This window comes from Cyprinodon tularosa, unplaced genomic scaffold, assembly GCF_016077235.1.
Source record: "Cyprinodon tularosa strain WSP-4 unplaced genomic scaffold, ASM1607723v1 ctg98, whole genome shotgun sequence".
Lineage (NCBI taxonomy): Eukaryota > Metazoa > Chordata > Actinopteri > Cyprinodontiformes > Cyprinodontidae > Cyprinodon > Cyprinodon tularosa.
In genome coordinates this window covers 3,674,722-3,963,079 of record NW_024039762.1, presented here as the reverse complement: position 1 = coordinate 3,963,079, position 288,358 = coordinate 3,674,722, and the positions used below count along the sequence as shown (strand labels likewise).

The following is a 288,358-nucleotide window of genomic DNA, read 5'->3' as shown; positions in this document are numbered from 1 at the left end:
TGTAAGAGAGCTGTGCTTTTTGTTCTTCCTGGGTACATATTATTTATAGAATATTGATTCAAAAACTTGTTGTTGCATTTATTATCTCTAATGTCCACCTGCTCAAATTCAATCTTATGGAGACAAACAATTGCAATTGCAAACAATTTATAGGTGCATTACCGCCACCTTCCAGAATGGAGCGACGCGAGCTCTTCTCGCGAGTCCTTCCGTATAACAATGACGTCGTATGTGATTGGAGGAGCCTGATGAGCCTTCGGCCCCATCGTCCAATCACGTGTGAGCTTTTGTGCACTACGACTTCTCGCGAGACCAGCATATTAGCAGACATGTTTGTGTTACTATACTCAGAAGAGCTTCATCTCCAGTTACCGTGTTTGTATTTTGTTGTTACGTGAACAATGGCTGCACGACGTCTCGAGTTCAACTCGCCTCCAACTGCTCTTAGTCCACAACTTTCGGCCAGCCCGCAGACTGACGAGAAGAAACTGCTGATTGCTATCAGCGGACTGTCTCGTCAGCTTGCCCAACATACTGCCGACATGAATGAGCGCCTCACTCAGCTGGAGAATTCGATGCACTCCAGGTTGTAGTCCATAGAGGACAAGATGGCGGCTCTGCAGTTAGGGTGGCCATTTCTATAGCACCAAAAAGGAGGACATTGTGCGGCATATCAATAAATTACTAAGGTGTACATAAGAATCGGGTAAAGTCACATTTATAGCACAATTCTTAGTAGTTTAAAGAGGATGCTTGTGTAGCTGAATAGAACAAAATATGAAAGAAATGTAAAAAAGAATTGGTTCCCAGCATTTGTATTTATTTAATACATTGTGGTGTTTAAAAAGTGACCATTTTTTTAACACAATTAATTTGCGCAGAACTGCTGCAATTGATCATAAAGCAGTTGTTTGGAAAAGAAGCTCGAGAAAGAGCTAGAGAATAGGACGATGCAAACTGCAAAAAGTGGCTGGAAAAGAGGAATTCATGACATGGCTGCAGCCTGTCGAGAGTAAAGATGATTTCACCATGTTCTCTATCTATCCATATCTATCTATATATCTATCTATCCATATCTATCTATATATCTATCTATATATCTATCTATCTATCTATCTATATATATATATATATATATATATATATATATATATAAACTTGAGTCATGGAACTGTGCTTACAGCTCCTTATTTCATGTAAACTAATAACTTGTGTACATGATACTTGTTGATGGCATTAAAATTATTTCTAATAGCATTAAAAGAGCATTAAATTAGAGCTCCTCATTCCTGTATAAAACCTGTGAACGCTTAATTGAATCTGACATATTAAAAAAATCCCCATCATCATCCAGCAGATGTTCAGTTTCTGCCCAAATATTTTCTTTCTGTTGCCGATTTTTGTAACAGGGATAACTAGGATCATACATAGTTTGTATGAACTCTGTTTATTCTCTGCTTCCAAACTCATCATCTCTTCATCCATTCCTGCAATAAGAATTTTCTTTTAAAGTTGTGAGATTCACTCTAGAATCTCACAACTTCTTCCTGGTCTGTTGAAGCACCAATAGTCTGCATCCAATTATTTAATTAATTGCTCTTAGTTTTTGGGAATATATACAAACTATGCTCTAATTTCTAGATACCGATCTGTTTTTACTATAATTTAATTTGACAAACCGGGTCTTCTCTACATTCTTTTTTCTGTTTGGTGCGATTGCAATAGCGGGTCTTGATCTGGACGGACCGGAGGGGAGCAAAAAATAGCTCAGCTCCATATTTTGACGGTGAAGGACGGAGAAGACGTACGTGGGCGGTGACGAGCGGAGGATGTGGAACAGCTCTCATTGATTTACATGACAGACAAGTACTCCGTACGTGAGCGGGGCGGAGCGCTGACGGAGTATGTGGAATCTGGGGGTAAAGGAGGACAAATACACGTCCGGCTGGGTGCAGCGCCGGACGCCGGACAGTGCAATGAAAATCCGGACTGTCCGCCCTAAAGCCGGACATCTGGCCACCCTATCTGCAGTCGAGCAACTTTGCGGGATATACGAACTCGAGGAAGAGAAGACGGGTGCACAACGCCACGCTAGCGGTAAATATATGTTCGATTACTGGTAGCTATGCTAAAAGCAGCCTAGCTTAGCTAGGCAAGTTAAAGACAACCTAGCCTAGCTAGGTAAGCTAAAAGCAGCCTAGCCTAAAGCTTTATTAAAGTGTATTTTTTGTGATTCACAGGAAGCATTATGCCGTCTTAACAACTCGGAGACTAATTGCAGGCGCTATGAACCGGGGCAGGGGTAAGGTTTAAAGAATATGCTTTCATTCAGCGGTAAAAGGACATGGATACGGATGGATACCGACCATAGCTGTACTTTTTTTTTTTTTTTCACAGACTACAGTCGCCTCACAATGAGGCGGTGACCTCCTATTTGCTCGGATTTGCACGATGTTGATAAAGACGACATTGTGTGTAAGTGACTTGTTTTAATGTTTTCTCCTTCCTTGTTACTGTGACTTGCGTTTGATTTTTTTTTTTTTATTCATACCACTCTCATTTAATTGTTTTCCAGCTGCCTGTAAGACGTATTATGAGACGGTATGCAGGAGCTTCAGATACACGCTGCTAGCCAGCACGCTGCGTGCTGAGGCTATCTGCTCGGAGTCGGGCCAGAAGAAAGAGGGTAAGACTTTATTTGGTGACTATTTTTCAGGTGCATTGATAGATGTGTTGTGTCCATATGCAGTGCGCTGATTCATTGTTTTTTTTTTCAGCTGCTGAAGGCGAGGCAGAGTGTGCTAGCAGATGAGGAAGTGGAACTCTGTAAGTCCGCCACCGTCGACCTCATGTCCGACGAAGAAGATGGCGTCGTCGGCGGTGTCTCTGGATGGATTGTACGGTCGCCGCCATTTCGTAGGCCGGATCTCACTGAACTCTGTGTTAAGCTGCAGTCCCGGTTAGAAGCGATGCCGAAGTACAGGGCCACGCACAGTATGCGTCTGCACATCGGACCTGCCTCGGAGGGAATGCTGCCTGTTACCTCCAACCCCGAGGAAGCAAACGGACCGTTCACGGAGTTGTAATTTTTAGATACGCATGTGTTTGGATATGCGTTGTATATAGTTGTGTGTGTGTTTTAATAAAGCTCTTTCTTTGCATAAACAGCTTCCTGGCAAATCTTCATTTCCTGTATAAATTAATTCATGTCCTTGATGGTAACATAATAATTGTGTAGTAGTGTAGGATAACATAAATACACAGCATATGAATGAATAAATATATGAATGAATAAATATATGAATATATATATATGAATATATATATATATGAATGAATAAATATATATATATATATATGAATAAATATATATATGTAAATATATATATGCCAACCAATCACGAGCGACTTTACTTGTTTAAAAAGAAGTGGTTCCGTCCAATACTCAGTAAGAAAATTAAAGCCTGGCGTGGCCACGTGTGGTTTTGCTGCCAATCACGAGCGATTTCATTTGTTTGAGAATAGTGGTTTCAGCCAATACTGAGTAGGTTATTCAAGCCAGACCTGGCCAGCCGCGCGGGTTTGCTGCATTCATATGCTAATTAGGGCCATTAGAACAGCTGATCGCTCTCCACATACGTCAGAGTCCGTTTCTGACAATTTGTGGCACGACAAACGCGGACAAGCACGGGTTGCAAATTGTCGGAAACTGACGAAAATCAGGCAGATCTGCGGGAGTTTACGGGGGTTTACGGGGACGAGAATCTCACTTTTCATGCAGTGTGTCTTTTTGAGCATAAATTGTTTTCATCACAAGTAGGAAGTCTAGCTGTCAACGTAGTTATTTGGCTGATAACAGCTGAAATGTGGTGTGCTTGATTAGAAAGGTCAATTTTTATTGGAAACTTTTAGAAATTTTTTTCCTGTACTTGGTTTTTCTTGTGTGCCTAGTAACTGAAATCAGATTAATTTAAAAATGAATTAATTTCTGCCTGCTTAAAATACTTAGAATTAACCCTAAAGGAGAGAAATTGGTAATAAATGTATGAGCCACTGATCCTGTTAAATTATGAGTAGGAAAAACATCCAGAGGGCTAAACAAGATTTTCATGGTTTCAACAAAGAAGGAGACAGGTGGCTGAACCTGGACAAGAGGATTGCATGTTAATGTATGAGTCAAAAGGGGGGGCTGATAAAGTGGATAAAGGGCAAGCTAGTCTGATTCTTGGCAGAATCAGACTAGCTTGAAGGCAGTTTTCCATGGAGGCACTGAGATGGCATATGAACTGCAGAATATTAACTGGAAGAGCAGAGTTGGCATATTTATTACACATAGTTAATTTTTAACAACTCTGATTTTTCATTTTTTTTTTCTATCAATGTTTTTAATATATCGAAAGAGGTTTACTTACACCTGAACAGTTGACCAAGTTGAATAGTTTCACCTTATGGATCAAGTAGTTTTGTCACCAGTTTGCACACTCAGAGCAAAGTGAACTAAAATATATTTTCTGCACAGGACTCCATGCCACATGTTGTTTGCCAGGGTCTTTAATACACCACACACACAGAGTTACTGACAAAGCATTAGATTTACAGGAAAAGTGAGCATGAATGATGTGCATGTTGTTCAGGGATGTTATTTAGAACATGAAAGGTGAAATCTCCACCCCTTCGATGCCACTAATAATGTGACCACTGTCGTGCTTTTATGATAATAGAAAAACAGCACTGCACTGCTCCACTCTAACATCTCCCTGGTTAGATATGAACAAATGTGAGCAAGAGAGTGGGCATTATTAAAAACGATCAGTCAGTCAGATAGCAACTCGCACTCTCATCGCACTACCGCCAGCCCAAAGCTGTATATGTCTCCATGGACCCCCTGATATTGAAGAAAGACATGCCATACTCTCAGAAAATAGCTTGCCTTTAATATTCAGCAGAAGTAGAAACAATTTGTCTCCATGGAGCTATTAGATTTGAGCTTCCCATCTTCTAAACTCCGATGGTCGGGTCTAGTTGGTGGCAGAGTGGAAAAGAATTGTGAATACCTTTTCACTGGATTCCTATGTAGGGTGAAGGAAGGTATTCTTCAGTTCTACTTTTGAGTCTTATGTCCATGTTATGTCAATGTTTGTGGTTATTGTGTTTATTTAGTCGTTTTTGAACCTGAAAAGAAATTTTGCACCAGAGGTGATTAACAGACATTAACCTCGTTTCCATTCAACTGAAATTCAGTTTTTAAATTAACGTTTACAAGTTTGAAAACAAAATAAAGATGTATTTGCAGTGTTTCCTTTTGGTTTGAAGCAAATTAACCAAGCCCCACATAGGCTTCCTATGTCTTCGCCCACACTAAGTCGTCTCACATGGCTGTAGTAAACATGTTTCCAGTCATGTGTATGTGTAGCAGAAACATCAGGGAAGACTGACATCAGAAACAGTTAATCAGTCATGTGTGTGAAAGTTTGCTACATCAAAGCTAATTCGAAAAAAGGATCTCCTGTCCATCTACACTTTTTCTCAAAAACCACCTCAAGAGAGCATAAACACTTTTTTTGCAAGTTTCAGGGAGTTTAGAGTTAGATGCTGGTATAAAAATTCAGTAAATCTGGGACTTTGAGTCTTTAAGCACTTAATTTCTTAACATGCTAAAGTTTACAATTAAATAATATATTCCAATGTGTAGAAAAAAATCTGCAGATTTTCTCAAAATGCAAGATTAAATTTAATCTATTACTATGATATCCAAACTTTTTCTTTATGTCTCCAACAGTAAATTGCTACAGTGATGACTCCTCTTTTTCTTTAATGTCTGGGCCAAATGAATCTTAGCCTTTAACTGAAGCAGGTGATTTTATATTAAAGCATTTTGGCTTCATTCACAATAACTACAAATAAAACATTATTTCTGCTACAGAAGCAAAGAATATATGTTGCCTCCGCTGGTGGTGCAATGCACTGCAGCTGTTCAGAAACCCAACCAGAAAGCACTAGGTCTCCCCGGGCTTACCAGTACTAAGCCCTGGGAGAGTAAAGCCCCGGGAAAGTGAAATTACCCATGTAAATGTGTATGGAAACTGTGCAGAGGCTTGCAGAAAAATTATGCTTTTAATCAGGTAGTTTGTAGAGGTAGAATTAGTAGAGGTATTAGTAGAGGTCAGTTAAATGTGCTCTATAAACACAGCTCCCATTCGGTTGGCACTGGTGTGTGTATTACTATGTTAGTGGATGAAATAGTAGACCTAACCTTTTTTTTATCAAGTTCAGTTCTTTTTTATCGAAAAGCTAAAAAAACGATGTAACTTATTAGATCATTAATCTTCTTCACTCAATAAAATAGCATCGCAGAGACTCCGTGGAACATGGATTACAATTTTATTCTCGTTAGTCCACAAATAAAGGAATACACGGGCACAACATTTAAAGTACTTTCTTCCAATCTTGTGAATTGTCATCACCTAAGATCCCAGCTATATAATCTTTCTTAGTTCTAAAACAAAAACACAGGCACTGATTTCCACATTCACATACTCCCCCTCAGAGCATCATTCCTCTCTTGTCTCAACCTGGATTCCAAAGATCAGTTGTCCAGGCAACTGCAGCAGCTACTACGGCGCCACACAGCGCTGTGTGCAGCCAGGTTTAGATGAAAGCATCTGAAAGGGGGTAATCCAAATAATATCTTTGCACTGCCACGGTAATTCCCAGGGGAATTTCAGGCACAAGCCTCCCTCCAGCTAAGGTTCACAACCTCTATGGGTTTTTACAAAGGCAGTGTGAAAGGTCTCTGTCACTCAGATAAATATTTCATAGTTAACAGTATATAATAATAATCTGATATAATAATAATAATATGATCCTGTAAAATATATGCTGATGTATTTCTTTTTTTTTTTTTTCAGATTTTTTTTCCACTTTTGCCTCATTTCCAAAAACAAAACTGTTTAATTTTTGGGCTAATGGCCACATTCCTGGCCTAAACTTGCAAGTCAAACATTTAGTCAATATTATCAGCTTTTTCCACATTTCCACCTTGAATACCTATCAAGAGCTAATAAAATGAACAGAGGTTTATATTGCCACATATTTAGAATTCTGAAAGTGGCAATTTCTTTAAATCAAAGTAGTTAGAGAAATGTAATCCATGTGTGTGCATGTAAATACAGTTCACTTTGCTATGAAAATAGCACTTGAAGATATGGCTTAAACCTATGTCATAATATATATCTGTATTTACTATGACTTCGATATTGACATAAACAAAATAAAAGCCTCAGAAGGACTGCAAACAATGCCCTCAAAAGATGGATGTACAGAAGTAGTTGCTTTAACAAACAAAACACATTAAAATCACATAAAACCTGGAATTTCAGTCAATGACAAATGCTGTAATCATAGGCTGTAATGTATATTGAAATAATAGAAAGATCAAACCCTTTTTTATAAATAAAATGATACAATAATATATAGTGATTCTGAATTACTGGCCAACTCTCTTTCAAAAAACAGTCCTTCGTTTCAGAGTTGCATATGAACACTATCACAGTGTTTATTTCAAAACTTTCACAACACTGGTGTGACTGTTGTTAAAGCATTAGCTCCTAATACTGCACATAGCTCCCCTTAACCACTTTCTTAATATTCTCTTAGGAAAAACTTTGGGTGAACTTGGGTGTACATAATATTTTCATTCAGGAAGACAAAAAATAGGGTCAAAGTAGGGTTCAATTCCAGAGGCAAAACCGAGAAATAAAGGCAATGATGGAATAATCTTTTTATAGGCTGTGGTATCGCCCTGAGGTACAGAACAGTACCTTGTGTAAGCATTCACATCCCTTGAATTATTTCCCCCCCCCCTTTGTCACATCCCAACCACAGATTTAATGTTAGATTGGTTTAATGTGATGGATCTACACAGTAGAGTGCATATTTGGAAGGTTTTCTAGAATATAAACAATAAGATTAATTAAGAATACGCCATTTATTCTTGTTTTCCTCCTGCGTGTCAAAAGTTTGTCCATCTGCCCTTTGCTACAATCACCCTTTTAGCTTTGCACATTTAGAGACAGGGATATCTGTCCATTCCTCTTTTCAACTTCAGCTATTTTACCACAGATTCATACCAGTAATTTCTAATAAGACATTTTTTTCTTTAGGCCCTTTTGTCTTGGGATATTTGTGTCTTAGCAACAAGTTGATTAATGTTTGACATTAAATAGAGAGTCGTGAAAAAAGCATATCTACCAGATCCACATTGGTTTAAAACAAATTGTTTGTGTTGTGGTTATTACTAAACCTGGAGAGCATTAAGGCAACTAGGAGGCAGAATTAGTCTTAACCATACAAAGGGAGAACTGAGCCACAGTTGCTATTATACCACAGTTTTGGAAGATTAATCCGTATGTTTGAGGCAATTTTTCCACATTAAACGTAAAAAGACTGAAGAGCGGTTAATTTTTTTTTTTTTGCCACAAGACTCCCTTGTTGCATCTAAATCTCCTAAGTCCATCTTCTGTTCCCTAATATTGAGCCACAAGTAGCTTTAGCAGTGCATCATGGATTATGTTGCAATATAGGTTTGATAACTATACAACCTACTGGTAAGCCATTAACTTATTAAATCACAGGTCAAATACAATGGGAAAGTCAAGTTGGGTAAAAAAGGTAACTGAACTTGACTTACTTGTTCTAAAACGCCCACTGTAGATTTTGCTAAATAGAAACGCTAATTGGTTCGTATGTAGGAGAACCTCCAATTCGGTCTCAAGAATTTTGCCGGTTTTTGTTTAGGTTTTCCCTCTTTTAATAATTTCCCCATAAAGTCTAAACATCATTTCTATCTGTGAGGAAAACATCACCACAGCATGTTGCTGCCACAATGACATTATGCCACCAGGATGGTGAGTCAGAGGGCAGTGCTGTGTTAGATTCTAGCCATATAAAGCATATAAAGCATTCTTTCAAATATTTGTTGCATCCATTACAATCTAAAAGTATGGGGCCAATTTATACTCCAGCAAGATTGGTTGAAGTGTTGTTGTATTTTTTCTTTTTAGTTATTTCTTTATTTAGATTACACACTATATACCATAAACCTTATGACATAAGGTTAACATGAAAGGAAAGAATAAAACTAAAATAAATTAGGTTCATGTTTAAATCCAAAGTGGAAAAAGTTAGCTACCAGCAGTAGCGTAGGATCCCATTTCTGGCACAGACAACTGATAAAACACAAAGGATTTTAATGCATTTATTTATTAACCTTTAAAACATTATAGTTTAGTAAGTTTAGTATTTTTAAGGAAGGAAAACATTATTTATTTAGGTCTTTTTTGCTCATTAAAATTGAGGGTGACTCAGATGTAAATCTGGGTGCACATGCACAAATGTCCAAAGCTTCGAAGATTTCTAAACCTCTCTGCTTTAGACTTTTTCATACGTTTTCCAGACTGCTGCATGTTGCTGTGCTTATTTGAAGCACAACAACATGCTGACAGATTCTGTGATTGAACTAGATCATCTTAGAGAGTGCGTTATTAAACATCGGCCAACATACAGATTCCTCTTAAATGGACACGCTGGCCCCTTTTATATCTTGATTCATGTATCAGAATAAAATGGCAGCATCATCAGACATCCACTGCAAAAAAAGCTTCAGTTGGAAATGGAATTGAAACTGTTTCCACTTTCCCTGCATCTATTTCCCTCGCTGTCATTTTGTCTCGCTCTCTTTGCGTCGGCCTCTCCGCTTCCACTGTCTGGCTGTTGGAAGTGCTCACTTTTCACTACTTCAATTCTCTGTGGCTGCGATGGTACCAGGTTCCTCTGTCATACTCAAACAGATGCATGATGCCTTGGAGAAATTAAAGGAACTCATCAGCAAACACTGCCCTGTTTTTCCATTCATGGGGTGGATTCCATATTCTCCTGTTCAGTAAGGGGAGAAGAAAACAATAAAAACACTGATCACAGCAACTGCTGGAATTGCACCCTGCATAATTTGGTGATGTCCTCTTTTATTATGCTGTATTAAGAGATGAAAAGCTGAACTGGTTCAATTTCTTTTTTTTTATTTACATGCTAGAATAAGCTATGAGGAGGAGAGAAAGTGAGCACAGCAGTTTAATTGTCAATACAGTTTACCAAACAATTAAATAAATAAAAAAGCTTCTTAAGTTGCTTCTTAGCAGAGGCATTATCACTTATAGCATAGCTGGAAAAGTGTTTGGAGTCACTTTGACCTCGATGACTTCATCTCTCTCTGTGTCGCTCTGTCCTCCCAGAAGAGTGTGATCTATTGCTCCTCACAAACTTCCCTGAAACAAATTAATTTTTCTATAACTTTTTTCCTTTTTCGGTTCTGTAACCGTGCGTAGGATTTGTGAATATTTATCCTGACCTTGAATAAACCAACAGCCTTTGGAGATAATCCTGAGGGCTCACAGAGGAGCAGAGAAAATCCTCAGGGAGTGAGTGACTGTTGGAAAATTATCATTGACTTCTTCCTTTTATTTCTCTGTGTGACACTTGGTCCAGAAGAGGGGACAGCAGCGAGAGGAGCTGCATGGCGCTCCTGGCCCCTGCACATCACTGAGAGGCTGTGATTATGACTGGCAGTACAGAGGCTACAGTGAATGGAGAGGAAGTCAGGCCAAGACACAAGAGCAGCAATAGCAACGCATGTCACATCGATAAGGACACGGCGAAAGAAGTTGAGAATGAGGTCATCTCCTTGCGCTGTCTCCCAGTGTCTTAGCCCAAAGCGTCAACTCCAATTCGCTGCTATCGTTTGTTTGGTCTCTCTCTCCTCATCTCATTCCTCGTCTTTTCATTCTGTCGGCCTCTGTTTCACTCTGACTTCTCAAATTGAATGTACTCAAATCATCTTTCCAAACTTCAAAAACTCCTGCAGAGTTCACACTTTTTATTAGATGAGTAAAGTTAGGAATAAAAGACTTTCCTACAAACCATCTTTTGTGTATGAGCTGCTATATACAGGGTGCCGGCACTACGAATTTATCTGGAACAAGTTATTATTTTTTACAGAAATATTCACTACAGCCCTCTTGGCATCCATTTGTTCCAAACAACCTGTGTGTTCAGGTATACAACACACATTATGTGTTGTAAGAAAACATAGCATAAACAACAAAAGCATATTGGAGAGTTTAAATGTAAATATAAATTAACAGCGATTATATCATTTCAAAGGAAAAAAGCTGTCAACAGACTGCAACCAGTTTCCAGGGAGGCAGGAGGCCCTGACCGAGTGCAACGCTTCTGAAGTACCTACAGTATGTGTGACCTTAGTTACCATGGTGATAATGGCCAGACACACCTGGATTAATTAGTTTGTCCAGTAATGAAAGAGAGGAAAGAAAGGAGGTGGGTAAAATCCAGGGAGTACTTGAGTTGGGCATATAGACCATTTGGGCCTGCTTCCAACAAATCCGTTCAAGAAAAGGAGAGACGCCCAGCAAAACTTTCCAAGCAGTGGATGAAGCGACACCTGGTGCCCGCCTACCAGTTTGGTTTTAGCTTTTAAGGACGTAAAAAAGGCACAGATATCGCCAAAAACAGCAGAAAGACATTTTTCCAGTTCTTCCTTTAAAGATGAAGTTGTGAATCCTGACAAAACAGATGTGATATATCAATGTCCTCCTTCAAAGCCATGTTCTTATGTTTATCTTTTTTTTTTCTTGCGGACTGTGGGCTCTGCAGCTTTTATTTTCTTCAGTTATATATCTAACCTTAAACTGTAATATTTAAATTCAGTTCAGCTTATTTATATTAGCACCAATTCACAGCACACATCACCCCAAGGCACTTTACAGAGTCAACTGAATGAGGTCAGACTGGTTAAAAGTTCTAAACAAGGCAACCAGCTGCATGCATAGAGTCATTGACTGTGCAGGAATCCGTCATCCTGGATGAGAATGTAACCACAGTAGATATTTACTCGCATTGCGTTGTTGACTCTGCAGCAATCCTTCACAACCAGCATGCATGTAGTGACAGTGGAAAGGAAAAACTCCCTTGTTTCAGGTAGAAACCTCCACCAGAACTAGGCTCGTGTGAGCAGGCTTCTGTTAACACTAACTGGGGGTTTAGGGAAACAGAAGTAAACATACAAAAGGAACACAGAAGCACTGATTCATAAACACTTTATATATAAGAAAATGTAAACGTAAACTTACTACATGGGTGGTTCTATATCTGAAATAAACAGTTAATCAGATGATCTCTAAGATATGCTATCTTTAAAAAGGGTTAAAAATAGCATATAGATTTAGTCACAGTGAAAGTTAAGCTAATAGCTGTGTCTAAAAGAGAGGCAGGACTAAACACTGAAAATGTATAATGAAAGACATTTATGGCAGCAGATCAACTGACTGCTCGCTCCAGGATGGTATCAAAGCTAAAGGCCAGGCAAATGATGCTATGATATGAAAAAGCAGAGTTAATGTAAAATAATAAGTTGAACTAATAAACAATAAAAAATTGAAGAACAGAAATTGAATGAGGCAGAATAATAATAAATAAAAAAAAGAAACTGCAAAGTTCATGCCGAGTTGTTTCGTAAACAGTTGAGGAGGGAGCAGAACAAGGCTGACTCGTGTGTGTAAATGCACAAATAGGGTAAGAATGCAGATTGCAGGCCAGGTTAGTATACAGTCAATATATAAAATAGAAACGGCAAAGCGTAAATATGCTGCAAATACATAAATGATGCTAACTACAAAACATTGCAAAAATGCTGCAAGCAGCAAAAACAAGTGTAAGTTCAAAGAAGCTGCAAACTAGCACCACATAGTGAAAGTGCTTCAGACCACCAGGGGGAGACGGTCATCACCTCATATCGGATCAGACCTTAAGTTAAAACTTAAACTGTTAGGAGAGATTTATTGTATAATAAAGATTAAAGTAAAACAAACTTTTTCTGTCTCCTACCAAATGTCCTCTGGATGGCATCCTATTTATGTTTTTTCTAAGGGTCTGGTCTATATAAATACATTCGTACTTATGTCTATATTCTGGTCCCATATGAGTGATGACTTCTCGTAGGCTCTTCCATTGTGTGGCACTAGTTTGCAGATTTTCATAACATGTACCTGTTTTCTGCAGCATTTATCTTTTGCATGTGTTTTATGTGTTCGTCTTAGTTTTATGTTTGCTGGTCTAACTTTTGAGTTTGACGGGCCTTTTGAATTTGCCATGAAAGCATAGGTTCACATGATGTTTCAATTGTAAAAACATAAGATGATAATATGAAAAAAAAAACGCAAGTGAGATTATAAGAAAATGAAACCAGGATTACAGTAGAAATACGAAGAGAAGTTGATAAATTGGCGCATCACTGATTGGCGTATCTATCCTCAGATATTTTAACAAAAATCCGTGTTGCATGGTCTAAATACCCACTTTGGATCTATTCATGTTGGCTGTTAGCTAGAACGTCGGTAACCCCTAAACCTCATCTAGATGGAATGCAGCCTTTTTAGCACACTTTTGTTCTCACTGTGCATCAGAGTCACCATTAAACAGACTAAAAGGGGGAAACTTTGGTGAAACACAGCAAAGAATGTATTAAAAAAGTACTACGGATAAAAGGGAAACATTAGCAACACAAGGAACCATCTAAGTAAACATTTAATATGTAAATAAGTAGCTGAAGAACCACCTTTATCAGTTGATTAGCCTCCAAACTAAGAAAAAAAAAACAATAAAGTTTGTTTTTGGTAAAATAACTCAAACTAAAGGGTAAATACTGCTCTGTTATTACCAAAGGCACTTATAGTTATCAAAGTACCCTTAGTCAGGTATATTACAGAGAACCAGAGCAAAAAAGTAATCAGGGCTCTGGCAGCATCTTCAGTCACTGACAGCTCCTCCGGTAAGCCTCTGACTAAATGCCTGTTTGTGGCACTTTCTACTGTTATTAGAGCAAGGCAGACTGTTATCGTGTGACACCATCAGTGCTGCACGCTTGTTAGCAATGTAATAACCTTGAGGAAACAGTGAAGTGACACCTGATTGAATCCAATATCTTATTATTTCCACCAACAGCAAATGTCAACTGCGGCATATCTGTAGCTTGGTGGTAAAAGTTCACCAATCCTGCAACGACGGAACACTATTTTTTTCAACTTCCTCAAACAGCTTAAATATCTTGGTAAAATAAGTAATTTTTTATGTCATGAGCACAAACTTATTGGCCAATGCCGAAAGGTTGCCTAGTTGAGTGAAAAGGATACATGGTTTACCCATTTTCCTAAAAATAAAACTTTAAGCAGCAAACTGGCCTAAGTTAACTCTGGAGGAGCTGCAGGTCAGGAGGGAGAATCTGATGACAGGAAAACTATCATTTTCAAACACTGAACATCTTGCGCTTTGTAAGAGTGCTACTTCATTGCTTGTGTTTCTACAAGCTATATGACCCAACAAACACAAGGAAGAAGGCATTCTACTCAATGGAACATTTCGCTTGTTACAGGGCTATAGTGGCTCGGGAGGTAGGAGGAATTCCTTTAACTGATGAGCTGCTGCTTTGAGCTCACACTCTAATAATTTTTTGGGCAAAACGCTTCATCCCCCTTAGCTGCTCTTTTGGTCAGAGGGCACAGTGGCACTAAACATAGGCATATGTAGACGGAATACATGTATCATGCTCCACCATTGCCCATTTGCTACTGTGGGGCCGCCATCTTGGGAGGGTTTTTTGCACAGGCTCAATAAAGTATAGAAACAGATTTTGATACAGTTTGTGTGTCTATTTGGCTTTTTTTTAGTCAGGCGCAAACTCACATGCAAAAACGTCCGATGTAATAAGAAAGAGAAGTATAACTGCAGTGACAGAAAATGGAAATAAAGTCTGTGCTCATATGAACATATTTAGACTGTCAATAACAGCAATAGTAGAATGATATTAGTGAAAAAGGCAGCAGAAAGGAGAAATCTGTATGCAGTTAAACAAGAACAAATATTATACCATAATGCATCATGTTTATGAATAAAGAAAGTAAAATTCAAGAGAAAACAGTGAACAAGAAATCATCCTTTAGTTGTTATTGTTTTCATTAATGTGTTTTACTGTTGTTTTTTGTTTAAGTTCACTGAGATACATGCTTGTGAAGTTCGCTATAAGAAATATCCATTATTTTCATTAGTGTTTGTTTTTTTACTACAAATATTACCACCAACTTCATGGCTTTCCAATTCATCTTTGTCCTACTGCTAACCTGCTCCTCAAAACTGCTATTTTCCTAATTAACAGGGCAGTCCTAACCATTTTTGCCCCTGTTACCTACTGCACACAATCATTGTAGATCACTCGTAACACACCCGTGAATTGCTAGTGTAATTCCTTATTTTTGCACAAACAGTTTGGAGCTCCTGATTTGGAATCTATGAGTATTAGGGCTTATGTGTGGAGGGAATCTGAAGCTGCACAAAACCATCTACCCTAAATGATTTTCTCAGTGAAACACAGCTGCTGCTCCAAACTATGGAGGACCTAGAGAGAGACTGAAAAAGAAAAACAGTCATTTCAAATGTAACATATTAATCGTACAATTTGAAAGGATATAACCAGCTGTCTCAGATGTAACCAGCTCTCGTAATTGGTTATTTTGTTAACCAGGTGTGGCAGTCTGACCAATTAGAGCTGGTTACATCCGAGGAGCAACTGTGATTGATTTAACTGGTTTCCAGTGTGCTCAGGGACCAGAAGGGTCACGGAAAAGGTCGATTGAGTAGGTAAAGCAAAAGGAAAATGCAATTTCAAAGAAATATTTGAAAATGTATGTTGAAAAAGAAATTGGAATAAGGAATTATCTTGTAAATGTGTGATAAGGAAAGATATTTATAATCAGATTTATGAATTGTGTTTTTTAAATCTTCATTTGGAAATAGAATTGAAAAATACATTTATAAATTGGATTTATGGATTAAAAAATATAATTTACTATTCCTCTTTAATAATTAAATTTAAAACGTGTATTTACTCAATCCTTTTCAAATCGGATTTCAAATTCCATGATTTAAATGATACATTTGAAATGGCTGTTTTTCTTTCTCACTATCTGGTCCTCCTTACCATGCTGTGTGTAGCTGTTCCTTAACTGGAGCAGAGAATATGTTATGAATTGATGGGAAGATTAAAGAAAAAAAAGTGTTAAGGACAAAATACTTGATACCATAAGATAGAGCTTTTATTCTCAGCATAAATCCAGGCTACAATAGTTTCAAAAGAATGCTCATGTGTTAGTAAAGGCCAGCACTAAATTCAACAGACAGTCTGTGACACTCCGTCTGATTAAGCTTCATATTCTGAAGTGAAGGGATCCCACTTCAAAACCAAGCACTACATTGTGGTGGTCGGTCATATAAAATACCAATAAAGCTTTTTTTTTTTTGAAGCTTGTGGGAAAATAAGACGAGGTTTTAGGGAAATGAGTATCTTTGAAAGGAGTACTGTAGGCTGAAGCATCTTTAGGTATGTTTTTTATTTACACGTCAACTAGTTGGTAATAAATGGTTCTCTGATATTTCAAGAACACCCATACAGCCCAAAACCTTTGCACTGCAGATCCCACTTTTTCCAAAGTGTTTCCATCATGATTTTCACCTGTGCAGATTTCTCTTCTTCAATCCTCCTTGGTGAGGAGGTGACTGATCAGGTCATACCAAGGTGTTTCAAGTCTCCCTGCAGCCCATTTCAAAGAGCAAACAGTGTTAATCAAACACCAACCCCTCACCCATCCACCCCCACAAACCCCACCATCAGCCGCTACACTTCCTTTCCGTTCCTTCCTGTCTCCCTCCTCTCATTAAAAGAAGTCAGAGAAAGCTTTGCCCTGCATTCTGTTGCATTTTTAAAAACCTCCTAATTGATCTTGAGGGTTTTTAATTCGCCATTTTTCAAATGCTCAGTCTGTGTGCTCTCAGCTGTTCAGTCCAAATTGCTCTTTGTGAAACACTTATCTCCTCCTCCTCTGCACTAGTTTTGGTGAAGATGAGGACGAGCCCTCCGACAGGTTTGTAATGTGTGGCCGTTAAGGAAAAGGGATACCAACTCTAAATACAGCAAGAGAAAAAACAAAATCCCTTCAGTTGGTGTCAGCTGGAAGTTTCATCATCAGCCTGGAGGCAGAGCAGGACTTGGCAAAGTGAGAAACCAAGAGACAAAAGGAGAGATGTAAGAAAGAAAGCGAGAATTTAAAAAAAAATAGAAGAAAAAAAAGTTACTGGACTGGATGGTGCCGGGTGACATCAATAGCATCCCAAGCAGGGCCACAAATTAGCAGGGCAAGAAGCATTGCAGCATGGGTTACGACAGCTGGGGCCTCATGTGTGCTGCCACCAGGGGATTAACAAGGTTTCAGGATCTGACACGGAGGGGATGAGCGTCATGGGCAGAATAAAGAGCAACACAGGGATTAGAGAGCTTCCAGACACTCTACCAACACTCATGAAGGGCTTATAGGGCTATAGATATTATTAATGAAAGAACAGAGAGGCCAAGAAGAAAAAGCCGAGAAAAGCCTCAGGGGTGGGGGTCATCTTTTGATTATATTCAAACTGACCCCCTTCCATTGCTGCTCATCTTTTTAATGATCACACCTTCCACATACATATACATTAAAAATCAATGAGAGGCGGGTTGAAGCAACAAACCATACATGGGGTGATCATTGGAAACACAATGAAGCAGACAGAGATGGCAAGCATCTGAGTGATGTGCTCTATGTTCAGTTCATGCCACCCTCTGAAGATTAGGCCTAAATTATTCATCTGACAGCTAGCGTGTTGGAAATGCCAAATGCACATCTGAATATTTGTAATCTTCCATACAGCTACATCGGAGAAAACATGATAGGATTCATAGCGGGGCGAATGTGTATCTGCTACCTGGTTATGTGTTTGGGTTGGTATTCTGCATTCAGATTTTGAATATATAGGTGGTTATCTGTGTGTTCTGAAATAAATAACGCAGATAAAAATAACGCAGATAAAAATAAAATAAAGCAGATTTCTAATTTATTCTTTTTCAGTTCGATCAGGTTCTACCATTACAAAAAACATGTGGTTTTTTTATCCACCCATCCATCCATCCATCCATCCATCCATCCATTAAATCATGCATCCATCCATTAAATCATTCATCCATCCATCCATTAAATCATTCATCCATCCATTAAATCATGCATCCATTCATCCATCCATCCATTAAATCATTCATCCATTAAATCATGCATCCATCCATTAAATCATTCATCCATCCATCCATTAAATCATGCATCCATCCATTAAATCATGCATCCATCCATCCATCCATTAAATCATGCATCCATCCATCCATCCATCCATCCATTAAATCATGCATCCATCCATTAAACCATGCATCCATCCATCCTTTAAATCATGTATCCATCCATCCATCCATCCATCCATCCATCCCTTAAACCATGCATCCATCCATCCATCCATCCATCCCTTAAACCATGCATCCATCCATCCATCCATCCATCCATTAAACCATGCATCCATCCTTCCATCCATCCATCCATCCATCCATTAAACCATCCATCCATCCATCCATCCATTAAACCATCCATTAAACCATCCATCCATCCATCCATCCATCCCTTAAACCATGCATCCATCCATCCATCCATCCATCCATCCATTAAACCATGCATCCATCCTTCCATCCATCCATCCATCCATCCATCCATCCATTAAACCATCCATCCATCCATCCATTAAACCATCCATTAAACCATCCATCCATCCATCCATCCATTAAATCATGCATCCATCCATCCATCCATCCATCCATCCATCCATCCATCCATCCATCCATTAAATCATGCATCCATCCATCCATCCATCCATCCATCCATCCATCCATCCATCCATTAAATCATGCATCCATCCATCCTGGTATATAATACATGAGAAATGTTTGGAAAACCTCCTTGTGCATAGTTTGGATGTATTGAATTGAGGTTTTGTGAATGTAGTGACAGACTATGTCAGATCATGATGGAAATCTTGAAGCTTGAAGTTTTAAAGCTGTTTAACGGTCCTTCCGTTTCCATTTCACAACATGCCATTAAGGTCCACCTTGCTATTTTAGCCTAACAACATGTTTTAGAATTAGCCTTTGCTAGTTATACTGATCTGCTGCCTTCAATTCCTTCAATTGTCTGAGTATAGGCATTTGCTATTTTCAATGTTGCTGCACAGCTGAGTCAGAGAAATAAAATCAGAAAAAAATTATTCTTGGCATAATAAAACAGACTTAGAGGTTGCCACTGATCTAGTATATTCGTTAAACCAGTAGGCTCAAACGTTAACTCCACATTAAAAAATCAATGTTGTTTATTTAAAAGAAACAGACCTAAATGTAACAAGGGTCTTTTTCGAAATTGTAGATTGTTTAACTTTCTTAACACAAAGCTGTTAGTATTTTTCACAGACCCTCATTTTAGAAATCCAAATAAAAATGTAAATGAGACCTATTATGCATCCTTTTTATGCATAAAATCCCCATCTGATACAGTTTTACTTTCTCAGTTCCACCTATTTTAACTTCCTGTGAGACATTATAGGGCTCTGTCACTCTGATGCAAATAAGCTGAAACTGGCCCTACCCCCACACTCATTGTTTACACTCACACTCTATGCACATACAAATTGCTGGAAACAGATGCGTAATAGTAGAAGGGAACAAAAGCAGAGGAAGTTTGGGCCTCCTGCACAACCAGCAAGGATGCAGCAGGTGGTTTGTGAATGTTAAGTCACAGGGTTATCAGTCGCCTGTTGTTGACTTAAGCTTGTGCTGAACGACAAATCGAGTTCTTGGTGAAAAGCAACCCTAAACACTCAAGACACATTATGAAGTATGTCATGTATGTCCACTGTTTTGAGTGCTGTTAGTAGTATTTTTCAAAAGAGTTACTTAATGAAGAGGTTTGACTTGGAGGATATTCATGGAAACATGAAAAAAATTATAAAAAAAAAATTTTTTAGTTTCTAGAAGCATTTGAAACTCAAATAAAAGTATATGAAAAAAGTTTTATATCCTAGATTTCTATAAATTATGTTGGAGGGTCTGTGATGCAATAGGCCCGTTTGTCTTCCAAAGTCCAATAGAGGGTGGTTATATCAGGTGGTCTCCTCAAAAAAAACTGAAAATAGCTTATTACTGTGTCTTTAAGTAGGATATTGATTCGTCACATGTGGAAAAATGTTACAAGAAAAGCTTCAGCAGTGACAAAAACAACTTTCCACTGTCATTATCAGTCTGAAGGCTGAAATCCTTTATTAAAGCTGAAGGATGAGCAGAGGAGAAGATAGTGTCGAGGATGGAAAGAGATTCTGTTGTAAAACAGAATCTATTCCTAGGCTGGTTAAACATCGTCATCTGGGTGCGAATACATGTGGTCGAGGTAACGTCAGCCCTACAGGTGTGTCTGATAGACCAATTTATCTCAGAACTTTTCTGTAAACTTCCAGGTAAAACCTAATATTTAAGGAATGTTTTCATAAACATCCAAAGAGCAGCTTTCGCTTGATAACGATGCCGCCTCCGAGTCAAATGGGACATCCTGTACGGGAAGGCAGTGGGAGATAAGTTAGGCTGTTGTTTGGGAACATGGAGTTATCATCTCCCCTCTCCTCATCCTCCTCCACGTCCTCTGAGCTCCCAGCGCGACACTAAGGGAGTCTTTATCAAGTGAGAGTTTACGACTTATCAGTGCATGGCTCCCATAGATCAAGGGCATAAATGGATTTGCCGCCTGGGGAAAAGAAATGCTCTTTGATAAACTTCAGTTTAATTGGAGCATATTTATTTCTATGTATTGGTCTTTGTTATCTCCTTTGGTCTGTATCCTCAGTGCTGGGCAAAGGATGGCTCTACTTAAAGTATGCAGAAACTTAACAATCCAGAAAATATCTCCTGTTTTGTTTTTTGCAGTGTTTATGTTCAAATAGACAGGCTGCAAAACAAACAACATGGGCAAGAATCAATAACAGTTCAAAGTCCAGAGCTCCCTGAGAATTGGGGCAGCACAGTTAGGGATATGTTTTTCTAAAATAATCCAAACATGTAGAACTAATGCTAGCCCACATGGTCAAAATATCCATGAAAATAAAGCTGAATTCAGCAAACCGATCCCATTGATTCATGACATTTTAAATACAAAGCAGTTCTGGGCTTTTATACCCAAATATGTGAAAACTGACAGCTCAATATATCAAACAACATTTGTTAAAAGATTGAAGAATTTTTATGTTTATTTTAGCATTCCAGGGAGATTCAATTTGTGAAGATAAGAATCACTTGTTTCCTTCCTCACAGCGAGGACATCCCCTCAGTGTGCTCCATATGTCTTCAGAACTTCTATTCAAGCTGCTCTGGAGATGAATCATTTGGTGCACACACATCCTTCCCCTCACTGTTTGCAAACACAGAACCGAGTCAGATCCGGTTGAGTCTGAGATGCCAAACAAATTCCATCACAGTCCCTCCTTAAAGAAATCCAGGAGTTTTTCTGGTAAAGTTGTACAGCTATTTTTGTTTGTTTTCCCCAAATTACAAAGCATTGAAGCCACTTCCATCATCATGCTTTACTGTCAGTATGATGATCTCTTTTTACACTGATGTGTTACTTAGTTAGTTGTGTTAATGCAGTGTTTGCTGATGGATTATGAGAAAGTTAATTAGTTTCTTTCAAATTGGGGATTCTGAGTCTTAACTTTGCCTAACAGTCATAAAGCCAGAGAAATGTCAACCCTTTCCAGATGGAATAATGTCACTGACTCTGTTTCTCTTCTAATCTTCAGATCAGGGCTTGATGCATAGGTTTTGAAACTTTTCATTCTACTTCATATAATTTGGACCATTTCCATTTAGAAGATATTGTTATTTTTATAGGCATTTTCTAATTAAACACAGACTTTTAAAAATATGGATAATCTGAATTTAACAAGCGGGGAACCCTTTTTGCTAGGGTCTGCTTGGTTTAAAGGTTTTTTTTATTTCTTAATGAATAAATTTAATTATAATCTAATTTAAAAATTGTTGCAAAATGACAAAAAAAATCTGTAAGAGGAAAATAAATATTTTTCAGGAAGTTAGCAAAGGTTTAAATATTCAGTTTCCATTGGTTTTGTGACGCAGGCACATTTAAAGTTTAAAATATCTATAAAATAATTATTTTCCCAACTTCTATGCAAGAGAAATCTCTCAAAGTTATAAGAATATAACCCTTAAAAAAGTGAAGAACTTGGAATCTCTGAATGTGCAAAGATATACTGTAAAAATATATTTTTTCTTTAAACTGAAAACCATTTCAGCTGTGTAAACTTGAAACACTGTCAAGTATAGGGTCAATAACTCCAGTCGGTTCAGAAAACCAAGGTAGCTGTAGTTTTCAACCTGATACAGTTGGTTGCCTGTATTTATATTAGGACATTCTTGGTTATTTGAAGAGGTTAAAGTTCAGCTAATTTCTGTGTTTGTGTTGTGAAAAATCAACTTTTGGAGTTGCCTTTTGAGTTGAGGTTTAAAGTTCTTTAAATGTTCAATTTAAGTGATACATATTAGTGCTAAAGAGATACCGCAAATCACAGTAAGATATTATAATGAAAATAAGGCCTTTATCTAATTCTTCTCTAAGTTTAAAGTTGACCTACAGTTGTTTTACTGTCACTTTTTTCACCTTCGATACGTACCGATATTTGAAGTTTAATGTCGGCTGATACCGATACCAGAAACAGCAACGAATTATTACCTAAAAAATGGTTTTATTGTGTGAAAAAAAAAATGGGATGATTCTTCTGTGCATATGATTTGACTTCCCTTTTCTTAAAAAAAAAAAAAAAGGAAACAACCCAAATATAAATGTTATGACTCATTTATTTAACAACTGTGCACATAATCTTAGACTAAAAGTTCTCTGACTTGGTCAACATGTAAAAAAAGTGTCATTATCAAGTATCATCTCTGTAATTTTTTTGGCCTGTATACTGTTACATGGAAAAATTTCACTTCTTTCCTTTGTTTCCAAAGAAGTTAGCTGCTTCCTGCTGCTTCCTTTGTTTGCCGAGTCCGATAATCTCAGCATGTTCCTTGTTATGAAACTTATGAAAGTGTTTCATTAAGTTAAATCATTAAATATTGCACGTAGCCATTGGGCAAGTAGTCTGTGAGAGCGTGAAAAACCTCCACATCGCAGATCCTTTGGCTCGCTCCATCATTAACAATATGGCCGTGTGGTGTTGTTGCGCTGCCACATGACGGCAAAGAAGCATAGAGTTAGAATGAATAGATCGGGCCCTATATCGAGTCAATTGTGACCGATACCGATCTACTTTTTTTTCCCTTATATCTGGACCGATACCAATAAAAATATTGGATCGGTGCATCCCTAGTTAATGAACAGTGCATTTCCTTCTTGGATCAACTGAAATGATTGTAAATTTTCGATTCAGACTGTTACTATCCCTGATACGGAAAAGCGTTGGGTTAAAAATGTAGAATGCAAATTCTGCCAGTAGGAGAGAATAAGCTCTTAATAAAAATTAAGATTCATTAGTGAGAAATTTAAGATTTATATTTTATTCCTTATTTGTTCTAAGTCACTTTCAAAGAAGTTCGAAAACAAAACAAAAAAGTTAAAGTTACAAAGACATAAAATTCAAAGTTTAGTTAACTTAGAAGCAAAACTTAAATGACTCCTAAACATAAAAATGTACCTGTTCATTTCTAGTACTGCTAACTTTTCTTTCTTTTACAGTTTATGAGAGATACACCTTAAAAGACACTAGTATTATACCAAGATACTCTTTTTATGTCTTTACATGTTAAAAAGGTGAATCATTAATAGTATTTCATTACATTTATTGTTTCAAATCAAATAGATAAATAAAAATGTATTGCTGTAAACCGATGGTGAAAAGACTGAGGGGTTTAAATAGTTTATTTGAATTACTGTCTAGCAGCTGTTGTAACATACATGAAGAACAAAGACTGTAAAACTCAAAGTGTGGAGCTGGATGGGTTTACTGGACCTCTGATTGATGCTACAAAAAAAGAAGCTTGTTACAATTACTGGGCTTCTGTTCTCTCGTCCAAGCTGCTGACAGATGCATGGGAGAATTTAATTTGCAAGAACAAACCCTCATAGATGAAACACTGCGAATCAAATGAAAAACTTCTATGTAATTGCAACTGTGATAAAGCAAGCATTTATTTATTTATTTTTTATCCGTTAAAGGTAAAGTCATAAAACCATACGGTAAATATTCAGATATGTCTTAATTGCTTATTTTGTGTCAGAATGGAAAAAGGAGCTTTGTTGACAATAAATCTAAAAGTCTGACCTTGAAGTCGAGGCATTAGCCACGTTAGGAGCAAACGTTGAACGCTCTGAAGGTAGCCCAGCAGCCATTACTGCCTCCCATTTTCATATTGAGATTTTAATCATTAGCTACAGTATTTCTGATTGATGTGTGCGGAGGGGAATTATGTGTACAAACATAAATACTTGCACATGGGGAGGGTGGTTGTAGTGCATCTTTGTAATTAGTCTCATAATTATAAGGCAATAAACTGCAGCACACATGGGAATCTGATCCATCTCTGGGATTCTGCAATTATCCCGCTAAAATATGTTGCTGTGACAAATCTCCAAGTAAGCAAGGCGCAGCTCTGCAACCTGCAGAGCGCTGAGCTTATCTTGGTTTGAGGTTCCGATGAATGTGTTTGGGGTGCAGGGTTCTTGCAACATGTTTACACGGTTTTATCCAGGCTGCCTCCCGGAGTGGACGAGGGGTTAGTTAGTTTAGATTTAACCTGATTTAAACAGCCGCCCTGCTGGTTTTCTTTTCCCTTTCTACAGTCAATCTCTCCAGCAACTCTTTCCTATTGGAAATGCGCCAGTGGCTTGTCTTCAAGTTCTCATCCATCTGGTAGATGTGGTAATATCAGACAGCCACTGAGTGAGTCTAAATTGGCTTTGCCTCTATTAGCTCCAACAGTGTCTCATTATCAGCAGCCAAGATCTCGCCTACAGGCCCAGACCTCTGCTACCCTGTCACCAGCTTAGCGTGCTCGCACACGCCCGTGCATTGGCCTCACAGGTACACACGTGCGTAGAGTGCCGTCCTCGCAGTCTCAGGCACACCGTTGCTCTATTATCATGCCTTTGATTAAACCGGCAGGTTGTTCAGGTTTCAGCTGAGAACATCTGCTTTTATAGCAAACAGCCACAAATGTTGATGGGATGCTTATCGGCTGGAGAAGGAGCAGGAAATTAGGAGTTATTTTCACTGGAGGGTAGCTTGCATTGAGGATGTGGGGAGGTTCATTCATTACAGCGTGAGAGTGTGATTGCCAAATTGGTCCTGTGGTGTAAATAGCCAGGATTTAATAGATTTGTTATGTCTGAGTGTGTCACATACACAATTATTCATCAGAGTGGCAGTAGAACATCAAAAATTGAGTTAAGGCACACGTCCCTGCGTGGAAAGTAAAGGTTATTTTTGCTTACATGTAGACACACATGCTCAGTTGCATATACAGCAAAACGTCTTTTGTTTTTTTTCTGATCTTTTTCTCACAACACCTAGACCTGTTATTTATATTCTGTAAATTTAAATGTGAAGTGGACTCAAGAGAGATGGAAAAATAAAGTTCTCCACCAGCGTCCTCTCAGCTTTCTACAGGTGGAGGAGAAAGAATTAGAGTCGTGAAGGGGTGAATTTATTTCAGTAACTTAAGAAGTGAAAATCAAATATTAGGGGATTTATTACAAACAGAGGGATCTATTTCAAGCTTTTCTTACGGTTAATTTTGATTATTATTTTTCACAGGCTATTAGAAAGTCCAAATTCCATTTTCCAGCAAATCAGAAGACTAAAAGATGAAAAAAATACTTTAAATCTGTCCTTTTTTGTTGTAACCTAAACCACATATGCCAAACTAAAAGCCCGCAGGTCAAATCCGGTCTGTCACAGTAATTTATCTCCACCTCAGGAGCCAAAATAATGCATACCATATCATCAACTAGAGGCATATTTTCTTTTAAAGAGCACAAAGTAACTAAAACTGAAAAATAAATGGGATCAAATCTATAATAGCAAAGCAGTGGGCTCTTTGCAAATGAAATGACAAAATCAAAACTTTAATTTATACAGCTGCAACCAGCCTTTTAAAAGCCTCCACGATACTGAAGCGGCTTGGTATGAAAATGAGTTTAACACCCCCGGCCTACACAATCACTGCTGTAGGAGCACACACACAAACACACACATGTCTGGTTCTCTATGCTTGTGGGGACTTTCAATTGACTTCCATTCATTTCTAACCCATTTCTACAGCCTAACTGTGACCCTTACGGCTAGTTTATATTCAGAAACCAGGTTCTTTGCATGTGTGTCGCAGTAAACCAAATATACCCCTGCCCCTTCCGCAGACACTCTGGTGCACCTCTCTAAAATTGTAGGTGAACGCAGACAGGGGGCCTCTGATTGGTCAAATCTACATCTGCTCTACATTATGCGTATATGGACCAGCTAGAAGAGCGAGGTTCTCAGGAGCGAGGTCCACGAGAACGCTGGGACCCTTTTTCCACCTGGATTCCCGTTCTTTTTCGCCCTCATGTCCCTCCGTTGTCGCACAACCTTGCCCCGTTCGTTTTTCCACTTCCTCACTGCCTCGGCCATATCTAAAACCACTGCTAGTTCGTGGTTGTCCCTCTTGCGTTGGTGGAATAACATGGTGCAGACCACGCTTCAATATTGGGCATTAATCAAAAATATCTGCGACAAGCTCACTGCGACACACTGCTGCCGTTATGGGTTCATACCTAACAATAATCCTAACCTAAACTCAATTTACACCTTAGTCCTAAACCTAACACCTATGCCTATGCCAAACAGCATTTGTACCCATGGGGACCAGACATTGGTCCCCATGGGTACAGAGCACTTAGTTCAGACGATGAGCTAAGATTTATAGAAAATGGTCACCACCATGTAATAAATACACGCCCACAAACACACTCACACAACTTGTGTCTCTATCTTTGCGAGGCCGTTACATTGATTTCCATTTATTTCTACAGCCTAACCGTGACCTTTACCCTTAACCTAATCATTCCAGGTTCATACCTAACGCTAACCCCATCCTAAACTCAATTCACACCTTAGTCCTAAACATGACTTCTGACTCAAAAACACAAATTCCCCTTATGGGGTCGGGGCATCGGGCCCCACAAGGACCAGTCGGTCCCCACAATGTGCTACTTTTCCAGAAAATTAGCTCCACAATGTAATAAAAACAAGAACACACACAGACAAACCTGTGAAAATCTGCCAGTGAACATCTAAAGAATTACAAACTGATATGTTTGCTATTGACCCTGAGCTAAACCCAAAGAATTTTAATGGTGGAGCACAGAGGTGGAAGTACAATGCTTTGGGTTGTTTTAAACCTGAGGGGATAGAATGACCTCACAAGACAGACGGCCGACAGAGATTAGGTCTCATAAAATCTTACTCAGTCAGGTTCTAACTAATGCTTTTCCTGCTGATTAATAACCAAACAAACATCACCTTCAGTTTACCATTAAACCTTTCTGTGTAAGTAGACAAAAATAATCTGTGATCATGATTTTCTCCACTTCCCATCGGATCCATGAAGCTTGCTGAGTCCTTTAGCCAACCACAGATCTTACCTTATAACATTTACCACATACTTCACTCTTTCTCCCATGTGTCAAGCTTCATTGCAAACCTCTTTCATGACACACATCTGTCTAATTATAGTCTGCTTTTTGACCCTGCTGAAACTTACAGATGTAAACATGTTATGTGGTCTAGAAATAGCGTATGACACAAGCCTCCACCAAAACCAAAAAATGTCATGTTGACAAAAGCGAAACATGTTGATGCATTCAGACAAAAGAGGCAACAGTGGGCTGGGTGAGAACAAGTTTAAATACCTGAGTGACAGAAAATATTTAAATTAAAACACACACCAGAACAAGTGGGAGTATGTTCAGGGGTGAAGAATAAGCAATGAAGAAGAAACAGAGGTCGATTTCCTGTTTTGCAGCATTGTAAAACAAAGAGCTGTGCCCTGATATTCAGAGAGGAAGAACACATGAGCAGGAACATGAAATTAAAATTACAGCACAGCAGAAGGCTGATATGTGCTAATTACATTCCCTGGGATCTTGTAGGAAAGTCTCCCTTGGTATTATAGCCCAATTTGTCAAGCCAAGCACCTAACATAATGAATTTGCACATTTAGTTCCTCTATTATGAGCCTTATCTGTTTTGTATCCCACAGTCTACATACAGCACTTTGCAAAAGTGTTTTTTTTTGCAATGTTCTTTCACATCCTGTCATGTCATGACTGCAAACTTTATTGCAATTTGTTAGGACTCTAGAGGAGAGAGAAACACATAGGAGCACATACAAGTTTAAAGAAGAAGGAAAATGATATAAACATTTTTTTTATCTTACAGCATTTCTACTCAAACCTTAAACTCTCACTTCAACATAATTTTTTTTTTTTGCTAACACTTACTTTGTTACATAGTTACTAGTAAATCGAATCTTCTTGTGTATCTTTGAATATCAATGTGTTTTCCAAGCTGTTCTGTGGAGGCCTCAGAGGTTAGTTAGAGAGAATGAGTGAACAAACAGAATCATGAAGAGCAATAACCACTACGGATAGTTACGATTTTGGGAAAAATTAAAGGAAAAATTTAATGGATTGAGAAAAAAAAAGTGTATAGCACAGCAGCAAGCCCACCAAAACATGTCTGCTCAGTTAAACTGAGATATTAGATTATATGAATAAGAAACAATGATGAGTGGACTTTGAGGGAGCTTCAGATATTCACTGCTTCATGAATTCAGCTCATTTTAAAGTTTAGCCCAAAGAGCGCTATTGTTGAAATTAAAGCCATAAGAAGTCAGGTTTAAGGTTTGCTGTAAGCCACTGATCAGACTACCGGGTACGTAGTCCTTTTTACCTCAATACACAAAGATAGAAACACGGTGGGGGCAGCATCATGCAGCGGGAATGCTTTTCTTCAAATAGGACAGTGTCCCTTGTATCAATGGAAGCTAGAAACTTCAGATTTTAGCTTCACTGGAATGATTTTTGCATATTTATGTTTTAGAATGACCCAGTCTAAATCTACTGAGAACCAAGCTGAGAATCTTCTTCAGAAGCATGATGTTCATGGTCCTCTCCATCCAACATTTGGTATGTAGTTGTGACAGTGTAATGACAATTAAGTAGATTTCTATTCTATTCTATATAAAAAGAATCAACATTTATACATGTAAGTTGGCAGAAGAACGAAAGGTTTAGCTGAAGTGAAATGTGGTTTTACAAAATAGGGACTCAGAAGAGCTGAATCTCTCTTCTCTGGTTTTAATTTTTAAAGCAATATAAGAAAAGATACAAAAATATTTTTTCTTCTCACTTAAAAAAAGTTCTCTGCAATGTGGTTTTTTTTCTGTACGATCTTAATAATATGCAATAAAGTTTATGGCTGCCTGCTGTCAGCATCAGTATGAGTGCTTTTACAAAGCATTAAATATAGATATACAGTATCTGTGAGGCAAAACAAGAGCTGGCTTCAGCCAATAAGAAATCACCTCTCTGTAAAGAAACCAAGTTCCAAGAGGCGTTTTTGAAATGAGGAACATCAATGAGAGAGGAGAAAGAAAAAATAATGAGCAATTTATTCACTTACGTAACATCATCCGTAAAAAGGGGCCTACTACTGTGTAATTATCTAAATTTGACTTGCTACTAAATTGAAATGGTATAGCTCTGAACGTCATTTCTCGCACAGTGCAGAGTCTGTAACAGAGAGGGATAAAAGGCAGGAAATCCTGTGATGACTCAGAATAAGATGAACGTTGATTGCTACTGAATCAGGCTGCTGTGAATAATTGAAGACACAAACAGGTCAGAGAGCCTGAAGGCAACAGTTCTCAGTCACATCTCAGCTCCAGTATAAGTCTTTATAAGCCTCTGTTGATCCCTTCTAGGTCATAACTTACACTTTCTTTCTCTTCTACATCCTGATTTTTTCCCTCCTGGCCTTTCCTGTCGCCCATGCGTGTTTATGTAAACCAAACAACCTCAGCTGACCTGACCTAATAACTCAAACTAGAAAAGACCTGATTACATTTCATCTTCTCATTTGGTCCAAGAACTTACATCATCAGATACTCTCTATTAATGCTTTCCCATGCATGTTTGTTGGTTACCTTGTTGGTTACTTCTTCTACCTTTGAACCACCATGATTTCTTGGAAATGGTCCACTGTGTTTCTGAAAGAAAGAGAAGGAAACCACAGGGGAAGGAAGTGCACAGCTTTTAGTATCCCGTTACATTTTATTGCTGTGGAGCAGGCATAGCTGAGAAAAAAGAATCTGTTTCACAGTCATCTGTGGGAATGTTGCCTTCATGAAACCGGTTTTTGGGACACTAGGAGGAGCAAGGCTTGGCCGCTGTGAGACCGAAAAAACAAACGATCTGCCAGCATCCGGAGCAGAAAGAATCACAGCACAGTGCCAGACTAAACAAAACCCGGAGAATGTCGCTGCCATGGTGGGAGCCCAGCATTAATTATTAACTCAGTGCGAAGGATTCTGCGTTGGAAGGATATGAAGCAGGGAAAAGAGCGAAAGTTAAAGAAAGATGCTGCTGCACCATGGGTTGAAACTCGTAATGTGGTGTTGATGTGGTGTTCTGTCATTCTCTCGATTGACAGGAAACCAAAATGTCACGTATAAAACTCAGAGGAGTGGGCTGTTGCAATGCACTGAAAAACACTGAACCATGTCTTCAAAATAGAACAATGTTTGAGAAACAAAGAGTTTCTTACTAAGGTATATATATTCAGCTGCTCTATGAAGTACTCAGAGGTTTGCTAGAGAACAATAGGGGGAAAAAAACATTGTGAAGACCAGGGGACACAGGAGACAGGTCAGGGAGAAAGTTGTGAGGGAATTTATGGCAGGATCCGGATCATAAAACAATTTCACAAGCTTTAACACATCAGAGCACTGGTCAAAACACCATCTAAAATGCGTTTGTGGAACTAAATGTCCAGACAGGGCCAGAGAGGCCTTGATCAGGGAAGCTTTGAGATACATGTAACATGTGGAGGAGCATCATGTGATCATCTGAGACGTATTTTCTTTCAATAGGATGTTCTTTAGAAACAGACTCTGTGAGGATGGTAAACAAACCTTTTTTTACTGTAGAAGCATGGTGACGGCAGCATCATGCTGTGGGGGAGAGCTGTACTGATCAGTCCTGACGGAAAACCTGTCACATGTTCATGTTTTAGCAGGACGTTGACCCTAAACATCCAGTCAGACCTGCAGTGGGACGATCCGGGATGATCCAATCAAAGGGGAGATCTCCATCCAGTCAAGACATGAAAAATGTAAACAAACATTTTAAACCAATCTAAACCAACTTGATCAGTTTTTAAAAATGGGCAGTATGTTGTATTTAGATGTTACCAGCAGATATGTAAAAACCCCTGCAGATGTGACTGAGACAAAAGGAGGACAACAGAACAGAGACCCATGGGCTGAATAGAAACATAAAGCAGGCTTTTACGACTGTTATTTATAAAAAGCTTTTAAATTCACAATTATTGACATTTTTTAAGGGTGCAATGGGTTTGGACCTTTTTTCGTCAGGCTACATTACAGTTGAACTTTTGGTCATGCAGATAGGATCAGTCCATAAGCAAGCTCTTCAAAAGTTAAGATCCACTTCTCCCTCATGCAGGAAGTGTGTTCTGATAACAGCATCTTGTAAACAAGGGTTGAACTCGATTTGAGGTCTGGCTTTTCCACAACTTCTCTAACGTTGCCAGTTTCCCTTGAAGGGTGTGGGCTTTCCTCCAGCACTCCACAGGGAGCAAGAGAGCTTCACTGGCCAAAAGACTGGCTTCACTGAGCCAAGAGCTCAGACTAACTGCCTACCAAGGTTTTACACGGTTTTAAATCACCCTAGGAGAAGCTTCTGAAATAGATCATCATTCAGCTTTACACAGAGAGCAGGTGGCCGTTAGCAGTCTGAGCTCAGTCATTAAGGGTAGAGGAGGTCTCTGCTACTTTTTGGTTGTTTTAACCACCAACCCTTGTTTTATTGAGGGGGTCTTGGCTGTGCTACGAAGATTAGTTTACATGAAAAAAATCCTATTGTTAAACTCATTGAGACATGAAAAACCTAATTTGTATGCCATGCTTTCTAACAAAGTTATTTAAGGGAGAGAGACAGGACCACAGCATCACAGAGCCCTACCATATATATAAAGAGATGGTTCTTTTCTATACACTTTCATTTCCTATTTCTTATTTTTTAAGTCCTTAGAAATTACAAAAATAAATAAATACTTTAAAGGGACTTGCAGTGATAATTGTCGTAAACCTATAACAATAATAAAGTATAATTTTTAGTTACTGGATATTTTTCCCCAGATTGTCATTTTAAACCGTTGATTACTTTCATTTTAAAGCTTTTCCAATCTTTCCTATTCATGCAGATAAATGCAACTAGCAATTTAGTATGCAACATTTTTCAGTTTTGAGAAACTAGAGAAAAAGAGGCAGACAGTATTTGGTCTGTAATCATTTTGAATGGGTGGACATTACTTTTCAGCTTTATAAATATTATTTAAGGTAAAAAAAAAAAAAAGGAAAACAAAAATGTGTAAAAGCACATTTTAAACTGATCTATCAGCATCTGACTTATTAACTGATTGGTTTTATGTAAACTTTTCAAACTTGAAAAATGACAAACAAGGAATTCTTTCATGGTGCACATGTATAGAAAGAAAGGTTCCTTAATGCATACACGAGCAAAAGATCCCTTAAAAGTAGTGGGTCAGAATGTAAGACTCCTTTAATGATTCTGGAGACCAGTTTAATTGCACGTCTCCTGTGGAGTTTTAAATCATTAGGAATGCCATGAGGCAACCGGCTCCCTGCTTGGTCTGCACCATGTGAGGCCGCTTTCACGTGAATTTACTTTCCAACTCTTTTTATGGCTACCAATTTGTCATAGAGCCTATGAAGGCTGTGAGACAGCAATTAGTCATTGTAAAACTGATAAAGGGCTGAAATCTGTTTATTATGAGGAGAAACCAAAACTTACTATGCAAATGACCTTTGAATTTTCTCTTACACAGAAATGTCAGGAGAAAACGGCACAAAAATGTTTGCCAAAGCTGCTCACAGCTTGCAATTTTCCACAGGAATTCAACAGTACGCCACTCACTTCATGTTTAGCACATAAACAGAACAGAAAATGTTCAAATTTATGCAGCGAAAATCTAATTAATGTATGTGTAATCCCATTTCAGTTTCTGACACATGATGAAAAAACCGAGTTATTATTCACAGTTACAAAATTGCACTGGAAGCTGCTTAATACTCTTCTTCACCCAGTGGGTGAAACACCAATCCTGCATGGTGTTATGCGGGGGGGGGGGCATGGTTATCATATATATGCATCGCACACAATTCAGGTTTCATCAGTGCAGCAGACCACAGAGATTTGAGGGGACGCTAATGTGTCCGGCAGCGTTCCTGTTTGGAAGCAGTCCTGATTATATTCCAGCTCTCGCTCCAGCGGGACTCTACCTGCCACAAAATGACTACAGCATTATTTCCATATATTACCCGAGGAAAGAGCACAAGCAGAAGTTACTGACTGCCTGCGAGAGCCGTGATCATCAGCTTCCTTTGGAAGGAGCTAATGATGTGTAGCTCTTCAAAACAACCTCTGAACCGTTTTTAATTTTGTGCTACTTATTCATTGGAAAAATGCTGCAAAGCGTTTCATAGGTGCTCGCTGCTGATATCTTCCTATACTGTACTGTGAAAGAGTATTCTTACTCCTAAAGGGTTTTCTAAGCTGCATTACAATCACAAATTTCAAGTTTTTTTAAGGGGGAATCTGTGCGACAGATCAACACCAAGAAGCACATACAGGATTAGGCAGCTGAGGGAATATTATACATGTTTCTTTGTTTTGGTTTTATTACATTTGTATAAACAAATCTAAAAAGTGTTGCATACAATTGTATTCATGCCCTATGAATACTTGGTGAAGAAAGTTTTATGGCAACCATGTATGCAACTGTCAGCTTTCCACATCTTGAAACTGATATTCTATAGTTCAGCCTTCTTTGCAAAAAAAGATGTAAGAGCTGTGAGGTTCCATGGAATGAATCTGTGACCATTTTCAGATCTTTCAGATGCCTCCTAGAGGCCTGCAGAGTTTCTCCCACTTTAGTTGGGGATATTCGCAGCTCCCCAAGAGTTACAATGGCTAATTTCATGGCTGCTTCTCTGTTTAATGCACACCCTGCTGTCTAATCACCACAGTTCTATTTGCTGTGAATTAGCAGCCTAGGATTTTTTTTAGGGGTACCAGGAAAAAGGGGGCTAACTACAAATGTATGACACCATTTTTAGATTTGTGTTTGTAAAAATCCAGGAGTCATTAATGTTTCACTTAGCAGTGCAGCATTACTATGTGTTGATGTGGAAATGAAAATAAAATACTATCATCTGTAGTTGTGACGTCGCAGATGTGTTCTTACCATCAGATGGCATTTTGCGTTTCAGTCTTTTGTCATTTTTTTTATCAGAAAAAGACACAATAATTAACCTCAGTGGTATATCTTATAAGATAGAGAAACTATTTGTGTGTAGAGAAAAAAAGGTAGAATTTTACTTAATACACTCAGAGTAATGGTTTGAATGACAAATGATGGCGGAGATTACATTTCAGCCTGTGGGCATATTTTTAAATAAGGACATATCTTTGAACAGAGGTGTAAACAAAGCAAAATGCCATCATATGGCTGGAATACAAAAAAGGCTGATGTCTGCCTTTGGAAGGCAAACATTTAAATCAAAACTGCCAAATATTGGAGCTTACTAAATCTACGTGTCGTACTACATCAATTTCCGCAGAAATCTAAAGCCGGGCCGAGGCTCCTCAGTTGAAAACACTAGTTAGTTTAAAATGTAGTAAAACATTTGTTTGGTTTTATTTTTGTTGTGATTGGTTTTTTCTTTTGGGGATTTGAATATTGAATTAAATCTATATCAGCACATCTGTGATATGTGAAAGAATTGAATGGCTTTAAGGGACCAGATTTCAAAATCTATTGCCTTTATATCATTTTACAAATGCTAACCTTTATGCCTAATGCAGCTAATATTATTATGACACTATCTAGATGATATTATTCTCATGTAGATAGTGCCATAGAAAATTATTCTCATTAAAATTAGAACACCCCCTTTTTCCCCCCCATCTTGTCATGCTCTGACCCACAATAACAATATATTACTATGGATTGATGGGACAGACTGAGAAACACAGTTGTGTGAAATGGTGAAGCAGAATATTTACAGTTTAACATAAAAAGAGGAAAATTCTGAAGTTTTGGATGCATTTGCATCCAATCCCTCCCCTTGCACCATGCCTCTACCACCGTGTCTCTGAGTAGGCATGGTGTGCTCAGAATAATGTTTTAAAGATTACATGTCATTTAATAGCTAAAATGTTCATGTTTTCTGAACCCCTCTCATAACTTATGACAAACATAACTTCTGATATTCCTTCAATAATGGTATTATTCTCACTATGTGAATGCACATCACTCTTTTTAGATATGTATTAGTTAAAAAGCTTTTTAACCTTAAAAGCTTTTAATAAGGCACTTGCTCAGCCCAAATTAAAAAATGTGCACTTAAACTACAATAAGTTTGAATAAGATATATGCTGAGGTTTTAGATCTCAGAATTAGAGCAGAGGTCTAACTTCCACAATGGGGTGAAAACTCTAGTACTTTTGGAGGCTGTTTGGTTTGCTTGTATCTGAGGCCAAATCTGCTTTCAAAAAAAAAAAAAAAAAAAAAAAAAAAAAAAAACAGAAAACATGGACCTCAAAAAAATAAATTAAAAAAACATCACTCTTCAAATATAAATTTATTCCATAAGCCTTCATACAAACATTGTTTGTTTTTGTTTTTTTTAAGAAAAATAAACTGTTAAAAGTAATGAATCATTAAAGGTGCACAGTTATGGCTATGAACAGGAGAGTCCACAGGTAAAGCTGTGAGATGATTGGCTTTAAGCAACAGATGGGAATCCTCAACACTGAGGAGACAGTGATAGAAGCTACAGGTTGTCTCTCACTCTGCATCAGTTTCCAGCACCTGAGTTTTCACTGGGGTCCAAACACTTCCAGGACTCGGTCGGATCACTTAAGGGTTCCTCACAAGCGTGAAAGGATTCACTTCAATAAATAATCAATGATCATTTAATTCTTATTTTTTTCTCCCTAGACTGCAAGTAGATCTCCTGCAAAGTCATTAGATGAAGTTAATCTTGGGATTCAAGAGGAAAGAATTTAAGGTTATTTTTTTCACTTGCCAGTGACATTAGGGTATTGAATAATTTTCTCATGCCTTGGGAGCTTCCTTTCTAAAGCAAATAGAGCAAGTGCTTCTCCAGATTTCAGAGATGTTTCACTTGTGAAGACAAACTCCCATCTGCACATCGGCTGGCAGTGACACCACCTTTCTACTGCCTTATTAAGAGCATAGCTGCTCTATTAATTAACACCATGCCAAAACATCTCCTTCACCCTTCAGATGAAGATCATCCCCCACAACTTCCATCAGTTCACAAAGCGCTCCTCTTTGAGGTCATTGGTGGTATTCAAATGGTTGGCCAGCTCTTGCATCACAGCATCTTTCCCGATCTGGTCGTTCCTCCTCTTCTCCATGATCACGTCCTCCAGGCACTGAAACTCCAACATGTGGCTCTTCTTCTCGGAGAAGAGCAGTTTTAACTTGTACGGCTGCTTCCCGATCCTTATCTCCCCTCCGATTTTAAACTCCCTTCTGCCAAAGCGGCACCAGGCAGCAAAACACTCCGAGTTCCTCCAGCACAGGTCTCTGTCTCTGGTGCCGACGTGATCCATGGCGTTGCGCACGATCACCTCCGGCGGGAGCGCACGGTGCCTGTACATGCCGTTCACTATCCGCCCCTTCCTGCCCTGACTCACGTCGGTTAGAAAGTTGTTGTGGATCTCGGCTCGGTGCAAATGAACCACCTGGAAGTCTCCGACGTAAACGGCCCAGTGAGGGTACTGGCCGGTGGCCACGAACTCCAGCAGGTCCCCCGGTCGGCACTTGGCCAGGAGACTCTCCGGGGACAGAGACGCGCCTCCGGAGCTCCTCCCGTAGACGCACTCGTCTCGGTAGTAGATGGCGCACTCCAGCTCGTCCTCTGGATCGAAGGGTTTCTCTTCGTGGTTCACCGGCCGGCTGTCCGGAGGAAAGTGATCCAAACTCTCGTCCTGATCCTGATCGTCGTCGTCGTTGGAGAAAATGTAGGAGACGCCGATCCGCGTTCCGTCGCCATCCGGGTCGAATCCGTTCGGGTCCGACGTTGGCACCTCCGCGTAATTGATATGCGTTAGTTTCTCCACCTGGTTCCCCATAAAGACAGCGGCAGCAGGGAATAAACTGCAGACAGACACGCAGACAGGATCCACCTGTTCTCTGCGCTCTCACCTCAGGAGGAGGAGCAGGAGGAGGAAGGGGGCGCAGAGCCTGAATTTAAATCCAAAACGGTGAGGAGGAGCACCAGTGGTCCATGTCCAGCTGCCAGCTCCTGAAGCCTGTGAGGAAACCAAAAAAAGTTGGCAGTTTTTAAGGAGATTGAAGGCCCAGTTTTACTCCAGCTTAGCGCTCATTCCCAACAGGTGTGACCTGAATCACCTGTTGGCTCACATTTCCTGTTGAACTCTGCGGCAGGTGGAGACTACAGGGTGTTTGGATGCATTTGAGCTAAATGGACGCTGCATTGCTGAAATACCAATCAGCTTCATTCAAAGCTTACATCTGTGGGGAACTCACCTATAGTCCTTCCTCTTCCTGTGCTGTGGCTTGTTGCGCCTCTGCTGCACAGACAGGCTGCCTGTTGTATGAAGCTCAGTGTTTGTTGCAACATTCTTGTTCAGGATCTACTGACTGCTGGGAGGAGGTGTCATTTAAAGGGACAGTAAACCTTGACCAGAAAACATTTGAATTAAAACAATAATAATAATAATAATACATTTTATTTGTATTGCACTTTACATTTAAAAAAAATCTCAAAGTGCTACAAAATTCATAGTTAAAACAAAACCGTATAATAAAAACGGTATACATAGTTAAAATGAGACATTACAGTAAAATAACATACGTAGTAAAAACAAAACAGTAAAATAACCATAAAACCACACAGATAAAATACTAACTAATGTTCATAGGCTTTTTTAAATAAAAATGTCTTGAGGCCTTTCTTGAAGGCCTCCACACTCTGTGGGACCCTAAGGGACTCTGGGAGGCCATTCCAGAGTTGTGGGGCAACTGCCTGGAAGGCCCTATCTCCCATTGTGCAGAGCTTGACTCTTGGCTGGTGCAGTCGGTGGGTGGAGGTGGTGGAGCGGAGGGTTCTGGAGGCGGTGTGAGGTGTGAGGAGTTCCTTGAGGTAAGCCGGGGCAGTTCCATGTATGCACTGGTGAGTGAGGAGGCAAAGTTTGTAATCTATTCTGTGTTGGATGGGCAGCCAATGAAGGGACCTGAGGACTGGAGTGATGTGTTCGTGTTTGCGCCTCCTCGTCAGGACCCGGGCAGCACAGTTCTGGATGTGCTGCAGCTTTTGTAGACTTTTGCCAGGGACCCCGACGAGGAGGGCATTACAGTAGTCCAATCTGGAGGAGACAAAGGCATGGATTAGCTTTTCTGCGTCGGGTTGGGAAAGGGAGGGGCGGAGTTTGGCGATGTTTCTGAGGTGGAGGAAAGAGACCTTGCAGAGGTGACGTATGTGGGAGTCAAACGTGAGATGTGGATCCAATTTGACACCAAGGTTTGTGACAGATGAGGACAGAGGGATGTTTTGACCGAAGATAGGGATACTGTTTAGGGAGAAGGACTTGGTTTGGTGTGGGGTGCCAATGAGAATGGCTTCTGTTTTGCTGCTGACAAACAAACAGTCATCCTTTTAGGAAGGTTTAGATTTCACTTCCATTTTTACTGCCTTTTTGTTTCATTTTTCCCTACATTGTGTGTATCTTGATCATTCTGGTATCACTTTAGCTTTTATTTTTGGTTAATTATTTGAGCACTTATTCAATAGAGGAAAATGCCTGCTAAACAGGTAAATTCATTGTAATTACATTTTTCTATTTATAAACAGAAAACCATTATAAAAGCATTCATGTCAATAAAAATAATAGGAGTTCAGGTTCATATATTGTGGGTATAAAGTAGTAAAAGACAAAACTGCTAATTATTTTATTACTTATGTACCATATAGGTCTAACTAAACCAGAATATTACCTTAAAGATTGACTGCTTTCATTGGGAAGTTTAAATATGAATTCTTAAATATTTTTGCCAATATATTAGTTCTTAAAGCACTAACTCCTGCTGGAGACTGCTCCTTTTTAAATCATCCCGAAACTCCTGAAGAAATCAGAGGGGAATGGGGGGGCAAAAGAAGAAGAAAAGATATGTCCCAATAGACATTTAAGATACTAAGTTTTTAATCCACCAGTTTATGCAATTTCAAGTTAATGTATATCTAACTTTTTCTTGTTCTGATCATTTTCCTTTGTAGAAATTTTACAATAAAAATTACATTGAATATGTAAATGATACTCTTCAGTGCATCTTGATAGCAGTTTTAAAGCTTGCATACATTTTATTTTATGGGGGGTGGGGGCGATAATGTCTTTCATGGAGCCCCAAATTCCTGGCAGCTCCCCTGCTTACAATCCTCCAGGATCCCTGTTACTTGTGTACTTTTCTCCCACACTTTTTCCTTCCACTCAACTTTCCATTGACTTGTTTAGACTGTGGTCTCACAGAAAACTCTGTTATCCCCCTAACTGCATAAACAACATGGTCATGACAATTTTTTATCTTTGTATTCTGGTTTTTAATTAGCTGTTACTCAGATCGACAACATATTCATCAATTGAAATGTATTAGTGTGTATTTTTCTATAAGTAATAACTTTTCTATGGTTTTCCATTTTATTGACATGTACCTCTAAGAGTACGGCCTATTTAAAGCTTATTTCAGAAAACACAGCCTTGGCTTCTTCTGCCTTAAACTTTTTTCTCGTCTTATTAACAGCCTATCAGTGCAGACCAGATTTCCATCCATACCCACTTATCCTTGTAGAGATGGAGTCCATCCCCAGCGATCAATGAGTGAAAGAATAGAAAAGACTCTGCATAGGTTGAAAGTTATCAGAGGGCAAAGCAGAAACACAAATAAACGTGTGCTACCTCATACCTGAGGGGGATTTCAGGTAAACGATTAACCTTCCTAGAAAGTTGTTGGAGTGTGGAAGGAGATCAGAGTACCCAGAATGAAGCTATGTATGCAAACGGAGACAACAGATCAGCTCCATGGAGATTTGTTTTTCACATTTTTATAATCCTGAAACAAAATGGATGTTGATGGTCGTTTGCTTTCCTGTTAATAATCATAGCAACAGGATGAATCATTAGATTTCTGGAAACAGGTTTTCAGCACTCTCAGTCAAGTCCATGTAGCCCTGCAAGCAAGAGCAGTTCTATCCACTTTAGAAGGGAAACCTAAGATTACTCATTAGCAGCAACTGTTGTTGTTACACGGCATAAATTCACCTTTTATTTGATGTAGTCAACTGTGCTTCAGGGCGGTTAGTGTCTATCTTCTGCATTGTGAAAGAGGTGAAGGTGAACCCTGACAGATCACCAGTCCAGACTTAGACAAACACCCTGCAAGCATGATGTCACTTAAGGCTAATTTGAATAAACGACTGTGGGGGAAATCCTGAGAACCCAAAAGGAAACTAGCTCCTTGCAGAAGGACCACAGGCCTACAATTAAATTCAAAAGCCCCTTGCTGGACACCACTGTACTTCATACTATCTTACTGTATTAGCTTAAGCTCACAGTGCAAAACTATGCACATTTATATCAGTGAAGGATGAACTTTTTTCCCTCTGTTTTTTTCCTACAACCAGCTGCTGTTTGGACAGCATCCGATGAATGTTGAACGTTTTTCTCCTTCAATATGAAAATTCAGTAAATTCTACTCCCCACATCTTTACCAGTGATGCCATTAAATGCTGCTGTTCTTTATCAAGTCACCATGTGGAAACATCCACATCACGTTTTTGATGTTGGGGTCAAACTCTTAGGACCTGGCCAAGAATGGCCCCTGGATCCAATCAGAACTTTGCTCTAGCATCAGTTCTATCCCTGCCTCAGTGTCCTCCCTCTCCACCCGACTCAATCCTCACTGCTGTGGATGCTCTTGTGTGAAGCCTAGGTCAACACATGCTCACTTCCAGGCAGTCAAAGGTAAAACCCTTCATGGTTGAGCCAAATATCCAGGCTTATAGCTACCATTTTCAGCCCTTAGAGAAGTGTGTAAAAAAAACATCCAGTTTTAAACTTTAAACTATATTTTTTTTCATTTCTTTTGAGATATTTCTGAAATATTATCCTTTCAAAACAGCTTAGAAAAGCCCTGCTGTTGAATGAAACACTGATTTGGGTTTGCATTTTTCACAGTGAATGATTTCCAAATTACCTCTAGATGAAAATAAAGAGTCAACATCAGTCAGAGCTTTCAGAGCTGGTTAATTTCTCCACTTGCAAAATGCTTTGACTGCAGTGTAACACATGCCTCGTATGGACGGAGCTATTAGTTTTCCAAGAATGGTGATGCAAGCATATTAAGAAGATTAGCTTCACCTAGTTCCATCTCAACGCAGCCTTTGTTTGTTTCTATGTGGAACAATAGTCTTTCACAGCATTTATGGAGAAATGTAATCACCTAAGAGCATTTCCTACTGAGGTTACAGAACACTGTTTATAGCTTGTTCACATTCCTGCTCCAGGAAATCCTTTTATGTCAGGGGGCTTTTCCTCCTGAGAATAATGGACCGTCATTTAAATAAAGCAAGATTTTTATGGTTTACTTGTGATGAAGCGTCATGTGCAAGTGAAGCATAGAGAGTTCACCAAGAGGAGAGGCAGAAGAGCTGCGGTCATCACTGCTAATAATAACATCTAAATCTGAGGATAAAGGTTTAAAATCCATGATTTAAGTTGGTTTCCATGAGGTTAGGGAAACAGCGCCCTCTGATGGTTTATCTAATGCACTGCATCAAAACACTTAAAGCAATTAATTATTTTATTAACCTTTATTTAGAAAGATTTACCCCTCCAGATAGAAATAAAGTGACCACTCAACATGTTTAACAGAAATTAAACTGGTTAAAAAATTAACCAATGACTGCTCTTAGAGCAAATATTACAGATATACAAATCTAATTCACAGAGTTGCAAAACTTGTCTTGTTGACTTGTCCTTTTTGGCGCTGGATCCTCCTCCTCAGTATCTGGTCGGGGATAAGGTCGGACTCTTTTACGTCTGAGTTTCCACAGCCCACGACGGGACAGCTGGAAGACAGACAGCAGATGTTAACATGTTCCAAAGGGAGCCAACCTTAAACGCAGAGGTAGCTCTGTGTGCAAGCAGGAGCCTCTCTACTCAGAATAGAACTGAAACATTTCTATTCATCTGTTATGTGATTTAGAAATAAAACATCACTTTTATAGATTAACTTCACAAGAGACATTTTAGCTAATTTATACCATCTGCTGATATTAATTCTAAAATAAGTTCAGCCACAAATTAGGAAGTTTTAGAGCATCATTAGGATGCTTTCATTTTCAAGAGAAACAATCCCTTTGTGTTTAATGAACATCTATAATAGATGCACTTCCCTTTTCTGAACAGAGTGACTGAGATATTTCACCTTTTCGGTGATATCTGTATTTATTGAGAGGAGTCTGCAGCATGTAGATCTGCAGTCGCCAACTACAGATAGAACAGTATTTATTCAGAATTGCATTAAAGACTTGAGCAAAACTATAAGGATGAAAGAACCAGCTTTGAGATTTCATCAGAGCTCCTGGAGGACCAGCAACATTTAGCAGAACTCCAACATCAAAACGCTACAACAAAGAATCCGCTTTTTAAAGCAAGTAAGGCAAACTGCTGCTGGTCCCATAGCGACCCGACGCTAAACCTGACTCCACTTTCTAGGTGTCCTTGCAGGGAGAGGGTCTTACCGACACTTCTTCTTTTGTTTACGTTTATTTCTGATCAGATTCAAGATAGCTTCTTCATCATAGTGGTGATTGCACTTCTTATTCTTCATAGGGTTCACCATTTCCACCTTAAATAAACACAACAGATACTTTAATAGACAAAACTTGACTAACTGCTGCTAAAAATGCTTACGAAATGATAAAGCACGTGTTTTTTTCTAATGGAGGACAAAAGAAGCAAGAAGAGATCTACCTGTGTGAGGGGGCAGGTGAAATTTTCTTGGGTCTGGGAGACAGCTATGTCCTCGTCAAGCACCTCCAAGTTCTCTGCTGACTCTTGGTTGGCTGCAGAAAACACAACATACATGCAGCTTGATAACAAAGGCACAAACTGTGCTAATAGGTGGGCTATTTATGCTTCTATACCACAACGTTCAAAGATACTAGGGCTGAAACTTACAATCATTTTGCCATCGGTTCATCTGTCAATTCTTTTTTTACATTAATTGGTTAGAAATTAGATAGCAAAAGATTCCTTAAAGGAATAGTACACCCAAAACATGATTAGCCTTCATTTTCTACTCACCCCCATGCTGAACAACACTCTGGAGTACTTTTTTGATATCTCAAATGCATCTGGAGATCTGGGAGGCTTCTTGCTGTCTGCTGACATTCAAATAATGGAGGTCTATGGCGCCCGAGGCAGAAAGGTCCATAAAAGTCCACAAAAAACGTGTCAATATTCCTCCATACTGCTCGTTCAATGTATTCCAAGTGTCCTGAGTGGGTAGCGTCCAGAATTTACTCGAAACGAAGTCATTTAGAATGTTTTTAGAGCATAAACAGTAGTGTATAGGATCTCCTGAAAGCGCGTTCACGAGTCTACGGAAAACGCGGCAGACCAAACCGGATGAAAGTGCGCATTCAGCTCGGCAAAGAACTCATGCTCTTCCTCAACACTGAAGTCCTCAGACATTTTTCTTTCGTTGTTTCTTTCTTTGCACAGGTAAACAGCACATTTCTTCTTCTACGCTTGCATTATCGGCAGAGCAGACGCTGAATGCGCACTTTCATCTGGTTTGGTCTGCCGCGGTTTCCGTAGCTTCGTGAACGCGCATGGGGGCGCTATTAGGAAATCCTATACACTACTGTTTATGCTCTAAAAACATTCTAAATGACTTCGTTTCGAGTAAATTCTGGATGCTACCCACTCAGGACACTTGGAATACATTGGACGAGCAGTATGGAGGAATATTGAAACGTTTTTGTGGACTTTTATGGACCTTTCTGTCTCGGGCGCTGGGCACCTCCATTATTTGAATGTCAGCAGACAGCAAGAAGCCTCCCAGATCTCCAGATGCATTTGAGATATCAAAAAAGTTCAGCATGGGGGTGAGTAGAAAATGAAGGCTAATCATGTTTTGGGTGTACTATTCCTTTAAAGAAGATCTTTTACAGAATGAAACTAAAACTTATCCATTCAAGGAGTTCTGGATAGAGCATATCAACAGATTATTATTTTTTTTTTTATGTTTAATTCTAAAATAAGATGTTACACTAAAGCTGAAAATTCAACCCCATTTTTCTATTTCAGTCCCTCCCTTACAGTGCCACCAAAAGCCTGACCTTGATGCAAAGAGTTCTCTATGCTCTCCTTAAAGGCGGCCACTTTCTGGTGGTTGTGCAGATCGGCGTCTGCGAGCCGAGCAATCGTCTCTTTAAACTGCTCCTCCACTTTGGCAGACAGGTTGAAGATGGCCTCTGGGTTCTGTGCAGTGACCTACAGAAAGGCACACCGGACAGATTCATTTCAAGATAAGACATGCTCTGCGGTTTCTCTCACGTTTCAAAATCATTTATCCGACATGAAAAATGGAAAGTAAACTAAATGCAAAACCAAAGCTCAAAGGATCCGCTCAGATATCGCCCATTTACATGGTACTTTTCATTAATTAAAGTCTCTTCCTTCTTTAGTTTTTATCTCAATGAATAAAAGCAGATCTGAAGGGTGTTTTCCACTTAGAAGAGTCTGACTGCGAGTCATTATGTTTCACCTCAGCTGTGGCTTGCTGAACAACATCAATAAAGACGTCTATCTCCCTGTCCAGCTTTGCACACTCCAGAATCATGGCCTCCATCTCTTTGATGGAAGAATTCATCCCTTCATCTAGAAGAAAAAAAAATACAGAAACACAAAGATAAAGAATTATTAAGCTGCTTATGTGATCGAGTTTTATAAACATTTGATAAGAGGCTGATGTATTAGTAGCTTATTTTGAATTAACCTTTTTGAAAACCGGTTTAGCAGAAGCTTATCTGTAAGCATTTTATCTTTGTTTATCTAAAATGCTAAAGGGGATTAGAAGGTACTAAACAGAGGGGGACAGCTTTTATTTCAAAGATCCAGATTTTTCCCGTCTTACTTTTTATGCATCATGAATTTTCAGACCATTTCCGATATCCATACGGGAATGTTTATGGCGTTAAAAACTCCAAAGCTATGCACAAAACTAATTTTATTACTCGTTTCTCTCTCAGCCATGATAGAAATAAAATCTTTGCTCGTGCACATGGTGATGATTTACCAAGCTGCCTTAAAACTCCAATGATATTCGGATAGTTTAGCTGTATTATCCATTAATGTGTCAAATTTAGTTTGGATATATTGTCTTTACATAAGATCTTAAATCTGGGCTACATGCAGATTCAAATAAACATGTTTCATACTCCAAAGTTTTGTATTTATTGTGTTTTTTTAACATGACAGACTTCTAATCAATACTATTTTTAAATATCAGTTTTTGATTTTGGATTATTTTGAAACAATTTTTAGAAAGTTTTGCTGGAGTAACAGACTAAAAAAAAAGATATTATACCCATGTTGATTACATTAAAATGAGCTGTTTTATTATCCCACTACCTTAAGTAATTTGATTTTTAAGTGCAAGATCCACCACTAAAGGATAAAAGCTGCAGATTATTCATTTGTATTATGACAGGGAAACTTTCAAAAAAACATATTTCAGAAATATAAAGATATGCATATACTTCTTGAAAGAAAATGAGTCAGAGCAGGAGCAATTGATGCCCATTTATCCCTACTAACCCCTTGCTTATGCTGCTGAAGATTCTCAGTCATTCAGGTCATTGTCATTCTAAAAAAGTTTTTAAAAAAAAATAAACCACTTTGTTTTCCAAGTTTGAAGACCTTTAGCTTCCCCTCCAGGACGCTTTTTCAATTCAAAATGTCTGTATTAGCGTTGAGTTCCAGGCTTTATAGAGTAGCCCAACAAAAGCTTTGTTTTGGCTTCAAATGTCTCCAAACGTGGAAAACAAGGTCCATTGTATTTTCTTTTTTTACTTTTTTGGATCCCCTTGCTTATTTATTTATTATTATTATTATTATTTTATTTTTTATTTTTTTTAAACTCCGCTCTCAAAAACACATAGAAGATGGATTAAATGTCCTTTTTTAATAGATGCGGAAAATGTAGTTTTACATCCAAAGGTGGATATCATCCAGATGTTTATTTGAGGAAATGTGTGGATCTGTTTAACTGACAGGTCTATATTACTGCTCATATGGTTTTACAGAAATTATTCAAACAATTAAAAACACGTTTTAAACGTTCATTTCTTTTCAGAAACAGTAACACTAAATTCTGTGCTCTTCAAGACTGTGTTTAACTTATTCAGAAAACTACAGAATTTTTATTACATGCATCCTGTTGGTGTTTAAAAGTTGGAAGCAGAAAGGATTTGGATAGGAGTTTTATTTTAGTGGAATTAGTGTCATATGGTGATATAAAGCTTTACCCCTTACAACTAATTCAATTAGTGATAATAAAGACGCTACATAAAACGACTACAGAAAGAAACAAAGAACTGAAAATTATCATTAAATTAACAGGATGGCTCCAATGATCCCATTTGTTGTCATATTTACCCTGAGCTTCAGCAAGGTCTATAGCAACATCCGTCACGATGTCCATTCCTGTTCCGATTTCTGTCTGGCATGACTTTAGGCTGGACAGAATCCCATCCACAGCCTTCAGAGACATCTTTGTCTTTGGTCTTAGCAGCGGCGATTTTAGCTTAGCTTAACGGCTACCTGTGGTTCCTCCTGCTATGGCTAACTTGGCCGGCAAACCGCCAAGTTCTTCCATTAACGTTAGAAACAGGGTTTTATAGGGGCTAGTTTTGGAGATTATATTATAAAGATAAAACACAAACGTAAACGAAATAAAATAAACTTATTAAGTTTAGCGGAAGGGGGAAAATAACTTCAAACGCGGTAAACTGTTACACTTCCGGGTAGATTATTTTCAAAATAAGAGCATAGAACAAAAAGAGCAGTGATGTATGAATCTTTTTATTGGCACATTTCAATATTCAATGGCACAAATTTTAATTACATAAAAGTAAATGTATTGTACAAATCAAAATTAGTGCACACGATACAAGTTTACCACATAAAATGTAAGTAAGTAACTAAATGAGGCTGACATTCATAAACTATCATTATAACACTTTTGATCCTCCTGATTTAACATATAAAATATATTTTTTTAAAAGGTCTGCACTTCAGATATGGAAAGTTACAGAAGCTTACTAAAAGACCTGAATGAGCTGTTGTTCTTATTAGTAAAACTAATTTTTCCACTGCTAAAACAAAATATCTGGAATGGAGAAAAGCTCTCAGGCAACAAGTGGGGTACAATAGGATGAAATGTCATATGCAGAATGGTCACAGATTTGTTCTGAACTCATCGAAAATAAAACTGGGCACGTGAGCTTCCACCACCTTCAGAATACAGAGAAAAGAGGAGACAGATATTACCATCACAAAAATAAACAATACATGTTTTGGTCTTGACTGTTTAACACTAAATTACCTCCAAACATTGCAAAGCATTTGGATAAATATATATATAATTATGCTTTCTTAATTACCCTTTCCCACCTTTTCACCACATTTTATGATATGTGATTAAAAATAATTGTTACTCTACCTTGCGTGAGAGTTTTGTGTACTTCACATAGTCTTCCAGGAACATCAGTGCTCCCACTACATCTGAAGGCATGTCTGGGATTTTCTGACTGTAATGGGATAAAATGGAAACTCAAGATTATTTATGAGGTATTAAGAAATAATTAGAAACTATATTAAAAAATGTTTTGTTACCTTGTGCACTGCTCCATGATAGATCGGATGTACTGACCAATGAGAGCTAGGAACTGATGTGTGTATCTAGAGTGGAACTGCTTGAGTAGTGTGAGCATGCCCAGCACTAGTGGTGGCCAGTCTACTGGGTCTGTAGCTTTCCTGCAGCTCATTCCTTTGAGAAGAAAAAAAGTCAGAAGTCAGACAAAAGGAAATCTTAATGCACACTGATCTGAAATCTTTAAGCCTACTTCATGTTGTGAGACTGGTTTTTATAAATTATATCTTTATTCTACAGTTCTGATGATAATCAGAGCTGGGTTTAGCCAATAAACTGTAACAACTTTCTAAAAAGAAAAGAAATGTTGTGTTTTATGTGAATGTGATTTAATATAAACAGAAATGACCTTCCAAAAAGGGCCATGTTGGTGTGGAAAGCTTTTACTTTGTCAAACAGTTAAAATTGTTATTAAGTTTGTCAGAAAAGCAAAGACAGTGATCCCTTGGAGGGTAGAGAAGGGTAGATTTTTTTTTTCTAAAAAAAAATAAATAAATAAAAAATATCTAAGAAGAAAAGTTGAATCATGGGTGGAGGTAAAACAAAAGAAATAAAAAGTTTCAAGCAATTTCCTGACATTTAAATATGATCAGTTGATAGGAGAAAATCAATAATGTTGTAGCACTGTACTAAAGTAAGCAAACATCTTCCAATTACTGACACTATTATCATGTTTCAACTACAAACTTTAATATTCTTTATGTAATGAACCAACGAAAAATAGGTGACCAACAGGATGTGGAAGAAAAAATATCATTCCAGGTCAATTGTTTGACCTTTTTAAATTCAAAACTTGAATCAATGCTGCACACATTTGTTTAACTGACAGATTTTAGAGAATGAATGATCTGAATAAAGCTGAACTTTTCATCTTTGCACAAGATCTTAAGAACAGTATGACTGGATCATAATGGATCGATATCGTTTACATCATCATATGCAAGGAAACCCTCCATACAGGTCAGGGATAAACATGTGGAGCATTCTAAAGCAGCATTAGATTATAAAATAAGGCCCCAAGCTTTAAGTCTCTGATGGAACATTGTTCAGTCCATCAGTAGCCTAGAGAACTCATCAGAGTATTAGAGAAAAAGGCCAGTTAATGCTGGAGGACAAAAGGAAACCCACTGCTCACGTAGGAAAAAAATAAAAAATATATAAACTTTGAGTCTTGCAGCTAATATATATATATATATATATATATATATATATATATATATATATATATATATATATATATATATATATATATATATATATATTTGAAAAGAAGAGACAAGAAATCCATGTAAATGTTACAAGCAGTGTAGAGAACCAAGCAAAATTTAACTTCTACATGTATACATTATGATCCTCAGCCATAGTGAAACATGGTGGCAACAACATCATGCTATGGTGACACTCCTCTCCAGCACAGATAGGAAAGCTATATTGAAAAGATGGAGCTAAATACAGTGGGAAGACACATAATAGGTTGCGGATATTCACCTTCAGTGTGTGAAGATGCTCTCTATCCATCTGACTGCAACTATTTGCATAAAACTTCAGGTCTAAATTTCCGTTTGTAGATTTCCAAAGCTTATAGCATCTTACTTCTGAAGACACAGCTTTAACTGGAACTCCAGTTGTTTTACAAACTAAGACTAAAGAGAGGATTATGCTTAGATTGTTTATTCCCTTCCAATACAAAAGAATGCACTGATTTTCTCCGGATATTAACCACTTAACCTTGTACTTCACTGTTAAAACAGCCACATGTGGGTAAATGCTATGAACACTTCTGCACCAAATGCTGAGGGAGACAAACAGCAAAACACTGTACCCTGGTTTTTGTTGTACTGAACTTTAGGCAGCTGAGCAACGACAAACAGGAAGTTGATGATGGGGAAGTACGGGAGACGCTTTGTAGTGATGTATATCTGTAAAATGCATAAACACAGGAGATATGAGATGTTTGATATGCTTAAAAAATAGTAAAATCGTTACACTGCAAGTGAAAGCCTTTTTTTTGCAAACCTTATTAAGCGGGTTATGAATACCAGCAGCCTCTAGGTAGGCAGCGATCTCATAAAGAAGAGTGTTGTCTTCTTTAGGATAGGGCAGGCTAGGATCTTGGTAGTGGGCTTCAATGTCTGCTAGCAGAGACCTGCAAGGATAAAAACATATTTATACTGAAAGAAATTCTCCTTAGCTGCATTTATATCAGTAAAATAAAGTATTTCTGTGGCAGCTCCTCAGAGATGTGATTAAAATATTCTCTGCTTGGTGGTGAGAGCAGACATACTTGTTGAGGTTTTCCAGAGCGGCTGCCAGGTGTTTGGAGTCAAACTTGCAGGAGTAGTTTAGCTCATTTGCAATCTGCTGCCGGAGAATCTGCATCTGGCCGACCTACAACGGCACAGGCGATTAAAGTTTCACAACAATGTGATTCAGATGGAGAGTTGACTGCGATATTGCTTCAAATTCTCTGGGAACGAAATTAATTCCAACCTTCATGATGGATTCCAGGTATGCTCCCCAGATCTTTTGCGTCTTTGCAACGGCACTTGCATAGACTTTACTGGCATTAGCTAATGAAACAAAAAACAATAATAATTTATATAAAAAAAAAATCTTACAGATTGCATTATTTTTAGAATACTTACCCACAATGCCTTGCACTGGGTTGACTGCAGCAAGCACGGTTTTAAAAACATCCAGCACAGCTTTGTCCTTAAGGATACATTTCTGCAGAATTGTCAGGAAGTTCTGACGACACAATCACAATGAAGATTAGAGTTTAGTAAGCCTATGAGAGCTGAAGATTTGAACAACCTGTAACCTGTAACAAAAAAATTGGGGATATTAATTTAATTTGATTACCTGAAGCTCCCTGACTATCATGAAGCAGAGCAGTCGGTCCAGTCCGTTGAGGCCAAACGTACCCAGGGTGCTCTGGATCTCAGAAAACAGCCTATTGTTGGTCACTTCCTGATGGCTCTTCATGTCGTACCAGGTGTTCAGCTGATCAATGTAACAGGTCAACCTGTTGAGAAGACAATGCTTAAAATGGCACAAACTGAAGAGAATATTCTAAGAACCCAGCGCTGTGAACAGAAGCTAGTTTCTTGGTATCTCTCTCATCCAACACGGGTCTAACAGCCAAGGTAAAGAATATTATAACTGCCATCTGTGATTTTAGTACAATTCCTGTTTAACATGAATTTTCGTCCATTTTCAGTATGAAGACTGGATTCCCAGAGTGATATTATTCATGGTGAGTTTATTCTGTCTGGTGGCACAAATGTACAGCAGCGATCTACGTACCAGTATGTCTATCCTCAGACTCAGTTGTATTTTGTTTTTAATCAGTTTGCCATGGACTACCTCAATGCAAAAACAGTTGAAAATTATATTATATATATTATAATATTTTCCTTATTTTGAATGTAAATTGTCTTATTCCAGGGGTAAGGTGTCTCATCTACTCAATTCAAGAAAAACGCACTTATTTTTAGGACAAAAAATAATTGTTTATACCCCTTTCCCACTGGCTGAAAAAAAAAAACAGTTTAAACCCGGGAACAATCAGCTTTTAGTGGCAGTTGGAACAGCTCACGGACGTGTCTCTACCCGGGTCAAATGACTTGGCATGTGACCCACTTTAAAATCGCCTCAGGTCTGGTCGGCATTCTGTGGGAACACCAGAGCCGGGTCGACCGGCTTGATTTAGGTGATACCATTGAGGGCAACGCTCTGATCTAAAAAGCTTAAACAACTTGTTTACATTTGTTAAAAAATGGAGCAGCGCTGGACATTCATTTAACACGGCACAGTGCTGGTGGGAAAGATTCGGACAGATAAAAGAGCGAAAGAATAAAGCACACTGACTTCACCCTGGCATCCTTACATGTTGCTCTTCATTGTTTACTTTCCTGATTTCTGTCACACTGGTGACATCATTGACCATAACCCAGTGGGATGGTGTCATCAGACATGCCGCTTGCTAGCTAGAGGTTAGACCCAGCTTTTTTGCCAATGGGAAGGGCGCCAAATGCTGATTGTTAGCGGGTCAACCCATGTTGGAAAACCTCGCTTTAACATGCTATTTTCAGTGGGAAAAGGGATAGATTTATTTATTTTTTGCATTGCTATTGTGACCTACTTTGGATCAGTGATTCTTAAGATCTCTCTACAGAGACGACCGATGAAGGTGACAGACTCGTCCACAGAGGGATACTTTGGGATGGGTATGTGTGTGGACTGATGGACGCTCTGCCAGTCCTGGATCTGAAAGGCCCCATTCAAAACAAAACAAAAAAAAAACAAATCAGATGAATGTTCTGTTTGGATTTTCTCAGATATTCCAAAAAATGAGTGTTAAGACTGACCTTGGTCCTGAGGAAACTATTGCATTCCTGCTCCACGTTGTAGTTGATGATTCGAGACACTTCCTCCTGCCAGATTTTAAGGCCATATATGCTGACATAGTCCTGGATGTACTCAAATGACCTGTAGAAGCCATCCATGGTTGCTGCCATGTCCTTCAACTTCGGCATCAGTTCACTGGGCTGAGAAAGTAGTCTTATTTGGTCTCATTATGTAATATCTGCCCCCCTTCCCCTTATTTTCAAATGGAAAAATAACTGCATCATATCATCATCATGATTCAGCCTGGGGTAAGAATAAGATGTTATACTTTGCATGCAATCTTTTTTTGGCTGAGATCCCAGAGAAAGATCTTCACTTCTGACAATTGCTCTGAACTCATCTGAAAAGGCTCTGAGTGAAGCAGCTATCAGTGGAAAACAGATCTGATGTCTTACCTTAGCCTTGGGGCTGAAGATTAAGCCTTTGTGCAAAGCATAAGCTACCCTCTTCACCAACTCCTTCCTGATACCATCTTCCAAAAGCTGTTTAGGATCCACCTAAAATAACACCACATATTAATGAAGCCGAGCTAACAAGCTAAGCTTATTTATTACTAGGTTGGCAAATATTTACCTTAATAATTCCAACTAAGGTGGTCTTCATCATCAAGATGCCTTCGGTGAAAATAGAGATGTCATGGGTGAGTTTAGCCACCTGGAATGAGATTAAGAAGAGAAACCCTCCCAGATCAGACCAGAGAGAGAGATAAGGAGAGTCCTTCTAAAGAGAAGCGTCACTGAGAGATGACAGACAGTAGAAATCCTGTCCAAACCCCGTCAACCATTTCTATCTTCCTTTATTTACAAGGACACATTTTTTAAATCGTCCACAGCAATCATATTTTATTTCAAGTCATCTCAGAGCGTGCTTCTTAAATAAATAAAAGCCGTGACCTCAGCAGTTTGCATTCTAATTAAAGCAATTCAAGTTGGTCTCCCCGCCACAATCTGTTTCCATACAAAGCTTCCCTTTTTAATTTGTACTTCAGATTTAATACTGAGGAGGGAGACTGAAAAAAGGTTCCCAAACACTGGAGATCACGTCTGGCCCTGACTCCCATCCAGCTGATGAGTCAACATCCAAACAGAGCATCATAAGGACCTCTTATCTATCATCTTAATTCAATGTGAGATCAAAAGACTTTTTTTCTTCCACTTCATTGGCATGCTGTGAGCAGCAACAGGATGGCTGATTTACTTCATAACGGGCTCCTAGCTGGGAGTAGTCCTTCAGCTTGTCTTTATCCAGACGCGTTGGCACCTCCATGATATCATGAATCTGAAGTTTGATGATTTTGGCCAAAGAGGTGAACATGCTCTCAGGGATAATCTGCAGCACCTATGGCAAGAAAAGTACAATTCATGAACATTAATGATAAATGTGAAACCTTCCGCTGCAGGCAAATATTGTGCACACTTTATGTTGTTTTTTTTTTGTCAACAATACAACATCATAGGTGTCAAAAAATATTTATGTTTATTACTCAAGTAAAAGTATAAATCCTACTGTTTAAAAATACTTCTGGAGACGGAGTATCAACGTAGGCATTTTACTCAACTAAAAGTGTAAAAGTATAATTTTAAAAACTACTAAAGTATAAAAGTAATGCAGAAAGAAATTTTAGGACAGAAGCCCTAAACCTTATATTGCACTACCCCATTAAAGGAAAATTTTTCTACAATTCTGAATAATATCTTCCTTATACATTATGTTCTTAGATTTATAACTAAAAGTAACAATGTCAAATTTAACTTTGTATCATCTATCTACTATCTACCAACATACTGTCATATGGCGAATAGCTAGTTGCTGTCATAAAGTCGTCACAAATTCACAAAGAAATTCATTGTCTGGATGCAACAAATTATTTTTATGGTTTTTATTGTTTTTAAATACCAAAAGGCCATAACGATAATTAGCTTAAATGAAACAGAAATTACAAGTCTATTTTTAAAATGGAAGTAGAAGTAGAGATAACTGCAAATTAATGTAAGAAGTAGAAGTAAAAAGTTGTCTAAAAAATAATTACTCCAGCAAAGTATAGACAGCCAAAAGGCCTCAGTAAAGTAACAAAGTATTTGTACTTTGTTAGTTGACATAACTGAAAACATATTCTTAAAGCTAACATGTTTTCCAGATTTTGTCCTTAAACTCTAAATCTGTGCATATTTTATTCAGCTTTTATGTAAAAGAAATAAAAAAAAAACATTGTAAAGTGCTGGTTTGCAATGTTCTTTTACTCTAGATAAACCTAATATAATCCACTGGCCCCCACTGATCATCAAATTAGTTTTCGATGCCGGTAATAAACACAGCTGTCTTGCGAAGGCCCCAGAGGATTGTTCATGAAAACTAGCTAACAGACAGCATCATGAAGAGAAAAGAACAGAGCAAATGGTTTAATATAGATCAGCTTAAACCAAGGTCTGCTTATAAAATAGTAGGCTGCCTTTGAACATATCAAAACATTCTAACTAATTTGATCCGTTATTCAAAAATGATGGATGACAAAGCAAAAAAAAAATCCATCTACACAAACATGCAGGACCAACATTAATCCGGAAGCAACCATGAGCCTAAAGGTAACCCTGGTAATAGGATAAAGGAGGCAAAAAGAAGATTTTTTTTATGAAGGAGAGCTAGAATAAGCTCCATTTAAATTCAGGTCAGCCCTTTAGAGGGTTCAGGAAAACATGTGGAAGAAGGTAATCTGCTACCAAAAATGAATGAACGTACTCTGCATGGAGGAAAAACCTACACTGCACATCATCCCAAACACGCCATCACTGCTACCGTATTATATACAGTAGTAACAACATCAGTCAGTGGGAGGGCTGAGTTCAGAGGCTGCCAGGGCTGAGATGAGAGCGGGGGTGGAGCCTACAGCTGAATAATCCAGCAGCTGAGGCTATGTGAAGAAGAATGGCTATACATTTCTCTATAGGAAAAAGCTTGTAGACATATACTTAAAATTATAATGGAGGATTCTCGTACATTTTTGAAAAGCCCCGTCCTCTCCACATTAAAAAAAATAAATAAATACACATTCATAACCCTGTACCCGCTCCCGAGAGGGACCGCCTTTTATACGCATGTAAGAGCATGCACAAGTCCATTCCTCCTCGTGCATGCTCTGTTTAAAAGTTGCTGTATGCATCCCTCATACAAGCTTATTTTGCAAAAGAAGATTAGCAATTTTTCCCCTATGTTAGACTCACCACCGGTAAGGGAAAGTGGCGACGAGCATGTAGGACGGCCTTACGTAAACATATCACCAGAATGATTGACTATTAGGACAACTTATTTAGACGATCCACCCGGAAAAAGAACATTCTCCACTATACCTTTAATTGTAATCACATCATAAAGGTTTCTATAGAGTATTTAATTCGGGGGATAAATAAAAAGGCAGACCCCTCTTTTCAGATTTTCTTTTGTTAAAAAACCCGCCTCTTTGAAATAATTTTCTTCTTTGTGATAGTTTAATGCAGAAAAACACTGAAATCTAAGGTTCCAAATGAAAAAAAGTGACATTTTAAAAAGTCCAAATGTCCCCTGATTTTGTTCATGTGTATATTGCATGTTTGAGTACCTTTCTAACATAAGCCACCAACTCTCCAGAGTAGAACTGGGAGACACTCAGCAGGTCCGCACTGTTAGCCTGGTTGATCCGCAGCAACGGGAGATCCAACGCAGAAGCCAGCTGCTCACAAACAGGATGATCATTTTGCATCGAGCACACATCAGGACAGTTGCGTTAATAATTTACCGGTGCTCATTATCCCATATTTGAGTTCCTGCATATGACTGACACAGCCGTCCTCACCTTCAGAAATGTAGCCCTTAGCTTTGTGACCATGGATGGGTTGACTCTGATGCTCTCCTGCATAATAGATGTAAAGCTGCAAAAAAACAATTCAAAAGTGAGGAGGAGTAGGATGTTATCAGCCACATACGGACAAAAGGAGGAGCACAGATAAGTCCAAAAGAAGGGGAATTCTTTTAGGATGGTTTATAAAAACAGTAAGAATTACTGCTTCCTTTAACAATCTAGAAATGCATAAGAAGAAACCAGTGAAAATCAGTTTTCCTTTCTGTATTTCAACCTTACTCAGTACATTCTTTAATTTGTGATGCTCTGTTACTCAGCTGAAACATGCACTCCAGGAATGTATGATAATGAACACTTTTCCAACAGATACCTGTCGATTATCTGCCAAGCATAGGAAAGATCTCCGACTATCTGCATGGTGATCAGCACCTCTTCCTTGATGTTGATGGTGCGGATCATTTGGTGCATGAACTTCCTGGTGTCGGCCAAAAACTGACACACCTGCAGGTTGGACTCCAGCTGATGAAACTCCTGGACCTGGAAATAGGAAAGCAAATTGTTTTACAGACTGAGAGATGAAGAACCAAAAGCTCATTCTACACATACAACTGCTCCCATTAAATAGGGGGGAATATTAATCTATTTCTAAGACATTTACAGTTCCTAAACATCTGATTCAGTTTAACATTATAGAGTCATCAAATCAATAATTGGTTTAGCTTTAGCAATTTTTGCATGTTCTATATCTCTGAAGAAGCTTTGGTTATTAAATACAGGTGCTGGTCATAAAATTAGAATATCATGAAAAAGTAGATTGATTTCAGTAATTCCATTTAAAAAGTGAAACTTGTATATTATATTCATACATTACATACAAACTCATATATTTCAGATGTTTATTTTGTTTAATTTTGATGATTACAAATGACAACAAATGAAAATCTCAAATTCATCATATCAGAAAATTAGAATATTGTGAAAAGGTTCAAAATTGATGGCCCCTGGTGCCACACTCTAATCAGCTAATTAACTCAAACCACCTGCAAAAGCCTTTAAATGGTCTTTCAGTCTAGTTCTATAGGCTACACAATCATGGGGAAGACTGCTGACTTCACAGTTGTCCAAAAGACGACCATCGACACCTTGCACAAGGAGGGCAAGACACAAAAGGTCATCGCTAAAGAGGCTGGCTGTTCACAGAGCTCAGTGTCCAAGCACATTAATAGAGAGGCGAAGGGAAGGAAAAGATGTGGTCGAAAAAAGTGTACAAGCAAGAGAGATAACCGCACCCTGGAGAGGATTGTGAAACAAAACCCATTCAAAAATGTGGGGGAGATTCACAAAGAGTGGACTGCAGCTGGAGTGAGTGCTTCAAGAACCACCACACACAGACGTATGAAAGACATGGGTTTCTGCTGTCGCATTCCTTGTGTCAAGCCACTCTTGAACCACAGACAGCGTCAGAAGCGTCTTGCCTGGGCTAAAGAGAAACAGGACTGGACTGCTGGTGAGTGGTCCAAAGTCATGTTCTCTGATGAAAGTAAATTTTGCATTTCCTTTGGAAATCAAGGTCCCAGAGTCTGGAGGAAAAGAAGAGAGGCACTTCATCCACGTTGCTTGAAGTCCAGTGTAAAGTTTCCACAGTCAGTGATGGTTTGGGGTGCCATGTCATCTGCTGGTGTTGGTCCATTGTGTTTTCTGAGGTCCAGGGTCAACGCAGCCACATACCAGGAAGTTTTAGAGCACTTCATGCTTCCTGCAGCTGACCAACTTTTTGGAGATGCAGATTTCATTTTCCAACAGGACTTGGCACCTGCACACAGTGCCAAAGCTACCAGTACCTGGTTGAAGGACCATGGTATCCCTGTTCTTAATTGGCCAGCAAACTCTCCTGACCTTAACCCCATAGAAAATCTATGGGGTATTGTGAAGAAGAAGATGCAATACACCAGACCCAACAATTCAGAAGAGCTAAAAGCCACTATTAGAGCAACCTGGGCTATCATAACACCTGAGCAGTGCCACAGACTGATCGACTCCATGCCACGCCACATTGCTGCAGTAATACAGGCCTGTACATGCTCATACTTTTCATGTTCATACTTTTCAGTTGGCCAACATTTCTATAAATCCTTTGTTTTTATTGGTCTTCAGTAATATTCTAATTTTCTGATATGATGAATTTGAGATTTTCATTTGTTGTCATTTGTAATCATCAAAATTAAACAAAATAAACATCTGAAATATATGAGTTTGTATGTAATGTATGAATATAATATACAAGTTTCACTTTTTAAATGGAATTACTGAAATCAATCTACTTTTTCATGATATTCTAATTTTATGACCAGCACCTGTAAAGCTTTTGAATGATGGTATCATTATTTGAATTCGGATCCAATGTGAAGATGTAACGTCTTGGTGAAAATAATCTTCCTCCTCACCTCAACCAGAGCCTGGATCAGCTGCACCGTCTTCCTCCCAGCAGCTGTAGAGTCCTCATAGTTCAAAGACTCAATCTGCTTAGAGATTTCCCTGAACCACGCTTGTAAATTCTCTGTGAACGGTAGCAGAGGTTTGAGGCAAACGCAGACTAAATCATTAGCTTCCATTTAAACAGATCATTTCAGGTCTTCTTTGAAAAAAAAAAAAAAAAAAAAAAAAATTACCGGCAGCCTTTCCTATTGAAAGCTGCTCTGTTCACTTGTAGTTAAAAGTAAAGTTACTCACCGTTCTTCTCAACCCTGGTGAGAGGTTTGACCCCAGAGAAGACTTCCGCCAACTCGGTCATTCTCTCAGATCCCTCTTTCTTGTAGCTCTCCCATTTGATCTGCTTCTCTGACAGCATCTGCTTGAACATCTGGACGAGGAAAAGCACAGACGCTCAGAGGAATTAGTCAGACCTTATGTGTAATTAGAACATTAGATTTGTGTCATCTTGTGATAAACTTGCTGAAAGGTAACGGGAACAGACACGTCTAACAGAAGCTACCATCTCATTAATCGCCTTGAAATTCAGTTCCCATTTTTTTTTTTTTTTTTGATATACTATAATAATCCCAGAGGGAAATTACTTATCTACATTTAACCCATCCCCTTGGGGAGCAGTGAGCTGCCATTGTGAGGCGCCCGGGGAGCAGTGTGAGGTTAAGGGTCTTGCTCAGGGACCCAGAGTGGCAGTCTGTGGGAGTGGGGGATCGAACTCACAATCTCAGGATTGAAAGCCCTATGCCCTAACCACTAGGCTGCCACTTTATTTTATGCATTAAATAAAAGAGGTTTTATAGCAGCGTGCTAACAGGGAAAAAGTAATCTCTCACTTTGCTAAGTTTCTGCTCACCTCTTTGAGTGTGAACTCGAACTGAGCCGTGTCCAGCAGCAGCTGAAACAGGATCCTGGGGTTGTACTTGGAGTCGTTGAGCACTTGGTCTTTGATCTGTCGCAGCCGCTTGTTGTTGGAGTCGTAGGCTGACAGACAAAGTGCACCTTAGTATGAGGTTTTATTTTAATCACATAAACTTCACAGTTTATTACAAAAGCAGGTAATGTAAACAGAACATGGTGTTTCTACTTTCAGAAACTGAAATGTGTAAAATACTGCAAGCTTTTTCATTCCCCTGAATAACCACTTTCTAGATTCATATTTAGTACAGAAGTAGCTTCAAATCACCTGACTGATGTTTTTACTGATCGAAATGTGCTATATAAATTCAGCTAAGTAAGACTAGATGGACTTTTCATTATCAAATTTCAAGTCTTGCCACAGATTTTTAGTTTGATTTATGTTTATAATTTTGTCTGGGCTATAATAACACAATAATAAGCTTTGATCTAATAGATTCTGGCTAAATGTGGAGGTTTGGTTTACTCCTGGGAGCTAAACCTCTGACCCATTGATGTATTTACCCTATTTACAACAAGTCCAGCCAGCTTCCCTGTCCCTGGTTTCCATATCATGATGCTGCCATCACTGTTTTTTAGTACAGAGTCTCCTCAGAGAGGAGGAGCAGTTACTCCAGAAAGCATATCTGCGTTAACTGCGACAAACGCAGACGACTTGGTTTCTGAGCATAAGCCAGGCTTTACTCTGTGTATTACGTGATTATTAAACCTACGAGATGTTCAAAACTTGAAAATACTGAGCTTTAAATCTCTTCTAAGATTGTTCAGTGTTGTCCCTTTTTCTTCATGATGGTGTTTGTTCATTACTGTTCTCTAATACAGTAAACCTCTGAGGCTTTCTGGAAAAGCTGGATTAATACCGAGATTAAATTACACACAGCACGACCCGATTTACTACACAAGTGGAGCCTAAATGCAACTGATTGTACAGGATTAAATGTATTCTTATAACAGAAGGAGCTGAAAACAAATACATGGCGCACGTATCAAAATTTTTTTTTTTAAATGGCTATATTAATGATGCTTTTCCTCCTGTTTATTATTACACAACATTTGGAAAATTCCAGCAGAACACAAAAAGTGAGAAAGTTCAAGGGATATAAAGACTCTCAAACCTTAAATAATTCCCAGCTAAATGTGAGGAAGCCACAGGAAAGCAGAGACGGACACGTCTGTCAAACGTTCTCACCTGACTCTGCAGAGTGCAGCATCAGCCAGCGGATTGCCACGTTGCAGTCCCTCAGACAGTTCAGCAGCTTGGGGATGTTGTCCAGGATGAGCTCCTCTCTGAGGAAACCTTCCTTTAAGAGCTTCTGCACCTGCGGCCTCAGGCTCTCCACACTGGCTGCATATCGGCTGGCCTGCATGCAGTCATGGAGGGAAAACTTGTTTATCTATTCAATTATTCACTCCAAGGAGAGGCCATTTGGATCCATGGCAATGTTTTTAGGTGAAAAAAGAAAGATGATTAATCTGTTGTTGTTGTTTTTTTTTTTTTTTTTATTGTCATCACTTTTAAGGTATTTAAACCTGTTCAATAGGTTTAGTATTCTACACATTGTCTTTTACCTAAAACCTAAAACTAACAGTTTGAGTGGTCAAACACTTGTCTGGGCAAATTTAGCTGTTTCCCTGACATCAGCTTTAACCAACAGAAGGCTGAGAGGCTGAGAAATCTTTCATACCTGCTCCTTGATGTTAGCGGAGTCCAGGGTGTAGTTCAGAGCCGTCTTGGCAGCTTTGTACGGCTCCCAGGCCTCCACCAGGTTTACAGTGATCCCCATGTAGATACTAATGACCTACACCCAGAAACCGTTGTGATATTGACAACAATAATCTGACTTATGATGTCAGCTTTAAGAAAACTGCTTGTTTTAAGCTGAGAAAATGAGATCCTACCCAGTTATCAGGGAAGTACTTGTCTACGATCTCCCTCATCTTGGCCTGCTGGGTGTGGAGTATGGAAGGGCTGAAGAACAGGCAGACGTAAAGCATGGCAGCCTGGTTGGCCAGCGCCGTGCTCCGATGCTCAGGCAGAGGGTAGGCCGACACCTGAGGAACAGGGGAGCAAACACATTTAGGGTTCAGATCAGAGAGGCTTTAATCAGTAACTTCCTCTGATCTTGACGTCTTACTAACTTGGTTGTAGATGTCATCTGAACGTAGCCTCCCAATAACCATGCTAATGAAAGTGCCACTGATGGGAACCCTCTGGAAGTAGCTCTCTGGGTAGTTGGCTGGTCGCTTGGCTCCAGGCTGGGTGGAGTAGCCAGTGCTGCGCAGGAGCTTGCAGATGTCATCCAGGTTGGAGTCGGAGGAGGAACGGGCGGCACTGAAACAACAACACATGAGGTCTCAGTCAAAGAAGACGGTTTATTGGGGGGGTCCAGACCTAGATCCCTACCTGTATCTGTAGTAAGAGACAAGCATCCTCTCCCGGACCTCTCCTTCAATTTTCTGGTCGATAACCAACAACATGACTCCATACAGGTAGAGAGCCTCGCACTGTTGGAGGTGAAAACACGCTGTTAAAAAGATGAAAGAAACTGCAGCACTTGACTTTGATCTGTGATCCTAACAGAAAACCAATCAGATACAGATATTAGCTGACATCTAACAGTAAAGAAGCATGAAGGTTATTCACCAGGAGCTGCTTCCCATCCTCATTTAGAAGCACCGTTTCCAAGGTCTGCTGAATATAAACACCCTCATGGAGGTCATCCAAGTATCTGTGGAGATATGTTTTAAGAATATGTCTGTTCGCAGAGCTTTGTAACAACACTCACACAAACCTCAGAGTGTTTTATGAGGAGTTTATGTAGAAGACCAGAACAAAGTAAAGCCTGATTGTGAAGTGGGGGGGAAGCATACGATGCATTCAAAGCCATAGGTTTGCAGGATATTTGGACTCCACCCCCTATTTGCTGCAACTACAGTTGTAAGCAGTGCAGGGAAGGACTCTACCAGCTTTTCTTATCCAGGGAGAGAAATGTTCACCCTTACTTCCTGGTAAAGATGCTAAAGAATGGTCAGACGAGAAGCAGAGGGTCCATAAGGAGTTATTTTCAGAGACCTTTAATTCAGCTTTGAGCGTTACGTTTAAAGTTGATGATCTGTTGGTTGAGATACAATCATTCAAGTCTAAGGCTAAGTTCACACTGCAGGCCTTGATGCTCAAGTCCAATTTTTTTGTGAAATTCGATTTTTTTGCATTGTAGTTCACATTTCCAAATATATGCAACTTGTATGTGATCTCCTGTGTGAACTGCATTCATACAACCTAAGTGTCCCGCATGCGCAGTAGAGGACGCAATGACGTCACAAGCAGGCATGCTCTGTGTTTACAGAAGTAAACATGGACAGTAGTGCTGGAGAACATCTAGCGATCTTTCCCAACCTTAAAAACTCAATCTTTCCAAGATGGTTAAACATAAATATTACTCTCTGCATTATCGTCCAGCATTGTTGGTTTTCTTGCCAATTCTGCGTAGCAAGATGCAGAATAGTGATCACTGTCAGTATTAATGACATTCAGGTCAGATAAACGCGACCTGTGTCTGAACAGCCAGGTCGCATTTGAAAAGATCAGATTCGTATCGGATTCAGGACCACATAGCCAAGTGGCCTGGGTCGCATTGGAAAAAATTGGATCTGTGTTGTTCAGACTGCCATGAAAAGATCAGATCCAGGTCGCATATGGGCAAAAAAAAAATCGGCTTTGGGTCACTTCAGGCTGCAGTGTGAACGTAGCCTAAGAGGCTTTCTTCTGTTATTTCTTAGTAATTAGCTTCATCAACTCTGTGCGGCTCCTCAGTCCCTGCCTCTCCACAGCATGATGCTGCCATCATGTTCCAATATGGGGATGCTGAGGTGAAGGGGATGTGCAGAGCTGGATTTCAAACGCACACTTATTGCGCATTGGCCAAAAAGTTCAATTCAATTTTGGCTTCTCCCGTCCGAAGCACTTTTCCAGCATCTCCTACAAACATTGTGTCAAACAGCCACAGCGACCCTGTGTGACTTTCTTTCAACAATTTCAAATGACAATAATAAAACTTATCCTCAGTTTAATTGAATTGTAATAAGGGGTATCAGACAGAACATTGAATAAGTCACAGTTTTCAGATTACTTTCTCAAACGTAATCTGAAAAACAAATTATTTCTGATAATTTTCCCTCCTTTTCTGCACAATACTTTGCGTTAGCCTGACACATAAATCCCAAACAAATACAAGGAAATGTGTGGTTGCAACACCGGAGAATATGGAACTGTTCAAGCTGTATACTATTTGCCAGCCTAGGAATTTTGTATTTGTTGCCGCAACACAGCAAAAAAAAAAAGTGTGTGTATATCCGTAACTTTCATATAGTAATATTTGATAGACTAGATAGGAATATAGGTTCATATGAGGCTTGATTAGATTAAAAGATCAAATTAACCATCCCTTTTGAAAGAACAACCTTTAAGTAGGTATTAAACATACCTTTTATTTGCTATAACATTTTTTTATTATATAATGTCAAGAAAAAGTTTTAAGAGCTTTAGGCAGAAAATCAGTATATAGTCACAGCTAGTTGTGACCATATGCTGCATGTTTTGAGCTTTCTGAGTGAAAATTAGAAACAGAGTCATCAATGCGTTACCTGTTGAGATCCACTATGTATTTATGGACGCTTTCAAAGGCCAGATAGAACCTCGATAGAATCTCAATGTTATTCTCTCTGAATTCTTCGTCTAGGTCCTGAAGCTCTGGTTTGGCCTCCAACTTCCCCTCATAATACTCAGGACCCTGAAGAAACGCAAACATTAATCACACTCAGTCATTCTCTCCCAGTAACAATTTGAAACAGCAGCTAAACAGAGTGTCGTTTTACAAGCCCCTCCTACAGTTAAACATATTATGTTTTCTTCTATCAGTTAACATTTTAACCTTAACTTAAAAACTCTTTCAAATTCTAAACAGACAATGTAGAAAGGTTTTATTATGCTGAGAACACGGCTACATGATTTATGGGGTTTGTTTCATACCTTGAAGTAGCTGAAATCACAGATAATGTCTCCATATTTCTGCTGGTCGCTTTTTTCTTTCATCCTAAAGACTGCTGGGATGAAGTCAGAGAGACGCAGCAGTTCTGCAATAATAGCATTTCCTCTGGAAACTATCCGAAGGATTGCCTGGCCACACAGGTTATTCTCCGCCAGGAAGTCCACCATGGTGGCTGGAGATGACGGGTACGTTCTGGTTTTATAGCAAACAATCCAACTATTCCTGTTAGGAAAACAAGATTTTAACTTATTTTTTATGAATTGCACAGATTACAATATACTTACTGAATAACCGAAAAGGATATGGAAAGCCACAAAGAAGGAAAGCATTTAAATAAACTGTGTTTTGTAGTTCTTTGATGCAGGTAGAAAAACATGAAACATTAAATGTTCAACAAAGAAAAAAATGTTTTTTACTTGTCTAACACAAAAATACTAGCAAGACTAGCAAATCAGCACTTTTACAATCCCTGAAGTAAATATTTAAACACTAACTGAAACGTCTCTTACTTATAGAACATAATGCAATTGATCCAATGTAAATGCTGCTTTTTTAAATATTTTTTCACTTCTAAATAACATTTTCTCATAAATAAATAGGTTTATCCTTATTCATCCTATGCTTCACACATTTAAAACATTTGTTTATTGGTTATACATTTATTTTAATTTATTTACTTTTCACAAATCAAAATAGAAACTCAGAATACATCAATAAAATAAGAAATGTGATGGAGTGTGACAGAAACCCCATAGGGCTTATAGGCCTTTTCATTTTAACTTTTTTTGAATAACAGTATTTTTTTCAAAGTATTTCTACCACTTATCTCTGAAGATTTAAAATATTTTCTATATTCATTCCATAGTTTTGCACTTAATACTTAATGGTAAATGAAAAGACTTGGCAGTTCTTGACAAAATATTTCTTAAAACTGACCTTGACTGACCTTGCTTTATCACAAAGGTAAATGTTTGATAAATATTAATTTCATAAATAATTAACAGCTATTATTTGGAGAAAAGGGGAGCACTAGCTGCATTAACTTTAGAAAATGTAGCTAAGCAAACAAAAGCTTTTTGTAGGATAAGATAACTAGGAAATATACTTGCCCAAACAATATTACAGTATACAATATTACAGTATTACAGGTATGGATAGATTAATAATGAATAATTCATCTAAATGTAATATTCTCACATTGTTTAGATCTGTGTTTAGATCCTGCCTTTTTAATTATTTTTTTCTGCTGTTTAACAGTTTGAATAAAATGTATTATTTTCGTCGTACTTATCTCACTTTTTCTTTTGTTTCAACGTCTGCGAAAACCTTTAAGGAATTTATTCTAAAACAAGAACCAGGAATATAACTGTAATCTCTTAAAACGACGTTAATGCAGAGGAAGAGAAGCTGTTTTCAGCATTAACACGCTTGCAACAAACCAAAAACAGGCACACAAATGTTTTCTTCTATAACATAAATGTTGTTACATTAAAAATATATATCTATAAAAAGTAAGATCTTAGGAAGCTTGTTCTCTTCATGCTCTTCCATCATCTGTTTGAGTTAGCTCTATGCTAACATTAGTGCTTGTTAGTGATGAAGCTACAGCAAAAACACAAAAGTGCATCAATGTGTGGTTTTATTTGATGTCTAACTAATCTTTTAAATATTTTAAGTAAAACTGTGGCATAAAAAGAATATAAACCTTAAGAATCTTTGTTAAAATGACTTACTTGTCTGTTGCAGCTGCCCTGTTTACTTCCTCATGACCAGTCACATGACTGAGTTACTGAGTGCGTTGAATTCGTCTCACGAAGCTCGCCGGGGATGGGCGGGAACATTTGTCACACTCCCACATGTGTTCTTATGTTTAAAATGTTTGTATTTACTAGTTTCTTTCTGTGCTGGGAGAATTAGAATCTTAAGTAATCTTTCCTAAACAAATCTAAATAATAAATGGTTGAATCTCTTTTCCTCTTGTACACTGTTTTAAACCAAATAAAAACTAAGCTATTTACCTTTTAGTTTAAAATTACATGAATAAAAACATGGATATAGATTAAACTACATATTATAATGACTTTTTGCAGGAACTTTTAAAAGAAAAGGTAAAAATGTACTTTAACCTTTTAGGTTGATTTTAAATAATCTAATGTGATTTATTGGAAATGCTAAAAACATCCATATTAATTTGACATTTAAGAACTATATATAGTGCATAATTTGTGTATAATTTCTTTTTCTTTTTTTTTTTTCTTCTTCTGCCTATAAGGAGCAAAAACACTATTAGACCTCATGCAGCCAGTGGATAAAATCATACATTTCTTAATATTCCTTTTTGCTGTGAGACACCTTGATTATAAATATATCATGTTTAAATAAATTATTCTATGTTCCTTTTTTTGTACATGATTAAGCATGAAGAGCAAAGTCAGAAATCAGCTTCTAACCAGGGTTAGTGACTGTACCCTGATTCTCCTCTAGGTGGAGACAGAGATCCACTGCAATGTCTGCTTGGTTCACTGCCTCTTCCATCCATCAGTCAAGGGGTGTGTTTGAATTTAGATCTGTTGCTCTATGGGTATGCAATGATTTACAGGGATCAGGCCTGAAGTGAAATTAAACTAACCTTGTGTCTGAGAGATAAAACCACAGGGAAGAGGGTGTGAGATCACCTGTCTTTCAACTGACATATAATCTCTACACTAAAATGGTTGACTTTTCCATTCAGAAGAAAAAAGATTATTCAGTCTGCAAAAAAATAAAAAATAAAAAACAGCAAGGGCATGAGTAATAATTAACTTTTTGGCATAATTCACTCTCCCTCGCTCTGCATCCAGCATAGCTGCATTAACATCATGCAGTCAGAAAGGATGAGCAAACGCAGCCTATCATGTTTCATTCAACTTCAGATTGAACTATTTTTTTATTGCCAATCAGTCCAGCACAGAAGCAGACACTTCCTTTTAACAGCGTGTACCCAAGGTTAATGACATTCATATGGTCAGAGCTGCTGGTTTGACCCGTTAACTGTCAGTGAAGCAGTAAGCTTTCATCTAGTTTATTCTGAATAGTTTAATTCCTCCTAATTCACCTCTTCATTGAAAAAACTCTGTTTTGAAAAATGGTTACTTTTTTATATACAGCTGATTCTTCAGCTCAGGGTTTTTGATTGTTTGTTTTAGTTTTTGCCAACAATCTTTAGGGCTTTGGCTCTCTTTGCAAAATGTTGATAGATGTGAAAAATTGACACTTTGTCAATTTTGGCAAGGTGAGCTGCACCTGAAATCCTAAATTAGGTGCTTCTTATCCTAGGGAGCTCCTGGGGCACAATTATTCCAATGCTCTGAATATTAAGAGGCTCCAGAGAAACATTCAAAGACTCAGATGTACATTTAGATTCAGCGCTTGGCTTCTTATTGACCTGCCTGTCGACATACTACACACTGTGTCCCTGCAGCAGCTGGATTTATTACCTGTTTACCATCCCACCAAGGTCAATCTCTCAGCAGCACCTGGGTCAGATTTATGAGATTCCTGGAAGCATCATGAAAGGTTTTACACTAATGAGGTCTTATAATACACACCTTGTTTATTTCCTCTCTATCCTTTGTGATAATTTGGAAGGTTTTTTCCCTCTCAGTCTATTAGTTGGCCTTGTGTTGAGTAGTTAAAAGTTAAAAAAACTGAATCTAAATTTGATGAATCAAACACACATGAAGTTAACTACTACTGGTATACATTTTTAAGGTGATATCTTTGCCAAAACATCAAACCATATTACAACCCGAGCATTGGTGGGCTTTATTGGGTTTCAATATGATAGGACTGACAGAAAGCTCTGTAAAATTATAAGTCAAAAGGATGTGATTTACTTTCTTTAAAAAAAAAAAAAATACTCTTAAAAGTTTTGTTTGTTTGGTGTTTTGGGGTGTCCCTGTGAGCTTTGTCCTCTTTGAAACCTAAGTTTTGGCCCATTAATCTTTGTAAAATAGCTTAAATTGTCATGATCTTAGCGCTGATGACTGGCCTAATTGCTCATTTCATTCACCTGTCTAACTCTGCCCAGTTTCTCATTACTGTTCATCTGATCCACCTGCTCCTGCCTCTATTTAAGCTGCTTGCTCTCAGTTGTCAGCACCAGATTATTCTTGAACGTTTGGTTTGAGAGTTTTCTAGCTTTACTGATAGTGTTCTGATTGCCTGATCCTGACCTGTTTCTGCCTTCGGACCTTTGAGCCTGCCTGCCCCTGTTCTGATCTGTTTGCCTGACCTGTCTTCGGATTCTGTTGGATTCTGCTGTGGGCTGAATCTGCTGCTTGACTTCCCCCTCTGGATTTTCCTGCCTTCCTCCATCATCTGCTTGGATCTGATCTTCTGTCAGTTTTGTTTACTTCAAGGCTTCGGCATCTGGAACTCTATGTGCGACAAGCACTGCGTCTTGTCAGCTGACGACCTGGCAGTGGCGGCTGGCCCATAGGGGGCTCTGGGGCACCGCCCTCCCTGATAAGAAGAGAGAAACGTAAAATATATTTTTAGAAATTAACTCATAAATGTCAGTTTTACTCTCTAGAGTGTGTACCTATAAGCAAAACAAATTATATAAACTACATTTCCATACCTACTGTCATTCATTTGTGGATTTCCACAGACAGACTCCTACCGTCTCTGTCTTGGGGCTGTGATCAGACAGACCCACATTTGCAGAGAATCTGCCAATCATGTACTATTGCTAGGTGAATTTAATAATTTAATGGCCAATCAGCGTCTCAAAAATGTATGGTCTTGGGGCTCTGAAAATACTGCACTTTAACAGGCTTCTGCACCCAATGCGCAGGTGCAGACAATTAGAAGGACAATGGCGATTGTAATGAACGAGATGCAGCTTCCACCAAATTCGGTGAGATCCTTATTTATCTACCCGTTTGCCAGAAGAACATCCCTGTTGTAGGATATGAAAATGTCCTGTCATGGTTATTCTGACTGTGACGAATCCACCTCATAACTTAAAGGAATAGTACACCCAAAACATGATTAGCCTTCATTTTCTACTCACCCCCATGCTGAACAACACTCTGGAGTACTTTTTTGATATCTCAAATGCATCTGGAGATCTGGGAGGCTTCTTGCTGTCTGCTGACATTCAAATAATGGAGGTCTATGGTGCCCGAGGCAGAAAGGTCCATAAAAGTCCACAAAAAACGTGTCAATATTCCTCCGTACTGCTCGTCCAATAGGATTTCCTAAAAGCACGTTCACGAATCTACGGAAACCGCGGCAGACCAAACCAGATGAAAGTGCGCATTCCACTGCCGCTGCCACCTGGTATCACCTCGTTCTCTTGGCACGGTCTGAAATCTACACTAGGTTAGTGACTCATGTGCTCCGATCATCCTCCATCAGGTTTTTGTGGTCACTAATCTGTGTTACCTCCCGCCAGAGTTATCTGCCTTGGACGCCCTCGCTGCTGCTGCATATCCGCAACCTGTTCATTGTCGCTTTAATATACACTATAAGTTTTCCCACTGTCTGTCTTGCCCGAATTTCTGTAGCATTTGTTACGTTACATTAGAAGCTGCTGCCAGCTTTTGATTATCACTGGGCCATTTGGACGTGTTTTAATCATTAACATTCCCATTCTGAAGGCATATTTTAGGATTGCTACTTAATGGAAATCTTCTGGTTTTTGATTCGCAACCTCTAACAAGTTTTCTGCAAGTATTGAGCTGCGTTCACCTCCCTCCATCTTATCAACCCCACCAGAGACCTCATCTGTAATAAAGAAATGTATCCCCTCAAGATGATGCTGCCACCACCATGTTTCAGAGTGGAGATGTGGTGTTCAGGGTGAAGAGCAGACATGGTGTGCTACACATTGGCTAAAGTTTTAAATTTTCCACAAGTGCGATCAGAGCATCTTTCTGAACATATTTTCTGCATTGCAAAATATATCTTATGGGAATTATGTTTTTTTGTATGCTCCCACAAGCTTTCTTTTATTCTATTTTTCTCTCCCCATTGACTCTCTTCTTGTTTCTCCACTTTAAAGGACACAGCTATTAGACGGCCTGTTAGACCTTTTAACATGAGCTACGAATCTATGCATCTCCAGAGTTACCAGGAGCATCTTGGCTGATTTTGGGCTCAGACTTTAGGTCAGAATCCATGTCTTGGATGTTTTGTAGCTGCACTGCCTCCATTCTTTGGAGATGGATATGAGCAGCATAGGAAAAGCACCATGCTGCCACCACCATGTTTTACAGATGGGATGCCTAATGTACTTGTTTCACAACAAGTAAAGATGTTCACAGTTTGGGATATTTTTTTATATTCTAACCTTGGATTTAGCTCTAACTCTTTTCTTTTTTTTATCTCTAGCATTTGACACTAAAATAATCCACAGCTTTATTTCTGTTTTTTCTATCCCTTCAAATCCCTATGAAATACAATGAAGTTCATAATTACATAACAAACTGGGCAGCCTTTTAAGGAGCATGAATATGTTTGCAAGAGACGGTACTCTTTTGTATTGCAGTCTTTTTCTCGCAAACATATTCCAAACTCCTAATGAGAATTAATTTAGTCATCAGCTGGAAGCAGGCCTAATGCCCCTGGTGTTTGTGACCACTGACAGATCTCATTCTCTTCACTAAGTGGCCTGGTTGACAGTTGTGTCATCTAGCAGCGGTTCCCCTTAGTGTGAATTATAATTATAACTGCCTCAGTGACTCATAAACTCATAAAATCTGTGTCATTAACTGTGTTCAGCAGCCGTTGGTCCTATTATAAACATATTTTTGTATGAACACAGAAAATGGTTTGGTTGCATTAATGCAAGGACATAATCAAAGGTGCGTGTGTGAGTAAGATGGATGTGCAGACATTTTAAACGATATACCTGCGTCTGTCCCCGGAGGCGCTGTGTGCCGTTTATTCACAACAAGTTGACTCTATTTAGCTTGACTTGTAATTAAACCTTTACACGGATAGAAGTTTCACACCACTGTGAACTGAGTCAGGTGATTAAAGGCTCTTTAATTTGTAGTCCGGTCCCACTGCTATTCTAACTCATTGATCTGTTTCAGGAGAGCGGAAGCTGCACACAGGGAAGCCCCTCATGCAAAACAGCAGGATGCAGGCCCCGTTCCTCCCTGTCAGCAGGTGTGGGATATAATCATCTCCTGTCAATGTTTGTAAGTTCATGATACTTAAGTGATTAACTGTCTTTTTCTCTTTTGCTTAATTTTTATGGAAGCAAACATCCTCATACATACCTAAGTATCCTCCAGCTTTTGAAGAGAAAATATTTAACCAGATCATCTCCATCAACTACTAAAATGTTTGACTGGTAGTTTGTCTGGAAACATATTGCATCCACCTGGAAAATAAAGAAATTGGTATTTATTTTTTGAATTATCAAGATAATACTGCTATGATTTAAAAGTGGATGTTCTGTGACTGTCGGCATTGCAGATTTCTAAGAGACGCCTTTCCCTCAGAGAAGCTTGAACTTCCTATAAGTTGATTTTAATTAATTTTTAACTTTCTTTTGGGATTGAGACACAATGAAAGTCTCTTGTCTTAGTTATGTAGATGAGATCACTGTTAATTTGTTGACTTAGCGAAGACACCTGCGCCCCTGATGCTACTCAGGGCCAGGCTGTTTAACCCCCTTACCCTTACAGTTTATCTTTTAAATTCAGAAAAACAAACTGTTTTTTTTGTAATTTTTTTAAATAAAACATTATCTCGTTAAGTTTTGTTAATTTTTTGTAAATAATATCTCGTTTATTAAATAATGAGAAACATCCTAAAATTTTATCTTTATTTCAGCAAATTACAAATTCTTTTCAAAAATGTTTCTAGGATTTTTATAAAGAGATTTAATTGCAAATTTAAGTTGCATGTTTGTGCACTTTCTGGGCTTGAAAATGCCCTCTGGATGTTGAATAATGAGCAGTTACCTGATCTGAGGACAGTGAGTTCTGCAGTGCTTCAGATGTTGTTTGGTTCTCCCATGACTTCATAAACTAACTGCTCCTCCTAAAATTCACCCATTTCATGTTTGCTTCTTCTGCGGATGATTGTGCTTACTGTGGTTCACAGCTGTCCCAATGCCTTGGAATGGGCTTTGTACACCAATATGTGCAAATTACAATGTTTCACATGTTCTCCTGAATTTCCCATGCATCAAAACATTTGAGGTTGTTTTCTACTGTACCTACTTCATGTTTTCGATTGCTTCTACTGTCCATGCAGTATTAGAGTCCAGATGTGGGTTCTGAAATCAAATAAAAAAATCATGACAATAAATGGGATTATATTTTCATATATATATATATATATATTTTTTTTTTCTCTTCATAAATGAAAGCATCTGTGTATTTACCTCAGCTCATCTTTGTCTCTTTAAAAGTGGTTTGATGATGTGAAACCTTCAGGAGTTATATTTAAAAAAATAAAATCTCCAACAGTGCAAATTTTTTCCTCTCTGCATTAGTCTGAGCCATTTTTCATCTACAGTGAACCTACAGTGAACATTTCTGTCAGTATACTTTACAATATCACAGCTTTTTTTTATTTATTTTTATTTTTTTTACATCTGTACAGGTGCTGGTCATAAAATTAGAATATCATGAAAAAGTAGATTGATTTCAGTAATTCCATTTAAAAAGTGAAACTTGTATATTATATTCATACATTACATACAAACTCATATATTTCAGATGTTTATTTTGTTTAATTTTGATGATTACAAATGACAACAAATGAAAATCTCAAATTCATCATATCAGAAAATTAGAATATTGTGAAAAGGTTCAAAATTGATGGCCCCTGGTGCCACACTCTAATCAGCTAATTAACTCAAACCACCTGCAAAAGCCTTTAAATGGTCTTTCAGTCTAGTTCTATAGGCTACACAATCATGGGGAAGACTGCTGACTTGACAGTTGTCCAAAAGACGACCATCGACACCTTGCACAAGGAGGGCAAGACACAAAAGGTCATCGCTAAAGAGGCTGGCTGTTCACAGAGCTCAGTGTCCAAGCACATTAATAGAGAGGCGAAGGGAAGGAAAAGATGTGGTCGAAAAAAGTGTACAAGCAAGAGAGATAACCACACCCTGGAGAGGATTGTGAAACAAAACCCATTCAAAAATGTGGGGGAGATTCACAAAGAGTGGACTGCAGCTGGAGTGAGTGCTTCAAGAACCACCACACACAGACGTATGAAAGACATGGGTTTCTGCTGTCGCATTCCTTGTGTCAAGCCACTCTTGAACCACAGACAGCGTCAGAAGCGTCTTGCCTGGGCTAAAGAGAAACAGGACTGGACTGCTGGTGAGTGGTCCAAAGTCATGTTCTCTGATGAAAGTAAATTTTGCATTTCCTTTGGAAATCAAGGTCCCAGAGTCTGGAGGAAAAGAAGAGAGGCACTTCATCCACGTTGCTTGAAGTCCAGTGTAAAGTTTCCACAGTCAGTGATGGTTTGGGGTGCCATGTCATCTGCTGGTGTTGGTCCATTGTGTTTTCTGAGGTCCAGGGTCAACGCAGCCACATACCAGGAAGTTTTAGAGCACTTCATGCTTCCTGCAGCTGACCAACTTTTTGGAGATGCAGATTTCATTTTCCAACAGGACTTGGCACCTGCACACAGTGCCAAAGCTACCAGTACCTGGTTGAAGGACCATGGTATCCCTGTTCTTAATTGGCCAGCAAACTCTCCTGACCTTAACCCCATAGAAAATCTATGGGGTATTGTGAAGAAGAAGATGCAATACACCAGACCCAACAATTCAGAAGAGCTAAAAGCCACTATTAGAGCAACCTGGGCTATCATAACACCTGAGCAGTGCCACAGACTGATCGACTCCATGCCACGCTGCATTGCTGCAGTAATACAGGCCAAAGGAGGCCCAACTAAATACTGAGTGCTGTACATGCTCATACTTTTCATGTTCATACTTTTCAGTTGGCCAACATTTCTATAAATCCTTTGTTTTTATTGGTCTTCAGTAATATTCTAATTTTCGGATATGATGAATTTGAGATTTTCATTTGTTGTCATTAGTAATCATCAAAATTAAACAAAATAAACATCTGAAATATATGAGTTTGTATGTAATGTATGAATATAATATACAAGTTTCACTTTTTAAATGGAATTACTGAAATCAATCTACTTTTTCATGATATTCTAATTTTATGACCAGCACCTGTATAAATGAAATACCTACAGCCCGCTATAAAATGAAACGTGCCTACAGTATGTTTAGTGTCTCGTCAGGCAATTGAAACATAAATCCAACCCTGACGCAGACTGTAAGGAGAAGAGGAAAGACCAGGAGATGAGTTTTTATACCACCTCTTATAGATGTCAAAACACTTCCCACACAGAGTTACAGAGCTAACAAGTGATTTCAAGACAAATAGCAAAGGCTGATTGTGGTAATGCTCTAATATCGGATTCGATCAAGCAGCAGATGTCTTTTTATTGCAAGTCATTACTGCTGTCACACTTATTAGCATATAAATGGTTTCTGGGCCTACGGAGACCTAAAAGTTGTTGCACATGTAATTGAACCTGATCTCTGCTCTGTGATTGAGATGTTCCAACACACTCATGCATATATTACAGTGCACACTAAGTTGTGAATGTTTTACCTGAACACTCACCCACACAGAGTAAAGAAAGCATTTCTCTTTCACTGACATTGTGGAGACTCTGACACACTTCTGCATCTGCACCTGACCCAAACTTTAGCATGAGAAAATTTGTTTGTGGCCTTTTATTACAGATATTTATAAGAGTTTGGGTTTTTGTTTGAACTTATTCAGTGAGATTTTGAGGTTATTTTGTTCTGTTCTAATGTCCTGGTTCCCATCTCATTGATTTTTATTTCTACATTTCATCACCTGTTTTATCTCATATGTTTCAGAGGCTTAAATGAGGTGTTCTTAAAGTTTTGTTCAGATGATCCATTAAAAACAGATATAAATGTGCAGAACCAGTTAATCATTAAAGGTAAACTTCCTCTTTGTACCAGGTCGTTTGGAGTCTGACAGGAATAATATTATCAATATATATAACAATATTTGCTGGAGTTGCTTCAAAGTTTCTTGCAGATGCCAATTTATCATTTGATTTAGATATTAAACAAAGAGCAAATAAAGATTTGTATTCATTCATAAGAGAATAGTCGACCAACTGCTGTATATGGATTGAAAAACCCATGTCCCCTTGGAGAATATGTATGCTGCGCTGACCAGATTAGATTAACATGAAGCCTTGGTTGGTTTTGGAGAGTATAACTCCCATGTATTAGAAGCAGCTTATGGGTGAAGAGATCTGCTGATGAAAATGAAAGGCAACCAGCATGGGCTAAAGTCCACTGGCAAAACAAATAAACAGATAAATAAACAAATCAGCCAGAGAGTTCTTACCATTAAACCTTTCCAAAGGTGATCATCCATGATCAAAGTTTTTTTGTATGTTTTACAAAATCACATCTAAATGGTGTGTTGTGTATTTGCATTCAGTCCCATTTGGTTTATTACCCTAATGTTAAATCCATTACAACTCATTTCCCTCAGATTTGATCTAATCAGTAAATTGAGTCTGCTTGGGATGACAGTGGTTCAGTGGTTAAAATCATCAGCTAGAAATTAGAAGGTTGTGTGTATGATTTCAGATTCCCCTTACCCTATGTCCAGGGCCCAGTGACCCCTTGTCAAGTACTGTTGTTCATTGTCCACTGATCTACTTGCTGGTGTTTAAATGTGTGCAGGTTATTCAGTGAGATTGGGAGAAGTTGCTAAAGTGTAAAGTGCTTTCGGAAGTTTAAATCAATATTAATTTAATATGTTTAAAATTAATTGTTTGCTAATTAATCTCAATATAAATACAACAAATACCTCACTGGGTCTTTGTGAGACGTTATGAAACATAGTAGATAGAGGAACTGAGAGGCCACTTAAGACAATAAACTGATGAGAAATGTTGTTTATCATACAAATTTAAAGCTTTAAATGTCATGAACATTTTTAAATCCATCATCCAAAAAAACTGAGAACTGAGACATGGCTGTCCTCCTATGACAGGCTGAGAACACTAAACATACTACCAGGTTTAAGATGGAATAATGGGGAGTGGCATGTGGTGTGGTAAAAAAAAACTGGGAAAAGGCAGTATCTATCCAATTTTCCAGATTTTAAACAAGTACTTTTTACCGGCAGAAATGATGAATGACCACCACACCCTGAGAAATGAGGTTGTCATGGAAAAATGAGGAGAATTAAACTCGCATTGCAGGTTTTTTTGACAGCTATGCAGCCATAAAATCAAAAACATACAAGGCAACACCTTTAAAATTGTGCTCCTAAAACCATCATGATGTTCAAAATAGCACTGGGTACAAAAAGTCAGTATTAGCATTTGTAGAAATCATGACATACCTAACAAGACTTGCAGGACTGTAATTGCAAACATACAGTGTGTCTACCAAATCAGGAGAACTGAATAAATCCAAACCGCACTTTTCCGGTTTGCTGAGGGAAAAGGTCGAAATCATGTATTAATTTTCTTCTACTGCAAAGACAAGCAATGCTAAGGAAATACATTGTCTGTGGCTCAGAATGCAAGGGATTTGGAAAAATATGCCTGCATTAATTCCTCAAGCTCATTGATTTTAAAACATATTGATCTACGCAGACAATAGAGGTTTAAACACTGATTTATGAAACTGTATGTGTTTCCTGGAACACATAAATTAGTCAATTAAAAAAAAAGCTTTGTTATAAGATAAAACCCTAATAGACATGTTTTTATCTAATAAAAATTAGATGAATGTACAGAATATTTGGTTATCTTTTTTATGGCTAGTCGTACTGCTTTACAACACAGATATTTGTCACATGAAGCCTTCATTTCACTTTTCATCTTGACGTGCTCAGATGTGATTTATGCATTTTGGTGTCAACACAGATGGATGGGGCTCCTCTTCAAGGCTTCCTCTGCGAGTCAAGAGGGAACCTTAAATTATCGCATCCAAGGCTGTGCTAGAGATGAAAGAGAAGAACACATACAAACTGCTTCTTACACAGCAACACATGTGAATATCTGTGCCGGCTCACATGGGGATGGAATCTTAATAACCAGTCTGAAATATCTCAGCGTTTATTGAAAAGAAGTGAAGAGATTTTGGAGGGAAGAAATAAATCTCCATTTGGCTGTTTAGTTGCTTGGTATGTCAGCTTTGTGCCGCTGCTAAAAACTACACTGACCTGGGTCCCTCCAAATTAGATATTGGCATTGTGGCAAGTGTTACACAGTGGGAGAGCTGCTCTGGCTCAGTCGTCCTGCTGCTCTAAATCTGGCCAGAACTCATCAATGCAAAAACAAAGCAACAGCAGGGGGACAGCATCTCCACAGTCTCATTAGGCAGCAGATGATGGTTGGACAAAAACAAATCTCCATGGTTTTTACCATTGTTATTTTTCTGGTATCCAGCTGTCTTTGTTTAGTTCCTGTACTAAAAAATATTCTTATTCTACCATTATGCATCCATCAACTCTCAAGGAACACTTCTCTACAAAAGAGCCCCTGATGAACATTCATTTATTCAAATAGGAGTCACAGAGAAGACTTAGACAATGTTTATTGTCATTTTGTATAGACAGAGTGTATACATAACGAAAATTTCGTTTTGTACAGCTTTCAAACAGTGAATGAGCAGCAGCTTATCAGTGAAATTACGATTTGTATTCCATAAAATGCAGCAGTGATCAAATGCAGTGTGGGAGAAAAAAACATGGTGCAAAAACGCAGCGATATGGAAGTTCAAAGCATTTCAAGACAAATATATATGGCGCAAATATGGAGTATTTTGTTTGGTATTATCAGTATAATTCAGAATCTGTGAATTGATTTAGAGTTTTTTTCCCAACAGTTCAGCAATCTGGTGGCGGAAGGGGAGAAAACTGTTGTAGAATCTGTTGAAACTGCAGCGGATGCTGCAAAGCCTCTATCCAGAGGGCAGCAGGGAGAACAGTCCATAGTGGGGGTTTGAGGGGTCACTAATGATGTTACAGGCTAAGAGTGAATGGATATCATAACAAAGAACAGAAGAAGGGGTAACAGGGAAACTCAGATGGAGAGGCTTACATGGACTGTAGAAAAAATAATGAAGAAGGCAGAAGGTGGGCATCATTCGCCTCACAGACTTTCATCGGTGGTCCATGGCTCATGAAAGCAGTCCAGAAGGCTAACTTACAGCTTTTGAAGAGTGCAGCGATACATTAATTTAGTATTTCATTCTGCAACAGCTGAGAAACAACATCAAGGTGTGATACATGCCAGAAAGGACCAGACTTAAGTGCCTCAGGATAGCTGGGCAACATTTATAGATTTCTTTTGATATTTAACACATCAAAGCAAATGTAGACATAAGATCTGTAGTTGTTTTAGTACTCAGAGTATTTGTTTAAGGGTGCTAGGAGGAATGCAGACTAAATGAGAATCTTTGCTGAACGCTCAGGTACTAAAACACATAAGAATTCAAGGGAGTGAGTGTGAGTTTCAGAAATAATTCATATACCTGAACCAACCTTGCAGACTGAGAGGTGATCCACCTGGTAAATGTCTGATGTTTAACTGTGAAACATAAATTAGGTGTTTCTTCATGCACTGTTGTGATTTATTCTGTCTGTCAAGTTTGTAAGCAAAAAATAATAGAAACTACAATTTTCACAGCCATGTAATATTCTGTCCCCAATCAAAAGAAGAGTAGTACTCAGAATAAAAGACTCCATTACTGTAGTGAATGTAACCATTAGGAAGAAACACCATTAGTAACCATAGAGATTAACATATTGATTCTAGCTAAAGCTTTTTATAGCCTTTAAACTGTTTCAGATATTGTCGACTTACAACAAAAAGCTTTTGTTTATTTAATTGGGATTTTGTGATGGACAAACAAAAAAGATTTGCAAAACTGTGAAGTAGAATAAAAGGGGTCATTTCACCTGCCCAAGCATCCATGTCCCATTTATCCTTACAGGTCGGCTTGTCCCCAGTCAATGGGAGACAGCAGGGATGGATCCTGGACAGGTTCCCAGTCCGTCGCTTTGATAAACAATGCCTTTAAGAACTTCTACATGTCTCTTTATTCATCCAATCAGAGTGCCTCCCCTGACTTTGACACTTTTTTGCCAACCTGGAGATCCCCTTGGTTGATGAGATTTCTGCAGAATCTTAAAAAAAAAAAAAAACAATCTTGCTAAACTTAATGTAGCTACACTATATCTGCAAAATGGTAAATGCCCAGGACAAGATGGCTATCCCATTGGATTTAAAAAAAAAGTTTTGGATTAAACTGGCCCTGTTGCTACTGGACATATTCAATGAATGATTTAAGTCTTGTGATCTCCACAAACACTGAAGCATTCATCAATCTTATTTTTAAAAATGGCAAAGATCCTTTACATTGTTCCTCCTTCTTGCCCAATTTGTCTATTGAATAATGACTTAAAACAGCTTTCCAATCTACTTGCACTATGTTTAGAATCTATTCTGCCTTCTATCATCTCTTCAGACCAAACTGGGTTTATGGAAAACGAGGACTCATTTTCTAACCTCCAGCGTCTTTTTAACACCCTCTACAGGTGCTGGTCATAAAATTAGAATATCATGAAAAAGTAGATTGATTTCAGTAATTCCATTTAAAAAGTGAAACTTGTATATTATATTCATACATTACATACAAACTCATATATTTCAGATGTTTATTTTGTTTAATTTTGATGATTACAAATGACAACAAATGAAAATCTCAAATTCATCATATCAGAAAATTAGAATATTGTGAAAAGGTTCAAAATTGATGGCCCCTGGTGCCACACTCTAATCAGCTAATTAACTCAAACCACCTGCAAAAGCCTTTAAATGGTCTTTCAGTCTAGTTCTATAGGCTACACAATCATGGGGAAGACTGCTGACTTGACAGTTGTCCAAAAGACGACCATCGGCACCTTGCACAAGGAGGGCAAGACACAAAAGGTCATCGCTAAAGAGGCTGGCTGTTCACAGAGCTCAGTGTCCAAGCACATTAATAGAGAGGCGAAGGGAAGGAAAAGATGTGGTCGAAAAAAGTGTACAAGCAAGAGAGATAACCACACCCTGGAGAGGATTGTGAAACAAAACCCATTCAAAAATGTGGGGGAGATTCACAAAGAGTGGACTGCAGCTGGAGTGAGTGCTTCAAGAACCACCACACACAGACGTATGAAAGACATGGGTTTCTGCTGTCGCATTCCTTGTGTCAAGCCACTCTTGAACCACAGACAGCGTCAGAAGCGTCTTGCCTGGGCTAAAGAGAAACAGGACTGGACTGCTGGTGAGTGGTCCAAAGTCATGTTCTCTGATGAAAGTAAATTTTGCATTTCCTTTGGAAATCAAGGTCCCAGAGTCTGGAGGAAAAGAAGAGAGGCACTTCATCCACGTTGCTTGAAGTCCAGTGTAAAGTTTCCACAGTCAGTGATGGTTTGGGGTGCCATGTCATCTGCTGGTGTTGGTCCATTGTGTTTTCTGAGGTCCAGGGTCAACGCAGCCACATACCAGGAAGTTTTAGAGCACTTCATGCTTCCTGCAGCTGACCAACTTTTTGGAGATGCAGATTTCATTTTCCAACAGGACTTGGCACCTGCACACAGTGCCAAAGCTACCAGTACCTGGTTGAAGGACCATGGTATCCCTGTTCTTAATTGGCCAGCAAACTCTCCTGACCTTAACCCCATAGAAAATCTATGGGGTATTGTGAAGAAGAAGATGCAATACACCAGACCCAACAATTCAGAAGAGCTAAAAGCCACTATTAGAGCAACCTGGGCTATCATAACACCTGAGCAGTGCCACAGACTGATCGACTCCATGCCACGCTGCATTGCTGCAGTAATACAGGCCAAAGGAGGCCCAACTAAATACTGAGTGCTGTACATGCTCATACTTTTCATGTTCATACTTTTCAGTTGGCCAACATTTCTATAAATCCTTTGTTTTTATTGGTCTTCAGTAATATTCTAATTTTCGGATATGATGAATTTGAGATTTTCATTTGTTGTCATTAGTAATCATCAAAATTAAACAAAATAAACATCTGAAATATATGAGTTTGTATGTAATGTATGAATATAATATACAAGTTTCACTTTTTAAATGGAATTACTGAAATCAATCTACTTTTTCATGATATTCTAATTTTATGACCAGCACCTGTACAATGCACCTTCATTTCCTTGGATGCTTGAGAGGCGATTGACGTGGTACCATGGGGCTATCTTTTTTTAAGCATTAAAGGGATATGGTTTTAGGATTAGCTTTATTTAATGAAATAGGCTGTTGTATTAGTCTCCTTAAGGACAAATATTCAGTCTGAGTATTTTCACCTCTATCGCTCTACCGGACAAGGCTGTCCCTTAAACCCATTGTTATTTGCAGTAGCCATTGAACCTCTCTCAATAGCTTCGGGTCTAACTCCCTTAATATTTGAATATTAAGAAATTGTGTTCAGGTCAATGTCTCTTTATATGCTGATAATATTTTCTTATGTGTCTCTGATATCCCAGTGTCTGTCCCTGCTGCTCTTTTTAATCTTTGGACTGATATCTGGATACACATGGAACCTAGATCAGAATTAGATATTTCCCATAAATATGGCTGCCAAAACTTATCCTTTACACAGTTTGCCCTTCAAAGTTTAAAATAATGTTTTCTCATACCTTGATGTATCTGTATAAGGCTAACTTTGTCCTTTTATTGACTCCTATACAGCAAGATTATGAGCGCTGGTCACTACCTAATCTATCTGTAACGGGCCCTGTCAATTGATGAATGCATATACTCCCAAGATTTGTTTACCTCTTACCTTTTTTTCTTCCAGTCTTTTTTTCTAAAACTAGATAGCTTGATTTTAGAATTTGTTTCAAATAAAAACACAAATAGGATGAGTAAACAATATTTACAAAGACCTAACCCTCTTGGGAGATAGAATTACCAAACCTTAGATTCTACTACTGGGCTTCGAATATTAGGATTCTTAAACATTGGCTTCAACCATAGCAAACCACTGCCCACAGTGATTGGCTATGCAAGCGAACTCTAATCATCCAGCGTCTCTTGGTGCTCTGGTATACTCTCCCATTCAGCCCTGTACATCTCCCTACACTAAAAATGTTATTGTGAGAACCTCACTGAGAATTTAGATTCAGTTAAAACTGTATTTTGGCCTATAAACCTTATCTACTCATGCACCACTTGTAGCCAACCATGCTTTTCCTCCATCCCCTTTGGACAGACCATTTGCAAATTGGGCAAGTCTTGGTGTTAACAATTTTAGATAATTGTACATTGATGCTGTGTTTGCTTCCTTTCAGGAACAATTTCACCTCCTCAGCGGCACTGTGTTTCACAACATATTTGGACAGAGACATTGCAGCAAACACATAAATCCTCTAGCTGTAATAATAGACACGCTCCCATTCAATGGGATCATGTCTATTATACTAAAGCTAGATTAGCCAAATGTATGATGGAACAACTGCAACTTGTGATAGATGTCAACGGTCTATTGGGAACATTATACATATCCTTTGGAACTGCCCATCATTATATAGTTATTGGACAGAGATTTTTACCATTTTTACCAGAAATAGGTGAAAGAGCTGAACCCAATGCACTTACAGCACACACAGCTTGATTTAATAGCATAAGGGGACATTTCATTGACTTGCATTCATTTTATATGGCCTAACCCAGACCCTTACCCTTACCCTAACCCTAACTATTACCAAGATGTACCTAATCCTAACCTAAACTGAATTCACACCTTAGCCCTAAACCTAACCCCAACTCAAAGAACAGAACTTTACCATATAGAGACCAGTTGAATGTCCCCATATGTACCTGTAAGTCCTCGCATGTAGGATATTTTTCAAAATACTTCCCTCACATTGTAGGTAAAACAAGGCCACACACGCACACACACATTATTTGACTTTTGATAATTCTAACAAAGACGTTCTTGCCTTTGCCACCCTTTTGGCGAGATGATTGATCGTTTCGACCTGAAAATTATCTTTACCACCTTGACAGACATGTTGGATTAGAGACATCCTCTATTTTCTCAACCTAGAAAAAAATTAGACTTCCAATGACTAGTAGATGTGGGATGTTGAAGAATCTATGGGGACCATTCCTTGAGTTTGTTAATAAGCCTGATATCTCACTTATGCAAGACCCCAATATTTAAAATGGACATACTGCCACATATAAAACTGTTAATTTGCCAAATAGGTGGTTCTCCCTCTCTCTGGAGTTAAGAAGCAGGTAAATCAGCAAATCATCACCTCCTCCGGCAGCTGATGAGAAAGCTGTCGACTCTAACCAATGAAAGAGCTGAGTGGAAAGAGGGAGGTAGAAGGGAGAGGCAACTGAAAAAGATATGATGAGCATGGTGAGGAAAAAAGGATTGACATTGTCTAAATATGATCAGGAAAGATATTTATAAATTAAAGTTTTTAAATCAAAATTTAGAAATAGGATTTGAAACATATTTTGAAATTTTAGCATTTAAGAATTGATTGATAAATATAGTTTACAATTCCTCTTAAAATGTCTCTTTTTAAAAAAGTTTTTTTTAACTGATTCCTAACTGTGCTATCTAAATGTTAAAATACAAAACAAAAACAAAACTGACTCGTATCCAGCAACCTTTATCCTGATACAACTTGTCCTCATGGATCACCCAATTTGCAAATTAAGTGCAAATATAAATAATTTTAGAACAGCGTTACTATACAGCTTTACTATAAAAAGCGTTATATCTGGGGGAAAACATACACACTGACACATATTAATGATTGTGAAGCATCGTGGTGGCAGCATTATACTGTGGGAATACTTCAGGGCGACAGGTAAGCTGGCATGTAGAGGGTAGATGGATGGCACCTATACAAGGCAGTCTGTGGTAGTTTCTGCACGAATGAGATGAGCCCATCCTACCTCATGCAGAATGTATTGGGAACACAGAGCTTTAATCTGCTTTTGAGAAAACAAGGTGTTCTATTTTATCTTGTTTTCCCAAATAAGCTTCACAAATGACCTAGCTGATCATTTTACTTTAGCTTATTTTCTCATGTCAAACTGTGTGTTTGAATAAGTGCTGTTCAGTGAATTAATTCAGTGAATTAATTCAGTTCAATGTTTAATGATTTGTTATATTATTCCAAGATTAAATACAGATTAATTAAAAAAGGATTAATAAAATAACCCTTAAATTTTGTAAATTAATACCAACATCATTCACAAACAGCTCATTTTTCCTTAATATTCCCAGTTCCTACTTACAAGGCGTCACAGAAAGGGAAAGAAGTTTTCTTAGTGCTTGCGTCGTCCCCTGGGCAGATTTACATCCTGGGTGGTTTGCCATATTGATCATAATAAGAGAATTCTGATAAAAGTGATTTGACAACAATGGGCTACATTTCAAACAGCAACTGCCACCACTGATGGTGGTCAGAGGAAAGTTACAGCCGCTGGCGCTAGCATTGCCATTGACATTGTGAATCTTCAAAGTAGGACTCAACTCAAACGTTTTTACTGCATTTTGCCTAAAATCTATTTATTTATGTTGCACTGCTCTGAACCTTATATATCAATACTTTTTTGCACCATGTCTCTCCCACACTGTTTACATTTTGATCACTGCGGCACATTATTATTCTTTTTCACTGCTAAGCTGCTTCTGATAAAAAAAAAGGGTTGTATAAACTGTATAGCTGTATAAACAAAATATTGTTTTGTGTACACTCTGTGAATACAAAATAACAATTAAGTTTGTCTAAGTTGAAGTTTACATTAGCAGAGCGTGAATACATCTATAGTATACTAGTCTTGGATCATGTAGCCATATTCTAACCATCTGTCAACGTTACACATAAGTCAACTGAATATGATTGAAACAGGCTCTACATTCATAAAACAAAGAAACTCGCATTTCGATTTACGCAATGATAATATGGAGTACAACCTCTCAGTCAGTAAACTTTTTTCCATAATGGTTGTGTATTTTGTGAAATTTTGTTATATTTTGTGAGATCTCATAGATCTGCTGGTATTTTCAATGTGCCACCAAGCACTTCCGTGTAACTGCTGGACTCCCTGGAAACTTGATTTCTTGGTCGTGGCAAAACTCTCCTTCTCAAAAGCTCTAATCATACCATAGACTGGCACAGCTAAATGTATTTAGAATAAAATGACAGAATCTGCAGACTTGATGTTTCTCACGACCTTTAAGGTTGAATCCCCATCTTCTCAATCTCTAACAGGAAAACCATCTGAGGTTACTGTAGATTCTGACTTGTGGAGTCAGAGGTCACAGAGATGCCCCACTGCAAAAACAATCCAGAAATAAGTAAAAAATTGCTTAAATTAAGTATATTTAGCCTTAATTTGAGCAGGTAAATAAGATGATTTGCCAATGGAATGAGTATTTTCACTCTTAAAATAAGATAGTTAGATAATATTTACTTGAAATAAGAAGATAAAATTGTTTTTTCTTATTTTAAAAGGAAATTGTCTTGTTCCATTGGCAAAGTGTCTTACTTACCTCCTCAAATCAAGGAAAAACACACTTATTTTAAGAAAAAATAACTTATTGAGATTTCTATTTTTTGCAGTGCAGATTTCAGCATCCCATGTATATTCACATTTCTACTGGGTTCTGACACCAAACCAAAGGCACTAATTACTATACCACTTCTATAAGCAAGCATGTTAATTTAGTGCTTGAATCCTTAAAACTATGAGAAAAAAAATCTTGTTGGTGTGAATTACTAATAAAAGATGGTAGCAGTACATTTCGCAACAAAACAACAATATTTAGGAAAAAAAAAAAAAAAGTCTTTCCAACCTGCTTTTAGAAACACCCAGCTCCAAAGTGACATAGTTCAATTGTCAGGGTCTTGACTCCTCAGGCATTTTATTCCTACTACAGAGCCCCTTTGTTCAGTCCTAGTGGCAGGGGATTGCGTCCTTTTTTCTGTATTTCCAAATTAGCCTCATCTAGTGCAAACAAGAAGAGATGACAGTTGTTATGCTCATATTACTCTTAGGGAGAATTTAATTTAATTATGTAAATTTAGATAATTTAGATTTTGATTTAGATTTCCATGATTATCATTTTAAAGAGACGAGCTCGGCCCTGCTGGAAAATTGGAATATTACATAGAAACAATAAAGAATGGGTCAGTTTATCGATATGTGTGTTCATGTGTGTAAGTATACCCATTAATTGGTCCGGGAACCTTGTACATAAATGATGACATCAGATAAGCAGGGATCAGCTTGTGGCAATGCTAAAGTGTTAATTGTCTGGCAATAACTGCCTTAATTCAACCTTCATTGCTGGATGTGGTTTCTCTCATCTTTCTCTTCGTAGCATGCAGTAATATTTTTCTCTACTTTACAGTCCATGTCCTGGATACATCTGTGTATGGTAATTCTTTAATCAGAAATGACTTGAATATCCATGCTGATCATATTTAAACATTTACAAAGAGTTTGTCCTTAAGGCTACTGTGATTTATGTCATTTGTACACTTTTTTCTTTCTCCGATTTTCAATCCAATCAATTTTCCTTTATTATGCTTTAATAAAGCCTTCTGTGAACTGGCAGCTTCAATTACAACGAGATTTTCTTTGTTTTCTTTTCTTAGCATAAAATGTCTTAATCAAGAAATTGTTAATTGTAGTTAATTGATCTAATTGAACACATCATCCACACCCCCCTTGTGATACTACAACTGTTATTATATCAATTAACGCTTTTTCATATTTTGGGGGAATTTGTATTGGGGGATATATTCAGTAACTCGTCAATTATGAACTGTAGTGCCACCAAAATCACTGTGCACATCACCCACACCCTCCTTGTGATACTAAAACTGTCATTATATCTATTAAACGCTTTTTCATATTTTTGGGGCCAGCTGAACTCTTCAAACCTCATGTAGAAAGGCTGGTCCTATCACAGGTTATTTACATTACAAGACGGACAGTGGCAAGGTAGAGTGAATACACAAACATGAAGAGGGGAGGGGGGACTTGCAGGAAAACTGAAATTCTCTGGGACTTCTAGTGTTAACCTATATCCTTTTTAGCTAAGATCTAAGTCAATAAACAAATGAATCTTCTGATGATATTCCAATTTTCTGAGCCGTACCTGTACGTGTTTGGAATAGCAGGAGTGTGGAGGAAGCCCTGCCCACCTCGGATGTGATGGCAGCCAATGAGAAGGCACCCTGGAGCGACGTCACCAGCTCATTGTGGTCACAGTAGTGGGACGGCCCAGCCGTGCTGAGCTGCTCGGCTTGTCTTCTCCACCGCTCTCCCACTAGTGAGTCTATGAGCTCCACTTCAGCACTTTACATGACTGGAAAAAATAAGGTAGACACGAATTTAGCCGCTTTTGACGTAGTAGACAGATTTGTGCTGACGGTTTGACGTAGTTTTTTTTTTTCGAGGAAGGAGACGGAACTGATATGCTGCATTTTTCTCTAGGAAACGTTAGAAATATTTGATGTGAGCGCTTAGCTAACAAGCTAACTGGAACTGTTTTCAGAAACAAGCTAGTTAGTTAGCTTGCTAACAAGCTAGCGAACCTTTTTTTTTGTGGTGATGTAACTGGCTATAGAGGCAGTAAAGGACCAAACCGGACCAGAATCTCATGTGGGACATGAATGGTTCAGAGCTCCGCCAAGAGCTTGGATTGCAGCCTTAGCGGAGCCTTTAGACTGGATTTGAGAGACAATAGTCAGCTGGCTAGGCAACAAGTCTAGCTCACTCTGCTCCTCCAACTCAAGTATGTACTCTTATGGCTTGTTGTTTGTTGATATCCGGATTTGGTAGGAACAATTGAGGCAAAAACTACCCCTCTGGATCTAAAAAGGTGGTGTTACGCCAAGAAAGTGTAGTGCGACTTGTGATGCCGAGATCTGAGTCCGCCCGGTAGTTTGGGAAAGCTGTTGTTAGTTTCTCAGCATCATTTCAACTGACGAGGAGGCGAGGTGGATGGACATTAAAAATCGCCCACATGCGTTGGATCAGCTCCCGGACTTGTGAAAGGCATCTGAAGCAGAAGGAGGGAGACTTGCAGCCCGGGGGAAGATGGCGGAGCGCTCCCACAGGAGGTGGTGAGACCCAAACTTCACAACTTGTCGGATTCATAGACGCGCACCTTACTTCTGACCGCTGGACACATGCAGGCCAAAAAACGATACTTAATTCTGTTCTCCACCGGCGCCTGTCTCGTTCTGCTGTTTTGTTTCGGGGGGATCCAGGTCCCGCTGTCCAGACGGGGTCCCAGCCGGCGCGATGACCGCAGCCTGGCCGGCTTTCACCCCGGGGCGCGGTGGCGTCGCTTTCAGGGATACTTGCAATCTTTCAGCACCTTGGAAAAGGATCGGAACGAGGATCCCAATGAACATATGTCTCCTAGACAAAAGAGGGACGCCAACTCATTCCTGTACACTGGAAAACGATGCAGAATGGAGTCCTGTTTTGACTTCTCTCTGTGTGAGAGGAATGGCTTCAAGGTTTATGTTTATCCGCAGCAGAAAGGAGAAAAGATCTCTCAGAGCTATCAGAACATTTTGACCTCCATAGAGGGCTCCAGGTTTTACACACCAGACCCAGGACAGGCCTGTCTCTTTGTCCTGAGTTTGGACACACTTGATCGGGACCAGCTTTCACCTCAATATGTGCACAACCTAAAGGCTAAAATCCAAAGCCTTCCTCTGTGGAATGAAGGCAGAAACCACATTATCTTCAATTTATATTCCGGGACATGGCCAGATTACACAGAAGATCTCGGCTTTGACATCGGCTTTGCCATGTTGGCCAAGGCCAGCATAAGTACAGAAAACTTTAGGCCTAAATTTGATGTTTCTATCCCTCTATTTTCAAAAGACCATCCCAGGACAGGGGGAGAAAGGGGCTATTTGAGACATAATACAATCCCACCTTATAGGAAGTATGTGCTTGTTTTTAAGGGGAAGAGATACCTGACTGGAATAGGGTCAGACACAAGAAATGCTTTATACCATGTACATAACTCACAGGATGTGGTCCTCCTCACCACCTGTAAGCATGGCAAGGACTGGCAGAGGCACAAGGATGCCCGCTGTGATAAGGACAATGCTGAGTATGACAAGTAAGTACTTCCCTTCTTTCCTCTTATAATTTTCAGCTTATTTTGCAACATAAACAAACCACTGACTGCAGCGATGTTCTTTAAAATAGCGAATATCCTCAGTACATTCAATATAAATAATATTGATCATCTAAAACATTTGGTGTTTGTTTATTATGGTCATAATCTTTATTTTTGAGGGACTTAATATAATTTTTGTAAGATTTAGTTATTAAGGAAAATATACTCTGATCTTGAATGTTATGAAGATAGGGCCGTCATATCACAGGGTTGTGTTGTTATTCAATCCCCAGTGTTTGCTCTGCTGCTTTGCTCACTTATAGACCTTTTAATGAAAGCTTGTGAGGCACAGATGAGAAAATAACTTAAATGTCAAGCCTCAAGAACCACACTGTTAAAGTGAGCTGGCCATGGGTAAGTCTGCGGCAGAATTTTTGTTTTTTTTACCCAACATCCTTATTCTAAATAAAATATACTGGACAAATATTTTAGCATAGTTTTTCCAGATTTAACCTGTTACCTGGTTCCCAAGTATTGAATACCGGTAGTCTCCCTACAAATACAATGCTATGTTTTGTTATCAGTCTCCCACTAACACAATACTCCATACTTTCAAGTGCTGAAAATCCTGCTCTGACACCATTCTCCAGACTGGGCCATGGTGTTTTCTCTGCTCAAATCTGATGAACAAACTGGCCTCAGTGATCCAGCTTTGGACGGTGGGATTCATTTTGTTTTCCCCAGGACTTTTCCATGTTTTCACTAGTGGCTCTGTGGTGCTGGTTGTTTGATTGGGAATCTTTGGACCGGATTAGTTAGTGACAAAGCACTGGTGCCAGTAAGGGGAAGCCATTCTGGCTTCTGTTTGCTCAATAATTTCCCAGACAAACCCAATTGCATTAGCAAGGAATGCATTGGCCCTGAATAGTGTCCTGTGTGACCCCAACATGTCAGGGAAAACTGGGGGCAAAAATAGAGTGACTTATCAGTTGTTTAGTCTTTAGGCGGGTTCTAATATTGTTCCATTTCATTGTCATATTTTTACATTTTAATTTCGCCCTGCTCGAACACCTGACATGCTATATTAATCTTTGTTATGTAAATTGGTTGCATGGTGATACAGTTCCCATCACTACAAAAATCTTGGATTTTGTTTTATGATTTTCCAAATCTGGAGAAGTGTAAGGAAATGGAAATGGAGCAAAGGAAAAAGCAGGAATCATCTGATATTGTTTAAAAAATAAAAACAAATTATTTTGAATATTTAGTTCCAGTTACTACAAAACAAATAGATTTTTTGATCTCTTTTTTTTTTATCTCTTCATCTTAGTTATTATAGATTTTGAGATGCATTTTTATTTATATTTGGCTTTTAAATCATTACGTTTCTGTGTTCAAAATCAGATACAATAGATTTATACATGATTTAGAACCTAAACTGCATTTTTTTATTTATTTCTGATCACACATCAAAATATCAGAGATCTGAATTCAGTCCTGGGCTATTTATTTAAATTACGTTTTGTTCCTGTGAATAAAAGAAAATATCCTTAACCATCCCGTTGAGTTGGAAGCCAGAAAAAGATGTTTAGTTTGGACTCTCATGTCCATGATTTCAGAATTCAAATATTGGAAAATCTGTGCTGTGACATCCAGTCCAAATACTGCTTTCATTACAGTTTATTTTTTATTGACAGAAGAAATGGAAATATGAAGGTTTTTACTTGCTTGCTTGGCAAAAAAGCATTCTCCATATCACAATTACAAAATGAAATATTTATCCTGTCTACCACCGTTTGATGACTAACAGCTGGCTGCCAAGTCTGACAAGATAGGGATTTTATATAGACAGCTCGATATCTCTAGCTCAAATGACAAACAATCTCTCATTTCATTAAATGCCAGCTATACTTTATTTATCACTTTTTTGACAGACAAGCTGATTTACATGGTTTAACCAGCGTGAGAGCTTTTCCAACTGGCAGTCTTGCTAAATATTGTCAGACATCATGTTTTACTTTGAGGCCCTGTTGGATGTTCCTTTTTAAAATCATTTAGGTATGTTTGTGACGTACCTTTTTCTTCCAGAGCCACAACATAATAAACAGACAACCGTTTCTGATAGCATCAGGGAATCACTTGGAAATCTTGTGTCCAAGCTCTATATCTGGGATCTTACGTGTTCTGAATGGCTGCACTTTGCAAATATGACTATTGGACATGGCCAGGCTTTGTGTTTCTGTTTGCTTTTATTTTCTATGGAAAGTTGATCCTAATGTGGAAATGAATTGTCCTGTTCTAGGGGAACGCCTGCCTCAGACTGTCCACAGCATATCTCCTTTCGTATCATTAGTTATTTAATGACAACAAATGACCCTTTTTCCCATTAGGTTATATCAAATTTGTAATCAGTCACAATAATGATCTTTCACTTTTGTTACAGTGTCTTTCCACAAAGTCAGATCAGTGTTTATCTTGGCAAGAGGCTCATTCTAAACAGACCACTGGGACCTCGCTGCCATGGATTAGATTTTGAATTCTTCTGTATACTGAACTACTGTAGTAGAAAGAAACAAAGAAACGATAGCATTTGGATTTCACCAAATTTATGTAGGTTTGGATTTCTTATCTGGAGACATCAATTATTTGAACCAGTTTCTATAAAGAAAAAAAAATCTGGCTATGACTACAGCAACATGTTTTCTGTGATGCCTTTTGGTTGTAATAGAGTTGCAGAAGCCTGTTAGAAAGCCCTTTGGGCCCGACAGTGCAGTCTGGTATCTAACTGGGTGGAAGTAATTGTTCTGTGCCTAGCTGTGGTCTTTTGTGTTACAAATCCCTCTTATCCGTTCACACTGAAAACAAGGAAGTTGTTACAGAGTCAGTGTAACCCCTTCTAATGAATACAATGCTGAGTTCATGTCACGTCTGATGGGGACATGGTGCTCCATTGATTGACTGTTAGCTGTATGCTTTTCTTTTACCTCATATAATCACATAAACTCCACACTGATCTCAACTATTATTTATTACATGGGAGTTCAAAGCAGTTAAAATAAATGGTTATATCTCCTCAATGTGATTTATGTAAACTTGGTCAGACCCTGGTTAGCCTGTTTATGTCTACCTGCATTGCTCGCTTTCAGCCAAAGGCTTAGCCAACAGGTTCCTTTGTTCATCATCTGTAGATATTTGTACTTAGCCTCTTTCTTTCTACAGTGCTATAAAGCTGCTGAAGGTTAGAAGGAGACATACAACAAGGAAATCCAGCAGGAGGCAAATCGGATGGAATGAAAGCCCTCTCACAGCTTGTTTCCAATTAGGGCGAACTACCAAGTACAAAAGTATGAATTGAGTATATTGGGGGGTCTTAATGGTTAAGTCTTAGTAGACTGGGGAAACAAACTTAAATGGAAATTAAGGGAAAATAGAAACACAAGTAGAGAAAAAAATATTATAGAAGTGATAAGATAGACAAGATGAAAATGAAAGGCAGAGAAGAGAAAAACACATGCTATCAATCCAGCCGTAAGAGGTGAGTGCAATAGCTGGCTGGCTGCTGACGTTAGTCTGCTAGGTGTATTTATAGCCTTGGAGGATTTTAATCCGCAGTATTGGCCAAAGCCCCTGGCAGAGGGCTTCGAGCCAACCTGATGTGGGCTTTACAGGCTTGGGGAAAATGATAATCCTTGGGGGAGGATAGTTGATCTAAGTTCCTGCACTAGAACTATGTATCCCCATTCCCCTTAATCTGATCCATACTTCCAACACATTAGATCAGCCTTTTTTAGATCTTGGTGTACAACAAGTTATTTTGTTAGGTGTCCTACCGAAAACGCTGATCTCTATGAAAATCAGAAAGTATAGATTCTTCAAATAAATGTGTGTGGCCAATTCAATTATTTGGTCCTGAGTGTCTTCAGCCAGTCAAATCATTTTCTAAATGTCTGTTTTGCTAGTGTTTCCCCTGCAGCCTTTTGTCTGTTTTTGCTGTTTCCCCCTGGGATCATTAAAGTATTTCAGATTCTGATTAGTGGTTAAGCTACTTACTGATTTAATAGTAAAGGTCCCTTAAAATGGTGACTTGTGTAACATTTGTTGTCATTGTCATTCTTACAAAGTAGATGGAGGAAATAACATCCAAGAATGGTCCCAGAATAATCTGCAGCTTATAACAGAGACCAGTAGGACAGATGTCAATATAATAATACTTGTCTTTACAATAAGAAACAATATATGTCGTTCTCTTCCAACTAACAAGCACAAATAGGCTCTACTTCTTACCTGGATATTTTACATTGAATGGCTCTCCTGTTAAAATCTTGTCATTTGTTTTTTACATCAACAAAACTTTACAAATCTAGTTATTACTAAGCGCAGCGTTAGCCAAGGGTATTTATTCATTTAATATACAACCGGTTTTAGACTTATCATATCTTCTGTGTGCATCACTGTGTTGTGGTACTGGATCTATTTCTCTGGAAATGTTTCCAAAGATTCTCTATCGAGAAGATGAGCTGTTTAATAAAAAAAATATATATATATTTATACAGTTCACTTTATGTGACATTTAATATCAGATGAAGTAAATCTATGCAAAACAGTCATGTAATAAACTCACACATCATCAAAAAAAGTTAATGTGACTTCAAATAGAACATTATTTAGTACTACCATGCTAACAGCTCCACTGCAAGAACTACAGCTTAAAGTTAAGCTCTTTGTATATTTTTCACACACTATTCACAAAACAGACAATATTAACAACCTTGATGATTGTCTATGCAATCCTAGACAGATATTGTTAGAGGGAATTTTCATCTTCAGTCATCAATGGTGCACAGATTGCTGCTGTAGTTGCTTAGAAATGATTACTCTTATGCATCGTTATGCTATGCTAATTAGCCATGTGCAACATTAAGCGCAGCAGGCTGAAGGGATTTAAAGCACCATTATGTGAATTAAAGTGTCTTAATTTTCCCCAGTTTTGTGTGCTTTAAATTACATTTTGGTGTTACTTGCTGAAAGAAATATTTAAAATGTAATGTAAATCCCTTTATTGTCCCACAGTGGGGAAATTCACTCTCTGCATTTAACCCATCCCCTTGGGGAGCAGTGGGCTGCCATTGTGGGGCGCCCGGTGAGCAGTGTGGAGTTAAGGGCTTTGCTCAGGGACCCAGAGTGCAGGCTGTGGGGGTTGAACCGGGTTCTTGCAAACCGGTTCAACCCGGGCTATGTACCACTAGGGCGGGGGTCGGCAATCTGCATGTGGCTCTTTAGCGCCCCCCTTGCATCTCCCTTGGGCTTTTTCAAAAATTTGTGAAAATCGATTTTTTCTTTTGTTTTAATATGGTGTGCAGGAGGTAAAAGAAAAATGTATGTTTTCCAATGCTGTAAACATTTGTATAATAAATAAATGTAAACAATAATTTGCGTCATAGCAATGGAGATCAGTGGTCATAACTTGCAACCAGCGCGGCGCCAGGCAAACAAAGTTGCAGGTGTGTCTCGGACCATATATCCCAAAGGGGAAAAAAAATAATGATGGCTGATGAGAAAAAAGGATTCAAAGAATGGACCGAGCATTTGCTTTCATTATCAGTGCAGAAGGATTGCCTGCATGTTTGCTTTGTAATAAGAGGTTGTTAAAAAATAAAAATTTGGGAAGGCATTTCCAGGGAAGGCATGCTAAATATGCAGCCCACCACCAAGGTGGGAGTGAGAGAAAAAGTGGGATTACAGAACTTCTGGATAAATTAGATGAGCGCAAAGATAGATTTAAGAAATGGGTTGCATCTCCAAACTCCACTACTGCTGCTAGTTTTTCATGGAAGCATGAAAAACAATCCACAGATCAAACAGGTAGCCTCTGATGCAGGTATGTGAACTTCCTTTTTTTTTTTTTTTCCCAAATCCTAAAAATATAAATGACACCAAGTAACACTGGTGACGGAGGATGTGGGATTTCAGAGTTAGAGAGCAGTGCTCTGATGGATGTCAGTTCCTGCTTGGTTCCTCATGACTCAATCAATGCCTCCCAACAGAAATACGTCCACCATAGAAAGATTCCTTTATCGTGTTTCTATAATTTCATCAATGTAACAAAACCTAAACCATGCGGTGAAGGGCGGTAAAGCAGCACGCTGTGTGAGCTTTCACTGCGCCTCCCTCACCTCATGCTGCTATGTGACATTTGCTCCAGGATAAACATTTAATCATGAATGCTTATTATAAATTTAAGCCCACATAGTCCTTTTCTATAGTAGGATAACAAACTTGGAGCTGGTGTTGCCATAGAAGGCTAATAGAAGGCTTTTACATATTTGCGGCTCCAGACAGATTTAATTTTATTTTTTTGGTCCAATATGGCTCTTTGCGCAGTTTGGGTTGCTGATCCCTGGTCTAGGGCAAGACTCACAATAAAAGCAAACAGTGTTAGTAATTTTGGAACTCCAAGAGTCCTATACACCCATTTTCCTGAAAAGTATAGCAAAGTTAGCAGATATATGAAGTGGAAAAAAAGGTTTTATTATAGGCTTTGTCACATAAACTGATATTTAGGGGTTTAACATTTAAAAAGTTCATAAATATTAAAATCCGATTCTGTGGCAATCTTTAAGAGCGTCCAAAGTTGATAGGTGTTGTACAAATGAAAGCTACGTTTATGGGTTAAAATCAAAAGATTTTGCTGAATTAATGGAAATCATGTTTTTTAGTTCAATTTCACATTTTCTAATTCTATTTTAACTGTGGTAAGCTTTTAAAATGTTACATTCCATGAAAAGAAGATATGAGATTGGGTCCTGGAAGCCATGTGCAGGTGCTGCATTTTTCCTGAAATCCTGAGAGTGGAGGAAAATAACGATGCAATGTACATACCTGATACGGAGAGTGATATGCTGTGCCAAATGCAAACAGTCAGAAGAGAATGAGCAGGTTTAAGGGATCTTAGGTCATTTAGTAAAAACTGCTTTTCTTAAACTGCTTCTTACATGATGGTGCAAAGTGTACTGGATTCTCTCTCATTCAGCTTTGTGATGATGTGAATGATGGAATTGGCTGATGTGTCTGGGAAAAAACTTGGACAACATCCAAAGAAAGGTCTTTATTGGAGCTGAGTAAGAGCTCAATATGATGGTAGATTTATTGATATTTTATAGCTTTCTGCACCTTCATCATCCAAAGTGCTGCCTGTGGAGCCTTTAAGGTCAGAGATGTAGTTTACTGGTTCTGAGCCGTCAGCAGAACTTAGAAGTTGGGCTTAGCAGGCCATGTAGAATGAGCTGTGTTTGAGGGCTACATGAAGTTTCAGAGACGGCTCTTAACGCCAATGCCCGTCAAAGCTTGATGGATGATAGTCATTCACTTCTCATGGAGAGGGGGAGGGTGCACAGATATATCTTTAGGTCTGAATAGTGATAGTTTTTTTTGTTGTTGTTGCTACAGAACTTTAAAGGGAAATCTGTCTTCCTAATGTGACCTATTTCCAAGGGAGCAGGGAGCTTGCATTGTGGGGTTTTGCTCAGAGATTCATAAAGATTTGAGATTTCAATCGCAGATCTTGTAGCTTATCTAGAACACATTTAATAATCTGCTTTTACAGATGATGTTTTAATAGCTTTTTATTTACTTTCATTGCTGATTCCTTTTAAACTAGGCCAGGCAGGTAAGCAGTCTCTATGCTAGTGGACCTAGGCTTAGGTGCTTTAAATGGTTGCCTAAAATAAGGACATAAACCTATTCATACAGAGATTCTTTATCTTTTACTGTCAGCTAAAGACAGATGACGATTGACAGATGAAGGCTTTAGCCAGCACTGTGAGGAAGTTTGTCCCTAGCAAATAGGATATAGGCTTTTTCTCATGGTAGCTTTGCCTCGTCTGTTCCTGTTTGGCTGTGACACCATCCTGGAGTAAAATATCAGCTGTGCTGCTGCCAGCAACACCTTTGTTTATAGATGTTGGAGATTGGCCTGTTTTTCCAGTGTAGTCCTGTTTCTATGACTGTGACTGGCTGCATGTGCTCTCTTCATCCTCTGACATGGGATCTGGCTTGGTGCTCGTCTGCCTGGCTGTGTGTTTCCTGGATGGGGCCGCCTTTTACAGCTGCTTTTTATATCTCTGCTTCTGTCTCCTTGAACCCCAGTCGGCCTCAGCAGATGGCTGCTCACACTGAGCCTGGTTCTGCTGGAGGTTTCTTCCTGTTAAAAGGGAGTTTTTCCTCTCCACTCTCGCTACAAGCATGCTTAGTGTGAGGGATTGCCGATCGGACAATGCAATCAACTGGTTTTCCTTAGACAGAAAACTTAGAATCAATTTGGCTGTGTGATCTGGTGAACTGTAAAGTGCCTTGAGATGACATGTGTTGTGAATTGGCGCTATATAAATAAACTGAATTGAAACTGAATTGAAATATCATCGTTGGATGGGTTTTTGGGTTTTGTCCAAAAAAAACATTTAATAAAAAAAAAAAAAAAAAACTCATCCTGAGTGCTCGCAAGTTAAGTTAGCTGTTATACTTCAAATATCCAAACTAAAATTGGTTGTGATACCAACCCTCCTTACTAAAGGCTGCTGGACCAGTATGGAGTAGTAGCTATTGCATTCATTAACAATTGATCAAATCTGCTTCCAGTTCACCGATCTGAGAGAATATAAAGGTATTCAGCTACCCTAGGGAGCACTGCAACGCTTTGTACTATTTTCAGTCCTCAAGCTTGTCTGTTGTACTGAGAGTTTATGGAGGATTTTCCAAGGATATGTTGAGCTGCCCACTTAGTAAGTGGACAGCTCAAAAGTGGCACTTACTAGACTTTGCATGGTGCATGGTGCATCAACTAATTTAGTAATCGATTAATCGTTAACTTGAGTATAGAGACTCTAAAACATGCCTTTAGCTGACAGAGCGACCCACCTTGAGCAGCAATGATACAAAAATTTTAAAAAGAAAATGTATCAAAATTTTACATTTAGATAAACATTTCTTTCGTCTATCAATATGCTGTATCCATAACTCGAGGGGAAAAATTTTAGTGTCACCTGTTTATGTTCATAAATTATCTTTTTTTAGGAACCTTTTGATATCTGGTTAGTTATCGAAAAGATAATCGACAGATTCATCGATTTGCAAAAGTTTTGCAAAGTTAATATTGAATCGGATATTTAATAAGCTCAACAATGATTGAAGTAATTGGAAAAATGAATTTCTCTAGGCTAAAACATGGACCTTTAGCAGCAGTGCAGGAAGAATCCGCTCCATGTGGCAGCAGAAAACTCAAGTCCCCCTGTTGTCTTTACTAGGATTTCTTTTTTAGGGTCATGGGAATGTGATGGAAGATAAAAAGCAGATCCTGTACATCTTGTTCTATGATGTTATTGTGAAGTCTCACTAATGTATCAGTGTTTTGGTAATTAGGGTTGAGATACTCTCTCTGACTTTGTTGTACTTGAAGTCTTTGCCTGTATACTGTTATTTCCTCAGTCTTTTAATAGATAAAGAAGTTTCCGAAGTTGCTCAGTTTCACCTAAAAAAAAAAAGTTGAATGGTGCCAAGTATTGTTGATAATTTTTTAGAGATTTTAAAACTTGGCAGAACACACCCAGCAAATATCCTCCCTTCCCTTTTTATCTTCTATTTTGAAAAGGGTTGCCAAATAATTATCAACGGGCCACAGATTTCTGCTAGTTCCTGCAGTTCATGTACTTTGTATGGGAAAACCGCAATGTTTTTCACTTTATCCATCATCATCTGCGCAGCCACCACCCTGTAATCTCTCTTTCTACCAATAAAGCAGTTGGGTTTCCCTCTCCTCTGTAGACTCCTAATTGCGCAGCAATAATCTTTTCCCTCTAGAGGTTTAAAAGACTGTGTTTACACTTCATTTTTGGCAGACAGACTTGGCAAAATACTAATTTACACTTTCTGTAGCAAAATGAAACTCTCTTCTGATTACTTTTGCTGGCTCACCAGAGCATTTGAAGCCTCAGTCATCTACGAGTATGAAGGGCTTCTCAGGGTAATAGTTTGTATCTGTAATTAAATAGAATTCATTATATTATCCAAGCTAAACTGTAACTAAGGTGTTTAAATGAAAGAAATAACAGTTACTGACTGTAAGTAACTTTTCTAATAAAACATTCCTGTTGAATTCCATTTTTCTTCCAGTAGCCATATCCCTAACCATGTTTCCAATGTTGTTTATAAATTACCACACTTTCTGGGTCTTTTAGTGTTTTTGTAAACAGGTTTTGGCAAAATACTAAAAGTTGAAAGGGCAGCAACTCCCTCTTTTTTAATTGCTTTAAATAAACCATGTCTTCATTATGTAACCTCCTATTTTCGAAATAAATACATTTTAAATTCCAGTATTTCTATAATATTGATATATATTGTATTCCTATGCCCAATTTGTAAATGTTGAGGGATGTAGAAATAAATTCAGGTTCCTGTTTCCGATTCCACCTTTCTACCCAAATCATTGGCTCTGCTCTATGAGGTTTGGTTCACTTTCCATTACAATTGAGTACCATCTGTTGCACACAGTATATTACTGCTTCTGGTTGACTTTTCTGTTACTGAATCCTGTTTGTTTATAATCTGCAGCTATATCCCATTATCTCTTTATCCAGCCATCTATTCTCCAAGATCCAAACAAAAGAAATGCTTTGCTACCTGGACATATCTGTCTTTAAGCCTGATTTCTGCATTCAGAAACTTCTTAGATGTTATTATGCATTCAAAGTTTTTTCCAATTCTTCAGTTATTTACTCTGCATTTAACTCTCTTAAGTCAATAAAATTTAAACAAGGTAAGAAGCTTTCTTAACCATAAGCTAGATTCTAAATACAGTCTAAGTAAGAACAGTGGATTTGTGTTTGCAAACTCACATTAGTGAGTAGAGAATAGTACGAAATAGCTGAATAAATTGAATCAGCAGGTATTCTTACATTTTACTGATTAAAAGATTACAGACTATTCAGAGTCTAGGCTGCAGACATTTCTATTTGTGCACGTTAGTCACCCAGGAACATTGATAGTTTTATATTTGAAATGCATCTGACAAATTACTGATTGTTTGAGAGTATTCATTAAAGTTTTTACACTGCTGTTTTAGCGTCTTCCTAAATAAAGATGCTGATCAGTTACAGATTGATTTGATTAACTGTTGACTGATTTTTAAATAATCAACGTCTTTTATGTTGCTTGTTAGTCCAAGCTTCCAAGTAATGTTTTCCTACTTTAACTTTAGCATAAATCTGAGTGATTAGTTGAACAATAACCTTGCATCTTGTTTGACTCATTTTAAGGCCTTATACAGGTCAAAGATTTCTCTTTCTTTTTATAGAGGAGCTTAAAATGGATGAAGATTTAAAAGCAGAGAATAAAGAAAAGAGATAAAAGGCTCAAAGAATGATGTTGCAGTGAATTAACCCGAGGTCGTGTAATCTGGTTCTGATGTATACCCCTGTCTGTGTGTTGATAAATGTTTCATGAAGCTCTCTTTGAACTCATTAACCACAGGGAGATGAGTAAGTCCAAGGTACCTTGAGGAAATAAGTAAGGTTTTTTTTTTTTTTTTTTTTAACAAAGCTATTTTGGTGCTAACCTCCCCTTTCAGAATGACTCGGGGTAAAAAAATCTGCAACATGGTGCTTTTTAATCATAACCCAAACATTAGAAGCTGGTTGCAACATTCTGAGATTTGTTCGAAACTTCAGATTTAGTTCTAACTTCCAGCAGCTTCAGCTGAAAATTTGCTGCCGCAACGTCTAGAAGGTTTTAAAAGATATATATTGAGATATGGTGATTTTAATAGAAAAATAAATAGGAGCCTTTTGTGGGATCATTCTGATTTTTTATTTTATTTTATAAGTTTTTTTATAGAAAAAAATATAGCTGTGCTGGTATACGGTAGGAATAATAATTAAACAATTTTAGAAAATACTAAAGGGCAGGAATAAAAGGATCCAATAGCTCCAGGTGAAACAGCCATGATTAACTACACCATTAAGACAAAATAGTAGAGAGAACCTCATTATGGTGGTCTTATTCATTAATCTGTAATATTCTAGCTTCAGGCTACTGACTATTTTCAGCACCCTGGCAGCCTCAGTCATTCTTACTGTTAAATGGTCTATGCTCCTATATCTACAGCACTAAGCTTTTGGCTGGATTGTGTTGCTAGAACCAGTGTAATTTGAATCCTGACAACATATAAGCCTCCTATGGGTGGAATCCAGTCCCCTGCAAGGTCTGTAAAACCATGGCTCATGTATCATGTTTCCACATTTTTCTTTCTGATTGACCAAACCAGATAGTAAACCCTTCTACTTGCCTGAACTACTTTAAACATGAGCATGTTTGATTGGTGAATTGAAACGATGTTTGAGTTCACTTGGAAAGAATGTGAAATGCACTCAACTATTACCTCACTTATAATGTCATGATTTGTTGGATATTGTTTCTGGCCCAAACGGCTACAGCCTTTGGATTCTTGAATAATTTAAGTAACTCTACTAATGCAACTAGGGCCAGAAAAATGGCTTTATCTGTGTGCTTAGGTTGTGGCATTCTTTCCAGATATGCTTCCAGCTTTTCTTAACTAGAATCCAGTGTTCCTCTCTCAGCTGCTGTTTTCCTTTCTAATCTAATGATGCTCATTTTCACTTGGTGGCTTTTCGCCTGAAATTCCTCCGGCTTAAGCTGGTGTTCCTGGCAACAGCCTGTCAATGTGGTGTAACTGTGACTGTAAAGAGGGAGCATAAAATTAAGTATGAAGTCACTCTGAAATAATAGGGGAAAGGAAAGAGAGAAAGCAGTTCCAAAACTGTAATTTTCCTGCTGGAACTGAGTTCACTTTGGGAAGTTATCCTTTGTGTAGGATTTACTGGACTAATCATTTAAAATAAAGGGACCAGACTTCATGCATACATTTGGGGCTATACCATACGGTTGGGATGTTGAATTGACACCCCGTATAACATACAAAATGACTAGCATCCTGTAGCTAAAATACAACACTTCAAAGGTAAATGTCGCTAGAATATTGTAGGTTTTGTTGGATCAGAGGATGATTTGTAAAAAAGCTCTTTTGTTCATGATTACTTTACTGACTAGAGTAGATTGGGGGATTATTAGGTGGATTAAAATTACATCCACAAATAGATCTGAGGTGCATATCCAGACCTGAGGCTTTAGCGAAGGTTAATAGCATCTTTGAACTTGTATTTAATTGTTTTAGTCTTGTCTTTATAATGGGTCTGATGGCTCTAAACCTTTTATCATTTTGGCCTCCTCGCCAAATTTTTTTCCTTGGCGAACATGACATTATAGTTAGATGACGATGATTTATGCTGGATCTGCATATTTAAGTGGGAGACTGATTTCCTCTTTAAAGGCCAAAATATGGGAACCTATAAGAACAGCATTGAAAATATTTATGGTCTTCCTGCTGAGAGTGGTCATTAAATATTTATAACGGAGACAGAAACATCATACTGCCATGTGAGAAAGCTGGGGCTATGAAGAAAGTTTTTACTTTTGTTGTAGAATAATGACTCTGTCCAGTCTGTTTTACATGTCAGTTTTAGCTTTTTAAAGCATAAGCAGAGCTAGCATTAGAGAAATGGCAGTCTCTGTTGATTCTCTAATAATAGAAAATTTAAGATTTGTAAAAATGCTCCCATCATTTACAAATCATGCCTACTCCATGCCAAAGTTTGAAAGCTCATATGGATAAGCTAGTTTGGCTGTATTCTGTTCAGGCTTCATGCCATCGAGTCTTTTGAATAAATTGTAGATTTCAATATGGAGTATAAAATGCTTTACTTTTAATCAGATTCTTACATCCCACTTCTTTGCTTGATTCCTTGATTTCCATTTTTCTTCCATCAGTAGTGGCCTCCCCACCGAAGAGTGTTGTTTTGAAAGTTTCATTACAGTAAGAACTAATAATAATTGAACTTTATTGATCTTACACTCGAGAAATGTATCTCTTCATTTATCCCATCCCATTGTGTGGCGCCCAGGACGATGTGTGGGGTTAAGGGTCTTGCTTAGGGACCCAGAGAGCAGGCTGTGGGGATCGAACCGGGTACTTGCAGCCAGTAGTAACAAAAATATCCAGCTTCTAACTAACTTCCCTGCGTCAATTCATGACAGATTTCTGAAGAAGGCTTAGAGTTCTTGAATTATTTTTCCCTAGACATAATATACAAATATAAAACATCATTAAGGGCAGTCAAAATTTAGTAAATAATGTATGTCTATTCTAATAAAATTTCTGTATCTCTGTAATGTTTCTGTATTATGAGTTGTCTTCTCAATTCAGAGGGCCCCATGCCTGTCTTTGCCTAGGGCCCCAAATTTCCTAAATCCGCCCATGCTTCGATTCTCTCCTCCGATTTTCATCTATTTGGCCGACAATTACGTCCCCTGTCGCAGGAGAGCGCATTGCCCTAAACTCATGCCCATTGAATTATGAACGAAAAGGGACATTTTAAACGTATTCTTAAGGTTATTTCTTATACATGGATGCCTTAAAATAGATAGTTTTGGTGTACAGACAAATTTAAATTAATAAGACAGGCTACAGTCAGTGTGCGATGAATAAATTCTCTGCTCAGTGGGTGCCAATTTTCGATTTTGCTATCAACAACATTTTGGATCATTTCTGACACTTTATTTGTTAAACTTAGAACCTGGAACCTGTGGAAGATTCCCTCACCTCATTATTTTCACATTCCCTCAAATCACGTGTCTTTGCCACATGGCTATGATTCCTTCCAGAACCCCGTCAGCTGCTCCACTGGTTGCACCACTGAGGTTGAAAATGAAATCGCGTGTGCCCTCTGGGCCACCGTAAGTCAGGCTAGTTGTATGCGCACAGCCTGCTAAAAGTTGAAAGGGCAATATTAATGCCATTACAGTTGATATATAGTAGACATTTACACATTCAGTGATCAAATGTCACGGAGTGGTATGGGGGATGGTCATTTATGAAGGGGGGGTGATTTTTTAGATTTTTTTAAAGGAGGGGAATGTCATCCGCCTTCATCCCCCCTCAACTCAACTACTGCTTCCAACCTTCTTAGAGCACAAGCGCACTGCTCTAACCAGTAGGCCAACACTCACTCCAATGATGAACAGTTTTAACATTCCTCTTTCGTGGCTATATTAAAAACTAAATTTTAAAACCTACAAGTACAAATAAAAGTCTCTCTTACTTAATCCTATCTCAGCATTATTTTTTCTATCTTTCACTAGAGACATCATTAGAGGTTTCTTTTTCACATTGCTTTGCGTCACATTGCTCCTCTTGCTCTCCTGCACATCGGGATAACATGAAAATCGTCCTATCAAAATGTGAATGTGATGAGCTAGAAAGGCAGAAAGTTCTGTTTACATCCACAGTGTATCTAAGTTTGTTTTTGAACAGTAGAGAGTATAGAAATAAAAAGTAGAAAGATCTATGATAACCTGGTTACTTGATTTTTTAAAAACATTTTGAACTCAAAATATATTAGAATGAGTGTTGTCTATTTTGATGTTTTATGTCCATGCTAATTTGAACAAAATGTCTGTGGTACAATAACAAAGGCATATTCGTGGGGTTGTTGTCCTTTAAATTCAATGATGTACAGAACTCCTACACAGCCTTTAAGTAATTTGGCCTAAACTTTAATTAATTTCAATAATTTTGGGTCACTTCCTCATTTTTGTTAAAGGTTGTTATGGTACTTTGGTGGTAATGTAACATTTATTGAAAGATCCATGTAATACATCTCTTCTCCAAAGTTGATCAGAAGCAGCAGCGCCTCTTTGTTTAATGCCTTCCCTCTGTCAGCTGTCTGGTTATAGGTGTCTGTGGTCCTTAGCAGAGATAATAGGAGACAAACTGTCCTTTTGAGTCTCTTCCTTTGGACAGTGAGCCACGCATTTTCTTCCTCACAGCATCAATTCTTGTTGCTAGGAGACTGCTTGGTGGGTTTTTTTTCTCTTGACCCAGCTCGGTTTGTTTTGTTTTTTTGTCTCTTTTTGAAATCTTGGAGCACCCCCCCCTTCTCTCATATTGAAAGCATTGCCATTTCCTTCAGTTCAATGATGAGGCTTCAATATACGTTTCTCAATGCATTTCAAGTGAGGATTTTCTCATTTTCAGCCAATAGTGTTTCCTTTTTTTCATTTTATCTCATGCAGGAAAAACTCCAAAATTGAAACCTGCATCAGGATTGGGTTGTTGAATTATTAACCCAACCCTCATTGTTGTAATTAAAATACAGCCTTCACTGAATATGAACAACTTTTTTTTATTTTTTTTTTGTTTGTAGAAAATTGACTTAATTGTTCACAATTAGATTGCTGCTTGATTTTTATTTAACTAGAGATTATGTTACCAGTGTAAAAGTAATTTTAATACTGTTGCTGAATATTGAGAGAATCGTATATCATTTACAATCAGCTCACATATTTCATCAATTTTTTTAACTTTTCCTTCGTCATAATGTCCCCTCGAAACTTTGTACATTTGAGCGCCTTACATATAAAACATATGCAGGAAGTATTGTAATTTACAGCAAATAAACTAAACAGTATGCCATATATACAATGATATGGGCTTGCAAAGCCTGCTTACATAGCAATTAAAATGATCAGAACATCCTATGAAATTCTGTGATTGCTGTACAGTACATATTGATAGTGAGATGATATGTATTAGAAAGTTCATATAGAGGGCGATCCCCTCTCTGTTATTTATTAGAAGCATTCTCACTGGTTTCTTGCTTCACTCCACTGACTCAAGATTGATATTCAGTGCTTGGATTTCTCTGCAAGCCGCTCAGCAGCGGAAACAGTTTTTACAAAATACTAAAAAACAGACCATCTTTGCTTCAATTTCATTTAGCGCCCAGATCACTTCAATTTGTTTTGTATTTTTATTTTTTCTTATTGCATGTCCTCTGGCTGTACAAAGCAAGCAATGTTATAGGCTTGACTCAGTTTCCCAGCTAGTAGCTGCTGGATGGTCAAGCTAAGTCAACACTGTGGTCACTTTGATTGGACAGTCGGTCAGGGTTTAAACCTCAGTGGGTTTGTGAGGTCACCACATGCAGTCTGTATGACTGAAGCAGTGCAAACTGACCAGCAGCAGATCTGGTATTTTACAGATTGAGTTTATTCCCAGGTTTAGGCCTCTCAACACCTGAATTAATCAAGAATAATCCATATTTTACAAATTATTATGATTGGTCCAGAACAAATGCACAGGTCTGACAGTTGTAAATTGGAAAACATAAGCTTATTATACTCAGTCTGTGATTACTGTCTGATTAGCAGGGTACAGTAAACCTGCTGTGCTCACTTGCGACCATCTGGATGCTGCCGTGCTGAAAATATGGGACAAGCCAGGATTTGCCTTGTATGATGCAGTGTTAATTGCTGACATCTGACATGACTGTGATGCATAGTGAATCAAATCATCCTTTTCATCTTTTTTATTTCTTTTTTAACTGTAACCAATCTACTTAAGAACAGAAAATAATTTAGTTAAAAGTAAGAGCAGAGGAAATTGGATCAAAAAGTAACTCTTTGTTTTAGGACATACATCCTCCATATCTCCACCGACATTCAGTAGTTCAGAGTGAGAGATCGTCCCCAGAGGCTGCCCATCTGGAAGAGGCGAAGACCGAAGGGATACAGCAGGAATAACATCTGGATCTATCCAAGCTGAACTGACATGAAATATGATTTATTTCAGTTTGAACACCAGTCTTCCCCTAGACATGGATCTAAAATTGTTTTTGGGAGTTCTCTACATGTATATTAGTTAGTTCTTAGCCAGTTATTGCCTTCCAGTGGCCTTTTCATTTATTTATTTTTATTTTTTATTCCTAATGAAGTGGAAATTATGCTTTCAAAGTAAATTAACAGATCAGGGAGCCCTTTATTGAACTTGGTACATGATTTATGAGTGCATTAAAATGTCAATTTCCACAAGCATAAACGTATAATCTAAACAACTGGATGGATGGTTCAGGCCCAAACAGCTTTAAATGAAAACTTTATGTTCCACCCTATTTTGTGTGTTTGGTTGTTTTTTTTTTTTAGACCTATTTCCAAGAAGAATATCTACTTTAGAAAATGGGTTTTCCTTCTGTAAATTTGAAAAAAAGGGAAAAGTGAAAAGTATTGGATAAAATGCTTCATAGTTTTGTAGTATTATTTGATTGATTCTGTTTACATGAAAACATTGTAACGAAGTAAAATGATGTGGGATGGCATGAAATACGGTGTTACCATGTTATTATAACCTATCAACTATGGACAGATCTGTCTACCAAACACTGGACAAAATCAACATTTTGAAAAAAATGTACTTTTAGCATGATCTAAAGTAAAGATCTGCAACAAGAATGGATTAGATGTGGTCCACACTGGCCAATAACACCTTTATATTCCGTTGAGGCCTAAAAATCATTTGTTTTGTTGTGAATGATAATGGGAAGGAAAGTTAACCGTTTCCAGAAAAATGTTCACACTGCAAAAGTAAAATATGTATTAAGCTCACTGCAGGAAACAGAGGAGATAAACCTTGTTGTCACTCAGTACCAAAAACAGATTGGGAAATTCCTTTCTTTTGGCTTGTTCTCTGTTCCAGTGAGTTGTGCTCATTTTCTAAACGTTAGCTCTGTCAAAGTATTGAGGTTTTATCTCTTATAGTTTCTCTCATGTTTGTTGTTATATTTGTGCCTTTGAAATCCTGGAGGCAGCAGTGAAGCGGTTGTATCCACCTGTTCCATTTCTGCTTCATGCTGTTTCTGGGGTTTGCAGCCCATGTCGTCCACACCGAGATCAGTAAACACAGGGTTTGCCTTTCACTCTATCATCTTTACTACAAAAGAAATAACAAACTAAAAAATTAACTATACCAGATCATTTTCAACCTTTTCTTCGATGTTTTGTTGTTGCTGCTTATAAAGCTAAAATACCTTAAAAACAGTTTTACTATTTGTTGAAATCAGTATCAGGAACAAATGGTGTTTTTTATGGCTTACAGCCTGGTATTAGTCATGAGTATGTATAAACCATCATTTAATATTGACTAGAGAAGGAGCCTGCAGTGCTTTCATAGCTCTTTGTTCTTTACTCTTACATAGTAATATTGTGACTATGTGTAATGTTCACTTGTTTGCACTGATCTTTATGTGCCGTTGCCGAAAATAACAGCTTCAAAATTTTAAAGCCAGGCAAGGCAGAGTGGGGAAAACACCTTTTTTCTCCTCTGCATACATATATTATCACTGAAGGAATTCAGAGCAACTCTTTTAATCAAAGCTGCTGTTAACTGAGGGTTGAATTAGGGTAGGTAAAGCCTGGAGGTGTTAGATGTGGGTTGAGAGGGCAAACCTACTTAAAGGAGATAACAATCAACATCTAATATTAAAGTATTTACTAAAAGAACGGATGTTTTCAATGAATTTCTTGGCTAATTAAGGTTTGTTTGTGGCATCCAGCTCTCTGTTATTTATTTTTTTCATTCTTTGTATGTTTCAATATGTTGTTTTTGCGTTTTATTCTCTTTTAGGTATGACTACAGAGAGATGCTGTACAATTCCACCTTCTGTCTGGTTCCTCGGGGTCGAAGGCTGGGCTCCTTTCGTTTCTTAGAGGCTTTGCAGGTCAGTGACTCATCCACATCCTGCTGTTCACTATGAGGCAGAGTTTTTCTTTTGCAGAGTAAGCATCTGAAGGTTATTTTCCTTTGTTTCCTTTCCTGAAAATATTGCAGCTTCAAGAAAGGAAAATGTTTCAGAAACATGCATAGGCCATCATTAATTACCAGTATTTGCATGTTTGTAAAATGGAATAAAAAGAAAAAAACAGATAAGCAATAGCTAGTTTTCATGCTACTTTTTATTGGCTATTTAAATGGTGTACAGTTTTAATACAAAGCTAGGAAATAAATCTAAATTAATATTTGCACAGTCTAATATTAAGACTTTTACATTTTTTACAGATTTACCACTTATGAATCAGCACAAACATGTAATGCAAATATTGGTTTAACTAGCCATTCAATGACACACAGCTGTTGGCGTTACACACTATCACTTGAAAAACATTAATGTTTGCAGCTCACCATTGTATTTGTAGTTTTTTTGTGGCCAGAACTATTTTTCAATATTTCTGAATTTGACTGACTATGCTGTAAGCAAATCTTTTTTTTTCGGGCGTTACCAACAGGATGCAGCTACTAGTGGGGGAGGGGCAGCACTACTTTGTAGCAGTAACCTACCTATACCCTCTAACGTCAATAAGTGGTCAGTGTGATTATAATAATGACCCAAATCAAAACACCCAAATCAAATAAAAGCTAAATTTTTTTGGTGTTTGATTAGGAAAAATTGACGGAGAATATAAATGTTTCAGTGGTTAAACAAAAAAAAAGCAGTTTGTCTAGAGATAAAGCCATGAACCAGTCTGGTTAGTCTGAATAAAATAAGCACTGATTAAAGCTTGGGTTATGCATTTTGGGTTTTCTATGATATGGACCTAGGAGCATTCTTAACTACGTGGACGAATCTGCGCAGAAAATATGGTAAGCAGGCAGCAGCTCCTGTTATATAAACATCTGGAGACATCCTGTGATTTAACCTATAAATATAACCACTATTAACACATTCCTGGAAGGAAATTACTTTCTGAGGCTTTTATAAAGTTGTGAATGGCTTTTTTTACCACTTCCTCGTGTCGTGTTCCCGGCTTGCTCTTTGTGCTGATCTCAGCTCCCCTCCAGCTGAGACTCCGCTCTGTCGCTGACCACTTCACAGCATTGGTGCTTTCTTTGTGGGTAGAACCAAAGTAAGCTGCTGTTTTCAAAAATCGATGGTCTCTAGAAGCTGATTCGAAAGTTTGGCATAGAGAATAATCCAGCAGAAGTCTTGTGATCGCCTGTGCTTTTGTCGTGAAATGCCGACAGTGAGACCTTGACAGGAAATGCTTTGGGTCTGACGAGGGGTCAGGGAAGCTGATGAAGTACTAAATACTGTTAAACAGTCATTCCAGTACTAATATCTGTTGGGATGGTGACATCATCAGTGGAAAGTAAGAAGTTATTTTATCTTAAAAACCAAATCGGCACAAACAACAGTTTACCTGCACCAATCAGGTAACTCTGAAAAGGTAGATAACTTCGGAGCCTAATGGAGGTTTCGGTTGACCTCTGCAAAAAAAAAAAAAAAGTAGATTTATTTTTGGTTTGATTGTTTTTTTTACAAATGATTCTTTTTAACTACTCAAACCTGCACTAATCAGTCTATTTGCTGAGTTTTTCCACGTTGGTCGGGTGTGAGCTTCACACAGCTGAAGCTCCTGTTATTTGATGACGCGGTCTGGGATGTGAGCACTCTATCTCAGATCCAGAGCGGTCAACTCCCCACAGCGCTCACGGAAATCCCCACAGACATCATGCTTGGTCTGAACTCATCCTAACACTGTTATTTTTATTATTATGCCTCCAGTATTGCTTCCTTCTCTGCTTATCACTCTGTGTCCTCGATGCTCACCCTGTAATCAAGTCTCTCTTCCTGGTTCTTCACCACCTACTAAGATCTTCTTTCTCCCTCCTTTTATTCATGTGTCTTAAACTTGTGGGAAGTGCAATATGCCCCGGTAAATATAACGATAAGAAATATATAATGAAAATGGGAGCTCTGCTGATGTTTTTATGCCTCTTTTATAAGGACAGCATTCCCAGACCATCAATATCGCATCGCTCTCCACCACAGCAGTGTTTGCATTCCTCCAAATATTAAAGCATCCCGGTAAACCTCCAAAGAATTGAACAATATTACATGGTTTTCTCCAATGACCGTGAAAGGCTTCTCCTGCAGCTCTACGCTTCTACTCCTGTTCTGGCTAGTATAACTGATGTTTTCATTTTTTATTTCTATTCTATAAAATTTACTAAACTGTAAAACATGCAGGTGTTTTCTGGATAAAAAGCTCCATGAAACAATGGATGGTCGGTTTAAATTCAATGTGGAATTAAAATGTAAAAAATGATGTTAAATAATTTTGGTGTCCCTATACAGCTTCTTTATTTCAGATATAATAGCAGCACGGATCATTACCTGAGGAAGGAGACTTAACATGATTTTGACCTTTCACAATTAAATCTCCCTCTAAATCATGATTATTTTTTCACTTAAATATCTATCAGCCCTGAGAAAAATGTTCTTCTCCTTTCAGCTTTTCCATCATGACCCAAGTGAAACTCCTGTTAATCATTGTTCTTAGAGATTGGAAGGCTCTCTTTATTTCACACCATGAGCGCAGTGAGAGCTAATGTAGAAATCCACATAATAAGCAGTTTCACTTGAGTGAGTTTTATATTATTTGCCATTCTCTGCACTTTCACAGTGAGAGAAGATCAGGGTTTCTCTGTTATCAACTAGAAATGAAAAGCAAGCAATCAAAGTACTTCTTAGCTAAATTTAGCTTCAGTTGACGCCTGATTCCTCTCAAACTATATTCAGATTTCTCTATCAAATGTAAACTATGGCTTTAAAAGAAAATCACTGACTGGTTTAGGATGTTTCCAGTCATCAAAATTAGTGATTATTTTTATGCTGCAATAAGCAAACCTTCCAAGTAATAAATTATATATGGATGGATGGATGCTGTTTATTTAATTTAATGCTAGCCAATTAAACATTTAAGGAAGCTCAGCTGGTTGCATTAATTCAGACTTGAAGCAATCCATCCTCCGTGCTAAGATGTGGGATAAGTGCAGAGGAACCGATCCAGATCTACTGTACCGCAACAAGCTGGGTTATGAGAGGACAGGAAGGAGGCACAGAAGCATTAGATGATGAGTAGACAGAATGAATGGCTGCAGTAACTCTGCTAGTGGCTTCATCTTGGAGAGAAACTGTAAATAAGGATGAACCAATGGGTCAGATCACAGAAAATCTGATTAGAAACATGCAAATGAAGGCGATCTACACTGCTTTAACTTTTCAGTGCATTTGTCTGAAGCCTAAGCTGTGGTCTGCCTTTTGTCCCTTCAGGTGACTGTTCTGTTCCCCGAAGAAATCTGACCAGTGAGTCTGATAGCTATGTCCAGGAAAAAAACAATAACAAAAAACATGGTCAAAATACGAACTCACTTTAATTAATGATGGAATAAAAAAGATGGGAAATGGCTATCATCACAATGTTTTTCTGGGCATAACTGCTACAACCACATTATAAATGTAATTGATTATTATTAGAAACAACGGTTTATCTAACAGTGTGACAAAAAAATAAAGATTATATATTAGAAATAATTTAGTCAGTTTTAGACAAACTTGACTTATAATGTTTCATCCAGATTGTTCTTAACTATGAATCTAGCTCAAATCTGATGTGAAATAGTTATTTTCTTGGTAAATATATGTCTGAAAAGATATTTATCTAATCTAATTCATATATACATACAATTAAAATGTCAAGGTTTATGTCAAAGAAGCAGGACACTGAAAATCATGTAATATTTCCATAAAATAACTAAGTTGGTGATCTTCAGATAACCCTGACCTTTGACCTCAGAGGAAAGCAGACAGCTGAATGGAACAGAATAATTAGTTTCTCAGGGAGTAAGAAAGGAGACAAGTTGAGATGCTGGACTGGATTAAGCAGTAAAAGAGAAATGGAGGATATCCTCTGTGTTGTATAACACACCTACAGACTATGGACCACAGGTACATGTGTTTCTATGGATTGGTTCTGTTGTAGTTAAGCCCTGCAGACATTAATACAGTTAAAAAATGTATTCCTATAGTGGATATAATGATGTTTTCAACTGGTTAGACAGGAGAGGGGAGAATATGTGCAGAGATGATTTGCAACATGCGGTAGATCAGCTGCCTTTAATCTGTGTTCTCTTGTATGTGCATACATCTAAAAGGGTCCCAAACTCAGATATCTGAATGGCTGCTCTGTGTATGAAATATTTTGATGAAGGATGGGATTGGACAACAGGATTTTGCAGCGCATTGCTCTATGAGAGCAGATAAGCAGGTAAAGCTTGGCTGCCTTTGAGCAGATTGCTACCTTTTACTAATGATACTATGCAGATTAGAGAAACGGAGGCAATCCAATGCAGGGAGGTTTGTGCCGCGACGGATGTTTGTACGTTCAATGACCAAAGCAGATTATAGAGCTCGTCACTGCTGGCAAGAAGCTGCCTTAACTGTCCCATCCACACCCACACACACACACAGCTGAATGAATCAGTTGTTAGAAACAAGGATGCAAACAGAGACACAGGCTGCAATATTATGAAACGACTTTTTTTTAGCTCAGATCTTCTACTGAACAAGTTCTCAAAATCAGTGTTCAGTTGTTGCAAATGTATGATTGAAGCTGGATGCACGGTAAAATGCTGCTGAGAAATTTCCTGTTGAAAATGAGACATTCTGTCTATGATAGATGCTGAAGCTGTGTTTGCTCTACTACATGCATCCTTTATGATGGATCTTATTAATGGTTAATACTGTTGTTGCAGGCAGCCTGTGTGCCAGTGATGCTCAGCAACGGCTGGGAGCTTCCCTTCTCCGAAATCATCGACTGGAACACAGCAGCTGTCATTGGGGATGAGAGGCTGCTGTTACAGGTAGAAACATGGGGAAATACTGAAGTTTAAAAATTTTCTTAGGTTTGGTTGCTTTGTCTCAGTTCTTTTAGGATCTTTAGAAATACTCTGCTTTAATTAGTTATCTTATTGCACTATAATTATCTAGTTTGAATGCTTCTTTCTAATGCTTCTGTGATGAGATGTCATTACTTGTATAAGGAAGAGAGAAAAGAATCACTCTTAAACACGACTTCCTTCGTTGACTTTGACTCAGATGCTAAGATCCGATGATCAAAGCTCTAACTTTTCAGTTGGGCACAAATGGCATAAACTGTTCCTAATTGGTGTCCTTCATTACACTCATTTCAGCAGCCTAAACAAACAATGAATGGAAACCTTATTGGATAAAATAGTGCCCATGTCTAGTAATAATTGGGCCTTCCTTTTATCTGTTTAAGTCCAGCCTTACTTCTTTTTTTTTTGTTAAGGTAGCTTCTTGAACAAAGTACAGACATTTTTCTTAGAGATTTCATTTTCGCAGCAGGCCGGTAAAATGACTACTATTTTTACATCCTGGTTTTTAAATGTAAACTGCATTTTTTTCAATGTTACTTTTTAATTAATTAATTGTTTTACACATTGTAAAGCTTTCCTTTGTTGTTATTTTTTTAATGCCATCAGCAGGCTTGTTGATTTGGCTAATTGTTTAATCGTTTTCTGCGTTGTTCTGTTCTGATCCAGATCCCTTCAACAGTTCGGTCCATCCACCAGGATAAAATTCTGTCTTTGAGGCAGCAGACGCAGCTGCTGTGGGAGGCTTACTTCAACTCTGTAGAGAAGATAGTACTGACCACGCTGGAGGTACATGCATACAACACCATGTCATCTGTTTGTTTCTCTGAAAAGGAGTACATTTGCATTATGCGCAAAATTTAACATTTTTATTAGAATTTAATAATTGGGGAAAATACTTTTTTGTTATTGAGGGAAAATGAAGTAAAAAGCTTTTATTCTTTGTTTCTACACCACACTGACACCTATGCCTACATCCCAACCTTTCTTTACTGACATACAGCTGTGAACTGTGTCGCTTCAGATGTAAATATGAAAAAAGGCCTCCATCAGATGGAGGAAAGGTATCATTGTATCAGAGTCCTGTCAATATTTCCACGCTGCGTCGTGTTCTGGGTTGGCTATCAGTCATGTCAGTAGTTTGTTTCTGTCAGGCTCCATTTATCTGCTTTCTTCCTGGTGAGAACCGGACTATCATGCCGCTGCAGGGCTCGAATTACAAACAGCTGAAGAGGAAAGCAGGGAAGAATAAAAACTGATAAGAGTGCGAGACGGCAGCCGAGGGAACGTCACTCTATACTGAGCTGTGGTGTCAGAATAGTTCATTGTCACTAAACTCCACAGACACTATCCCTGTTAGACCTTCATATGTTGGAGCAGCAGACCTTGAACTTTGAAGTGGCTGTTAAATTACCTGAAAGACAGCAGGAATAAATCAGCTGTTACATCTAAGCCCAAACTAGTTCTGGGTTAGACCATCAGCCTCCATCTTTAAATAGTTTTACTCTCCAAGAATTTGGAATCAAAGGCAATGATGTGCAGAGGCAGATTTTTCTGTAATAGCGGCATGAAGTTGCAGGACTAAGTAGCTTATCTGTGATCTGTTTACACTCCCTGTATCTCATCTTTTCTCTGCCAGCCATGTTTTGGCTTCAAGACTTTCCTTTTTTTTTTTTTTTTTCTTTTGGCCTACCATTATGTGATTCCAAATATTTTACTATAAACATGACAGAAGTATAACCACAAATCAGAAAACCCATACTGCTGCTTCCATAAAGTCACTGAAAGCTCTACATTTTTTATGAGGGTATCCTGTTACTTTGTTCTTGGACACATTTTTATCAACAAGGATTGGAGTTTATGCTTTAAATAAAATGATCCTTAGCATCTTTATTAATGGTTAATTTGAAGTAGTTGCGCCAGAAGAAGCTAATTAAACCTCAGAGCGTTTGTTTTCTAAAATATCTTTAATCAACTCTACATAGCTTTTCATTTTTAGTCATTCAATTTGATGCACCAGAGAAAACCAGCTAGATGATTAGTAAATCACAATTAAAAGATAAAAAATATTACTTCAAGATGTATTAAATTAATAAATGTATTTGACAGGGACAGTGCAATCCAGTCTAATAACAAACAGCGTTTGTTAATGATGAAATGCACAAAGGGTTTATGGCTAATGCTAATTTTCAACTCCTGTTCTATGTTGAAAATTTCTTCAGATTGAAATAAAAACCCACAGATTTAAGTCTTTCACACCCAAACAGACACAACTTTAGTAAAATACCCCATTTCGTATATATTTACTCATTCACTAAAACGTCCCTCTCTCACTCACACAGTGCTTTTTACAAAGGGGTTCAGCATTGGTTACTTTACTTTGAGGATATGGACTTTATTTCCTTTGGCAAAAACATTCCACAACTTTGCACCGTAGAACCTAAAATCTCTCTTAATATAATTTAAAAAAATGTAGATGCTAAGAAAATGTTAATCGAAACAACTATTCTATTTGTTGTTTTTTTTTTTTACTAAACATTTTGTTAGACGAAAATCAGCCGTAGTTATTGAATCAATGCGTTTTTTAAATCTTCCTCTCCTCTATGTCTGCAGATAATCCAGGACCGGGTGCTGGAGCACACCTCCAGAAGTAGCCTCATGTGGAATAGCCTTCCTGGGGGCCTCTTCACTCTGCCTCAGTACTCCACACATCTGGGAGACTTCCCCTTCTTCTACGCTAAGCTGGGTCAGTCAGTTTTTCTGCATCTAGTATCTGTAGTTCTGCTTATAACCAATAAACTCTGTGTTAGCACATTTTCACTTTTGACACAAACCCCAGAACACATGGAGGGCCAATCAGCAGAAACTGGCTGAAATATGAATCTAGGTGGAAATCAGTGGCCACAACCCAAAGAAAGCATTGAACTGGTCTAGAAATATAGGTTTTCCAGGGTAGATTTTAAATAATAGATGCTCATTTTAGTAACCTCAAATCTTCATAACTTGAGGCACTTCTCATGTTCATATCTGAGTGCTTCCATGTAAAGTTGATTGTGACTAGGGTTATTTTCATACTTCAATGGTCCCTCGCTCCTTTGAACCGATTCTTCTTTGAGCTTCATGTTCTGTTGACGTCTTAGCGGCAGCAACCAGAGACTTGGCCTAGATACACCTTGAAGCAATTTTGTTCATTCTCGAACCAAGTATTAATAAGAGACTGAACTGATTACACTAAATAAAATCAACAAAAACATATTTCAGTGTCATGACTCTAGCCAAATAGATTTTTCCTTATTTGCTTGCATAGCTTACTGTAGTTACAACTCTGTTGGTATGTTTAAAGATAAGCACATTAAAAGCTGCTAAGCCCCTTTAATAGTCTTACTTTAACCATGTGAGTTTGGGTTAACATGGACGGGAACTCCGTCTCTGTTGTAAAGCAGAACACATGGTAACAAATGGTGTCGTGTTCCCCGTCCCCGCAGGTATCAAGCCGTACCCAAAGTTTACAGCAATCATCCATGTGGTCACCCCGCTGGTCTCTCTGTCCCAGCCAGTGATGAAGCTGCTTGTGGCTGTGGCTAAATCCCAGTACTGTGCTCAGGTAAGGTCAGCTCTGGCTTTCTGATTTAAAGATCTCATTAAAAAAGGATCTTGTTGATGAAAGAGAGTCAAGAGAAGTCTGCTATTATATTAGGAAGCATCTCTCTGCTATGTTTGTAAAAAACAAGTGTGAATGAGCTGTGGTTAAACTCTAAAACCTCACTCAGTTAAAGACTTCCCAGTCTTTAACTGATTTCTGCTATTTCTCCAGCATCAGGAATTCAGGTTACTTTGCTTCAGCTCTAGGTTGGTGAGGCTTCAGAACATTTCCAGCTTCCCTTTGTTCTGGATGGTTTGACAGTTCTTAAAATAGAAATGTAGGTTCAGGTAGAAGTTAGTTCTGCCTTATTGGCAACAGGGTTGAAGTAATGGTTTGGATTGAACATCTATGTTAAGTAACATGCAAATTAAGGTGGTTTACGCTGCTCTTCCTTTTCAGGGCATTTGCATGATGACTAAGCTGTGATCCGTGTTTTTTTCCCCCATTCAGGTGATCGTTCTTTGGAACTGTGACAAGCCTCTTCCTGCCAAGCACCGCTGGCCCACAATCTCAGTCCCTTTTATTGTCATAGAGGGAGAAAGCATGGTAAAACTGCTAATAATCCTCTTCCTCTGTGTCCATCACTGCAGCGTTTTAGCAGTTTCTCTAGGAAATGTTTTTTTCTGGTCTGTTTAAGCATGTTTGACGTAATCCATCTCTGGGGTAGCTTTAGTCAGGTACATGTGTAAATCCACAAATAATGATCACACAATTTTTCTGTAGAGCACATGTCAACTGTTAGAATTTAATAGGAAGTATTGATTAGGTAATTATTTGACAACTGAAGCCTGCATGCTTCCAGCCATCAAAACTGGGCTTAATGAAGGTTGTAGGAGCAGATTATGAATTTCTGTATTCCAAGTGGTTTGGGTCACATGATCTGTCAGCTGTCTATATATGTATGATCAGGTGTTGATGAGGACAGGTGTGTTCCACCCAAAAGGGGGAAACAGTTTTTGACCACTACGCAATACTAACGTGACGCAATGCTACCGCTATTGAAGTGAAAGCTATGTGGATCCCTGAAACTATGTATACAGTGTTATTGTCAACAAGTTAAAGATATGATAATTATTGCAGAGTCATGGAAATAAATGGATTTCCTGCACTAACATCAAGGACGGCTCTCATTTCAATTTAGCAGCTAAGTAATCGGTGTGTCAACTTTACCCCGGTGTACCACCTCAGGGGCTTAAAGCTTTGGCTTAGCCTCTACAAAGGTCCTAAAAAGACCATAAAGTTCCTCTTTTAGATATTGTTAATTAAATTATGATATTTTCATTTCATGATGTCTGAAAAAGTACCAAATGAAAACACTGGAAAAGAGTCAGTTGTTTAACTGGTAATGAATTTTAGAACAGATAAGGAGGGCATAACCATTAGAAGCCACCTGTATGATAACTGCTATATTCTTTGATTGCTGCAATGCAAAAATCAAGGTTTTGTTGTTGATAACTGAGGAAAAACTGAGATGATTATTATTGTAACTTTATTAATTTTGCTTTATCTTTTTTTAAACACGCATTTCTGACTTTAAATCTAAATTTGTCAGCTGTCTGAGGACCTTTGGACTGAGCTGTAGATGAACAGATAATGATTTAGTTTAAATCAACATATTACATTAAATCAGCTTATTTGATGAAGACCCTGCTGACTGGTGGAATGGTCAAACATCTCCTTTATAGGCAGCAGCCTTGTACAGCATTATAGAAGTAATATTTGAATAACAAGGTTGTGCCAAATGTCAAAAGCAGGAAGAAGCCATATTTTTACCACTACCTTGTATTTTATTTTCCCTCAGTGAACAGCATTACTCAGCTCTTGTAAAACTGTTTCCCTGCAACTGAAACCAAAATTTATTTGAAGCTTCTTTGCATATCTTTTAATAGGGGTGTGAATAAATCATTCTGCAGCTGAAAGAAAATAATGAAACGGTTTACCAACTCTGCAGCCTTCACGTGCTTCCCTTTTTTGTTTGTTTTCTAACTCTGACCAGGTTATAAGCAGCCGCTTCCTTCCCTACGATACCATCCCCACTGATGCTGTGCTCAGTCTGGATGAAGACACGGTGCTTTCCACCACAGAGGTTAGTCTAGATGTTGAGAAATCTATGGATTCCTTCATAGCTGTAGTCTTACACCGTACATAAATGTGATCTGGACATAGGTGGACTTTGCCTTCACGGTGTGGCAGAGCTTCCCTGACCGCATCGTCGGCTACCCGGCCCGCAGCCACTTCTGGGACGGCAGCAAGGAGCGCTGGGGCTACACCTCCAAATGGACCAATGACTACTCCATGGTGCTGACCGGAGCCGCCATCTATCACAAGTACGGCCTGCTTTGTTTTTCTTTTCCGCCGATGCTGGTTGGACTGTCCCTGCCTCCTAAACGCTCCATTGTTCTCTGTGTCACACCTCTCCCACAGATATTACCACTACTTGTACACCACCTACCTTCCAGCCAGTCTGCGGACAATGGTGGACCAGATGTCCAACTGCGAAGACATTCTTATGAATTTCCTTGTTTCAGCAGTGACTAAGCTACCACCCATTAAGGTCACACAAAAGAAACAATACAAGGAAACCATGATGGGCCAGGTGAGGCACACGATTTAGCTGGGATTGGTGTTTATATGAAGCAGGCAGGAGAAATGAGGCGGATTTATTTGGATCTACCCATTCAGGCATTACTAATAGTGCTGTCTGCTGTAGAGGCGTACAGCTATCTGGCACATTAGACTAAATGCCAAATGGTGTTTGGGTTCAGCAGAATAAGGACAGTGGGGTTATTTGTAAATTGCAAGCGAAATCTGTTTGCCGCTAACATGGCCTGGTTGATGCTTTGCTGTAAAAGGTCACAGTAATGGACAATACATTATTCATTTAGTTGTTTTCTTCCTCTCTACTCTGCCGAACTCACTTGTTTACTCCGTCTCTTTTCTTCTCCCCCCCGATCTGCTCTCTCTCTCTCATCCCAGAGCTCCAGAGCGTCCCGCTGGGCCGACCCGGACCATTTCGCTCAGCGTCAGACCTGCATGAACAAGTTTGCCAACTGGTTTGGCACCATGCCTCTGGTCCACTCGCAGATGAGGTTGGACCCGGTCCTGTTCAAAGACCAGGTGTCGATACTGAGGAAGAAGTACAGGGAAATCGAGAGGCTATAGCCGTGCTGAGCCCCCTGTGCTCTGTGGACACAACGGCTGTGGAGCGAGTCGGGGGCTGACCGTACGGCATCATGGATGGATCTGTGGGTGAGAGGTGAAGACACTGAAGCAAACATGAAGGACCTATTTTTCTGTCTCCTCGGGTTCTCCTCTCCACTCCTGCTGTCTTGTGGACCGATGCTGGACAGCAGTGCTCTCTGTGGATCCATCCTGACTGCACCTGAACAGTTAAATCAGCTCACGCCATCAGAAATGATTGCTTTGCTGCAAAAATGTCCCAACGTCAACAAAACCCACTGGACGGGACACTTCTCTGTCTGTACACTATGCACAGATCTGTGAACATTTTTGCTGACACGATATTAATAACTACGAAGATGATAACACTATTTTGGATTGTGTTTAACTATTTTTTTATACTGTGTACAAATGGCCAGCATGACTCTGTGTCTCTCTATTGTCTTAAAGAAGGAGGGATAAAGAAAATCCCCTCGGAGCCCCAGAGCTGGGTGGTGATTGTTGATCTGACAGTGCCTCAGCATTTATCAAAAGGTGTTTGGTTCTGAGATTCTGACAAATAGAAGACTGGGGGCAGATTCTGCCCCTTGATAGCGCTGCTTTTTTTTTGTCTTTTATCATTATCTGTTTTTTTTCCCATGTAACTGATAATATGCTGCATTTCCCAGTTCAGCACAGAGAGATAAGAATGTTTCAATGCAGTCGAACAAACACAATTGTCTGTGTGCCATTCTGAACAACTCCTCCCCTAAAGCCAACATGCTCAGATAAACATGTTGATTGATGCCCCTCGGCAATGCAGTAAGGTTGTTTCATTTCTGTTCTCTTCATTCCTAATGACTCAAATTAAATAACGGAACTGGTTAGAAACATGTTAGCCTGAGTAATATGTAAGCCTTCATGTGTTTTGCCTTGAAAGGAGGCTGAGCTTACTAACCAGACAAAATTGGGGCTTCTTGAATCAAATCCACTGTGAAATCTATTGAACTTTTTCTTTTTTTTTTTGGTTAGGGTTAGCGACAGATCTTAGTTTTTCGTCATTGTCTGAATGCAGTAAACCCAGTTTCCATTTGCCAAGTGACAGATCTGGCTGTTGCTAAAGGAACAAGCACCTAACATGGGGAATCAGCTTCTGCAGGCTGTTCACCAGCTTCAGGTGAATAAAAGAGGCTTCTGTTTTTAGTTTTGATAAGATGAATGAAGAGCTTCTGTAGTTTTTTAGCTACATTTGGGTCGCACTACAGAGCCAGCTTGTTGGACCTAAAGCTATCCACAGAGGCTTCTGCCAAACGTTGGGGGGAGATGGAGTTGTTTTTATGCTGCTGGTTTATTAGGTTAACTCAATTATAATCAGTTCACTTAACGGTCTTGTTCTGTATCTTTTTCTTTAAAATTTCATATCATTATCAGAGATCTAACTGCTGAGGTTTAATCAGGAGCTGTCGACGTGAAGCAGGAACTGGGATCTACCAGCAGCTCCTCCAACTCCTCCTGTCCGATGAAGGAGATGGTTGCTTTAGTGAGCTCATTCACTGACCCCCTTTATGTGCCATTTGTTTCCATCTTCCCATCTGCAGTAGGGAATGTCATACCTTCCCTTCTTCGTTATGTTTTTTCTTGCTGGAATTTGAGCGAAAACGAAGGAAAATATTTTTTTTTTTTTATGTTTGCTCCACAGAGGAGAGTGCTTTGTCACTGCCCTCTGAGAAAGTCATCAGCTGAGTAAACGGGACAATGGAATCAGATCTGTTTTAAAAATGAATATGTGCAATATTTTCTTTTCCTGTGTGTTGATGTTTCAGAGGATGATGGTTATAGATCAATGTGCCTTCAGGGGAAAAAAAAAAGTACACTTCAGATTTTTATTTTTCATCAGAACATGGTCCTATTATCATTCTTTGGTTGCTTTCTGTTAGCCAATGGTTCTTTTAATGATTCAACACTATCATCTTGATTTACAGTCAAACATTTTTAAATGCTGTCTCTGGTTTCCCTTTTTTTCTGGAAGGTTTGTTGTGGTCTCGTTTCACCCATCTCCACTTACTGCCTTGTGTTAGGTTGTGAAGTTCCACCCCCTCCTTTGTGTTTGCCACAGCTGTAGTACTTTTACGGATTTGTCTCAGACACATCTGACAGGATTGTCTCTAAAATGAACCTGCCTGCTTCTATCACTCTCTTCAGCACCGCCACACCTTTGTTTTGTTCAGATGGAAAGATGGTGAAAGAAATCATGGTTTTGTTAATTAATTTTATAAAACAAATTGAAACAATCGTCAAATAAAAATATTTGGTATAAACGAACCTGTTCTGCAATTCTAATTTCTTTTTCTTTTTTTTCTTTTTTTACAGTGAATTGGGGACTAAGTGTCTGTTATTTACCAGGCCTTACCAAATTAAAGTGCAGCCTCATATATTAAGATTTATGATAGTGACGGGAAGTACAGCATTGTTCTGCTGTAGGAGAATGGTTTAGGAGCATTTTTTTTTTTGAAAGGATAGTTAAGTTTTTTTTTTTTTTAGATGTGTGGAAAACAGATTGGATAAGATAAATGTATTAAAAAAATATATATTTATACTAGATATACACTAGTTTTTTTTCTGATCCAATTCAAAACGGATACCTGGGCTCAGCTTATTGGCCGATATCGATTCGATTCAACTGTTAAATGAATGAACCATATATCTTGCCTTGTGAGTGAAGGCTTTAGCCTTGCCATTATTGTTTAAAAAGGTAACAATATGGACATAAATGAACTTTATAACATTTATTAGCAAATAAACAACCGAAATAACAGCTCCATGTAAAGTGCACAGGATTTGATCTCTGAAATCCGATCCAGGTATCTTATCACTGCATCTCTTATACATATTTGTCCAATTTTACATATCAATTGGCTGCAGAAACCACGCAAGTAAAAAATCAACTTAAGACCTCAGAGATTTCCTTCGATCTGATGAGTGGACACGCCATGCAGAGTAAACACTGCTATCATCCTCATCCTTGACTGGCAGGCTGGGCAAGGAGAACATCAGAGAAGCAGCCAAGAAGCTAATAGTAACTTAGGAGGAGCCACAGGGTTTCAGAACTGGGGTTGATAGATTGACCAGGTTAACTTTTAGTCGACCTAAAAACAAATCCTGCTTGGATAAGAAAGCTCTAAGAAGTCCAGCTTGCTGTTCAGAACTCGGCATATATGGGAACGAAAACTGTGGTCGTGTGAGCTTTTTGACAAACACGGAAAACTGCATTTTGTGGAAAGTTGACACTAATTGCTATTGACACATCTCACATAATGAAAGATGGCAGCATTGTTCTGTTAGGATGCTTCCCTCTGCAGGGAAAGATAAATCAGTTAATGGGGAGATTATTGGAGCTAAATACATGACAATCCTGGGGAGGGAAATCATTTTAAGCTTGAAACAGGTGATTGTTCCAACAGGATGAGGACCCTAAATATACTGCCAAAGTTTTCAGTCAAAATGTGTTTAAAAACCTGTGTAAGATTAAAAAAAACATTTCTGTTCACTGACACGCCCTCCTGGTGGCGGCACTTTAAACGTCTTCTGTAGAACGCTGAACAGATATTTTAATCCTTGGAAATCCAAGGCTGTTAAAATAAAAAAAACAGTGAAAAATGTGGATTTGAATACAGAGGCAGGTTTTGATTGAACATTTTTTATGCATTACTACTTTTTGTTGAATAAAATGCAGTGACAGAATGTGGATAGGTTTTAAAGACAAATAGTTTTGCAAAAAGCTTAAGCTGCTGCAGAATCAACATATTGCATATGGCTAGATACTGCCTGTTCCCTTTCTAAGCTGCAGGCAACCTTTTTTTCAGTTATTCCAAAAATGATATTCTTATATATATGCACGGCACCCACTGAGCAAGATGCAAGCTAAGTAATACTTTTAGCCTCCTTTTTGTATGAACTTCAGCCTATGCAGGGGATCTGCCGTCTTTACATAATTCTCTGTCAGGTTGATTGGTTTCGACACGCTGCATGAATAACAGCATCTACATAGGATGATCCCGTGGTGCAAACTCAGCTGGAGGAAACACTACAGGAGGAATTGCTGCAGCTAGAAGAAACACACAGGAAGCCACCTAACTGAGAAAAAAATCTTTCCTAATAAATTTGTAAGAATTTCCAAGCGGGATCGACTAGTTTCATGTTGAAAGTAGACAGAATCTGGTCCATTTCACAGAAAAAGTCGTTTTAGATGGAAGGTTAATGGAAATGTAATTCTTTGATAAACCAATCTGCCACAAGTCAGATATTGCAGAGTTTCATTGGACCCTAAGGGCTTATCTCTTTACAATCTGTCCTGATTAAATAGAATGCAAATGAGCTAATCCCATTGATGAGATGTGTATCTGCTGTGGAGATGGATCAGCGCATGCACACTGTCAGGACTCTCCCCTGCTGTCAGATTAAACTCTCTGACTCAGGGGGGGTTTAAACTTGAGAACACCCTCTCTCCCTTTCTGTCATCGTCTTTATCAGATATCATCACAGCATATAAAGTGAATTTTTTTTTAAGATAAACTTCAGCTTTGGGGGAGAACTTTGTTGTGCTTTAGCAACTCCACGCCGCATTGATCCGTATCAAAAAGCTGTTTTCTTATTCCGTTGGAAATGTTTTCAGCATGGCGTCTCTCTTTTTTTGAATTAAACCTCACTTAAAACACTGCAGCAACAGACAGAATGCATGATCAGTTAGTCTAAAGCCACATATTGAGACACAGAGAGGTTTCTCACATTCTAACACTCATCAGAAAGAAACCTCCCTTGATACTTTCTCTCCACATCTTACAATGTTCCAGCCACATTCCTGAATGCATATTATCAAGATTTGGATGAGACAGACCAACGCTAAATGAAGTAGAAGAAAAAAGGATGCATCGAGTACCTGTGTGCGATTTAATCTCTGCGTGCATGCAGCTGTTCTGTGAAGGCCTCAGAAGATTGTCAGAGAACATTAGTGAACATGGTGTTTTTCTTCATACAGATGTGGAGATTATTACATATGTCTGCTTTGATATGTAGAGATAATCAGGCCTTCTGACTAACTGAGGCATGCCAAAGATTAGTCGCCTAAAGCAGGAATGCATCTGCAATGCACCGGCTGCTTCCTCTAAGGCTGTGTAATATTATCCTTTACATGATAACTGCAACTTGCTTTCAAGATAAAATCCCCCCGTTTAACAGATGGGAGAAAGAAAATGCTGCCAGCAACTAGATCTTGGCTAAACACAGGAGTCTATTAAAATAAATTGAAAAGCATACTGAGTAGTACATTAGACTTCTTAACCTAAGGAATGTGATTTAATACTTAGCTGTATGAGGTCTTTTTTTGGCAGCAGACAGTAATTCAGCCTTTATCAATATTGCATTATTCTCATAGGTAGTCATGATAAAATGTGTATGAAGAGTATTAAAGATGCATAAATAAGGATTTGATGCAGACACTGATGCATCTATTAATGCCTACTTTAAGTGTTATCTCACTAGGACATTTTTTTATGGTTCCACAGAAAATCCACTTGGTCCCTTTTAACACACACTCCATGATAGAACATGACTGCGAACATCTGGGGCTGCAGGGATGTTCACTGGAAATGACTTATTGTCTAAATCTGTCATATACTGATGTGTAAGAACCAAATTTACCATATTGCTACCTCATTATCTATCTTGCACAGTGACAACGAGCTCCGTGGCTCGTAAATTATAAACAAGCTCAACTGGCAGCAGTTGCACTGCAACAGATGCCCATGAGACAAATCCGCTTTTCTGTGTACCCATTTCGCAATTTGTTTGTAGATGAGTCACTCTGTCTGTCAGGCATATTTCTCATCTCTGTCTCTAATATAAAGCTGGGAAATTGCTTTTTGAGGCTTTTTGTTGCATGCATAGGCTGTGGTCACTTCACATTGATACTGTCTTAGAAAAAATACAGAATTTCTCTGTTAATTGCTACCAATTGTCATATATGGGGTTTTTATTAGCTTCTTGTTAAGGCTTTTTTGAATTTAATAACATTAAAAGGGAAACATAAGTGAAATACTTTATTTAAAAGGAAGCTTAAAGGGCCTTTGTCACTCAATTACTCATGTTTTGCCATTTGACATATCATGACCAAACTCTAAATTATGAAACTCAAAGCTGGAACTAGGAAATTCAGTAGGGCTATGTCATATTTTAGTAGCTAAATAAGTTCATAAAAATGTCCATACATACATGAATTAAAGAATACAAACAGATGTTAAACAATTTTTTCCATAATATAGTACATGCAAACCATTTCCAAAAAGAAAAATAATACTAGAATCTTTTTTTGTAATATAATTCAAAGGCCTGCGATAGATTGGTGGCCTGTCCAGGGTGTACCCCGCCTCTCGCCCATTGACAGCCGGAGATAGGCACAAGCCCCACCGTGACCCCGCTTGTTATAAGCATGTTGGAAAATGGATGGATGGATAATTCAAAGGCGTATTTGATTATTTAGATGTTTCTAATTTAGGTATATCGGGTTCATGTTATACATCACACCATGACTTTATGATAATAAGGCCTTTACCGCCAAAGTTAATAAACAAGAAAAAACGTCTTTAAACTGTATGATTGGTCTCCAGTTTACCAATCATTTGTTATGGTCTGTTTGATCTGACATGATCACATTTTAAATAGTTAAGAAAATGGACTTTAGCACAGGGATCTAAAAATAACCTAAATCTAAGTGATTATTATAAAGGTTAGCAGTAACTAGTTACATTTACAAGGTTACATTTACTTTAGTAGTATTTTGACAAAAACGATTGTTAGGAATAGTTGTCCTGTATGATTTTTTACCTTACAGAAACCATTAAACTAAAAATTTTATTATTTTCCTGTACACAGGCTTTTTTATGTTCCTGCTACCTGCAGATCCTTCTATGACAAAGGTTTCAATATAATATATTGTATAAGGTGTATATATTGGCAATGCAATTAGCTCACCTGGACTACTTTGCATTGAAAAAAAAAATTATTCTGAGAATTGTTTCTTCTGCCTGAGTTATTCATTTTCTTATTTTTTCCACTTGTGTATTAATTGTTCTATTGTGGTCTTTAAAACACCAGAATTTACACATATGTTTTTCATCTGACTGATAACTTTCTTTTTTATAGAGGATCACATCACTTACCACGTGTACCTAAATATATATTTCCCAACTATTTTTCACTCTTACTTGAGTAATTTATTGGACAATTATTGTTATTATTATTTTTTATTTATTTATTTAATTGAGAAAATATTAATATAGTGCAACTTCAGTATAATTTTTGGGCACTCTGGATACCTCTAATTGAATACAATGAACATATAACTCCTATCATTAATTTTAAAATGTATATATTTGATGCATTAATTACACATGGAAATGTTCAGCAATGTTTTGGATGATTTAAATAATGTATTACATTTATATTAAATTCTTAATTATTCATAAATGATAATACAACATATATTTATGTATTGTACCATTGCACTTTTATTTGATAAATCATTCACTTATTAAATAAAAAACAATTTACCATAAATATACTACTGTACATGATCAGTCATCGATATTGATTTTATAATATCAGACAGGTATTTGGTGGTTAAATACTACTACTATTCATATCAGAGCAATATATATAAAAAAAAGACATGGTTTATGCAGATTCTATTGTCATGTTATTCCTGCGGTAGGCTTTAGCGCCCCCTATCAGCCGTCGCCGCGCACAGCAGGAAGCCGTCTCTGACTCCTCCCCTCCGCCGTTTTTTGACTGTAAACATCCTGCCGATTTTAAAAGGACAGCGCTGAGCGGGAGGAAGGCGGCTGGCGCCATCTTGGCTGTTTTAATGAGTACAACAGGGGAGAGCTCGCTGGGAGAAATAACCTAATCTTTGTGATTTCACCCTTACCTCTTGGTAAGTGTGCCTGCAGCAGATATATTTAGGCACCGGTCTGGGTGTTTTAGGTCACCAAACCGGCATGCATGCTGGAGTTTGTTAGCTGCGGCCTTCGTTGTATGAAGAGCCGTTGGACATCTGCTAACGACAGCGTTGGGCTTATGAAGAAGAGCTGAAAAGTGTGAGCAACGAGCTGCGCTCTTTTCTGATAACCGCATAGTTTTATGGAGTTTGTAATTTTTAAAATAGCTGTAGGAAGGTCTCAGATAAAAGCATTTATTTCAAACTTCCAACGGCTGTATAATCAAGCTCGCGGCGTCGTTCCTCCTTTTGTAGTTAGCTGTCGGCTAAATTGGTTCGTCCCACTTGATGGCGCCGACTATTTACTGGTTTCCCCCTCCCTTTCGCGCTTTTTAGTAGTATTATATGATTCAGTTATTACAAAGTCACTTAAATTTATTTTCTGAGTTTATATGTCTGTCCTTCTGGTAAAATAAAAAGTTAGCGTTTGGTTCGTGGTAGAAAGTTTAATGTGCTTTAAGCCAGGTAAAAGTTCAAATTTGTGCCCCACTCGACTGAGAAAAATTCGGAACTTGATTCGACGTTTTTTGCCAAAGGTCCGTTTTTATAACCCTAACTTGATAAATTTTTGTTTAATATTATACTTTATTGGTTGGGAGGGGGGGGCATATGCAGACAGTGCACCTTTATCAAGTTATGAGCATATCTGTTTAAGAAAATGGCAGCGTTTTCCTCTATTTTTGAATTGAATGGTCGTTTCTGATAATAAACATTTAATAGAAATGATTACTACGTGTTGTAAACAATGTTAAGGCCAGAAATTAAGACTTTTCTAGTTTGTTGGAAAGCATAAATCTTGGACAAATGTGTTCCTAAATTAAGATTTAAATGTATAAAAAATGTGAATCGAAATCGGAGATTTTGCGATCGTTTCTTCTGCTGATATTAACCACGTGTTAGTCGATTATTTTACGTTTTTATTGGTAACTATGTAACTACCCAAACATGTTAGTCTTGTTTTAGAAAGTCAAGAACACATATGTCTGCCCTTTCCAGGTTATTTTGAGTGGCAGAAAAACGAGGAATTGTGTTCCTGGTTTAGGGCTGTGCGATATGGCAGAAAATATATTCTGATATAAGCTTTTCATATAATTACGTGTCAGTTTTTTGTTTTTTGAAGATAATATTAAAAAACTATTTGAAAAACAAACTGAAATGTTGGAATTGTAACCATACAGTCGTATGTTTACATATTTTTTTTCATCACAATGTTTTTATCACTGCTTGCTTATCTGCACTTTATGAATGAAATGAAATAGTCTAGAGAGCTGTACTTCTTAAGTTTAGCCATTATAAACAATGAAGGGGGTGGGGGTTCAATTTAATTAAATGCCATCCAACTATAACCTTTGGAAAAAAATCAGCCCTACAGCAGACCATTTTTAGCCTGGCTGTAATAGATTGAAGCTAAACCCTTTCCCCTGCCTTCATCTCCCAGAATGCAGTGTGCTAATGAAGCTGTGTCCATTTGAAGGGTCCAAATTTACATTTAACATATTTGCAGTGCATATTGTTATTGTTTTATTGCCAATGTTACCAGTAAGTGTAAATACCAATACTAATTATTTTTTAAATTATTTAAATGATTCTCAATGTGTGCTGCTGCTTTCTTCTTTTTTTTGTTGCTTTTCCATCCTCCATTAAGGCAAATGTTACTCAAGTCGCAGTTTTGGAAAAAAAATATATTTTTATGAACAAACAAAACAAATACATTGCAGAGCGAGGGAAGGCAATACATGCTCATTACTTGATGTCAAGGCATGGCTGCTGAATGCTATAATGAATAAGCCACCTATTTACCAATACAAGGAAAACACTATCTGTCTCTCAAATTTGAACCAGTTTAGGCTATTTCTTAGTTGAGCATATTTAGTGACAATGTTTTTCATTTTGAATGCATATGATGTGTGTGCTGTGGTTTAATTTCTTAAACCGGTATGCCTTAGAGACTTAGAGGCTGCAGTTAATTATCATCAAGGATCAAATTGAAGATTATTTCCATAATCAATTAATCTGATTAACTGTTTAAATGCTGGTTTGAGATGGTGAGTGTTTGGCACTATATGAATAAACTGAATTGACATTGGTTTGTTTCTATGTTTTAATTGTCTTGTCCAACTGAGCAATTTGGACAGTTATTGGGGAACTAACCTGGTAAATTATCTTTGCTTGGTATTGACGTTTTTTTTTTCCTACATGCATTTAATCTTTTTTTCCCCCAGGTAAATCACACCACAGTTGGCGTGCTTGAACCAGAGGAACCGGGGCAATGTTCTACGCCCACTTTGTCCTCAGCAAACGTGGGCCGCTGGCCAAGATCTGGCTGGCGGCCCACTGGGACAAAAAGCTGACCAAGGCCCATGTGTTTGAATGCAACTTGGAGAGCAGTGTGGAGAGCATCATCTCACCAAAGGTAAGAAGGCAAAGTTACAATCTTTGGTTCCCACTCTGCAAATCCCATGAATATTTTGGTTGACTGTTAAATCATTTTGAACAAATTGTTGATGAAAGGGGTTGTCTTGTATAGATTTTGAACCTCCTTATGGGAGTTTTATTCATTGGATCTTGTTGAAAAATGGTGTTTGCAGTTTAGCTGGGAGTTTCTATGTAAATGTATTAAGCTAAACTATTTTTTTTGGTCCTCATTGTCCAATGTTGCATTGTTTGTCTGATTCAGTTATGGAAATCCAGTTCTGTTCACAGTAACAGTTTCATCTTGTACAAAGATTTTTAATTTTCCAACTAATACTTGCTATTTTTCAGGTGAAGATGGCATTGCGAACCTCTGGTCACCTTCTCCTTGGAGTGGTGCGAATCTACCACAGAAAGGCCAAGTACCTGCTTGCTGACTGTAATGAAGCCTTCATCAAGATCAAAATGGCCTTCAGGCCCGGTAAGCCGTCCATCCATTGTCTGTTTTTGTTTTTTTTTTGCTGGCTGCCTTTCCTGTGGTCTCTTTATATTTTTGTTCTCCGTCGTTGTTGACCAAAGATCTTTGTGGTAAAGCCCTAACCACAGCTTTCTGTGTTTAGGTGTTGTGGATCTACCTGAGGAAAACAGGGAGGCTGCATATAATGCCATCACTCTTCCTGAAGAGTTCCATGACTTTGATCAGCCACTTCCTGATCTGGAGTAAGTTGATGTTCTTAGTGGTTTTTGGGTTAATAAAGCGCTCTGACCAGATAAAGCCTTTTTGAATTTTTAAACATCCTTTGTCAATAATTTATGCTGGATGGTCTAAAACCATTTTTACTATGATAAACTGTTGTTACAGTTTCAACTGTAGATGTTTTCTAATATTGACGGACATTTTGAAATTTGTTCTTTTGTTGATGATTGACCTGATTATTGTCTCTGATTTTTGCCAACAGTGACATCGATGTGGCTCAGCAGTTCACTTTGAACCAGAGCAGAGTAGAGGAGATCACCATGAGAGAAGATGTTGGAAACCTCAGCCTCATTCCCGATGACTTTGGTAGGGCACCAGTTCTTTGTCTCTCAGCTCCAGTCATCTGCTTTTCCTTGAGGGAATGGCTGCTATCAATTGATTTCTATAAGATATTTCAGGGGAATAAATAGGAATCGTACATTTTTCCCATGAATAATCTGTGCTCTGGGTGGTTGGAAAAAACTAATAACTCTTCCTGCTGTATCCCTCAGCCGACTTTGGGATGGATGACCGGGAGATGATGCGTGATGCGAGCACATTTGAAGATGATATAATGCAGGGAGCCACAGCCCCTAACCTGCTGCTGGAGGCCGAGCCGGGTCCAGCTAACCTCCCTGATAAATCCAACCATATGGAGTATGATGACTTTGGTGATGGCTCCATGGGCAACAGTGATGGTGGAATGCTTGGTGGGTTGTGTTTTTGTTTTTTTTTGTTTTTTTTGTTTTTTTTAAACGAATCCCAAATTTGAAGGTATTTTTGGTAAAACATGTCATGATGTTTTTTTTTTTTCTTTCCTCAGTTGACACGCTGCTGAGAGCTGAAGATGGAGGCGGCATCTTTGATGATCCTCCAGCAATCACAGAAAGTGTCATGATGCCCCCAGATCACGGCGACGATGAGGATGACTTTGACAACCTTCACTCTCGTAAGCAGACCTGGCTTGTTTTGTTCCCTGAGGACCACTAGTTTTTTTTTTATTTATTTTTTTATTTTAGTTCACACATTTAATATAAATTTAAATTTTTCTGTCAAGCTGGTCCAGACAGTCCTGATTCTGGCCCAGCTGAGCAGCTGCCAGCGATGACTGACCAACCAGAACAGACCACCCTGGTTCCTAATGAAGAGGAGGCTTTCGCCCTGGAGCCCATCGACATCACTGGTATGAATACTGTATACCTAAAAAAATATTTCTGTGTATCCTGAGTAACTAGTCAATTATTGGACATTTTCTGGTGGACTTTTATCAAAAATTATTACGCTACAATGTTTTTAACCAAACTGTTGTGATCTAATGACACTGAAGAAGTGCCATTCCTCCACTGGTTTGCTGGAGCATTTTTATTAATCAATTTTTTTGCAAAAAGTTGAGACTCATTATTCTTTGTTGAGATAAAAAGATTGTAATATTGTAATCTATTTTAAAATTTGTGAAAAAACCATATTTAGTCTGCAATTTGGCAGCCATTTTGTTTTGCAGGTCGGATTCCTGGTATATAATGCAGTTTATTGGTTTTGTGTGCAGCTCTTGTATCGATTTCATCTTAACACTGGAATAACTATTCAAATCTTCTATTTTAGTATTTAGTAGAGGATATCGACAAGTTGCTAATAAGAGAACATTTTCCAATGTGGTGTTTAAAACTTGACATAGAGACAGCAGCTTTAGTGACCTATAGAGCGTTCCTTTAATTCTGGCTAAAGAGGGACGTGAAGCCATTTCCAGCCATGCCCCCTGTTACAGTTCCACCTTCCAGTTAACTGTTAATTAATGGTAAGGGTTAGGGCTGAGACAACGAATCGGTAAAATTGATAAAAAATCGACTTTTAAAAGCGTTGGCAACGAATTTCATCATCGATTAGTTGTGTCGCGTGATTAATGCGTCATCCGCCGCCGCCGTCATCACATCCACTTGACTGAAACAGGGGAAGAAAAAAAAATACGGCAAAGTGAGCCAGCGCCGCAGGTGCAGTGTTGCCAACTCAGCGACTTTTCAGACCCCTCCAGCAACTATTTTTCAAAAAAAGCGACTAGCGACAAATCTGGCGACTTTTTACGGTGTCACTGGTGGCTTTTGGAGACCCTTACGTGAAAGCATGTATCGTTCCTACTGTGCCGTGGGGCGCCTCCCCCATCCCAACCCCTTTCTCCCGCAGGAGTCCCTCTCAGCGCTGCAGTCAGAGCCGCAGGATGTTTATCCTCAGCGTCCAGGCTGCAAATGAAGCGCGCATGTGCCGGGATTGAAGGCACAAATTGATCACAATAATTAAAATAGCCTGCGCTTTGTAAAGTGATAACATGCAACTTTTGTCAAAACAAATTAACATGGCACGGAACCACCATGTTTGTTTGGTTTTAAAGTGGGGAAACGTAACGTTAGTTTCTCAGGTAGTTCATCTGATGCTTTCCTTACCTTGTTAGTATATTACAGACAGTGATAAGGTTGGCTACTTATTTTACTTTTAATTTAATTTGAAGTAGCTTAAGCAGCGTTTATATTTACTTTATAAATAAATTAACTTGCTAATTATGAGGGCAAGGCTTTTAAAGTTTAAATCTTCTGGCAAAGATAAAGTAAAGAAGATCCTGCAATTTATGGAAGTAAAGCAGAATAAAATCCAGCAAGATCAGTAATATGTCAATTAATTATCTGCCACATTCCCATGTAAATATCTGTCTTTAGAGGATGTGTTTTTTACCACCCCTAGTTCTCTCATTTTTATTCCAAATACAATTTATAATTTGAATCACAGGGCTATTTTTATCTCTATGGTTCAGTATTTTCTCAAGTAGCAACTTTAACTGCTGTACTTTCCTGTCTTAAAAGGCAGAACTCTTCTAGTCTAAAAAAAACTCATTTGATGAAATGGGGGGGGCTATTGTTTGAACCCCTTAGGGGCTTTTAAAAACAAAAATGTCTTTTTTTGCACTTTATGAAACAAAGTACCCTATATTTTGTGGATGTACAGCTACATTTCTCATGTAAGTTTGGGTAGTTTTAACACAAACATTTATTTTTCATATTGCACCAGGACAGTTAATGAGCAACCTGTACTTGTGTGCTTGTTTGTTGTAAAATGTTTATTTTGGAATAAAGAGGTTAATATAAAAAATATTTTTTGTCCGATTCATCGATTAATTGAAAAAATAATCGGCCAATTCATCGATTTTTAAAATAATCGTTAGTTGCAGCCCTAGTTAGGGTGAGGTGATGCAATGAAGACGAGAGAAATAAAATGACAAGATGTTTACAGCTAGCTTTTGTTTCCGTCTGTTATTTATTATTATGGTACTTCCTTTTTGATATCCCGAATTACAGAAAAGGATGAATTGCTTATTACTTCATTATAAATTAAAGCATTGTTTTTCTTATTATTTAATTAACTTATTGTCTTTTAACCAAGATTTAACTGTGGTTTTTGAAGGCTGATAAACTATGAGGTGTCTAATGATCCATTTACCAATTTTTTTCTTTTAGTTATGATTCTCAAAAAATGAGCAGTCTTTTCACTTTGCATTGGATTTTCTTTCCAGTGAAAGAGACCAAGGCAAAACGTAAGAGGAAGCTGATTGTTGACAGTGTAAAGGAGTTGGACAGTAAGACCATCAGAGCCCAGCTGTCTGACTACTCTGATATCGTGACCACCCTGGATCTTGCTCCTCCTACTAAGAAGCTCATGATGTGGAAGGAAACGGGAGGAGTGGAGAAGCTTTTCTCTTTGCCTGCACAGCCCCTCTGGAACGCCCGGTTACTCAAGGTACTGAGGGAACTTCATAAATGATCCTAAGCTCTAATATATCACTGTGTGAAAGCATTCCGATATAATGAGTTGTCTTGCTAGAATCACATCCAGGCACTATTTTAAATGGTTTTTAAATGCAGTGGAGATGTCATTGTCAGAGTTGGTTTGAAATTATGTGAGTAGAGAAATGGACTTAAGCCCAGTTTTCATTAAGATTCTGTTCAGGTATAAGATTTAAAATGAGAGCAACCAGGGAACAGGAGATGAAGGAAGAGATTGGGTTTTGTCTCTTTTCTCCCTCTCCTTCTTCCACTTGGTCTGAATGCTAAGTAGAAAACGTGTGCATGCATAACTTAACATTTGTTTTTTGGATGAATTCATTTTCTTGCTTTTCTAACTTTAAGTTTGTAGCTACAGAAAAAAAACAGTCCCTTATCTGAGTTGTAATTCTCTGACAGATGTTCACACGCTGCCTGACACCTCTGGTGCCAGACGAGCTGAGGAAACGCAGAAAGGGCGGCGAGGCGGACAGTCTGGATGAGTTCCTCAAAGAGCTGGAGAACCCAGAGGTGCCAAGGGAGGAGATCATGACTCAGAACAGAGATGTCATTGGTATGTCATGATGGAGAATGTATTACAGTGATTTTTTTGTTGTTGTTTTTTTTTTGGGGGGGGGGGGTAGGTAATGCAGGTTGTTAACCATTTCTGATATGGTCTCTCTCACCAGACCAGACTATCATGGAGGAGCCAAGTATACTGGCAGCCTCTGCTATGGAAGGCAGCAGGACGGCTTTGGATGAAACAGTGATGCCTCCTCCATCCACCCCCCGTGGTGTAAAACGCAAGCAGCCCATGGACAAAGAGGGCCCCATCCCTGTAAGTACAAAGCCTGGGGCCCCTCCTCCTGCCTCTGGAGTTTATGTAAAGAGGGAATTGAGAGAAATGTTGTTAGAAATTACAATTTATGGTTATAGTTTCTTGTATTTACAGGTGCTGGTCATAAAATTAGAATATCATGAAAAAGTAGATTGATTTCAGTAATTCCATTTAAAAAGTGAAACTTGTATATTATATTCATACATTACATACAAACTCATATATTTCAGATGTTTATTTTGTTTAATTTTGATGATTACAAACGACAACAAATGAAAATCTCAAATTCATCATATCAGAAAATTAGAATATTGTGAAAAGGTTCAAAATTGATGGCCCCTGGTGCCACACTCTAATCAGCTAATTAACTCAAACCACCTGCAAAAGCCTTTAAATGGTCTTTCAGTCTAGTTCTATAGGCTGCACAATCATGGGGAAGACTGCTGACTTGACAGTTGTCCAAAAGACGACCATCGACACCTTGCACAAGGAGGGCAAGACACAAAAGGTCATCGCTAAAGAGGCTGGCTGTTCACAGAGCTCAGTGTCCAAGCACATTAATAGAGAGGCGAAGGGAAGGAAAAGATGTGGTCGAAAAAAGTGTACAAGCAAGAGAGATAACCGCACCCTGGAGAGGATTGTGAAACAAAACCCATTCAAAAATGTGGGGGAGATTCACAAAGAGTGGACTGCAGCTGGAGTGAGTGCTTCAAGAACCACCACACACAGACGTATGAAAGACATGGGTTTCTGCTGTCGCATTCCTTGTGTCAAGCCACTCTTGAACCACAGACAGCGTCAGAAGCGTCTTGCCTGGGCTAAAGAGAAACAGGACTGGACTGCTGGTGAGTGGTCCAAAGTCATGTTCTCTGATGAAAGTAAATTTTGCATTTCCTTTGGAAATCAAGGTCCCAGAGTCTGGAGGAAAAGAAGAGAGGCACTTCATCCACGTTGCTTGAAGTCCAGTGTAAAGTTTCCACAGTCAGTGATGGTTTGGGGTGCCATGTCATCTGCTGGTGTTGGTCCATTGTGTTTTCTGAGGTCCAGGGTCAACGCAGCCACATACCAGGAAGTTTTAGAGCACTTCATGCTTCCTGCAGCTGACCAACTTTTTGGAGATGCCGATTTCATTTTCCAACAGGACTTGGCACCTGCACACAGTGCCAAAGCTACCAGTACCTGGTTGAAGGACCATGGTATCCCTGTTCTTAATTGGCCAGCAAACTCTCCTGACCTTAACCCCATAGAAAATCTATGGGGTATTGTGAAGAAGAAGATGCAATACACCAGACCCAACAATTCAGAAGAGCTAAAAGCCACTATTAGAGCAACCTGGGCTATCATAACACCTGAGCAGTGCCACAGACTGATCGACTCCATGCCACGCCGCATTGCTGCAGTAATACAGGCCAAAGGAGGCCCAACTAAATACTGAGTGCTGTACATGCTCATACTTTTCATGTTCATACTTTTCAGTTGGCCAACATTTCTATAAATCCTTTGTTTTTATTGGTCTTCAGTAATATTCTAATTTTCTGATATGATGAATTTGGGATTTTCATTTGTTGTCATTTGTAATCATCAAAATTAAACAAAATAAACATCTGAAATATATGAGTTTGTATGTAATGTATGAATATAATATACAAGTTTCACTTTTTAAATGGAATTACTGAAATCAATCTACTTTTTCATGATATTCTAATTTTATGACCAGCACCTGTAAGTTAGTTTAGATGCAAATATCTATGGTTATCTTTACTGATCTGATATTAAACAGCATCATTTGAAATTAGAGATGAGAAATCAAATAAAGTGGACCGTCCTCTAAGTTCCTACTTGAACCTTTCTTGGTTGCTTTCCTCCCTCCTCCAGATGACTCCCCTGGAGCAGCAGCAGCAGGTGGCTGACCGCTCAGACTTGTCACAGAGGCTGGACATGCCTCAGGTTGATCTGCCTCCAGAGGAGACCACTGTCAACCTCACTCAGCTTGTCCCTGAGCTCGACCTTCTCACCGACAAGGAAAAGGATAAGAAGGATGACAGCGAAGAAGAGGAGGTGAGGGAAATCTAGATTTTCATGAAGGCTGCAAGTGGGGAAAAATATTTCCACACCATAATAGTATTTACAACAATGTTCCTGTTTTTGTTTTGTTAATTTTTTTTTTCTATCGTTTTTTGCTGCATAGAATAATGATCCTCTCTAGAGGTTCTGTTCTTTGACACGACACCAGCCGTCGATGTTAGCTGGTCGTTATTTAGATTGTTGGCTCTGCTAGTCAGCCAGTCAGCTGTGTGCTTATATGTGCTGCTCCTATAGAATAGAAAAAGTTTATTTGACAGGAAAACTACATTAATAGCATTTCTGCAAATGCAGCAGAGAACACCTAAAGGCTGTTAGTCATCTGCAGTCCCTGGGCAGAAAGATTAAACATCTTATCTATACATGCACAAAAGACTATCTACCAGTGCGATAATCAGCCACAGAATAATATACTACCAGCAGTGGAAAATTCTATGTACTTCAAATACTCAAACATCTGAATTAATTCATGTTTATTTTAATCATTACCTGTGAACAAAAGAAAAATCAAAGCAAGAGAATTAGATTTTTAGAAAACAATATTCAGCAAATATGGCAGAAACCAAAGCAAACAAGTAAGACATGGCTTACCATTAGTTTTAAAACTGTTGTCATAATAGGTGTGGTGATGCTCACATCTTTACTGTTTTTACTTTTTTAATTGGACACATGTCCAAAAATCCTTACTAGGGCTCTAGCAGCCATCTTATTGCTACCTGATTGGCAGTACACAGAAATGGCTGGAGGAAGGGTTGCACCAGTTGCTGTGCTAGATTAGGTCTTGTGCTTTGATGCTGTTTGCTGACCCCTACCTGTTTGCATAATCTTTAAAGTCGTAGGGAAGTCATATTTCATTTTCAAATCCTTCTGGCTTAAACATGCATATAAATGTACTCTTTATTAGACCATATTGTCCCAAAAGTTAGAAAAATTTCTATTTAAAAAAAGATCCTGTCTTAAAATCTGTTTTTGTTTTTTGTTTTCTTTTCATTATTTTATGCAGGCCAGTTAGTTAAACATCAGCCTTTACACCTAAATTTGGCCAATAATCTATCAATGGTCATCTGTCAATCATATTTTTTCGGTCATAGCATCTTGATTCATATGTTGCAGCTAACATACGCAACGGTTGAAATAAGAATCTATTACTTTACCATTGAGTTCCGTCCCAGTGTTCACGGGGATCGACGCATAGAGCTAACAGAACTGGCAGCGTTGAGGCAAGAGCTAAAACATGTACGGCTGTAAGCCTTCTACACCAAACAAAGCTTCTGCTGCCCTGGCGTCCTTTTCCAAAACAACTTCGTCCCCACTTTCCTCCTCTAAATAAAAAAAATGTATGACAAGGAGACACATCCACGACCTCTGACACAAAACTGTCCTCCTCTTGCATGTTTCCTCGGTCCATAGCGTTCCTTGACAGTGTCGTTTCTCTCATGTCCCATTGGTAACCTACTAGCACTAAGTTGCTAACTGGTTAGCAAGATGCTTCCTAGACACAGTCCACAACCAAACTTGCTTGCGAACCTTCCACCACAACAATTCCGACCCCTTGATAAACGACCAATCACATTCACTTTATTCACTCTTGTAAAGTCGGGCACCAATCGGGAGAATCCAGAACTGCAACCTTTGGAACAGCCGCTTCCCTACGGCTTTAAACCTAGATTATTATTATATTTTTTTTTTTCTCTGGATAATTCATCAAACCTGTTTTTACTGTTTTAAATGTCCACTTTCTTTAAAGCCTCTTATTCTTTTTATAGATTTTTTTTTGTGTGCAAATCTACAAACTTCATTTATAAGGATAATACTAACGTTTCCCTCCTAAAAGCTTTTCTTTTTGTGCGTTATTGTAAAAATTACAGATTTAAAAAGGACTAACTAAAGAGATAAATTGGGCGATTGAGAGACGAGTGTTTTAACCCCTCTATGTTAATTTATGGTTTTCAGGAGGAGGGTCAAGCTGGAGATCAGGATCAAGAAGAGAAGAGATGGAACAAGAGAACTCAACAGATGCTTCACGGTCTGCAGGTAAACACTACCCTGATCACACAAATAATGGCTTCTTACTGAGGCAGGTCTATATTTGTTGTTTTCATGACAAATATGCTCTGCCTGATTCTTGTCCCTCTGTCCCCGCAGCGTGTCATGGCGAAGACTGGTGCCGAGTCGGTCAGTCTCCTCGACCTGTGCAGAAACAACAACAGGAAGCAGGCAGCCGCCAAGTTTTACAGTTTCCTTGTCCTCAAGAAGCAGCAAGCCATCGAGGTCACTCAGTCGGAACCCTACAGCGACATCATCGCCACAGCAGGACCAAAATTCCACCTCATTTAGACATTGGAAAAAACAAACACTCTGCAACAGGCATACCTTTTTTTTTTTTATTACTCGACTCTTTGCCATTTTATTTTTTCCCAATAAGCCCAGTTTTTCCTTGGGGAGGGGAGTGGAGTGATAATGGTGAAGAACCTTAAGAAAATGGTTTTACTGTAAGAAATATTGAATCATGCAGTATTCGTGGTTCTAACAGAGTGAGGAATGTTTTGGCAGTGTATTTATAAAGCCCACCGCCCTTTTTTTTCAGTCACCAATTTGTAAAACTTCACTGCATATTGTTTTTGGGAAATGTGTCTGTCTCATTCCGCAAGTTTTGTATCAGTGCCCCTGTTCCAGCTAAACAATATTCTGATTTGTATTGAAAGCCCTCGTATCACGTTAACTTTGTAATGACTAGATGTTCTGGAATGGTACTGTTTTATCGTTCAGAAGTGTAACCTTACCCAACTTTCTGTTGCACTTGTTCTCTAATAAAAAGGTTAATCTTTGAATTCGCAAGTTTGATCTGGCTTTAAATAAGATTCAGATGTATAATTAAGGCAGTAAACTAAGGTTTGTGTAAATTTGTTTCTTTTTTTTGTACCTTTTTGTTATGCTTTTTTTTTTTTTTTGGGCCTTTTTGCATTATGTAACTAGGTTATGTACTTGTTACATTTAAGCTCACTATCCCACCTTTTTAGACTCTGGGTAACTTCTAGTTGTGATACATCTGTAAAGATTTGAAATAAAATGTTTTAAGTACTTAAGTCACTGCATTTTCCTTTTTATTTAACCTGTTGCTATATAGAATTATTTCATTTGAATGGAAAAGCTATTGGCCAACCCTGAAAGATTTGAAAATAAAACATTTTATGAGCTGTTAGAAAAGCATTATTTAAAGACTTTGAAGTGTTTAAACTGTTTGATCTGATTAAGTAAAATGATGTATTAATAAGAGAATATCCTTCACAGATGTTTTATCTTGCCTTTTTCTTGTAAATGTTTCAAATCAGTTTCAAAGATAAATTATTTGCTTTTTTCCCTCTTCAGTACTTTTTTTTTTTTTTTTTTGCTGATCAAGGTCAAATTCTGAATTCAATTTCATTAAAACACATTCACACAACACTTAACTGAAAAAAACAGACCCATATATGGTACAAATGCAGATTCTGTGGTCTAAAGAGGGAAGGATGTGAATAAAAACCAAGTGCCAGTATTACATAATATATCAATCATGCCTAATATCAAACATGGCGGTAGAGTGATGTGCTTTGTTGTTACACATGGTCAACTTGTGTTTCTTCCAGAACTCCCTTAGGTGGATTATAAAGCAGTTATAAACCCCAATGCAATTTATGATTAAAAGTAATTTTAACTATGAACCATATGCACCAGGGCATAATTACTCGACCTAGTTAAATGATTTTAGAGTGAATAAACTGGATTTTTAAGTTCCAAGCAGCCAAATATAGAACCTTTCAAAAGTTCCTCTATTAGTTCAGTCATAACCCCAATAATGTGTTACATCAGTATTTGTAGCTAGCAGGGTCTCCTTTTTTTTTTCTGGCGGAATCATTTCATCTCGTTGTTTCTACACGGACCGAGGACCGGAAACGTGCTTCACCTAAAATTTCCTCCCTTTCTTTCGCGTGGACTCCGGTAAATGGCTTCCCGTAAGGATTCCAGCACATCATCCAGCGCACAGATGGCTTCCACAGGCGGTACTTTGGATTCTCCGGTCAAACAGATCCAGATTGAAGGATTGGTAAGCATTTGTGTTCCTTCGTTTGGACCGTTTGCTAATACTGGGCGTTTTACAGCCATTAAACCGGTGTTAGCTAGACGCTAAGGTCTTAGCATTATGATGGCAGGGGATGATGGGCAGTTTGTACCGCTTATTGAACTATTTACTGTTATCTTTAAACACTACTTGGGATATTTTTCAGCGTACAACATAAAATGAAGATATAAACTTTTTATCAACCCGTGGCTATATCAAGTAATTCTTAAAAATGTCCAACGTGTTAGCTCCTTTTAGCTATAGGGCTCCTTTAGTTTGCTACAGGGGCGTTTAATTTGGACACCAGGACCTCCCCGTTTAAAGGAGCACCACACGATAATGATGATGGGTCGTCTCCGCCTTCCTCAAACAGCTTCTGTTTACTATTATGAAACATTTAAACTAATAGATTATGAATACAATTCTCAGGCTTCGTTTTGAAGTGTGGCCGAGTCATTATGTATTTCATATGAAAACATACTTTGGAGATACATACATACTTGTATATGTGTGTATATATGTGTGTTTAGGTATGCAAATGTATATGTGTATATGCATATGTGTAAGAGAATACACACATATTTAGGGGGTGTATATTAATAAACATTTAACACTAAGTTACAAATGTGTAAAATAAAACTCTTCAGAAGCTTTTTGGCGTAGTTTTGATTAGGGTTGTCAAAAGTATCGATACTCAAAAAAGTATCGATACTAAAATGTTGTATCCGGATACAATACTCGTTTTTTAAAAGTATCGATACAGTGCCACCACCAGTGGCACCTAAGCAGTCGGTCATCTAAAGTGCAGAATAGAGGACAATGCACTTTCTGAACACTGTGTGATTGAATAATTCTGTGCACTTTTCAGTTTCAGACTGGAACACTTAATTTTAATTTTATAAGTTTTTTTATCAAGCTTGCTTAATATTGTGCACAGCATACAACCTCAAAATATTGTGTATTGTATTTTATTTATTTATGAAATTATTTCTGTAGAATTTTGGAGTCTTTGTTTTTATCCTTGTAATAATAATAATAATAATAATAATACATTTTATTTCAAGCGCCTTTCAAAACACTCAAGGTCACTGTACATGTAAAAACAATAAATGGTAAAAAGCAATCGTCATAATTAAAAGAAACAACACAAATTATACAGAGGAAAGTAATATAAAATCATAATGAAAAGGCAATCTTGAACATGTGGGTTTTGAGTTTGGATTTGAATACGGGTAAAGACTCGGTATTGCAGATGTCAGAGGGGAGAGAATTCCAGAGTGTGGGCGCAGAACGTGAAAAAGCTCTGCTCCCCATGGTTTTAAGACGGGCTGAAGGAACAACTAAGTGAGTGGTAGAAGAAGATCTAAGAATGCGGGAGGGAGTAGAAATTTGAAGTAAATCAGAAAGGTATGGAGGGGAGAGATTGTGAATAACTTTAAAAGTAAGTAGGAGGATTTTGAACTGAATTCTATACTTCACAGGTAGCCAGTGGAGCTGCTGCAGGACTGGGGTGATGTGATGAAAAGAAGGGGTTCTAGAAATGATGCGAGCTGCTGAGTTTTGTACTGACTGAAGCCTGTGAATGGATTTTTGAGGAAGACCGAAAAGAAGAGAATTACAGTAATCAATGCGGGAAGTGACCAGACTATGAACAAGAGTGCAGGTGGAGCTAGTGGAGAGAGAGGGGCGAAGGCGATTGATATTGCGTAAGTGAAAGTAAGCGGAACGGGTAAGGTTGTTAATGTGAGAGGAGAAGGACAAGGTACTATCAAGGATGACACCCAGACTCTTGACCTGAGGTGAGGGGGAAATTATGGAGTTGTCAAATGAAAGGGAGAAACTGTCAGCTTTGGATAAAGTAGATTTTGTTCCCACTAAGAGGATTTCGGTCTTGTCATTATTCAGTTTAAGAAAGTTGGAGGTGAACCAGGATTTTATTTCGGTTAAGCAGGAGATTAATGAAGGAGGTGGGATACCTTGTGGTATCGAAAATGGTATTGAGTATCGAATAGTATCGGTATCGAGTTGAAAAGTTTAGTATCGTGACAACCCTAGTTTCGATTTGTAAACCGCTAAATTCAACAACAAAAATAATTTGTTGCTGAATTCATTTCTAATTTTTTCATGGGTAGTTCAAAGACCAACTTGCAGCATGTTTAAGTTTCCAAACTGAGCTCCATGTATAAAACACTGCAATTAGACTGTCTCTCTGCTTCATAACTTAGCTTATTATGTTTATGATCTGAAAGAATGATCCATATAATATGAAATATTTGAGTCTGAAATCTTAATTAAAACCTTGTAGGAACTAGTGTTGCTTAATCAATTTGGATAGATTGGAATCAGTCCATTTTTCCTTAACTGGTTTGTATTGGTGATTGGCAGCTCTTATACAGATAATCTGATTATTTAGGTTTTATTTACATTAAATTAGGGATGCACGACATTGGACTTTTGGTCAATAATTATATAAGCAATGTATTTTTCTCCCTCCTGTTCTGTTCAGTCATTATAAATAGCAATTCAGCTATATGTTTCTTAAAAACAGCACAAAAATTTTGCTTCAGCATCTCTCCTGTGGCAGACTCAGACATCAGTTTTGTGCATCTTACCACAGAATGCCATAGAAATAATCCTTTTGTCACTAAAATCAATATCCATTTTTATTAGCGAGTAATATTACCGTAGTTGAATATTTAGTTTTAAGCCAAAGTTATCTGATGATGATGTCGTAATCAAAGCATGATTGGTGAATTTCCAGTAATAATTCCGTTATTACTTGAGTAAAGCAGAGTTTTTAGTTATGTCAGATAGGGTCTTGGGAATCACATAAATCTGCATTCCTTTTCTCTGTTCTGTCCTACACGTTAGGATACCTAATCACTGATTCTGATGAGTTTTTCCTGACTGTAATATACTTTTGATAAGTATTCAATTTTTTTTCCTATCAGTTTAGAAGCTTTTTTGTCTCAAGGAAATTATCTTGGCATGAAGAGTTTGTAAAGTTTAATCTTCAGGATTAGACTGGCCAATTGGATGTAAAGATCTTCAGCTGTAAATGCTATTAAGGCTTTATTTTAAATGAAATTTAACAGTTGCTGGGCTATATTTTGGTAAAGTAGTCATTCATTGATTAACCTTTTGTTTTATCATAGAGGTCTGGCTTGCTATTCTTCTTTTAACCTCTCTTCTTCTCTCTTTCTCTCCCTTTTTAAATGACTCAAAGGAAGTATTGCAGGTCGTTTCTATAGGATTAGTAGTTTAGATTTCAACTGAAAATATGTCGATCAAACGATAAACCCTAACAAATTTATAAATTCCTAAGATTTATTTGATGAGCATCTTGGTAAGCATCTTTGCTGACAAAGATTTATCCATTTGATGCATTTAATTAACATGTTAAACCAAGTCCTTTTTTTATTAGACCAGCTGACCACAGAGGAAATGTTGGATTCTGACTTCCAATCTTTTAGTGCTTCACCATTTTAATTTCTTCCAAGTGGTCGAGTTGAATCGGAATTCTTCATGACATGATGTAGTACCCGTGTGCAAACAGTAGAGGACAAACTTGTCTCATTGGCATGCACTTGCATTCTCCCTTATAGTGGAGCCTAAACTGCATGTGGACACTAAGCAGCTTATTTCTTATAGGGCGCTTGTATGCTGCAGCCTGACATACAGTTTGTTTGACTCTCTTTTTTGCTTTGTCTGTGGCTGAACTTTTGCATCTAAATACTCCAGTTACACATGTAATACTCAAACTATTGAGATTCTTAGTTTCTCTTTATACGGCATCTTTTTTTAGATTACTTTAAAAGGTAGCATGGCTGCTTTGCAGCAAGACTGTCCTGGAGTGTCCTGGGGTCTATCTGCAAGAAGTTTGCGTGTGATCTCCCGCTTCCTCTCGCTGTCCAAAAACAGGACTGATAGGTCAAATAATTTCTCCAATTGCTGTTAGTTAGAAGTGTGTGTGTGGTTGGTTGGTTTCGTTGTGTTGCGCTGGTGACCTGCTCAGGGTGTAACACGCCTCTCGCCCGGTGACTGCCGGGTTATGCACCCACTACCTCACCATCCTGCAAGGAAAAGGAGGTACAGATAATGGATGGATGTATTCAAATTGACTATGTGGTGCAAAGAATTTATTTTATTCAACATTTCTGCAGCGGTCTGGACGTCATCTTACCTGAAAGCATTGATGTGCTGTAGTTGCTGCTGTGTTGCATCATGACCCTCCTGTCAGAGGTTTAGCTGCAGGGTTGCATGTAGAGGAAGGCATCATCACTGCTGTGCTGTAGGAACGTCATGTGTTTCTGCTTTTGTAACCGTCTGGCTGGTTGGTGTTCCTACAGAATTGGATCACAATAAAGCAATAGATTTCAATTAAACACCCACTGAGATCAACCAAGTTTGTGCTTTAAAAAAGGAAATGTAGAAAGGATTCACTTTTATTCAGTCTGACGTTCATCATACGTAAGGATCCTCACAGCGTTCTGTGCCGTGAATTGGGAGTAAAGTCAGGGTGCATTGTGGGGTGTATTTTTAGCTGCATGATCTGAAAAGCTCTTGAGTGTAATAAAAAGGGGGAAGTCTTTCTGAAATAGTTTAATCTAAACGCTTCTTGTGACACCGCCAGGTTTTTTTTTTTTTTTTAGTTTCAAAGCCTATATGAGGATAAAAAAAGACTCAGTGACAGAAAACTACCCACTTCCCCTGACTCTTTCATGCATGCCTTAGGCCCTTAAGCCTGGTGTTGGCAGGAATATGTCACATAATAATGTGACATAGATCACATGCCGTGGATAAAGCCGATCACTTACTCCCTATTGTAAAAGCATTTGTTCACAATCCTGCCCCTGCTTCCCTAAATCCGGAATCGATATTTCTAGCTTCTTTTAAAAAAACAGTAGCATAATGATATAAGCCCTTTAATTGGCAGTTACATTCACATTAAAGAAGAAAGTGAAGCAATTATTGTAAAGGGATTAGTTAGTAACTGCGGCTTCACCTGAAAAGAGTAGAATATGGTAGACCACTGTATGGTAGAAATGATTCGGTTAAAATGAATTTTGAATAAAGATCGAAGACAGGCTGTATTAAAAACACAGAACCCTTTCATTCTTCCCTGTCTGATAATAAATCCAAGCCTTTCCTGTTTTAGGTCTGTCAGAATGGCCTTAATTATTTCTTTTTGTTGAATATTTCATTCATTTCGTCAGACTGCACCATGTGAGTCCCAAACCGATGGCTTTGTTTCTGTTTGAAATCTGCAGCCTCTCCTTATGTGCTTCCGTTGGCGTGATGGTTTCCTCTTCACTGAGTAGCCTTTCAACCCATGTCAGCACTGGACTCATTTCGCAGTGGAAACTCTGACCACTTTCAGTCATCATCCTTATAAAGTCGTTTGCATTTGTTCTGAGATTGATGAGCCCATTTTGCACCAAAACATGTTTATCTGTGGTACGCACAAACCGTCTCCTTTATAAACATTATTTTTGCATCTAATGCAAATTGTTAACCCGATTCACTATGTAACATAAGACCGATTTTAAAAGGCAGCATTGGTTACTACATTGATGCATTACACCAATCGGTGAGGTCCTAAGATGCTTTTAGCAATGTCCCATACCTCTATCACAATATAGTTCTTTATTTTATTTGAGATAATTTAAATCAAATATCGATATAAACATATCAAAAGCCTCTGAGAAACTGCAGAGGCCTACAACAGATACCTGGACATATTTCTGAATTATGGATGCTTCCCAGTTATTTTTTAATGAATTAACTTAAAGTTAAATAATCTTATTGATAATCTAAAAAGTTTAATCTTGTGTCACGAGGATGTTTTCCATAACATGAAGGGAATTGTGTAAAAAAATGTATTTGACTAATTTATTGTACCAGCTGTAATAAATACTTGCTGAATAAACAAGAAAGTTTACTTACACAGTAAACTTATAAGTTATAATAAAACAAGAACTTATTAAGTTACGGAAGCAAAAGAATGATGCATTCAATTCCAATATAAGACTATCGTGGAGAGACTGGGTATGTCGCTTCCACATGCTGGCAGATTGTTTGTCCCGTCATTTTAATGAGGTGGACGGTAGCTGTGATATAGTCTCTGTGTAATCTAGCAATCAGCAGAAGGCTGTGGCGTTAACATGATGGTCAGTCGGTGAGCAGAAAATACCCCCCATACCATAATACCACCAGCAGCAACCTGAACTGTTGAAGGCAGGATGGATCCATGTTTCATGTTCTGACTCTACCATCTAAATGTTGCAGCAGAAACCGTTGCCTCATCAGACCTGGAAACGTTTTTCAACTCTTCCACTGTCCACTTTTGGTGATCCTGTACCAATGATGGTCTCAGTTTCCTGTACTTAGTTGGCAACTAGTGTGGATTTTTTGCTGCTGTAGCCCATCATCCTCAGGATTCATTTAGAGTTGCTCCTCTGCGGACCTCAGCTGTAAAGTTATTTGAGTTATGGTTGCTTTTCTATCAGCTCGAACTAGTCTGGTCATTCTCCTCTGGCGTCATCAGCAGTTTCTGAAATAGACCAGCTAGTCTAGCACCAACAACCCTGACACGTTCAACGTCTCTTAAATAGGCCTGGGGCGATATGGCTAAAAAATTAATTCTCCATTTCTTTTTTTTTTTTGATGATTACGACTTTAATCGATTTTAACTGAAGTACTAAAATGTACATGCATGTACTTTAAAGTAGGTTTACTCTATTCAAAAATATATTGTGCAAAGTAACAGATATTTAGCCAACAATAAACGTACAAAAATGTAAATTTAAATATTCATAACATAAATCTTGTGCAAGTGACACAAATGTTCACCCAACAATAATTGTACTGATTTTTTATCGGTAAAAAATGTACACCTATATATTCCGTACAAGTGCAAGAAAAAAAGCTCAGTTTTCTGAAATATGCAATTTATCAAACATTCAGTAATTTGTATTGATCTTTTGGGAAGTAGGTGGTTTGTAAACAGCAGCTGTTGAAAGCCCATGTTGATGTAATGCACAGCTAAACTCATGTAGGGCTGAAGAGATCGGCTGGATCAAAGGTCTGTAATAGTTGCAAGTAGGGGTGTAAATAATAATCGCTTTGTATCGATGCATCGATTCAACAGCCGATGATCCGATGCATCGGCACGTCTGCAAGAGTATCGATCGTTTTTATTGTTTTTTTCTGTGGTCTATTTTTATCCATTTGCTCCAGGAAGTAATTCTGACTCCCGTGCTGCGGTGGCGCTAAACCTATTTTGCCCTCGTACCTCACGTCCATGTCCATCCCTATATGAACAGCTAAAGCGTCTGTCATCTGCTTCCACTGCACACTTGTCGTACAGCAGTGCTTTAGAAAATGAGGCAGCCAGGGTTTGTAGTTTTTCTTGTCATGTTTTTTTTTTTTGCCTGTGCTACCGACACTGCACTCCCAAAGCTGCGAGCGCTGCTCCTATTCTGTGGGGTGACTTAGCCGGAGATGCTGAAACAAGTTAGTTGTGCTGTTAGTCTTTGTTTTGATAATATTTCAACAAACCTTGCACACTATTGTAGTGTGCACCACATCGGCACATCGAATCACTTCCGTATAATCAACGAAACATGGCTCGGTACCAACTGTTCAGAATGAGCAGCGGCCATGGCGTGAGTAAACGGTCCAGCATGCTATCGGGGGTAAGGAGAAAAGAGGCAGTGGAAGCAAATGCGCAAGTAAAATATATATATATATATATATATATATATATATATATATATATTTTTTTTTTTTTTTTTTTTTTTAAAGGGACACTATGCAACATTTTTCAGTTAATTAATGTGTTCCATAACGTTATGGATGACTAAATGAGTCATTTCAGGTTGAACAAAGGTATTCTCGGCCGCCCTGGTGGTCTGTGGGGGAAATACTGCACTTGCAACTGCAGGAGCACCGACCCGCACCCACAGGCTCAGAAGTCTTGTGAGAGTCAGTCTTGCTTTACGGCGAGAACTGCTACACGCCCCCAGTTAAAAGCATTCTCGTTGCTAGCACAGTGGCGATCTTTGTGCAGTTATGCCACGTTCACGCAGCAAAAGCAGCAAAATCGCATCTGCTGCTTCATTTTTGCTGCTTGTACCAATTAGTACTGACGCGCAGCTTTGCTGCTCTGGCTGCAAAAGTGTGTCTGAGGCGCGTTGGGCGGAGCTTCACTATCCTTTCTCTGCCTTGCAGCTATATTTGCTGTGATCAGTGGGAATAAAGTAGTTTTAATATGTTTTTAAGTGAGAAAATACACCTGAAAACGTAATCAGTGCAGTCAGTTCATTCAGATTATTATCCTGCCTTCAATATTTTTTCTGTCGGAGCCGCTCAGACCCCCACATACCAGGGATGCGCCGACAGTATGGATCCCTTCATCAGCAGCGGTTCACCGCGGCAGCTGGTAGGTGTTTTTCATCTAAATAATCCAAACTGCATATTCTGCCGGCAGATTTCTGCATTTTAAGTTAATTTAGGCGTCAATAAACTGTTTAAGAGCAGTGATCATCAGCGCTGTGTCTCTCTCCCTGCGTTAAACGCACCCGACGCGCTGCTGCAGCCGCTCAGACGTGCTGCGCCTGCAGCTCAAAACGCGCCGCGGGACCTTTGCATGTAAACTCGCTGCTTCTGTCGCGCCAGCTACGTCCAGTGTGAACGCAGCGTTAGTCATTCGCTGCTAAGCTCAAAACAACCGCGCCTGGCTTGACGGAGAAACCAGGAGAACAGCTGAGCATATTTACGACAGTGCACTTTTACTTTCGCCCTCTGGAGGGAGCCTCACTGGAAAATCAACACCGGTTGCATAGTGTACCTTTAAATTCGATTTGTCGCCCAGCCCTGCTCTAAAATCACTTGTCTTCCACATTCTGATGCTTGGTTTGATTTGCAACAGATGGTCTTCATCATGTCTACATGCCTAAATGAATTGAGTTCCTGCCATGTGATTGGCTAGTGAGAAATTTGCATTAACAAGCAGTTTGACAGCCTAATAAAGTATCCGGTTAGTGTATATTTATATAGAGTTACTGTCCAGCCCAGTGTCTCTAATCTTCCTGCTTACCATGCCTTATTCATTTTCTATAGGGGTTAAAGTTAGCTACACTTTTTTTTCTGCGACTAAACTTTCCGTCATGTGCCTGGATATTCTCTGTTAAAGCTCTGTAATAAGTTTCATTGTATTTTTAATCTTATGACATATTTTCACTGTAAGGAAAACAGTATTTTGAGGCTTTAAAGTGTTTTATTTCTAAACGGAAAAATTAATATCCATCACTCCATTTATTTTCAGGTTGATTGTTTTTTTCTAAGTTAAGATGCACCTGTATTAAGTACCTTCACGGACGAAATGGGTGTGAAACTGAATGATGTGTAGAATATTTAGAATTGTGTTCTTCACACACTTAAAGCGTATTTCTAATTTAATTTGCATGCCGCTGTGAGCCACTTCATACCAGGTGTCATCTCATTGTGCTCAAGTGTCTTTGCTCGAATCGAAACGAAGCGGCGGCGAACAATCAGCAGAGGAGCGGGGTTTTGTGGTTTGCACGCTCGAATTAATTAAAGGATGTGTTCCCCTCCCGGGGGGTCTTTACGGTGGTTTTACCGCTGAATTCCAGATGTGGACAAATATGGAGGATCCCCATAAAGCAGGCGAAGTGAGATTCTTCACCCACAACTTAATCCGGCACATAATGATCGCTCCGTTAAGTACCGTTGGTCCAACTACTGGCACATTCCTTTAAAAAAAAAGAAAAAGGAGGGCGAACTTATCAGAGGAGTATCTCTCTTCCTGTTCATTTTTCTCATAATTTGTGCCTGTTGTTGCAGAGATATGAGCTTTTTTTTTTTTTGGCAAGTGAGAGAAGATTTATGATCAGAATTAAAGGCAGCCAACGGGAGATTTGGATCACGATTGATTGTGCACAATTCAATTTTAAGCTTGTTGATTTACAACGTGCCCTCCACGTATCAAACTGGGGGCTCTCCACATGAGGTGAGCTGGCTGGGTTAGCTGCTGGTGAGCTAGATCAATGAATCTCTGTCTGTGAGAGCGAGGGGTTGAGGAGGAATTAAAGATGGATCCTGGAGAGAGTTGGACAAATTTTTTTTTATTTTTTTTGTGGGTGCATGCTGCATACAGCTGGTGGCATTTGCCCTCCTAACTGCTGCTTCCTTCCCGTTCCTTACACAGCGGACGCCTCTTCCGTCCCCGCCTTTGAAGCATTTCTGTAGACTCAGGAATTTCTCCCAACTTGAACGCGGTTCTCTTTGTTTGACCTTCCTGCAGACGGTTTCAGTCTACCCCCGTCCTTCTGTTCCCAGAAGGATGCCTTTTAAGTGCGTGATGGAGAGATCGCCAGGAGTTAAGATAGCTGAAAGCATATCTGCTCTCTCTGCTGAGATGGAGGAGTAGAAAAGCTAGTAGATGGCAGAAAAATGGAGGCAAAGGTTGAACAGGTGCACAAGGAGAGCAGAGTGATACCCCCCCCCCCACCCTCCCCCCTTGTTGTTGTTGCCACACCTGTCTGACACAGATACCCCAGCCACCCTTTGTCAAGCATTTTCACTGTACTTCTAGCTCTCTCCTCACCCAACAGAACCACCTTTTCCCTGTGGAGATCTATTTGTTGTGTTTTCACTCTCAGTTCTGCCCACTTCAACCTATCGCTCCGACCTTCCTCCCTCCCAGTAAAAACAAAATGGGGGCAGCCATGCTGGCGGGGAATGAGATTTGTTCTTCTCTCTGCTCCACCTCATATCGTCGCTTTCCTCACTGCCCCCAGCTCTTAACTTGTTGCATGACAAGTCCGGCACGCCGCAAAAATAAATCATCTCCCCCGGACGGCCCCGGTGTGTGTGAGCGGGGGTGGGGCGTCGTAACCAGGAAGGGCTCCCTTATGGTGCTGCTGGTTGTTTTTGTTGTGATCATGGGTGCAGAACAGCCGCCCGCTCCATGGTACATATGTGTGTATTATTAATGCCTCTTACTGCGACCTGCCCACACTCTTATCACTGTGATTTATGCTCTCCCTGTCTACACTGTGCTTTTCAGCCTTTTTTCTTTTAACCACTTTCTTCTCATGTCAATGGGTTGCATGGCTTTTCTTTTTTTTCTCACTTGTATGCCTCTATGTTCCTTAATTGGTTCACATATTGTTTGCGATCTTGTCTGTATGTGAAGAAGTTCACCCTTGTTGCTGTAACTGACACTGATTTAGAGGCTCAACTTTAAAAATGAAATTCCTATGGAGATAAATGAGCTTTATTGATATCAGGTATGGTGGCCCTTAAATATCAGAGTATATGTTCAAAGGTCTCTAACTATACATTTAGTGTTTTCCCCTGAAGATCCTATAGATGCTGTCATTTCCTCCTGAAGTGGTGCTGAACAGCAGCTGGCCTTTTGTGCTCATTCATGTCTGATACGGAGGGACGGGGTGTGCAGGTGGTGCTTCCTACTCCATCGCTCCTCCCATCTGTCATCGCCATAGTAACATGTCCTCTTCAAATACCAAAGGAGAGTTTGTTTAAAGATGAAGCAACAAGGCCGTGACATATGTGACAGAATTATCCTGCATATCACTGTATATTTGTACATATTTGTACGATAAATATTATCTCATTGTGTTAGTGCTGTTCGTTTGGGGTCTGAATAGGTGTGAGGAGTTTAAAGCATGAAGAAACTATAGCTGACATGTTTTATGGAGGAAACAGCAGCTTTAAATAGAGCCTTGATCTTACAGTGGATATAATGGGTCTCCATGTTGGTCATTTAAAGTAAAGACATTATATATCTGCTTTGTTTATGCAGCCATATTGCAGATACCGGCCAAAAACTGCATTTTTTCCCCCCCAAATAAACTATGTTAGAGAATAGAGATCAGGTCTGGTTCCCTAAAGGAAAATTATATTAGAAAAATATATTAGGGCTGCAACTAATGATTATCTTGCTCATGGACTAATCTGTTGATTATTTTTTAAATAATCGATAAATAGTCAGAGAGAGAAAAGTTCCTTAAAGATGATTATTTTTACAGATTTAAACAAGGTGAAAATAAAACTTTTCCTCTTGATGAGTTCTGGAATGAGCATACTGACTGATGAAAAAGTATTTAATGCAGAATATAAATAAATATATATTAGGATTAATCTGATTAATTGTTTCAGCCTTATATTTAATGCTAGCTGGGGCTGCTTATGTTCATTATTTTAGACCCTGACTAATCTAGTTTGTTTTTTAATTCATTTAGGAAGAGATAATCCTACTAAATTAACATGCCTCAATAAATTATTTAAAGAAAAAAGTTTCTAGTACATTTATAATGCCTTGTGTATAAAACATGTAGGGAAAACTTAATTCATGGCTCTGAGGACTTTCAAATGGAGCGTATTTACAGATGAAAGTTTTTCATCTTAAATGCAAAATGTATTTATTTTTATTACAGATTTGGATAAACAGGAGGTGTTTTTTTAAAAGGCTGTATACTCCTGTTATTTAATTCCTAAATTAGCATATAGTTATCTTAGTAATTTATTTAGCGAATTGGTTTAACTCTGAAATTAGCATGGTTTTTGTTGAAGCGCATCACAATAAACAATAAAACGATGAATCGTCCATTTAAAATTATTCTTATGATGAATTTAAATCAGCCAGATAGTTTCTGTTTGAATATTTTTTCTGATGGTCTCTGTTTTCACTAAAGATTTGATGGGGAAGACGTTCACTGTTCGTTTATTCTTGTTTCCTTTGTGTAGGTAGAAGTTAACTGTATCAGGTACTTTCCAGATGTGTGGCCTCATTCTATTGCAAACCAGAGTTTAATATCAAAGCCACGTGAGGATCAGCAGGTTAGTGAAACAGTAGTGGAGATTTAGCTCTAAACAAAACGTGGCCACGTTAGAGTGGGAGCACCTTGATTGGCCGTGGTGAACTCCTCCACCTGGACAAGCCCATATGTCGCATTTGTTATAAATCAATAGTAACTAAAAGTGGCACTACAACAAACTTGTAGCTGAACCTAAAACACAATCGCCCTGTATCGGCAAACCAAATACAAAAAGGTCACCATAAAATGATCACTGGAAAGCATTACAGACACTTTAGTTTTCTTTAGTTGAAAAGCCGACATTTTAAAAAATGTTGCAAACTTTTGTCACCCAAAATAAATGAGTGGTAGTTTGAGTTGTTTGCAGGACCAACTGATAGTGTTCCATTGAAAAGTGCTTGACTCTCCTTGCATCCAGCTCTCTTTTCTGTATAGTGGCAAACCCACTTAAAGCATATTTCCACCTAAAGGATGGAACAAGAAAGTTGTTGCTTTACTCCTGTTAAATGTGACCAGAATTAAAGAGCCTCTACTATTTGAAAATTGACTTTTCTAAAATTGCACTCATTTGCAAAAGCTACAAGTTTATCCATCCTTAGTTTGGTTTGGTTGGACATCTTCATGTGCTGCTTGCAGAGCCTGGCCCTGTTTACAATGTAGAGGGAACTTTCCAAAGGCAGTTTTATCTTTATAGGTTTTGACTGATTTGGATCCTGCGTTGTTTGGTTCTGGAAAATTTGGGACCTGTTTTAAGTTAGAGGAAAAAATATTTTCAGTGGCTCTCCTCCTTTATCCTGCATTACGTCCCACCCTTTTGTTCTAGCATACCTAATTTTTTCTTCTAATGATTGACCCTCACTCTGTCACCACATTCAGCAGACTCTTGGTAATGATATTTAGCAAACATTTTAGTCAGAGGATTTAACAAACATTTCCTATTTTCTAATTTTGTGAGTTTTTGGGACAAATGATTGGATGGGTTTTATTAAGAGTAAAAAGTTATCAAAACGATGCGCTGCTTTGTGTTGATTAGTCATGTAAAATTCAAATAAAATTATCTGAAATCTGTGCGTTTGCAAAAAGGAAAAACGTTTAGAAATTTCACCAAATACAATTTATTTAGCAAAGATCTGTTAAAGTTGAAGTATAGCATAAGATTGATAATGAAAACTGGAACTTCAAAACTAAAAATAAAGACTGTTATTATATACATAAAAATGGTGAAGAAAGAAGTGTCCCACTGAGCAGTTTTTTTTAACATGATGCAGTTAAGTGGTTTCTACTGTCGGCTTCGGACGTATCTGGATGTTGGTTTTTCTTGGAAGCCATCGGGAGAAGCTGCATTAGGGGACTTTTTGTGTGTCATGTTGTGTGTGCCGCAAAGTCCCGACATGTTTGTCACATTTTGACAGATTAAAATGCTTCCTTTGTTTTAAAAAGCTGGTGTACATGGATTCCCCGCGCCGCTTATTAACATTTCATGGTCGTCTAAGTGAAGTAGTCATCAGAGCTCCTACATAATTCTTCATGTTTTCTTTGTTTTAAATTTTTCAACATGCTTTGGAAATGTATTCCTTTCACAAATGCTGTGTATGTTTAAGGGGCTCCTAATGAAAGGATTCACATTGAAAAATAGATAACTTTCACAGAGCAACTATTACGTGATTAGGTCATTTGTTTTTTCTGCATTTTTTTATGGCATAGCTCTGCTTCTGTTATGTTAATTAAATCCATTAATTTGTTTGTGCTGCAGTAAAACCCAGTGTGCAGAAAATCAGGTAGATACAAGCGTTTTCAGTCTCTGAAAATGCAGCCTGTGAACAAAAATACTCTTAATCGCATTAATCAGGATAAAACAACCTGTCGAGCAGAGATGTATTTAAACTTGATCACATGAATCAGAAAATAAAGTAGGAAAATGGCCGGAAATTAGACCCATGGTCAGAAATGTATTTATTTATTTATTTCTTGCAAAGAAAAATGAAAAGATCTACAAAACTCCCTCCTCCATGGCGTCCTTTCCTCTTGGAAGTGATGTTTGCCTTCTCTTTTCCTCTGTTGTCGCAGGTGGTGTTGAGGATTATTAAGCACTACCAGGAAGAGGGCCAGGGCAGCGAGGTGGTTCAGGGCGTCCTGCTGGGCCTGGTAGTCGAAGACCGGCTGGAGATCACCAACTGCTTCCCCTTCCCCCAGCACACCGAGGATGATGCAGACTTTGATGAAGGTAAGCTGAAACCGCTCTCTGCAGGGGGGGTTCGGTGAAGCCGTGGAGCCCCGTGGTCTGCAGTGACAGTTGATGATAAATTGATGAGATCATCATATTTGAATGCTTCACTAACATTTCACCACTTTACTGATAGCAGCTTCTTTGTCATTTAAATTCCGCCGCGCGCCGTTATAAACCGCAAATTGGGATGATTAGGTTTTTAATTAGCTCTGAGTTCTGGGGTTGATATAGCAGATGGCAGTGGAAACATTAATTTGAAACGTTTCCGTGGGAAATATGTTTTTTTTTTTATTTGGCCTGTAAAAGCTTGAATAGTTTATCTGATCATGTTGAGTGACAGCAGGGTCGAAACGTTTATCGTCTTTGAATCTTATCATTGCTGGCTCACAAAATGGAGCGAGAGTTGCTCAAAATAAGTTTTCACTGAACACTGATGCTCGGTTGAGTATTAGCTCTCCCTCCTTCTCTTTTTGCGTTAAGCTGCTTAAGAGTCAGACCGTGAGAGTTGGAGGTTAAATCGTGTCACCTTGCTGAATATTAGGGTGTTTTATTATAGATGGCCTTCCAAACGTATCCCCAGCCCCTCAGACTTTGTCCAGTTTTACCAAATTAAAAGCTGTAAGGTAAATGTATTGAGTTAGGACTTAATGGAATAAAACATCAAGCAGAATTGCATATTTAGTTTTATTTTTTGTAATTTTTACAACAAAAAATCTGAATGTTATTGCCTAAATTTGCATCCAAGTCAAAGTGGATGCTCAATCTTACCACCTATTCTTTGTAGTATGGTTTGGACTTTATATTTGATCTGAACCAAGGATGTTACTCTCTAGTCCTGAAGGGGGCGCTGTCTTGTATGTCTCTGATAAGGTCCTGCTTCAGACAGCCTGATTAGCTCCCTGTGTTATCATCAAAGTCACTGGTTGTGTCCGAACATCCTAACTCCTAAATCCTTCAATCCCTATATAGAGCGGAGACTCTATAGTGGACATTATAGTGAATTCGGTTAACTAACCGTTCGGACAGATGATCACTGCTTTTGGTACCATCTTTGTTGCCACTGTCACTATAAATACAAATCCCATGATTTGAGCTCTCCTCGCAAAGCATTCTGGGATATATCTGCTCGTCTAGTGACCGTGGATGATCACTACTTTTCAAGTTGCGTTGCAAGAAAATTTGAATCCTCTACTTTTTTTCTCCACTATACGTACGGACACTAATTTAAAATGACGTAAACAGTATATAGTGCCCTATATAGTGATTAGGGCGGACGTTCAGACACAGCCACATACTGTGGACTCCTCTGATCATCTTCCTGCTGGAAGGTGAATCTCAGCCCCTCTTTCGCAGCTTAAAATGGCTTTTCTTCCTGGATTGTTCTAGATATAACTCCTTCTATCAACTCTGAATAGCTTCTCCTTTGCTACAGCATCCCCACAGTACTATGCTGCCGCTGCTATATTGCATAGTTTTCTAACTCAAGAAGTTGAGTTTAAGCTTCATCTAACCCATCTGAGATCTTACTTTTATTTACATATTGGGACCAATTAGATATATGTAGATGGTGTGAATACTTTAATGTAAGAGTTGCCCAGTTCTAGGAAGATGACTGACTCTAACTAGGCTCACCATGTGCCAGGTGTCCTACACTATCATTGTAAGGGTGGGAGGTGTGAACATGCTTCGGTTTTCACTCAGTTCTTATCTGCAATCCTCCATTTCCCTTCCTAACTTCCAGCTGCCACGTCCTCAGACCTCTGCCCCTCTCTTATCTAGCTGCTCTCCTGTCCCCTCTCCCAGTTAAGTGCAACAGAAGCTGCTAAAACTTGTCTTAGACGGGGGGGGGGGGCTAACAGCTGCAAGGAAAGGTGGACAGGGAGGAGAACCTAACAGGTTTCTACTACTAATGAGCAACCGCCAAAAACTGAGCAAGGATGCACATTCACCAGGGATAGCTAAAGGTCATTAGTGTAGGGAAGGAAGGCCGGCCCAGTGTGTGTTTCTGCATCAGTGGGAGGCACAGCTTGTTGGGATGTTGACTTTTGATGAGCCGGATTTTCCATCTGTCACTCTTAAGTTAACGAGGGCTTCAGCGACGAGAGCCTCGCTGTGAATCCTGGCAGATTTACCGAGTTAGGACAGAATTCCTCCCTACAGGGATCCTAATCCATCTGCAAAAGGTGACAGGCTCCAGGTTACTTGACGGCGCAGCACCAATTTCCAAAATGTTTCTGTCCTTGTTGCCAACTTTTTGCTCTCCTAAATGAGAACATGACATTCTGTATTAGATCACACCACAAATTGCTGCTTTCTTGTCGTCCAACAGACGATTCCTGTGATGTTCAGAGACTAAATCAAAGCTCGGGACATGGAACGAAGTGAAACTGTTGATCAGCTGCATCACAGAAAATTGATTTTATGTCTGTACATAAGGTCATTTTGTTCCTGTACTTCAGTCTGAATGATCTACCCACGCAAACATCTGACCAGCTGGGCCAGTCAACAATCTGTGTCCTGCTAATTGTTAGTTGTTCGTCTGTGCTGCTGTTGGAGTGGGCCGCCTCGACCCTCTGCAGACCTGCAGCAAAAGGCACAGCTAAAGTGTTTTGCTTAAGCCAGAATCTGACTTTAAATGTTAGAGTAAAAATTGATGGTTAGGAATTTTATATTTCAGAGGAATTTTCGATCACATTACGTCAATCCACATCTAAAAACATCCGTACACCTCAGTTACATTTGGGTCAGTCTGCAGCCATTTACTTGAAGCAATTTTTTTCACGCTGTCAAAGAGAGGCTTTGGCAAATCTATGAATATTTAGAATCTGAGACGCTTATGTCCAAATTGCTTCTGCTGGTCCTTTTATTTTGTTATTTACACATTATCTTTGCAGAAACGGGTATTCCAAATGTTCTGCTGACAAGTCGTGCATTTCAGCAAAAATATTCACCCAAATGACGGCAGTCAGTCACGGATTCCTTCATAAATGCATTTATACACACCAGAAGCTGCTCTGCTCTCAGCCAGGTCTAATTTGGGATCCCATCCAGATTAGCGTTGTCTGCTAAATCATTCGCTGGTGCCTTTGGAACAGTACTTTAAAAAGAGCTGCTGTTATCCTGACTTTTGTTTAATAAATTTCAGTGTTGGTAAAAGTGTCTTAAAACATTTCCACATCCAGCAAAAACCTTTGCAACAAGCCCTTCTGCCATGAACGGCATTAATTATTCATGAGCGGAGCTGACATTGTGTTTATGTGTGAGACCAGCAGAAGTAACAACACGCCTTTAGTCAAACGGAGCCAGGAACAGATCATGCTGACAGTTTTGAAATTCTTCAGTGTTTTATTTGTGATTAGTAAGCATTTAACAATGTTATCTAAAGCAGCTTTCCATCTCTGTTGATTGTAAATATCCTAGTGACACCTTATGTCAGATTCTTTAGATAAGATTCTGAAATCCCAGACTTTTTACACTCGGTGCCAGTAAAGGTTAAAAAAAGAAGCAAACAACCAACATATCTGTATTCCAGTTATCCTCCCTGTTGTTTGCTGATGCTCTTCTTCTTTCCTTGGTAGAGCTTAAGATGTTATTTCCTCAGTTATTGCTACTGTAACAGTACCAGAACACTTCTGCTGCTCCAAATGTTTACTTAAAGCATTTGGCAAACAAAAGCTTAACTTTTAAAATCTGCTTTAGTAACACAATATGTACAATTACATGCACAGTAGAAATCTGATAACATCAAAGCTATTATGACCTTTACATTGAAACTAATTCACTTTGCCTGCACTTCAGAAACCAAATATTCTGGCCATGGTCTTGGCCGTGAATAGCGGCGATACAGTGGCACTTAAAGCGACACAGGCATGGCGAGCAGAGGAATCCCAGACATATTTCTGGGTGCAACTTATGTTTATTTTGCAAATTGATTAATCTGTTGATTATTTTTTCAGTTAATTGATTAATAAACGGATAGCCAAAGATTCTTTAAAGAAGACTTTTTAGCAAATTAAATCAGGTAAAACTCAAACTTTTCAACTTGTGGAGTTCTGGATTGCACATTGACATTTATTTTTTTTTATATCTTAAAAGCAGAATGTTTGTTTTTTTACAATCTTGGTATAATGCAGGTGTTTCTTCCACCATTAGTTTGCTGCCATATTCCCTTGAGTCTGCACAGATACAGACTTGTTATTTAAGGGCTGAACGGTCAACTCGCCCAACCCACTACGAGATTTGGGACAGCCCTTAATGTGGTTGACCCTATACAGGAATACACAAACAGCGGGTTATAGTGCTAAAGAGTAGTATTTAGTATGGGTGTGGGGAAAAATCTATTTGCCGAAATACTGTGATTTTCGGCTGCCCAAAATGATATTGATCTTTCAGTCACTAATATCGATTAAAAAAAAATTCTGTGTACTAGGGCTGAAACAATTAATTGGATTAAATGTGATTAATCAATTATAGAAATAATTGGCAACTAATTTAATAATCCATTAATTAGTTAACTGGTTTGTAGAGAGTCTAAAACATGTCTTTAGCTGACAGAGCAACCCACCTTAAAATATTTTTTCTCATTTTGTATTTAAGATACAACATTTTTGTCTGTCAATATCTTCTATCCAGAGCTCCCCAAATGGAAAATTTTAGTTTCACTTGGTTTAAAAAATAAAAAAATCTTCTTTAAGGAACTTTGGCTAATTTGCAACGTTGTCCTTTGTTGTAGCCATACTGCCCCTTTTCTGTAGTTGAGGCAGTCAGAGTAGAAGACGTAGACTGACTCAAAACCAAAACAACATGGATTCTGATTAACATAAACAGCACTTGCTTTTTTTATCTATACATTTCATTTTGCTGGGATAGCTGGGTAAAATATCCTAATATATAATGATATGGCAATATTGTGATATCGTATCATGACCCAAGTATCGTGACACGCGTCGAATCACAACACACACGCAGATACTCATCCCTAGTGTTTAGTCAAACTAGTCAAACTGGCCGATTCCCATGGCCAGTTTGGGATTGGGCCATGGGAATCGTGGCGGTTGGAAGCAGCTTCTTAAAGACTATCCAACTGCTACCTCCTCCCACATATGATCGTTAATAAATATTTAAACAAATAACTCTGGATAAAAAAAAATGTTTGACGTTTCAACATTTGGGCTGCTCAGTGTTGCAGTTGGTAGCACTGCTGCCTTGCAGCAAGACTATCTGGGTTCAATGCCCAGCTCTTTCTGCATGGAGTTTGCATGTTCTCCCTGACCATGCGTGGGTTCTCTCCGGGTACTCCAGCTTCCTCCCACAGTACAAAAACATGACTGTTAGGTTAGGTTTGTTGGTTTCTCTAAATTGTCCTTAGGTGTGAGTGTGTGTGTTAATGGTTGTCCTGTTTGTCTCTGAGTTGCCCTGCAATGGAGTGGCGAACTGTCCAGGGTCGTAGACAGCTGGAGATGGGCACCAGCACCCCTCCCGACCCCAGCTGGGATGAAGCGTGACGGAAAATGGATGCGTTTAACGTTTCTGTTTTGTGATCGATTGGCATAGAACACATGGCAAATAATTTTTTTAGTCTAGAGAAACGAGGCACACTTTGCGTGATTGTTTTGGTCTTCAAAGTTAATGCTTGTTTCGTAATTTTCTTTAAAGATATATTACTGAAACAAAACTAATGTAAATCATCGTACCGGAGTGTGAAGATAATACAGGCTAGCTGTCATCCAATTTTAATTTAATTGAATTTCATATAATGCATGATTGATTTTAATCAGTCATGATTTCTTTCTTTTTACTGCTTATATGTTAATAAACCACGTAAAACATATTTATAATCTTTGTTAGTATGTTCCCCATTTTAACCATTTTAATGTAAAGACTAAATCCTTTGCTCGCATATATAGTTCATTCATTCAACAGTTGAATCTAATCGATATCTGATATCGGCAGATACGCTCACCCCAGGTATTGGATTGGATCAGAAAAAAACTGGATTGGTGCATCTCTAATAAAAAAGTCATTTAATTATTTGGTTCCTAAGTGAACCACTGTGTGTCTGACGAGCGAGTCATCAGAGGGCAGCTGCTCAGGGTCAGAGCTGCTGTTCTGCTGTAGTGAGGTCACATCAACACCTCAATCCATGGAAAAAATCTGATGCAGTAACCCCCTGTTAACCTGAGGATTCTTCACATTTTCATACCGCTGTGCCTCCATATTAGGTCATTTTTAATGCTGGACATTTTTTGTTTGTATTTGTTGGATGCTGTAAAAAGGTAACTTTGCTGAAACCCTTTAACCCAACATCAAACAACCATGGGGATTAATAAAGCAGTAGCCTGCTGAAATAATCCCCGATGGAGTTTTTTTCTGCCACACAGCACTCGTTTACTAAATTCTTTAATTTCTTGCATATTTTTTTTTGCTCTAACTGTTGAATTAAAACACACTTTCAAACATGGACACTGTTAAACCAACGAAGATTTCTAGTTGCAGAGGCGACTAAACATCTCGTAATCTGCAGCCCTGTTTTATAAAAAGCTGCTTCTTTTTTCATGTTTGATTTTGACAGCCTAAGTCCTTCTAGGTGGAGAACATCTGGTCAGATTTAAGATTTCCTAAGCCTTCCCAGGGGACATTTGTAAGCCCTCTCTGCTGGTTGTTTAAAGTGTTGGAGTTTGTCAATCAAAGCCTCCTTATGGTTCATCATCTTAACCTGCTCTTCCAGCCTGACTGTTTCAGGGGGAGGTTTTATAAAAACTGCATTGCAAGCCTCCCACTAGAATCTCTGAAGGTGTCTTTCTATTGCTGCAGCTCTGGCTCTATTAACTCTGATGCTTAGCGGCTTAATCATTAACCTCCAGCTAGAACCGTTAGATGCGGAGAGTCTGGACCGAGCAGCTGACGCTCTCCTTCCTGGCAGCATCATGTTTCCTGGATACTGTTTGCCTTTAAGGTCTGCATGTGTTTCACCCCGTGTGTTTCTGTATTTGTCAGGATCACGATTTGTGTGTAAAGCTGAATCATCTCACACCGAATCCCTGTTGCTTCAGGCTCTACAGATAAAAATGACTCCTGCTATCTGTCTCCAACATACAATGCTTTGGATTGACAGCCTTGTGAATATATAACTTTGTTTTATGAATTTTATTTTCTCATTGTTTGCAAGTTGGCACGTTTCTGTGTGCGTGCGTGTAAATGTGCTATGCCGCTGATCCATCAACAGGTGCCAGTGTGGAGCCGTGATCTTAGGACAGTCGAAGGCAGCGGTTGTGACCAAAATGAGCGAAAAGCAGACAAACGAGTAACTGAGCGCACGCAGCAGAATGAGCCTCAGAAGGGAGAGGGGGAGAAAAAAGGAAAAACAATGAAAAAGTAGAGGAAAGAACCTTGGCTGAACAGCAGTCCTCCTATCTGTCGTGCCCTTGCACACTCTGTCCTTCTATCATTGACTAAATGTATGGTGGGAGATGTGTAGAACCAGTGAGTCCCCAGGCATTTGGAGCTACAGAAGCACACGAGGAGCATGTTAATAAAATACTCATTCCTCGCCTTTTGTTGCAAGATCAATGACAATTCATTACCAAGAATTGGTATCCTGGTATAGGGAGATTATTAAGGACGTTGGCATGAATGAATCTGCAGAAGGTTTTCATTATATTTCTCCACTTACCCCCCATGAGACATGCGCATTAAATACAAGCTCATCTTCTGTGTCTTAGAGCTGTTGTCTTAATCAGTTGTAAATGGATTTTTAATAGAAAGCCGTGAAATTTAGAAAAAAACATTCAGCCTCTGAAGTGATGTTTACATTTAAACTGCATCATTTGTCCATATTTCTCCATCTCCTCATATTTGGTTTTATTTTAACCTTAAACAGATCATCACTTTTTATTTTAGGGGTATAAAAGACGTTTGTCTTTTTTAGCATGACCTGCCTGGGGCGTGTTTTTTTTGTTGGTTAAATGCCAGCCGATCAGGGAAAAAAGTATGTTGCCACTCGACCCGAAGAATATAAAAGCAGATGGCACATCACTTAAAATTATGGTCCGATTATAAGTGGTTGTTTGGACGGGCCAGACTGACCCAGTTCTAAAAGGATGGCAGCGTGTGGGTAGTTTCCTACACAGAAATCTGCTCTCATTTGTCCTTATTCTGGCTTTCACTGTTTAAAGGGACCAACTTTACCAATGGCAGAACTAATGAGGTGTGGCTCAGCACACATAATTATCATATGTTATACAATGAGTGAGTTATTGACAGCCCTGCATCAAATTAGGTTACTGTAAGGCTTACTTTGCTTCTGTAATCAGCTAAAGATTGATTTTCACATAAAACAGATTTGCTCAGTAAGGCTGCTGTGCAACCATCTGTTGTTGGAAATATCTCTAACAAGGTAAAATATTTTCTCTTTAGCTCTCTGCCTGTTAATGGGGCCGTACTCATTATTTATGTTTATGGCCTCCCCCCTCCTGCATCAAGAATGGTGTCAGTCATATAAAGACATAGCAGGGGTTGCAATCTAAGGACACTTATAGATTGAACTCCATTATGATCTAGAAGGCTATTATTAGACGATTAGATGATTATTGATGGAAAGTTGGACGCCACACATACTGATATCCCAAACAAAAAAAAACATCATCTCTTGCTTTGAGTTTCAAAAGTAAAAAATGTTTGTGGACATCTGGTTTATTAGCATTAAAATATAATAAAAACTCTAATGGTCCCTTACTTCATCTTTAACTGAAAGTTTGAGCTTCTTTCTCATTTCTCAGCATACGCTAGCTCTCAAGAGTCTTAACAGTTAGCATTAGCAATGTGTGCTTAATATGGACCCTTACTTCTCCAACAGGCTGCAGATCAAGTAGCTTCCAAAATAGATAAGAGCTGAAAGTTAAAATGCAGAATGTTCTAAATTACCTTTATTTACTAGATAGAAATTGAACTTTACTTGCCTCACAATGGAGAATTAACTCTCTGCATTTAATCCATCCCCTTTGGGGAGCAGTGTGGGGTTAAGGGTCTTGCTCAGGAACCCAGAATGCAGGCTGTAGGGATCGAACCGGGTACTTGCAACCTTCTCAGAGCACAAGCACTGCTCTAACCACTAGACCAACATGCCCCATTAAAAGACTCAAACTGTGATTTAAATCTTTATGTAAAAAACACATATTTACAACTTTTTGCAACCCAAAATGTTTAAACTAGAGATGCACCGATCCAGTTTTTTCTTATTCAGTCCAATATCAGCAAATCAGCTGATATCCGATACCGATCCTATTTAACTGTTGAATGGAGGAACCGTATATCTTGCCACGTGAGTGAAAGCTTAAGTCTTGACAGAAAATAATAAATTAACAGATATCAATATACTTTATAGTATTAATTATTAACAAATAAGTAGCAAAAAGAAAGAACTTCCATGTAAAGTGCGCCGGCTTGAATGTTTGATATCAAATGATCAATATCTGATCGGGCTAATTAATCAATAATGATCCAAGTATCAGAGTTTTCATCTCTAGTTTGAACAAAATCATTTAAAAGACACTCTACTGACTCCAACCATGTATGACAACCATCTGGCCGGCACCTAATATAATTTGGCAGATCATTGTGTTGTGTTTCCTGTAAAGAAATTTTCCTGAATAATTTCTCACCAGAGGAAAACGGTTTTGTTCTTAGAAAGCAGGAAATGTAAATATCTAGTTTCCTCTCTAAGCCTGGCAGATGTGTATTTAGATGTCCAGGGAAGCTGAGTTACCTGCTCACGTGTGGCGTCTCGCATAAAGACACGCCGAAGCCTCACAGCACTGATGCCATAGATGTATCAAGCTGACAAGGTGCTGTCGTTTCCTTCTCATTCAGCTGCTGGAGGAGGTATCCTGAAGACGGGCTGAAATTAGACGCATTTTCAGATCCACCTCTTCCTCTATCCTCCCCCAGATTATTATTTATCTGAAGTTGGAGAGGAAAATTGGAAATGCCCAAATAATTTCCTGTTGGGATAAGCCTATCCCAGAAATGGATTGGTTTGTTTTGTTTCAGGGTTTTAGGTTTCCCCTTTGGGAAGAAGGCAGTATTCCCACAGCCAAGGAAACCAGTTTTTGAGTGTTTGTTTGTCTGATTTGAAGAATCTCTCTGTAATGGCAAATATGGTATGAATGTTGAAGCGCGCCTCTTGGTGCATATATTGTTATGTTTGTATGATGCATGTTGTGCATTTTACATCTGTGGTCTTTCTTTCAGTGCCCCCCCTCCCCCGAAGTAAGCTGCCAGCCCCTTCCTTCTGCTTGTCCTTCTGCCTCAAGCCAAGTTACAAGCTATCTGTCCAACGCAGGTGCAGTTAGCTGCCAAATTCTCTCTCTAGCTTCAATTCCTGCTTCTCATTGGTCGAGAAGACGGGAACAGTTGTCAGGCTGATGAAACAAACAGGTTTCATCCAGACTTGTTTTGCAGAGAGCTCCGCTTCCGTAATTAGACGTTGTGTTTTTGTAGAAAGCCTGGTTGGACAACACCTAATGGTCTTCTTTTCTCCAAAGAGCGTTTAGGCTAGACGTTTGACTGTCAGGTACCTACCCCAGCTCTAACAAGATGGATAATTAAGAAAAGAAAAAAAACCCTGAAACAGAACAAACCTGGCTCCCTTTATGTGTAAACAACCTGCAATCATTAAGTGAGATAGATTTTGATGATTGGCACCCTCGTCTCAGTTTGGTGTTTGTTGTTTATGTCACTCCTGCTGCCTGAGTTAAAATTCCCCGCAAACCAATTGGCCACATAGCTTCAACTGAGTTTTTTCTTTATTTCAAGATGTGTTGGTTTTAAAAAAAAATCTGGAAAAATGTGAAACTGCAAGGGATATATGCCTGAACTGATTAAAACACTGTTAAATGAAGAAAATGCCTTTTTTTTCCTTCCATTTTCAAACATGGCAAAAGAAACCCTGGCAGGGAACAAAGGAAATATTAGCCTCAGTGCTTTTGTTTACTCATTTTTGCCATGGTATTGGCGCAGCGCAGGTAATCAAAGTTTCTTTCTGCTTTATACTAGTTTGAAAGTTAAAAATGCACTGCTCTGATGCTAACAGTATGTACTTGTGAGTAAATATTTGACTGTTTCAGTTTAAGATAAGGAAATGTAATGAACCAATGCCATGTTTTAAAAAACTGTGACTTTAAAGAGCAGTAAAACTGCTGCTCTTTTCAGTTCATAGTCTATTTTGGGATTTAGATCCTGTTCCATCTTCAGAAAGCAGTGACAGATTTTGTTTTTATTTTTTATGTAGCACGTCTCCGGAGCAGCCTAATGCTTTTCATGTTTTCTATATAGCTCAGAAAAATCACTTCTTCTTTCTGCTGGCAATATTTTGTATACAGAGCAGTTTGCTGAAATACCAGGCTAACTTAAGCATCTTTTTTTTTTTTTACCTGACTATTATAAACCCTGATAATCATCTTTGGAAGACTGCTAAACAACAGAGTTTCTTCAGTCAAAGGCTTGTCTGCCTCAGCGGCATGACGCATCACTAAGGAAGATGCTTCCTGCCAACAGCTCCATCAACCTGCTGAAAACCCCCCTCGTAAAAGTTACATTTAATTTCCCTTTGGGATCAATAAAGTACTTAAACTGAATATTATATGTTTCAGGAAAGTTCTAGTTCATAACCTCTGAGCAAAGCCGGCAGAAAAAAATGTGTTTTCCTACTTTATGAACTTTGCTTTGAATGTCAAAAACTTGTTTTGGCTGCTCTCTGCACAGCTCTGCTGCACAACCATTTGCCTGGCAATATAGAGCAGCTAGCATGACACAGAAAGGAGACAGCAGCTGCAAAACAGTCCCTCTTATAAAATGAATTACTGCATAAACAAATAAAGCATAACTTTTTCTTTTTTTTTTTGCAAGACAGAATGTATTTTTTGGTTTGCTAAATATGCATCAATTGTCCCACAGTGGGGAAAATGTGTCTTTACATGTAGTGCTTACCTTCAATCAACAGTGGGCTTTACATACGGAGTGGCACCTGGGGATCAATTTAAAGTTATAATCACTAGACCAGCACCTCCTATGTGATTCACATCATTTTATTAGATCATCAAAATAATCACAGCTGCAGATGTACAAACTGGACAGACACAAATGGAATGGGAGCCAATTTTCTCCCTAAATTGGGAAATTGATTCACCCCCTTGAATTTATTTAATATACTGATGGTACATTTTCCTAAAACACTGCAGCACATTATTCTCCAAAAAAGCCAGTAATTTGCTACAAGTTGTATCAGATCAGCAAAAATATGATATGTTTATTCAGTGTTATTCTGTTTTGATTTTAAATTTGACTGCATTAGGCTGAAGATGTACAGTATCTGCCTTGGGTTCTTCTCCACAAGCATCCTAAGGTGCTTAACACCAATAGCTGGATGCCTCTAAAACATTTTTTGTGTTCCAAATTGTCAGATCAAAGTCATAAATATGATAGTAGTAAAAAAATATATTCAGAACTCTCTATCTTCAAGTAAAAAACTGCACATTAAATATGTTAAAGTGTAAAACATTGTAATCTATGTTTTATTATCATTTAGTTTTTTTCCTTAAATTTTACATCTGAAAGGGTATTGTTTTAATGCTTTTTTTTATAGGAAAACCATCATTCTTTTCTCAGCATTAAGAGCAGGATCTGGGTCACTATTGTTTGAAATTCCCTGCTGTAAAAGCCAAGTGTTATGAATTAATTAACAGCAGATTTGGGTGCACCAAAGTCTGCGTCTGAGTAAAAGTCACTGAACAGATGAGGTCCTGTATACTACGAGAATTTACTAAAAGAAAGATGAAAGCTGGGAAAAGTTTGAAATCTGAAAAGAGATTATTATATCACCTGTGCATGTGGGTAAAATTTGTATGACGAAATCAGTCAGTTATGGAGTACCCTGTTTGATTTGATGAATCTATAGTTTTTTACTTCGCCCTCCTATTAAGGATGCCCATTAGTAGAATGTTATAAAGGTCCTTGATAGCTAAACCAAAATATTTTGTAATTTAATTCCATAAATATAGTGAATATAAAATTGCATAAATCAAAACAATTCAACCAAAAAGATTAAAAGCAAACAGAAATAGTTGTGTTTTCCATATATATCAATGTTTTCCTCCACTGAGGTCTCCGAGGTTGGCCCTTGGTTTTTCGAAGCTGTCACCGGTGGCAGGCGCGTTCATGGTGGGTTAATTAAAGTCATGGGGATTAAAACCTCCCCTGCCATGATCCTTCCACGTTTTTCTTTTCCTCAAATACTTTTCAGTATGCAATGAGGCATGTCTGTATGTGTTGTCTAAAAAGTTGGAGGACCATCATTCTGATAAGGTCCGTCTTGGAGGTTAGGCCTTCAATAGATCATTCTACCTGCCCCCAAATGGGAAATTGATTTCCTCCGTTTTTTCCCCCCCGCCTTCCATCACAGAGGCTAATTAGAAATCACTCAGAGCCCACCTTTAAGGGAAATGCACATGCATTAAAGTTGCACAATCACGCTTTGGGGTTTTTGTTGTTTTTTTTTCTGGGTGGAAGTCTGGCTCTGTTACAGATCTGCAACAGCAAAAAAAAAAAGTCCTTGCCAGCAGATGGCTTCCTCCTTCGGTGCTCCTTTTTAACTGTTATGTAAATGTGGGGGAGCCGTACCTGCGCCTGCTTTTGGACGGTCACCCGGTGTTATAAATCAGGAATGCCTGCCCCCTAAGGGCAGTCGCCATTGGCACCGATTCCACTGTTTTATTTATTTGCTCCTTTGTCCCATCGCAACACTGCCCAAGATTACATTTAGTGCATGTGTGTGTGGCGAGGGGGGCCTTAAGTAGGTGGGCTGTGGTTAGTACTGGACAAAAGGAAGAGAGCAGAAAAGAGGAAGAAGAAGAGAATATGAAAAATTGGGGAGGGAAGGGCTTTTGGATGGGAAGAGCGATGGGTGGAGGGAGGATAAAGGTGAAGCGACGGAGCTCTGATGCAGAAAAGAGAGTAAGTTATGAGGGGGAATAGCAGCGGCCTCGCAGGTGATAGAGAGTTTAGGCTGGAGCAGATGGAAAGCTCAAGTTGTTTTCTGGATGCAAAAAGGGGTTAAAAAGGATAGAAGAGAGTGATAATCATAAAAGATGTTTCATTAATCATTGTAAGTTACATTTGAATGGAATAAAGAAAATCCCACCATTAAACGAATGTGATCGAGAGCAGACCAGTGCAGCATGGGATCAGGGTTTCTAGGTAGCCCTCGTTTTCTGTCTGCCTACATTTCATATCAGCTTTAATGTTAATCCAGCCCCTTGGGTGTTACCCAACATCCTCGCTGATTTGAGATGCCTGCATGTTTGAAACAATCCTTTTTCCTAGCTGCTCAGTCAAGCTGATGTATTCACAGGTGGGCCATTGTTTACTCATGCGTGTCTGACAGGTGTAGTTCGACGCAGGTGTAGCCACATGGGATTTTGTCGGGACAAATTATGCGGGTGATGCTGCAATTAATTGGTCTGCACAGATAGAGTCCTGAAGGAGGGTGTTCCAGCACAACGACCTGTGAATATTTGCACGGCAATATTGGGATTATGTTGTACCGTTTTGGGATGAAATGTAATATTAATGAAATGTTAGTAGACTTTTTTTATTGTTTTTTTGGAAATAAACTGCTTATTTCTATAGCCTTTTATATAAAAAAAACCCTAGATAAATCAGCCAATGTTTTAGATTCATTTTAGGCTTTAATTTCTAAAGTAAAAGTTGCTACATACATAGGGAGGTATTTTTGACTATTCCTTTATTAGTTTGTTTATTTATTAAAAAGGCCTTTTTGAAAGAAAACAAATGGCCACAGCATCACAGATCCTACACTGTACTTTAGAGTGGTCAAGAGCTGCTTTTAGAGGAATTGATATTTTGCTTTATATCTGGCTCTGTAGGGTTGTTTAGAGATTTTTTCAATTTAGATCTCAGGGTTCAGCTTAAAGTCTCAGAAGTCTGTTGTTTTCTATTCAAGGATGCTTCAATTTCAATATTGACATTTGCTAGAATTTGTGTCAGAGGTAGTTTCTGTCATATATATTTTTTGTATTTAAAGAGGACTTTATTATGCCATTACTCTTTGTTTTAACGATCCTCTCTTGTGGCGGAGTAGCCGTGCTGTCGATTTATTGCACCAAAGTTAGGAAAGGAAGCCCGTTTGTTCCTCCTACTGAGAGGCAGCCCGCCATTCCCACTCCCTTCACCAGGAATGAGACTATTTCAAGGGTTTGTGGCAGAGCAGGAGCCCTCTCTGTGAATCCTGTCTAACCAGGGAGAGGGCTTTTCAGAGGCTTCCTCTGTGCGTAGGAAACTGTCAGTAGAAGAACAGGAAAACAGTGGGAGGAGAGAGCATGGGTACACTCGATCCGATCCATCCCTCTGGGCATGAGTTGGAAGTCTCGCGCCCTGCTGTCTGTCAGAACTCCTAAAAGTATTTGTTTTTTGTTTGTAGGCTCTTGCTCTTCTTTTTTGAATCCAAATAATTTATGAAAAACTCCAGTGTTATAATGGGAAACTATCAAATATTTTGTGTCTAGTAGATCTCAAGACTCAGAAAACTATGTACAGAATTATCTGTCATGCTAGATTTGTCTAAGAAATGACTCCTGTAAAATGAGGCTTGCTTGTGTTTCCCATTCCTGTCTCTAAGGGGGAAAAGCTGTAGCAGGAAGTATTTGAGTTAATTTGCTTCACTTGACTCGCCTCGGTTGATAACTCGCTCTGAGACTGCTACACATTGCGTCGTCTCCGCTAGAGCATAATGTCAACTCTCGCGACTAAACGTATTGCAAAATGAAATATTGACAAGGACATCAAGTAAAATTCGTCTTCCTTTTTGTCCCTTCAAAAAGATGAACCACAATATGCAAAAGTGTGACAGCATTTCCCCTTCCTCATCGTCTCCCACTATAAAAACAGAACTAAGTGACAAGCAGGGCTGTCAGATGTGCATATGGTTAACTTGTCAGTGTTTGCACACAAAGAGGCTGCCTTTCCATGCTCCTGCTCTCTCCAGTGCATCTCAGAGTGGTTTTATGTGTCTACTCACAACTTTGTGTATTTCTACGGGCATGCACAAAAAAAAAAAAGAGGCGGCTCTCCAAAAGGCTCGCTTAACTAAGATTAATTGCATCTAATCCACCGTTCCAGGTGGAACAGGAAGTACGATGGGGTACGCCGGCGCAAACACACAAACGCGCTCGCAAACACGAGCATCCCATTATAGCTGCTCCGCGGAAAATTTGCCCTGCGACTTTCCTGACATACCGGACCAGAGCCACTATTCCATGGCACCATTTACTTCCCTGCAAGTTGCACATTTATCACTGTTCTCCCGTTCGGACAGATGAAGGAATGCACAAACAAAAACGACATGGCAGGAGGACAAACTATCTGCCCCGCTCACATCAGCAGCAGCTGGCTCCGACAAACCACAGAGAAGGTGTTTGTCCTATTTTATCCTCAGAGGTACAAAGGGAAAGAATGTGTAATTTCTGCAACACTATAGAGTCTCACAATTAGTGGCTTGTGAGGTATTATCAGGTACAGTAATGTGAGTTTTGTGCTAAGACACTTTATATATAGCATTTAACTGCCCTGCTTGTGCTTTCTACACTCTGTTTTTGACTCTGTATTGCTTCACCTCTGAAGGTTGGATTTTGGTGCATTTATTGTATGTAAATGATTTGATTGGGAATAAGCTGTTACTTTTAGATTTTAACAAAATATATGAGTTCTGGCATCACAAATTAAGTGACCCGACAGAGTTAGAGAGGCGATTAAAACGCCAACTGAAGGTCACCACACGAGCGAAGTGTTGTAGATGGACGAGATGAGCTGTCCTGTTTTTTTTATCTTTTATATTAATCTTGGAGAATAAATAAACCCCAGACCTGTCTTGATCTGTAGAAAATATAGGCTACACTCTCTCTGATCCTGGAAAAAAAGAAAAGGCCTGCTTGCCTCGGTAGCAGCATCCAACCGAAAAGCTGACTTTTACTCTTTATCACAGGCCCTCGAGAGTAGGACGTGGGTCAGATTGTGGGTTGGTAGCATACATTCGTAGTACATTCGGCTGATAATGCAAAGTTGAATAAATAAATAAATATCTGCACTAAAAAAGCTTGATTGTAAAATCAAACCAGACGAAGTGACAAAGCTGTAATAGGCATTGTCATACTTGTGCTATGCAAGTGGATGATAGCAAGAAGGAATAAAAAAGTGGATTGCATATCGTGATGGCAGAAGAGCAAAAAAGAGAGAGAAATTCAAAAGCTTCTAAAACTGAACCTCAGTTCCAGAGTCCTTAGATGGTGTCTTCCTTGTGAATATGCATGCATATTAAGGTCGGTGATGGCTGTGTTGGTGGGCATGTGCAAGCAAGCCAGTTTGTCGCCGATTATTTGTATGGGGGTATCATAATGGCACGGCTTCACACTTATCCATTTAGGAAGCTGGTTTCATGTCCTGTCTGGTTCCGGCGCTTTATGATTGGACCCCTAACCGACCAGAGGTGGTTTTATATGCTCAAACAAAGCTCCGTCTGACGCATATCGCCTTTCTTCACACTAACCACATATGCTGGCCTGGATTTCACATCGGGTCAAGAACACTTTATACAGCTGCTGTTATTCTACCTTTAATATTCATTTATTTAACCAGTTGTGAACGTTTCAGTTACTTTTGCTCAAAGTTGCTCATTCTAAATCATGTAGAAGTGGGTTTTTCAGACAGATTCACAGAAATCTATAGCTGTATTGTGCTATCCCTTGTAGTTTTTACCTTTCATAGCTGTGAATGCTGTCAGTTGTGGCTAGGAGCCACTATTGGACTTTATATTTACCAAACCTGAGCTGCTCTGTCAACCCCTGATCATCACCACCTCTACAGAGCTTTCTCTGTCTTAGAGGAGGCCTTTTACACAGATAGATGGCTATGAATGCACCATAAAGGCAGTAACTGTGCTGAGCTGCTCGAGAGAAGTCAGATAAGTTTTCCTGGTTTTTGTTTGTAGCCATTTGACACAAAGAATGGATCGAAACACAAGGATATAGGTGTGCAGAAGGGCTTTGGAGGTTGAGATAAGTTCTGTTGGAGAAAGAAGCCTTTTTTTGCTGGCATTTATATGGGTGTAAGAGGCTGTCTGCTAGCAGAAAGTGAAGATATTTTTCCTGATAGAGTCATGGAAAGAACAGATTGAGAAAGCATCAGTAGAAGGCTTTATATGCAGTTTATTTATGTAGCAATTGAGCATGAAGTGTTTCTTTAGTTCACAGCTGAAGTAGCATATTGTTTAGTGCCGGTGGGATGAAAGGAACACAACCACGCAAATGTGACTTCAGATGGAAATTGGCAACCCGTGGAAGTGGCGGCTGAAATAATATCTCTAGATGTTTGCTTGTTTGTTTTTAACAGAGAATTGGGTGTTCTGTCCTCATTTCTATTTGCAGAGGCCGCTTCCTTTCCTCTCTCGGAACCAGTTGGCATTCAGGTCACAAACGCAGGCGTTTCTTTTCCAATGAATTATGTTGACCCAGAAGTGCACAGATTATCAATGAGCACTCAGAGGTGCAGGACTCCACAGATTACTGGGTATTTGTAATGAATCCAGAAGGATGCATTTAGACCAGCAGGTGTTTTGCTTTTAGCTTTAGCTAATCTGAATGTGAGGAGGCCTGCAAGTTGAAAGAAAGAAGAGTAAACAGGCCTGAAACAAGGCTGCCCCAAACATTGATATTTATTCTCCGTTGTATGCAGTAGTCGGTGTGGTGTTTAATTTACTTACATACGGCGGGGGGAGAAGTCACAAGTGTATTTATTGAATGCTTAGAGCTTCCCATGGAATCAGCAGAAGTAAACGCATAGATTGTAAAAGCCACTCTGTTTTCACCTTAAACAGATGGGAGTCTGATGACTTTGGGAAATAGAGTGCAGAGTAAAAGTGTGGCTTGGGCTGAATGTATGGGTCAAGAGTTTAGACTCATTAAATTAAAGGTGATGTTCAGAGTCCTGAGAGAAGAAGGGAAAGATAAATAAGAGCTGCTCTGGGAGTACACCGTTCCTTACTTAGCAGAACACTGGCCCGAGCGAGATGTCTTTAAATTGTAATGCACCTAAACATTTGTTTTTCCTTCTTCTTGGTTTTAAAGTATTAATGTACATTTAAGATGTGGATGATCTGCTGAAACCATCTGAGCTTGTCAAGCACACATTTCCAGTCTGGAAAACAGGATCGGTCCATTTGACCTCCTAAACAAGCTTGTTCTTCATCTGTCTGGGGGGGTGTTTACATTTCTGGCAGTGTTCTGACAATAACCCGATTGAGACTTGACTCTGCATATGATTTCATGTATTCAAAGTTTTCTGCTCATCTAGACCCAAAGGAGTTTTTCTGAGGAATAGAGCAATGGTCTGTGATGCAGAACAGGAACAGGGTATATGTAAAAGAAGGGACTCCTTCAGTCTTTATTGAGTTAAATCAAAATAAAATAAAAACTTTGCAAGATCACAGAAAGCTTCATATTTGTGTTATTAAAGGGTTGTAGTCTTTAGGAGTGCAACTAAGAGTTATTTTGCGATTTGTCCTTGTATACAGGCACCTTATGGTAGCCAAACTTAACACTGATTTATTTCTAGTACATGAAGTAAAACAAATAAATTTACTACCTTTTATGGATCATTATAACACAACTGATCATCTTTTATCACCAAACCCTTTTAACAAGCATCAGTTCAGCTCTTGCTGTCTGTGTTGCATGCATCTGATTTAGATGACAGCGGCTGAGATGTTGAAGCCCGTTGCGAATGTTGCGACTGCTGTGACAACAGATGGGGAAGGAAGGGGAAAGGCAAATTGGGGTTCAAAGTAAACAAAATTAATTTTTTTCTTAATTTAAGTCTGGTTGGCCCATCTGTCCATCTTCTCAGCTGTTGATTCCCCCTCAAGTCACTACAAGCATGTACGGCTCTTTGAAGTTGTCAGACATGCGTCGCTATTCCATTGCTCATCTGCAGATATCCACTCTAGCCAGTGTTTGTGTGCAGGCAGATTTGCGTTTGGGTTTTAAACCTCAAGGCCCCCGTCCGTCCTGTCAAGGCAGTGATTGGAATGTGTTGTGACAAACACACTTTGCCTTCCCCATTCAGGCCCACACTAAAATACATCTCAACGCCTGCACACAGATGCCGTGGCCTGCAGCACCTTACTGGGTCCATCTCATGTCACCTAGTGCTGCCGTGTAAACTGCCAGGTTCACGCCCTGATAGAGCCGCTTTTGATTATAAGCGTTACTACTCAAGGTTGATGGGGCTTTGCTCCTGGCCAAAGCAGGTCTCTCTGCTGTGGACACACAAGCACTGACGGACAGCGTGGACATGCAGCGCTGGCCATTCTTAGGCTGCACGCGTCCAAACCTGCTCTCCCTCCAGTGTGTTGTCATGGTTTCACACGTTCTCCTTTAAACACTCATTCACTTTGTCTCTGTCACATGTAAGCACACCATTCCTGCTCATTTCGCTGTCTCTCACACACACATACACTCGGATGGCACTGGGGGAATGGGCAGACTCATTCCCAGTCTGGCCTCGGGACCCGGATTGATTGATTGGAGAGGCAGCGGGGCAGGAGAAATGAATGAGGAATAGCAAACGGCGGCGCATTCTTCCACCTCCTCCTCGCCTTGATGATATTGTTAAATTGACTGTTCTCGGCCTTATTGTGCCACTGTCTACAGAATATTGCCACCTGCCCTTTTTAACGCATGAAGAAATAGGTTGTTTCTGAGTGTTTTGAAAAGTGTTGTGAAGGTTGTCTAATTTTGCATTTCATAAGGAGACTTGAATAGTTTATTGTTGGGTGCAAACAATGCACCTTTGAAATTTAATGAAATCTCGTTACATAAGCACCGGTATTCCCATTCCCTTTGCCTTTAGGTAATCCACCATCCCTCTAAGGCTTGGCAACTTGGTGTAATGGAGTCACAGAATTAGCAAGTCATTTATCGTCACTTTCAATACATCAAAAAAATCTGACACAACTTTGTGTAGGTTCCTCTGTCCTCATGTCAATTTGGAGCTGCAGTATATTAGAAAATAATCTGATCTTGGTGCAACTGGTAACATTTGCAGTGACAGTATCAGTTGTGAGGAATCCAGATATTCCTCGATATTCTTTTAACTCTTATCATCATGGCTGCTGTAAACTGTGTCAGGGGAACATTTTCGAGGTTTCGTCTTTTTATTGCTTGAATGAATTTTACATTTGTACATTAAATAAAATAAATGTCTCCAAAAGTAAACATTCAAATCAATAACACTGTTACCACAACCTCTTAATAATGTTTTGAAGTGTGTGTGTTTATTTTTGTTTAGCTCTAGAAATGAAGTCATTTGGACATTTGTCATGTCAAAGCGGAGGCTGAGATCTCCACTGGCTTTACTTCTTCAATATATCATGGTGTGTGTGTGTGTGTCTGTGATGGTCACAGAGAATGTTTTTCTTCTTTTTTTTCTCCCCCTCCATCTATAATTCTTTGGTTATGAACAAACAAGGTAGTGATCCCGTGGCATTTACTAGGCTCTCTGCTTTGTATTAGATCTTAGGTGGATGAGCTGGCTGGCCGCCAGTAGCCTGTTGTCTCCCTCAACCGACTAAATCTAAGTTAAGCTATCAGTCTGAAAGTGATTTGATTGTTTGCATGCCTCCAGTTTTTTTTTTCTGCTGTCCTGACCCGAACACACCGTGTAGTGGTTTGTTTGAAAGCCTGTCTGTCCATTTGAGTTTCTTGTGAAAGCTGTAGAGAGACTACAGCGCGGTGTAAAATTAGGATTCTCTGAGCAGAATTCATGAATATTTTAACCAACTGGCCTGCACAGAGTATCATCAACTTATTGACAAGTCGCTGGGAAGTAATTGCCTCAGGTACTACAGGGTCTGGTTCCAATCTGCAGGGGTCTGTGTCTGCTGAGTCGGCCTGTTCTCTTTCTCACTAAGCTGCACGCACTCGGGTTTAATTGGTTATAGGATGCTTGTAGAAACTGAATGTGACAATCATAGTGGAAGGAAGCACAATTTGCAGCATCTGTCACGTAAAATACTGAACATTCATACACTTTTGAACTCTAAAATGTTTACAATGAGTTACTTTGGAGTTACATGGACTCCATTAGACTACAGATGTACACCTGTCTGTGAGCCTCCTACCAATCACAGCCAAACTACAATTGTTAAAAATTGGCTAAGGCCAATTTGTACAAAGTATATTGCATTCCCTAAAGAAAAAAAATATCTTATGGTATAAGTTCTCCTACTTACTTACCTGCTTAAATTAAGGGCCATTGAAAATACTACTTGTTTATCATTCAGTTTATGCAGTAACAATGACGCTTAAAGCTACAGTGTGTAATTTTCAGCGACATCTAACGTCCAGACTGCAGACCGCAGCAACATGAACATCTCCCCCCCACCGCTTCTCCCCCCCAACAGTACAGCGAGCGTTACGGGACAAAATGTCTTCCACGACATCCGCATCACCTACCTTCTCAAGTGATGAGGTTTGTTTACATAGATAATTTTACAGATAGTATTCTCAGGCATAATACTGCCATCTATTGTTCAGTACCGTCTCAGTTCATCTCTCTCAACTTGCCGTAGTTACTTTCGAGCGTAATGGGCGATCTCGCAATCGCTAGTTTGTTGGCTCTGCGCTGCCGTAGCGCAAAGATGTCTGCCTCCATGGCTGCGAGACCCGCTCCTATGTAATTATAAATAACGAATTCTAAGGCAACGCAAATATCAAGGTCAAGAGGCTGAGCTCGTAGATGATGATAAATAACATAGTTATGTATAATATATTACATTTCTGACTGTATATCCCTGTAATTATTACACACTGTAGCTTTAAGAATGATGAACATTAGCATAGTTTCCATCTATTGTTCGGACATTGTCTGAAATTAAAGGATTCCTTGTTTTTAATTCTCATTTCTATGAATGAAATACTCTGAACTTCTCAATCAACTTTAATTCCTTAAAATTCCGTTTTGTTACAATACCATAACATATCAAATGGTTAAAGTGTAAAAATATACAATCTATGAACTCCAATATAAATCCTTAGAATTTTGTATTCTTGTGAAGCTTTCTTCTTGAAAATCTCGTTTAAACTGTAAAATGGGATATTATGCAATTTTTCTTAATTTGTTTACCCGATTCTCACTATAGCGTGGTGCTAGTTCACACCAAATGCGTTTTGGATACGAGCATTCGCACCTTCGATGCTGGAATTCAGAGATTTGAACTTTTGCAGATTCGCTAGAGCATCAACCAGTCAGAAAAGCTGATCCAGAAGTTTTTTTTTGTGGGAGACAGACATTACATGGAAGCTGTTATTGCTTCTGCAGAGATTTCTGCATATGAAAAATAAATATAAAGGGGTTAAACTGCAAAGATTGAAGAAGAAAAAAAGCTTGGAGAATAAGGGCGACCTATCATTATTGCTGCATTAATACATTTTTTATAAACTATGGCTTAACAGTTTATAAATACCCAAATTAACTAAAAATGTTAAAACCTGCCAAGGAAAAATATTTGATTTACTTTTTATATCTTAAAAACTCTTTGTATTCACTTCCAGACGCTACTAACGGCAGCAGGAAATGGTTTCCTTGGGGGAACCTATCTTAGCACACCACCGGTATTGTTTGTCAAAGATCAGGCTCTCATCAACGTCAGGCGTTGTTCAGCCATGTTGGTCATTTTGCACTTTGCAAAATGCAATCCCCTCACAAGTGTTGCACATAACCGACTGTTCATGTCTTGAGAAAAATGAATGCCACCGCACAAACAGGTGGTTGAGCACACATTGCTTTGGAATCTTCTTCGGCTTCTTTTTGTTTGAATTAAGAAATGATTCCTGGAGGATTGAAATGTTAGAGCTGGGTCCAATCAATTCTCAGCGCCCAACCATTCTTATTGACTTGGAGAAAAGGAAGAAAAATCCTCTTGATGGCGCTGTCACACCTTGAAGATTTAGTCAGTGTATGCCAACGTCCCAGAATCTTCTAAAATGCTGGCATACGCTGAACTTACTATGTATTTTTTTTCAATTTTGGGCGTATACATAGAGTATTCATAACGAGTCCAGAACTTATGTCCAAAGGCGGCCTAACTTATGCATAACGCACGCGGGCGTAATGCACATGAAATGTCACAAGCCAGTGTCCTAAAGGGGGCAGCAATGCGCCCGAAGGTGTCCGACCTGCATAAAAAGCACAAGATTTCTCTAAACCTCACAGTTGCAGTATTAATCTAGCTGCTAATTACCACCTGCCAAAAAATAAATAAATAAAAAAAATAAAAACAAAAAGAAGGAAGTTTTGGAGTTGCAGCAGATTCAGCGTCAAGTCTGCTAGGGAGTTTGTTGGCTGTGGGCGTGAACGGAGGGTGAAGCGATCACATTCACCTTCATGCTCATGGGGATGATGCAGCTTGGATAAGCTAGAGGCCACAACTTACGAGTAACTTACATATAACTTACCTGTATACGCTGGCATACGTCAAAATTTCTTGATGTACTTGCCGTTTGTCGTGTGTGCGAGCGTGCTTCAGCGTGCTCATAAATTTACCTATAACTTATCCAATGTACACCAGCGTTATTACCAGATTTGTCTTATGTCAGGCATACACTGGCTAAAAAAAAGGTGTGACAGTGATACAAATGTTAGAGAACTTCCTTGAAGGTTTCATTTAAGCATACCAGTATGAACCTGACCCGACCAGTGGATCAACAGAAAACTGTTCTGATTTATAACACATAATATCGGCTATTGGGCTACATTTGAAACTTCTATTTGTGCATAATTTGCTAATTTACTTTACCCTTCTTTTGGTAATAAATGTCCCACCAAATTTACAAGCAGGTTGAAAATCTTTTAGTTTCTACTGCAGGTGTTCATGTGGACACTCTGCCCCTATAAGGACACAGTAGGAGCGAATCAGCATCAATCTCTAATCTGCTTACTGCAGCTGCTCCCTGCTCTGCTGTCACTCTTCAAAAGACGTCTGGTTGTGAAAAACACCCTGATAACCACATCAGTACACATCACTGCTACTTAACCATATTAACAGATCTATGGTCTTATGTTTCTACCTTTATTTTCACCTGTTTTTTCTGCTTTGTTCCTATATTCATGCCTGTGTATGACCTCCGTTTACTCTCCTTCCCTCTGGCGACGTCTCCTTCTCCATCAGTCTTTCTTTTGAAAATAGAAATGGTAGGGAAAGCTCCTGTTAACAGCTCCTGCCTCTTTGACATGTAACTGATGGACTCTCTGAAGTGTCAACTACGCTGGCAGTCCCAGGTGTTGTGCAAAATCCAGGTCCACTGAAATAATCTGGTGGATTTTTACTTCCTCTCTCTCGCCTCACACCAATCAAACCTACACCAAAAAAAAAGTCTGGATGGTGGTCACTGGTAATGAGGAGAGCAGATTTTAGTCATACTGAATTCTGCTTGATTGGAGTTTATGTCTTCCAGGCAGTAAAAAAAGGAAACCTTTGTGGGATTTTCTAGCTTGTTTGAAAAAAAAAATTAAACACACCTTATTCCCTGTAATAATCAACCAGGTGTTCAGTTTTTCTACACTCATAACACCAGCCAAGCTGGTTAAGTATTTTAAGCATGTTTGGTAGCTAAATGCTTATGGAAATGCTGAAAACACCAAAAGTGCTTCTTTATTCAATATTTTATTGAATAAAGACACAAACTAAATTACATTTAGTTTGTGTTCTAGCAAGTTTTTAAAGGATATTTTACCTCCGGCTGATATCCACATGGCTGTTTGGTTTTTACCCACTTAACCTCGCCCTTTCTAGTATAGATCGATCACAAGATAGTGAAACACTGCTGCGTGGTGATCCTGATGTCTGTTTACTATATTAGTTAGTTCATATCAACCAGCAAAGCATCTATGTCGCAGATTAAAGTGTTTTAAACACAAGGCTACATTTCCATGAGTAATGGTTGTTGGTCAGGAACAGTATTTAGGTAGGGTGAATGTTGTAAAAGTAGCCATCTAAAGACCGTGATGCCCTGGATTTTCTGCAGTCTTACCCAGAGCGCCTGTCAGCTAACAGTCTTTTATCCGATTGTTAAGGCCTCCCCAGGTAAGCAGCAAACACAAAACCAGCTTTACATTGGGTATAAAAGAGGGTTTTTATTGACTTTTTTTTATCAACTATGTATTATTTAGTTTTAAAACTTTTTCATCGGGGCTGCTCAGTGTGGTGGGTAGCACTACTGCCTTGCAGCAAGAAGGTTCTGGGTTCGATTCCCGGCCCTGGGTCTTTGTGCATGGAGTTTGCATGTTCTCCCTGAGCATGCATGGGTTCTCTCCAGGTACTCCGGCTTCCTCTCACAGTCCAAAAACATGACTTATTAGGTTAATTGGCTTCTCTAAATTCTCTTTAGATGTGAGTTTGTGAGCGAATGGTTGTTTGCCCTGCGACAGACTGGCCACCTGTCCAGGGTGTACCCCGCCTCTCACCCGTAGACAGCTGGAGTTAGGCACCAGCTCCCCTTACGACCCCAGCTGGGATGAAGCGTGACGGAAAATGGATGGATTTTTTTTATCAACCCAGTTCCCCTCCATTCATTTCTAAATTAGGTTTCCCATGTGTCTATTTTCCTATTTTCTCTGAACCTCTACACACCAGCTTCCATTGGACCTCCAACGCATTAGACAGAGTCTTTGACAAATTAAACATTTCTCTACTCCTCCCTTTTTATATATGAAGCATCAAAATAAAGGACCAAAAACAAACAAAAAGTTAATTTGTCCTCCCTACTGTCTTGTTCTGTGCCAGCATTCATCCCATTAATCTGTGTTTCTGTTCAGCTCACCCCTAGTAGTGAGGATAACATGGCCACTGTATAATTAGATATAAATCAAGTGTTCTGGATCATATGACCTCAACCCAAGGCTATAGGCAACCTTTTCAATTTGCCTCTGATGTGATCAATGGTACAGAATGTGTTTTGCTTTAAAGCCCTGTAAGATTCACCCTGTAAGGACAGCTCTATGCTTTAACACTGACTGCTAAAGAAATGCTAAGCTGCAGTCTTTTCCATAAGGAAGAAACTGTTTATAATGTAGATTTGACAAATGCATATTTGTCCTGGCTTTCCAAGCAATACACACTTCTTTAAGGTAACACTTTTAACCGTTCTGTAAACTTCGGTGGGGCCTTTTCTTTGCTGTTAAATTCTTTTCATTTCAAAATGTTGTTTTCTAACCTTCCCCCGATCAATGACTCTTCACAGCAGATTGTTTGATTTCACGTCCGAGCTTAACAAAAAAAGCAGCCATATTACTTCCCGAAGGATGCTCAGAAGTATTTCGATACAGCTTTTCATTTGAAAAGACTTTTAAAGAAAGCTGTGCTTTAAAAAAGGAAAAAGGGCTGTACAGTCATTTGAAGAAGCAGTGAGGGACTTTGAAGTCTTTCTGATCAGCTGATTACAGAAAAGGTTTTGTATTAAATAGAGTACCACTCCAAGATATGATGAAGTAAAGCCAGAGGTTTATAAGTGAAATAGATCCTTTATATTTTTAAACTACACTTATCCTTAATTACAAGCTTTAACTTTTTCTGAAATTGACTAGTAATGCCTCCCCAAGACTTAAATTGCAATTATATAGTCCTCTCTGAAATAATTTTAGAGTGCTACTTTAAGAGTACTCAAGACGCACTTAGAGTTGTATTTAACCTGCCTAGTGGATTGAAAAGAAGACCATCACCTTTCACAAGTTTAGGAAAAAAACACATATTAAAAATGAAAAAGGTTGTAAAAGTGTGGAAATAAAATAAAAAAATACATTCTGTGATTATCCTGTAACAGAGAACTTATATTTCTGGCTGATTTTATAGAACATAAGCCAGGAATTTGCTTCTTGGGGTTTAAGTTTCTAAACAAATAAACAGTCTGTGGTTTTCTTCCTGCTGTTGTCAATCTTCCAGTCTTCACTTTCTATCTGGGAGTTTGTGCCCAATTTCCCTGCTAATGATGGGGTGTTGGGGAAGCTGTACGCTTCAGTGGCGACTGAGAGGGAAGAACTCCTACTGAGAGAAGCAGAAGTGCTGAGACAAAAGTGGTGGTTATGGGGCAGGCTGTCTCCCTCCTCCGTTGAGCTCTGTTTTTAGTCTGCTGCACGCCGTTTCGCGGCCCCTTCTCCAGCAGACCCACTCTCAGTCTGTCATTTCAACGTTTTCTCTCTTTACCCTTTCATGCTTTAACTAATTTCTGTTTCTTTGTAAGAATACTGTTGATTTTGTTTACCAGCTCTCCCTTACTCCTCCTCAAAGGCCGACGACCAGTAAGGAAAAATAAATCTCCAAATTTTTCACTTGATTACTTCTGATTGCTGATGGATGGGATGATTTCTTTTGTTACTGTTTAATAATGCATCAAAACTGAGAGCTACCTCTGTTTTTTCATCTGTAAGTGATTGAATAAACAGCACAGTCTTTTAAGAGATTTTGTTTTTGAGTCGACTGAAAATCAGAGAAGAGTTGGGAACATACTGTAATCATAAATATGTATAATCTTGTATGCTCTTATTAAAGGGATGCTAACGCTCACAGAGAACATTCAGAGGTAATATTGCAGCTGCATAAATTGGTAATGTGCTAAGCCTAATTTCAACTTTATTAAAGACTGCAAATAATGAGGCTTTGCTGATGCACTTTGCAAGAAGAGATGCTTTAAAGTACCAGAACCTATTTCCCCAGACAGCAACACCTCTTGTGGCTTGAATTACACTCTCCTTCCTGTCCCTCACACACCGTGTCCTCCTCCGTCCATGCCCCCGCCATGTATTCCCCTCTCCATTCACCGTGCTTATTTTTGTCTCCTGGACCATGTCAATCTCTAAATAAAAGGTTAGATTAAACGATAGATTGCTGCAGCCATCCTCCCTCCTCCAGGACATTGCATGAAAAGGGTTTCTGCTGGTGTTGGTGTCGGTCCCGTCCTTCTGGTCCTGGCGAGGTTCAATTTCAGAACGGCATTGTTGTGGGGAAGAGCAGACTTCGGCGAGTCAAAGAGTTGGTTGTAAACATCAGTTTGAGTCAGGTTGGAGGTTTTTGTTGATGTGTTGTAGCAGAAACATATTTTCAGTGAGAGTAGTTTTCTTTTAAAAACATGTTTTAATCGTAGCCTTTTCAGTGGATCAAATAGAAGGGTTTATTTTCTGTGAAGTGCTACCTGCTTAGCTTGGAATGACCAATGGGTTCAGATTCTGGTCTTTTTTTTTTCTTTTTGGTCGTCTCCCCTTTCATTGATCCTATTTTCTCCTCTTAAACGCCTTCCTCCTCTCTCCTAGCTGTCCTACCCCTCTCCATCTTTTTTCTTTTTACCCTCTGCTTCTCACCTTCCCTCTCTTCCACTTTGTTCTTGTTAACAGCCTCACCAGGATAGGGTTGTACTCTACAGACTTGGTGTTAGGGGCCACAGCTGCCCAATCACCGCCTGATTTATCTGCCTCCTCCGGCCAGCCCGCAACAGATCCTGTTTTTGCCCGGCTGTTACTTAAAGCCAATGAGGACGGGTGTTTGTGTTCCGAGCTTGGAGGTGTCCGCCATAATGAAACGACCCTCTGTAATGTGGCTAGCCTTCTCCCCAGGAGCTGAAACATGCCTTTGTATCTGTCCGGCTGTTTTCTTCCTATCAGGATGCATTTACTGACAGAAAAGAAAGAGACTCAGACCTGCAATCTCAGGTTATTTCTGTTTTAGAGGTCCCCGCAATCCCTTGGTAACAGAAGATGAAGTTTATTTCAGTTTTAACACATTTGTCCTTCACATCTGAGCTGCTCATTTAATTCACCATATTTCTTTTTTCTCACATTTTCTCGCTGTGTTTATTTTCCGTGTCCACTTCCAGATGGCTGCAATATATTTACAGATCCAAACCGAAGAGTTTCTAATTCCAGCAAAGTTTCTTCCATTTCCCTTTCATCGCTCATGGTGTCCACCTCTCTCTCTCTTCTTCCAGTCCAATACCAGATGGAGATGATGCGTTCCCTGCGTCACGTCAACATCGACCATCTGCATGTGGGCTGGTACCAGTCCACCTACTACGGCTCCTTTGTCAGCCGAGCTCTTCTAGACTCCCAGTTCAGCTACCAGCACGCCATTGAGGAGTCGGTTGTTCTGATCTATGGTGAGTAGTCCTACTCTGAAGGTGAAAGTGCTCAAATCAATGGAATTGGCATTTATCACAACAGATCATCTGTTTGAAGAGGTCAAAAACATCATGAAAACATGGGAACGAAGTACCCGTCATTACAACCCGAGGTAATTTAAAAAGATTGGTGTAACTGAGATGAACAATTATTTGAGAGAAAGAAAAAAAAACGAAGTGAGGCAGAGTTCAAGCACCGGTCAGCAGCGGTAATGCTTACATGTGCTTACCCGGTTCAGTCTATTGCTTTCACTGGGAGGAAATGTTTTATTGAGCAATACCTAGAGCAGGAACACAGAGGTGAGATGTACCGCCGGGGTGTGCGCTTGTCAGCCGGCCACTCATAGACCCCACCAATGAAACATGTGCATGCAGGTGGAAAGTGGTTCCCGGGGAGTGGGTCAAGATCAGTGTAAGTCTCTGCTCCGACTCCCAGGGGTGTTGTTGAGTCATCAAAAAAATATCTTGTTTTGATTCTTTGTACATTGCACTTTCTTTCTATTTGCTCGGCACAAACTCTGGTTTCTATGGGAGCGTTGATGAAAGTCATTTAGTTTTTATTGTCAGGAATTTCAAAGAACCTCAAGTCAAATACAGGCTTTCTTTATTACTATATTTCAAAGAGAGGGGCCTATATATATATATATATATATATATATATATATATTTAGTATTTGTATTTTCATGTTAGACAATCAGTCTGCTAAAGATTTCTATGTTTTTAGTTTTTTTATTGTAGGTATTATTTAGAAGAGTCGGTTGTTTTCGAGGTTGCAGACGCAGCCTTTTAAAATATTAATCACAAACTAAATTTCGTTTATATGAGATTTTTATTTCAAATATTAAGAAAAGGCTGAGCTAAATTTTCAAGATGAGGGGAAAAATCGTTGTAGACATTGTTTTTTTTTCAACCAAAAAAAAAAATAAATAAAATGAAAGAATTAAATGACTGAAATCGTTGCACGTTACATTTATTATTCTGCTAGAATTTTAGCCTCCATCAACAGTCTGTCTTTTTGTCATTTTTTTCTTCTTCTCCAGGGTTGGCCTTTGTTTCATCCATCCAGCTTTCTATTAATGATGACTAGCTGGATCTCCTTTATGGAGTAGGGCATTCTCACATAGCCAGTCGCTAGCACCTTCATTCATGGTGTGCTTGGTGCACTGGTTGTTTTTAACCACACATAGATATTAGCAATTTGGACAATGACTGCCCTGCTGATTTTTATCTCGTCAACAGATTCTCCCTCTTTAAATGGGGATCTCTGCAGGTCCCTTACCCCCAGTTCACCTCCTCCTTCTCTAATCCGCCAGGGTTCATTTTTCTTTTTGTTACCTGAATGTTTATCACCACAGATCTCGGTGCACCTGGGAAACTAAAGTATCAAACAAGACAGGAAATGGTAGCTTGGTTTGTGCCCGTTCAATCTTTTTTTTTTTTGTTAATGAAAGTTGCTAAAATGGTCTGAAAAGTTGCTAAATATAGCAACAAAGTCACTGATTTGGTAAAAATGTATTCACCTGCCTCAGTGAGCTTATGGCACTCTTAAAGGTGACTGTTTTTGAAGTGTAACGGGCTGTTACACTGAAATATGCTGGCAAGAAACCCTGCCTGTCAGACTTCACCATGATAATTTATGAGCGTAAAGTGGGGGCGGGAGTTATTTATTTTATTTTTTCTATGCTAGACCATTATTATCTTTCTCTCTCTTTGATAATTAAGCCAGCTCCTTTTTCATTTGATGTTTTCTCCATAATGTAGGTGATGTTCATATCTCTCCTTCATATGGTAGAAGATAGACCCTGAGACATTGCTCTGATCCACCTGTAGACACGGAAATGCCGCAACGCATCAGAGTAGGAATGCTGTGTTTTATTATTACCTGAAATGGTTCAATGACAGACCGGCCTTTTGGGAATCCTTCTGAACCTGCTTTCAAAGCTGGCTCTCTGTCTGCTGGCTGGACAGGATCGCATCTGTTCACCTGCTGCAAGCGAGTCGATGACCGTCTGAAGGGCACAGGGTTCATATTATCAAGGCGCTTTTCTCACATAAATGTGCGAATAAAGAGATAAATGTGTTGGAGGGGAGGGCATCTAGATATAAAAGGGCAGAAACGGTAATAAAATACAAATATAGCGGCTTACGTTAAGTGTAATAGTCCACTACAAGAACCCTGCACACTTTATGGACCAAAAGAAAATGAAACAGATGTTTGCTTTCACTTTGCAGTTATGCTGTATTTTGTATAAATCGATTATGTAATCCCTATCAAATACATTGAAGTAGGGGATGCAGCATATCCTCCACCCACCTAAATGTTTTGGTAACTTTTGAAGATGTCTGCTCAAGGCAATGATTATCAGCATGTTTTTACCAAGGTATAATCTAAGATGAAAATAAAGTGTCTCTAAATGTGCAAACACACCCAATTCTGATGAATACTGAGCATAGCTGCACACACACATGAAGGAAGGAAGGAAGCAAACATGGTGGACTCTCTGGCAAAAAAAAAGGCCACAAGTCAAATGGCCAGAGGCTAAAAATAAATAGTTCATCAATTAGATAAAAGTTTGACAGACACTCCAAAGATTTCTTTGCAAAGAGACTATGAGACATAACAGGACTTTGAAATTAATTGCTGGGGTTTAGGGAGCAGATGAGTGACATAGTAATTACACTAACGAAATCAGTGTTTCTTTTTTTTATTTCCTCCTGACTGAATCTGATGTTCTCAGTCTGGCAGGCTAATGTTGGCCTTTTAAACCTCTTCTGTGCGGCATGTGTATGAGAAGCACTAGTGAGGAAATGTGAGGTAAGGTACTGTTAACCTTCTCTAACTAAGGTCAGCTTCAGGGAAGGAAGAAGGAAGACATAAACAGGATTAGCTGGGTGGCTCCTTGCCAATAACATGACACTAATGGACACAATGCGCTTCCATGTTCTGCTTTGCAAATTCTCCAAGAGCTGCTTGTAACTGCCGGATGACAATGCAACTACAGAGACGGCAGTACAGAGAATTAAACCCTTTCACCGATAAAACGTGTTGGTTTTAAACCCCCTGTGAGTAAATTAATGGTAATTTATGACCACTCCAAAAAGCAGAGTTCAGCGGCAGTATTTTACATACATCCCACGGATAGCTGCGCTTAATTAAATGAAACCGTTTAGTAGAACTGGCTCCTTTTTAAACCTGAATCTGGTGCTCGTGTCACACTGTTGTTACATTCTGATTGCAGGGCTTTAATTTTTGATCGTTTCATTCCTTCCTCAGATTAATGAACTCAAAAATCAAAGCAGTCGCTGTGACAAAGGAAGTTAAGAGATTTGAAAGGTTTAGAAAAGTCCAGAGCTGCACTGCCATCTTAAAAAACATAAAGGAGGACACTTTGAATTTCACCAGAAGTTCAGTTGGAGGGGACTTAAGTCTTTTAGGATCTACCTTTAAAAACATTAGTCTATCGGCTAGTGTTTAAAAATACCAGATAGATCTGAAGATTTTTTTTTTTTTTAACGGGCAGGCTGTGACTGGTCCTGCTAGGCAGCCAGTGGCTCTGACAGCCTTTTCTCATTCTAAAAGAGGCCTCCTGCTAATGTCAATCAATAATGCAGCACTTAACGGATCAAAGCACCCCAAAGGAATTTACATTATCTCTGCTTAAAGTCAAAGGGGAAACAAAAATTGATTTCTTTTTTTTTCGTTGTTGTTCACTTGGTCATTAGCTCACCGGTCATTTTATACCGATGAAAGAATCAATCAGCCCCGCAGCCATTGGGTAAATGGCTCCTGTCCGGTGACTGTAAAGGACTAGAGTAGGTTGTTAAGCCAGTTAGGTGAATATGTTGAACATGTCAGGTTGTTTAATAGATGAGGCTGACATGGACACACACAAGGGTAATTAGAGCTTTATGTGACAGAGGTAGCTTGACTCAGCACCTCAGTGGCTGTGAGGGAAACTGTCGTTTCCCCTGAATATCAAGCAGAACTCAACATCGTGCTTCACTTTCTGAAGAGAATATTGTTGAAAACTGAGGTTAAGTTAATTTGGTTTAAAAACTGAGACCCATTTGTTTATAAATTTATCTAAAAGCGAAACACTTCAGTTTATTTTAATGAAACTTTAGTTTCCCTGAAAATGTCAACTCTTTTATTGGAGATATGTCTTCCATATTCGGTCAAGGTTGGGAGAAGCTCACCCTGTGGTACAGCGGAGGTGTTAAAGAAGCCCAGGTTTCTCTAATAGCCATGTCTAGTGACTCCTATTGATGTGGTAGTCACAGATTTGTGACAAACTGTCTCACAGATATGAAAGCAATAGGAAATCTTCTTATTAAAGCAGTGTTGAAAGTTCAAAGCTCATCGAAGCAAAAGAAATCCTAAAACTGGTCAGTAGAATGAAAGATGAAGTGTTTTCCTGTTAGAGTGCTCCACTCTAACAGTGTGGAAACTTTACTCTGGGCTTCCTTCTCCACGCTGTTGAACCGGGGTTGAGGTCGCCAGGTGATCCTAAGATTTTTGGATCGCTTTCTGACAGAGCTGTCAAATTTTGTTAGCCTTTGTAAGACACTTGAGCAGTTTTTCCTGTACATGAGGTCTCCTGAAGTGCCAACTCCAGCTACAACCTGAGCATGTGAGCAGCGTGAAGCAAGCGGTGGAGTGGAGCCGAAGAAATATGGTGGAGAGCAGTTTTCAATTAAAAATGTTGGATTATAAAATTTGTAAAATAACATTTAAGTCTATTAAAACAAATTAATAATTAAATAGGAAACATAGCGAGGCAGCGAGGTGTTATGCTCACAGCTGGGAAACAGTGCGATAATTTAACAGCCAGTTAAATAAAACGATACACATGTATCGGTCACATCATGTGTCCCAGGGCCCTGGCATAATTGCATGAAGGAAATGTATCAGAAAAGGCCTTCTCCTGAAAATTTGAGCGAGCATGGAGCGACATCTCCGGATCGTCAGGAAAATTAAGGCGAGAGCAGAGCGAATTTTGAGTGGAGCGTCCTGGTGCAAGTTTGAGCGGTCCTCCTGAGCGGGAAGCTGTAATTGCGCGATGCTCTGCTCCGTTCACATGTTCTGGCTAGGACATGTAAAAATCCTGTAAACTGTTAGATTCACTTTGCTTCAAAATACTCTCTGGGTTGGAGTTACCTTTTTTCTAGTGTACAGGTGCTGGTCATAAAATTAGAATATCATGAAAAAGTAGATTGATTTCAGTAATTCCATTTAAAAAGTGAAACTTGTATATTATATTCATACATTACATACAAACTCATATATTTCAGATGTTTATTTTGTTTAATTTTGATGATTACAAATGACAACAAATGAAAATCTCAAATTCATCATATCAGAAAATTAGAATATTGTGAAAAGGTTCAAAATTGATGGCCCCTGGTGCCACACTCTAATCAGCTAATTAACTCAAACCACCTGCAAAAGCCTTTAAATGGTCTTTCAGTCTAGTTCTATAGGCTACACAATCATGGGGAAGACTGCTGACTTGACAGTTGTCCAAAAGACGACCATCGACACCTTGCACAAGGAGGGCAAGACACAAAAGGTCATCGCTAAAGAGGCTGGCTGTTCACAGAGCTCAGTGTCCAAGCACATTAATAGAGAGGCGAAGGGAAGGAAAAGATGTGGTCGAAAAAAGTGTACAAGCAAGAGAGATAACCGCACCCTGGAGAGGATTGTGAAACAAAACCCATTCAAAAATGTGGGGGAGATTCACAAAGAGTGGACTGCAGCTGGAGTGAGTGCTTCAAGAACCACCACACACAGACGTATTAAAGACATGGGTTTCTGCTGTCGCATTCCTTGTGTCAAGCCACTCTTGAACCACAGACAGCGTCAGAAGCGTCTTGCCTGGGCTAAAGAGAAACAGGACTGGACTGCTGGTGAGTGGTCCAAAGTCATGTTCTCTGATGAAAGTAAATTTTGCATTTCCTTTGGAAATCAAGGTCCCAGAGTCTGGAGGAAAAGAAGAGAGGCACTTCATCCACGTTGCTTGAAGTCCAGTGTAAAGTTTCCACAGTCAGTGATGGTTTGGGGTGCCATTTCATCTGCTGGTGTTGGTCCATTGTGTTTTCTGAGGTCCAGGGTCAACGCAGCCACATACCAGGAAGTTTTAGAGCACTTCATGCTTCCTGCAGCTGACCAACTTTTTGGAGATGCAGATTTCATTTTCCAACAGGACTTGGCACCTGCACACAGTGCCAAAGCTACCAGTACCTGGTTGAAGGACCATGGTATCCCTGTTCTTAATTGGCCAGCAAACTCTCCTGACCTTAACCCCATAGAAAATCTATGGGGTATTGTGAAGAAGAAGATGCAATACACCAGACCCAACAATTCAGAAGAGCTAAAAGCCACTATTAGAGCAACCTGGGCTATCATAACACCTGAGCAGTGCCACAGACTGATCGACTCCATGCCACGCCGCATTGCTGCAGTAATACAGGCCAAAGGAGGCCCAACTAAATACTGAGTGCTGTACATGCTCATACTGTTCATGTTCATACTTTTCAGTTGGCCAACATTTCTATAAATCCTTTGTTTTTATTGGTCTTCAGTAATATTCTAATTTTCTGATATGATGAATTTGAGATTTTCATTTGTTGTCATTTGTAATCATCAAAATTAAACAAAATAAACATCTGAAATATATGAGTTTGTATGTAATGTATGAATATAATATACAAGTTTCACTTTTTAAATGGAATTACTGAAATCAATCTACTTTTTCATGATATTCTAATTTTATGACCAGCACCTGTATCTCTTTTAAACATGTCTTCCTTCCACTCAACTTTCCATTAAAGCTATTGTCTTCCCAATGACTATGTTGGCCATGAAACAGCTAATGCATATTTATTTTTATCAGTATTGTGTAGAAATATTTATATTTTTTTGTCATTTAAAATCAAAATCACCAAAGGTTATATATTTAAACACTTGGAATATCTCTTATTTTAGAGTTTTGCTATTGGATCATTTCTAAGATTATTTCAGACTTCAATAATATAAACATGAAAACATTACATTTAAAATGCCTTTAAGGTAGACGTGATAAATGATTTGGGAGTTTGTGTCAGTGAACAACTGTTCTCCATCCGGTTTGTGGGAATTAGAAGCAACAAGCATTTTCCTTCAGGTTTTACTCTGCACACTTGGTTGTCTTGATCGGAGCCTCTTCTTGACATTTGCAGATCAAACATAAGTGCGCTCTGTTTTTGTTGCATACTGACCGACAGGACTAATGCATAAAATTATTGGTGCATCACATAGAAGAAGCGATCCTTTGTTAGCAGAAAAAGATCAAGGCTTTGTGTCTGCATCCAAGAGGCTCTTTAGAGTTCAATCAGGATCACTCAGTATTTTAATTCAGCCGGCACACTTCCTGTGGATTTAAAGGAGCTATCCTCATGTTGGCCTTTCCTGCTCTCACCGGGTAAGAACTGAGACTTGCTGTCAACTGTCTGTCTTTTCTGGGACTGGCTAATCTGTAGGCAAATAGCTTGTCACGACTGACTTTTAGAAAGTGAATAAATAAGTCTAAAACCTGAGAAAAATTGGATCTTGCTCACTATGTGGCTGGTTTGAGTTGGATTTCTATATTTTCCTGAATATTCAGCATAAAGAGGAGAAAGATTTAGTTTTATTTTCTTATAAATTGTCTTGATAGGTTTAGCAGGGATTTCATTTTTGTCCTGTTATAGCAATTTACAGGATTCTGTGTAAAACTTCTCTGGTTTTCATTGTTTCCAAGCAGACAGACTTAATCATTATATTTCCCTTTTATTGATTAGTAGCTATAGCTTCATGAAGACCCACTGGCTTTTTTCCCTCCTATTTTTATTTAACTAGTCTTCTTTATATGGTTTTGAAAACACTCTGGATCCAGTAGTGGTTTTCTTGGAATAAGAATCCATGGAAACCGGATGCTTTGGGAGTCAGAAATACAATTCTCATAACCTAATTAGTCTATAATACAGGGGAAACCAGTGAAAATATATTTGCTATATAAATTTGCACAACAGAAGAGAGATTCACCATGCATATTTCAGATCCACCACTTGTAGTCTTCAGTTTTTAATTAATAGCTCTTGTTGAAATTCACAGATCAGTAAAATAGTTCATATCAGGGGTCACCAACCTTTTCAAGACTCAGAGTCATAGAACAGGCTACAAATACTGACCTATGAACTGGAGGTTTCAGCATTCATCTGAACTTTATAGATAATAAACATATTTATAATTTTTCTTTCTAAAAATTGATATGATGAAATGCTATATAAATGATGAAAAATAAGAGCAGCAGCATAAAACTTCAAGCTTAGTTTACTGGTGAATTGTTGTGTTTTCAGAAGATGCTGAGGGCCCATGTGGTCCTTGAGGGCAACTTGTTGCCCGCGCACCACATTGGTGACCCCTGCTTTAAAGGTATTTGGCATCTTAAAAGGTAAATATACTAAGTAAATAAGCTATTGTGCTGCAGTTTATGGAGATTTTTTTTTATGCAAGTCTCATGAACTCTGGCCAGCTTTCTCGTTTCTGCTGTAGAAAAAAAAACCCCACATCATTATTCTGCCACCACCATGGGTCAGTGTGGAGATTGTTTGTTTTTCTCGGTGTTGGTAAAACCCAAATGGAATTCATGATCCACTTCTTACAACCAACACGTTTCCTATCTCCAAATTTTCCCACCTGGGCTGTTGCTATCTGCTGCCCCTTTCATAATAAAAGCTTTTATTTATTATTACACTGGATTTGCTTCAGGGGTTGTTGGATAAAAAGAGGCTTAAAATAAATTCAAGCCACACTTTTCAGTTGTGTTTTTTTTATTTCTAAAAAAAAAGAAAACATTTCTCCTTCTGTGTTGGCTCATAAACTTTATAGTTCGATTAACATAGATCGAAGTTGGAGTTTATAAAGTGACAGAAAATGTAAAATGTCTGAGAGGCATGACTGCTTTTGAGAGACACTATTTCTCTATAAGGAGGCTGCGATGCAAAGTCTGCAGTTCAACTTAAAGTCTGGCTTCTTGGAAGAAAACTTTAGCGATGAGTGACAGCTCAAGACTTTCTTCTAATACTTTGTCATAAGTAAGTTTGCAGCATTTAGAAACGAGTCTTCAATGAGCCACTTTTACTGTCAGTAAGAACAGAAGGCTCCTGGTATCGGAGCGATTATAATGTCTGGCTGATGGTGCTGGGGACAGAGGACAGATACAAACCTTTGTGTTTCATTAACGGAAACAAAGCCTGATTGTTATTGTCATGTCATTGAGTTCCATTTGCAGATCCAGTAGTTAAACTTGCGTAATGGCCAAGGAGTTAGAAAGTGAGCCTGTGAAACTTCATCATTAGACTTTTAGTTAAAGGGCATCTTTAGGACATAATTAAACCCTGGATATTTCACTAGGTGACATATCCCAACTATCTAACTATTTTAATAGTGTTATAACCTTTACATTGTGATTGTATGCCAGTGTCTGAATTAGACATGGATCAGTGTGGGCTTCTCACAGTTTCCGCGTTAAAGTAGAAAAAAATAACATATCACAGCAGCATGGTGTTAACACTGAAAATGTGTTTTTTCTGCTTACCGTATTTTCACGACTATAAGGCGCACTTAAACGTCTTTTTTTTCCCTCAAAATGTGCGGTGCGCCCTATGGTGCGGTGCGCCTTATGTGTGTTGTAACTGCGACTTTTGAGACCACCTCATTGAGGAGATGATGAAAGAGTGGCTGAATGTAAGGAGACCAGGTGGTTTTTTTCCACCCCTCACCATCGCTGTTAATATGTAACTCCATGCGTGCCCATCTCACAGCTGATGTGAAAAACATGGGGAAACAAATTAACGCTGCTCGACATCGGTGTGAACCGGACCCAGCAGGTGCAGCAGAAGCAGCGAGTTTACATGCAAAGTCAATGGTTGACGCGCATATAGGTGCAGCAAAAGGTCCCGCAGCGCATTTTGGTGCAGCACGTCGGGAGCGTTTAAGCATCTGAAGCGCCGCGCTTCTGCTGCTCGAGATGGAAAAATTGAAGTTTTGCTGCTGGACGCGCCGCATCAACCAATCAGAGAAGCTGATCTGGGAGCTGCCAGCGAGACAGACACAGCGCTCTGATGACATATGATATTAACGCAAATGGAAAAGGCTGGATGGATGCGTGGCTGAGGCAGGTGTATGTGAGAAGACTAGGTGGTTTTTTCCACGCATCACCATCGCTGCGTGCCCATCTCACAGCCGATGTGAAAAAAAGGTGAATCAAATGAACGCTGTGCTCGCCGTTATCCCGGGGGTCTGACAAAGGAGCTTCAACCGCTCGACATCGGTGTGAAGCGGCCGTTCGAAGTAAGGCTGCGAGCGGCGTGGGAGCGATGGATGACCGACGGAGACCAAAGTTTCAGGATAAGAAGGCAGCGCCGGGCAGATTACGCCACAGTTTGCGGATGGATTGTAGATGCTTGGACTAAAGTGTCTGCTGGCTCTGTTGTTCAAGCTTTCGCAAAAGCAGGCATTATTTCTGAGGAGCTGCGCTGCACGGAAAGTGACTCTGACAGCGAAGAAGGGGAAACTGGCATGTCTGATTTAGTGCAGCTGTTTTATTCAGAAACAGAGGATGATGACTTTGATGGGTTTGATTAATACTTTGTAATAAATACATGAATAAAGCACAATCATACTCAGTTTTGCTCCCGCTGTATTTTTCTCCCTGAAAACTTAATTCAACAGCATCCCCGGCGCGTCTCCTCCTCTTCACCGCGGTGGCTGGCAGGTGTTTTTTCATCTAAATAATCTAAATCTTGCAGCTATATTTGCTGTGATCAGTGGGAATAAAGTAGTTTTAATATGTTTTTAAGTGAGAAAGTCCACCTGAAAACTTAATAATTGCAGTCAGTTCATCCAGATTATCTATTTCTGTCGGAGGCGCTCAGACCCCCACATACCAGCGGTGCGCCGACAGGAGAAATTCTTTCGTTCACCGCGGCTGCTTGCAGGTGTTTTTCATCTAAATAATCTAAATCTTGCAGCTATATTTGCTGTGATCAGTGGGAATAAAGTAGTTTTAATATGTTTTTAAGTGAGAAAGTCCACCTGAAAACTTAATAATTGCAGTCAGTTCATCCAGATTATCTATTTCTGTCGGAGGCGCTCAGACCCCCACATACCAGCGGTGCGCTGACAGCAGAAATCTCTTCATCAGCAGCCTGTAGGCTGGGCAGCCTCCGGGTTCACCGCGGCTGCTGGCAGGTGTTTTTCATCTAAATAATTTTAGCTGCAGGCACCAGGATACCGGCAATAAAAGCGAACATATTCCGTCAGCAGGTTTCAGGATTTTAAGTTAATTTAGGAGTGACCACAGCGCTGTGTCATCTGCGATGTCTCTGTCTCACGGCCAGCTGCCAGGTTTGATTAATACTTTGTAATAAATACATGAATAAAGCACAGTCATACTCAGTTTTGCCCCCGCTGTATTTTTAAATACGCAGTAGAGCTATTTAAAGGTAGTAGAGGACTTGTACCTGTATATAAAAAACGCGCCCTATAGTCCGGTGCGCCTTATGTGTGTGTTAAATACAGAAATGGGACACATAACTGAGAGTGCGCCTTTTAGTCCGGTGCGCCTTATGGTCGTGAAAATACGGTATATCCAGATGCAATCTGCAGAAGAATAAAAAACTTTCATTGATTTTCTCGCTAATGAATATTCCACAGTTGCCAGTTGGTGGGGTCATAGCAAAGAGGAGGCGATTGAGATATCATAGAAACACAAAGCAGGGTCAGTGGATAGACGCAAAGGTCGTTAACTTTCTCAAGATTCAACTGCTGCTAACATTCAAACTTTGTGTAGCCTTAGATCAGCCCATTGCCTATATGTATAGAGCCTTACAGAACTGGTTCCACTGTGATGCAAAGTAGGGCTGATCAATAACAACAAAATCTTTTTCATTTCTGAAAATTGCAATAGTTTTGTTTAGCATGTTAAAATCACTTTTCTTTTTCTTGTATCAACTTTACACTCTGATCCAAAGCTTTATCATGTCTGCACTAATATTACAGATTAGCTGAAGGATTTACTGGTAGTTAGATTACTTTCAACTGGCCCAATATATTCATTTCCTTTATGAGACTGCTGTTGGGATTACCACTGGATTACAATATACTTGGTAGCTTTTTAGAGCAAGAGATATAGAAGTGTAGATTATGTCACTAAGTGGACTCTAGAGCAATGGAGGCATGTTCTCTGGAGTGGTAATCCAAGTTTGCTTTGACAGCTGGCAGGAGAGTGGGACTCCTGACAGATTAGTGTCGGCTGCGAACTTTGGTATAGAGAGAAATATGAAGCAGCCTGTATTTATTTATTAAATTTCAGAGTTGGGGTCTCAATAAAGGAACTCTTGATGTTATTAAAAAAGATGTTTGTGGAAAAAAAAAATAAAAATAAAAAATGTACTTCTGATTCTGGGGGAGCGGGTTCATGCAATAAGTAGGCACCATATTAAGGGTTGTGATGCCAGATTAGTGTCACAATAGCAACTTCTCAGTTTCAACCCAGATGGTTAATAATCTGTCCAAAAGCAGAGAAATAAAAAGCCTTCTTTCTGAATAATTGGTGATTTTGTTTAAAAAAGGTCTCATTGTGGTGTGGTGTCTTAGTTGGTTTACCAAAAGATCTTAATGCTGCTTTTAAAGTCAGCAAAGACAGCCTAAATGTAGCCTTAGCTAAACCTAAAATGAGTTGGAGCTGAGATTATGAGCCATCCCTTGTTTTCCAACATCAGTGTCTGACCTCAGAAATACGTTTCTGAAAGAATGGTCACATTCTAAATGCATGCATTTCTAATGGCAGAGTTGAAGCTGTTTTATATGCAAATGATAGGACACAACGTGCTAAAGGATTAATGTGGTTATCATTTAGGATATTATTCAAGCAAACATGTCTGATTACAGCTTGTAATTCAAAGGAACTGGTCTAAATACATTGATTAGTTTTATTTTTTTCCTGAACATGTTAGTGTAACTGTATTATTGTGTAATATGAGACATAATTATTTAACAGGACCCTTTGAAAACCTTAATACCAGACTGTTGTACGTATTTCATCACATCTGTCTGTTGTAACATGGCTCACTTTCAGACAAAGTAGATATAAAACACCTTAAGTCTGCAGCTATGCTAACTTCTCCCAATGGCAGGGATCAACTAGACGAGGCAGGGAAGAAAAAAAAATCTGTAATTGACTGTTTTGACAAAGCTTAACAAGAATCATTTAAACTGAACAATGAACTCAAAATATTATGTTTGTGAAATACAGGTAATGGAATTCATGAATTTCATTTCTCTTTCTGATTGTAGATCCTATAAAAACAGCCCAAGGCTCCCTGTCTCTCAAAGCCTACAGACTTACCCCAAAGCTGATGGAGATCTGCAAGGAGAAGGACTTCACACCCGAGGGGTAAGTAGTTTAACACATCAACACTCTTGTCTCAACAATTCGTTTTGTATGTTTCCCTGTCCTCACGTGGCCAAACATTGCTCAGAGAGATGTCGAATTAAAACCGTGGCTTTTTCGGCCCTTTCTGCTTGGGTTTATTTAGCGGATGCAAATGCAGCCTCCCGCGTCCACAGGGGGAGTCATTTAATGGCAGCTGGAGATGGACGCTGATGATGCTGCTGATGATGATTTATCAGCTCGCCCTTGCCCGTCAAAGAAATGTTCCATGTTTACGCTTTTTCTGACCTCAAGGCTTATCGTAATTGCTTTTAAATTGCGGCTAAAAATGAACGTAATGAGGGGACTGTTTTCCTGGCAGTTCACTGCAGCCGCTCAGATGGACATAAACACACATGTGAGGAGGACACAAGGCACATGTTCAGACAAGCACAAGCCTTATCTGTCCAATAATAAATTCCCGGAGGCATTAGGTGACAGACTGCTCAGAACCTCCCCATTTGCATTCTGACTCCTACAAAGTGTATTTACGGCTGGAGGGACTCTTTAACAGCAGGATTTTATCGCTCCTTGTTATTCCCATTTTTATTTCTTTACGTTTTGTCTCTTTGCCCCCCTCCGTGTTTACCTGACCCGGTGTTTGGCCGTTAGTCAGGTTCCCTTTCTCCTCTGCAGCATTTCATTAGTTCCTGTGATTTATTATAGCTTCAGTCTGACTCTGTCAGTGTTTCCAATGAGATGAGGACCAGAAAAAGACAGTTGAGGACAATATCAAAGCAAAAGGACACTATTTTCTCTATTTTCTTCTTTTAGAAATCATCCGAACTTTCCGTATCTTTTTTTTGTGACTTTTCTGCGACAGAAAACTGTTAAACTTCGAGTGTCTCCTCCATATCTCTCTGTCAGTCTTTAAAAGTCCGACTCCATTATTCCTATCTGTATTTGAGGTTTTATAAGCGTGCATACGTTGTTCACTTGTAAAACGGAGAGCCAGGGAGAGAGGAGGGTTGAGTGGACAGCTCCCTTTGAACCTTCCTCCAGCACCACAGGGCCATGCAGGCAGTGGTCAATAGTGTCCACTTCAGCACACAATCCAAAGCATCAAATTAGTCTGCCTGCGGAGGGAACCTTTGACTTTATCCAGCGGGGCCCAAACTTTCAGAGAGCTTGACATTAAGTGTACCAGTGTCCAGTATGGTTGAGTAATTTGTCCTGCCTTTGGTACAGCACACCGTCCTTCTATTTCCTGGTGGGCAGCATTTTATGTCACGCGGCAGACATTTGGAAAGGTCACACAGTATGCAGCAAATACTTTAAAGTACTCTGGATTGATAATTGTGTCAAATCTCTAAAAAGTATTTATATAACTATGGATTTTTCCTACAGACTCTTATAATTTATTCGGAGACGAGTTGTCCTCTGTTATACGCTCGAGGCAGAAACTCACTTTGTGAGTCAGCGTCTCATCTTATGTTCGCCTGAGGTGAAGCTCTACTTGGAATAAAAAAGGTTTTATATCAATATATTCAAAAAGAATCTAGTTAATCTCTTCTTCCTCATTAACGACACAGACAAAGTGGTCTGGTCTATGAAATCCCCAAGGTGTAACCCTACGGTTATGTGTACTGATGCTAGAGCTAGTATTCATCAGACCGATCATATGATTGTTTTAGCCTGTGCAAGAGTACCATGGCTGTATGGTGGTCATTTCTTCTGTTCAATTAGTTTGAAAGATTATGCAACATTTCTAGGTTGGGATAAATATGGGACAAAAATCCAAATAGTTTCCTACTTTAGAGGCGTTCCCTGTCCTTATATTATCTGATGAATCATCCATTTGGTCACCGTCTGTCTGTGTCCATCCTTCCTGTTCATCAATCCATTTTATTGTCAAGCATCCAACCATCCGTCCATCTTCCAGTCATCTATTCATTTGCCCAATATCTCTTATGCATCAATCCACTCCGCGATCTGTTTATTTCTGTCCACTGTCAACCAACTCCTCCCTTCTGGAACCCTCCATCCTGTCTGGAAAAGGTTTTGTTGTTCTGAGAGACAATGAGGCAACCAGGTTTTTAGATTGATGTGAGACATTACCCAAAGTTTAACCAAAGATTCAGAGCTAACGGGCTCCTGTCAGCAGGAGAGGGAGGCTTTTTGGAGGCGTGTAGGAGAGAGAGCATATGCTTTATCAAAATGCAATCAGTACAAGATATTTTTTTTTAACTTTTTCTTTTTGTAATAGGGTCAATTTCCCAAATGAATATTATCTGGTTTCTTTTTTCAATAGTAAAATGCAGATTTGAAACACTAAATGCGAATATGTTTTTGTAGAAAAACGGTTGTGGTTTGGCCTTTTCCATTGTCAAGATTTTCCTTTTGATTAATTGATGTTATGAAACCTGACTCATGTTCATCAATATATTCCAACACCCGATAATACACACAGTGCATGTTTATTTTTATCATAACTGTAGATATTTTAGATTACCCTAATGGTTAATCTCAGCTTTACTAATAAAGGACGCATTTTCTTCTCATTGATGTCAGATTAGCTGCTTCTGTGGTTGATAGAATATAATGCAACTTTAACATGTGGTTCTGTCCCCCCAGCTTGAAAAAGGCCAGCGTTGGGTTTGAAAACATGTTCGAGGAGGTGCCCATAGTCATCAAAAACTCCCACCTCATCAACGTGTTGCTGTGGGAGCTGGAGGACAAGTCCACGGTCTCCGACAAGCATGAACTGCTCAACCTCTCCAGCAGGTCAGACATAAGCTCATGCTAACATTTAACACAGGCACTCGGGGTCGACACCTTCACTGAAATGTCTTTTTGACACCTTTTGTTCTCCACAGACAAATGTTTGAACCATGTCCTTACATGTTTTTATCAGGTACAGTCAGCTGGTTTCTTTAAACCTGCTCGCTTACCAAATATTTCCATTTGGATAACATCATTTCTCATTTTAGACATTTCATAACAGGAATGTTCAAGACATGTAGCGTTAGCATTGCCTTGCACATCGTTTTATAACCAATTTTGAAGTTTTTTTTTATTTATGTCCTCTTAAGACACGGATGTCATAACTCTGTAGCAAATGAATTATTTTCTTCTGTTGCAGACTTTCAAAACAAAGCTTTCTACTTCTTTCAGGATTTTGTTACCCTTTTAGCATTTCATAACCCTCTCTAAATTCAACCAAAGTAATTGTGGTTGTTGAAAGCAAGCGTATAACCCTTAAATGGCCCAACATCGAGCACACTGTCACTTCCATTAGATCCGTTTGCACATAAATACCATCATGATGGGAATACTTTTGTTCCAAAGAAAGCAGGAATTTCTTAAAAGCATTGTTGAAGCATTAAAACTATATCCCCAAATCTCTTCAAGTCTGTAAACTGCTTTCACTGACATGGCCTGAAGCCACTTCCAAATTAAAATTGATTTGACATCAGGGAATTGTTGTCAGAACATAACGGTGTTCTTAAAGCCATTAGAATAGAATGCAGACCCCAGAGGACCACAGCTAGAGCTACTAAAGGCCTGTTTGGAGTCTTCAGAAAGCGTAAATTTTTCTTTTTTAATATCAGAAGTGGTGAGGAAACGATTCCATCTTCAGGCTCATGTAGAAGCATTTGTTACTTGAAGAAGCTTGGAGATCTAATGGCAGACATTGTATCCCCATAAATATATTAGCTCATTACCGTTGGCTGCACAGCAGCTTTATGTAGTGATAACGTTATAATTTAGGCTTATTAAAAAGCGAATGCACACAGAAACGTGTTTTTTTTTTTGCTTGCTTGTTATCAACTGAGGAACTGACCGTTGGTGAGCTACGGTGTCTGGGTCAAACTCCGATCATTTTACATGGATTAATATGCAGGTGACGGTATCCATGAGGACAAGGTCACACTGGGTGCATCCCCTCCGCCATATAAACACCACCAGGCTGGATAACAAACTTTATTCGCAGAGCTAATGAAGGAGTGTGACACCTTCTGCACCGCAGTGGCTGTTTTCATGTGGTTTTAATAGTTTTAGAAAATAATGAATTTCTGCAGTGTACGACCAGAAAATGTAAATGAGGTAAATAATTTCTTCCTTTCAGTTTTATGATGGTATTTGTTGACAATAATAAAAAAAAAGATGAAAATAAAAGATCTGCCCAGACATTAAAAGCCCTACTTAAAACGATTATACAGCTTGGAGTATTTTCTTGTGACGGTTGGGTTTTCTTCTGCTTATATCTCCTCCATAGATATTGGCTCCTCTGGTGAAACCCAACAGAATTATTCTGTAGTGTTTTTTTTATTGCATTACTTTAATCACGTAAAAATAAGAATAAATAAATCCATTCTACATTTAGTTGTTTTCATCAGAATCAACAGCCTCATTGTTATTGAAAGCCTTCACTGGTATTATTCTAAGCTTACCAGAGGTTTGAGCTCCTTAAAGGGATATTGTGTCAGAATTACTGCCATCTAGTGGTAAGATGGGAGTATTTCAGTCAAATAAACACTTTGCCGTAGCACTTCAATGTCTCAAACATATATTGCAGCAACAGTAGCCACTATGTGTCAAAAGGACTCAACAATACAGATGTAACCGCAGCTTTGAAAGCTACTAAACCAACGTAAACCTATTCTGTTCCAACAGGATTGGTATGTTTGCAGGATCTGCTGCTGTGTATTCTGAGCAACACTGTCGAATTAAAGCAAAAGGTTAGCTTTATGCTAATTTAGCCAGTAAAGTTCATGTACTTATCAAGGAGAAATATGCCAACTTCAGCGTCCCTTTAAAATCTTTCTCCTTCATTACCTCCTTCCGTCTGGAGAAGGCTTGCCTGATGTTACCTCTTTTTTTTCCTTTTTTTTTTAAATGTCTTTGTTGTCTTTAAAGTTCTCTTTTTTTATTTTCTTGGGGATGGTAAAACTGTTTCTTATGCTGCTGCTGCATATGCATGGTCCTGCATTGTGCTGCAGTAGTGCACTCTCAGTTGTTTGGTTAGCATCTCCAAATGATCTTCACTGTTGCCTCTCAATCACACTGAACTCAAAGTAACAGAAAACGCGTTGTTATTCCACACGTTAGTACTTTTTAATCCCTTGCCGACGTCTTTACTATCAAGATGGCAGACTGACATGGTGCTTCGCAAATGGGTGACCAACCGTATGTTTAAACAATCTAAAATTTGTTGTTTATGAAAAAATGTATCTGATTATTAGTGGAGGTAAAAATGCATCTTTAATAACACCTATATAAATGCATTCGTCTATATCAGGCAGTAAAAAAAGACAAATTGTTACACAATGTCCCTTTAAGTTTGATGCCCTCACAGTTTGAGGCTATTTTGCAGCCTGACTGGAAGTAGTCGGTTAATAAAGATGCTGAGTCAAACTGGCAGAGAGCATCAGGACAAGCAGTCACCTCTTTTATTTTGTATTTGCATGAGAATACACAAACTTAGATATCCTGTTAGTCTAGCTGTGCTGACCTTGATATTCGGTTGATATTTGGGTACAGAAAGTCTAAATGTCCCTGCTAATTTATTCAAATATGTGTTTAGACACAAAAAGAAGCCTTGAGAATTTCTCCTATCAGTAATGAGCGCCATAGGAACAAAGATCCACCCCTCATATCTGCTCACAGCCTCGCTCTTAAAGTCTCACATTTACATCTCAGAGGGGCTCTGCATCAGTCTCTGGAGAATTTATCAGCAATCACTTATGGAGATAAACTGCTGCAAGTGGAGCAACAGCTGTGAAGCTGCTAATCAAAAAGCTTCCCAGGGGCAGGTGTGAGAAATTAGCACAATAACGACTCGAAGTGCTGATTTATACACTGTTTGCTCCCATAGCGCTCTGCACTTCCTCATACGTTCCTGGAATCAACGCAGGAATCACTGTTCTTCTCTTCTGAGTCCTTTTAAACAACCAAGAGTCGCGTGTGAACACAGCCTTTTCCGATGCACGGCCAGCCACGCCTACTCGCAGATAGGATCATTTGTTAAAAGTTGTCAGGTCGACTCACTTATCTTCCATGTTATTTACTTTCCAAGATGACTGCACTGAAGTTGAAGCACAGCTTTTTGATATCACCCCCCAAACGGGGGGAGGCAGGGGGGAGCAGCAGAGAAGGCCTCCCCATAGGGCTTCCTGACATGATTGCCGATGGGATGCCTTTCAAGATGAAATTGTTTCCTGAAGCTGTCAGATTGCTGCGCAGCTCTGTTCTGGTTTGGGATTGTAATGTCCATCTCTCTACATCTTCAGCTGACAGCCCCACCCTTTTCCATTCATTCCCACTGCAAAAACAAAAATGGAAGTGATAATGGGTTTTATTTAATGTTTTTCCTTTTGTCTCATTTTCCAATCTGCTGGCCCATTCATCAATGTCATCTCTGTATAAGGCTGACTGAGTGCAGTTTCACTTCAGCAAGCAGGGTTGTTCCTACCACAGATGATGATGTTGATCGTGGTGATTGATTGCATGAATGTAAATTCATCTACGTAGCTGTTTCCACCCTAAACATCTTGGAAACGACTCTATATTTGCCATGTCACAGACTGGAGTGCGTTTGTTCGGCTTCTACAGTAAGCACTGCTCAACCATCAGACAGTTGAGAGATACTTTATTATAGAAATGCTTTTACCGCATTTACTTTTTCTGTCTGTTTAAGCCGCTGGTTCGGTCCATTACCACTTGTCTGTGTGATTGACCTGAATTGCATCATATGTAAATAGAAATGCATTAGACAGAATGTGCACCACAGGGCAAATTTTCCAATCATGCAAGCAGCTAAGCAAATAGAATACAAAGTGTTCTCAAAAAAGACATTCAATATTAAATTTTTTACTCTGCGTTACTTTTTATTTACATCTTTTATGGTCTCCACAAGCCTTAATGTAAAAGTGCTTGCAGGCAACAACTTGGCTCCCTTCAGGTTGGCAGCTCATGGTGGCTTAGAAGTGCTTTGTTCCCAACTGAGAGTATTTTTCAGTTCATGTTCTGTGGATTTTTTTTCATAAGTTTTATAAAAGGCATCCCGCCCTTGGTAGTTTTAACTTTTCTTTGGAATCCTTGTTCCTTCCTGCTCCTTTTATTGTCAGCATTTTTTATTATAGATGGAGTGATATGTTCTTTTACTGGCTTTATTCTACCCTTCTATCAGTAAAATGTGCCCCAGGCTGCAGCACAAGCCCGGAGCATGATCGATCCACCCCCCCGGCTTTGGAACCCGAGAGTCCATTTCTTTTAATCAAATTTGGCACTTCTTGTTGTAGCTTTACATTTATTGTGATAAATGTATCTAAAAGATGTTGTCATTAGATTAAATTTAAGGTTTTTTGATTTTCCAGTTTATGGCAATATGATGCCATTTTTCTGTGTGTAAATCATTTATAGGCTATAAAAACCTTTAATCCACTTTGAATGATTAGGTTTTCTCTGTCAGCTGCTAAATAGCTATTATTAAAATTAAAATACAGCAAAGTAGTAGTGCCTGTATTTGTAATTGAAAGGATTAGATGTCTGTCTAATCTGTCTGTGTGGGAGAGATCTACAAAGAGGTCAACAAAAGATAAACCCATGCAGATCCTTTTTCATTGCAAAGCGTTGTTCGTTCATCCTAAACTGCTTGATTAGCAGACTGATGTTTGACGATCATTAGTTTGAGTCAGAGGATTTAGTGAATAGTTTCACTTAAAGCTATGAGGACTTTTTCTATTTCAGGATAGGTTCTCCTGTTTAACTGAAAGTAGTTCATCCTTTTTTGAAAACTTTCAATACAGACACGGCCAGTTGGATTCAAGTAGCCCTATCTGCACTTCTCTGTCAAAGAGAGTCCATTAAAGCTTTATGAAGTGTGGCCTGACCTTTTTGCTGTTTGAAATTTAGGAAACACTCCTCCCAGAGTGGCTGACTGTCTGAGTCCCACATGGAGGGTTGTCATCCTGCAACGGCTCACCTCCCACTGGATTTCAGTACAGGATGTTTCCTGTAGGGACGTCTCAGCAGAGCTTTTCACATTTTGCTTTCAAATAGGTTAAGGTTTTATTTGTGTCAATGTCAAAAGTCTACACTGGTATTTTTAGGTGGTTCTGTCGAACGTCAAAGGACTCATATTTAAAAAGTTTGGCTGTCCGGAAGAACATTTTAGTTAACTTAACTAAAACTCCCTGTAAGTTTTCTTGCTGTTTAACAGGTTATCTGATGCTTGCCTTAACTGTCCCATGAGAACTGTTAAAAGAAAGTTTTTTGCTTCTGCAATCCCTCATTTTGACCCTAACGGCACCTATTAGCTTTAATTTCATGTTGCTGGGGGTTAGGAATTAGTGAAAACATGCTCTGCTATGAGATTTTTACATTTGTAACACAATGCTTTTTGTTGTATTTAGGGTCTTTCCAGTAAGTAATAAAATTTGTTTCAAAAAGAAAAGAAACAGATATTCTTACTGCTGCAAAAACACTTCAGCAGAGAGGAGAAATGACAGCCGGCTATCTTACTGGCTGACTTTATCAACCTCCCCAGCTTCCTCCTTTCAGCCTCAGTGCAGCCAGGATACCATGCACCAGCACACTTTGAATGGTGGAGCGATTGAAGGTCACCGATCCTCTCCCCACTCTATTCCCTCTGAAGTCTCAAGAAGTGTAAACGCTGCTGGGTCTTCTTCATCAATGACTTCATGTGTGCTGACCAGAAAAGATTGTCAGAGATGGGAGTCCCCAGGAAGAAATATTGGGAGGCTCCACACACCCACCCACAGGCTAGATGAAGAGGGTTGCAATCCAGGTCCATGATTATCGATCATATTATTTCCTGGTAATTTCTCAGTATACATCCCTGCCTAACAGACAAACTGATATTGGCTCATTTAGTTAGGCTATCTGCTCAACTAGCCTGCAGGCAGCTGCTTCACAACATAGTTCCCCAATATAAATGTGGGATTTCTTTATTTTTATATTGTAGGTAGTTGTTTCATGTATTCAGACATTGTCACGGTCATCCGCAGGGCCTAAACAATCGGATTAATCATGATTAATCGATTATTGAAATAATTATCAACTAATTTAGTAATAGATTAATCGTTAACTGGAAAATATGCCTTTAGCGAAACAGTGGCCCACTTAGAGCAGTAATTATACCAAAATTGTAAAAGAAAACATAGAAACACTTTTGCATTTAAGATAGAAATCGTTTCCTCTGTTAATATGCTCTATCCAGAACTCTTCAAGTGGAAAAGTTTTAGTTTAACCTGGTTAATTTTGCAAAAATTCTGCTTTAAGGAACATTTGGCTACCTGATTATTAATCGATTCATTGAAAAAATAATCGACAAATTAATTCATTAAAAAAATAATCTTTAGTTGCAGCCCTAGCAATCTCATTTAAGGGAAATTGGCTTGATCCAAATACGTTAAGTAGATAAGGCCAATTTAGCCTAGGCTAAACGGCGTTAGCCTTAGCTATGATCAGGGCTGTTTGAATAGGAACCTGTATGCTTCCTCTCACAGTTCTTGTAGCATAGGAAGCTCACAAGCTTTCTAAGAAGCTAAAAGGAGTTCCAAAATCCTTTGCATGAAATAAGGAAAAGACAGTTACCAGTTTTAACCATACATAATTTCTTCATGTGTGGCACATGCTAATATCAAATCAATGGACTTGGGGTTTCATAAAGGAAAGATAAAAACATTTGCTACATTTGTGAACCTTAATTATGCAATGGAAACCCATTACGCAATGAGTTTCCATTGCATAATGACATTTGTAAGGCTAAAGGCTGGCTGGATTTGGCACAGCAGTCTGAGAATCTTTTCTTGGCCACAATAGTTTGCTTACTGCTGACCTCAATAACAGTGAAGAAGAAAGGATTTATTGCTTATAGCAGAGCATGTTCATCAAACATGACGGAGAATTTAATCCTTTTTGGAACCGATAACCATAACTTGGCTACCAGCAATGATCCAAAATAAAAGAATGATATGACGCATAATGCTGGGTGCACAAGAGAGAGATTAGATTTCATTAGTATTTGAAAAAGAAGACATGAAATCCAGCTTTTTGTTTTACACTTTTAATAATCAAAATCTGTTTTAAATAATCTTCTCATTGTCATGTTTTTTTTTTTTTTTTTGCTTAAAATTTCTATAATCGTTGTTAACTTCCACCAGCAGTAACAACAAATTCTCTGCACCAAAAAAAAAACAATCCTATATAAACCATTACATTTTGTAGAGGTTTCTTTGACATGTTTTTTCCTGGGTGGTGACAGCCATGCTGGTCGATGTGTTGACACCAAAGGGCAACTCAAAAATGACTTCCTTTCTTATTTCTCCAATAAAATAACATTGTACCTCTTAAGGAAAAAAAGAAGTCATATGGTGACATCACCAGAACAGACTTTACGTTGACTAGAGATAGGATAATTTTCTATTATCATAAACTGTTGTAGCATAATGTTTTGATGCATTTATAATAATATAGAAAGTAAGTTGGATAATATTTGATGTTATTCTGTAGCATTTTTCAGTTTGTTGGGATTATTTTTTTTTTGGCTGCTGCTTTAAGGAGGCAAAGGCTTCAAACTTTGCCACTGATGGCTGCAGACATGCCACAGGCCAAAAGAATTTGGATCCCAGACCTTTACTAAACGCACAAAGGTCAAAACACTTTCTCTATTGTTCCCGCCCTCTCGAAAGTCACCCGAAATATTACGTTCCATCCCATTTCATCTCTGAATACGTCCAAACTCTTGCATGGCACAGTGACTCTCTCTGCTATCAGATAACCCTGAGGATGTGTATCCAGTAAAAGTAAGCAGCTGAGGACTGGGGAAAGGCAGAGAAATGGGGTCACAGAGGAGGTGGTGATAGAGATGTTGCTGTGAATTGAATGCGATGTGGAAAAAATGACCCTTGACAGACAAACTTGATCCATTATGATGTTCTTTCACAGGAGCAGTTTAAAAAAAAAAAATTCCCTCCTTCTTAAACTTCTTTCACCATTTTGCAATAACATAGAAAAGCTTGTATTTAAACGTAACTTGAATGGACTAAAGGGTTCGCAGGAGGTTTCGAAATATGTGCCAAGTTCAATATCAGTCCCTTTGATAACAGAACTTTACATGCTTTTTTTATTTCAGCTGTATTTTAACCAAGATAGTTCTACACTCCACCGTTGGATAGAGAAGATATCATGTCTTCTTTGAAACAAATAATTCGGCTTTAGAAGCAGGCAGCTCCAATACCCGTCGTGCGCCCCAGTCCATCAGTTAAAAAGACTCCATCAGAATAAAATGCTTATTCAGACAATGGAAGTCATTTTCACTGCAGCTTTGTTTAACAACTCCCCTCTGAATCTTCAATTTACTGAATGTCAACCAATTTCTGCTATTCACACATCAGTATAATTTTAGAGTTTGTCCTTTATTGTCCCTTTGGAGTTTGAGTGTGTAAGAGCAGACATGCAGTGCTCCGAATGTGAAGCCGGCCTTTAAATAGAACTTGTAATGACTGGGAATACCTCGCCAGTTTTCGATTGCTAATGCGCTATGGATCCATGTGCTCGTGAACCGGTCTGAATAATTTAACCTTTTAGAGGTGTCCGCAGAAGTTGGATGTTCTGGAGTGCATAATTTGGTTGTTAGTTATTAGGTAAAGCATCAGTTTGAAAGCTAGTTTCCAATCCTTTTATTATCTGTTTTTTTTTTTGTTGTTTGTGCCTTAAGGCATATATGAGCAATCTTTGTAACTTAGTCTTTGTGTCGTAGCTGTGACATGAACTGTGTCGTGTCCCCTTTCCTCTGGTTTGGGTTGTTCCTATAGCCTGAAATTCGCGACTCGGATCGTTTCATAATCCCAGGGACATAGACGATTGTTTTGGTGGTTGAACAGAAATCCGACCTTGTCACCTGCTGACTTCCACTGAGCTTGCCTACGTGTCCATCATAAATGATATTTGCAGCAAAGATGCTCACTTGATCCTTTCTCTGTGTGCCAAATAAGCAGCCACAGATGTGTTCCTGGCATTCCCCTTAAAAAGTTTTATTTATATTCTGTTAAAGAAGGCTCTTTATAAATGAAAGTGCTCTTATGGTTTTTGAAGGCACGATTCAAAAGAATCTTTCTATATCTGCAAAATGCATATTAAGTTATTTGCTTTCAAAAACAAAAAGAGTCCATCTTTTATTCATATTTTATATTTTCCAGATTCGTAGGCTTTTCTTGCTTTTAAATACATTTCCCCAGTAAGAAGAGCACATGCTTAAAAGCTATAAACATAGCAGCAGTTTTCACTTTGATTTGGTTCAGGAATGCTTAAAATTTGTTTGTTGTTTTCACAATATGGGAATTCTAGGATTGGTGCTGAATAAAAGATTTCCTAATCTAAATCCTCAGCTACCTAATAAAGCAACCTCTAAGAAACTTCACCTCCTTTTAGAAAATTGCTGCAAATTAGCCTCAAAAGACTTCTGGTCTTAAGGCAGCTGAGATGTCTCTTAGTAATTCCAGTGTTTTCCTGTTGCACTCACAGTTTTAATTAACTGTATAAGAGCTGCAAAATATGTAGCAAATGCATCCTTATTCCATCACTGCACCAATATGCATGCCACAAACTGCCTGAACCGCACGCCTGAAGTGTGCTAATTATTTAACTACCATACCTTCAGACTCTTCATAACTCCAGTATATCTGTTGACTCTTGCCGTTTAATGCAGCGTAAAACGCTTTAGTAGATCAAGAAGTGGTCAAATTAGATGGCAGAGGCCGACCAGAAGGAGCTTCTCCAATAAAACCTCATGATACATTGATTATATTTCTTTCAATGAATAACATATTGGTGTCAAGCCCTGTGGTTAAGTCAGAATTCACTAATATTATCAAATGTTTTCCCATACATCATGCAGGTCTAATTTGTAGTTTAAACAGTGTGACAGCAAAAACTAAAAATCATCTATTTCTGCATAAATTGTATCAGTTAATTTCAGGCAGCAGTGGGTTAAAGTGGACGAGAGGGTTCTGCATGCACCCTATCTGAGCAGATATTGACCAAATTTCTGAGTAACAGAAAAATATTTTAATTAAAATTCATTAAATAGTTGATCCGATTAAACATGTTACCGCCCTGCACAAATTAGTTGGACTATAGTTGAATTATAGAATTTATAATTTAATTGAATGGAAGTAAGAAACATCAGCAATAGTTTAACTCGATGAACAGGATATTATACATTAACGCCCAGATACAGATTCACCTGCCTTTATATGCATTTAAAACCTTTAAGCTCAGATCAGTCGATTCTGTTTACAAAGGGTTAATAAGGATGCATCTTCACGGCTGATGTCATTAATGCAATGAAGTGTTATGGAGGCAAATGATCCCCTCTATCACAATAGAGGCCGCTGATGCTGTGTTCCTAAGCAATAAAACTCCAGCCAACAAGGAGCGTACCGGTTTGTTTCATGAGAGAGAGCAGATTTATCCTCCATGTCAAAAAGAAAAAAAAAAAAGGATCAGTTTTTCATACGCTATCAAATATTACTGAAATAGAGATGACTTTTAAATGTGATCTAACAGGATGACATGAAACGGTTTCCTGGACAACCACAGCAAAGATGTGTTTGTTTTAAAAATAAGAGAAAAAACTATTCTTGCTAATGAGTTTGACTTAATTAGAGCTTTAGCTGAACAATTTGGAGACACTTAAGATTGAATTATTTCAGTCTGTGTTTTATATAACAAATATTCACTTTTATGAAATACACTAGTTCTTAATACAACCCACATAAACATATTGGCCCCTGTTTTATTCATAGTTAATACCATTCAAAATATGTCTCTGTAATGCAACATCTAAAGTTGCCCATCTCTTTTCATTTAACGGAATCACTGAACCCTTCTCGTAATCTATTTGTCAGATATTAGTGACACAAGCAAGCATCAGCACAGCTAAGATTTACACTCACACGTGTTGACGTCTCCGGTTTCAAACCTAAACGGACGGTGCGTTGAGGACTCCTGTTCTGACTGCGTGATTCCCCTACCATACATTATTTACAAATACCACATGCATTAGCCATCATACCGCTTTGATAAAACCGTTTTAAGCAGGCCGTCCTTTGAGGGAATCATTCCTTACGCAGTTGGAGGGCCACAGCAGGGAAGAGCTATCCTCTGATTTGGTCTCGAGCCATTGAGTTTCCATGTTTACAGCAGAGGAATGCCAAACTCATCACAGCCACCCTCACGGTCTAACACGACTAGACTGGCAGTAGTTCAGAACATAGAGATGACTGGCTTTACCAAACATTTTTTATTTTGAAATGATGCTTTCATTTTCTTTTTGGTTTGAGTTTTAAAAGTGATTATCCTACTTCAAGGTAGGCTAAAACTACTGCTCACTAATGAAGTGAATATGCAGTGTCCTTCTTTTGGCATCAGGCAGCTATCTGTTTAAGCCCATAATGTAATCACCCATATTAGCACACACCTCATGCAGGTGCAGGATTTTAATATGGGCAGTGTCACAGATAGTTGAGGCATATGAAAATAACATGCCATAAATCATCATCAGCTGTGTTCGTGTAATTATTCGCATGCCTGTGGTTACTAGCAGGGCATGTTTGCATTTTAATGTGATTAAGGTGTTAGCAGTAGAAGGAAGCTGACGTTAAGCTGAGATGATCCAGAGCAGTCTTAAAGATGTGCATATATTTCAAAGATGGATGGATGGCGGGGCTTAATTTTTATATGCAGCGGCGTGGTCGTTAAGTTTCTGTTCCTGTGTGGACTCTGGCCAAACAATTTATACGGCTGACATTTTGCTCATACTCTGAGTTGATATTAGAAGAGCAAGAGTCAGAACAATTGTGCAGCTTTCTTGCTCTGCAGTTTATTCTAATGCGTACAAAAAAGGAGCTTAGCAACATTTGCTGCTCATTAATCTTTCGCATCTTATTTAATCAAGTAAATGAAGGAGTATTAATCCCAGACAACCCTGGTAATAACTTTCCTGAATATTCTAGCAAACTAGCTAAAAAACACAATTTCAATGGTAGAATAAAAAGGTTGTTGGGTTCCTTTTATGTAATCATCGTAACTGATTCAATGGTGGGTAGTAGTACTAAAATGCTCCTGTCAGGACTCCTAGCTAACATCTGTTCTTTAAAAAAGAGAATCATATTCATTATTATTGGGGTGATTAATCCTATTAATACATCAGGAATACATTTAGAAAATAGCAGGCATATATTAAGCTTGTTCTGTCTACAGTATGGCCTCTAAATCCAAGTCTTAAGATCTACTGCCCTCCATCTTTTCGGTGTATCCCGCTCCAGCCAACCTTAATCAAATGAGGGACATGTTACAATGCCTTTACCAAACCTGATGGCATGCTGAGGAGATAATCAGTCCTCTGAATTGATGTTCCTAAAAGTTAAGGAGCAGTAGATATTGACGATTAGAGCTCAAGACTTCCAGTCTACAGACACAATATTTGGTCCAAAGTGTTTGAAGTGATGTTATGACCTGAGATAAAGTGGAGCGTAGACCTGTTTGATGTACAAGGAGGGACTTTACTGAATCAAGAAGAATGCCTCTAGGATTATATAAATATTTCCCTTGCTTTCCAAGTTTGTTGAGTGCTTTTGCCTTTGGGTTTCTTCTTTGATTTCTGACTTTGTTCCCACAAGAGTTGTGAAATCCTTTGTAGATCTTTATCAAATTAAAGGCAATTTTCTCAGATGGATAAAACCAACTTAAACCATCTTCCCTTAGTATATGTTGAGTAATTTTGTGCTTTGACAAATTATTTGAAAAATCTGAATGACACATACTGGTCAGCTCCGTGCAGTTCAAAAGCTCTTATTCTCATTTTCTTCAAACAAATGGATTTTGGTCATCCACTCTTTTTAACTTTGTTGGATTCCCTCCAGAAAAAGTTAAAGGAAAACAAAAGGCAGGCATGAAGCATCTATCCGTCAACAGGAAACCTATCAGCAAGGCACTGAACCAGTTACTAAATAAAAAAAAAACCTCCCCTCTGGCTGGCAGTACAGGAATCTTGTCAGCCTGAATTTTGATGTTTTGGCCACAAAACAAAAGAATAGCTTGGAACATGGCGGCAGGGATTTTTCTTCTGACTGTGCTTTTGCAAGAATCCATCTGTCATGCACCGTAAACTTGTGCTCTAGTTTGGAGGAAAAAAAACAAGCAAACTTTGTTGCCAAGAAGCGTAGCTGTGCTGCCCAATAAGTCTCTAAGAGATTAGATTTGGGCTTGCAACCCTGATGAGGGGAAAAGAAAAAGAGAAACTGAATACCTCTAAACCTTGACGCAGGCTAGCCATTCAGCTAGCACCTGTCAAAAAAAGGCAGGAATCATTTTTTTTCACAGTACATGCTGCATTGTGTTGCACCCAAAACCTTCATAAATGAAACAACATCATTTGACAGGTTAGAAGGGTTTTAAGTTAAAGTAAAGCTCTACTGGCTCGTCAAGGTGGAACTCAAGGTGAAAGGTAGAGACATACTGCTGTTAAAAATCAAGAAAGGCTGGTAGCATTCTGTTTTGATCTTGTTATTTTTTCCTCTGATATTTTTATGTGTGCAACAAAAGATGCAAGGTTTAAAAAAAAAACGTTTAAAACCTCATTTAAGTGAACAATAAAGCACTATTTGAGCTGTTACATTTACATTGTAGAGCCCCGTCTATGGAACTTAAAGAAGCCATTAATAGATCCAACAAATTCACAGGTGGTTGAGGCTCAGCAGGCAGCCGCTGTTATTCAAAGAAATGCATCCATCTGCCCTGACACATCGCCTGTTAAGTTCTGCTTAAGAACACTGACCTGAAATTTCCCTGTATTGTTATGAAAAATACTGTATGCAACTTTTCATTTTTCTTAGGAAAATCAAAGTTCATCAAAAAGCACTTTACAAACCCACAAGAAGTTTGACAGAACCAAAAAATAAGACACTTGCAAACAAAAACTAGAATAAAATGGAAAGGAAATGGTCTTTATTGTCCCTCTGTGGATACATTCATAGATCATAGCAGCAAAGTGAAACTTATGGGACGCATGCAAATACACACAATAGTAAAAAAAAGAATACAAATCTATAGGCAGCTATGCAGTGACAACAATAAAATATATGTTCTGAAAAAAATTAAAAGCATTAAAATCAGACCCAAGGCAAGTGAAACTCAAATCTAGTCGGTATGGCACATGAAGACTTAAGGGATAGCATGGCGGGATATAGGAGTAGGCTAGAGAGCAAGCTCAAGCCGAACAGTATCAGAAATGTGTGGCCATGGGTGAAGAAGATCCCAGGCTTGAAGCAGGGGGAGGATCACACTGATAGAAGTCTGGACAGAGCTAATGAACTGAACACATTGTTCAGAAGGTTTAGTTCAGGGACAAGCTCAGCATCTTTCTCTTCTACCCAGAGTCAAATGGACATCCTGCTCTCTTTTGAACAAAGGCTTCCCTTTCACACCTCCAATGTTTCATCTTTCACTTTTGCTAGGGAACCTCCTGCTTCCCCATCTGCCTCTTTACTTTTTTTGTCTGTAAAAGTCAAGTGAAGAGGCAATTTGACAAACTGAATCATAATAAGTCACCAGGTCTGGCTGTGACAATGTCAGTCCCAGAGTCCTGATGGCCTTTGCAAAACAGCTCTGTGGGATCACAGCATCTTTAGCTTTAGCCTGTCGCAGAAGACAGTTCTAGTGCTGTGGAAGACATCCTACCTTGTTCCAGTACCAAAGAAGACCTGGCCAACAGTCCTTAGTGACTATAGACCTGTTGCCCTTACAGCGCACATCATTAAGGTTCTAGAAAGACCTTGGTTCACCTCAGCAAACAAACATGCAGCTATCAGGAACCCCTGTTGTTTGCTAATCACCAGAGAGTTGGAGTGGAAAGTGCCATCATACACTCGTTTCAACTAACCCATTGTCAAAAAAATAAAATAGGGCTGGGATCTGTTCTACTTTGTGAGGACCCAACAAAATAAAACAAGCTTTTTTTCCAATTAAAAAAGTATGTTTTTCTTATATATTTGAGATCACTTTCAGCTTTGTAAAGCATCAAAACCAAGCCGAGGAACAGACTGGGTGTAGAGAACAGCCTAGTATCAGCCGTTTTCCTACACCTGATCAAAGCAAGCTCAGGTGTCATGAATGATGAAAACAAAGTAAAACAAATGGAGTCAGTCTGACTATAAGTTTTGTTCAGTATTTTGTTACTATTCAAGTTTGTATGTGATTACACAGGAGTTAACCAGATAAGCTAATTTTATAAAGGTAGATTTATAGTTTGATTTTATTTTGACTCCTTATTAGCTTCCGGGCAACACATTTATCTTGTTGATTTTTTATTAGCATGAAAATTTTAACTTTTATAAATAACTCTTTATAAAGCAGAAAAAAATTATTCTACATTCTACTTTTTGGCAGTCAGTGAGTTAGATTAGGCATGTTGCGCTTTGAGGATCATGTTCTCTGATTTCTGCTGCATTTAACACGATTCAGCCTGACTGTAAGAGGAATCTGAGCAGACTGAGGTGGAGGCCTCAATTTCAGTTTATTTATATAGCGCCAATTCTCAGCACGTCATCTCACTTTACAGAGACAATTCAACTAGATCATCCAGTCAGATTGATTCAAAGTTTTCTATTTAAGGAAAACCAGTTTATTGCATTGACTCAAAGGCAATCCCTCACACCAAGCATGCTTGTAGTGACAGTGGAGAGGAAAAACTCCCTTTTAAAAGGAAGAAACCTCCAGCAGAACCAGGCCCAATCTTAAAATCGATTGAGGGAAAATTTAACATTTTACAATTATTGAGCAGTCCATTTAAGTTTAGACTTTATTCTGTAGCAAAAAATGTGGAAGGAGATGGAAATTTGGTAAAAAGAATAAAAATGGTCAAATATTCTACATGTATTTATGATGTTTATTAGAAAGCTGCTTTCCCATGATCCCCACAGATCGACTTATGTGATGATAATGACACAGTAAGACGTGGAGAGGGATACATGTCAGCATGTTTTTTGTGATTCTATAACCTGAAAGATATTTATTATGACTATAAATATACATTCACTATATACTCAATTATTTGATGTATTAATGAGGTCTAACTGGCTGTAGCTAGTATTCTAATAACACTGCAGGGTTGTAAATAATTTATTTGACTAAGACACAAACCCTTTGACTGACAGAGTCTCTCTCATTCCAGCAACCACTTGGAGAAGAGTCTTCAGCTCCTGATGGACAGAGTGGACGACCTGAACCAAGATATTGTCAAATATAACACCTATAGCCGCAACCTGAGCAAGCAGCAGCAGCAGAAACACCAGGTAACTCCTGCAAGCAAACTCGCATATGGCCAGGCTTTCAGGAAGCAAAAGTGCCCACACCACCCACACAGTGAGCCAGCAGGAGCAGCAGGCACATCAGTGAACCAGCATCCATATAGAGACTCTTTCACTCCCCTATCTCACTTATTCAAACAGATGCACCCACAGTCCCATTCTTCGCAGGAAAACAGCAGGTTTATGTCTGTAGGATGTGGACACAACCAAATAGAAGCTGTAATCACAGCAGGAAAGAAAGAATTATGCAAATATCCAGAACATTTTATTATAAATGTTGCATAATTGTGCTCATTGACATCTGTGCCGAGTGAACATCAGCTTTTATTCCAGTAAACTTAGACAATAACACCTTCTTTTTTTAATTAAAGCACTTCAGTTTTTAAATATCGTCATCTGATTTGTAACCAGGAGCTCTTGTTGTTCTGTTTTATTTTTACTTTTAAACTTAGCCATTTAAAATGTGTTACTCCTCTCTTACAAGAAGAGCAGGATAAAAAAAAGAAAAAGGCGAGGCGTATAACTTTTTCCAGACAAATGAGCAACACTGTGGCAGCTTTTCAGAGCTGTGAACTCCTCTGCAATGTGGCACAGAAGGATATCACTGAAGGAGCTTATTAGTGTAATAAACCAAATGAGTGTGGACCAAGCAATGCAGCACAAGTGGTAAGTAAAGGCCAGGCGACAGTAACAGGCCATCACGAATCATTCTGTAGCCTTGAGTTTACACTGATAAGTTCGCATTGACTTGTTATAGCTGTCATAATGTAAACATCCCTCTTCCTGCTGTAATTACTCATGTTTGTCCACAGCAGAAGGTTAAATACTGCAGGTAGGGTTCAGGAATCATTGGCCGCAAGTAGACTTTATCAGCACAGAGCCCTGCAAAAATATACACACCTAGAGAGGCTTTTTATTTTTTTTAACTGCAAATTACAATATATTTTATGTGCATTGTGGTAAAATACTAGGACTGCCTCCATTTGTTTGTTTATATATATAAATAAAACTTAAGAATGTTGTTTGCACTTTTATTTAGTCCTCCAGGATCAATACTTTGTATAATCACCCTTTGCTGCAAATACAGCTGCAGGTCTTTTGGGGTTTTTCCCAACCTTGCACCAATGGTCTCATCTAAAGCATGTCAGTGTAGCTCTGGCTGTATGTTTAGGGCATTTTTTTTTTTCCTGGAACATAAACATCCACTGAAATCTCAAGTTCCTTTTTTTGCTTTACCCTTTATTTTCCTGCTGCCATTAACTTCCAACTCTGACCAGCTTCTCTGTATCTGCTAAAGATTAGCTTGTAATGAACACTTAACATAAGAATATAAGATCTCACCTTCAATATGACAACCACAATTCAGTCTATTATGCTTTTGTGAATAAACTGTTATGTCTGTTGGACATTGGGTAAAAAAACATTCTAATAGGATTTTTCATTATTTACACCAATGTGATTAAAAGCAGATGAAGGGAAAATCAGTTGGGTTTCTGCTTAAGTTTGCACATTAATAGATGGGGGCAGGTAATTAATCAAGAAGGAAAATCAGAAAAAATTACAGACAACCTGTATAACATCAGAAAGCATTCAGCAGTTAAAAAATAAAATCTCATTTTTGTATCCAGTTGATCCTCTGCTGTCAATCGATCCCTGCCCCTTCTCCTGCATTCTGCTACTGCAGTGCATAATAAAACTCATAAAATATCCAGATGTCTCCTTGAAGTCTTTTAACTCAATGTTCTTTCATGCTTTAGATGACTCTAACCTTTGAAGCATTGGCTCATTAGAGAGTAATCTCACACTGTAGCCTCTGATTGTTTTGAAATGGTAGCATAAAGAGGCAACCAATGGCTGCAGCCGAACACCTGACTGATTTAAAGGTACAGACACAGAAATTCTGCTGCAGACTGCAGGCAAAACCTACTGCACATGGCACTAAATAAAATAAAAAATATATATTAATGTTTTGGGGAATTAAGGCTAACAGTAGTGGACTCTATTTACTAATGAACTTATTTATTCAAACCACAGTTTCAGCTTTATTGGTAAAATATGCAAACTGTGTATTTATTTCCTTCCACCTTTTAATTATGCACTATTTGGCATTGCTTTATCTTCCACATGACAGACCAAGCAATATATTTAAGCTGTGGTCGCAACATAAAAAACCCCGGAAAAGTCTCAGGAGTGTAAATATTTTTTAAAAAGGCTCAGCGCAAAAGTTAAGTTTGCTCTGAGCAGAGGGTGAAGAAAGAGCACAGCTTTGACTTTAAAAGCAGCGTCTAACACATCTTCAGAAATAAGCGCACTGATGGAGTGAAAATATGTGCACACAAATCCCACCATCTGCAGCTATCGCCTCTGCCAGTTTCATCACAAACATCTGGCAGCAAACGGGAGCGTGAACGTCACACAGCAACGTGCACACATTGTTCAAGAAAACGGGAGCATAGCAGCTCAGTGTGACTCACTGATGTGCGCACAAACATACACCTACGTTGAAACGGCTCCATTATTCAGTCATTAGTCGGTGGCAGGGGAAGCGAGAAAATGTCTGCGGTATTAATGTTGATCTGGGCTGAGTCACCGTCATCATTCTATCATCCAGTCAGGGATAAAATTACAGCCAGCTTCTCGCACACCAGAGTCGGATGAAACGTGTCTCCATAACTATAGGTAGAACTTTATAAACCAGGAGAGGAAGTGCACACGTTTCATCGCCACACTTGTAGTGTTGGGATCTATCATCCTCCCTGTTCTCACCTTATCATCAGTCTCCAAGCTTCTCTCTTTCACTCATTCACCCAGACTCATGTGTAATATCACACAGACAACCCCTTCTTTTATAGTGTCAGCGTTTTCACATTTCACACACTACCCTATTATGAACCAATAAAGCACACAGGGAAAAGAAAAGCGAGCTTCTATTAAACCTCTCAGACATCTACGCTGCATGCCCCTTGTAATCTTGTGCTATTGACCCTGCTGCTTCCAGGACAAATGGAACCTTATTAATCATCATAGAAAGTTGCAAAAAGCCATTGTGCTGAGGGAGCTCCATTTTTCTTCCATAGCCTTCTGTATTTGGTAAATAACAGATTCCTTGGCACGATCCGCAGCCAAGTTGGTCTTTTGTTGCGGGGAACGTATGGCTCACTCCTTCCTGACTCATTTTCATCCAAAGGAGCTGGGAACATTTTGCTGATGATTAGGTATGCTGCAATGTTTTAATCCACTGAAATGAGGAGGCATAAATTCTGCCTAATAGAAGAATTCAGCTTCAATTAAAGTATTTAACTACCCAGTAATTTTCCTACATTTCAAGAAAAGCATTAAAGGCGAGCCAGAGCAGCTGACAAGAGCTTTGCCAAAACAGGGTCGTAAAAAGTCCATCATTTAAAGCTAACATGAAGTCTAGGATGTATTGCCAAAAGCAAAGTGAATAACAGACGGGAAGATCAGTCTGCAGACTAACAATGCCAACATGATTTTATTTTTATTTAAATGGCAGCGAGCTGGGCCAAAGGTGGGAGCTAATGCAGACTTAGCTTTTAAGATTACAACCAATAAAACAGACTTATTAGCCCTTTTATTCCCCAAGCCGCTTTTGGTTGAAAAGAACTTATACTATTCCTAGGAGAACTGAAAGTATATCTCTTTTAAGTAAACCTTGAATGTATTCATTTATTATGATTGAAAGGGTGAACTTGTACAAATAATTAAGTCACTTTTTCACTTCTTTCTGTTACCAACTCCTCTGTTTTAAGATTTTCTCCATGGTGTGGAATTCAGTCTGGATGGTGTTTGCCATTTAGAAGGTGACATTGGCCGCAGTCGGAATGGGATGACTAAAGGTCTTATGAATGAAAGCCCTACCTGATCAGACCAGGCCATGGGGAGAAACTGACATAAATGCCCTCAGATGGCTTTATTAGCACCAGGAGTTTAGGCCATTTCTGCAACAGATGGTTTGATGGTGAGCTTGATGGAGATCAGGATTTATATTTGTGATGAATAGATGGTGGAGGACAGGTTGTGAAGAAAGAACCTGAATGCAAGTTTCAGAGAAGAGAGCTCTATTGGTCCAGCTCACTTAGGACCCCCCCCCCCCCCCCCCCCCCCAAAAAAAAAAAAAAAAAAAAAAACAATCTCTGGTTTTGCCTGCTCCAGACATGGCAGGCCGTATGTAGGTCCACAAGTAAGAGCCTGCTTGGTTTAAGTTTCTGATATTTTCTTTTGTAATATATGTAAATCCAGCTGGATGTGCTAGCGGGGTGACAGCTAACACTGCTCCATGCAGATGAATAAACTGCTGCAAAATATCCATGCACTGCCTTAAATGTGTGACAAAAAGAAACCATTGCTGGCTTGGTTTTCTCCCTTTGTAATTGCCTGAGACCTAAACACGAGATATTATTGGGTGATTTTTCCAGAACGTGGCTGAGCTCCCTCTCCATCCTCTTACAGACGGTCCAAATGCATTCAGTACTTAAACTACAAGCAAAGTGGTTGTGTGTCTTCCTCAGCAGGTTCTTATCTGCATCAGCTTCTGCTGAACAACCTGTTTCTGGGATCAGTCAGACACTGAGGTACCAACCTGTATCTCTGCCCCCCATGGACCTACTGACTCCTGCTGTCTTTGCTCATTCTGCAATCCTGTGTAGTTTGCTGTGGTCATATGTTTGTGATTACCTGCTGAGGAAGATCATAGCCGTTATGCTGGTTGATCAAACTAGGTACTCTATGCAGAGTTAAGGCCTGACGTGTTGAACAATTAAATGATCCGATAGGGTCTGTTGAAACTATCAGCCAAGCTTCAAGTACTTGACCTCTTTACTATTTCCTATTGCCTTCATTGCCATTACAGCCATTCCTGCCGCTATATCACACCTGAAAACAACCCAGTTGAACTCATGGAATAATGTGGCTGGACTATTACTGATTGGAAGTACATCATTTCCTTAATTTATGTTAGTTGTAACCCTTTTTGGGCGAGTTATATTGATAGCTTATTTGAATAAATACAACATGGATAGTAAAAAAAGCTGAGGGGGTAAAATAGTCGCCATCCATCAACCAGAACAACACTTAGTTTCCATGGCGATATGAACTACTGCAGGCCAAAAGGTCAAAATCTGATTTTATTTTTATAGAGATCCTCCTGTTGCCTGGGCATCAGATGAGGCTGATGACTTTTGATCGCCTGGAAAATCTAATGGACGACTCGACTTTATTTATGTCCTCTGGACGAAAAAGAGAAAACAAACTCTTCACTTTGTGTTTTTTATATACAAGTATTGATGGTGAATTATTTGTAGTTATCTAGTTGACTCGGCTGGACAAACGTATTTGAATGTGACTCCAAAAAAATTGTTAGACTGGGAACACTTCATCCACAGCAGGTGCTCAAATGTTTCTAAAGTACGTAAATGCTAGGAAATGCAGAGAAAAACAACCTGCAGTGAGAGGAGCAGGGGGATGATTGGCTTTTATAAAATCATTAATTATCAAGCATGTAGTGAAAAGAGGCTGAATTTCAGTCTAACTCAGGGTTTCTGTCAGGACTTGAACTTCAAATGTGCTCTTTGTAGAGCAGAATGAATTGATTTGTTTTGCTAACGTGAAACTGTTTGTTCCGTATTAGCATCAGGCTTGTGTCACTCATCATTTGAATCGTTCATTTCCAGTAAGGTTTAGGTACTTCCAGGGAACTGTAAAGCAATTATATGCAGCATAAAGGAGAAAGACGTGCATTTCCTTTACACTGATGCAAAGTCATGCTGTGACATGTTGAGGGAGGGGGAAAAAGATCAAAAGGTTTCTCGTTTTTCTTGGTAAACCTATACAGGGGCATTGTAGGATGATTGTTTGAAAGCACTCCCCTTTGCTTGAACACCAGCAACTTCCTCTGTCTGCTCCAACCTTCCTCCTCTTCTCCTTCATCTTGCCAAATTAACAAGGCTTTTAGGATCTCCAGAGAGGTGGCACCTCGCTGATTTACCGTCTTGTCAGCCCACCACAAATCACTCCATTCCCGTTAGCACTTATAACTCTTCTGTCTCTGTCTCCCCATCTCCTCTTTCATCACCCAGGTTTTCTACATTTCTTACTTTGAGTTCTTAGAGTCTCTCTGACTCTGTGCTCCTGGTACTTTTTTCTACCGTTCTCCACTTCCTTACCGGCTGCAATTTTCTTTCAGCACTCCCACATCTTCTAAACATGCAGAGTTTTTCAACAGCATCACCAATTCAGTTTTTCCCTCTGCCCTACATCTGCCCCCACTAATGCCACCCTTTGTGGGCTCCTCTTTCTAGTACCTCCAGAGGCGGCAGCAGGAGAACGCCCAGCGACAGAGCAGAGGGGAGCCCCCGCTGCCAGAGGAGGACATCAGCAAGCTATTCAAACCCCCCCAGGCGCCACCACGCATGGATACTCTGCTCATCGCAGGTACGAACACACACTAACACTCCCAAGACTTTCAGTTTCTGTCATCAGTATCAGAGGACCGCCCCCGACTCTCCTCTCTACATTTCCACCCGCCGCCTCCGCTCCCCTCGCAGGAGCTCAGGTTCTGTTTTGCAATTATCTCTGCCATTATCTTAAAATTACATTAGTTTAAAGTTTATTGACTGAGTCTCCAGCTAAATCTCCCCTTTTCCCTGCTGTTTGACGCCTTTAAGCTTCTCCGCCTCCTTACAACATTCTGATCCGTCCGTTTATTCCGTTCACCACTAATTTGTTGTTGTGCTGCTTTTTTTTTTTTCCTTCCCCCTCCTCCGCCTGTGTGTGTGCGTGTTTGTGCACATATGCTTCTGTGTTGTGTTCCTTTGTGTCTGGGGGCGTGTGAATGTGTGTGGCAACCCTCCAACAGGGCAAATTAACAACTACTGCCAGAACGTGAAGGAATTCACCTCTCAGAACCTCGGGAAGCTGTTCATGGCCGAGGCGCTCCAAGGCCACAACTAGAGGAGAGACAAAGGAGGGAATCCGACAAGACAAAGATGCAACAAGTACCTCGTTGCTACATGCAGGAGCGTCCATCATCTTTTTGTCGGCAGCAGATCTCCACTGTTTTTTATTCACATCTTTGGCAGAAAAAAACATATATCTGTCACCTTCTTTTGTTTCAAATAAAAATTCAGCGTCTCTACATTTTCTGCCTCCTGGTATATTTTCGCATTAAAACAATGCTGGTATAATTGGCCTGTCAGCGACATGTAGAGCTGAAACTTTTTCCAGAATGTTGACATGCTAAAGTGGAGCTCCCTGGGAATATAAAATAGGAGGCAATTCAGTTTTTGTTGACATTTTTAGCGGCTTTTTGGTCTGCAGCTTAAACTTTATGAAGGTGGAATCAGCAGGTGATGTGTTGTGCATCTGATATGGGAACAGCAGATTATTAATGAAAAAAAGAATAGCACAGAAGTAGGAGTCAAAGTGGTTATTTCTTAGTAAAGAGATTTTAGTAGGGGGTAAATACCCATAAATGATTTGTCAGTGAAATATCTAATCATGTGGCTAACGGGAGAATGTGCAGTATGAGTGGAATAAGCAATGATCACATGCACTTCTCAGGCATGTCATACACTGTATGTGTGATTTTCGATACGGCCGAGTTTCACCCTGATCGTGCATCATCTAGTGTATAGGGTGTAACGAGGGTCGATTAGCCTCTCACGACCACCTCCCGATCAGGAATCGTAAGTTGGAGAGAAAATCAAACATGAAAATTCAGTCGACCATCGTAAGATCGCATCATAGCGTTGGGTCATACAGTGTGAAAACATACATCTTGAGCTGTAAACTTTTAAAACCTGCAGTTTCGTCGTACAGTTTGAGCTGTAGCTTCGTGCAATTAATGAAAATATCGCACAGTATATGCCCGGCTTCAGTAATTTTCAGTGATCTATATACCATCAGCATCGCAGCTTACCGTCTTCTTATGTGTGCAGCTGTCTCAGCATATCTGCAAGTACATTGTACATGCTTTCAGAGTTTTAGAAACTTCACTGATTGTTTCTGGGACATTTTTGGTCCATAATTCTTCAATAAAAACAGTTTAGTTTCAGCTAGTCTTGTTTAAGTCTAGGAGCTTTAAAAGCCAAAGACGGCAAAATGTTTTATTAATTTTAAATTGCAAAATGAATCTTAAATTATTGGAAAAAATTGCTTCAATGATGCTCTAATACTTCTTCTCCATAGCAGAGTAAGCTCACCTTGTTGGAACAGATGATCCGCAGACATGATGCTCTAAGCAATCTTTACTATTGGATCCTAGTTGGCCTGGTTGTTAGCCATTCACCTTCTTTCATGTCTACAAAGTCCCTTTTCCAGATCTTTAAAAACATCTGAATGACACCTCAACAATGTTGTCCAACTCTTGAATCTTCGGCAAAATGTCTGGCTAAACTTCCTGCAAGGAATCCAGATCCTCCTCTCCTTATGCAGAAACCTGCAGACCTGCCTGCTGCCATTCTTTGGCAAGCTCTGCCCTGGTTATAATTCCATCCTTTTAGTCCAATCCTTTTATGAAGCCACTCCTGGCATCTTTTAAGATACTTCAGAACCTTGAAGCACATGATGATACCATAATGGGTGATTTGGCTGCAGTCTTACTAGCTGCATTAATCTCGTCTGAATTTCCAAAGAGGTGACAACAGCATGCGCTTCCTTAGAGCTAACTATGGTTGACAAAAGAATAATCTTAAGCACCACTCTATTTTAAAACAGCCATTTTGCTTTTCTAATTTAGTCTGAATGAGTGAAATCAGCAGCCCTGTGTCCCCCTGAACCCATTGAAATGAAACTTGTGGATAACTCTCTTTATCCATTGAATAACAGTATAAATTAACTGCATGTAATTTTATGAGCCATAAAAACTGAAGTGGTTAATATGATTAAAAAAAATAATCTGTCAATCTTAAAGCCCAAGTACTTTTTTCTTAACCAAATTTAAAAACACCCTGAGGATAAACGATTTTTATGGCGGTTCAGTTTTAAGAATAGACATTAATAAAGATGGTTTCATTGGGTTTGACCAAAGTTTGATTTAGAAGAATCAGTTAAAAAAACAAAAACTTAATCTCACGATGGAGAAATATAACCGTTGCAGCAACTCTTGGCAACACAATTGGGGTGAAAATGGTTCGAAATTGCATTAAAAAAAAGAACAGTTTAAATGTGAACAATGGTAAGAATAGAACAAAGTTAACTTATGGGACGTAAACTGTACAACGTGAAGTGGAAATAAAATATCAAGTGGAAGTAATTGGACTAGATATAAGTAAACAAATAAGTAAATAAAAGTAACATGATTGCAGTTATTTGCACATGAGGGCGTCTCAGTCGGCTCTGAAGGAGCTTTTTAGCAGTGGGATCATAGATGATCCCTTATTTGCTGCTGCAGGTAATAAAAAAAAATCTTATAGATAGAAATAGTATTATTGTTGAAGCTTTTTCTGTTTTGACTCCTGTTTGACTTCTTATTCATGCTTGCACCAGTTTTCCTAAGTCTGCATTGGGTTGGATGATGAAAATATTTGGAAACCGCTACCTTGTGTACAACTCCTGCAGAGTTAATCCTCCACTGGCCTCTACTCCTGATGCTTCATCTCTGCGGGAACTCTGCTACATGTTGCCTTGTTTCAGCAGCTTCAACCAGTCAGTGCTGCTTCCTACAGTCCTGTAAAGAATCCCAGTGACAATAGTTGGCAGATATTCTAGAATAAATATAAATAAACCCGTACCAAACCTGATAGAAGAATGCTGAGATGTTAACCAGATCAAATGTTCTAATCTGCTTTTGAAGCTTTAGCCAACAGGTTTTCTTCTCAAGGTGTGTGCGTGCTGGCTGATCTGAGAGCACGTCTACACCTCTATGGTGATATTGAAGTTTATTGATCTGAACAGTTCTCTGCTTTGCGACCAGCTGGCTTCAAAAAGAGCTCCTTGTAAGTGAATTCATAGCAGGACTACCTCATAACATCTTGGAATAAACTTGAACGATTTCTTCTAAGACCCGCAATATGGATCAAAGAGAAGAGGGTCTGATAGACCCGTATCCTACGATTCAAATAAGGAGAAAACAAACTTGTTCATTTTAAACCAGGACTTTCTTGGCAGATAGAGGCAACATAAAATCTGGCCTGATCAGTAAGCAGCCTGTCAAGTGTCCTTAAACATCGAATTAAACCTCTCTGCATGAGAGCATCAGCTAAATACCTCCACTGTAAGCTGTTCTTATGCTGATCCTCTAAAGCATGACAAACGTCTGAGATTTAGTTATAAAGGCTTCTCCTCGTAGAGGCTGATCTCCAGTGTCTACCGGCCAACATCAGCCTGTGTGCCGTCTATGCTGCCATAACTACACTGCAAGCCCTGTTATCTGCATGTGTCTGTATATGATCTGCATTGTCCTGATTTGCCTTGTGACGTTATTTTACTTCTCTTCGCCAAGACAAGTAATAACTTGTAGTTCTCCTGCCTGTCAACGGTACAGTGTCATTAACAGTAATTACCAGTCAACCAATATGATAAACGCTTATTAGAACAGTGACACTCGAGCCGGAAATCATTTCTTGCCTTAAATCATGCTGGCATGAAGGAAAATATTAATTTACACCAGAGGGCTTGGCTGATGTTCATTAATTAAGCTTTCTACTACCTTGACAAGCACACCTGTTCCTGTAATTTATTTGCAATGTGATAAGATTTTCTATAAAATGAATCTCTTAGTTTTTGCAAAGCAGCAACTGAATTTGCATTTTGGTTTTTCCCGCTATGAATCAGCACAAAGGGATGTCGCTCTTTAAAGGGGAATTAAGGTCATTCTTCTCACTGTGTGAGCCTTAAACCCCCCCCCCCCCCACATGCACATAATCTACAGTAACTAGACCACAACTATTATGTGAGGTCAGACTGACAGAATGCCCCCCACTGTGCGTTGGTGACAAAGCTTCAAAAGGTATCTAAGCTGACGCTGTTATAACTTCAGTTCAAAGCAGTTTGGAGCAAACCATGTTGTCTCTGCAGGGGGTCAAAGGCGATAGGTGCTGAGCACAAAGTGGTAAGCTGTGTCCAGCTCCACTGCCACTCTTGGCAGCAAAGATTAGAAAACAGTTTTTCTTTTTAATAAGATAAAAAAAAACATTAAATTGTTAAAATGCAAAAACCTGATAAAATTTTTTAAATATTTTAAAAAACTAGCAAACTATCTTTCTGTTGTTTTCCTGTTGTTCCATGGTCATGTTAGAGTTTCGAGGACATATAGAAATGAATGATGACACATGATATAGCTTGTGCAGTAAAAGCAGAATATGACTGTATGTTAAAATATATATATTTTTCTATAAATGATTTAATGCTAAACAGTGTTGTTTTGGCAACATAAAGATGACAAAGATGGAGGGCTTTTACTTTCTCCTTATATCCTTTATGAAAGTAAATGACTAAACAAACAAATTCTCCACATTAAAGGAAGAAATGATTTAAAGTTTAACATCTGCTTTCACAGCAAACCTTCAGAATGCTTTTAACTACCGGTATGCTAAAGCCTGGTTTCTGGAGCTACTGGAAGTCAATCCAGGATTTTGAAATAGACCAGAGAACTTTGTCGATATATTATAATTTCAAAAATGAAAATTTTTGCAATTGTGGTAATTCCATTAAATTACAAATGCAATTAAAACTGCAATTCGGCCGTGCTTGGGTGGCGCAGTGGTTAGCGTGCATGACCTATGCACAGAGGCCTTAAGATACTTTCGACCCGGGTCGGCCACATCTTTCAGGTCTTCCCAGGTTGGAATCTGGCCGCATGTCTCTTCCCCTCTTTTATACCCCTTTCCTCTGAATACATTTGAATGTGTTTGTTCACATGATAACTATTGAAAACAACATGGAAGTGGTGGATGTAAACACATGAGATATTCCCATATTTCAGCCACAGATCTAGTTTTTATGCTGCTCATTGTCGTGAACTAAACATAAAAGATATTCAGTCTCCTCCTAAATCCAAATTTCAGGATGGGACTGAGATCTTCATCTGTTTAAAATGGCAATAATGCCCCGCTGAAGATAGCGGAGCATTTGAGTTTCAGTATTACCAAAAAAAAAAAAAAAGCATCAGTTGTACTTTTTTTGTTTTTCATGGGACTTCAGCATACAGTGCACCGCGCCACGGTGTCATCATTCCTCACTATTGCCGGTTCTAGACAGGGCAAACGGGGGCCAGTGCCCCTGTAGATGATGTCCTGGCCCCTGTTATGGCCCCTTGAACCTAATTGAAAAGAAATTTCACTTCATGCAGCTCTCTATTTTAATCCTTTGCCCTGTTTTTAGTTCATGCTTTTCTGGGCCCCCATGAAAACATGCTGGCCCCTCCTGGCCCCCTGGTACATTTGGTCTTGATCCGCGCACTGTTCCTCCCCTTCATCAGATGTGGGTATACTTTAGTATATTCTGCTGTAAAATTAGTCCTATATTTTCGTTTTTTACTCGGGGATTCACCCTCTGCCGTTTCCCAGGATGCACAGCTTCAGTGGTAACTGGGTGACTGTCAGAGATTAACCCAGAGAAACTTATCTGACTGATCCAATCACCTCTCTGACAACCAGTCACCTGGATCGCTGGTTGAACAGAGCATCGCTTTGGACAAATACGCTGCACAGGTTTCACCAGCAACCTCCTCCCCACACCCCGCTCTCTCTTATTGTGTCTGCGCAATTGAAGTAGTTCTTATCCGAACATGATGCATGAATTATTGTTTTGCTTGCCCACTCTCACTCGCATTAAAAAACACCACCTCCCATAGTCTAAAATCCGCGATAATTTATCCGACACGTGGTTATCCGTGAGCAACTATCGATATCAGGGAGATTCCCAGAACTTGTGGGAGACTTGGGATGAATATGAAGCACATGTTAATCAGCGCAATTTTATTGCAAAATGGCCTCTGATTTCAGTTTTCCATACACTGATATGCTGGGAATTCTCAGCTGCGTACTTAGAGCTTCTTGTCGAATTTTTTCCCAACTCTGGCCATGGCAAAGGATATAAGTACTACGGTATATTGTGAGCTAAAAGTTTGAATACAGCTGAAAATGAAAAGAAACGCAGTAATGATAAACAGGATGTAAGAAAGATCGGCCAAATAATGATCACTCTAATTCAGATACATCTACAGTTTAAGTACTCTCTTTTCTGTGCTCCAGGCAAATATAACAATGCAGACCATTCAAAATCCACACAGTGAAAGTGATTTATTCGGTCAATTTGTAAGACTTTTATTCAGGAAACTAAGGATTGACAATATTTAAAATCCATGATCAATCCACTGAACGTTTCCGCAGCTGTAAGTGGAACCCATTAGTCACCATCTCTTTATTACCTGCTTAGCTCCAAGTTCATTGATGAGAGTGAGGCAACTGTATTTAAAGGTGAGGTCACTATTGATTTCTTGACAAGCCTTTTGTATGCCTGTCTTGGTTAACTGCAGCCTGCTCTGGGCTGTGTCATTGAAGCCGAGCATTGTAGTTTCTGCCACAAAACTTTGGTACTAAAATTATTCACATTTATCTTCGATGCCTTGGGGTTAAATCCTTGGATTTCAGATGATCCATGGAAAGTAGGACTACATTAAGACACCCGAGACAGACCCCAATCATTCTGCTGAACAACCTGGCCTTGGGCACCGTTGGACCTTCCCACAGGACGACAATCCAAGAGAATGATACCAACACTGCAATGGCCAAGGCAGCCACTTTGTCCTTTTCAGGAAGTGTGACAGGAAGAATAAACAATCAGAAAAAACATCATATCAGAAAAAAAACTAACATACTTTATTAGGGCAAACACCTTATTTTGATCAACCTGTTATTAACACCTGAAATAAATCAAAAATATTTTAACAATTTTCCTCCAAAAGAAAATGCATTGCTTTTTATCACAAGGAACAATTTTTTGATCTGAGAGAAACTCCTCAACCAGACATAATCTTTTTATCAACAAAAAAAAGTGTAAGCAACATTTTCATAAGTTTCATGTTAGTAAATAATTAAAAGTTGCTGAAGTTGGAAGAAAAGGGGAGAAAAATCACCTTTTTTTAATTTGGTGGATTAGTTTTACATTTCTGCTTAATTACAGAACAAAAGCTGTAACACGAATGCAGTTTATTTTAGTTAATTTATTGAAAGTAGTGTCTTAAATACCTTCAGTATTTTACAACATGAACTGTTGCAAACAAGCAGTACTTCCACCATAAGTATTGATGGCCCTAACCCAACCAAATAAGACACCTTTTAAAAATAACAAAAGCATAAATCACCACTTAAAAAACACCTTGTTGTCCATGTGATGCAGTTTAAGCTGCTAAATGATTAAACTCAGGTTGACCTTCAAATTCACAATCACAAACATCTTAATGTGTCCTCGTATGATATAGAGGTGGGATATGTAACTAAGCGGGTTTAAAAGGTAGTTAAGCACAGAGGTGGCTGTATGAAAGTTGGTTACTTCTAAGAAATGGATCAGTTGCACAAAATTCATGCACATCTAAAACATCTCAAGGATTTTGGAGGCATTGATGTCACTGGATCCTACTGTGACTCCAATAAATACAATTAGACTTGGGCCGATGTTCAGACAGAAACACAAAGCCGATGCTGAAATACCAGGTAGACTCACATGTCTACAATGTAACCCCACTGCTGAAATGTCTCGTGTTTATATGTGCTTTTCTTGTAGTGAGGCAGGCTCGGACTGGGAACAATTTTCGGCCCTGGCATTTTTCCATCCACACCCCCCCCCCCCCCCCCCCCCCCCCCCCCCCAAAATAAAAAATAAAAACACAGTCAAACGCGTGCATCTCCAATGTAAAACACATTATGAATACACATTGTGGATTAACCGATCTATAACTCATTAACACGGACGCGACAGTGGCTGCTGCTGCGTAACGTCCCCACTCACCACATCAGCAGGGTTGCCAAATGTCACTGACTCACGTTTTCCAGCCCAAAAATTTTTCATAAACCACCTGTATATATCAAATCTCGCCCAATTTGAACCAAAATCTATTGATCTCTTAGACCAAAAATCTAGAGAAAAATTTTTTTTACCCATAGACGGCCATCCTAAACCGCCAGATTGGGAAACATCCCAACCTGGCAACAATGCACGTAAGATGGGAAACTTTAGCCTTTAGATGCAAAACCCCATCATGCACCACAACATATTTTAGCAAAATATTCAAACATAAATTCGCCAAATATAAGAGAAACATTGTAGTTTGGTTTAAAGAAAGCATTTTAGTTTTATTATCATTTATTTTGTTGCAAGGATTTTACAGTTTGAAGAAATAGAAAATTACACCACATGCTAACCATCACAAGGATGTACATGACAAGAAAAGGCCTATATATACTGCATGCATCATTTAGGTAGTTAACATTGTATTATTTCTTGAGCACCTTGAGTTATTTACTGTCATAGGTAGGTGTTTCGGCTGGAGATAAAGTGTTGGGGCCGGCCCTCACACGCTGAAATTAGGGCCAGCCCACCAGGTAAATGCCCAGTAGCACAGATTAACAGTCAGAGCCTGTACTGAGGTGTTTTATGATTAAAACTCTAGCCTGTCAAAGATAAGTATGAAACACCTTTTTTTCCTTTCTCTGCCTAAATGTGGCTCCGATCCAGCAAGGAAACTGCCTCATGGTGGGGCTCTTTGCAGCCAAAAGAATGCACCTAACGGCAGCATTCTTTGCTACGCATAGCCTCAAAGTCAATTGCTCCCCTGTCCACCCCCCACCCCCCAATGTATGTGTTAGATATGATGAACGGTTTGTACTGAAACTGTAATCTCGATTACAATGCAAATTGTAGTTGACAAAAAAGATTGATTGATTGATTGATTATCATCCTCAGTTCTACCAGAATTCTACTAGTGATTAAGAGCAGGCATCCCCAAAGTCGGTCCTCGATTGCAGCTGTCCTGCAAGTTTCAGAGGTTTTTCTGCTTTAGCAGAGCTGATTCTGATGATTGCAGTTCAGCAAAAGCCTGTTAATCAACTATTAGTGACCCTCAAGGACTGACTTTGGGGATGTCTGATTTAGAGGATGGTTAATCTGGAGTAAAATTTAACCAAATATAAAGGCTTCTCTTTATTTGCTGTAAGTACTGGTTGTGAATTGTCGACCCACCGCTCAGACTACTTTTAATATTCCAGACAATACTTGCACCCTAGACCCAATCAGCAGAGATTAGGGGACAATGTATAAATACACCTCTCTTGGCACTTTTTTGTTACCGTGCCGTTTTTCCATCAACAGGAATTTATTATCTACTTACACAGCATACACTAAACTAGGACAGAACATGGGAATATGCTCATACACCTCTGGCCTACTGAACCCCTCTAGTGCCATATATCTTATCTGGATGTTTTCTCTCTCAAAAGATTTCACACCTACTTCATGATCATCAACCTCAGTCCTAACTTCTGCTTTCCCTCTGGTTCATTTCCTTTGTCTCTTGACAGGTCAGGAGCATAATGATTAGCTGGAAGTTTGTTGCAGCAAATATGCCAATCAAACTGACATGACTGACATAAGAGCCCCCAAGGTCAAAGAGATGTTGATAGCTTTGACATGATCTCTCCACTGAGGATGGGTCCCTTCTGCTGTGCGTCAAGAGTTATTGATTGTCTTTATGTCCCGCAGCACTTTCCAGGACCGTAAAATATAAATGCACTTCCCTCTATTTGGATTCATACACTTTAATCAGATTGCAACCACAACAAAAAAGGCACATAATCAAAGGAATGGTATGAAAAGGACAATTCAGTAAAAAAAAAAAAAAAAAAAAAAATTATTAGTAAACAAGCAGACAGCCGAGGGGAAAAGTTCAGTAGATTTAAATCATGGTCATGTTTCAAAGAGTACTCCAAGCTTTGCGTTTCTCAGAGCAATATTCAATCCCTGAATTAAAACTTTCAGCATCATGATATCAATTTTTACAGCACTAGTGGCTTGTTTTTCTGACGATAGGCTGCCCGGGGTATGAGAGAGACATGTGACAAAGGACCACAGGTTGGATTTGAACCCCAGTCGGCCGTGTCAAGGACTAAGGCCTCTGTAAATGGGTTGTGCACACTAACCACTGCACCACCTGCACGCCCTAACCTGCAAAGTAAATACCTTACCGTAACTGATAGGCTATGGAAGGAGAGGCAGCGAATCAGAGTTGCAGCAAACTGACCCATGGTAACTCTGGAGAAGCTGCAAAGGTTTACGGGCCATTTCAGAAAACACATCTATTAAGAGTGCTAAGAAGAAAGACTTGCCTAAATAAAACCATAAGATGTCCCAAACACAGGTAAGACTACGCTCACACTGCAGGCCTTGATGCTCAATTTCGATTTTTTGCGATATCAGATTTTTATTTTTTTTTGCGTCGCCATTCACAATTCCAAATATATGCTACTTGTATGTGAACTCCTGTGTGAACTGCATTCATACAACGCAAGTGTCCCACATACGTGGTAGAGGACGCAATGACGTCACAAGTAAGTAAACATGGGTGGTAGTGCTGAGGCGCATCTAGCGATCTTTCCAAACCTTAATAACTGAAGATGGCTAAAACAGTTACTGCTCTCCGCATTATTGTCCACCATGGTTGCTGTTTTTCTTCCCGCTTCTGCGCAGCAAGACGCAGAATAGTGACCTTTGTTGAGCATTAAAGGAATAGTACACCCAAAACATGATTAGCCTTCATTTTCTACTCACCCCCATGCTGAACAACACTCTGGAGTACTTTTTTGATATCTCAAATGCATCTGGAGATCTGGGAGGCTTCTTGCTGTCTGCTAACATTCAAATAATGGAGGTCTATGGTGACCGAGACAGAAAGGTCCATAAAAGTCCACAAAAAACGTGTCAATATTCCTCCATACTGCTCGTCCAATGTATTCCAAGTGTCCTGAGTGGGTAGCATCCAGAATTTACTCGAAACAAAGTCATTTAGAATGTTTTTAGAGCATAAACAGTAGTGTATAGTATTTCCTGAAAGCGCGCACATGCGCGCTCACGACGCTACGGAAGCCGGCAGACCAAACCAGATGAAAGTGCGCATTCAGCGTCTGCTCCGCCAATAATGCAAGCGTAGAAGAAGAAATGTGCTGTTTACCTGTGCAAAGAAAGAAACAACGAAAGAAAAATGTCTGAGGACTTCAGTGTTAAGGAAGAGCATGAGTTCTTTGCCGAGCTGAATGCGCTGGTTTGGTCTGCCGGCTTCCGTAGCGTCGTGAGCGCGCATGTGCGCGCTTTCAGGAAATACTATACACTACTGTTTATGCTCTAAAAACATTCTAAATGACTTTGTTTCGAGTAAATTCTGGATGCTACCCACTCAGGACACTTGGAATACATTGGACAAGCAGTATGGAGGAATATTGACACGTTTTTTGTGGACTTTTATGGACCTTTCTGTCTCGGTCACCATAGACCTCCATTATTTGAATGTCAGCAGACAGTAAGAAGCCTCCCAGATCTCCAGATGCATTTGAGATATCAAAAAAGTACTCCAGGGTGTTGTTCAGCATGGGGGTGAGTAGAAAATGAAGGCTAATCATGTTTTGGGTGTACTATTCCTTTAATGACGTTTAGGTCGGATGAATGCGACCTGGCCGTTCAGACACAGGTGTCATTTGAAAATATCAGAAAAATCAGATCTCTGTTGTTCAGACAGCCATGAAATGATCAGATAAAAAAAAAATCGGATTTGGGTCACTTCAGGCTGCAGTGTGAACATAGCCTAATTGATGCATAAATAAACGTAACACTCTAAGTGGGGAGTTAGTGGGTTAGCAGCATCATGCTAGGTTAAAGCTTCTCTTTTGCAGGAACAGAGATGCTGATTGAGGTTGAAGGAACAATTAATACTGCTAAAAAAAGGAAACAATGGAGGAAAAATCTGTGAGACACCACAGAGGACTTTAGAATAGGACAGAGATTCACCTTCTGCCAAGACAATGCAGCTAAGCATACAGCAGGAGCTACAATAGGATGGTTAACATCAAAGCACACTCATGTGTTAGAATGACCTAAATATAGATCAAAACAGACATAATCCAATTAGGAATCAGTGGGATGACTTGCAATTCACAGATGCTCTCTATCCATTCTGAGGGTGAGCTTTTGCAGAGAATGTACAAAAGAATCAGTTTCTAGGTGTGCAAAGCTGTTAGGACCTTACAAGAAAAAGAGCTGGAGCTGTATATGTAGTGTGAGAGATGGTTCTGTAAGTATTGACTCAGGAAGGCTGAATACAGATGCACACATTACTATTTAGACTTTCTGGGTTAAATATTTTGAAAACCAACAATCATCCTCCTTCCACATCTTTATACACATCTACTTTGCTCACAACAAAACAATGAAAAAGATCAATGGTTACTTGATTACTTTTTGGCTTTTGTATTAGTCACTCAATGTTTTTTTAGAGAATCCTAAACAACTGCAAACTACTCAACATCTGTTGTTCTTGTAAAAATGCTAACTATAAATTATCATTTTATCATGTCAGCAGAGTGAAATGTGCTTTCAACAACATCACGGTGCTGAAATATACTAGCATCTATTCTTCTGCTCGCACTGTTTGTTGCTCCCACTTGAGGTAACGATGTGGGTTTAGATGTGCAGCATATTTTTTCTTCATTGTGCTACTTTGTTTTGAAATGTTAAACTGTTTGCAGGGGAGATGTACACACCAGCTGATAAACAGCAGCTGCATTTGAGAGTTTTCTGTCCCTCCCACGCATGCCTGTCAAATTGACCGTGAGTCTGCTGTGAGATGGCATAAAGGAAAATCCTCAAATATCAAGCAGAACTTTTTGCTTTTTTTCTTCTCCTTTCTGCGAAAAATACCACCCGAGCTGAGCCTGTGGCCTACTGATGCAATGGGTGTGAGCAAACTTTGTAAAAACGCAAGTGATTCCTTATGCCTTCCCAATGATTTCCCCCAATTTTCAGCTCAGTTGCTTTTCTTCTTGCTGTTTGCGGAGATCAAACTAAACCACGTGTTTGAGCTGAGCTCGGAAATGAATGCTTTAGCCGGGTAAACAGTGGAAAACGGTTGGGGAAAACACTTTAATTGGGATCCTGGGATTTGTCAGTGCACTCTGTTTCGGATAGGTCTCAGGGATATCAGTTTGGGCTCATTTAATCAGTAAGCATGGCCCGCAGCACCTTGACCCTAACAGTAATTTATCACTCCTCAAACACAGCTCTGCCAGCGAGCTGTCATTGGTGATAGAGAGAATCATCTGACTACTTATAATGAAACCCGTTATTTCCCTGTCAGCTGTGAATACTTTTTCCCCCTCGCTTCTCTCTCTCATTCTCTCCTGTACTTTTTTTTTATTTATTTTTTTTTTTTCTGCCCCAGTTATTGCCATGGCAACTGTGGATTCTGTATAGAGTAGCTGTTGAGGATTTAAAGTAGTTCCTGTGGTAAAATAATCTTGCAAATCCCCAAAACAAGAGCAGATGCAGTTGTATGAAGAGACGTGGGTTAGGGAATTTAGCATTTCAGGGATTATTCACGCAATCCCAACGCAGCAGCCTCTTAATCCATCTCTTCACGTAGGGAAGCTCTGCAGTACCTGTCATGGAGACAGCTTTTTATTGGCCTTATCGAGCCCTTTGTCTTTTCTTTATGGACAATAGATCTTCATCTTATACTGGCAACTCTATGGACTGAGGACTGTGTTTTGGGCTCGGATTCTCCTCTCCCTGCCACCCAATTTGACGGCTGTCACCCGGCAGTGGCACAAATCCCGCAGGCCATTATGAGGCTGGTTTAATCCCCAGAACGCCAGCAACAGGAACCTTTCAAGAAAGGTTTCGGAGCATGATACCCTGTCTGTCACATGCATCCATGAGCTTCAGGCGAGGCTGCAGTGCATTTTTGTGTTCCCACTCCATCATTGATGTCGTTCCTTATCCTCAGCCCTCTGAGGATACTACTGCTCAAGATCAATCATATGCTACATGTTCAGATACTTAGTCTCTTAGTTACAGTCTTAGTGAAGGCCATGATTGTTTGCAAAGAACGCCTTTTTTGTTTGTTTTTCTTTTGATTTTGCATGCCGTGATGTGTTTCTAAAAGAAAAACTACCAAGCCTTTTATTTGCAGTGTTTTTATGTATTCTGTATAGATCACTGCCAAAATGTCAGAGCAGATTTAGTTCCATGCTCTGTATTCTCTCTCATTCTTTTAGACCCACATACTGCATTTGCATGAGTAAATCCTTCTAAAAGTATTCAACAAACAAGTTAATTTATTGAGATTTTATGTGAAAGACAACCGCAAAGTGACTGAAATTGCAAAAAAAAAAAAAAGAAGTGAGATGAGACATAGTTTTCAAACTTTTAGTTTTCTGCAAAACTGAAAATAATGTAAAAGGATGTCTTTCTATGGTACTCCAGAATAAAATACAGTGCAAGCATCTGCCTACAGATGCCACATTTTCAGTACAACTTTAACGTCAGTGGAATTTGATCTAAGTGTAACAATTGTATGGAAGCTAAGAGGCTCATTCTGACTCTGGAAAGGTGCTAAGATCCACAATTTATGTGGAAGGTTGAAATATTAAACAAACAGCACCATGAAAAACTTGAGAGACCAGGAAGATACAGCCATGAAGTGTAAACCAGGGTAAGTTGGGGAATAATACCAAAACATGTGAAAGTCATATGTGGTGAAGAATTAACAGAGCAAATTACCCTAAACACACACCAACCTCACAATAAAATACAGTGGTGTCAGCATCATGCTTTTGTAGTTGATTTTCATTAGAGGAGACATTAAAGCCGTCATAGTTGACAGATGGACAAGTAAGGCTAAAAACATGGCAATGTTAAAAGACGAACTACTAGAGGCTGCAAAAAACGTAACAATGGTTCAACGTTTACCTGACCAGCAGGGCTAATACCTTAGATATTCAGCCAATAGTAATAGATTACATTATATAGGAAGTTAGAATTACTAACTCAAACTCCAGAACTACATCTACTAAAGAACATGGGGTGAGACTAGAAAAAACGTAACATGTGCTTGTAAGGGTTAGTCAGACCAGGCAGACTGGCTTACGCCATAAACATGGTGTATCAATCTGGAATCGAGCAGGTAAAGCCCATTTTTAAAGGTGGGACCAGGGTTGGATAAACAAAGTCAGTGGAACCATGCTTGAACCAATCAGTAATAACAACAGAAAGACATATTGTTTTAAAAGAAAAGTTTATAAGAAACATTCAATATATATCCAGCTCAATCTGGACATAATAAAAGTCCCCATTAAGCATTGTTCAATTGTATCATGGCCACAATCTTTCTGCAAACTATTGTGGTTGCAGGAAAGCACTGTTGTATTATGGGTAGTGAAACTTTGGGAAAACTCCCACCTTATGGACTGTCATTGATCCAGTGTTCTGTCAGATCAGCATACCCTTTGTCAATATGCATTTGCAAGATGTCAGATTTGCATACGTGTATGCTAGTCCCATGTTTTCATTTAGTTTTGTACGACGAATACACTCTAAACTACCACAACAGGTGTGTATCCAGTTACATGTACAAAAAAACAAAAAAATTCTAGGGACCACTAGTTAACCTGCAGATTGAGAGCAAAGTGCTCTTTTAGAAACACAAGGAACAATCATATCTCTGATATAAGATGGAGCTTGGCCATCCAATGATTTATGTGTGAGAAGGGGGATTTTAAATTCTGATGGGAGAGATTTGATCTCTTTTCATTTTCATCAGAACTCTGGCTGCAGCATTTTGGATCAGCTGAAGGCTTTTAACTACCAGCTGTGGACTTCCTGAGAGTAAAGTATTACAATAGTCCAGCCTTGAAGTAACAAATGCATGGACTAGTTTCTGAACATCACTCCTGGACAGGATATTTCTAATTTTTGCAGTAGTCTACAGATGAAAAAGGAAATTCTAGAAACCTCTTTGATATGGGATTTAGATGACAGGTCAGAGCTCAGAATATTATTTTAATTATTTTAATTTTATAATCTGAGCTCAATTTAATCCCATCCAAATTAAGTGGTTGACTAATTAGTTCCCTTTTTAAAGACTCTGACCAAAGACTATAATTTACCATAACTGTTTAGTCTGCATCAGGAGCAGAAAGCTAAGAGTCATTCAGTTTTTTATGTCTTCAAGACATGCCTGTAACCTATGTAATGGGTTAGCTTCATCCGGAATTTATAGACAGATATAGCTCAGAATCATCAGCATAACAATGGAAATTAATCCCATACTGTGAAATAATTCTACCGATTAAGAGCATATATATAGTAAAGAGAATTGGTCCTAGCACTGATCCCTGTTGTACTCCACGGGTAACACTTAAGCATGTGGAAGATTTGCTATTAATGTGAACAAACTGAAATCAGTCACATAGTTAAGATTTAAACCAGTCTAGTGCTGTTCCTTTAATTCCTACAAAATAGTCAAGTCTTTCTAAAAGAATATTATGATCAACTGTATCAAATGTAGCAAATCTGAGGCCATAAAAATATCATTAGCAACCTTCATCAGAGCTGTTTCAGTGCTATGATGAACTCTAAAGCCAGATTGAAACCCTTCAAAAGGTTCATTATGGTGTAAGTGAACGCACAATCCTTAATGACTATAGACCTGTTGCCCTGACATCCCAAATCATGAAGATCCTATTCTGTTGGTCCAACTGAGCAAGCAAACAAGCAACTATTATGCTATACAAGCTTATCACTGTAGAGTTCAGAGTGTAAAATGCAATCAAACACCTGCTTCAACAAACCAACTATCATTTAGACAAGGTAGAAAGAACTGTGAGGTCCATGTTCTTTGATATTTCCACTGCATTTACCTCAATACAGCTGGATTTGCTTTGTCAGAAACTCTAGAAGACAGACCTCATCAATCACCTGGATCAAAGGCTACTTGATAAAAAGCAAACAATTTGTGAGAGTGAAGGTGTGAACTGTATAATCAGGTAGTTGCTGGCAGCAGAAATGGGGGATCTGGAGCCAGTAAGTCATCTCTATGCCATGTATTTTTTCAGTCCACTCACTGGACCAGGTAAGTCCAATCTGCACAGGTTAATTCACTTTGCAAGTTGGACTCACCTGGTTCAGTGGCTGGGCAGAACAGACACATGGAATAGAGATGACTTGTTGGCTCCAGATTCCCCATCTCTGGCTGGCAGCACAGGAGCAAGGACTCTCATCAGTCCTTTTTACTCAGTACACCTCAACTTTCAGTGCAAGACAGAGTCCTAACATTTGCAAAAGTACTGAAATAACTCTCCAGTTTGTGGCGGAGGTGGACGCCTCAGATTCTGGAATTGGACCTGTTCTCTCCTAAGTTTCCGGTACCGATAACAAGCTACACCCCTGTGCCTTTTTCTCTCGCAGGCTCACTCCAGCAGAAAGAAATTATGATGTGGGTGATCGAGAACTTCTAGCCATTAAATTGGCTCTGGAAGAATGGAGACACTGGCTAGAAGGAGCTGTAAACCTGGTTCAGGTTTGGACTGACCACAAAATTCTCTCCTACATACATTTGCTAAAATACTCAACCCCCGTCAGTCTTTATTCTTCTCCCCGTTCAACCTCTCAATCTCTTTTCGCCCTGGCTCTCGGATCGTCAAACCGGACGCCCTTTCTAGGCAGTTTTCCCCAGACGAATCTGAAGAGTCTGCTGCTCCCATCTTGCCTCCTAGCTGCTGCGTTGCTGCGGTAACCTGGGAGATTTAGGATTTAATCAAACAACCTCAACAGACTGAACCAGATCCTGGCACTGGGCCACCCAATCGTATGTATGTACCTACCTCCTTACGAGCCCGAGTTATTAACTGGATGCATTCTTTCAAGTTCTCTGCTCATCCAGGGATAAGTAGAATGGTTTCCCAAATAAGTCTTTTGGTGGCCCTCCTTGTTGAAGGATGTCAAGGAATTAATTCTGGTCTGCCCCACCTGTGCACGGAACAAGCCCTCTCATCAACCACCTTCTGGTCTACTTCAATCGTTACCAATCCCCAAGTGACCCTGGTCTCACATCGCTATCGATTTTGTTACTGGACTCCCCATTTCCAAAGGTATCACTACCATCTTCACTATCATAGATCGCTTCTCCAGGGCCTGTCATCTCGTCCCATTGAGAAAACTACCTACTGCCCTGCAGACTGCACAGCTTCTAGTAAAATATGTCTTCCGCCTTCATGGGATTCCTCAGGACATCCTGTCTGACCACGGCCCGCAGTTCATCTCCCAGGTGTGGAGAGGATTTTGCTCGGCGCTTGGGGCCAAGGTCTCTCTCACTTCCGGTTACCACCCTCAATCCAACGGACAGGTGGAAAGAATGAACCAAGAGCTAGAAACCACCCTCAGATGTCTTACAGAATCAGAGCCTTTGAACTGAAGTCAACTTTTGAGCTGGGTGGAATATGCCCATAATTCTAATGTCTCCACAGCTACTGCTCTATCTCCCTTCGAGATCTCCCTCGGATACCAGCCACCCCTGTTTCTCTCAGAAGAGGCAGACATCGCTGTCCCCTCCGTACAACAGCACATCTGCCGCTGCCGGACCTTCTGGAGAATCAACGGTGGGCTAATCGTAGGAGGAGAGCTGCCCCTTCCTCTCGCCCGGGCCAGAAGGTCTGGCTCTCCACTCGTGACATCCCCCTTAAATCCATGTCCAGGAAGATGTCCCCTAAATTCATTGGTCCTTATGAGGTGGAAAGGACCATTGGGGAATCTGGATTTAAATGTACGTTCCACTGGTTTGCTGCATCTTCACACATGGACAGAAAATTAAACGAACATAAAAGCAACTAACAACCTGATAAAGAAGGTCGGCTCCATTTTAAGAACTCCTCTAGAACCTCTGGAGATAATTTCACAAAGAATTTTAAATAAAATGAACATAATGAACAACTTTGAAAAATCCCCTTTAGAAGACTCTTCAGACCAAGAAGGTCCTTGCTGGATACAGCTATCGACATATATCTGCACATTTTGAAAAAAAAAAACACAAAGTAAGTTACACAATCATTTAATTTCCCTTGGTATTTTTGAATAGAAATGAGACCAGGGATCTACAGTCAGAGTATATGAAATCATTTAAAAAAGGCTCCATCAAAATTCAAAACGGGTAGTCTCCAAAGAAACATGGTCCTGGACAATATTTGCCATTTCTGCATGAAAATAACTCAAACATATGGTTAGAAATTGCTTTACTATCATGAAAAATACAGATTTTGAAAAAAAAATCAGGTGTGCTACATACTCCATGAGAGGGGAAACATTTTTATTCCCCTAGAGCAAAATTATGTCACTTTATTCTAACAGACCTGGGGTTCTTGCTACATGTTTTTAACACATTATCTGTGCTGAAAATTTTATTTCTAACAGGTTGTCCAAACAATTGTGCAATTGGTAAGGAGTTGGATGGATGTTCCCTTTTTTCACGTGCAGAAATCTGTATGCTGAAATAAAGGCACATTGATGTAATAGACAACTTTGAGAATCAACTGTTTAGGAAAGTGGTATTAGCCAAAAATATTATAATGTTTAACTGAATGTTTACTTTTAGAAAGCTTTAGTTTGCTTCTTTAACCCATTAGCTCCTACCGATTTATAGCTTGTGCAGAAACATATTGCATACCCAAACCCCATTGCCCAGTAAAATAATATTATAAACCATATATGCGTGTGATGTATAACATTTGAAAGCTAAGAATCCACTTGTCAAGGCTGTGACAAGACCTGAACATTTTTCATGAAAAGTCTTCTAACCCAGAGGAAAGGAAAATCTGAAAACAGATCTCCAAAATGTTTCATATACTTCTTCAAGACAACTATTAGATATGTGTGACACCAAAATGATACTAAGGTCTATTTCTACTGTTGCGGTTTTTAGTCAGACTTATAATTCTCAGACTTTCTTAACTTTTGTGTCCCCTTTTGATCATCAACTAACCCTTATCAAAAACCCCTGGTCAAGATGGGTTTACTTCCAATTTCAATTTCCAAGTTTTCTGGAAAGTCTTAAAATGATAATTATTCAAAGCCTTCAAATAACGTATTGAAAAAGATAATTTAATGCCAACTACGAAACAATGAGTCACTACATTATTACCAGAAATATCAATAATCTGAGGCCAATAACTTTATTAAAAGTAGATTACAAATTATTCCCCTCTACATTCTCCAAATAAAAAAAAAAAAAAAAAAAAAAGATTTTGGACAGAACCCAATCAGGATCTACTGTATACACAACAATATTAGGTCCTTCTTAACATAATAGACTATAATTTATAAATGGAAGATAAAGAAATGTTTCATTTTTATATTTCCACAAAGCTTTTAACTCTAGAGACTATCCCCTAATAATTAAATCCTTAGAGTAATTTGTCTTTGGTAAAAGATCTCTAAAAGTGATTAATTTAATGTATATAGATATCATTAGTTCAGTCCCTCTCTTATATGGGATGTCAAAGAAGTAATAAAACATTTAGGAATGACTAGGATTATATGGTAAATGAAGATTTGAAGATTTTGCCTGTCATAAAGAAAAGTAAGTGCATTCTTAATTCCAGGCTACAAGGATGTATGTCCATTTTTGGATGAATTTCAATCACAAAAATGGAGGCACTTTCTCAATTAACATATTCAGCTTTTTGTTTCGCTATCACTCGGTTTTGTGATAGTGGCGTCTGGTTCAGGAGTTCACCTATAACTGGAGGGTTGAACCCAAGGGCGTAGGTTTGATTTGAACTTTGGTAGGGACACTATTGGTCTGGTGTCATTGGTGCTATGCAATATGCATGCCCTTTTTTATGCTCGATGTGAGCATCCGTACTGATAAGAGGAATTCATTGTTAAAAGAGAAAAGCAACATTTTGCTCCAGTAATAAAAATGTTATAAGCTCTACACTCATTAGATGCTGTTTATCAATGTTTGAAGCATCACCGGCTCTGAAGAATGTGGAATTAGGACTGTTTTCCACTTTGAAAACGATTTCATTTGAACGACTAAGAGAGGGTAAATACAGTATTTTCTTTTGAAGATATAGAATTGTGCAGAGTTAAACCCCACTCTAATATTTGTACCTACTATTCTCTCTCTGTATCAAGCAAAATAATACATTCATTAAAATATTAACTTCACTATAAAAGTTGAACATCTGGGCTGTAGTTACTCTGTGTAGCCCATTTCATGTATTTCATCTGGGGCTGAAAAAAAATGAATCATATTGATTATTTCAATAATCGTCAACTAATTTAGTAGGTGATTCCTCATTAACTGGAGTATAGAGACTTTAAAACATACAGTAATATAAATGTAAAATGTGTGTGGGAAACCACAGAGCAACCCACTTAGATAAGTTATATTAAAATTGTAAAAATAAAAACAAAAAAATGAAAACAGTAATATCAACTAAATATCGGTAAAAAGGAAACCCTCACATTTTCTTTCTTAATTGGCTGTTGCTAAGAATCAGAAATGTTGATGGCTTACAGTCTTTATTTGCCCATTTTTCCAGCAGTCTTCAGAACTCTTGGCTGACTCAGAATATTTCGTTTTATATAAAAAAAAAAAGGTTTTTGTTTTTTAGTGTACATGATATTCATTTTTTTTATTGGGACTAGTTTTGTAGCCTAATATTAATTGTAGTAACCGCTGCATTCTAGTGTGAATAAATTTTCAATGTTGTGCTCCAAGCACACGCGGATTAGAAAACAGCCAATCAGAGGGAGAGAAGGCGGAACTTAAGGCAGAACAACCAATGAGAGTGGAGTTAAACAGCGCAGCACAGTTCCATGCGCTGCTGCGTGTAAGGGTCAGGAGAGACCAGGCAGAGGAGCTGCGAGAGGAATAGAAGCCACTGCTGTAACAACTACTGCTGTATATTATAAACATGTTGCTCACATCCAATTATTGGTAGGGACAATTAGGACGGTTCAAAATTTTGGTAGGGACATGTCCCTATGGTCCCTATGCAAACCTACGCCCATGGTTGAACCCACAACCCTCACTGTCTGTGAAGAGAGCTGATGGTGGTCAGAGCGCACAGTGGTGCCTGTGGACCGCAGCTTCACTGGGGCTACAATGTGGCTTTCCATGATGGTGAGTGTGTGAGTGTGTAAATTCAAGTTTTGGAAGGTATCTCATTTAAATCTCAACTATGACTCCTGTACTGTAATGTTAACGTCTCACATTATTTCTCCTAGTGAATTTTAGGAGAAACGCAGGAGAAACATTTGAGACAAAATAGAAAGTAAAATGAGGCTGGGATGAGAATCTCAAATAGCTATAGAAGAGCAAATTTTGAGCAGTAACATTTTCCCCTGGTAGGTAATATAAAGTATTTTTGCTTTTCTCTTCTTTTGTCAATCCAAACACCCCTTTGCCCTTGTGGTGGTTTCCATGAGTGCAGCAGCAGAGCTTCTCCTAAAGTGTGAATGCTCTGATGCAAAACCTTCCTTTTCTTGCCTCCTAGAGTTGCATTTCCTAGTTCTTGTGGAGAATATAGCAGGCAATAATGTGATAGAGGATCTGTGGTTGTAGCTAAGGATTAAAGGTGTAGAGGCCTTTCAACCTCAAACACTTGGAGTCAGAGGCTAACTATAAATGGTCAAAGACACCACTGGCAACATGCCGTGTCAGTCAGTAAGTCTGAGCCAGTAAAGTCTCTTTTGTTGATTATTGAGAAGAGTACAAAACATTTTTTGACATGGTGTCTTTTTGCTGCACTGTAAATCATATTTATAGTAATAATGTAGTAGTTTATATGTAGTAATAATATAAAGAAATAATATTTTCCTCAATGATAACCCTTGCACATTGTGGAGTAGCAGTGAGGCCCCTATAGCTCCCAAAGGGATTTGTTAAGAGGACATATCAAATGGGAGACCATAGAGGGATATTTCCTTTTTTGGAGGAACTACCCATCTAATTTTGATTGAAATAAGCAAAAAAAACAAACAAACAAAAAAACACCCTAAATCTACCAGCTGTATTAATAATTTTGGCCTTAACTTTACCTCAGGACCCTAAGAAAAACATATGGCAGCTCAGTTTTTTATTGTCACTGTTGTCTTTATATGAGAGGACTTAAGAAAACCTGGCACTTTTGGTAACTAAAACCAAGTTCACAGTGGACAAAATATGGTCATAGCCTCAGGGTTTAAGATTTGAAGCAAAAGCAGAAGTGCCTTAGAGGGAAATCCCACTGAAGACAGCTACCAGTTTACTCAGCAACAAAAACAACACAAAGAAATCAATGTTTGTAGTAGGCTCTCATTCAATAATACAGGATTGTTTATTGAAGTGTTCAGTTTATTGTGGCATCAACACTCTTATGATTGTGGCCTTCTATCTAAAAGTACTATCTAAAAGTTTGCTCATCCTAAAGCCTTCTAAGAACCCTCCCCATCACATATAGAATGTATTGCCTGGTGCTATAAGTTATATGTTCTTCCAGCTGTTTTCTTAATCAGTTGTTTACTAATCTGTGTCTCCATCCATGAAGTGGCTACAGTATGCTAATATCTAATATTTGGGGGTGTTGGTCACGTTATTGATGAAATGTCTGCAGACCTGAGCCACATGGCTGCTGGCCATGACCTGATAATTTACAGATATGAAAGTTTTATGGATTTTCTCATCTTTCTTTTGACAGGACAGTGAATAGGGCATTTCTTAAATGCCACCAAGGTATTTTGCTGTGAGTCAATGAAAATAGTTCCAACAGCTTCTTAAGTTTTAAAAGATTGCAAGATGATGATAAAAGCTCGAAAGTCACACAACTTCGGTTCTCCACAAATGATAGCTTCCAAATTGTTTATTAAGTTCGTACTCCTCATTGGATCTACTTTTAATGTAAAAAATAAAGTATTTCTGCAATGAAGCAGGAATTAAACAGCAGCTACGTTTACATAGACACAAAGAATCGATTGAAGGCCTGATTAGATCAAAAATGTTTCATGTAAACATGTCAGATTGAAGATTCTAATCCAATTGGGTCAGATCAGAGAGAAATTTCATTCAACCTCTGGTGTCCATGTACACACCTATCCAGACCTTTGGAGAAAAATAATCTCCACCATGCATGTGTGCAACTCCAGCGTGGTGTTTTTCTCTTAACTCCTAAGCTTCATCCACTGGCTCCTCGTCCTCCTTGTTGGAGGAGGTGGCAGTAAATGTAATGTGTATCAATGGCCATCCTACCCTCTAGCCCTGTAGCAAAGGTGCATTAGCATTATGTACTGCTGATACCTTAATTTAATAAAAATAAAAGCGTGGTTACAAAGTTTGGGCAAATGTCAGTAATGGAAAAACTACATCAACAGACAAGAGTCAAAAACTGAAGAAAAATAAATGTGAGAGGCAGGAAAAAAGAGTAGCTATAGTTGAAAGTCACATTTCTGAAAAATGTGACTGTTTCGCACATGCTTGAAGGATTTAATCTGATTGAATTCTTGGTGTATGCATACATATGTAATGATCGGATCGTTTTACTTAGTGTCTATGTAAACAGAGGTTTTGAATTTCGATCAATTGTGATTTAGATCAGATCTGGGAAATTTTCCACATATAAACATAACTAGTGAGAGGACTGATAACTTAAACATATTGCAGCATCATGGTATCTACACGAAAAGTATTATCATCAGATTGCTTTTGTTTAAAGAGGAAAAGCTTTAAGCTTGTTTGCTAAATGCAGTATTATTCTTTATTCAATGTTTCATTGAATATCATTATTTATATATATATAAATTATTATATATATATATATATTTATTTATATATATATATATATATATATATATATATATATATATATATATATATATATATATATATATATATATATATATATATATATATATATAAATGTTAGAACTGTAAATTTTACAGTCATTTTTTACTATTTGTCAAGGCTGCACTTTTAAAAGATTAAATTGTCCAGTGAGCTCTTTCCAAACGAAATTTGTTTTGTTTTACACTTGTGTAAACAAAACGACAAATAAAATCTGTCTAAAGTCTAAAAAGTCTAAAGTCTAAATTTAAACATACTTGCCTGTAGTTAGGATAATACAAGGGTATAGGTTTGATTCAGCTTCGGTTGGGAGACTATTGGTCTTAAGTTTCATTGGTCTGATGTCATTGGTCCTTTGCTAAAATATGCATGCTCTTTTTCTAAAGCCTGATGTGAGCATCAAGGCACATTTCGTTTAAAGAGAAAAGCAAGATTTCTTGCTACATTTATACAAATTTTATAAGCACTACACACACTAGATGTTGTTTATCAGTTTTTGAAGCATCACCAGCTCTGATGAATGTGGAACTAAGATTTTTTTCCACTTTAAAAAGGTTTGTATTTGAACTTACCACTGACTTAGACAGAAGGTAAATACGTGCCTATTTAACCATCCATCACGCTCATCCCAAGCGGGGTTACGAGGGGTGCTCTAGCTGTCTACGGGCGAGAGGCGGGGAACACCCTGGACAGGTCGCCAGTCAACCACAGGCCCCTATTTAACCAAATATAGTCTAAATATGTCTGTTATATGTGGATTTATCCTGTATTTTTTTCAAAGATATAAGATTTGCTGAGGTAAACAGATGTAAAACTCACTCTTATCTTTTATACACTCTCTCTGTGTCGTGAAACAAAGCAAAATAATACATTCAAGGGACTTCAAATAAATGTATTGTATTTACATGTGCACTGAAACTAGAAGAGGAACTGACACTGAGCATTTTGAAATATTAACTTCACTTTACAAGTTGTACATCTGGGCTGTAGCTACCCTGGGTAGCCCATTCCATGTATTTTATCTAGGGCTGAAGCAATTCATCGGATTAATCGTGATTAATTTATTATTTAATTATGTCAACAAATATCAATTAATCATTAATTTGAATATAGAGACTCTAAAACTTGCCTTTAGCTGACAGAGCGACCCACTTAGAGCAGCAATTATGTCAAAATAAAAAAATGTTTTTGCCTGTCAATATTCACCATCCAAAACTCCTTAAGAAGAGTTAAACCTGGTTTGATTTCATAAAAATTCTTCTCTAATAGACCTTTAGCTATCCTATTAATGATCGATTTATCAAAAAAATTATTGGATTAATCAATTTGAAAAATAATCATTAGATGCAGCCCTAGTTTTATCTAAACATTCCAAACACCTTTCTTACATCATACATCTAAAGTTGAGATGACAGCCAACCAAACAAACATGTTAATCAGGCAAACTACAGTAAAATTCATGTGGCATCATTTTTTAGCTCCAACAGAAATCACAGAATCCAATTACTGAACAAAATTAAACTCTTACCTGAAGCCACTTCTCTCTCTCCCTGTGCTGCAACATCACCACTCGTTGTTTGAGTTGGCTATATTCAGCATTATCAAATACAAATTGATATTTATATTGTATATAAATAAAAGATTTGCTCCTTAATTTGTAATAAAAATTATTTAGACATCACCTGAATCTCTGTTTACCGTAATCATATAATGTTAATATATAGTGTGTTTTAATATTAAAAGATTAAATGTAACCTTTTACATAATCTTATAGTACTTATTGTCTGGCTGTTAAAATAGCTCCCTTTGTGTATTTTCTCTTTTAGTGGCTTCATCTACAAAGCACAACTCTAAGATTGAGCCTAAGTTTATTCAAATTTGAAATTACTTTTAACAATTGTAAAAAAAAAAATATAACACTATCTTATCTGCAATGTAATAATGTCCAAAATAAACAGCCAGATTCAATGTAAATACTGTTCCTCTGTTTCTCTTGCCTATTTCTAGAAGTAGAAATAGTCAATTACTGTAAATAGTACTACTATGTGGAACACTAATTATGCTTTCTATACAAAAAATAGCAGATGTTTAGACCCCATCTCGTGTTGTTATATATCTATATATTTATATCTATAAAACAATTAACACCTGCTTTTTATACCTGAAGTGCCTCAAAGCTTCGTCAAAAAATGAAAACAGTAACAAAGAGGTATGGATTAAATGAAAACCCTCATATTTTCTTTTTCAATTGACTGTGGCTAAGAATCAGAAACTTTGATAGCTTACAATCTTTGCTTGTCCATTTTTCCAGCAGTCTTCAGAACTCCTGTTTGACTAAGAATATTTAGTTTTATAAAAAAAAAAAAAAAAAAGGTTTTTGTTGATAAAATATGTTATACTTCAGAATTAAATACTATTTTGAGATGCTAAAGCTGGATCCACAGATCAACACTCTCTCTGGCTTATTTACAAAACTGCAATCAGCAGCTTTCACCTGTTTTAGCGTAGGTAATATTTCTTCATTTGGACTAGTTCCGTAGCCTAATAATAATTGTGGTAATCGTGCTATTCTAGCGTGCACTTCAGCATAGCACAGTTACTGACTTTAATGGACAGGAAAGACCGGGTACAACACCACTCAGTCTGAGTGCCTGCATAACAGCGGCAGCAGCAGCTACCAGGCAGCGAAGCTGGGGGAGGAAAAGAAGTGACTGTTGCAACAACGCTGTATTGCCAATTATAAACATGTTATTCACATCGAATTATTAGTACGGACAAATAGGTCAGTGTAAAATTTTGGTAGAGACATGTCCCTATAGTCCCTATGCAAACCTATGCCCATGGGATAATATAATCAAAAATCAGAGCCTACAGCCTAAACTTAACGCTAATTCTGACATTTTGAATTGAAAAGCTTCCTGGATGGGAAACGAAACCTATTCAAACTTGGAAACAAAATCCAGTGAATTGTTTTCTTGAACCTTTTTGAAACAGACCAATAGATTTAATCCAAGTAGAGATGAGATCATAATGATTAAAATGATAAAACCAATTGAAATAAAAGTGATTTTAGCCAAAGTAACATGACTTTTAATTGGATGTTCATATTATACCATTTTGTACCTTTTGCAGAAAAATACTGCATACCCAAATGCCACTGGCCGGTGAAATAATATTATAAATCTCACATGTTTGTGATGTACCTCATTTGAAAGCCGAGAACCAACTGGTCAAGGCGTTTCCATCTTGTCAGATTCTTGGACTATTAACATTGGACCTGAGCGACTGGGACTACAAAGTAATATAAGGAATTCTGCATGAAGCAGTCTGGCAAGTTTCTAATTTGTTAAAAGCATTAGCAACAGATTAACTGAGACAGAGCTTCATGCAAACCTTAAATAAGAACAGTAGGCACAGATACTCTGCAGTCTGAACTTCAACATTTAGAGAAAAGGTTCCTAAATAAAAACATTTTTAGTTTAGTTTAGTGCTTTTAGTCCCATTCTATATTTCAGAAAAATGCCTACATTGCATTTTATGTTTGCAACATTTATCAAAGCTGTCATAATATTATAAAATGATCATGTATATATTATCCACTGTCTAGAAAATACAAATTCATAGCCGTTAAAATTGTAAAGATAATCATTGTCCTTCTATTTAATAAAAGTCCTTCAGAATCCACAGTAAAATTCAGTAAAAAGAGTCAACTAAAATCAATAAATCAGCCTGAGACTCTCTTCTTATTGTTGATCCCATTTGTTTACTATTTTTACATTACTTTCCAATCGCTCACAAGCCCCTTTGACAAAAGATGACCTGTAAGTTCACTATGCAAAAACATACAGGAAAACACGGGTACAACAAGCTGAGTATAACCAGTTGTTTAGGCTACCTGCTCAGGTAGCCGACTGAAAAACATATCTCTCATAGCTTCCCACCTGTAGTCTTTACATAGCCTTACAGTAGCTTAATAAGAGCAATGGGCGGTTCTTATTACATCTAAGTTTTTTTTCGCTTGGACATATTTCCAAAGTGACTATTTTCCCTTCTTTGTAGCAGAGGGGAAAGTGCAGGTGCCTCTTTTCACTCAGCTAACTGCCAGCAACAAGCAGGGGTGGGGCATCTGTAATTATTCACTATAAATCTGGGAAAAAAACAGCTGACTTTCGAGTAATTCTCTAATGCCTTTAGAAAAAGGCTTAAATCAAATGAAAATCAATATGGAAAAATTAAGTGAGACTTTTTTTCAATATGCTTCGATACTGACCAGTAGTCCACTAACGTTTTTTTTCCTTCTAACTATTAAACTTTAATTTCAAAAACTTTTTGCCTTTTTGTCCTGTTTTGTTGACTTTTTAAATTTTCCTCACTAATGAAGACAACGAAGATATGCAAAAACAAGCCATTTATTATAATTCCTAGTCGTCCTCCCTCTGTTCCTCTTAAGTCTGCCGGTGCCATGTTGCCCCGGGTACATTGATTGATGGGCGGCTTGTGACCTACGATAGACAGAGCCACAATTAAAGGGCGACTTATCTACCAGCTGTGAATCTCAAAGATAAATGCTGATAGCACTCAGCCCTTTGATGTTCAATCATGCACTCCACGCCTTGGCCTCAGCTTGTGTCCCCAGATTGACTGATGCACATTTGAATATTTTTTTCCAGCAGGTAAACATTAACATTCAGTTCACCTCCTCATGCATTCCTTCTCATTCTGAGTGTAATGTTGTCTGTGTGTTTCTCACAATGAAAAGGAGCAACTAATTTAGGTGTGTTCATCCCCCCACTGCGTGCCAGTAAGAGTAAAGTAATGAACATCCCATTATTTCTGAATTATTCATTTCTCTATATGAGTTTTACTTTTTTTTCTTTTGCTTTATTTCCCGCTGCTGTCTCCTCTTAATGTTTCTTTCTGTTTTTTGTTCCCTATATTTTCACTTGGCTCCATCCCAAATCCCTTCGATCTCTGTTGGAGTATACCATTATTTGCTGTTTTCTCTGGGGGTCGCAAGATTGTTTTATTTGTCCGTTTGCTTGTTTGCATCTCCTGCCATGTTCGGACAGCTATTCTTTTTCCAAGGTGAACGAATCGATATGTGATTTTTCTTTTTTTAATACAGTTACCAAACCAGTGCAGTACCAGTGGAGATGCTTGTCTTATTCAGATATATATATTTTAACTTAAATACAGAAAACTTTTTATTAGTTATTTGGGGAAAAAAAAGTTTTCTTTTGCTTTACATCGTCTATTCATCATAAGCCACATGCTTTCATACTGATTTGATTTTGTACCTTGCAGCTCTTTTAACAGATTGTGCTAGTTGAACTGGCCCTTTCTGCCCACATATCTTTACTTATGGACATGTCAATTTTCACAGCTCCAGCACGGATGTCAAAATGTTGCTAATGTGTTGACGCCTTTGGTTTCAGTAAGATTTAGACTCAACCCAGTCACAGGAATAGATTGCCTGCTTTACTGCAGCACACTGATAAGTCCAGAGTTCAGATCGATAAACAGAGTGTTCACACAAGCATCTTCTCCCAAACACAAACAGGTATAAAAGAGGGATGTCTGGTCCATGTTTTACAGATAAACGAGCATGCATGCACATGCATTTACCATAACAGGTTCAGGCTGTTGGATTCAGCTGGAAGTAACAAAAAAAAAGAGTAAAGATTAAATGTCCCTTTAGTCAAAGCTGAACCAATCCTATACCAGTTTTTAGTATATACTGACACAAAAATCTAAAGATAACCATAAATAGACTGCCTTAAAAACTACTGCAGACGTTGGTGAATGAAAATTTATGTAGTATTGGAAAAAATTTGTTTCTAATAACACAGCAAGGGAAAAAAACACATTAAGCTTACAGCAATGAAAATAAGTACTTGAAAACCCTGCTACTTTGCAACTTCTCCCACTTAGAAATCATTTAGGGGTCTGAAATGGTCATCATAGATGCATGTCCAGTATGAGAGACGTAATCTAAAACAAATAAAAAAATCACTATGTATGATTTTTTAACTATTTATTTGCATGCTATAGCTGCAAATAAGTAATTGAACACCTGAGAAAATCAATGTTAATATTTGGTACAGTAGCCTTTGTTTGCAATTACAGAGGTCAGACATTTCCTGTAGTTTTTCACCAGGTTTGCACACACTACTGGAGGGATTTTGGCCCACTCCTCCACAGAGCTCCTCTCCAGATCTGTCCGGTTTCTGGGCTATCACTTAGAAAAATGGAGTTTGAGCTCCCTCCAAAGATTCTCTATTGGGTTTAGGTCTGGAGACTGGCTAGGCCACACCAGAGCTTTGATATGCTTCTTCCAGAGCCACTCCTTGGTTAACCTGGCTGAGTGCTTCTGGTCATTGTCATATTGGAAGACACAGCCTCGACCCATCTTCAGTGCTTTAACTGAGAGACAGAGGTTGTTCCCCAAAATCTTGCAAAACATGGCCCTGGTCATCTTCTCCTTAATATGGTGCAGTGACACTGTCCAATGTCCAGAAAAACGACCCCACAGCATGATGCTACCACTCCAATGCTTCACAACAGGGATGGTGTTCTTAGGATGGTACTCATCATTCTTCTTCCTCCAAACATGGTTAGTGGAATTATGACCAAAAAGTTCTTCTTTGGTCTCATCTGACCACATGACTTTCTCCCATGACTCCTCTGGATCATCCAAATGGTTATCGGCAAACTTAAGATGGACGTTGACATGTGCTGGTTTAAGCAGGGGAACGTGCCATGGATGATTTCAAGCCACAAAGTCTTAATGTATTACCAACAGTAACCTTGGAAACGGTGGTCCCAGCTCATTTCAGTTCATTGGGCTGATTTCTCACCTTTCTTAGGATCATTGAGACCCCACCAGGTGAGATCTTGCATGGAACCCCAGTTGGAGGGAGATTGACAGTCAGGTTTAGCTTCTTCCATTTTCTAATAATTGCTCAAACAGTGGACCCTTTTTTCATAGAGCTGCATGGAAATTTCCCCGTAGCCCTTTCCAGCCTTGTGGAGGTGTACATTTTATCTCTAGTGTCTTTGGACAGCTCTTTAGTCTTGGCCATGGTAGTAGTTGGATTCTTAATGATTGTATGGCGTGGACAGGTGTCTTTATGCAGCTAATGACCTCAAACAGGTGCATCTACTTTAGGATAATTAATGGGGTGAGGGTGGATATTTTGAAGGCAGACAAAAAGGTCGTTAAGGGTGAGACTTCTAGCAGATAGACAGGTGTTCAAATACAGATGCTGCACCATACAAATAATAGTTAAAAAAAATAAGTTGTAATTTCTAGATTTTTTTTTTAGATTATGTCTCTCACAGTGAACATGTACCCATGATGACAATTTCAGAGTCCCTCCATGATTTCTAACTGAGAGAACTTGTAAATTAACAGAGTTGAAATATTTATTTTCTCCCTGTATGCTGCTAACCTAGTACAGGAAATGATTCAGACCGTCAGTAGTGGTGTTTGCATGAATGGTTAGCCTTTTCTTCTGCCTCCCAACCCCTCGTTACGCTCCTTGCTATAAAATCAAACACCTCAACTTAGATCTTTCTGCCTACGACATTAACCGTTACTAGTGCCACATTACTGTTGTTACATTTTGTGTTTTACTAAAACAGTTCAGATCTGTATTCGCTGTAAAACAAGGTTGACTTTGTCATTTACATCTTTGCTCTTGCTAAAAAAAAAAATATTATGATGCTCTTTTTGTTTTTTCTGAAATGATAAAAATGTTTTGTAAAACTTGTTTTTGGTAAATCCTTCCATTGTCTAGGTGAGGATTCAGTAAAAGGTGGAGTCGATCTGGGTAAGGTTCCCAGTCTGTCCCAGGGCAACACTAGAACCAAGAAAAAAAATGCAGGCCTAGACACACACAGACTTAGAACAAAAAGGCAATTTAGAGAAACCAGCTGACCTAATAGTTAAGTTTTTTGGCAGTAGAATGAAGCTGAAGTACCCGGAGAGGTAATGAAGCTTGCAGGGAGAGCATGCAAACTCCATGCAGACAGAAGCATATGTTTACTGGTTCAAGCCAAGGACCGTTTCCTTGCATGGTAACAGTATTAACAATTGCTCTATCTTATTTAGCAAATATCCAGGTGTCAAGTCTCACCAAAGTGATTTCAATTTCAAACTGGAAAACACCTAGAGGGATTCAAATCAGATTTTCTTAATAAAAGTAAAATACAATCAGAAAAATCCCCCAAAAACCTAAATTAGAAACCAAATTAAAAACAAATATATTTCCTTACAGTATAATGCTTACACTGTTTACATGAGGGGATATAAAATCACTATTGGTTTTTAATTCAAATGGGCAACAGAAAATGGAATGGAATATTTTTTGTCTTGCAGAAAGTAGTGGTAGTAATACTCTGTGTAAATGTTTTAAGAAATCATTAGAACTTCAGCAAATGTAAGGATATATAAACACAGGAAGTACGTTGGTTTATCTGCTTGTCCCTAATAATCTCATTCAGCCAGACCATTCACAATATCTTTGAAAAAAATAAACTGAATCAGTGGGCATCATGCAAATACATTTTTATATTCTAGGGGTATATTTCTCTAACCTTTTCTCCTACAGTGGACTTTTGCCAATGCGCCACACCAGATTCAACAAACGCTCTTAACTTCAGTGAATGATTGTAAATGATCCTCATAAACGTGATGCAGTCCACCTGTGCGTAAGTGAGTGTGCATTTCCCCAGAAATGTAAATGTGCATATATAAACGGTACCAATAATGCCATAAAAGGCTACATATCAGTTGGAGGGCTACGAATTCCCACGCTTGTCAGAAGGTGTTTATTCATAGAACTGGTATTGAAGGCGAAGAAGAAAGAGGTCTACGGGTTTGGAAATCGATGATCTGCTGACTGAGGGCTGAGCAGCAGAATTAAAAGACCAGTAAAGCCAGGCAGTGGGAAATAAATCACAAAAGCTTTAGATGCAGCGTTGCACTGTTAGGGAGTAAAAATGAAAGAAAAAAAAGGTTAATAAATGACATAAAAAGAAAAAATATTTTACCTGAAAGCAGTCAATGAAAACTACTGATGGAGGCAAGAGGTATAACATATGTGTTGGGATCTGGAGGTCTGTCCCCCTTCCTCCAGCAGAGGGCGCCCCTTGGTCTCCTGGCGCTGAGCTGAGGACCACACCTGTGATCCATCAGTCATCAGGAGATCAGCCTTATAAGCAGTTGCTGAGCTTCCCTTCCTTGCCAGAGTGTTGCTCCAGTTGGTCAGCGCTTAAGCCTAGATCCACAGTGTAACTCCATGACTTTTGAATCCAGCTTGGATTCTAACCATTATCTCTGTCTTCTAGGAAACCTGTGTCTCCTCAGAGAAAGCTCAGGATGAGCTAACCTGCCGAGCCGACCCTCAGAGCCAAACCTGAAGATTCTCAGAGAACCTCCAAGCAGCAATGGGCAAGAGCTGGGAAATCCCAAAGCCAAGGTCTGTTCTTAGTGGACGTGAGACGCTGAAGCAGCAAACGGACTCTGCTGATGAACTCTTCTCCAGATCCAACAGAGACTCTCCCAAAGCTTTATCTGTGCACTCCAAGACTCCAGTGAACCAGTCCCCAGATCACATCCAGTCATCTGTACTCTCTTCGTGCTTGAGCCTTCAATAAACTTGTTAAACTTTCCTCCCTTCTCAGAGTGTGTTCTGCATGTGGGCTAGGCACCTGAAACCCATCATGACAGAACACTCGGGCCAGACAACTAACCCAGCGGAACCACTCTGGAGGATACTGAAGGATCAGGAAGCTCAGATTCAGAGCCTCGAAACCTCCCTCCGTGAGAGCCACGATGATCAGGCTAGGAGATTTGAGAGCGCCATTCATGATGTCCACGATCGGCTAATGGGGAAACTGGAAAACATCTCTCGTGAGTTTAACACACGATTTGATGCGTTTTTGCAGAATTTTGTCGGTTTTTGCAGTCAATCAACTCCTAGAGCGGAGCCTGTTCAACTTCCTGTTCCCGTACCATATCCGCCTCTGAGACCGGAGCCAGTCACGTCACTTCCGGAATTCCTTCCATCTCTCCCAGAGAAATTTTCAGGTATCCCTAGCAAATGTAAGGGATTTTTGTTTCAGTGCCGACTTATTTTTCAGAACTCTCCTGGCAGTTTCCCAACTGATCACCAAAAATTAACGTTTATTCTGTCCCAACTAACCGGACGTGCCCTAGAGTGGGCGCAGGCAAGGTTTGCCTCTGAAGACAGCCTCAGATGTGATTTTTCCGATTTTGTTTCCGAGTTTTCCCAAGTGTTCAACCATGATTCAGACCAAACAATTGACTCTCGTGCTCTGTTGAATCTTAAACAGGGAAATTCCTCAGTAGCAGATTTTTCCATTGACTTCCGGGTTAAAGCTGCAGCCTCAGGCTGGAACGAGTGTGCACTTAAGAGTGCTTTTTTCAACGCCTTAAACGAGAACGTTAAAGATGAACTCGCCACACTCGAGACACCTGAAACTTTGGAGGAATTCATCAGGTTGACAATTAGCTTGGACAACCGTCTTCGAACTAGATCCAAGTCCAAGATTAAGAATCATGTTCTTCCAGTGACTGTTTCTACTGCTAGGAGAAGGGACACCCCTTCCTTTGTTTCTCCCGAAGAGGCGTTCAAATCTGAGAGCCGTGCCCAGCCAGAATCTGAACCCTTCTCTAAAACTCATTTTGTTCCACCTGCTTCTGAACCAACTGAGGGGGAGCCAATGCAGATTGGTCACACTAGGCTCACACCCGATGAGAGGAAAAGAAGGTATAGAAATAAGCTTTGCATCTATTGTGGTATACCTGGACACTTTGTTTCTTCCTGTCCAGCTAAGAAAAGGATTTGGGGCTCTTCTGAAATGTTGAGGAATCAGGTGAAGCGTCAATTAAATAGAAGATCTCCTCATCTTCTGTTACCTGCAACTCTGTTTTGTTCCGATCGGACTCTCACTCTGTCAGCCTTCATAGACTCTGGTTGTGAGAGAAACCTCATTGACTCTAACCTAGTTCGACAGCTGAACATTGAGACCCTCCCTCTGAGGAAGCCTCTCAATGTCTCAGCCATTGATGGAAGGAGTCTACACCAAGTTACCCACAAGACTCAGCCTCTTCTGCTACAAGGTTCTGGTAGTCACCGAGAGACCATAACCTTTTTTGTTTTCCATTCAGCCTGTTCTCCCTTGGTTCTGGGTTATGAGTGGTTGGAGCGACACAACCCTCATATAATCTGGACTCATAGACACGTTGAATCGTGGTCTTCCTCCTGCCAAGCCTCTAGTTGGTCATCCAGTCCCCGCTCCGCCGAACCTACAGGAGTCCCTCTGCGGCCGCTCCGAGCATCCAGGAACCCACGGTGGGCGCCCCAGGATTCCTCGGAGGCTGCACCAGAGTCGTCATGGGCGGCTCTCTCCAAGCAGCGGCCAGAGCCACAGTCGGCAGTCCCCTCTGAATCTGCTCCTGTGCCGCAATGGGTGGCCCCGCTCTGAACCTGTTTCTGAGCTGCTACCGGTGTTCTCCCGGTAAAATTATCTGAGACTTTCTTTGTTTTCATCCACCATAAGTGGATTGTTTTTTGTTCTAGGACTCAGTTTTTGTTTTTTCTTTTTTTTTTTCCCTTCGCCCACCCTGGGTGGGTTGTTTTTTTGTTATGGACTCTGCCTTTTGCCTTCCTTGCCTGGTGCTCCCTCCGCCCACCTTTGGTGGGTTGTTTTTTGTTCCCTTGTTTCCTTAGGTTTGTTCTGAAGCGTCTGGTATCCGCCCTTGAGGGGGGGGGGTACTGTTGGGATCTGGAGGTCTGTCCCCCTTCCTCCAGCAGAGGGCGCCCCTTGGTCTCCTGGCGCTGAGCTGAGGACCACACCTGTGATCCATCAGTCATCAGGAGATCAGCCTTATAAGCAGCTGCTGAGCTTCCCTTCCTTGCCAGAGTGTTGCTCCAGTTGGTAAGCGCTTAAGCCTAGATCCACAGTGTAACTCCATGACTTTTGAATCCAGCTTGGATTCTAACCATTATCTCTGTCTTCTAGGAAACCTGTGTCTCCTCAGAGAAAGCTCAGGACGAGCTAACCTGCCGAGCCGACCCTCAGAGCCAAACCTGAAGATTCTCAGAGAACCTCCAAGCAGCTCTGGGCAAGAGCTGGTAAATCCCAAAGCCAAGGTCTGTTCTTAGTGGACGTGAGACGCTGAAGCAGCAAACGGACTCTGCTGATGAACTCTTCTCCAGATCCAACAGAGACTCTCCCAAAGCTTTATCTGTGCACTCCAAGACTCCAGTGAACCAGTCCCCAGATCACATCCAGTCATCTGTACTTTCTTCGTGCTTGAGCCTTCAATAAACTTGTTAAACTTTCCTCCCTTCTCAGAGTGTGTTCTGCATGTGGGCTAGGCACCTGAAACCCATCATGACAATATGATTTAAATATTTAAGAGGAGTTTGCCATCAACTAACTCAACACAACTTTCTGCAACTTACAGCACATGCACACCTGTACTGTACATCTCCAGACCACGTCTTTCATCTGTTCATCCCTCCTTGTCCATCTCTCTCATACAGCATAAAATACTGCAGCACATAAAATTGTTATTGGTGAAACTCTAATTTGATCAATTCAGACAGAGGCAAACATTCCACACTTTATGTAGGCATAATAACAAAGCCAATGAGCTGCCATGAAGTGAACTGAATGCAAGGCTTATTAGGTTTTAGTGGAGCTTTGCTGAACTTTCTATCCATTTTCTGTTCCAGATGATATTTCAATGGTAGGTTGATCTCTGGCTGTTCTTATTTTTGATGAAATGAGAACAAATTAAACCAGTGTTCCCTGGATACTGACATTCCAGCTGTAGGTGTGGTGACCGATAGATCTGTCATCAGCAAATAAAAATGTATTTATAATTGCAAAGTTGTACAATATATGTATAATGATGCAGTGCAATAAAATGTAGTCATTTAGTGAAAAAAAAAATGATTTAAGAACAAACTAAAGAATGAATTTGAAAAGCTAAGTTTTGAAATAATTTTATGATGGGCCAGCAAAGAGTGGCTCCACCTCTCATATATTCCTTTCAGGTTGGTGACCCTTCCTTACCTCACTCGTTCAGAAGTTGTTTCTCCCGTTGCACTCTTTGCTCATCTGTTCTGAATACTTCAGGCCAAAGATGATGGTTAGATGATAATTATCTAATTATACTTGTATATATCTAAATATAGTTTGCAGTTTCTCAAGTATTAATTGAGAAACAGCTGATGACCCAGGGGGAAGTCCACCCAAAGACAGAAAAACTACTTACCTCTTTGAACAACTGAGAACTTCGTTTTATGCATTTCAGACTAACTATTCACTAAGTACCAGAGTTCTTTTATAGCTCAATCATAATGAGGGATCCGGATTTAAAGATGTGGGCAAACCTTATATTACCTTACACTATAAGGTAAAGGGAAACTGACAGATCTACAAAAATCAGTGGGGTCGGAAAAGTAAATATCCTATCACATCCCTTCTAATATTAACTATGAGTGCTGATTTTTAATCAATTTATTTATTTCATTAATACTTTAATTAACATTCTGTTAAGCAGAAGCTGTTTTCCAGTTTTAGACGTTTTGGTAAGAGGCTACACTCCTTTACACTCAAAGCTATTTCAGCAATCCTGTCATGGCTCTGCCCTTTGTGGTCTTCTTTTTGAGTTTCTTTTTTGGTTTGCAATTAAACTGTTATTTTTGTGTTTTCTTGGTCATTAAGTTATTTTCCATTTTTTATTATTGCAGTTGTTTTCTAGTTATGTTAGTCATAATTAATATAAGCAGTGTTGTATTTTTGCTCTATGTTGCCCCCTTGTGTCAGTCTCCTTACCCTAGCTTCTAGTTGCTTCTATCCACACCTGCTCCCTTTTAGTTGATTAAGCCCAGTCTTTTTTCTGTCTCCTTTATATAATCTTTCTGTGCATTTCCTCAGTGCTGGTTTCTCTCCATTGCTTACATTTACTGTTGTGTGTTTCTCCCTTGTGCAGGCATCCCCAAGTCTGTTCTCGAGGGCCGCTGTCCTGCAGGTTTTAGAGGTTTCCCTGCTCCAGCACAGCTGATTCAGATTGATAGTTGATTAACAGGCTTTTGCTGAACTGCAATCATCAGAATCAGCTGTCCTAAAGCAGAGAAACCTCTAAAATCCGGAGTTTGTGATTCTGTTGTTATCTGCATCCAAATTAAATCTGCAAGAACCCATCTCTGCCTCCTCGTCTCTGCATTTGGGTCCTCAACCAACCTCCACCCAATCTTGATCAATCCTTTTGTGTGTAGAAATTTTCAACTTTGTCTGTCAGATTTTTTTCCCCTGTTGTTAAGTAGTAAGTGAAATCCTGTGAGACCAGAACAGACCGTATCTGTTCTCCTTTGCAAATATTAATAAATGTCTCTTGAATGAAGAATGGCAAATATCAATTCCTTGTTAAATAAGACTTAAAACTTTTTCTCTGACAGAAAAGTTAACACTGATGTTTTATGTTTTTTTATTAAACTCATATTTAGACCAACTTATATCTGATTTGTCAAGTTAATTATAAATAAGAAGACATGTATTTATAACAAGATATTATCCACCAAACAATTTGAAGGGGGCCTTGAGAACATTATAGAGGGGGTTCAGCCCCCCTGCAATGGGCCTAGTGATGCCACTGTGGCCACCACTTTGCATTCTGTGAAATCGCTTCCCCTCTTCTTTGCTTCTTTTCATGGCTTTGGCTGACGACATGTGGCTCAAATAGACTTTGTATGAAAATGATTAATTGGGAAAGTGTCCACGGCCGCCCATGGGTAATGATGAGAGCAAAAATCTGGCTATAGCACAGAAGTACAATTTCACGACCACTGGGATTTGTAAAGAAAGAACAATTTGCACGCATGACTCTGGACTCCTGCTGAAATGAGTTTGTCTGAGTGAACACAGAGTTTTAGAGTAACATCTGCACATGGATCTTGTGCATTTGGAATAAACAAATAGGCTTCTTTGCTACATCTGTTTTTCTATTTTTCTCATAATGTAACTCAGAAAATCCAGTAAAAGATCATTAGGCGTCTGTGAGAGAGACATGTGGGGATGTCATTTGCCTTATTCGATTGGAATCCACTCAAAAGGGGAGGCTCTCAATTATGATAGTCCATTTGAAAGGGTAATGAAAGTACTGCTCCATTAGTATCTTTTGGGGAGTACTGCAAAGTCCAATGATCATCTTTAGTGTTGCAGTGCCCTCTGAATGCCACTGAAATTACAGTATACAGGGGCCTATTCAATGGAAAGCTCTAATCACATCTTTAAATACTGTACCACGAATGCCCTGTCTTCTATTATTTCTGCTTTCTCCCTTTAGCTTTTCATCTGCTTATCTCTTTTCATCTATGTATCAAGCATAACACCACGTATTAGGAGAATTCTAGACTTGGTGGGTCTAAAAGAATAGGAATGATAAAAAGCCCTGTCAGTTCAGATCCATTTTCTGCATGCACTGATGCTGATGAAATGAAGTGTTCCCATTGACCTTTTCGATGAATCCACTACATTATCTAACATCTTGAGAGGAGAGATTATTATGCGTTTTAAATAAAATGCAATTTAGAAATTCCCCGTTTAGATTTTTTGTTTCAGTTTTTCTTTTTTTTTTTTCTCCCTAAGGACTCACACTTTGACCATAGCAGATGTGAATACCGAGGTGCTTAAGTTTCTCATTTGCCTAAAAATTATTTCCTTGGAGGGGTTGCATCGACTTCGCTGACATTCAATCACATTATTTTGCCACCATGATTTGCTGGCCACCTGTGACCTGAACTGCACATGCCACAGTGCATGAGAAACGTAGTGTAAATCAAAGCCCCAGGACACCACATACCTATCTGCCAACTGCAGCTCATGTTGAGAAGCGACGTTCGGCAGCTTTTGGGTAAACAAAGCAGACGCTGTTGCACATGCAGCACTGTGCTCCCTCCTTCCGTATTTTAATTTGATTTCTTTCATGCCACCTGCGGGGTGATGCTGCAGCGCTCATATGCAGCTGACGACCTGTTACTGCAGGGGTGTGATAGAGAGTAAGCTTATAGCAGCTGTAACATTTTTTTTTTTTGAGGGCATGGTGGCCTGCAGGTAAGTGATTTACAGAAAATCAGGTTGACACTCTTGAATCCCCCCGCTGGAGAGGCATGGGCCAAGGACAAGTGCTTGTAATTTTTTCTGAAGTGTCAGCATTTCTCCAAATAGTTTACCATGGGCTCTGCAGGGGTAAATTCACACAGTTTTCAAAGCTGAAATTATTTATTCCAAAGGCATTTCTTTTGACTCCTGGACCTTTGAAATAGTCAAAGATTGCTGTTTGTAAGCTGGTCTCAGTGTAACTTCCCTCCAGCCTTATGCTTTACCCCAGTCTGGATGTTTTACCCTGTTTATACTGGACTGATTGTAGCGTACATGGCTGATTTAACACAGTTTATGGGTAAAAGGGAGAATATCTGTAGAGCTTATACTAGCTGGATATTTATAGCAGGAAGAAATTTAAATCTAGGCTTGTTTGTGCAACATGCCCTGATTTTTCATCAGTTTTATCAAGCAAAGTTGATTTATAAATGTATAGCTATTAAATTCCCATGGTAACATTTAAGACAATTCTAGGTAAATTGAACCATATAATCATACTGCACAAATCCACCGCAGAGAAAAAAAAAAGAATCTTATAAATAAAATGTAGGAATGTTAGTTGAAGGCTTCTCAAGAAATAGAGGCCCAGAAATAAACAGCCCTGAAAGATTTATATTAAACTTATTTTCAAATAACCAAAAAAATATGATGAAAAAACGAGACAGTAAAAAGAGATATTATGAAGGCATGATTATTTTTTCCCTAGTCGTTTATTTTCATTTTATAAAACAGACATGTAAAAAAAATATTTATAGACTTAATAATGATATTACAAAACCCCTTTGTGTGTATTACAGGTGTAAGCCTTTAAGGTTGTAAGGCATCCTTGCTATCATCCTGATCTTTAGCATCTTCCAAAGCTTTTGAGATTCAATTCTGGACTTCGGCTGGGCGGCTCAAACATATGAAAATGAACATTCGGAAAATAAAAGATGGTGGTAAAAACTACTAGTGTGCTAAACTGTTTATGCTTTTATGTCTTTTTTTGGGTGGGGGGCAGTAGGTTTTACACATACAGCGTATAATTTAACTTTATGTATGATAGATTTATAGAGAATAGTTTTGTTCTAACTCCCCAGGATGCTGGGATTTTGTTCTATAGTTGAAAGGAAGTAACACAATAATGAAAGAGCACAGCGAGTAAAGAAACTTGAACCTGTGGACCCTACTCTATCATTAAAGTCTGTTGCTTGGTAGAGGTAAGGCTTGTCATACCTCGTGATGTTAAAGAAATAAAAGCTTTAGCTTGGCATGATTTTACAATAATACATGGTTAGTAGGCAGTAAGGGCAACCGGATGACTTTCATGACATGGCTTTGTTCTACTAAAAAATACCAACCAGGGAAAAGTAGCATTTTAAAAGTGATGTTTTCTCTAGGCTCCTCTCGAAAGACTTGCTGTCCATGGCTCTATGTAGACATGTTTTTCTGTTCCTTCTATTCATCCAGTTCTACTTATACAAACAATGTAGCGTACTATTTTTTGGAAAACTTTGTTTCAATACATGTTTTGGTAGCTGATGCATTAGTTGCCATTTCTCGATTACTTACAACGGAGATCAGCTGTTATCTCTCAGTACATCTGCTTTTTTATGCTTCATGCAGAAATATACATGCAAATGTTTTGTATCTGAAAAGTGATTCTATCCGTTGCACATTTTTTTTCAATCCATATTTGCTATTTCCAAAATTGCATAGCATTTTTTTTTTCTTTCACTGTAAATATCTCCATACTGTGAAGTCTCTTATTCTTACTTCCTGTTCTTATATTTTTATCATTGTGCAAATCTGCATGTTCCCATTTGTCTGCCACTTTGCTGCTGATACACCTGAATTTTCCCACTGAGGGACAAACAATATTTCTATTTTATTCTTTTCTTATAAGGTCTCCTAAAGCGGTTTTGTTGGTGTAGTCATACATAATGAAAGAATATGAAAGGTTGTGCCACTAGTTTTGCATGTTTAAGTACATTTTCTGAAATCCCCACATCCTAGTTTGATGACTGCTATTCAGAATTAACCAGTAATGTTTCAGCTGCAGTTCAACACAGCAAGGGATCGAAGGGTTGGAAAAATAAGACCCCTGACCATGATTGAAGTCTATGCATAAGGATTAACATATTAAACACACATGTCAGGATAAAATAATATAGAGCTATTAAAGAACCATTACATGTCTTAAAACGAATAATGCTGACATGTTGAGTTATTGAATTGATGACCTAACCTGAATATGAGAACAAACTGGCCGGCGTAGGTTGTGTGCTTTAACAGACAGACCTGAGCAGCAGTCAGCCTCAAGTCTGGCTCTGTCCAAATGAAAAGAAATTCACCTCGCTGTTCCTTCAGCACACAACAGTTCTAAGGCATTGTGCTGCTATTTAAAGAATAGAAAGCAGAAGTTGGAGGGAGAATTTCAAGCCACCAAAGATGTGATGGTATGACACATGGACTGCCACCCCCCACCTGTTTGAGGCAACCATCTGACAAACAGGGAGACACAGCCATTCAGTGGTATGAACAAGCAAAAAGTTTGGTTATACTTTAAATATAGCAGGGTACTTATAGTAAAACTTTACCCCATACTGAATCACGGTTTCAGATTAAAGCAAATGAACAGTAGGTTGGGACTAACCTTTATTTTAAAGCTTAATCCCAACCACCTCTCATGTTTGGTTTGCTAGATGTAGAACCAAGATGCGGACAGAAACTGGGAATGGGCAGAAAGAGTTGCATTTCCATCAGCTTTGTCTAGTGCGAATTTTGAAGTATTGCGTCAGAAAAGCCAAATGGAGATGGGGAAAAATCCAAAAAACTCCCTCAAATTCGCAAAAAAACGTTTTAAGCTTGGTTGGGGTGGTTTTTGTTTTTTTGCGAAAAAAGGGTTTGATGCTAAAAACGGGAAATGGAAACACTTTCTTCTAAACAGCTTTGATGTAAGTGAACTTTCACCTGACATAATTGATGTTTCTGATGGCCCTCCTCAATGCTCTTATTCTGCTATTAAACATGGCTCCAAACAGCATTGCATCATTACTAGCAGACATGTTAAGTTGAGCATACACTGTGTGATATTTTAAATCCTGCACGTAGCTACAGCTCAAACTGTATGACGAAACTGCAGGGTTTAAAGGTTCACAGCTCATGATACATGTTATCACACTATGCGGCCCGATGCTCTGATGTACAGTAACCTGATGGCCGACTATATTTCAAACATGTTGAATTTTCTCCCAACCTTATGATTTCTGATCGATGGCTGCACAACGCACAACGAGGCTGAAGCTCGGCCAGATCGAAAAAGTCTTGCACGCCCGGAGAATCGGCCCGAAAAGGGAAACAAATTGTATTGTGTATGAACAACTAGCCCGGCAGCAACACATTCATTAAACCTTCCTCCATTACTGATCTGTGGTCAGTGCTGGGTTGCAGACACTACTTCCTATTTATTTAAAAAATGCATTTCAGTTGGATGTAAACATAGGGGGCTATTGTTTGATGATTTGCACAAGGAAACCAAAACATGTACCACAGGCAGAGCGACGTAAGGAACTATGAAAGGAGTAAAACCCAGGAAGCTGATATTACTGAGGGAAGGGTGGAGAATGACATTTGATATGGAACAGCTGGAAGCAAATAGTACTGAGCAGAGGGAGCTGAGAAGAAAACTAATTGACAGGACAGTAAACTTTGAAGTGATAGTGATACCAATACAATAATATAAATTAATCTAAATGCAACCAAGATATAAATAACCACAATACCCAGTTTTGGACGTTTTTAGACACCTTTAGACACATTGGTAAAATATAGTTTTATGCATTAATTTTGATTTTATTTTGCTCTATTTTAGATAGTTTTGTATTTACTGTATTTTAGTGCCCAGAGCAAGTTGGAGCCTATCTAATGGTCTCCCCTGGCCTTTGGAGCCGATGTTGCTCATGTATTAGTTAGAAGATGAATCATACCTGCAGTCTGTTAGTTTTGGTCCTGATTATTTAAATAACAGCTCTCTATACACAGATGGATAATTAACAAAATAGCACACATCATGTCATCACCAGTTAATGCTCCTGCTGTGCACCAATCTTAGTTATTTTTGATCATAATGAGCCTTTTAAGTTCACCTGTTGGTTTTTGTGATTTCTCGTGGCTATTTGCCACCTTGCCATACCACTTGGATGAAAGATTCAGCTGTCATTTGGCACTGAGGTAGGTTATGATTTGTTTTTCTTCAGGTTAGCTGCCTGCCAACAGTTGAAGAAAAAAAAAAAAAAAAACTCATCTTGAGCCAGCCAGCTTAAAGCTCTTTTTTTCCTCTGCAATAGAAAATTTGATGGCACAGGTGAAAACCCGTTATGTTTATCGACTGATATGAGCGATACTGATCTGAAAGCCGTTATTTTCCCTCCACCAGGCTGTCATTTGGCTGGCTGTGTGAATTCAAGCCCGTCCTAGATTCTATTCTTTTACTGCCAGACGGCTGGGTGATTTGTGCTGCGGCAGTCTGGACTCGGCAGCTCAGTGCTGTTTCCTGATAAAGGGGTCAAGCTCAGCCACACACCCACCGCCGGCCCACAGTGTCACTTAGTAGTCTGTTTCCTGTCACTCTGCTCCCAGTGAACAACAGGTCACTCTCCCACCCCTTTCTTCACCAGGTCTTCAGCAATGCTGCCTATCCTTTAACTAAGACTCTCGTGCTCCTGTTTTCTCATTCTGTGCAGAGCATCGCTTCACTCATGGAGAACATTTTAAACCTGTTGATTAATCTGAGTCAACTTCATGGCCAGACAGCCAACAAAGCTGCTGCGGCTGCAATCTCTTCATCATCTGCAGAGGGACATGAGATCACATAGAGGAGAACAAGGGTTTAGTTAAATGAATATTGCATTGGTAGTTTAGATCAGCAGAAAAAAAAAAAAAAAAACTTCTGTAGGTAAAAGTGGAATTGCAGGAGCATTGTGAGATAAAACGGTTTTGATTGTTCCTATCAAAGAGGAGATTTATAGAGCCTAGAAAGGTTTTGTAAAAAAAAGGATAGCGATAGGAAAAAGAGATGAGCTTTTTATCCTTTTCCTCTAAAAGAAAATGTACCATTGAAATATTATTCTAGTCAGATTTCACTGGAGCCAGAGAGGCGTTTAACATTTGATTTTGAAAAAAGGTTAATCTTGAAGCCAAACTTAGTGGCAGCATGCCAGCCAACCCTTATACTGTGGGCTTCCAATATAAATATGTCATATCTTATCTTGTTGTTTTTCCTTATTTGAGTAAAAATGCAAATCTCTGTTGCAAGAAAGCAAAACACATACACAACCATCACTCTGCTGATCTTTCTGTAATTTCCTTCTGCAAGTTTGAATTTGTTGATACCCCTAAAAACCTAACAGAGGGCACTGGATTCACCTGCAGTGTTCGTCTAAGAAAAAGGGAAAAAAGAAGGTAAATTAAAAGCAAAACGTATAAAGTCTTTTGCTCCTTTGCTTTTTATGAAGATATAAAAGCCAAGCAGCTTCTGTTGAGTGATTTCTTTACTGAGTCTATTTTCTTCTTCCTGTTAACTTAAGTATGGCACACTATGCAACATTTTTCAGTTAATTAATGTGTTCCATAACATTTTGGATGATGAAATGAGTCATTTCAGGTTGAACAAAGGTATTCTCGGCCGCCCTGGTGGTCTGTGGGGGAAATACCACACTTGCAATTGCAGGAGCACCGACCCGCACCCACAGGCTCAGAAGTCTCGCGAGAGTCGGTCTTGCTTTAGGGCGAGAACTGCTACACCCCCCAGTTAAAAGCATGCTAGTTGCTAGCACAGTGGCGATCTTTGTGCAGCGCTGCTTTCACACCGGACGCAACAAAAGCAGCAAAATCGCATCTGCTGCTTCATTTTTACTGCTTATACCAGTTAGTTCTGACGCGCGGCTAAAGCAGCTTTGCTGCTCTGGCTGCGCGGTGCAAAAGTGTGTCTGACGCGCGTTGGGCGGAGCTTCACTATCCTTTCTCTGCCTTGCAGCTATATTTGCTGTGATCAGTGGGAATAAAGTAGTTTTAATATGTTTTTAAGTGAGAAAATACACCTGAAAACGTAATCAGTGCAGTCAGTTCATTCAGAGTATCATCCTGCCTTACAATATTTTTTCTGTCGGAGCCGCTCAGACCCCCACATACCAGCGGTGCGCCGACAGTAGGAATCCCTTCATCAGCAGCCTCTGGCTGGGTCGCCTCCTCACGGTTCACCGCGGCAGCTGGTAGGTGTTTTTCATCTAAATAATCCAAACTGCAGGCAGCAGGATAATAAAAGCGAACATATTCTGCCGGCAGATTTCTGCATTTTAAGTTAAGTTAATTTAGGCGTTAATAAACTGTTTAAGAGGAGTGATCATAGCGCTTTGATCATCAGCGCTGTGTCTCTCTCCCTGCCAGCTCCCAGATCAGCTTCTCTGATTGGTTGATGCGGCGCGTCCAGCAGCAAAAATTAAATTTTTTCATCTCGAGCAGCAGCGTGTTTGCGGCGCGTCACGCGCGTCAGAGGCTTAATCATTCGTTGCGTTCGCCTGTCTGCTAAGCTCAAAACAACCGCGCCTGGCTTGACGGAGAAACCAGGAGAACAGCTGTGCATATTTACGACAGTGCACTTTTACTTTCGCCCTCTGGGGGGAGCCTGGCTGGAAAATCAACACCGGTTGCATAGTGTACCTTTAAGTATAATGCCTTTCTGTGTTAATAAATGAGTAGTTGTTTACTGATGGTCACACGCGGTAATAATAAAAAAAAAGGTCTTGCTAAATCCTTTATAGCTGCAGAGCTTCTGTTGTAGGGAAAACTGCACTACACCTCCAGCCCAACAGGTGGTGGCACACATGGAACCTTGAATAAGTAGGGTTCTGTAAGTAGGTGCGTTAGAGATGAACAGTGCCACACCTGGAATGTGGACGTGAGAGTACGGCTGTGCTGATGGGCGGGGTTTAAAGTCTGTTGGGAAGCTGTACAGAGCTGTGTGCAATTGAACAGAATTTTCATAATGCAACTTATTGGTGGAAAATACATTATTAGAGAAAGATAAAATAAGTTTAAATAAGCTACAACATGTATAATTCATCTATTATTGTCATGTTGGGTTCAAGGCGTCTAACCCACATGCAGAAACACTCGTGAGACAGCGAAAAAGTTCAAAGGTTTATTTTCAATTTTACAATGAATATGAACTGGTTCTTGGCTCGGCAGACGGGTCTCGAGGGGAACACCACTGAGGAGGACAGAGGGGTTAGTGTTGATGTAGGAGTAAATACCTGCTCAAAGGTGGATCGGAGCTGCAGGGGAGGAACCTTGAGGGTCCAGAGGCTAGTCGGCAGGCAGAGGACTGAGGGCAAAGGCAGAGGCATAACTGAGTGCAGGCAGGCAGATTCCAGACAGAGATATTTCTCCAGGACTACAGGTCTTCAGACAGGACTCAATCTGTGAGGCAGAGAGAAACAGGGTCAGGCAGTTTCACAAAATCAGAGATTCAGATCTGGTTGTTTGGCTCAGGTCTAGCTCTACCATTACTGGCAAACACTCTGGCAGGGAAGTGTTAGCCTCCTCCTCCTTAAAGCTGAAGTCTGTAAGTTTTTAAAAATCACTTTTTTGTCATATTGGCTAAAACTGTCCCTATGCCCAGACAGCAGTACATGTGATATGTAACCTGTGAAAAAAACTGCTTCAATTGGTCCCGCATACTGCCTGTATTTCAATCTGGAAAGAATAATCCAGCCAATCACAGCCAGAGGAGCATCTGATGGAGTGTCAATCACAACACCCCCCCCCCCCCCCCCCCCACCGCTTAACCTGCCGCAGCGCCCGGCTGCCGCAGTCAGGAGGATGCGCGTGGAAGTAATGGCGGAGCGACAGCCACCAGCGAAGGAGAAACTGACCTTACTGCCCCTGCCGACAACTGCTTACACGGCAAACTTCGGTATAACCAGCATCTTATATCTTGCTGCTTGGAGGTGAGTGTTATCGCTCTTACCGGTTCACACTCCATTCCGCGTACGCTGCTTGGACGCTTGTGGTCGCATGCGGTAGCAGCGCAGGTGCTGTGAGAGGGGTGGAGCTTGGAGGTGGGGCATGAGTGAAGCAGAGAGGGTGGGGGAGTGACGTGAAACCTGTTTTTCTTCAAATTTTCAGTCGAAGTCTCCTCTCTTCTCAATGTTACAGACTGCAGCTCTAAATAGGGCTTCTTGATGAGTAGATGGAAGACAGGTGTTGCAGTCAGCCCATGCCCCCAGGAGATCTCGTGCGCCCTCTGGTGGAGAAAGTGGACAAAGCCTCCAGATCCCAACAATTATTAATTTTTATAAGCCTACATACCAATAATCAGCAGTTAGCTTGTTAATTATGCTAAATTTTACAACACAAGTATTAGCAAATAACCCAGGCATAGCCTAATATTGTATACATTTTTAAATTTGTGAATTCTTTTGTATGAAATTCATATAGCACCCATAAGTGTTACATTCATCAAACCAAACAATCTCAACCCGAAAAGTCTGTTAAGCCTGTTATGAACAAATACTTGGAATGAATATGCCACAGAAAAATCATTCAATAATCTTTTTGTGCACAGTTTGAAATAAATAAAGATTTATTGAAAGGTTGGGGAGGACCTTTAGGGGTGTTTTTATTTACAGAACTTGGATCCAATCACCTGTCTGTTCGCAGGTGACAGGAGGGCGTTTTTCCATCATACACCATGCAGTGCAGCGGTCACAATTGGTTTTGATCAACTTGTGAGGCTTCACATGCTCACATGCTCCAGATATCAGATGCAGATGGTTGCAAGCAGAGGTGAAAAAAGTACTAAAATATCATACTCAAGTAAAAGTACCAATACTTGGATGAAATATTACTCAAGTACAAGTAAAATTACCCATCAGAAAAATTACTCAAGTAAAAGTAATAAGTATCTAATTTAAAATGTATTTTAAGTAAAAGTTACTTAGTTACATTTAAAAAAAAACTGCTGAATGGGGCAGGGGATCTCTCCCATGTAGTGAAAATAGGACAAGGAGTCATAAATCCAAAACTTTTTAGTTTTTAATGAAAGAAAAATCTATACAAATGTATACACATGTAATTACAAGATAACACATTTCACACATGACATTTAAGACCCTTAGAAAGGTATAATGTGCAATTTTAGTTCAGACCATCCCATAAAAGTTTTTCAAACAATCAATTGAAGGTAAAAGTGCCATAAATTGTTGGTTCTGAGGGCCGTCCTTCTTTTCTTCAAACATTAACAACAGTTATTAATAAGCACCATACAAATGCAATAACAACATAAAACACGCCACAAATGACATTTAGGACCCTTATAAATGTATAATGTTCCATTTTAGTGCAGAACATCCCATAAAATGTTTTCAATGTTTCCACATCAATTGAAAGTGGAATTGCCATGAATTGTTCATTCTGAGTGCCATCCTTCTTTTAACATAAACAGTTATATAGAAAAATAAAGGCTAAATCATGTTTTTTGACTCCATAAATAACCAAAATAGAACTAAAATCTCAGTGTCAGGGACATTTAAGAAAAAATCGTCGTTTTGGGCAGCAGAATTCGATGTTTCAGCTAGCATTTCTAGTGAAACGTTCTCTGAACCGTCGTTGCTCTCCTGATCCACCTCAATCTCGTTCCCAATCTCCTACAGAAAGACTTGGCGCCTGGTAGCCTAGATCTACATGCTGATCACGTCACTCACTGTAGTGCTTTTAGTTTTCCAAAGTTTTTTTTTTTTACTCAGTAATGGATGGGATTTCTAATGTAACGAAATACAATGCTTCACTGAAAACGTAATCAAGTAAAATTTAAATTACCGATTTTAAAAACTACTTGAAAAATACAAAATACACAAAAGACCTACTCAATACAGTAACTTGAGTAAATGTATTTCGTTACTTTCCACCTCTGGTTGCAAGTCAGAAGGAAATCTAACCGTCTTGCAGGCCAACAGCGTTCGGATCTGCCCAGGTCTAGCTCATCTCGAATGCACCTAGTGTAAAGTCTAGCCCGTATTTTTTAAATTTATCTTAATGTTCATTTATCCTAGTAGAACTCCAGCAGTTGTGCTAATTTAACGAACTGTAATTTGTTAAAGTTGAAGAAATTATTTAGTTCAAAATTTACTCTCCTGCTTTAAAGTAAGACATCAAAGTTAAAGAAATGTATACTTTTATTAAGCTTGCCTTAGAATCAGGCAGACCAACTTGGTTACAATTGCAATAAACTAAGTATCCCCTGACTGAATTATAAAAGTGAATTAACTTCAGCACATTAGTGAAAGCCAGAGGGAAAATGAAAACGATGTGCCCAGAATCAAGCATTCTCTTCAGGTAAACCAAGAGTTGGACACCAGGTCAGCTGCCAGCTGGTGAGACAAGCTGCTGTTAGCCCAGCAGGAACTGATGTCTCCTAAAATCAAAGAACTTTGCCAATTAAGCAATATCTTGGTAAACATGCAAATCAAATGACTGAGTTGTACAGAGCTACATCCTTACATACTAGAACACATGTAATGATGCTAATGTGGGGGTGTTTGTTTGTCTATATGTCAGGCTCTCATGTAGCATGGTGTGGATGATCTTCTGCAGTTCACACTACAGGTGATCTACTCCACACCTGATAGTAAACTTCTGTGGTAATCTCAAACCTTTTAAAGCTTTAAGTGTTTTCTGATCTTTTTCTGATTGTTTCCTTTGTTTTGTTTCTCAGTTGTCCTCATGGTGTCTGTGGCCCCTGGTTGCCACCTTCCCAGGCTACCACACCAACTCTGGACTCCCTGTCTACCTCTACCTCTCTCACACCAAAGTGATACAAGAGTGTTGCAGTTCAGTATGGAATTTGAACACAAGTCTATCTTGAAATTAGGTTAATTAATTAATTTATTTTTTAACAAATATGGTCGAATTGGAATGTATTGAAATTGGTTAACAATGCAAATCAAAGCGGGAGACGAAACATTCTTTTGGTAAAACAATATTTTAACGAATGATTTGTCTTATCAGAAATCAACAACAGTTTAGTTCATTGATTCCCAATGTCCCGTGATTATTCCTGAGTAAATGAAAACATGAAGAGATCCTTAAAAGGGGAAGAGAGGAACTTTATTATCACATGGGACACATTCAATCAGCTCTGTGTTAATTTCTGAGTTAACCAATGCTTAATAAGCTAATAGCCTGTTTAGCTTTAAAACTTTACAAAAGTGCCACTCTACCATAAGCAGGTCTGAAAACCAATATCTCTATTTGAACAAGGCCTGATGCACTATTTTTTAAAGTTCTGATGAAGATCAGGGATTTCCAGTTGGAGCTGCCGTGGTTGAGAAGAGCCGTCTGTGTTTTTTAGGGAAAAACTTACCTGCTGTAGTGGTTTCTGGTCCAAAGTTCTGGGATCGTCAAGGAAGAAAAAATGGGTATTTTATTCAGTCCCTGTTTGGTCTCTGATTCCAGTTATTCCTGAAAAACTCTGACAACAAAATACCAAAAGCTTGTTGGGTGTTAACTTTTGTGGTCAATAATGTTGGGAAGCCAGAAATATTTAAAGTTATAGAGGACGATGGATCATCTAAATAACTGGTCCTCCTAATTGTTAGTCGTTCTGGTGATATTTTTACGTAAGGCTATCCTACATATCATCCCTATAGCTATCTGTGTCTGCGACAAACTACATAGTGATTGAGGGATTAAGGGATTAAGGCGGAAACACTAAGCTTGTATGAGCTATGCAAACAGCAATTTTTAAAAAGAGCGTGCACGAAGGAGAAATGGGCTCGTGAGTGGGTACAGGGTTCTGCACGTGCAAGTGGAGGGGGCAGGTACAGTATTATAAAAATTCGAGAAAATCCTCCACAGTACCTTTAACTTTAAATCAAAGCTTGAGTCACACATGTCAGGAGTCCCTTCCTAGCTTCCTCTGTGTGGTCTGGCCTGGGCCAAGGAGTGAAAAGGGTTTTCCTTTTGGGAAGGTTCCATTTTTATGGGGACGCCTCAGGGCCTCCCAGGAGATTCGTCCCATGGGATGTCCTTAAAAGGACATTGCCTACTGCAGTGTGAAACACAGGGTTTTACTGGTTCAGCCTTCTTGTACTCTCTCTCTGTTCATATTCCATTCCATGTTCATATTCATGTCATGGCTTTAAGGCACAACACTGCAAATTCAGAAAGCTGCATACTGCCGCTCCTGCTTCTCTCCTCTTCCAGAGGCTGTTACCCACCAACTCAGAGACCGTACCTTTGTTCCTTGCTGTTTAATAATATATCCTTTCAACCTTTTCTTGTCTGTGATAATTGTGCACGTCTGTCAGAAGAATCCCTTGAACCATGTCCCATTTGGTGACATAGAAAGTGTAGTACATCAAAATTTAATAACATGGGAAAAAAATCTGGCATTTGTCAGATCTGTTTAAGTGTCTTTAGTTACTTTAATGCTATTGTCTCATGTTTTAAGAGAATGTAGTAATAAAGCATATTATTATGACTGCGGAAAAAATAATAGACTGCTCGATTTTTAAAGCAGTTATTTCAACATTATACTTTCATGTACTTAGAGAGTGGTTTAATAACTGTGTAGTTACCTTATTATATAAAAATGTTGAGTTGTGTGTACAGTTTATCTTAATATAAACCGTTCCCTTGTGACAGCAGATATACTACACTGAGGCATGTGGTTACAAAGTAGAACTGACATAAAATGTAAACGATTAGAGAAATTCAGTTCTTCAGGTCACACAGCAGCGTCTTTAGCTCATAGGTCGTGTGCTTCCCGTACAAGCGTATTCTCCTCACCAGCCGGCTATCCACTAAACATCACAAGATGTCAGGAGAGCAGAATATTTCATTGAAATATATTTCACACAACACAGGAAGCTCTCTCTAGATCCATATTTTGAACTCAATGTAACCAACAGACACCACTGGGTCAGGAGAAACCCTTAGTAATCTACATGATTTCAGAATTAAACCTAGTCTCAGTTTTAATTGATCAAATAGTTCGGTGCAAATGTGTCAAACTTAAGTGACTAATTGATACCGATAAGCATTAATCGGTTACTTTACTATAATTGTTATTTTTGCCACCTTGGTGATTTCGACTGGGGATGCCACTGGGACCTGTAGCAGAATTCTTGCCTGGACAATTATTGATTGTTATATATAAAAAAAGGCCCCAAATAAATTGACTCATTTACACACATTTGTTAAACTAATATATTAAATTATCTGATTGAGCCTCATTTCAAAAAGGAAATAACTCCATATATCATATATTCAAGGACTGCATAAAAGCTTAAAATGCTTGGATAAACCACTACCTTGATATTTAAAGATTATTACCATACAATTGTGGTAATTGACTACTAAAGTTTTATTTGCTTTTGTGTTTGATGCAATAGCTGATTATTTATCATCCTTCGGTGCGACTTCACAGTATTGGTGTCATACTACTAACTTTAAGATACTTTGCTAAGTAGTTGTTGGAAATAAAAATATATATATGTTTTCTAACACAGAAGAAAATCCACCAGAATGTCATGCTCATGGTTTTATGTCCAGGTTGTGTTGGCATGGGTCGTTTTCTCTTCCTCTCTGAAGGGTGTGGCAGGCAGGTGTTCTTCATCTCCACTAAACAGGGGATCTTTTTAAAGAGCTGAAACCAGGAGGAGGGCGTCAGTTCTTTATCGCTTCCAGCATGTAATCCAGATCCTGACCCAAGTGCCTCCCAACTGTAGATTCCCCGAACAAGGAAATCCTCCGTAGCCTTGCTGCCTCTGTCCTCCTGCCTGACCCACACCTGCCTGTCCATCCTCCAGCAGTGTTCCACCATTTTTTCTTTTCAAGGAAGAAATGATCTGCTTGAAATCAACAGCAACTGCTGCTTTCTGAAACCCAGAGTATCACCTTCCTTGGAGAAAACCTAACAACAATCCTGTGAGTCAGCTTCTCCTCTCCTGTTACTCATCTGCTTCTGTCTTGTTTTCACCAGAATCCTCGTTTTCTCTGCAGAACAGGGGTGATCCAGTCAGCAGGCTTCCTGCTCTGGTCCATCCACGCACTAATTAAATAAACTCTCTTTTTATTCCTTATATCCGTAATTGCCCTCATTTCAGCGTCAATAACCTTCAGTAATGACACAGACAGGTTTTTTTTATTAATTGAATTAAATTAACTTGATAATTTAACTTAGTCAATACATTTTCAACACCATTTTTACATCAATGCAGTTTGTAAAGTTCATAAATACGTCTTCAAATCCTTGTAGGTCGGCTTAATGCAGAGGGACGAGCAGCGGGTTATTTTTAAATCATTCTTGCTTATCTTTCTTGTCTCCCTAAGCTCAAAAACACACTACGAATTTAATCACAAACTTGTTTTTTTTGACCCAACAATTACAGTTCGTGTTTCCTCCCAGAAGAAGTTCTTTATTTATTTCTTTACTTTCAGCATCACCCGCATGTGGGGAGATCCATCAAGTTGCCAACCCGTTTCCCCATAGAAAAATATGACTCTCAGTCTCAGCTCTGCTTTGAGATTCAGTCAGGGTTCAGTCAGATGTAACTCCTCCGAGAATTCATTTTGCTGTTTCATTGTCAATCATGCACAACACGCTAACGCACCAAGGCCTGATGGCAAACACTGAGGCTTACTTGTTTTAGCTCTGCAGGCTCCTCAGAATGCACAGTTGACATTATCTGAGGCTACCTCGTGCTTCTTACTAATTGATGCAGCAGTAACTTTTTTATTATTTTTTTGTCTCCCATGGCTGCTCAGATATCGGATTCAAATATCCACAATGAATTTATTTTGCCTGAAGACAGGACTGTACAACACAGAGTAAAGATCTAAAAGGAGTCCATATAAATGTTGTTAATTACTCATAATGCTTTGACATTAATACTTTTAGAGTTGCTCTTAACCTTTTTGCCAGAGGTTATTCAAAGTGTATATTTTACTCTGTTAGAAGGACATCTTAAGAAGAGGATGAATTATAAAATCTTACCCAACTAATTTGATCTATTTATTTATTCTATCGTTAGATAGCAACCAGTTAATGACAAAATCAAGATCTGTGATTCCATGCAGAAGGCTGTCCTTTATATAAATCCCCATCCATTCCCAACAAGATATTCCATTTTAACTTTTACAAGGCACATAAAAATAGATCCCAGAGGTGATAACTAAGAGTTATGAGTCCAGCAGTGATAAACAATTGTGTGGCCTGCTAAATAGGAGCAGTAAAGTCCAGAGACAGCAGCCAGTAATGTGACCCTAAATGAGGGAAACACCCCAGCAGTTGGCAACACAAAAATGAGAAAACCTAAAACAGCTCTCACTTTGTCTTTGTGTGACCTTTACTCATCAGCAGGATCCCGAATAATCTTTTCCATTTTAAAGGTTTGCAAATGTATTGTTACCTACTAAATAATTCTAGATAAAATTACATGTTCTAAATCCATTATATTTTCTTGGGATTTTATTTGATAGGCCTTAGTAGAACATGATAGGATAAAGTAAAGCATAACTACAGTATGAAACAGGAGAGACAAAAATAATAGATGGTTTTACAAATAATCTTATTAAACAGTATTGAAGGTAGAGAGTACATTTAAATTCAGTCCCACTTAAATTAGCACCTCCAAAAAAACAGTAACGCATCCAGCAACAATCAAAAGTCACTAAATGCATGCATTATTTTCAGTGACAGAAAAGTTTCTTTAAAAAAGTTACTTGTTCTGGTTACTAGGTACTATTCTATAAAATACCTACATTAATAAGTAGCGCTGAGTTAGGAACTTACTTACTGAACCATCAAGGTAACTAGTTACCAGGCAAACTATGCAGCGGCTTTCTATGATCTAAAATGTGGATGAATAACTTCCCTGATATTAGAGCTCTAAATCCAAATATACCTTTAATTATCAAATATATAATGTTTAACATAAATGAACTGAGTTCTCAATTGATTAATTAATTTATTAAATATCTGAACAGTGTTGGCTAAGTTACAACATTATAGTGTGTGGTGGTGGGACAAGTTAGACAACATACCATCAATAGCTATACATTTATGAAGATACTATCATTATGTTCAGTCTTTATAATAAAATACCAATAAAACCATCCATGCATCCATTTTCTGACACGCTTAATCCCAAGTGGGGTGGCGAAGGGTGCTGGTGCCTATCTCCAGCTGTCTACAGACGAGAGGCGGGGTCCACCCTGGACAGGTCGCCAGTCCATTGCAGTACCAATAAAACCAAAGGTATAATTAAAACAAGGTATACTTGGTAAGAAAAAAAAGAAATAGTACCTGACGATTCCAGATTATGGCCAAGGAGAATGTAATGACAGTATTTCATTGCAAAACAATAAAAGGTACCATGCAAGTGTTTTGCCCCACCTCCGCTTACTGCACTTCTCCAGTCAGCCTAATTGAACACACCTGCTCTAAATCATCTCCTCCTGTGTATTTAAGAGGTCTGTTCCCATCCCTTCAGACCTTCCAGTTCATCTTTGTTTCTTCCAGCAAGTAATTCAGCCTTTTTTTGCACTTAGACTCTGCCTCAGCCCAGTCTTTCTGGTTTCCTCTGCCCCCTTGACTGATTCCCTGCATACCAACCTTTGGACTGTCTAAAATAAAATAATAATTTCATTAAATAATTAAATATATATACGGTATATATTTTTTTTGGAAACTGAGTTTTAGTTTGAGTCCTGCCAGCTCAGATTCTTTTCACATTTCAGTATGGTGATTGAAGAGCTTAACTTCAATACATTGGAATCTAAGTCAGGCAGCTGTGATTTAGTGGAATGGAATACTTTATTTTATCCTTCCATGTAATTTAATGGAAGGATAAAAAAGTCTTTTTTCATGGATATCATGAGAAAATCCAGGGACATCTTGTCTTTGATTTCAGTGGGCATATATTGACATTACTGAAAGGAAAACAACATACTTAGTTGGATTACTCCTTAACAGAAAGAAACTATAGTGCTGCCAATGCCTTTATTATGTAATGCAGTACTCCCAACACCGTTCACTTTTCTTTGTACTTCACAATGATGCACCACTTTACATGGCTTGACATATACTTTTTTTCCCCAAACACTAACATATATCCATCTTTTACCAACTGTCCTAAGGGTTGTTGGGAGGGTTGGTGCCTATCACTAGGAGTCTGGATGCAAAAGGCAGGGTCCACCCTGGAAAGTGTCACCAGAACATCGCAGGGCAGCCCTCAGATGCATAACAATGTACAAACACTCACGCAATTTAGAGTCACTAATTAACTCAGCAGTCATTGTTTTGGAGTGTGAGAGGAAGTCGAAGCACCTACAGAGATAATTGAACACTGGTACCTTTTGATGCAAGGTGACAGTGCTACAAATCTCACCTCTGTGGCACTAAAAACATGAATATAAGTTTTTATATTTTCTATACCTTTTAAAAGCAGACAAATAGAAAACGGCTTAGCATAACAAACAAATGATGTATTAGAATTGTACAAGGACATTTATCGAACCCATGCCACTAAAAAAAAATGTATTCTAGCAAAGAAGACTGTGTACAGCTGATAAAACAAACTGAAAACATTAATGAGGGAAGAAAAACTAAACCTCAATGTCTCATGCAAAGGACATTAACACAGATCCTTTCATTATTTTACGTGTAATGATCATCCCCCCGCCCACATACACCCGGACAAACTGTCAATTTACAACAAGTTCTAGAAGCATGAGGGGGAATTTGCCAAGCATATTCTTCAAACACGTTAGAGCACATTGTCAGATTAAGTTTAATGAGCTAAGATGGCCATGGTGTTAATGAATCTTTATTTTCTGCCGGTTGCTGTTTGCACCGTTTTATCAGCTTGGTATTTTATCAGACTCGGTTAAAGACTGTTTATAGAATGAAAATGTCATCTTCCTCGATGAAAAATGACCCAAAACGGATTTATAAAGCAGGTGATGGAATGAAACGCTTTCATTTAATGAGACAAAACCCTGATACTGCAGAAGCTGTAGGAGCAAAGAACGGAGAAGGTTA

The 288,358-nt window shown here is 38.9% G+C and overlaps 6 protein-coding genes across 7 annotated transcripts; 3 read left to right on the top strand and 3 right to left on the bottom strand.

Annotated features, from left to right (window-relative positions):
- Window positions 1–36,066: 36,066 nt before the first annotated feature.
- lratd2b (LRAT domain containing 2b) lies at window positions 36,067–38,145 on the bottom strand. Its single transcript, XM_038275923.1, has 2 exons — window positions 38,026–38,145; window positions 36,067–37,787 (listed from the first exon to the last, which is right to left on the bottom strand). Exon 2 carries the CDS (start codon window positions 37,605–37,607, stop codon window positions 36,780–36,782), a length of 828 nt encoding a protein of 275 aa, XP_038131851.1. The 5' UTR covers window positions 37,608–37,787; window positions 38,026–38,145; the 3' UTR covers window positions 36,067–36,779.
- Window positions 38,146–42,333: 4,188 nt separating this feature from the next.
- Window positions 42,334–47,559, bottom strand: nsmce2 (NSE2 (MMS21) homolog, SMC5-SMC6 complex SUMO ligase). Its single transcript, XM_038275890.1, has 6 exons — window positions 47,220–47,559; window positions 45,328–45,440; window positions 44,900–45,053; window positions 43,527–43,618; window positions 43,295–43,401; window positions 42,334–42,619 (listed from the first exon to the last, which is right to left on the bottom strand). The coding sequence occupies exons 1-6, from the start codon at window positions 47,332–47,334 to the stop codon at window positions 42,493–42,495; spliced, it is 708 nt and encodes a 235-aa protein (XP_038131818.1). The 5' UTR covers window positions 47,335–47,559; the 3' UTR covers window positions 42,334–42,492.
- A 70-nt stretch (window positions 47,560–47,629) lies between these two features.
- Window positions 47,630–67,019, bottom strand: washc5 (WASH complex subunit 5). The gene is made up of 29 exons (XM_038275889.1): window positions 66,921–67,019; window positions 65,169–65,409; window positions 64,784–64,929; window positions 62,784–62,868; window positions 62,544–62,644; window positions 62,279–62,471; window positions 62,039–62,191; window positions 61,825–61,938; window positions 61,329–61,500; window positions 60,078–60,205; window positions 59,468–59,597; window positions 59,182–59,294; window positions 57,108–57,274; window positions 56,732–56,807; window positions 56,498–56,608; window positions 54,103–54,243; window positions 53,479–53,559; window positions 53,301–53,402; window positions 52,866–53,045; window positions 52,640–52,764; window positions 51,358–51,520; window positions 51,141–51,243; window positions 50,986–51,065; window positions 50,780–50,883; window positions 50,512–50,641; window positions 50,318–50,414; window positions 48,459–48,612; window positions 48,286–48,373; window positions 47,630–48,077 (listed from the first exon to the last, which is right to left on the bottom strand). Exons 2-29 carry the CDS (start codon window positions 65,352–65,354, stop codon window positions 48,021–48,023), a joined length of 3,480 nt encoding a protein of 1,159 aa, XP_038131817.1. The 5' UTR covers window positions 65,355–65,409; window positions 66,921–67,019; the 3' UTR covers window positions 47,630–48,020.
- Window positions 67,020–88,570: 21,551 nt separating this feature from the next.
- LOC119777081 (exostosin-1b-like) lies at window positions 88,571–124,263 on the top strand. Its single transcript, XM_038275855.1, has 11 exons — window positions 88,571–90,451; window positions 110,034–110,127; window positions 115,002–115,109; window positions 115,812–115,931; window positions 117,756–117,888; window positions 118,628–118,746; window positions 119,236–119,331; window positions 120,782–120,871; window positions 120,952–121,112; window positions 121,210–121,381; window positions 121,762–124,263. The coding sequence occupies exons 1-11, from the start codon at window positions 89,499–89,501 to the stop codon at window positions 121,945–121,947; spliced, it is 2,232 nt and encodes a 743-aa protein (XP_038131783.1). The 5' UTR covers window positions 88,571–89,498; the 3' UTR covers window positions 121,948–124,263.
- A 7,930-nt stretch (window positions 124,264–132,193) lies between these two features.
- Window positions 132,194–142,892, top strand: LOC119777094 (double-strand-break repair protein rad21 homolog A-like). 2 transcript variants are annotated; one of them, XM_038275887.1, is made up of 13 exons: window positions 132,195–132,407; window positions 132,758–132,887; window positions 133,027–133,126; window positions 133,366–133,469; window positions 133,655–133,852; window positions 133,966–134,091; window positions 134,200–134,325; window positions 136,699–136,922; window positions 137,366–137,519; window positions 137,635–137,783; window positions 139,659–139,841; window positions 141,819–141,899; window positions 142,011–142,892. In XM_038275887.1, exons 1-13 carry the CDS (start codon window positions 132,264–132,266, stop codon window positions 142,200–142,202), a joined length of 1,911 nt encoding a protein of 636 aa, XP_038131815.1. In that variant the 5' UTR covers window positions 132,195–132,263; the 3' UTR covers window positions 142,203–142,892. The 2 variants fall into 2 exon arrangements, with proteins under 2 accessions (XP_038131816.1, XP_038131815.1); XM_038275888.1 differs by lacking the exons at window positions 139,659–139,841; window positions 141,819–141,899; window positions 142,011–142,892 and adding an exon at window positions 139,507–139,529 and having other exon boundaries at window positions 132,194–132,407; window positions 137,635–137,892.
- Window positions 142,893–143,792: 900 nt separating this feature from the next.
- On the top strand, window positions 143,793–229,348 carry LOC119777118 (eukaryotic translation initiation factor 3 subunit H). The gene is made up of 8 exons (XM_038275915.1): window positions 143,793–143,949; window positions 158,898–159,054; window positions 189,153–189,320; window positions 202,721–202,820; window positions 205,431–205,580; window positions 222,058–222,178; window positions 228,511–228,643; window positions 229,068–229,348. The coding sequence occupies exons 1-8, from the start codon at window positions 143,848–143,850 to the stop codon at window positions 229,160–229,162; spliced, it is 1,026 nt and encodes a 341-aa protein (XP_038131843.1). The 5' UTR covers window positions 143,793–143,847; the 3' UTR covers window positions 229,163–229,348.
- The last annotated feature ends 59,010 nt before the right edge of the window (window positions 229,349–288,358 follow it).

Excerpts from the sequence above, each read along its gene's own strand:
- lratd2b (XM_038275923.1), bottom strand. The coding sequence starts at position 37,607 with ATGGGGAACCAGGTGGAGAAACTAACGCATATCAATTACGCGGAGGTG.
- nsmce2 (XM_038275890.1), bottom strand. The coding sequence starts at position 47,334 with ATGTCTCTGAAGGCTGTGGATGGGATTCTGTCCAGCCTAAAGTCATGC. Across the intron at positions 43,402-43,526 it reads TCACCTGCCCCCTCACACAG|GTGGAAATGGTGAACCCTAT; the intron begins GTAGATCTCTTC and ends TGTTTATTTAAG. Across the intron at positions 42,620-43,294 it reads AAACAAAAGAAGAAGTGTCG|CTGTCCCGTCGTGGGCTGTG; the intron begins GTAAGACCCTCT and ends TCTGTCTTCCAG.
- washc5 (XM_038275889.1), bottom strand. The coding sequence starts at position 65,354 with ATGGTGGACTTCCTGGCGGAGAATAACCTGTGTGGCCAGGCAATCCTT. Across the intron at positions 56,808-57,107 it reads GCTTGGCAGATAATCGACAG|CTTTACATCTATTATGCAGG; the intron begins GTATCTGTTGGA and ends GTTTTTTTGCAG. Across the intron at positions 48,078-48,285 it reads ACACAAAACTCTCACGCAAG|GTGGTGGAAGCTCACGTGCC; the intron begins GTAGAGTAACAA and ends TGTATTCTGAAG.
- LOC119777081 (XM_038275855.1), top strand. The coding sequence starts at position 89,499 with ATGCAGGCCAAAAAACGATACTTAATTCTGTTCTCCACCGGCGCCTGT. Across the intron at positions 115,110-115,811 it reads ATGAGAGGCTGCTGTTACAG|ATCCCTTCAACAGTTCGGTC; the intron begins GTAGAAACATGG and ends GTTCTGATCCAG. Across the intron at positions 115,932-117,755 it reads TAGTACTGACCACGCTGGAG|ATAATCCAGGACCGGGTGCT; the intron begins GTACATGCATAC and ends CTATGTCTGCAG.
- LOC119777094 (XM_038275887.1), top strand. The coding sequence starts at position 132,264 with ATGTTCTACGCCCACTTTGTCCTCAGCAAACGTGGGCCGCTGGCCAAG. Across the intron at positions 133,853-133,965 it reads CAGTGATGGTGGAATGCTTG|TTGACACGCTGCTGAGAGCT; the intron begins GTGGGTTGTGTT and ends TTCTTTCCTCAG. Across the intron at positions 137,784-139,658 it reads ACAAAGAGGGCCCCATCCCT|ATGACTCCCCTGGAGCAGCA; the intron begins GTAAGTACAAAG and ends TCCCTCCTCCAG.
- LOC119777118 (XM_038275915.1), top strand. The coding sequence starts at position 143,848 with ATGGCTTCCCGTAAGGATTCCAGCACATCATCCAGCGCACAGATGGCT. Across the intron at positions 159,055-189,152 it reads TGATGCAGACTTTGATGAAG|TCCAATACCAGATGGAGATG; the intron begins GTAAGCTGAAAC and ends CTCTTCTTCCAG. Across the intron at positions 189,321-202,720 it reads GTCGGTTGTTCTGATCTATG|ATCCTATAAAAACAGCCCAA; the intron begins GTGAGTAGTCCT and ends TTCTGATTGTAG.